Consider the following 288,358-nt stretch of genomic DNA (forward strand, 5'->3'; position numbering starts at 1 on the left):
AGAAGAATATTCGGGAAGTCTGTGGAGTGACTGCTTGGACAGAGCTGTCCCCTAACAGCAGTACAAGAGCCTAGGTCCTGCCGGGGCAGCTGGTGTCCTGAGTCAGGGCTGCAGATTCAGATGCATTTGGGTGCATCTGGAGCAGTTGTGTAGACAGAGGGCAGGCAGCACTCTGTTCTCAGAAGGATCTAGAAACCTTTAGGGCAGTGGTCAGCAAACCGCAGCTCACAAGCCACATGCGGCTCTTTGGCCCCTTGAGTGTGGCTCTTCCACAAAATATCACGTGCAGGCGTGCGTACAGTGCGATTGAAACTTCGTGGCCCATGCGCAGAAGTCGGTTTTCGGCCTGGGCGAGTCTATTTTGAAGAAGTGGCGTTAGAAGAAGTGGGGGTACGTTCGCTGAGGTCGACCCCTCAGATTGAGGACGTTTTTAGCAAAGGCCAGCTTAGGAGTACCCTAATTAAGTTAACAACGATGTACCTACCTATATAGTTTAAGTTTTAAAAATGTGGCTCTCAAAAGAAATTTCAATCGTTGTACTGTTGATGTTTGGCTCTGTTGACGAATGAGTTTGCGGACCACTGCTTTAGGGAAAGGCTCCAGCCTCTGCCTGTCGCTCATGTTACTCTGGCCCAGCCTCAGAGGGAGGGGCTGTAATGGAAGGTGAATAAAAACAGGGCTGTTTCACTGAAATGTCTGTGGGAGTATTAGGCCCTCTTGCCTAATAGTGACCGCTGGAGGACAGGGAAGGGGTGGTGGGAGGGGTCCTTCCCCCTCTTGGTGGATAACCCTGGGAAGCAGATTGGACACTGCTGCCTGACCCACAAACTAGACCACACTATGTCGGTCTGAAAAGGAGGGTCAGAGAACTCCACATCAGGCTGCCATAAGAACTAGTCATGACTTCAATGGTCAGCCTGATTGGGCGCCAGTCACCAGCTAACAAAAAGGAAAGGGAGGTGGGCGGGCCAAGGCAGTGACTCTTAGTATGGCTTCCAGACCCTCCGCTGAGAAGGAGAGAGAAGCTACAGGGGCAGGTGGGTCAGCCAGGTGCCTGCAGGCATCAGGTTCATGGGCAGGTCTGCAGGCCAGGTGAGAGGCAGGAAAACCCTATGCTCCCAAGTAACTCCTGACATGAGATCTTGTGAGGGGTCTGGAGGTAGAAGATTGGGCTGTGAGGAAGAGAGCTTACTTACCAGGACCAAAAGAGTGGGCCAGGTAACAAGAGACAAGTAAGATAACTTGGCATTTGGCTCTATTGGAAGCCTGCCAGGAAATCAGTGCCCTTTCACCTTCTCTCTTCAGGGACACGGAGGTAACACCTGATTTTACTAGCCCTGGAGTATTGTACAAATCCTCATGGTTTCCTATACCCTTCCTGCATCTTTGCAGTTCCTCTATTAAATCAACCATCCTAATATGTCCCTCCATTAAATTATCTACCACTTTCTAATATTCCTAATAGTCCCTCTATTAAATTAGCTATTAAATCAATTATCCTGTCCTGGCCGGTGTGTTCAGTGGTTAGAGCATCAGCCTTTGCACCAAAGGGTTTCAGGTTTGATTCCCGGTCAAGGGCACATTACCTAAGTTGCGGTTCACTCCTCGGTTGGGGCACACGTGGGAGGCAACCGATCAATGTGTCTCTCTCACATTCATGTTTCTCTCCCTCTCGCTCTCCCTCCCTCCCTTCCATGCTCTCTGAAAAAGCAATGGGAAAAATATCCTCAGGGGAGGATTAACATAAACAAACAAACAAACAATCCTAATAAGAATGTACCATCTGTTTGCTGCTGGGACCTTAGATACAGAAGCCATTCTGTGGATAGCCCTGGGAAGCCCCTTGAGACTGGCTTTCAGCAGTCAGTTCTGGAGCTGAGGATGGAGGTAGAGGTTTAAGTGGTGGACTACTGCAGGGGAGGCGTACAAGGAAACCATAGAAGGTAAGGCTAGAAATTATGACTTTGTTAACATACTTCAGAGATCCCTGGTAGGAATGAAATTTGGCCATGCATTTAGGCTTGCCTCCTGGCGATAGATATCGATGAGGTAGATCTGATTTGAAGTAGGGGTGGCGGTGGGGGTGGCATTAGGAGGCAGGAAGGCTAGAGTGATTCTATAGCCCAGGACCATTGACATCACTCTGATCTCATTTCACTTGCTCTCTGGAGAAGAACTGAAGAGAAGGCCAGACCCTGGAGGAAGGTGAGTGATAAAAGTCAGAGCCCACTGAAGAAGGAGCGGGTGTGGTGGTGGTGGGGGGGGGGGGGGGGGTTGGGGGGGGGACCCCGCACTGGAGTACCTGCACAGGGTCTGCACTAGTGTGCCCCTCTATAATTTTGGCAAAAGAAATGAAGATGTTAGAGGCTTACAAAACAGCATGGGGAGAAGGGCATTTTTCTCCACTAACTTTCAACATGCACTCACACGGAAGGAATGTTTGACAGACACAGAACTGGAAATACTCAGAAAACACAAGAGGTTGGGGACTGTGGGCATGAGGAAACAGGTTTGTTATAAATTTAATAAACGCTGGGAGTGACTGGATTTGGAAAAGTTAATTTAAAAGCAATACTACCCTGGAGCTCTAAATCTGGTTTTATTTACTCAGGCCACTTCCTTCCATAAAATAAGAAATTTGTACACAATGGAAATCAAGCTTTTATTGTGTAAATGTAACAGAATGTTCAATCATGAATACATAACAGAAGTAAAGTTTTATTTCTGTGTAGTAGGAGGGAATGACTTGGGTATTGTTTCCCTAGATTCTCTCAGGGCCTTTGCACGTGCTATCCCAATGTCAACCAATGCCTAGAACCTTCTCCTTGCTCATACCCAGAAGGAGGTCAGATTTTCTTGTTCTGCTCTAATACAACTCTTGCATTTTCCCTGTATAGCACAATCACTGTTGGAAGTTGTGTTTTCGTGGGGTCATTTGATCAATGTTCCTTAGCTGATAACCCCTATGAAGGCAAGAACTGTGTTCTGACCATCAGTGTTCTAGGTCAGGACCTACTGCCTGACACCTGCCAGATGCTCAATAGATATTTTACAGATAACTGCCTGGAGGACTTTTAACATGTTAAGATTGGCTTCCCAAGTAAGAGAAGGTGAAACAATATATAATTCTGGTAACCTTGGGCCTACATGAAAATCAGCAGTTATATTTGGGTAGAAAGGCTATGCCTTATTGAAGTTATATGTGAGAGGGAAAAACACCAATGCCATTGTCAGTGATGTTACAAAGTTGCTCAGTGTGGTCAATAGAAGATAAGTGGAAGTCTGACATGTGACTTCATTAAAAACATTTGGCATGTACTCTCTTCCTTCCCCCCTCCTTCCCTTCCTTCCTTCCTTCGTCTTTTCCTTTGTGTGGTAAAAACACTTACCATGAGATCTACCCTCTTAACAGGTTAAGTGTACAAGACAGTATTGCTATCTATAGACACAAAACTGAACAGCAGATCTCTAGAACTTATTTATTTTTGCATAGCTGAAATTTTATGCATGTTGATTAGGAACTTCCCATTTTTCTCTCCCCTTCCCCTAAGCCCCTGACAACCATCATTCTATTCTTTGTTTCTATGGGTTTTGCTGTTCTAGATAACATATAAGTGGAATCATGCAGCACTTGCCCTTCTGTGACTGGCTTATGTCACTTAGCATAATGTCCTTAAGATTCATCCATTCCTTTTTTTAAGGTTGAATAATATCCCACTGTGTGCTGAGCCGGCACGACCATGGGTGAACCTGAGGGTGGGGCGGTGAAGGATGGAGAAAAGACAGACAAGAGAAGAAAGCTGGGTCAAGGTGGGACGCTGCTCTGTGATGGAGAGACAGTGCCACAGCCTACAAGCCAAGTCTTTATTTTATAGCCAGATTCCAGGAGGCAAAGCAAGGACGTGGTCAAGATGTTTACAATGTTCTTGTGGGTTTCAAATCTACTCAATTACATGCACCTGATCAAGCTTTGTTTACTTGCTGCAACTCCCGCAGCCTATATTGCTCAGCCATGTGGGACCACAGGTTCGGACCATAAGGTCAAGTTTACAATAGCCTTTGGCTATAATTGTGCTGGGACTTACAGGTGGACTTACACGTGGCTTTGCCACGAGAGGATCGTGCCCTCTCATTAGTCCCAGGACTGAACCAAACGCTGTAGCTGCTCTCCACACCACTGTGTGTGTATGTCACAATTTCTCTATCCATTCATCCATTGACATTTAGGTTGCACCCACACCTGGCTATTACAAATAGCCCTAAAGTGAACATGAGAGTGCTGCTCTCTCTTTGAGATGCTGATTTAAACTCTTTTGGATAAATATGCAGAAATGAGTTTGATGGATCATATTGTAATACAACTTAATAGCAAAATAATAATAATAATGATAACCTACTTTAAAAATGGGCTAAAGACTTGAATAGACATTTCTCCAAAGCAGATATACTGGTACAAAAGCCCAACAAGCATATGACAAGACGCTTAACACCACTAATCCTTAGGGAGATGCAAATCAAAACCACAATGAGCTATCACCTCACACCCATTAGGATGGCTATTACCAAGAAAACAAAAGACTACAAGTATTGTCCAGCATGTGGAGAAATTAGAACCCTGTACATGTGAGAATGCAAAATGGTGCAGCTGTTATGAAAAGCAGTATGGAGGTTCCTCAAAAAAATTAAAAATAGAACTATCATATAGTCCTTCTTTTTCCTTGCTCCATAAAGCATGGACACAATGGCTAAAGCTCTAGCTGTAGGCTTTTCTTAGCAAAGGAAGGTACGCTGCTAATCCCCACAAGGATGAGGGCCAAACTCGAAGAATGGTAGTGTGGTGGCCGGAAGAAGCCTGAGGATTCTGGACTATTTAGTGACAGGAAGAAAGAGAGAGAGAGAGAGAGAGAGAGAGAGAGAGAGAGAGAGAGAGAGAGAGAGAGAGAGAGAGAGAGATTTATCTTACTGCTGTTTTGGGTCTCTGGGTCTCTATTACCATCAGTTGAACCTAATTCCAACAAATACATGTGGGAATACTAAATTATTGGGAAATCACAAGCTTTCACTGTTTATTTAGAAAAGATAGGAACTTTGCTGTAGGTAACTAGAAATCGATCTGGTTCAAGTGGGGATTACCTGGAGTGTGATGTAGATATGAAATATACAGATAGGCCAGTGACTGGAGCTTACCTTTTGGGAACCATTGACAGGTGACTTCCAACTGATTTCTTTCTTTTTCTCAAAGACTCACTATTTATACAAATCATGAACTATGGGAATCTTTGCCCATCCTGAGGTGTTTGGGGCTTGTCCAGTGATTTCTGCAAGAACTGTTGGAGTGACCTCTGGGTTATCATTCCTTGTTAAGTGCTCCAGCAGCTGCTCTTTCTTTCCTGTATCCGTCCTAAACAGAACATGATTCCTCCTTCTTTGTTCCCTCCAAGCACTTCTTAAACCACCCTTCCTAAAGGGGGTAGTTGAGAGTTCATGCAGAGCCATTTGTTCTGTTCACACTTATGATGCAAAGAAACAGTGGATCTATGAAATAACTGTGCTTTTAAAAATTCATTTTTAAAATTTTTTATGCTTTCAATAATTTTTTAACGTTAGTAAAACATAGAACATAAAATTTGTCCCTGCCTGGGTTGGTTAGAGTGTCATTTGTATATTCCAAGATTGGAAGTTCCATTCCCGGTCAGGGCACATAGAAGAATCAACCAGAGAATGCATAAATAAGTGAAACAATAAATCGATGTTTTGAAAGGGGGCGGAAATAGAATGTTGGGGAACCAGTTAGTATTGTAAGAAATATCAATCATGCTCTGTTAACCATGATTGTTTTATTCTGATTAAAGAAGGCACTTCTACCCTGGCAGGAGCTGACCTGGGGATGCAGCCCTTCCTCCCCATCAGGGATTGAACCTGCAGCCTATTATCATGGAAAGATTAACAAAGATTTGTTACAGAAAGATCCCCAGTCCTCTGCTTACCTGATAATTGCCCATTTGGTCCACCCGTTGGCTATTTCCCCATGTAACCCCAGCTCTTGCATATCATTAAGCCCTTTGAAGATCCCCAGTTCTTTTGCATATCTGTAAACTGCCCCTTTGCTATATAAACAGCTGGCTTATGGGGGGCTGCAGAGTAGATTTTTGTGAGTAACCTGCTGCTCTCCCATACTACCAGCAACATCGGAATAAACACTCATATGATTCAACCCTCTCTGCTTAATTGGCTTGAGTAGTAACAGTCAGCACGGATCCATTGTTTGTCTGGTTACATTTTCTCTCTCCTTCCCTTCCACTCCCTCTAAGAGGAAAAAAAAAAAAGTAAAAATAACCCATAAAATTTGCCCTTTTCACATGTACAATTTTATGTAACATTTTACATGTACAATTTAGTGGCATTAATTCTGTTGTGCAACCATTACATTATGTAGTACAACCATCACAATTTTTAAACTTATTTTTATCCTCACCGGAGGATATGTTTACTGATTTTAGAGAGAAAAGAAGAGAGAGAGAGAGAGAGAGAGAGAGAGAGAGAGAGAGAGAGAGAGAGAGAGAGAGAGATGAGCAACATTGATCTATTGCTTCCCGCACAGGCCCCAATCAGGGATTGAATCTGCAACCTAGGTATGGGCTTTAAAAGAATCATGTTATCATGAAAGCACTTAGAAATTGATATTTGGAACTGTCAAAATTATCATTTTAATACCAAAATGAAGTGTCAGTGTCATCTATAAGACTGTCATAGCCATAGTCTTCAAAATTAAGAAGTAGAGCCCTGACTGGTTTGGCTCAGTGGATAGAGCGCCGGCCGGCCTTCAGACTGAAGAGTCCCAGGTTCGATTCTAGTCAAGGGCATGTACCTTGGTTGCGGGCACATCCCCAGTAGGGGGTGTGCAGGAGGCAGCTGATCGATGTTTCTCATTGATGTTTCTAACTTTCTATCCCTCTCCCTTCCTCTCTGTAAAAAAATAATAAAATATATTAAAAAAAGAATATACTTCCAAATAAAGAGTTTTAGGAAATAAAAAAAATTCCATTGTCAACAATATTCACAAGAACAATTGATGAAAATATCATTGAGGGTATTAGCTTCATGGACAAAAGAGTTTTCTGATGGAATTTCACATCTGTAAAATTGATAGATGGGTTTTAAACAGTGAGAATTATGATTTAATAAGAGTAGTCAAAGATATAATTCCTCTATTTGAGTCTATTTCTTTGTGAGATCTTGTTGTGTCAATAACAGCCATTAGGGCAAAGTATTGACATGAACTGAACTTAAAAGCATACTTTCTAGTCTCATAAAATATTGAACTAAGATTTATTAAACCCATTTTTTAATCGTGTTGCTATCACCGAACAGATTTTTGCTAATAACTTTAAAGTGAAAAGAAAAAGGTATATTTACCATTCGTTAAAAATGAAGTAACTTAAAATTGTTTTAAATCCTTTAAAGGTTTTTAGTGTGCTTTATAATACCTATTAATACAGTTGCATGTGCTTATTATTTATAAATAAGTAAATTGTAAATATCAGGCTACAGGTAGAAGGAATAAAACTCAGTGCTTAAATGAGACATCGTGGGTGCTCACCAATGACTAGTTTCATTTCCCGCCTTGGTGACAAACTGGATGTGAGAGATGAAAAGGAGAAAGTCAAGATGTCTCCCACATGTGGCCTGGGGAGAGGGGCTGGGGCTCCCAGCCAGAAATTCCTCCCCTGGCTGTGAAGACGGGAGCTCTGGCATATTCTGGAAGGAAATGAAGAGTCTCAGTTTGGATAGGTTTTCATGGGCCCGAGAACCCCAGTGGAGAGGTGCCCCAGGAGCATCTGGGCTGGAGATGAGGTTCAAGAGTCATCAGCAGGCAGAAGGTTATTAAAACCATGGAAGTGACTGATTTCCAAAGTGGGCCAACAGAATGAGAGAGGAGAGCCCCGCTGGCAGGGCTCAGTGCTTGAGCTTCGACCTATGAACCAGGAGGTCACCACTAGACCACCGGAGGGGACACATGCCAGGAATACGGGCTTGGTCCCCAGCGTGGGGCGGGGGCGAGGCAGCCAATCAATGATTCTCTCATCATTGATGTTTCTCTCTTCCCCTCTCCCTTCCTCTCTGAAATCAATAAAAACATATTTAGAAAAAAGAAGAATGAGAGAGAAGGCAGGCGGCTGTGGGACCCTGGCCTTCCAGTGGAGGTATGTGCATAATTTGGAGTGCGGGGAGGTGGCGCCAACTATGGAAACTGTACTCACACATTCAAGGAAGGCGTGGCCAGCAGGTTCAAATCCGGGGGAGCTGCAGAGCATTCACTGGCTTTGGTAACTAGGAGGTCAGTGCGGACTTGGGGGGCGGTGTATAAGCCAGAAGGTAATGTGTGTGTGTGTGTGTGTGTGCGCGCGCGCGCAGGTTCAGCTCCAGGGAGCAAGTCACCTGTTTGACAGTCGTGACCCCAGAGTCTCACCTTGGGAAAAGTCTGGGCCGGGGAGGAGGTTGGGGCGAATCCGCACACCGTGGGGAGCGACCTCGGGCCCGTGGGTGGCAGCGGAGGACCGAGCGGCCGCCGCGCCCGGCGTCTCAGGTTCCCGCAGGCAGCGCGGCGGGCGCTCAGGTGGCTGCGGGCCTGGCGGCGGCGGGCGGGGCGGACCTGAGTGGCGGCGCCCGGCTCGCGGCCCTGTGCGGTCGGCTGCTCGCCTCTCCTCGCCCCCGCGCCCAGGTAGGGCACCGACTCGGGAGGCTCGCGGGCTTCTTCCTCCTCCCACGGGCGGGCCGACCCCGTAGTGCTGCGCCCGGGAACGCTGGGCTCCCGCCCTGCCGCAGGCTGCACAGGCGCGGGTGGGGGTAGGAGGTGGTGGGGTGCGGCCTGGCCCGGATCCTGCCGGGCTGGCAGCGGTGCCGGGCAGCCCCCGCCGCGGTGCCCACGGTGCGCTCTGCCCAGCGCTGCCACCTGCGCTCCAGCCCCGCGGGCCGCCCCCTTCGGGCCTAGGCATGGCCCTGTGCGCTGAACCCGGTGAGTGCGCGCTGCTGCGCTGCTGACCTTGGGTGGGGACCTGGGCTCTGGGCTGCCCCGCTCACTGCCCGGCTCCTCCCCTGCCGGGGTCCTCGCCTAGGCGCCCGGTCCTGTCTCTGTGGTGGCCTGGGCTCCTGAGGCCTCAGGTGAGCCAGCCGCATCTCACCTCCCCGGCGGCCTAAACTGGGTTCTCAAGATTTAGAAAAATTAAATTTGCCGCCACTTAAGCGCCGGGGATAAGTTTCTAGGTGCCTGCGGACTGGCCCGATGCTCACTGCTGAGGTGGACTTCCACCTGGAGCCAGGGGAAAGGCGGGATGACATGGTGATGTGGTCGGTTCAGGCCTTCATCCTTACCTCTGGCTCTCTCCCTGTAAGGGATGTGTATTGTGTTCGGGCTGTCTGCCTTCTGCCCTTGAGCTTCCCGGCAGCCGCCCTGCGGGGGTTGGGGGTTGGTGGGGGGTGGGGGTGGGGGTGGGGGTGGGGGAGGGAGGGCTGCTAATGGCTTGTCTGGGCTGGCAACAGGCTCTGGGTGAGTTTTGAGAGGCCCTGGAGTAGGAGAGGCTTGCCAACCAGAGCTTCATTTCCCCAGAGCCTTAGATCCTTGTATGTGCTTGAGCTTAGTGATAACAAATAGCAAAGGGGCTAAGGTGAACGCTGGAAGCAGTGGGAGGAATTTTAGCATGGTCCTACCCAGTGATGGCGAACCTTTTGAGCTCGGTGTCAGCATTTTGAAAAACCCTAACTTAACTCTGGTGCCGTGTCACATATAGAAATTTTTTGATAGTTGCACCCATAGTAAAACAAAGACATATTTTTGATATTTATTTTATACTAGAGGCCCGGTGCACAAAAATTTGTGCACTTGGGGGGGAGAGGGGGGTCCATCAGCCTGGCCTGTGCCCTCTTGCAGTCTGGGACCCCTCGGGAGATAACGACCTGCTGGCTTAGGCCTGCTCCCGGGTGGCAGAGGGCAGGCCCAATCCCTAGGTGCAGCCCCTGGTCGGGCTCAGAGCAGGGCCGATTGGGGAGTTGGGGCGCCGCCCCCTGTCATGCACAGAGCAGGGCGGATCGGGAGGTTGCGATGCCACCCTCAGTCACGCTCAGGGTAGGGCCGATTGGGGGGTTGGGGCACCCAGCGCTGTCACACTCAAGGCAGGGTCGATGGGGAGGTTGCGGCGCCACCCCCTGTCACGCACAGAGCAGGGCCAATCAGGGGGTTGGGGAGCTCCCCTCTGTCATGCACAGAGCAGGGCCCATCAGGGGGTTGGGGAGCTCTCCCCTGTCACTCACAGAGCAGGGCCCATCAAGGGGTTGGGGAGCTCTCCCCTGTCACTCACAGAGCAGGGCCCATCAGGGGGTTGAGGAGCTCCCCCCTGTCACTCACAGAGTAGGGCCAATAGGGGAGTTGGGGCACCGCCCCTTGTCACACACAGAGCAGGGCCGATCAGGGGGTTGGGGCGCCGCCCTCTATCACCCACAGAGCAGGGCCCAGGGGGTTGGGGCGCCGCCACTCTCACACTCAGGGCAGGGCCGATGGGGAGGTTATGGCTCTACCCTGTCACACACAGAGCAGGGCCCGTGGGGTGGGGGGGTTGGGGCGCTGCACCCTGTCACACACAGAGCCGCAGGGCGATCAGGGGGTTGGGGAGCTCCCCCCTATCAGGCACAGAGCAGGGCCGATCAGGGGGTTGGGGCGCCTTCCCCTGTCAGGAACAGAGCAGGGCCGATAGGGAGGTTGTGGCCCCGCCCCCTGTCACACACAGAGCCGCAGGGCGATCAGGGGGTTTGGGCGCTGCCCCCTGTCACACTGATCCCGGTGCCTGGAGGCCTCGCGGCTCTGCTGATCCCGGTGCTGAGAGGCATATTACCCTTTTATTATATAGGATAGAGGCCTGGTGCATGGGTGGGGCCAGCTGGTTTGCCCTGAAGGGTGTCCTGGATCAGGGTGGGGGTCCTCACTGGGGTGCCTGGCTAGCCTGGGTGAGGGGATGATGGCTGTTTGCAGCTGGTCACACACCCTTTAGGGTGGGGGTCCCCACTGGGGTGCCTGGCCAGCCTGGATGAGGGGATGATGGCTGTTTGCAGCTGGTCACACACCCTTCAGAGTGAGGGTCCCCACTGGGGTGCCTGGCCAATCTGGGTGAGGGGCTGAGGGCTGTTTTCAGGCTGGGACTGAAGCTCCCAACTGCTCCTTTTTTTCTTTTTTTTAAATTCTGGGCCAGCTTTAGCTCTGGCTCCAGCTCTGAGGCCTCTGCTGCTGAAAGAAGGTATCTGGTTTGTTTAGGTTCTATAATCAAAACAATGTATAACTCCAGCTCTGAGATCCCAGCTCGCTGAAAGCTGGTTTCTGGGGTTTTGTTTAGCTTCTATATTTGTTACAATGTTTCTTAAACTGCAGGCTCAGAGGCCGGCAAGGCAGGCGGGGAGTGTTGGTTTCCTCCGTCACTGAAGCAAGCAAGCCTCATGTTAGTTTCAAGCTGCCTGGCTGCCGGCCGCCATCTTGGCTGGCAGTTAATTTGCATATTGCCCTGATTAGCCAATGGGAAAGGTAGCAGTCGTATGCCAATTACCATGTTTCTCTTTTATTAGATGGGATATTTAAATGCCATTTAACAAAGAAAAATCAACCAAAAAATGAGTTCGCGTGTCACCTCTGACACACGTGTCATAGGTTCGCCATCACTGCCCTCTGCCCTTCTTGGCTCTCCCCCTGGATGTGGTGACCAACGTGTGTCCATCTTCAGGGAAAAGCTGGCTGCAGCTGGCACCCTCATGGGAGAAATTCCTCCCTGGCTGTGAAGCATTTCCACCTCCTCAGAGAAAAGCAGGAAGATACCCTTTCCTCCCTAAAGCTGCTCGCTGGCCTTCCTGGTTTTTCCCCCCAAATATTAATCTCTTCGTTCTTCTGTGTGCTGGCTCCCTACCTAGGACAGGAGACCATGGCTTTGGACTTTGATATACGAGGGTCTAGGGCAGGGGTGGGCAAACTTTTTGACTCGAGGGCCACAATGGGTTCTTAAACTGGACCGGAGGGCCGGAACAAAAGCATGGATGGAGTGTTTGTGTGAACTAATATAAATTCAAAGTAAACATCATTACATAAAAGGGTACGGTCTTTTTTTTCAATAGTTTTATTCATTTCAAACGGGCCGGACCTGGCCCGCGGGCCGTAGTTTGCCCACGGCTGGTGTAGGGCATAAGAGGATGGGCTCAGTTTGCTGGCCATGCAAACTCGGCAAGAAGTATCATTCATAGAGAAGGCTATTTCTCCTGATCAGATTTCACATTTAAACATGGTTTCCTTTTCCTTGTATCTAAGTAGGGGGAGCTTGAGAGAGAGAGAGCCAGGCACACAATAATATTCCATAAATATTATTGAATAAAAGGACACACTGTCCAGATGAAAAGTCATGTTCATATTCTCAGTTGGATTCTCCCGTATCTGATGTCATGGTGACAATGATGTTGATAGATAACACTTGTAAAGCACATGCTAGCTAATTTGATTGTCATGGCAACTTATGAGGTCAGTACTATTATTAGCCCCATTTTATAGGGAATAAAACTGAGCCAGAGAAATTTAGTACTTGCCCAAGGTCATGGAACAGGATTCAAACCTAGTTAGTCTGGCTAGAGTCCATATTTTTAACCATACATTGTAATGACTCTGAGCATGCTATAAGTAGGTTAATTATGAGCTCATTCACTTATTTATTGTTTTATGTCTTCAATCACCATATTTACTGATACCTACTATATTTCAGGCATAGGAACACAGTAGTGAATGAGATGGGCAAGGTCTATCATGGAGCCGATAGTTAACAGATGAAACCCCTTTGGCCAACTCCCATGTAAGTCATGTACAGTAAATGCAACCGAAAATGAACCCTGATAGCAAGCCCACAGCATCCTTTGGGGGAGGGACATAATTGGATTCTAGCCTTTCCTGTTCCTGGGTGTTTGAAGGGGCACTTAAGTGATGAAAGAGAATGTATTCTGGTCTCCTGGGCAAGACATATAGGTCCTGGGCCTGCTTATCATAGATTGTCTTACTGTTTCTTCAGAAGGGAAATAGGGCTTTGAGTTTGGGACCTGTGCTTCTCAGTATAGGGGACTTCTAGGCCATGAGGAGCACGGACATGTTAGGCACAAGGTGGAACTGTGGGGTCCTGAGTGGAGCTTGCCCTCCTGAGACAGAGCCAATTTCCTCTTAAACCACCACTCTTCTGGAGGATCTTGAATCCCTTTGGCTGTGGGACCCTTGCCCATTGTTCCATCCTGTGTCATGTTAGCGGGGGTGCTGCCTGTCTCCCACTGGACCCGATGGAATGGGCCTCACACCCATAGCTGGGCCCAGGAAGACAGCTATCTCTTGGTTGGGAAATGAAGGCTCATAGTGGAAGGCATTTTCCAAAGCCCAGGCCGCGGGATATTAATAGGTACTTCTTCCTGTGATGGCAGGGGTGGGGAGGGCCAAATAAGCCTCAAACAAAGCCTTAAACAAAGGTAAGCAGCTTTCTTTACTGCAGGACTCCTCAGATGTTTAGAATCCGCTAGTAGGAATTGTGCACGACTCCCCGTAAGGGACGATAGTATGCAGTGTTTTCCAAGACTTCCAACCTTTTCTGTTCGACAGACTACAGTTTGGAGTATGCGTGCTGAGGCTAAGGCTAACCATAGTTTGGTTCAGGGGACAGAATGAAATTCCCTGAATGTCTGGGGTCCAGGTAGTTTCTCAGATGCATGCGCTCAGATGCTCCCCTTGCAGCGCCCCCCCCCCCCCCCCCCCCCCCGCCCCAGCAAGCTTTCCCCTCCCCCAAACACCTCAGCAGAAGGTATCATTTGCCTCTTCTCCCTCGGGCAGAACAGGACTAAGGGATTGGATTCGTTTTCTCTATGAGTTCAGGATGTTTAATTATTTAATGAATAAATATTACCCTCCCTCTAGGTCAGTGGTTCTCAACCTTCCTCATGCCGCGACCCTTTAATACAGTTCCTCATGTTGTGGTGACCCCCAACCATAAAATTATTTTCGTTGCTACTTCATAACTGCAATTTTGCTACTGTTATGAATCATAATGTAAATATCTGATATGCAGAATGTATTTTCATGTTACAAATTGAACATAATTAAAGCATAGTGATTAATCACAAAAACAATATGTAATTATATATGTGTTTTCCGATGGTCTTCGGCGACCCCTGTGAAAGGGTCGTTCGATCCCCAAAGGGGTCGCAACCCACAGGTTGAGAACCGCTGCTCTAGGTTGATTGCAGCCTGCTGGCTGCAGTGTTTATGAAACAGCTGTGAGGACAGGTGGATCATAATCCCTGAGTAGCTAAGGCTCAGCAATGGCCCAAGGATCGTGTGTCAACCATGTAATCCTGCTGTCCGCACAGGAGCTATTATGTGGGCTCAGGGAGGCACAACCTCACGAATGGACATGACAAGGTGACTCAGGCCCAAATGAGGGCCAGAGCCAGCTCCTGGTAAACAACTGACCCTTCCTTTCTGGGCTCTTCTCCCCAGGATGTCAACAGCACCACAGAAATAGCCATTTTGCTCACGGTTATTTCCCTGACCCACGCCACTTATCTAAGTCACCGGGAGGCCGTGTGTCTGCTCTGAGCCTTCCCACCCAGGACTGTCTTTCTAAAGGGCAGATGGAGAGTGGAGCTTTGCGTCCTGATTCTGCTGTAATCCACCCTGGTGGCCTTCAGAGGACTGCTCTGTGGGTCACTGGAGGCAGCCCCACCTTCCCAGTGGGAGCGGCAGCTGCTGGTAGCAGGGGGGCTGAGTCCAGCCAGGCCTCTGGAGGCTTCTCAGAGCTACAGGCCCACATAGGAGCCATGAGTGGCAGTAAGGAGAGGGTGGGGAGGTTGGGCTCAGGTGGGTGGGGTGGGACATACTTCCTGTGTGTGTGTGTGTGTGTGTGTGCGTGTGCACAGTCACACTCTGGTAGAGCTTGTCAGGCTGCCCAGTCACCTGTGATACGCAGGTTCCTTGGGGCAAGAAAGGAAGGGCTGGAATAAGATCTGCCGGCTTTTCATCTCAGCTTGCTCCTGCTTGTTTCCCCTCTGTCTGAGTCTGTCCTTTCCTGGGAAAGGTTGGAGCAGTTCATAGACCTTCCCTTTTTCAGAGGAGGCGGTTCAGGGAGGAGCTCGCCTTGCAACTGGGCTCAGAGCTCCCCTGCCAGTCCTGGGGTGCCCTCAGTAGGTTGTTTTGACGGGGCCCTCCTAGGGGAGGCAGCAAAGGTGATGGTGTTGCAGGGCACTGCTCAGCTCTCAGGAGGAGTCTGGATGTTAGAGGGAGGCTGTGCTTCCCTTCTGTGGTGCGTCAAGAAGGCTGATCCGTGGCTTGAGTTTCTTGCTCTGGAGAGGGCTGTGAACAGGGCCAGGGCACTGCAGTCAGGGTCTAGCAGCCGTGGATGATGGGCATGACCAGAGCCCATTAGGACTCTTGGAAATTTTCCACTTCCATTTCATATTCACGGGAGAATTTCCAGCTCTCACTCAAGGCTGCTCACAGATATGCAAAGCAGAGCCCTCCCACCCCAGCAGCTGCTGATAGGAGCCAGCAGCTGCTGCTCTGTCACTGACTCAGCTCAGCCTCCTGCCCAGCCCAGCCTGCAGCCCCGGCCTGAGTGCGTTGCCTGTGTGGCATCCTCAGGAGCAGCCATGGAGACTCCACAGACGCCAGGATCAGGTCTGTGTCGTGGGTTCTGACGGTGGGAGTCTGGCGAGAGCAGGAAACAGTTTCATTTGTTTACCTACGGGGCGCGGTGCCTCCTTTCTGGAGGGACTGTGGTGCCATGAACAGTTCCTGTTTGTTGAAATTGGTGGCATTTTACAGCTTTCTAACCCTGGGCACTTCTACAGACTCATGGCGGGGTGTCGTATGTAAGGGTGAGATAAGCTGTATCACGAGCCAGTGCCGGTGAGTCCCGCGAAGCCTCCCACGCCTGCTGGCTGTGGCTGACAGAAAGTTGAAAGCCAGCTTTGAACAAGCAGCTGGAGCTACAGCTCTGCTTGGCACCTGCAGAGCGGGCTTTCCTCCCCATGTGGCCCGTGTCTGTAGGCCTGAGAACACAGACGAGCCACGGGGGGGGGGGGGGGGGGGGGAGGGGGGGGGACTGGCAGGTGGGGACTGTCTGCCAAGGATACCCAGAAGGCAGCAAGGATATAGGAGGCGCCTGAGGCCCACTGCAGGAGATTAATATGGGGTGGGGGGGGGGAAGGGGGGGTGTCTGTGGGGACATGGTACTCTGTGATCCTTGAGTCTTTGATGTGCCTTGTGAATCTGGGTGGAGGGGCTGTGAGGTGTAGCATCTCCCTAATACTTGACTATAGGACCTGTTCTACCAGCAATAGGTATGGGCATCTTAAGGGACCCGGTTTGAAAAAGGCTGATTTAAGCTAAAGAAAGAGGGGGATCTTTTGTAGAAAGATGCATCCTGAAAAATACGTTTTGTTGGCTTGAGCAAGCTAAAGATGCTTCATGGAAAAGCATGGCAGGATCGGGCATCAGAGCCCTCAGGCACAAAGGACCCCCCAATGCCCATTCCTGAGGGGGCCTGGGGTGTGTGCTGGTGTGTGTTTGTGGGGTTAGGCGTAGGGGATGGGACGGGGGTGGTGGGCAGCTTCTGTCCAGGGTGAGAGCTCATGCAGAGATGGGTCTCCGTGGTGCGATTCCTTTTGGGCTGGCCTCCCTGGGGTGTGTTCGGTCGGGGAGGACCCTACCTGTCAAAACCTGCAATGTTACAGTTTGTTTTTCTATTTTTCTCTCTTTTTTATAAACTCTTCAGTCTCCATTTCCTTTGTGTTTGTTAAAATGACGGTATAACAGCATTAATGATCAGAATCAGACATTGCCTCTCCCACAGGCAGTCCTGCTATCTGGCCATCTGAGTCCATGTCTCTCTTACAGCCCTTGTCCACCAGGGGCTGACTACATGTTCAGATCTTTGTGACCAAGCCTGGACATCGTTTTATGCATTTATTTCCTTCCTTACTTACTGTTATTTTGTAAGACATTTTTATGTGGCTGTATTGTCCTCTTAATTACAATTTTGGTTGCTTAACAATTTTTTTTCAAGCGATCCTGCTCTAATGCAGACATTTTAAAGCTGCACGTGCAAACCTCATGTGTATTTTCCTTCCTTCAGATACCTTTCTTGTAAGTCGTTTCTGGGGGGTGTTAAGTGGTGTGGGTGTCTCTTGGCTTTGGCTGCTCCTTGACTGGGGCCTATAGGATGTCTCCCTCTGAGATGTGAGGTTTTGAAACGTCGCCCCTGGCCTGTGGCGTCAGGCGGGGGAGGTGAAGGTCCAGATTCGTTCTGACCTAACAGCTCCTCTGGATCCGGTTCCCTGTCTCTTCATTTCTCTCCGCTGTCACCTTCTCCCAGCCTCTGCTCTGATGGTGCCCAGCTTCCCCTTCTCTCGGCTCTAGGAGGTGCTGATCTCTAGACAGCTGTGCTCTTCCTCTTTGCAGGCCAGGCCTTTGCTGTTGCCCTGATCTCCGCCACCACAGACTAGCCGTGGTGTGTTGGGGTTCCTCTGTCCTAACCAGCTCCCTCCCACTCAACCCCCTAACGGTGAGAGGGGCCCAGGAGAGGCAGGGTCCTGATGTGGAGGGAAGGAGGAAATCGGTTTCGCAGTTAAGGGGCCACAGATGTTCTTTACTGCCCGTTACCAGCGTGCCTGTCTCCTTCCTGTCTGTCATGAATGCGACCCACGTGCTGCAGAGAAGACCTGGCAGCAAGCCTCCAGGGCAGTGCAGACCTCTCTGGTGCCTAGAATTAAGGCACTCAGAGCTGAGGAGGCCTTGGGGACCGCTTAGGCTAGTCCCTTTTCTCACAGCTGAGAAAATGGGCAGATGCGGAGAATGTCTGTCCCAAGGTTGCTCAGTGAGTCCCTCCTCCCCCACATTTGCTTCCTGTCCCTGCCAGACACCAACTGGGCACCGTCTCACCTTCATCCGCATCTGTTGGGCGGACAAAGCCACTTCTCTCTTTAAACCTTCCCTAAAGAAACCATGGGGATAGATGGACAGGAAGCCCTTCTTCCAGAGCCACTCCCAGTGAGGTGGCTGTTGAAAGGATGCAGTATTCACCCATTCCCTAAGTGTGATGCTGCGTGTCCACCTGACACCCAGATGGGCAAAGAGAAGCGGCACAGCATCGCGGGTTAAGGGTACAAATGGAACCAGGTGCTGGGTTCAAATCCCTGTGCAGAGGCTCAGAGAGGAACAGGACAGGGGAGCCACGGCTGAGAACGGCATACGTCTCTGCTCACTGGCCAATGAGCTCTCTGTGCCTTCATGATGTCATCAGTAAAAGGGCAGTAATAGGATTAACAGATGTAATAAATATAAAGGCAGAATGTACTTAAGTGCTATCTAAGTGTTAGAAAAAAACAAAACAGAAAGGCAGAGAAACAGAAAAGAAAGGCACTAACCAGGTGATGTAGGCCAGCCACTGCTGGTAAGAAATGGGTGTGCGGGGAGTGGATAGGGCACGCCTCTTACAGGAATTGACTTTTCAGCTGGGCTGCGAAAGATAAAGAGTATTCCCAGTCTCCAAACCTTTACAACAGTCCCCTCTTATCCACAGTTTTACCCCCTGTGATTTTACTTACTCATGGTGATCTGCGGTGTGGAAATATTAAATAGAAAATTCCAGAAATAAACAATTCATATATTTTAAATGGCATGCCACTGTGAGCAGCGTGATGCAATCTCGTGTGGGCCTGCTCTGCCTTTCCCGTGATGTGAGTCATCCCTTTGTCCGGCGTCCCCACGCGGTAGATGCTTCCCACCGTTAGTCACTTAGCTGTTTCCGTCATCAGATCGACTGTGTCACGGTACTTGTGTTCAAGGAACCCTTATTTTACTTAATAATGGCCCCAAAGCTATTCACATAATTTTTATTCACATAACTTTCATTACAGTATATTGCTATAATTTTTCTATTTTTATTTTCAATATTAGTTATTGTTGTTAATCTCCCCCTGTGCCTAATTCATAAATTAAACTTAATCAGAGGTACACATGTATAAAAAAGTCATAGTATATTGCCCAGCTGTGTGGCTCAGTGGTCGAGCCTCGACCTAGAAACCAGGAAGTCATAGTTCTATTCCCAGGCAGGGCATATGCCCAGGTTTTGGGCTCGATCCCAGTAGGGGGCATACAGGAGGCAGCCTATCAATGATTCTCTCTCATCATTGATATTTCTATCTCCCTCTCCCTTCCTCTCTGAAATCAATAAAAATATATTTTTTAAAAAATCATAGTATATATAGGGTTCAGTATTATTTGGGGTTTCAGGCTTCTACTGGGGGTCTTGCAACATATTCCCCATAGATATGGGGGGTGGGGGACTCCTGTATTGTATTCGTTGTGTCTTATTCGAAGTTCCAGAGGTCGTGGAAGACTGTGGAACCATGATTGAAAATTCTTTCTTTTCAGCAAACGGCCTTGTTTCATGTGAAGAGGAATGCAGCCTGGGATTCCCCAGGGCTCTTCTGTCGTCCCGTGGGACCTTAAGATAATCATCAAACCCTTTGGGCTTTGGGCTTCCCCTCTGTGCAGTGGGAATGAGGTTTGGTCACTGTTGCACCTGGAATGGCCTCCTCAGTCTGCGGGAGGAGGGTGCTGACCTCTTCCTTCTCCCCCATGGAAACAGAGCCGGGAAAGGCAGGGCTGTGGGTGTGCTTCGGAGCCCGAGTTCAGGCCAATGGGAGCATACTTAGCGGCAGTCCGTTCTCTGACTTCCGGACATGCAACTGGCCCTGCACTCTTCACATCCAGCTACTTGTTGAGCTAGCTCTAGAGCAGCCGTGGGCAAACTACGGCCCGCCGGATCTGGCCCGTTTGAAATGAATAAAACTAAAAAAAAAAGACCGTACCCTTTTATGTAATGATGTTTACTTTGAATTTATATTAGTTCACACAAACACTCCATCCATGCTTTTGTTCCGGCCCTCCGGTCCAGTTTAAGAACCCATTGTGGCCCTCGAGTCAAAAAGTTTGCCCACCCCTGCTCTAGACATTGGCATGCTGGGTTTTGTCAGGGGAAATCCTGAGTAGGCCACTGACCCCAAGGACTGGGGGCCTGGCCCTTATTTCAGTACCTTCTCCTCCCCGCACGGTGACTCCGGCCACCCATTAATTCGTGAAGGTTAATGCTTGCTCTTTCTCTGTTAGCCGAGATGCCGCGCCAGTTCCCCAAGCTGAACATCTCTGAGGTGGACGAGCAAGTCCGGCTCCTGGCCGAGAAGGTGTTCGCTAAAGTGCTCCGAGAAGAGGACAGCAAAGATGCCCTGTCCCTCTTCACCGTCCCCGAGGACTGCCCCATCGGCCAGAAGGAGGCCAAGGAGAGGGAGCTGCAGAAGGAGCTGGCGGAGCAGGAGTCGGTGGAGACCGTGAAAAGGTTTGTCCCCACGACTCAGCTGTCGTGCGCACCGTTGTGCAGACCCAGGCCGCCTGTGGACGTTCGTCCCGAGCTGAGGTGGCTCATGGGAACGGCCTGTCCCTGGGAGCTGAGCTTACTTCTTAGCCAAAACCACTTGACCATCACTTAGTTCATGAAGGACATTTCGGTGTGTCTGTTTAGTTGAAAAGATAAAAAACCCGCTCTCTCTTTGCTGTTGTTTTAATAATGAACCAAGTACATAAATACACACTATTTCCAAATGAAATTGCTATTTCCTTTTTGTAAATTTTAGGATTTCTTGGGAAATACCAATTTTACTTCTTTTCATCACTTGACAAGTACTTTGCATTATTCATTAACTCCGCTCACTGTTTACCGGGTCCTATGCCATGCAATGGGAAGGTAATAAAGAACAGGATAGATGTAGTCCCTCCCCTGTAGCGTTTACAGTGGTCTAGGCAGTAATTAAGTAAATGGACAAATTAATTTTAAAAAATGGACAAATTATGTGCAGTATTAGTCAGGTCTAATCAGAAAAACAGAAACCACGTGAGTACTGGAAATAGGATTTCATGCAGGGAGTTGGTTACAGAGGTGGTAGAGCACTGAGAACACAAGCAGGGGGGAGGGGCCCACCCAGAGATTGGGCACAGTAGGAAGCAGCTACCACCGTTAGCTGGAGAGTCAGTGGAAAGAGGTGGCATTGCTGGAGCCCAGGGTGGAGAAGCTGGGACTGCGGTGGCCTTTCCCATGGACGCTGGAGCCAAGGAGGAAAGGCAACAGCTGCAGAGATGCCTCCCAAGGCAGAGATAGGCGCAGGAGATACCTGGCTTTAATCCTATGGCACCTTCCAGTTTTCTCCCGTGGTTGCCATTGGCCAAACCTAGCCAGAAGGTAGCTGACGCATAGGGCAACATTCACTCCTCAGGGGAAGGTGAGGAGTGAATCTGAGGACAAACAGGTCCAGGCCCAGGCCAGGGGCTCTGAAGGAGATGAATAGGAGTTGAGAGAGAAAGAAAAGGTGTGTGTGCATGGGTGGGGTGGGGGTGGGGGATAGTCCTTTTTCAGAAGGGGTCGTTAGGGAAGGTTTCTTGGAGGAGGTGACATTGTAGCTGTAAAGGGTGTAAAGGGTGTAAAGGACCCGGCTATGTGCAGAGCTGGTGAGAGCCATACAAAGGCCCTCTATCTTCAAGGCCCATGTGGGGTGGAGGTGTGGTTAACGGGGTAAGCAAGCGCCAGGACAGGCATCAGATCAGACTGGCCTTGTGCTCCCCGATAAGAAGTTTGGATCTTGGTCCAAGTGCAGTGGGAAGCCCTCACCCTCTCACAGTTTAATCTCACCTGGGAGGGCAGAATTAAAGAGTAAAAACCTTTGATGAAGTGTCCAGTGGGGCTCTGGCTGGACGCCTGCCTGGCCAGCGTACTGCAGACTTTAATAGCTAACGTAATGGAACTGGGGTCTCTTCTGTGATCAGGTTCTTCTTAAGGCACCTCCTTATTTTGAAAGGCAAGTCCTTTCCTTTCTTGGTAGAGTAGAAGTTCAGTCTTCCCTTGACTTTTTTTGGAAAGAAGTAAAATGTTGAGTATTGGTACAAAGACAAGAACAGAGCTTCACCACCCAGAAAATAAACGCTCTCTCTCCTCAGAGGGGCTGTGAGCCCGTGAAGTGAAGGGGTTGTTGTTGCCATCTGCCAACTCTGAGTGCCAGCCTTGTATTGGGAGAGGAGGGGTGGCCCCAGGCTCAGCGGCATGGTCATCCCTGGTGGGCAAAGAAGGGCATGACTGTAGAGACCCTTGTCCCACCGCCCTGGCTTCTCAAATGGAGACTTCATGGGCTGACTGGTCTGTAGGACCTACTTTGTCTTTTGAATAAGCCTTTAAATCTTTAGTAAAGAGGGGTCCTGGCATTTTTTCATTACCAGGAATAAGAGGTCTCTGACTCCAGTTTCCATTACAGAGAGACACTGGGCCAGACGTCTGTAAAAAGAGATTGTTTCCTATCTTCCTCCAAGTGAAAATGGTGCTCTGTGATTCCAGATATTCTTCTGCAAATTCTTCTCCAGAAATGTTGTTCTGTCCCTACGTCCTAGGTTGTGGTGGTCATGGTGTGCCTGCCTTTAGACTGGAAGCTCCTTGTATCTGGCTCCCACTGCACCCCGGGATCCAGCCCAGGACTCGGCCTGTGTTGGTGAGCCGTGGGTGTGCAGCAGAGGAAAGAGGTCCTGTTTCCTCTGTTTCACCACAGATGCTGCGTCGGGGTGGCCACAACTCCCGGCACCATTGTGTTCTGCCACTCACCAGTGAGCCCTGTGACCCCGGGACAAATTAAGAAACCTCTCTGTGCCCTGTTTCTTCCTCATCTATAAAATGAGGATGGTAATAGTAGTCGCTTTCATGAGGTGTCCTGAGGAATGAGGGAGTTAACATCTGTAAAAGGCTCAGGACAGGGCCTGGGTCACAGTAAACCCCATGCTTATGTTCCCTATCCAACTTTGCTGCTGAGATGGAGATGGGCTGCAACAGCAGCTGCCTCTTGCCATGGGTGAAGTGCTGGGCTGCCCAGTTTACCTTCCTTCTGTAATCCCTGCATCTTAGTAAGTGGATATTCTTATGACCTCGATTTTGCGGATTAGGAAACTAAGGCTCAGAGAAGTTAATTTGCACAAGGACATGTAGCAAGTAAGTGACAGAGCAGGGACTAAAACTCACGTCTTTTGCTGTGGAAACAAAGAAAGAGGTTTGGAATATGCCTAGTCAAGTGTACATACATATATCATAGTGAAATATGTAAAAAGATTGTCAAGAAATAAACACTTTTATTATGGTGTTGGCAATATATGGGAATTTTAAAACATTAAAAAAAATCAGCAATCAATGAAAGACATTTAAAAAGGAGCATTAAAAACAACGCATGTCTTTTGAATGCAGAACCCCACACTTTGCCCATGAGGCTCTCCCACTGCTAGGGGTGGGGTGGGGTCCTTGGCTCCATCGTAGGCACTGGAGCGACATGGGTGTGGCTCCCCAATATATAATTGGCTGCTTCTGAATGAGATGGGGAGAAACTGGGCTGAAGCTCTACTCAACCCACTGGCTTTTTTTCTGCCAATGACAGCCTGGTCCCTGGACTACCTGGCCGATGTCTCAGTGTCTTCTGGGGCTGTGCACCGCCCCCCCTTCCCCGATTTTGTCTTTCTGTTTCACTGCTCAGCAGAGGTACCGTTATGCAAATGTTCATGTGTGACCAGTTTAGTGGAGGAACCCTCTCCCCGGCCTCCTCTTCATCTCCAGCTCCTCCCTGACATTCTGAGTACGCGGTGACAGGGAGCTTTCCTGCAAGGGGCCCACCGGCCTCCAAGTCTGCAGTCAGTGGATTTGTTTCAAACTGTGACATGAGATGGGGCTTCCAGTTTGGGAAAAGCCCTCCCTCGCCCTGGCTCCTCTGATAAGCCTGGATATTCCTGGTGCTTGGAGAAGGCTTTTTAAAGTTTTTAGTTTTACAACCAAAAAATAGGACTCTTCTAAGCCTACTGTAAAAGCATAAGATAGAACCAGGAAGTAAAACAGCTTCTTACCAAAAAGAAAAACTTGGTCTGTGAATAAGAAAGATGAGCGCCTAGAACGCAGTGGCTTGCTGTGTAGGATTCCAGTGGCTGTAAGAACTGAACTGGGCCCAGACGGCTCCCTTCCAGCACTGGGGGCTGAGTCCAGGAAGCCAGTGCCCCAGGGTGCTGGGAGAAGCACGGGTTTTTACAGCCGAGGCCCCAATCAGGAGGCCAGCAGGGATGGCTTGCTGCAGGGTCCCGCCTCCTTAGGAAAATGGTATTGTCCAGGTCTCCACTGGGAGGGGGGTTGGGAGGACAGCTCACGGTGAGAGGGAGGGGTGGGCAATCTATGGAATCAAAGTCAGGAGCCAAAGACAAGAAGACAGGTAAAGCCTGGTGGTGCCCAGAAGCTATCTTTTGTTCACTTTGAATCTCTTCATATTACCTAGCCCGAGTTCACCTAACAAGTATATAGTTGAAACTTAGCCAACATTGACAACACGAAAAATTTCTGAGCAACCAAAATGCACATTAATGCTCCCTGGCCTCTCCTATTTCTTCTTTTTAAGTAACTTTATTGGGATGTAATCCATATAGCACACTATCCACCCATTTAAGATATATAATTCAGTGGTTTTTATTACATTTGCAGAGTCGTGCAACCATCACCACCAGTTAGGGCTGGAATATTTTTATCATCTCCAAAAGAAACCTATACCTTTTAGCTATCATCCTCCCAATATTTCCATCCCATCTCCTATTTATTATTACGTTGCACAGATTCTAATAAGCTGGTGATCTTGTTTCTTATCCTGTGACAATTTTTTAAAAATTTATTGCTGACACTATTACAGATGTCCCTCATTTCACACCCCCCCCCTTTACCCACCTCTGCCCAGCCCCTGCCCACTCTCCCTCTGACCATCACCACGCTGCATACATGTTCTTTGGCTAATCTCTTCACCTTCTTTCAGCCCACCTGCCCCACCCATCTCCCTCTGACATCTGCCAGTCTGTTCCATGTATCCATGCCTCTGGTTCTATTTTGCTCATTAGAGTCCACATTGAAGTGAGATCCTATGGTATCAAATTTAAGGAAGCAAATTGGAAGTGAGAGAAGAACTTCTAGAGACAGGGTCGCAGAAGGGATGTGTGGTGACTATGAGCCCAGGCGTTGGAACCAGTCCACTGGGTTCAAATGACAGCCCTGTCTTTCATCACGTCTGGCCTTGGGCGCGTCTTCTAACTGCAGGAGAACCATTTTCAATCTGTGCAGTGAGTGTAATTAAAGGACCCATCTTGTGAGAATTAAATGAGCTAATACGCATGACTGCTTAGCACAGTGCTGGGAACATTATTAGCGTTCCTGTTTTTGTTATTGTTAGTGTTAGACAGGCAACAGTGAGGGAGGAAATGGAACAATTGTGAAAAGCAGATGAAGAATTCGAAGCACTGCAGTCTCAGAGCAAAACGCCTCGAAGATGGTGACTGGATCATACAATGATGACCCTGAGTCACCGAGAGAACTTTAGATTATGTGCAGCACGCTCTGACTAAGACTCAGGATTATGATTTTCATTGTAAAAAGCCACACCAAAGTTGGTATTTTTAAAAAATTAGGGGACAGACATGATCTGAAAAATGTAGCTCTCCAAAACAGCAACTTCCCCAAGAATGTACTGAGTAAAGCAGGTAAATAGATACTTGCTATGAATCGTATATAGCTCAGATAAAGTGCTGTTACATCATTTATTTTATGAAACTTCTTCAATCTGGGGGAGGTAACTTATTCATTCATGGCCATTGACAAATGAACTTCATTTGAAACAGCCAATTCATCTGCTTTTTCAAGTTGAGAATGGAGCATTTAAAACTTAATTTAAAAGGTAGTATAGCTTGTACTTCATTTTGACCTCTGGGATCTTTCTGGAGAAGGGCAGCTGGGAAGGCCTGGGGAAGGGGAGCTAGGGAGGAGGCAGGAAAATGGAGACCGGCCCTTGGTTGGGAGGGAGGGAAGGAGAGGAGACAGCCATAGGGGAGGGTTCTCTATCAGAAGGAAGTGATGCAGGGAGCCTTCTCTGACCTGCTGCTCCGCTGCACCTGCCCCCAGTCTGGAGCAGGTGTCTCCTCTGGGATCCCCAACAACCAAGGCTTTCTCACCACACCAGCCACGTTGTCTGATGACAATGAGGACAGTCTGTCCAACCATCAGTGCCATTACCGGTCCGCCCCTGGAGTCAGGGTTAAATTTCATCAATCCATCTACCCCCAGGGCCTGGCACACAGTAGATTATTCAATAGAGAGGGGTCCCCCTGTGGCCCCTGATTCATTGTACATAATTGAGAGCCTTTGGGGAAAGGTTTGCTCTGGTGCCGCGCCCTGCCTGGTAGTCCTCTGGGCAGACTACACAGGGCAGTGGGCTGCAAAGGCCCCTGGGAAGATGCCAGCTGTTCTCTAGAAGAGCAAGAGGGGCCCTGCTTCTTACCTTGGGCTTAGCACATAAATCAATCAAATGTTATGACCGAAGACTCTGGGACGTCTGGTTCCCAGGGGCTGAGGAGGGCTAGGGAGTGGGGCAGGGGAAGAGTTGGGACACCGTGAGTGGCAGAGGCAGCCAAGGGCCCTAGAGCATGCTGGTGCGGGCATCAGAACAACGGAGAAAGGCTGTTCACCATCTTGTGTTGACAAGCTGGTCAGGCAAGAAGGTCCCTGTGTCCCAGGAGGACGAAGCTGCTTCCTGGCCTGTGGGCTCTCTGGCCTGGCCTGGAGCTGGTGTCCTCATAGCCCCACACCCCGCCAGAGTTTTGGCAGGAGTGTGTGTCTGCCAGGGGGACATGTGGGCAGGGAAGGAGGGGGTGTGCCAGCTGTGGCAGAGTGAGCTGGCTTCCTCTGGTGCCCCAGGGGTGGCACGAGGTGCAGCAGGTGCACCTGTGGACAGACAGATCTTGGCCCATCTAAAGGAAGTGCTTTCTAACAAATGGAATGGATCGTGTTTTGTTCACCTTGTGTTTATGTGCCTAACACTGGCCTGGCCCAGAGTAGGTGCTTGGCAGATGGTTTTTTGAATACGATCGAATGCTGATGTGTTATTCGGAAATGTAGTGAGCTCTCTGTCACTGGAGATATTCAAGCAAAAGCTGCCGCTGTGAGAGGGTTGGAGTATATCATCTTTAAAGTCCTTTCCGGCCAGGAGACCCCCATGGTTCTAAAATGCAGATAACAGTTATGGTAAGCTTTTATTGTTGTGACACATATGGGGAGCTTCAGGTGGTCTTGAGAGGGACAGAAGGATGTGTGTGTGTTTGTGTGCGCACACACACACACACACACACGCACACACACACACAGCTGCTGCTCTCATTTTTGTTGGCTGAGCCTCGGTTGTATAGAATGGACACTAGATATGGGCTTATGATGTCCCTCCCTAATCTCCAGACCCTTTGAATACCATGAGACATCACTCCTGTGGTTATGCTGTGGTATGCGGCACAGTGCACCTGAAGATAGGGACGTTACCAGGTGGGCATCACCTAATCACAGGCTGGTCGTAGGGGGGGAGTCAGAGATGTGGAGCACCGGAACCAAGGTCATGCCTGGCTTTGAAGATGGAGGGTGTCTGTGTGCAAGAAAGCGAGTGACACCTGCCAGGAGCCAGCAAGGAACTAGGGGCCTCAGGCTGTGGTCCCATGGGACTGGAATCTGCCAATACCCTAAGTGAGCTTGGGAGTGGATTTTCTCCCAGAGTCTCCACATAGGAGCTCAGTGTGACCATCATCTTGATTTTGCCCTTCGATACCCTGAGCATTGAGCCCAGTCACGCCCGCCCAGACTTCTCAGCTGCAGCCCTGTGTTGTGTGTTGTTGAAGCCATCTGGCTGTGGCAGCTTGTCATGCAGCAAGAGAACATGAACACAGGGCCCTCTCCATGGACTCCATTGGGCTTTCCCAGTTATCTGAGACACAAACTTAGTGGTTAGCTCTGGTTACTCCAAGCCCTTTCCTAAGATGAGTGGGCCCCGAGGAGGAGTTGGCCCATCTGGTGGTAAACTTTGTGTCTGCAAAGTCTGAGCTCCAGCCTGCGGATGTTCACATGTGACATCTGGGTCTCACCTGAAGACCGAGGCTGGAGCCATAATGGACGTCTTCAAGAAGGAGAATTCTTTGGACACTAGCATGTGGACACTGGCTTCCTCAGTGAGCAGAAGGATGTGGACATTTCTAGGACAAGCCTGGTGGGGTGTTGGCTTAGCCAGCCTCCCAGCTTTCTGATCGTGGGGTGCTTTTTTTTTACTGTTCTTACCTTACACGTCACCTTGCTTCTCCTTGGCGGGACCAGCCATCAGGCGGCACTGGCTGAAGCATGTGTGGCACTTGGCTTAGAGATTAACAACAGTGACCTGGCAGGCTTGTGAGTGACACAGAAGCCAGTCTCATGGGGCTCGAGGGAGCCTGTCAGAATGTGAGAGGGAGCCCAAAGCATGGCTCTTCCTCTAATTGCGAATGTCCAAACAATGCGAAAGTGAGAACCTCATTACTCAGGGTGATGATGGACTGACATGAGCTGGCATCGCCCTTGGCTCAGCTCTGTGTGATGAATGGATGGCAGGCTGGGGAGGCCTGGGCCGAGGCTCCTGGCGTTCGTTCAGGCTGAGTTTCCCAAACAACGCAGTGCACCTGTTATGCAGGGCCAGGGGCTGGGCAAAGATGGACTCTGGGAAAGTGGTCGCCTCCACTTTCCAGGTGTAAACAGCCTTGTCCCCAGAGAGGTGATGAGGAACAGCGAGCCATGGCAAGTGGTGGGTGTATAAACAAGGGAGGGAACTGTGGTTCCTGAAAAATCACCAGTGGGTCTGTGAGGAGATCTGGCCAAGAGCCAGGAGGAAGTCCGCTGCTTCCTGTGAGCCATGAGACTCTTTTAGAGATTAACCGATTTCTCCACACCCTATAGGTGTCACTGGTGCCTAGAGAAGAGGAGGGGCTCTGTGGACTCTGGCGGGTCATGGTTGTCACCCAGTCCTTTGCTGATGGCTGTAGGCTCTGACACCACGGGGTGGCAATGCTAGGGGGCTGGGCTCCGCTGGAGGCAGAGAGAGACAAGAGAGAGCGGAGTGTTCAGGGCCTCGCCTCACTGCTGTTAATTCCCTTCCTGGGATCCTAAGACTTGGGATGTTGTCATTGGAAACATTACTATTTAGTTAATGAGGAAGGTGGGTATTCGCAAATCGGCATTGCAAATAGGCATGAGATGTAGCATTTAAAAAAATATATTTTTATTGATTTCAGAGAGTGAGATAGAAACATTAATGATGAGAGAGAATCATGGATCGGCTGCCTCCTGCGTGCCCCACACTGGGGATTGAGCCCATAACCCTGGCATGACTTCCTGGTTCATAGGTTGATGCTCAATCACTGAGCCACGTCGGGTGGGCGAGCGAGATGTAGCATTTCAAACTGACCTTGTTGTGCCCACTTCTCCAAGAGTTTGTAAAGTCATCTATTGGTGCCAAGGTGACGGGTCCAGAGGGACCTGAAATTGATGCTGATTAATCAGTTTTCCATAATAGACTCAGGTCTGTGCCTGCCAGGCAGAAGCAGCTAGGAAGGCTCATGGCAGCCTCGGGGAGGGAGCAGCCGGGGTAACGGGGTGGAGCAGGTACCAGGGAGGGAGGAGGCCCAGGGATAGCTGCCACCTTGCCTTGTGACTTTGAGAAAGCCCTTTTCCATCTCCGGGTCCCTGACTTTTATGAAACAATGAGGTGTGACTGTTTCCTGGTCTTGATGTCCTCTGGCGCCAATGCTCCAGATTTCCAACTCTGGGAAATAGTGTCACTTCTCTCTGTGACCCTGCTCATAGTCCTTCCTGAGGCTGTCATACGCTGGGACTTAGACTTTGGGTTGTCTGAAGACAGCGTGCTGGTTGACTTGGCATTGTCTTCTTCTGTCCTCGGGGTTAGACCCCTGCAGGATGGTCTGTCCTCCTCTTAACAGAGCAAACAGCCCATGACCGTTCTTAGTGACCACAGCGATGGGTGTCTGGATGGCTGTTTTGTATCTTACGCAGGTGTGTTTAAGAGGAAAACGTAACTAATTAGATCTTAACAGTAAGACCAACATCAGTGATGAATCAGAGCAAAACTCTCCTGCCACGGGTATAACACGACTCTTTATCACTTGCCCCAATTAGCTACTGACATCTCCCCCTTTTCCCTGTGCTTGGCTTTTAGAAAGAAAAGTTTCAAGATGATTCGGTCCCAGTCCCTGTCTCTGCAAATACCAACGCAGCCAGATTGGAAGGGCCCCCCGACAACCACTCCAGCCATGTCTCCTGCAACACCTGTGCTCCCTGGAGCCACTTGCCAGCTCGCGCCAGCACCTTTTGCCATGCCCGAGTACCAGCGGGTAACCATCAGCGGAGATTACTGTGCCGGGGTAAGGTGTCTCCCACTCGCCCTACTCTCCCTCTCCGTGGGATCCCCTGGGGGCTGTGTGAGGGTGGGATGTGCCTGGTGCAGAGGCCAGAGCCCGTTGGGCCATTGGGTTATGCCCAGCCCTGAGGCCTGGCCCAATCTGTAGGTGTCTGGAAGTGGGCAGGAGGTATAGGAATTAGAAAAGGAGGGTCCTGGCTGAGGTTGTGGGGTGTCTAGGGTGCTGTTCATTCCTGTGAGGAGGGCCTGGGCTGTGAGCTGGCATGCTGTGCCCATAGCCTATCAGTTCTCTGTGTTCTCTGCCCTGAAGCCCATTGAGGAAGGTGACCCCCTTTTTTTAAAAAATATATTTTATTGATTTTTTTACAGAGAGGACGGGAGAGAGATAGAGAGCTAGAAACATCGATGAGAGAGAAACATCGGTCAGCTGCCTCCTGCACATGCCCCACTGGGGATGTGGCCGCAACCAAGGTACATGCCCCTGACCGGAATCGAACCGGGGACCCTTGCATCCACAGGCCGACGCTCTATCCTCTGAGTCAAACCGGTCAGGGCGAGGAAGGTGCCCCTTTAGTTGTTCCCAGATATTGAATGGATTCAAAGTCCTGTTGTTGATTGGTTTGCTGATTCGGCTCTCTCAGCATTCTTAGATATAGGTTAGCCCTCCAGCCAGGAAGAGAGGGTGCTGATGGGGAAGTGAATGAGCTGATGTACGCACCAAGTCAGTTAACTCAGTCGCTGAAAATGTGCTAATTTCACCTGCTAGGAGGATGCATTTTTATTGCTTACTCAGAAAGAGAAATATCACTGAAGTTAGTGCTGGGGTTAAGTTTGGTTCTATCTCTCTGGCCCTCAACCTACTACTTGTGCCTCAGTTGACCGTGTTATTCTCTTTCTCTCTCCTTTTTCACGGTAGTTTTAGAATATATACTATACCGGAGAAAGCAAAGTGGCTTACGACTCTTTTTACACATTTCCCCCTAGCCATAACAACATATATTATTTTGGGGGCAATAGAGAATCCTTGCATATGGTACAAAATATAAAAAAATCCCCCAAATTTATATAGTTCTCCAGCACCCAGTTCCCTTTCTCAGAGGCAGCCCTTGGCTTGATTTCTTGTGTGTTACACATACCTGGCCTGTGTAACTGCAATTCATTATATACACATGGTTCGTTTATTTGTACACAAACGGTAGTTTACTATACACATGATATAACTGAGCCTAGCTTTTTTTCACTTAACAGTCCCTCTTGGAGGTAATGCCATATCATTAAAGAACTTCCTTGTTCTTTTTTTAAAAAATTATTTTAAAGTTGCTACCAGCAACAGTGCAAACATTCCAAACACCTGCAAATTGTCATTTTATTTTTTCAAAGTACATTTTTGTTGATTTCAGAGAGGAAAGGAGAGGGAGAGAAAGATAGAAACATCAATGATGAGAGAGAATCATTGATCAGCTGCCTCCTGCACACCCCCTACTGGGGATCAAGCCCGCAACCCAGGCATGTGCCCTTGACCAGAATCGAATCTGGGACCCTTCAGGCCAACACTCTATCCACTGAGCCAAACCAGCTAGGGCATCCTTGCTCTTTTTTACTAATGCATAGTACATTCTGTGCGGATGTACGCTATCTTACTCATGTGCCCATGGATGGGAATTTTGGTTGATTGGAAGCAATGCAGGCCTTGTCTGAAGACACAGCTTCCTGTCCTATGTCCCCCCAGCTGATGGCCTTTGGGCAGGGCAGTGGAAAGGGAGAGTCGAGGTGGGCTGACAGCTAGCTGAATGGGAGGACATTGGCCGGGGGCCGTGGTCGGCAAACTGCGGCTCACGAGCCACATGTGGCTTTTTGGCCCCTTGAGTGTGGCTCTTCCTAAGCCTTAGGAGCACTCTAATTAAGTTAATAACAAAGTACCTACCTATATAGTTTAAGTTTAAAAAATTTGGCTCTCAAAAGAAATTTCAATTGTTGTACTGTTGATATTTGGCTCTGTTGACTAATGAGTTTGCCGACCACTTGCCTGGGGCATTAACTAGCTTCTTTCAGTCGGTCTCCTGGCTGGCATGTCGTAGGGCATGGAGCCTATGGGCAGTTGGTCCCAGAGAGCTACAAGTCTATGTCAGGCAGGCTGATCTTGCAGATCTCCTTGGCCCCCGTGCGTCTGCTGTCAGACATGAGGCCTGCGGTGCCTACAAGTTGGCTGGTGGTTCCTGGTCCTCTGAGCACCCCCTCGGACATCTTCAGCTGTGGCCTGAGCCCCTGGCTGTGTTGGGTCCATTGGTTCTGCAAACAGCATGTTTGCCTTTGTCTAAGGCAGTGGTTCTCAACCTTCTGGCCCTTTAAATACAGTTCCTCATGTTGTGACCCAACCATAAAATTATTTTCGTTGCTACTTCATAACTGTAATGTTGCTACTGTTATGAATCGTAATGTAAATATCTGATATGCAGGATGGTCTTAGGCGACCCCTGTGAAAGGGTCGTTCGACCGCCAAAGGGGTCGCGGCCCACAGATTGAAAACCGCTGGCTAAGGCGTTGTGTCTGCTCACCTATTTATTCCTGCTGCTCTCAGAAGCCATCTGGAAGGGCTAAAATGGAATTGACACACCTTCCTGGGGACACTTGGAGTCAGGAAAGGGAAAGCTACTTCCTTAGCCAAAAGCAAGGAGTAACATTTAGTAAAAGGATAAAAACATGCGTGGAAAAGATATGCCAGTTTTGGTCCTCTGAGGACTGAGCCGGGGGCGGGGGGCGGGCGGGCGGGGAGGGAGAAGGGGGAATTTTAGCTGCATCTGTGATGATTTATTTATTCAAACCTATAAGAGATCCGAAACCATGATGAAAAAATATTAAAATTGTTAGCTCTGGGTGTCTGCCAGTGCTTGTTTGTATGTTTAAAATGTTTCAAAACTAAAGTGATTTTTTCATTAAAGCAGAGGAGGACACTTTCAGGCCTCAGCCCTCCATGCTCCTCTCACCCGCATCCCGTCCGCCCTTGCTGTGTCACATATCCGCTGTTATGACAGTTTAGCCGCTCGTCTCCCGAGCGCATTCAGATTCTGCCCCACACATCCTTCCCAAACTGACTAAGACTGATGAGGTGGGAGTTATCTCATTCGTCTTTGAACACGAGGCCGCTCTGGGAATGCAGAACATCCCTGGGCTTTGGGAATCAGTCAGATCAGGCTCTGCAGTTTGATGTTGTGACTTCCTGGCGCGTGATTTATCCTCGCTGGGCCTCGGTTCCCCCATTTGTAAAACAGGTTGCAGTGAGGACCCAGTGAAATCTATGGAGAGGGTCTAGCACACGAGATCGGTCCCTAAATGCTTGTGGCTGGGTGAATTTGGGTGAGAGCCTGGGGGCGGCAAAGCAGTGGAGTGAGCAGGCAGACGTTTTTATTATTGCCTCCAAAGGACCCATCAGCTGAGAGCCAAGATGCTCACCCTCGTGAGGGACACGGTCCAGGCGTTGCCTCTGTGCTGGGTGTGGCCGCAGGCTTGTGCCTTAACCAGCAGCACTGGAGGCTGGCTGGGGGTGTGCCGGCGGAGTACCTGCCTCCCTACTAACTCTCCTCCTGTGTGGGTCCAGGAGACTGTCCCAGGTCAGGGATTTGCCAGGACTCCTGGGGCTCAGCACGAAGCTGTACTCTGACTAGGATTCATTACAGCGAAAAGATACAGAGCAAAACCAGCCCAGGGGACAGGTCCCGGGGCAGGTCCCCGGGGCAGAGGCTAGGGGAGGCCGCCTCCCAGCGGAGTCACCGCAGCACACTTAATTCAGAGGGTGGCAACACGTGTGAAGTGTCATCTCTCACGGAAGCTCATGAGAGACTCAGTGCCCAAGGCTTTTATTGAGGCTGGTCTCACACCTGCATAGCACATCCCCCCATTCCAGACTCCCAGAAGGAAATCAGGTGTTCAGCATAACCCTGTTTGTGCAAGCAGCACAATGAAGCACTCTTACAAGTCAGGGAATGGTGGGAATGCTCCCGAAACCCGGTTCCCAGCTGCCAGCAAGGGCCAGCCTTGCAGCAGGTCTTGCTAAGGACCGTGGTCTCAGGCCGGCTACATGAACTCTTCCTGCACACCTTCCTCTGCAGATCACCGTGGAGGACTATGAGCAGGCCGCCAAGAGCCTGGCCAAGGCCCTGATGATCCGGGAGAAATATGCCCGGCTTGCCTATCACCGTTTCCCACGGACCACAGCCCAGTACTTGGGTAATTCACGGGTGGATACAGCCTCTCCGGGGGAGGGCTTCCCAGGTACGGTGCTGTGGCTGCAGGTGGGGTTCCAAGTGGACATGGTCCAAGAGTTGGCCAGGACTTTTTACTAGCTGGATCTGTTTCCCCCGGATGGTGTTGTAAGGGCAGGGTGCTGGCTTCACCCCCCACAGAACTGAGCTGTGGAAGTTAGGAGAGAGATGAAGTCTGGACCTTGGGAGTTTTCCAGGGAGACAGGCAGTCATGTGGGGTATTTTAAAAAACATGATCAGACATTAAATGCCAAATTAGTGTGTGTGGGGGGGCGGGGGGGAAGGTAAGTTATAGGAGGCATGTTCTGGGATAGGGGAGGCAGGCTCGGGGGTCAAACCTACCTGATCTAAGCTCTGACACTTTCTTGGGCAAAGATTTCTCCAAACCTCAGTTTCTCAGTCTGTAAAATGGGAATACTAATAGTACCTGTCACCTGGGCCTGCTGAGAGGATTGCATAAAGGAATGAATGTGAGGCAGTGAGTGCAGTCCTGGCACCCAGTGAGTGTTCAGTAAATGGAAGCAGTAGAGACTGTGAGATGAATGAGCACCACAGGAAACCTCGATATTGAAAGTTGGTGGTGGGGGGGCGGGAGGGCGGGATCCAGTAAGGGCCTGATGGTCTGTGCCAGTGCCCATGACCCAGGCTGCCCCCTGGGTGTAATTGGTGCCATTTCTGGCCTCCTTGAAGCTCAGAGGCCTGGACTTGGAGTATCTGTTACCACCAGGGGCCCTGGGTAAATCTCTGCCCTTCGCACCCTTTTCCCTGTTTGTCTGAGGGAAGTTGATCCCACCTGCCCCATTTTTGGCAAAAGCCGGCAGGAATGACTGTCAAATGTTTACCTTCTACAAAGCAGAGCACCCAGGGGTCCTGGCATGAGTGTGGTGGGTGGGGGCTGTGGCTTCACCCAGGTCTTCGTACTGCTGGCATCTCACAGGCCACTGGCACGTCTCAGGGACTCTGAGCAGAGTAGAAGCCTCCAGTTCCACTGCTGTTAAGCATAACCTGTTCCTTGGCCAGAGACAGAGCTTAGCAAGAGTCAGGAAAAGGCATTATGAGAGTAATGCCCAGTAATTTACATGTCGGGCATTGCTATTTACAATGCATTCTCCTATACCCACTCTTGCAGCCCTCACAGTGGGCTGCTAAGGCAGGGTGTGTCATCCTCAGATGAGCAGACAGGATCAGAGGTAAAGTGGTTTGCTCAGCGTCTCATAGCTGGGCAATAGCCAGGAGTAGCTTCCTGCCCACCATGGGCTGACTTAACCCATAGCGGCTGGCATTACTTGCTCTGCGGGAGACCAGCCTTATTCTGTGCTCACCTGGGGTTGGGGGGCACCTTAGCCCCTCGGCTGCCCTGGGCTCAGGAAGCTATGGGAGGACAGGGATAGCTGTGCCCTCGGGGCAGTCCCAGGTGCTGTCTTATTAGGAGAGGACACAGCTGCCCTTTTCAGTGTACCTGGTGGCGCTGAAGGGCCCATGAGGCTTCAGCTCATTTCAGTTAAATTTTAAAAACTTGCCAGCCACGTACCAGGGATTATTCTAGGAAATGGGGATGCAGAAACGAACCAGACAAACATGTACCACCCAGGATAACTAAGTGAACTTATTTTACATAGTCGTAGGTGCTAAGGAAACAAAGTCAAGCGGGAAAGAGGGTGTGAGATGCCAGGGTGGGCGGGGTGGGGGTGGGGGTAGTGGTTTTCGTATGGGATGACCAGAGCAGGCCTCACCGAGAATGTGCCTTTGGAGCCCACGTGAGCTCATGGGGTCAAGGGCACTTTGCCATCGCTCAATCCTGTTTTGCAGAATTCCACCCTCTCCCACTGCCCCAGGAAGACCCTTACCGTATAGATGATGCTCCCCCCAACCTGGGCTACCTGGTCCGCATGCAGGGGGGCATCCTCTTCGTGTACGACGACGAGAAGATGCTGGAGCGCCAGGAGCCCCACAGCCTGCCCTACCCCGACCTGGAGACCTACACGGTGGACATGAGCCACATCCTGGCCCTCATCACAGATGGCCCCACGTAAGCCAGCTGCCCCCTAGTCTGCCTCTCCTGGCGTGGAGGGGGGTGGGAAAAGCCATCTAGGTCACCCCTTTGCTCTGGGTTTTCTCACACTTAAACCACCCCAGAAAGAGAGTGATTTCCCCTCTACCCTGTGCCCTGTGGGTTTCTGCAAGTTTTCCATCACAGGCTGGCGTATTAGAGTTGGTATTTCCTGTCCTGCCTGCGTAGGTGTGGAGCTCCTGTTTGCTGGTGGCCACCTGTGCACCTTAGAATGGCTATCACTCTGCTCCCCAGGCATGATGACTGCCTTGCACAGTCACCAGCCCAGGGCATTCCTGTAGATGGTCGAGGAGCCGTCAAGGCTGTTGCTTCAGGTGTTGGGTTTTCTGTGTTTCTGGAGGGGAGAGTGCAGGGAGCCTGGGAACCCTGTGCCACAACCCCCATGATGCTTGTGGGCTTGGCTCTTGTTAACCTGGCAGGCAGTTGTCTTCTTGACTTTGGCCCCTCACTTCTTGGTGAGCACTTAAGCTAATCAGCAATGGAAGTGCAGCATGACTGGACCCTGGGTGGCTGTGCTGGGTGTGCCCAGGCAGGACTAGGGGTCTCAGGGAGGGAGAGGGTGCTGGTCACCACTGAGGAACTTCTTTCTTGCCCTGCCTTTTGGGTTTTACTGGGAATGAGTGTGAGGCCAGTCTCCAAGGGAGGAGAGTGGTCCTGAGGGGGATGGGCAGGTGGGTCTTGCTCCTCCCTGATCTGAGGGCAGATAAGACCTGGAAGAGGGGAGGGACAGTTCCTGGGAGGCTCACTTCAGCCAAAGGGAGGAGCTTTGAGGGAAAGCGGGTGAGGGTGTGTGCTCAGTGGCTGTCCTGTCTGGGAGGCTGTTAAGGTGAATCCTACTGGGGAGAGGAACTGCGCAAGGTTGTTGCAGAAGACCAAAGAAATACCAGGCACACTTCCTAGAGAAAGGGAGGGACCCCGTTTATTAACACTAGTGGACTCCGGGAATAATTTCCAAATCAGAGTGAAGAAACACGAAGAGGGCTTCACCTTTTATAACCTTCTGGGGTCTTTGTCTTGCAGATATGGTTCCACCCCTTTTCTGCAGGCTTACAGGAAGGGCCCCAGGTGTTGAGGTCCCCAGATCCAATGATCTGTCCTGGGGCCAGCGATAATGACCCCCCCCCCCCCCCCCCCCCGCTCCAGGGCAGTGCGTTGTTCACAGTTTTTATGGCCTGACACGCCTTGCAAGACCAGTTTCCTCCTCAAGGTGATCTTTGAAATCCCTGGTGACCCGATACACTCCTGCGCTCCTCTCTGGGGCTCATCTTGACTGGCAGATGACCATGCTGTTCCAGGGGCCACAGCTGCTCTTTATGAAAGTCTGAGTGATTGGATGCTAAAGGAGCTGCTGTTTGTGAGGGCGGGCACAAGGAAGCACGTGGCATGAACTGTGGCTGAAGGTTCTGTGTGGCTGTGGGCACAGGCGCGTGGCCAGGCATCCGGGCTAGATGTGGGCTGGCAGCTGGCCTTGAGCAGGGGGCTCCCCCATTCACCCCAATGGCTTTTTTTTGCCAGCTGGTGGGGGCATCAGTCAGAGCAGAGATTTCTGTCCTAGTAACAGACATCTCCACATTCCTCATGGGTCTCGGGGTTGGGAGCCGGCCAAGATGGGCAGGTCACGCCTGAGAGTTTGACTGTATTACCCATCTCCTAGGAAGAAGTCAAACTCCTTTCAAAGAATTAAAGGCGGCTGAGGACAGATGGGGGGAAAAGAAACGGAAGCAGTCAAGGGGGGAGACTTTACTGCGCATCCACTTCACATGCGTAAACCCGTTTCACCCGCCCGTTAATCTTGGGCATTGCCAGCGTCTTACTTGTTCCTGGGAAATAGAGGCTCAAGAGCCGTTGCCTAAGCACAGAGCTAGAAGTCAAAGAACCTGTATGAGGTTGCAGAGTCCGCGCCACTGCCCTGTGTCAGCTGCTCCTTTACTTCAGGGCACAGGGATGTGGGTACACAGCTCCTTCAGCTGGGTCTGCAGAGAGCTGGGACCTCCTCCCTCCCTGCGCCATCCTGACCTTCCACTTGAGGGTGGGTCCCTGCAGACCCTGGAGGTCTCCAAACCTCCAAACCGGAGAGCTCAATGAGACTTCTCAACTATGGTTTCTCTCCCTTTCCAACCTGCAGGAAAACATACTGTCACCGGCGACTGAACTTTCTGGAATCCAAGTTCAGCCTTCACGAGATGTTAAATGAGATGTCTGAGTTCAAAGAGTTGAAGAGTAACCCCCACCGAGACTTCTATAATGTGAGAAAGGTGTGTTCCTGGGGCGGGGTTCAGACCCCTTCCCATCGCTCTTCTAGCCCACAGGGATGCCCTGAGTCGGTCTGGGGCCAGTGTCCTTGGGTGGCCTTCCTTGGCCAGAGCAGGTGATGTGTTTGTGCAGAAGGAAGACCAGCGTGCTGCCTTCTGTGTGTCAGGCCATCATGCCCCAGATGGCACGTGATACCCATGTTGTGCATCTGTTGAAATGTGTCCTCTACCTTGGAAAATAGGCATGACCTGTTCATTGGTCATCAGTGGAGGCCAGGTTATTTTTAAGGTAGAGGATGTATTAAATTCATCACGGAGAGAAAAGACTGTTAAGACCTCTTTGGACTTGGGAGTTCCAGATTTTGCTTCCTTTGGAATCAAGTGTATTTAAAGAAAAGTATGTACTCCCCCTCTGCCTCTCTCTAGAGTGGATGAGAGGGCTTGGCCTGGACTCAGGTGGTAAATGATCTCAGTTTCTGGCTTTTCCATTTTCTTCCATTTAACTAGTATACAGTGAAGCAAGGGAGTAGTGCTAAGCATGGGGCATTTGCTGTTGAACAAGAGTCACTTCTTGTAGGTGGGCCCAGGGAGGATGTGGATCCCCTGGGAAAGCCCAGCTCAGGTGGGCAGCACTCGGCAATGGGAGACGGAAGGCTCCATCTGGGGAAGCCTCAGGATCCTGTCTGTTAAGCATCATGGAGTCTGGCATGGACTCCCACTTGGATGGGATTCTTAAGAAATGAGAGTTTGGCTTCAGCTCCTGGGCTGTGAGGCTTCTGGAAGTGTTTGGGGTTTCCCAGACAGAGGCGAATGGATGTACGTAGACACCACCTACCTGGCATTTTCACCTCCAAGCACCATTTGTTCCTTCTCTGTGAACCTGGGTGTTCATACAGATGGGTGCCTCCGTGTCTCTGTCAGCTTCTCTCAGCCCTGCCCAGATGCACCCACATGTCCAGCACAGGCCCAGATGAGTGTCCAAGCTCAATGCAGTCCTGCCCTCTGGACGCATATGCTCTGGGTCTGACTGCTTCCTGTTGCCTGGGGCCGAGGTGGCCTTGCTGACAGCACTGGTTCCCACACTGTTGGTTTCTGAGGCGGGGCCCAGTGGGTATTCCTGGGCCAACCAGCTGCTCTATAGTCACGATGTGGGAGAGTCCTTATGGGGCTGTGTTACATACCAGAGCCCATCCTCAGGGTTCCCTGTCTCTCTGGGGTTAATGTGCTGTTTGGACAGAGATGGCCTTGACCCCTGTGCTGTGACGCAATCACCTGTTCTCTGGCCCATAGTCAATCCATAAATCCAGCTCTGCTCTGAGTTCAGGCCTGTGCCTGCCCCTCTCTGCCTCCTGAGAGCTAGCTATTTTATCTTACCCTGGAAGCATCTACTATGCAGGGAGAGCTGGCTTTCTGAAATCCAGGCTGGGCTGGGAGGGTGGCCTCCACATTCCCGAGGTGGCTGGCAGAGTCCTGGGGGCACGCTAGGGCCGGGCTCCCAGGAGCTGTGCATGACCATGATGTGGGCAGTATTTGTGAAAGCACCTGCAACATTGCAGCAGGTCATGGGTTACGACATCATGAGGCCAGCAGCTGTGTAACTGAGATAACTGGTTTCCGCTCAGAGCTAAGAATGAGAGGCTGAGTGTGTTTGCTGCTTAGGAGTTGGGTAGAATTAGGCCATATTCACTCTGGCTTAAGTGTCATATCAAGGGTAGCAAGTAGGTTTCATCTTCTGTACCAAACAACCAATTGGGAGTGGCTACCTCAGGCTGCTCCCAAAGCTTAGTGAAAAGAGTGCTGTGATCGATTATTGGTGTCCACCATGGGTATGGAATGGTCAGTGTTGGCTCAGGAGCCAGGTTTGGCCAGCCCTGTTTGGAAACTCTAATGTTTGTTTACTAGACCTGGGTGTTAGATGAAAGAAGGAATGCATTTGGATCTTAGGATGAATTGAAAACACTGACATCTTTTACTTGTTCCAAAAACAATTGTCTTGGAGATTTTGGAGTGTGGATGCTTCCTGGGTGGTCCAGTTGTTTTCCTCCCTCATCTTGTGACTCAGGGGGGTAAAGACAGACTGTACCCCCTGCAGTGTGTCCCTGGTAAGCTGGAGGACACGACCAGAAACCCCAGAATGTGCTGAGTCATGCTGAGGTGGTGACCTTCTTTCGGACTGAGCCAAGCTGACCTTGTTTTGTGCCTCCACATGAGCCCCGCTCAGCCCTGAGGTGTCTGAGCCTTTACACGGTGCTTTTGGTGCTTTGAATGGCTGCGTTTCTCTGATGTCCAGTGGTCTGTCTTTCTGGATTAACGGCAGGAAGGGCCTTGATGAGTGAGTGATGTGGCCAACAACATGGGCTGCCTGGTGTGATGCCCAGAGAGGTTCAGTGGATCAAATGTCTGGTTTGGCATGACTTGGTGATGCCCGGTCAGCGGGACAGCATTCCCAGGCCTGAGGTCAGCCGCCTCCTCACCCCAGCCCTGGCAGAGTGCCCAGTCAGCCGCAATAGTAACTGCAGAGTGTGGCGTGGCAGCCAGCTGCACTCTGGTCTGTGAGCTGCTGCCACCCTCCCCACGAACCTCCCTTAGGTCCTTTGGGCTCTTGGAAGGGGGACCAGGATGCCCACTGTGACCTCAGGTTATCCGCAGCTTAGCTCGGGCTCTGTTTCTTTGGGGCTGGCATCTGAATGGAAGGCTCAAGAGAGGTCAATGGGTAGAGTGGGATTTTGTGGGACAGTTAGTGGGCCTTGAGATTATATGAGGATATGGACATCATCAAAATTATTGGAACCTATTATACCGGTTCATTTGTTTATTTGGCCATCCACTGATTTAAGTAATACATTGTACCAGGCTCTAGAGCAGCGGTTATCAACCTGTGGGTCACGACCCCTTTGGCGGTCGAACGACCCTTTCACAGGGGTCGCCTAAGACCATCCTGCATATCAGATATTTACATTATGATTCACAACAGTAGCAACATTACAGTTATGAAGTAGCAATGAAAATAATTTTATGGTTGGGTCACAACATGAGGAACTGTATTTAAAGGGCCAGAACGTTGAGAACCGCTGTAGAGATTTACATGCACTGGACATGGTCCCTGTCCTGTCTAGTGAAGGAGGAGCCAGGAAAATATTGGAGAGGATCAGAGGACATGTACAGTACAGGGAGAGTCTGTGCCGGCTCCCGAGGTTGGGTAAGGGAGACTCATCAGCTGTGCTTGGGGGATCAGGACTAGCTTTCAAATGGAGGAGGTTTTAGGAAGTTTTCAGGTGGCTGAGATTGGAGAGGAAAAAAGAAGGAATGCCAGGCTGAGGCCATGCATGGGCAAAGATGTGGTGTGGAATAGCATGGTGCCAGGGGCACCTGACAATGGTGTGGCGTGGCTGGAGCATAAAGCAGGGCCCTGGCAGGGGAGAGGTAAGGTTTGATGTAAGCCTGGAATCCCAGGCTACGGAGCTTGAGTTTAATCTTGAAGACACGAGGGGCACTGATGTTTCGTTAACCGAAGTAGCCGGATCCAATCTACAGCTTAAAAAGATTTCTAGATGCTGGAAGGAGGTGAATTGGGCAGCAAGGCTGGAGGGAGACCAGTTCCAAAGTCTAGAGAAGAAGTGGGGAGGGGGCATCCAGGCATCGGCGGCACCCTGAGGGTTGGGCGTCCTAACTCTTGCTGCCAGAGGAGGCGGCCCGGCTGACGGGTTGGGGGGTGCCGTGTTGCAGGTGGACACGCACATCCACGCGGCTGCCTGCATGAATCAGAAGCACTTGCTGCGCTTTATCAAGCACACGTACCAGACGGAGCCGGACAGAATCGTGGCCGAGAAGCAGGGCCAGAAGGTCACCCTGCGGCAGGTGTTCGACAGCCTGAACATGGACCCTTACGACCTCACTGTGGATTCGCTGGACGTCCACGCGGTGAGTGAGCTTCCGCCCCGGGGCCTCCGGCAGCCGGCTGGGGAGTCAGCCGCCTGAAAAGAAGCCATGATTGTGTTTGGAGAGAGGCTGACTGTGCAAGCAGCTTTCTCTTCTAGCCGTGGCGACTGTGAGAGATAATTTGGCCTCAGAATAACTGGCTGGGAGCAGCCCTGGGCCAGGGGACAAGAGTATGCAACATGGAGTCAGGCAGGTCCCAGTTCTATTTCCACTTCCGTCACTTAGCAGTCGTGTGCCCCTAAGCCACTCACTTAAGCTTTAATTTCCTTGCCTATAAAATGCTTAATGCAACATGCCTATTGACATTTCAAAGTTATTAAAATACTAAAGGATGGTGCAGGTACATAGTAAGGAGTTTCCTCAGCAATTCCACTCCTAAATATGTACCCCAAAGAACTGAAAGCAGAGACGAAAACAGATACTTACACATCAATGCAGCATTATTCACTATGCCCCAAAGGTAGAAGCAACCCAAGGATTCATCAATAAATGAATGAAAAAACAAAATGTGGTATATCCATATAATGGAATACTTTTCAGCCTTAAAAAAGAATAAAGTGCCCACACCGGTTTGGCTCAGTGGATAGAGCGTCGGCCTGAGGACTCAAGGGTCCCGGGTTCGATTCTAGTCAAGGGCATGTACCTTGGTTGCGGGCACAACCCCATTAGGGAGTGTGTAGGAGGCAGCTGATCAATGTTTCTCTCTCATTGATGTTTCTAACTCTCTACCCCTCTCCCTTACTCTCTGTAAAAAATAAAAATCAATAAAATATATTAAAAAAAAAAGAATAAAGTGCTGACATCTGCCATAATGTGGATGATCCTTGAAAACATTATGCTAAGTCAAAGAAGCCATATACAAAAGGATAAGTAGTGTATGATTTCACTTGTGTGAGGTACATAGGATATGCAATTTCATCCAGACGGAAAGGAGAATAAAGATTGCTAGGGACAAAAAAAAAAAAAAAAAGATTGCTAGGGACTGGGGGAAGGGAGAATGGGGAGTTATTGTTTAACTAGAGGCCCAGTGAATGACAATCATGCACTGGAGGGGGCGTCCCTCAGCCCAACCTGCACCCCTTCGCAGTCCAGGACCCCTTGGGGGATGTCCCACTGCTGGCTTAGGCCTGCTCCCTGCGAAGGGTCCTTAGCACTGCCGCAGAAGCAGGAGAGGCTACCGCCACCACTGCTGCACTTGGCAGCCCTGAGCCTGGTTTCTGGCTGAGCAGCACTCCCCTTGGGAGTGTACTGACCTCTAGGGGGCAGCTCCTGTGTTGAGCATCTGTCTCCTGGTGGGTCAGTGTGCATCATAGTGACAGGTCAATCCACCATACGGTTGATTTGCATATTAGCCTTTTATTATATAGGATAGGTACAGAATTTCAGTTTTATAAGATGAAAAGAGTTCTGGAGATGGATGGTGGTGATGGTTGTACAACAATATGAATGTACTTAATACCACTGAACTGTACACTTACAAATGGTTATGATGGTAAATGTTGTGTTATAATAAAAAAATCTGTTGCATAAACAACAAAACACTGAATGCGATAAGGTGGAGAAAGTGCATTATGAAATTTAATTGGTAATAGGACATACTTTATTTTTATTTTTTAAAAAATATTTTGTCATTGATTTCAGAGAGGAAGGGAGAGGGAGAAAGAGAAAGAGATGGTAACATGCCCCATACAGGGAATTGAGCTGCAACCCCAGTATGTGCCCTGACCGGGAATCAAATCGTGACCTCCTGGTTCATAGGTTGACACTCAGCCACTGAGCCACACTGGCTGGTCAGGGCACACTTTATTGATCGTTCAATAGTTTAGCATCCTCTGCTCACTCAGCCAGCCATAGCAGCTTAGAGCACAATGCCCTGGTCCTCCTTCACCAAGGGCCCCCCAAAAAGGACCCCAAGGCTGACAGAGTGAGGATGCATGGTCCTGGCCCCAGGACATTTTGATTTTATGCAAGAACTGACAGAGAAGACCTTTCAGTGTGGCCCTGTGTCAGACCACCTTGTAAAGGCCTGGAGAGGGGAATGGGTGTGGTGGCCATAGAACAAAGCGGTGAATCTGGCTGTGGCCCCCTCTCTCCAGGGCCGGCAGACATTCCACCGCTTCGACAAGTTCAACTCTAAATACAATCCTGTGGGGGCCAGTGAGCTGCGTGACCTGTATTTGAAAACGGAAAACTATTTGGGAGGAGAGTACTTTGCTCGGATGGTCAAGGTGAGTGGGCCCGCAGCCTCTCCAAGGCCTCCTCAGACACCTGCCAGCATCTGCCCTCAGAAGGGGGTTGCGTTTGGCCTCCTTGTCATCTTCTCCTTCCCGAATCCCTGCCCACCCACCATCCAGCTCCGGCGAGCTCAGGTGCTCAGGGGCCCAGTGCTCTGGCCCCAGCTGTCGGCTCCGAGTGTCGACAGGCTGGTGCTGAATGTGTCCACTGTGTGGACTGTGGGCAAGAGGAGGAGGAGGGTGTCCGCCCTGAGAGCATTCACAGCGTCCAGCCTTGCTGCCCTGTCTATTTGCAGCCTGAGCTTGGCTGGGAGCAGCTGAGCTCCCTGGGGAGCCGTGTCTGCTGCCTGGCCTGGTTATGCTGTGATGGTGCAGACCCAAGGCCTTTCTCTCCAGGAAGGAGCCTCTGCTGAGGCGAGTGAGTACTTGCTTGGCAGCCAGGTGATGTAGATGAGGCCTCCCCAGCCTGGGAGCAGGTGGCTGAGGGAGCTGCAGGATCCAGCAGCCGGGGTGCTCGTGGCCTGACCTGAGCTCTTCTTGGTGCCCAGGAGGTGGCCCGGGAGCTGGAGGAGAGCAAGTACCAGTACTCAGAGCCGAGGCTCTCCATCTACGGCCGCAGTCCCGATGAGTGGCTCAACCTGGCCCACTGGTTCATCCAGCACAAGGTCTACTCTCCTAACATGCGCTGGATCATCCAGGTGCCCCGGATCTAGTAAGTGAGGCGGCCCCCTGCCTGCTTGTGCCCCCTGGGCCCCCCACCTGTCCCGCCTGGGCTGCTGAGTCTGCACTATTGAGACCTGTTCCAGTGCCCACTTAGGCCTCTTCTCCCAGGGATTTTCCTATAGGAAGGGGTGCTCAGCAGAGATGTCTTTGTGACAAACTCTTACTCTTTAAAGAACATGTGTGCAAATGCCTGGTGGGAACTGCTGCCTGTCTTCTCACTGCAGGATGCGGAGGTCCTTTTGGGTGAGCACCAGGGAGTCGGGCACCTGATGGTGGCCTGCATTGCTGGCCCTCCCCTGGATCTGACTCAGAGACCACCACTGTCCTCTGCAGCTGTCTGGCTGATGGAGGGGGTCATGGCCCCTGGGCGTACTGGGGCCTGTGCTTTAGGGGAACTGAGCTGAGTGGCAGAGAGTTTGGATCCCTGGGGAATAGGAAGACTCATCTCCGTGGTCACCCTGAGTCCCTCCACCCTTCTCCCAGTGTGGCCTCTGGTTTGAGAAAGCTCTCGGAGGGGCTTGGGCAGGTGCCGAGTCTGCCAACCAATGCTAGTAGTGCAGATGTTGCTGGGAGTTGGAGGGGAGGGGAAGGACAATGTTCAAGCCACATCTCTGCCCCCACTCAGGGTGTTTTGTTTGAATGGGACGTGACTGAGGTCGATCTCAGACAGGCCAAGGGGGCTGTTGGGTCCACCTTGACCGTCGTCTTCACTTTCCCCAGTGACATATTTAGGTCAAAGAGGCTGCTGCCAAGCTTTGGGAAGATGCTGGAGAACATCTTCCTGCCCCTTTTTGAGGCCACAATCAACCCCCAAGATCACCGAGAGCTTCACCTCTTCCTGAAATATGTAAGTGTGGGTGGTGCCCAGGCGATGTGCGTGGAGGTGGAGAGAGGGGAGGATTCCCTGTGGGCCATCAGACTTCCCTTCTCAGGTCTGTCACTCCTGTGCCCAGGCATGGGGTTGCCAGCCCCACCAGGCTCCTCAGGGGCACCCTGGGGCTTGGGTGGGTGCTGGGGTGGGCAGCACAGGGTAGACTGAGGAGTCAGTGCCTGGTTAGGTGGGGCTGGAAAGACTGGGTCCTGCGCCAGCAGCACCAAGCAGCAGCCTCCGGCTTCTTTAGAGACGCAGACGTTTCAGCTCTCCTGCTTTTACTTAGAAAGACGGTCCTCACACCTTAAGCACACAAGCCCCACACAATATATTTATCTTCCATGTCTGTTTAGTTCCATGTGAGAGGGGGAGAAGGGGCGTAGGAGATCTAACCAGAAAGGGCATAGTGGGGCAGGCGCTGGTGGCTTGCTCTGTGTGCCTGGCATAGAGGTAGCTGAGGACAGTGAGAAGCAAGGTCAGTATCTGGTGGAGGTTCTGGGGAAGATTTCTGACAGGGAGGCAGGGGAGATTCCAGAAGGCTGGGGTCATGGGGTAGGGGTGGTTGAGTTTGTGAATGCCTGTGTGTGGAGGGGCGGGGAGGCTACCAGGACAGGGTTTCAACAAGCTGAGGGACATCACTGAATCTGTTTTAGACAAACACCGTCCTGGCTGCTGTGTGGTGAGTGGCCTGCAACAGAAGGTGGCTAGAGTTGGGGGAAAGGGTCAGGATGAGTCAGGGGCCTGTTAGCAGTCAGACGGACGGGGGCTTGAACTAGCTGTACAGCCCCGCTACTGCTGCTGCCTGCTCCGGGGCCCGCACGTGACGCGATCCTGCTTCAGCCTCATGGCTGCCCTACTTTACACCATGGTTGGTGTTAATAATACGAGTGTTATGTACTAGCCGTGTGTTGGACCCTGTGTTGATAATAAGCAGCAGTATGTGCGTCAGACCCTGTGCTAGGCGCCCTCCAGGGACTGTCCCATTTAATCCTCACACCAGCCCTTCGAAGCTACTAGCTCCAGTTTACACACGAGGAGATAAAAACGAAAAAGTGGCAGAACTGGGACTCATATCCAGGTGCCTGACTCCCGAGCAGGTGTTGTTATCCCCATGCCAGACGGCCTCCTAAGTAAGAAAAGTGTGGCTTATGCGGGAGGCAAGCCAGGACTCCGGGCCGCGTGCTGGGCATGGGTGTAGGTCAGTGATGGCGCTCCTTTTGAGCTCGGCATGTCAGCATTTTGAAAAACCCTAACTTAACTCTGGTGCCATGTCACATATAGAAATTTTTTGATATTTGCAACCATAATTTTGATATTTATTTTATATATTTAAATGCCATTTAACAAAGAAAAATCAACCAAAAAAATGAGTTCGCATGTCACCTCTGACACGCGTGTCATAGGTTCACCATCACTGGTGTAAGTTGACAGGACAGAGTGGAGCCTGAAGGTGGGCTACAGGGAGAGGTCCAGGGGGCCTCCTGGTGCCTGGGGTCTTGGGGGGGGTGTGCCTTTCAGGGGCCATTGCTGACAATGGTGGAAGAGCAGACTTGAGCAGGGGGAGGAAGAGTTAAGGTTTGTATATATTTTGTGCTTGAGGCCTGTGGGAGGTCTAGTTCCAGGCCCTGCCTCCGTTGGTATAGAGTTCAGTAGAGGGGCTGACATTACCCCCATGCCCAGCCTTGAGAGTCCCGGTGAAGCTGGAGCTAGTGGGGACAGAGCAGAACTTGAGTCCTCCCGGTCCCCCATGCCCGTCCAGGTCATGCCGAGAGCTAGGGGGGGTGGGAGGGACCTCGTTCCTTTGACACATAGGGCTCTGTGACGGGGAAGATTCTGCCCAGCCCCTCGTGGTCTCTTGCTCCTTTGGGAGAGGCTGGCAGACCCAGCTGGGGCCAGTGTGGAGAGAAGTGGGCAGTCTTTCAGGGGCCCTTCCTAGAGCCCCACTCTGGCTGAGTGTAAGGAGGGACACGTGTTAGCAACTGCCACACATGTGTCCTCACAGGTACATTTGTGGTCAGGGCCTGACCTCTGGGAACAGGTGACTAGGAAGCCAGTGCCTAGGGTGGGGCCCCGGGGCATAGTCTGGACCCCAGCCGAGGTGTAACTGAAGTGGAAGGTGGGAGTCTCCGGAACGTCTCTGACCTGGCTCAGAGGGCAGCTCCCGGGAGAGGCGGTGCGTAGAGCCACCTCCTCCCAGAGCCATGGCTCAGCCCTCCAAGGAAGCCATATTGGATGGGGCCCACCTTGGCCTGTTTGTGAAGCATTCCAGCTGTTTTTTACGTGACTACACCCGGGATATGCCCTTGGGCACTCTCCACCTACAGCCCCGGAGTCCAGATGTTGAGCCCATTTAGGCTGAGAGCCTGTGGTCTCTGGCTAATCGCCTTGGTTCTGGTTTGCTTGCAGCCCAGCCTTCCCTCACAGGGCCACTGAGTATTAAATCAGTTGATGTGTGGTAAATGCTTCAAGCAGGGCCTAATGTATAGTAGGTGCATGGGACATGCCTGTCCCCTTCCCCCTCAGAGCTGCTGTCCCTGCTGCTGATGGCAGGACTGCTGGCTACCCTGCAGCGCTGGCCCCCTCTGTGGCACAGCAGAGGAATGAGCAGTGGGTAAGGCTGCCTCACTGTTCACCTGGCCCGCGTGTCCCCTCGCCATTGCCGCCATCACACAGGGGCTTAGCACGCTCGTCTGGCCCTCTGGGGACTTTTGGAAGCCCTGGAGGAAAGATGATGGCATTGTGCCCACTCCCCATCCCACCCCTGGGGGCACTGGGATCCCCAGCTGAGGCATGAACCTGAGAGGCCCGGCCTCCAAGGCCTCCGGCAGCTCCTCTGCCTTGGCTTGATGTAGGGCCCCTCGTCCCACCCAGGTGACAGGGTTCGACAGTGTGGATGATGAGTCCAAGCACAGCGACCACATGTTCTCGGACAAGAGCCCCAACCCGGACATCTGGACCAGTGAGCAGAACCCGCCCTACAGCTACTACCTGTACTACATGTATGCCAACATCATGGTGCTCAACAACCTCCGCAGGTGGGTGAGCTGCCCTGCACCCACGGCCACGGGCCCTCACACTTCAAACCCAAGGACGTGCCCCAGCCTCCCACACAGGGCCAGGTACACAGGCAGCCATGCCCACTACAACAGGCACAATCAATCATACATACCATGAGGCCAGACTCCAAGCCTGCACACACATGTGCGCGCGCACACACACACTAACACCTACATGTGTACCTGCCTGTACCTGATATGATACAAGCATAGGACGTCCAACACACATGCAAGTGTTCACACGTGCAATCATTCATGCAACAAATTATTGCACCTGCTATATGAAAGGCACTGTTCTAGGCACTGGACACATTATAGGGAACAAAGCAGACTAGGCCCATGCCCCCATGGAGCCTATACCCAATGGTCTTACAGGCCAGGCTCCCACCAGGGCACACATGCAGATGAGGCACACATGGCAGGAGTCAGGCGCCCAGCGCACAGGACACTGAGCCATCCGTGCCCCTCTCTGCAAGTCTAGCACCCCTCCCGCCCCTGCTGGGCACGGGGCCTCACTAGTTTGTGGGGTGGAGGTTTTGAATGAGACTCTGATGGAAAGAACATGGCCTGGTGTTGGGTGGGGGCAGTCTGGGCTGAGCTTTTGGACATGGGGCTCTAGTTCTAGCTCTACCACTGACCTGCTCAGTGGCTTCTAATGTCTCACTCCACCTCTGGGTTCTCTGGGTTTGTCCATTTGTGTAACAGAGAAGTTGGACTCAATGATTTCTCACGGCTTTTCCTGCTCTGAAGGTCTAGGAATCTGGGCTGCAGGCCTGGTGAAGAGGGGAGGGGAGGAGTGGATGGAGGACAGGGCAGTCTCCTCCTACCACTAGGCTCCCTCTATGCCCCAGGCATAGTGCCCCTTGGCTCTGAGGCATTGGGCCTGGCCTCTGCATTTTCGGAGGGGCAGTTTCCAGGGTGCCCTGCATCAGCTGGGTTACTGTCTCCCCTGGAGTAGGCCCTGAGCTAGGGGTGCAGGCCCAGCCTGTGGGGTCCTGCACAGTGTGGATCAGGGGTCCTTGCTGACCAAGAGCCTGCCTCACTTGTTCTGCAGGGAGCGAGGTCTGAGCACGTTCCTGTTCCGGCCTCACTGCGGCGAGGCTGGGTCCATCACCCACCTGGTGTCTGCTTTCCTGACTGCCGACAACATTTCCCACGGGCTGCTGCTCAAGAAGGTAACCAGCCATTCACAGACATCCGCCTTCAGCGACAGCCCTGCCCTGGGCTCCCCTGGGGAGGAGTGGGATCTCCGGGCTCCTTTGCCCCTGGGAGTCTCTGGGCCCTTTCCTGGGCAGGGCTGTCTGTAGTCATTTTTGTTTCATATTTAATTATGAAAGTGATATTATAAATATAACACAATTTGGATTTCCAACAAATGGAGAAATGGGAAGAAAAACCCCACCCATATTGCTATTGCTTTAATAGAAACAGCCATTTATAGCTTTTTAGTTTTTCCTATTCCATCTTTTTTTCTTCCAGAGCATATTTCTAAATGCTTATTATAATAATAAACAGAGGTTTTTGTTCCTTCCTTGTCCCTTAACTTTATTTAACAAGCATTTTTCTGTGCTGCAACGTATGTATGCTCCTCATTCTAAAGGCTGTTGGAAGGACGGCCTGCCATTTGGATGGTCCATCTTTGATTCAACCATCTCTAGTTGCTGGGCAGAGAACCAGCTTTTTGCTGGTGTAAATAATGCTCCCATGAACTCTGTGCATGTGGTCTGCGCCATTGCTTGGATCGCTTCCACAGGGACGATGTTTGCTCAAACTGCTCCCCTGCTGTGGTCCTGGGAGGTCTAACCACCTGTCACATTTCTGTGTGGGGTGGGTACTGTACCAAAGAAACCTCTCTAGCCCAGTTAGGTCTGCCCCTTCCCATCTGCTGGAGTGTTTATAGCCTCAACCTGAATGTTTGCAGTCAAAGCAACAAAACCACCAAGTGGGGCATCTTCCAGACTGACCACTGAGGTCAGCACCTGGGGAGGGCAGCTGAGTATGCAGGTTGGGGTCAGCTGGGGCATGCAGCTGCCCTGAGCTATGCCTCCACTTTGGGGGCAAGAGGGAGCACTTCCAACAGTGGCAGGAGGGCAGACCCAGGGAGAGAGGGGCATGTGATGTAGGAATGAGGTGAATGTTGAGGTTGAGGGAAAAGGAGGGATGGGATGTCCTGGCTTTGGGGAACTCGGGCTTGCCTGGGGACTTGCACAGACACTGCTCAGACCCCTGGCTTCCACTGATGATGCTTCTCCCCTCCCTCCCTCCCTGCCCACCCTTACCCTCCCCACCCTCCCCTCTCTGGCCCTTGTCACCTGAGTTTGGTGGTTCTCTTGCAGAGTCCGGTGTTGCAGTATCTCTACTACCTGGCTCAGATCCCCATTGCCATGTCTCCTCTTAGCAACAACAGTCTGTTCCTCGAATACTCCAAAAACCCTCTGAGGGAATTCCTGCACAAGGGACTGCATGTTTCCCTCTCCACCGACGACCCCATGCAGTTCCACTACACAAAGGTGAGGACTTTAGGGGAGGTGAGGACTGCAGGTCCTCCCAGCAGGCACCGGTCCTGGCCTGGCCTCTCACTGCAGTGCACGGCTCAGTTCTGCTGTCAGGGTGAGGGCAGTGGCCCCGTGAAGACAGCATGTCAGCTCCTGGTGAGGGAAGGAAGTGTTCTTCCAGGAGCCCTCTTTTGGGGGCTTTGAAATCTTGAAGGTACAATTTCATTTCCCTGCCTTTCCCTATTTCCCCTTTCTTTGATTTACTAGCTCCGTGACGCTGGTACAGTTACTTGATGTTTCTGTATCTTATTCTTCTTCATGTGTAAAATGGGGGAAAAATTGTCTCACATCTACCTTTCAACTGTCGTGTGAGGAGGCTTCATTAAGATGGTGACGAGCCTAACAGAGCATCTGTACATAGCTTGTATTCAAAATGTTGGCTACCATTTTTCTTAATAATGTTATTATTATTACACTTTGGACTCTGGGGAAAGGGAAGAGGAAGGGAAAGGCAGTGTCATGCATGGCGAGCAGCATTAGTGAGCCAAACACATATTGATGGTATTGATAAGACAGCCACCGATTAGTGAAAACAGAAGTCCCAGAGTCTTCTAGGACAGGCTCTCCAAGCTTTGGTCTAAGATCCCTTTATACTCTCAAGAACTGAGGCCCTCAGAGAGCATGAGTTATATCTAGTGATAAACCTAGGTTAACATGAATAGCTATTTTTATGAAAAATAACCATATTTCCTAAAATAAAAAAATACTGGGAATGGCCTTTTTACATTTTTGCAAATCTCTTTTAATGTCCAGTTTAATAGAAGACAGCTGGATTCTCATATCTGCAATCTGTTGTGCTGAATTGTTTCTACCAATGTATAGGAAGAAAACCTTCCCTTTTCCAACTAGATATCTTTGGAAAAGGGAGGACCTTTTAAAAGGCCTTGGGGACCCCCAGGGATCCTGGGACCACATCTTAAGAACCACTGCTGTGAGATACAGAGGCAGTGGGGTAATGGAAGGGCTTGGGTTAGTCAGACATTTCACATCCCAGAAGATAAAGTGATAAAGAAGATAAAGTGATAGCATAGCCCAAACCCAAATCCTTTGGGGATTACACTGTCTCACCGCTGATACTGATCATTTCTCCTTATGTAAGGTTCCATCTCTGCTCTTAGTAGTGTACCCAGATTAACTTTGACTTTTGGACAATCTTAAGGAAATGGTCTGTTAAATAAATAACAAACTATGAGCAGGTACTAAAGGTGTGCCTGACCGGGAGACTGTCCCAGGGGAGCAGGCTGGTGTCCCCATGACCAGCACAGGGGACATGTGCTGTTAACAAACACCTATGTAGTTTTTCTTTCATCTATCTCTCCTTGGTAACCTGAGATTTCACACACAAAAAATCTTAGGGGGAGGACGTTGTTTGATTATCCAGATGCCAGTCATGAAAGAAAGATTAAATCTGCAACATCTGATGTTTGTAGCTTTGGAAATCTGTGCAGCATTGAAATGGATATTCTGCCATCTAATACATTCACTTTTGGGGGAATCTAGGAAGCACTTATGGAAGAATATGCAATTGCTGCCCAAGTGTGGAAGCTGAGCACGTGTGACCTGTGTGAGATCGCCAGGAACAGCGTGCTGCAGAGCGGCCTCTCACATCAGGTACGGTGTGGCGGCGCTGTCCCTCCTGGCCTTTCAGCACGTGCACAGTGAATGCCTGTTGACCCGGTACTTTCTAGGCTCTGGCATCAGTGATGAAGGGGACAGGCAGGGTCTCTGTCACATGTTCTAGGGGAGAACCCCGGGGAGGAGACTTCCAAATTTTCCTGGTTGCTCTGTCACCTTTTCCAGACCTCTACTCAAATGTCACCTCCTCAGAGGCCTTCCCTGACCACCCATTCAGCAATAGACACACTTACCTTTCTCTGTCCATTTACTCTTTCCTTCATAATATTATTACTGATGTTGTGATATGTAGCTACGTGTTTTTATGTCTTTCCCTCTGGAATGTACATTCCATTAGGGCAAAGGCTGTTTTGTTCAGCATTATATCCCTCGGCCTAGAATAGCCCTGGCACACACTAGGCCCTCGGTATTTTTTGACTAGAGGAGGAGAACCCAGGTTGAATAAGAAACTCTAGGGATGGGACCTGGACATCAGTAGCTTCTTACAGCCTCCTGGGTGATTCTGACGTGCAGGGCTGAGAATCATTGCTCTGGTGGCGCAGGTCCCGGGTTCCTCTGGGTGACGTTGCTGGTACAGGAACAGGGCTGCATCGGTGTTGCTCTTTTGATGCTGATGCAGAGGAGTTAAAGGCTGCAGGTTCAGTGTGTGCACTCGGTTCCTTGGACTGGCTCTCCCCAAACTCCCGACTGTCTGCCTTTGCCAGCTCTGAGGAGGGACTTCTTAAGAGTCTTCACCTTGCCATATTCCTCACCAGCAGGAATCTGTCCTTTCTGATCAAGGAGGCATAGTCAGAGATGAAGGGAGTGAATGTGGTTGTCAGGGTGACATCCCTGAGGACATGGGTGCCAGGAGGAAAGTCGTAAGAGCCCCATGGGGAAAGATGCCCAGATGGGGGACGTCTGATTTGGTGTGGCTGAATGCCAGAGCTGCCGTGTGGCTAGAGAACGGAATCTAAGGTGTACTGTTTGACTTGTATTTCTCTTGGGCCACAGGAAAAGCAGAAGTTTCTGGGACAAAATTATTATAAAGAAGGACCTGAAGGAAATGATATTCGAAAGACAAACGTTGCTCAGATCCGGATGGCATTCCGATACGAGACCTTATGCAATGAGCTCAGCTTCCTGTCTGATGCCATGAAATCAGAACAGATCACAGCCCTGACCAAGTAGGTCGAGCACTGGACATGCATTTTAACTTTCTGGTTTAATTTCACGCCTGCTGTGATTAACGGTGGTCAAGATACCACACTAGGACTTTCCTCCCGGGAGAGGATGCCTCTGAAGAACCTTCAAACCTAGTGATTTTGGTTGTACCGTTCACTTTAAGACCCGACATGTCCACTTCTGTTAGTATTTCTGAGTAATAGGTGGTGACTGCTCCTTGGGGATCTGGGAGATAGACAGTTGTCTGTACTCATTCCTAATTTTCCAAATCTTTCTCTTGAAACCGCTAGTGCTTGCACTGCTAGGGCCAGGATCTTCCACGGATCAAGTGGCTACTGACATGGGGTCTGTGTGGTTTTCTGCCAGAGTCCGCTGTTGGCCGTACAGTCTTTGTGGTAGTTGTTCATTTCGGCCTCTGGCTGCCTTAAACAAAATCAATTTCAAAGCTCCCTGTCATAAGGAGCTACTTTGAGAGAATTAAAATAGATAACTTCTGCTCTGGCCGGTGTGCTCAGTGGAGAGTGTCGGCCCCTGAACTGAAGGGTTGTGGGGTCGATTCCGGTCAAGGGCATGTACCTGGGTTGCAGGTTCCTTGCCCCAGTTGAGTGTGCAGGAGGCAACCAATTGATGTGGCTCTTTCACATCAATGTTTTTCTCTCTCTCTTCCTCCCCTCTTTTCTACTCTCTCTAAAATCAATGGGAAAAACATATCCTCGTGAGGATTAACAAAACAACAAAAAACCTTTTTTTTCTCCATTTTTGATGAATTTTTTAAAACTGTTTTATTTAGCCCTCCTCCCTCCTTCCTATTTAGGAAGCCAAATGTGCACATTGAAACAGTCCCTCCTATTCGGTGTCTTGGTTTCCTCATCTGAAAAGTGAGGGTTTGGATTAGATGAGAGGTTTTCAAATGGAGGTCTTGAATCCCCCTCCCAATTTCCGGGTGGGAGAGGGCAGGGGAGTGAGGTTCTGGGTGTTACCTTTGCTTCTTCAATGGGACTTCTACATATTTTTATTTGAAGTACTTTGAAAAGCACCAGACTAGATAATCTCTGTTCCCTTTTGGCTCTAATATTCTATGAATGATTGTAGCCCAATTATCATTTTACTTATGGAAAATTAGGGCCAGAGAAGTGAGATTTACTTAAGGTCACACAGCTAGTAAGTAATAGGACTAGAACTAGGTTTCCCCACTCCTAATCCAGCCCTTTCTCCACTATTCCACAAGGCCTCACAAAAGTTCTAACTTTTATCACTATAACCCGGTGCATTTTTTCTTTGTCCCTTACCTAACACACGGACTTTTTCCCAAAATGTAAGTGGTCCCAGGGGACAGGTAGAAAGTATTTTTTAAGACCAGTCTGAATTTAAGCTTTACCAATGTACTCTTCATCTGTGTTACTAGTGCCTGGTACATAGTAGGTGCTCAATAAATGTATGTTGAATAAATGACTTTCTCTTTTGGCAACCTTTTAAGAATATGTGCTCTTAATACACAAGCTGTTCAAGGACCTTCTTGTTTATTTCTGTGAGCAAATGCAGACTATGGGAAGTCCTGAATCATGAGATTGGAAGAATCCTATTTTTGCCTGTGAAAATGCTTATTTGACTTCAGATTTTCTTGTCCTGTGACTTTATTTTATAATGCATGTCCCCCCCACTGGTCAACAGAACAATAAGTGTAGTGTTTTCTTTTTAACTAGGCAAACATATATGCTATCTTATCACTAATCAAGAAATTGAATGAAAACCTGGCATTATTTTAGACATTTATTATTTTTGAAAATTTCCCATTTGTATACATTTGCCTATCATTGCAAGCATTGTACAGTTTTTCATTGTTATTTTATCTGTATCAAGTATTTGTTTGTAATTATTAAATAAAGTCTGTTAGGACTACGGCTCCATAATTTAAAACTATTTCAACTTAATACCATTTAAAGCAAATGTTTAAGTTTTTTACTGTAAGACAAGACTGGGCATCAGGGAAAGCTATCAATAACTACTAATTCATTTTTAACTAAGGCTGAGACATGGATGACATTCACTAGGAAACAAAAAAATTTCAAGCTGGAGCTCACTAGCCCAGAAAGTAAACCTTTGCTGTCTTCCTCTCTAACTTCTGCCATGCCTGCTCATTTCCCTTTCCATGGTATTACTTTAATCTGTTCAGCCAGCACTTACTGCAGAAATTTTACCTGTCCTGTAAACTTTTCAGACACCTTCCTTTTCCTATAGCCCTTTGAACTTTTATTACATCATTGTACGTAACTGGCCTTTTTTTGGGTGGGGGGGAGGGGGAATCCTACTTTCACGTTCACAGCTGGAATCAAAGGTAATTGTGTACTATCCCATGTTTCTAAAACAACAGTTTGTGAGTATGTTATCCCTTACTCTAAAAGGCTCAACTTCACATTATGTGTTACTTCAAACTGCATTGCTGAAATTATCAGTGTCATTGCTTTTTGTCTCATGAAAACAAATCACAACTTCTAGGTTGGTATTTACCAAGGCCTGTCCTGGGCCTTCACTTCCTCATATCCTGGATTAAAGCAGAATCGCAAACCACCCCTCTGGCTTTTCACTTTACTTGTTTCTGAGTGCTGTGTAGGTGAAACAATATTCATCTTTTTCTGGATTTTTAGGCACAGCTGAAAGAGCTATGTTGATAATATACCTACGTATTCTATACCTGAACAATGACTATTATAAAGAACAAGTGTAACTAACTACAATAAAAGGAACACTAATCAGACAGATATAGTTCCTCAGGAATTTTCACACCCTCAACCTCTAAATAAATATCTTAACAGAAAGACAGAGGGTGCCGGAGAGTAAGACTATACACAGCTGCAAGATTAAAATATAGCTGGAGGCTTTTATGTCTTTTGAGACCAAAATGTGTTCTCCATGATGACATATATTAGTAAATTTAATTATAAACTACCACTCCTTATAAATGGCTTTTCACTTCTCAGCACTAAAATTCTACTATGCTTCTCTAATTACATTAATTTTATCTTAGAAATGATTTTACAAGGTAAAGATCAAAACTGTTATAAGGTCCTGCCGGTGTCGCTCAGTGGTTGAGCGTCGACCTATGAACCAGGAGGTCACGGTTTGATTCCCGGTCAGGGCACATGCCTGGGTTGCAGGTTCGATCCCGTGTAGGGTGTGCAGGAGGCAGCCAATTGATTATTCTCTCTCATCATTAATGTTTCTATCTCTCTCTCCCTCTCCCTTCCTCTCTGAAATCAATAAAAAATAAAAATATTTTAAAAAACTGTCATAGGATGGAATATTTTATCAATTATTTTTAAAAGATAAGAAAGAAAAATGAAAGTCTGCTGTAAACTGTTTGTTATAGTGTCATTGTGTTGTCCAGCATAAATATGGGTGATCAGCTGATTTCCCTAACCTCCAAGTAGTTTTCTTATTCCTGGATAAGCCTGATTTAATGAAGAAGAAACCAGTAAAATGCAAATTCTTCAGACTTCCTTTTAATAAATCCAACTTACCATTGTTAAAAATCACTGAACCAAAAGGTACTTTCAAGAAGCCTTATTACTCAGATATATATTAGGTATAAGAAAATTGAGTCCAATTTGAAATGAATTTTAACACATAGTACACAAACATCACAACCCCCCAGAGCACAACACAAAATAGTCCTTTAAGGAATATAAGCATTTGGCACATGAGAATGTGAAACTACATGATAAGAAAAAACCTCTTCAATGAACTAAAATTTACTTGTTAAAGATTATTTATTGCACAATATATCAGTTTATCCTAAAATAAAACAGATACTATTATTCTCCACTTCTAAATTCAGTAGTCAAATCTATTTTCTTAAACTAAAATTTTATAGCACTGTAATATGAGTCAACCCTTTGTTATTGAGTTAGGATAGGGAAAACTTTACAACATAAAATAAAATAAATTCCTTAGAGTTCATGAAACCATTTCACAAATCCTAGAAGGCACACATTATACTTCCTATCATAGTAAGTGCATTTAAGTACTTCATAATTAAAAAAGACAAAGCTGTACAGAATACAAAAAGTACATTTCATCCATTAACACATTTACAACTTTTTATGATTAGTTATTATAACATACCTAATATTCACATCTAAAGAATTATCACCCAGTTTAATGAAGTGAGCAAAAAGTGCTCATTTATTAGATAAGGCTAATAAAAACATTTTGTTTCACAGTAGATCAGTTAGTGTCTTGGAGCTCATACTGAAAAGTAAAAAGGTTTGGGCAATATCAAGTTTCTGTTCTCAGTGTTAGATAATTCCTTGAAAGGTGAAGGATTCGGAGGGATAAAATCACTGGCTATACCTGGGAAAGATCCAGAAATCTGTAAAGCAACTTTGCTCATTTTCAGAAACATTCTTAAATTAGGCAATCTGATCTGGACTCAGTAAGTCTAATCCATAGGATTTAAAATCTTAGAGCTGAAAAAGATATTAGGGGATCATCTATCCCAAGGTTTTCAAAATATGTTCCATAGAATACTAATGATCATGGAGAAGAGTCAGGGTTTTGCAAATTTGACCTGAATTTAATTTAAAAAAATTTATTTTGGTAAAAAATTACTTTAAAAAACAAGTTCCATCATATAACTAACTCTGTTACTCACCAAAATTCTAATACATTGGATATCACCAATGCATTAATACATGTTTTCATTGATTGGCTTTATAATATTTAGTATTATAGTAATTGAAGTTTACATAAAGAAATTTATATTAATAAAATAAGATTTATAAAGTGGTGTAGGGGGTGTGTGTGCATGCATGCACATGCAGCACATGTAGCTAGGGGTTCTGAGTAAGATTTTACTTGGAAAAAAAAGATTTTACTGCTGAAATAAAAGTGTGAAAACCAAAAATAAAGTCTGTTTCTAAAGTATGAGCCTACAAACCAGACGAAGGGACTTTCCCAAGGTCACATGACCATAAAAGGCATCGCCAGGTTGATGTGATAGAGCCCTCGGTACTCTGCATAAACATCCAGTGAGTGTTTAGCTGTTTGGTACTGATCTGCCCCCATCATGAATATCAACCAATTCATTATCAGTATTTTGGGGGTAAAAATCAAGCCATATTTGGTTAGACATTTTGCTTAGAAATGAATTTTTTAATTTGCATGCCTATGAAAAATCCTAGTATCTAAAAATTTTGCCATCAATATGAAGCAACTTAAATTGTATACTTTGGTACTTCCGAATATATTTGTAACTTACTAACAGGTCAGAAAAGTTACATGGAATGTTAACATTCTTTTAAAAGAAGACATCAGGCCCTAATTTTATTATATGCTGACATCATAATGTTTAACATAAAACAAAAATTTACTTTTTAAGTAAAATTTTAAAAAATGGTTGACATGCCACTGAACATAATTCCTTCAAAGTATTTGAAAGGAAGTGGAATGAACCACAAGAAAACCAAATTATCTCCTAATTTTCAGAGGTGTTTTATGTACTTATGGTTAAAGGCTTTATCCTATTTTCTTCTTTCTTAATCTAAGAAGTCTGAGGACTTGGCCTCAGTAAGATACTTTCAAGTTAAAATAAAAGCACCATAAACTAATATTGAATGATTCACCATAATTTGGACATATACCATTTAGGATCTGTGATAAAAATTTCCTTCTGAAACTCCAAGACGCATGAACTTTATCAAAAGCTATTTAGAACAGTTCCCCAGCTGTGGAAAAGCATTTCTAGAAGATTCCCCAGCAGAAATTCATTTATAAGGCAAAATCACACCCAACTTTTAGTCTTCACCCAAATTATACAGTATGAGGGAGAAAAAAAGGCTTTTAAATAAAAAATATGTAGTTTTAAACACACAGCTAAAGTTATGAAATAACTGTGGATCATTTCAAGTAATAATTATTAAAGGAGCAATAATTAACCACAAGGGGGCATACATACTCCTTAGATTCCAGCAGAAAAACTAATTTAAGTAGTAACATGCACTTTGACGTATTCTACATTTTCAGTCATATAAAATTTTCTCTCAGATGGCTACAACTTTTTAACATTCATGGTTTATTTTATTTACTTATTTATTTATTTATTTAATCCTCACGCGAGGATACATTTTTCATTGATTCAAGAGAGAGAGAGAGAAAGGGGAGAGGGAGATAGATAAACATCGATGTGAGAAACATCGATTGGTTGCCTCCCATATGTGCCCTGACTGAGGATCAAACCCGAAACCTGGGTATGTGCCCTGACTGGGAATCAAACCTGAGACCCTTTGGTGCACGGGACACTCTAACCACTGGGCCACTCTGGCCAGGGTTTATGGTTATTCCAGAATGCTCCTACCCTGAAAAATAGTAGTGTTTCAGAAGCCTCTGGAAATGTTGCTGTCACTGCAGCAAAGGATTCAAGAGCAATTAGTTCTAATAAGCTATATTAGAACAGATAAATAATAGGAAAATAATGGTCTAGAACAGTAGCAAGTTTTAATTTACCATAAATGGAAGACATGAAAAGTTAATTAAAAGAAATGGGACAAATTGTCAGGAAAGCGAAAATAAGAGGGTGGGGGAAAGTGAGTTCTCGGTGCCTGCATTCTTTCCCCATGACCCACATGTTTGTAGCCCACAATAGCAACAAAATACTTCACTCAAGGTCATGGTCTGTGGGGCTGGCCTGCCTCATCAGCCATGTTAAGAATATAGTTAGCCATATCATCTTCAGTGGGCGCATCTGACACCACCCAAGATTCATTTGCTCCAGTCATCTGCAGGCGACAAATAGGGCAATTCCTGTGTCGATCACTCCTGTTAGAGAAGTCGATTAAAGAACAGTTCTTTTTCCTCTTTTTTAAAAACAGGTTTGTTTAAAAAGTAATACATATATATGGTTTATAAAAAAGTAAACAGCATAAAAGTATACAGTGAAAAATAAATCTCTCCCTCCAGCCCAATCTTTAATTCTTATCCCCAGGGGCAACCACTATCAGTTCATCAGTATGTCCTGTGGGCCATTATGTATCAGTGCATGTTAGAGTCGTCTATTCTTTTAAACATGCATTGTATGAATAGGCCATCATTTATTTAGTCTCCCACAGAAGAACATTTAGGTTTATTCCTTTCTTCTGCCACTACAAACAACAAAATGGAAGAATTCAAGATTTAAAATAAAAGATAACTTTACATGCAGAATAATTTTCCTGATAGAAAAAGAGCTCACATATGATCACTTAAATAAGATTATGTTTTTCAAAGGGATGTTTTTGTCTTGACAAACATTAATTTGGAAATTTCTAAACTACCATATTTGAGCCAGAAACATGTCATGCAGGGAGAATGCTTTTCTCTTCATCTCTCAGTGCAATCTGAGACCAAAGTAATTAAATTATATCAATTGCTCTTTGGCTGTAGTACAAAACTAAGAAATCTGTTTCAAAAACTAAATGTGAAAGCTAGAGCTGGCATATATTATTCAGATTCCTTTCTGATTCCTCAGAGAGAGATAGTTTACAAAGATAATTATGTGTGCTCTTCTGTGTACAAGTCACAATTTTAAAACAATCAACTTCTGCTTCAGGCCAATAGGGACCAGACAACAAAGGACAATAATCCCTGAGAGGTGGGAAGCAAAGAAGGTGAGCCCTACAACTGCCCCAGCTTACTGCCTTGAGAGTTTCTAGGCCACAGAATAAGCAGGGGGAACCCAGGTGGAACTTGGCAGGCTCCTTCCCTAGTTGAAGGAACAGAGCTGAGAGTCTCGGGAAGCTAAGGCAGCTCCGAGTTACATGGCAGAGAAACTGGTGTGGAGAAAGTTGCACAAAGGGAGAACTCCCGAATCTACAGATGGTCTCCCTAGGCAGCGGTTCTCAACCTGTGGGTTGCGACCCCTTTGGGGGTCGAGCGACCCTTTCACAGGGGTCGCCTAAGACCATCAGAAAACACATATATAACTACATATTGTTTTTGTGATTAATCACTATGCTTTAATCATGTTCAATTTGTAACAATGAAAATACATCCTGCATATCAGATATTTACATTACGATTCATAACAGTAGCAAAATTGCAGTTATGAAGTAGCAACGAAAATAATTTTATGGTTGGGGGTCACCACAACATGAGGAACTGTATTAAAGGGTCGCGGCATTAAGAAGGTTGAGAACCACTGCCCTATATTCAGCAGAGTGTGTGCATGTGAGGAAACTACTCCAGGCTGAAGAATCACCCAGAAGTATTTGAGAGGACAGTACCCAAAACTCACAAAGGGCCTGGGATATTGCCTGTTCCCACCAGCCAGACTGGAAAACCTCATAATTCACAGCATGGAGTACTCTGAAAGGTCTTGCCTCATTAGTGGGACATAATGTGTTCTAAACTAAACACTGCTCTAGTCCTGCCTAACAAATTATAAAAACAAGACCCAAAAGGATCAAATTGTTTCCAAGTAACTATATCCCAGAACAAAGCTCAAGAATATTTATAGTAATATAAAAATATCCAGCACCCAAAAAGGTAAAAATCACAATGTCTGGCACCCAATCAAGAACTACCAGGCAAAAAAAAAGAAGCAGAAAAATACAACCCAAAATGAGGAGAAAAATCAGTCAAAACCAATCAGGAACTGACACAGATGTTAGAATTAGCAGAGAAGAAAAGGAAAGGTTATGATAACCATATTCCATATATTTTAAAAAGAACTAGAGGAAAGACCAAACACATTAAGTTAGAGACATGGAAGATATTAAAAAACTCAAACTTTTAGAGATGAAAACTATAATATCTGAAGTAATAAATATACTGGATGGGAATTAATGGCAAGTTAGGCAGTGTAGGAAAAAAGATTAGTAATTTGAAAAGGCATTGCAGTATTAATTATTCAAACAGAGAAAATGACTAAAAAATAAATAAATAAATAAAATAGCGTCACTGAACTGTGGGACAACTTCAAATGGTCTATATGTGTAGCTGCAGTCCCAAAAGGAGAGGGGAGAGAACAGAAAAAAATATTTGAGAAATAATGGCTGTAACATTTCCAAAATTGGTGATACCATAAACCTACAATTCTAAAAAACTCAATGAACCCTAAGCACAAGGAACGGGAAGAAGACTAGTCTAAGGCACATCGTAATCAAACTACTCAAAACCAGTGATAATGAAAAACAACATTAAAAGCAACCAGAGGGAAAAAAGTATAATACCCACATAGGAAAAAAGGATGATAGAGATTTTTCATAGGCGACAATGCAAGAAAAATGAGAATAAAGCAACATCATGAAAATACTGGAGAAAAAAAAAATACTATCAATTTAGAATTCTCTATCCAGAAAAAGTATTTTTTAAAATGATGTTTAAATAGACATTCAAGAAAATCCTATAGGACCTACAAAAAAAATCAAAATTAACAAATGAGTTTAGTAAGGTTGCAGAATACAAGATTGATACACAAAAATCTATTTTATTTCTATATACTAGCAACAAAAAATCATAAACTGAAATTTAAAAATACCATTTGAAATAGTATAAGAAACAAAGTACTTAGGGATGAATCTGTCAAAGATAGGCAACACTGAAGACTACAAAAATTGATGAGAGAAATTAAACAAGACTAAGTAAATGGAGAAATAAACTGTTTTTGTGGATTGGAAGACTGGATATTATTAAGTCAAGTCTCCAAATTGACTATTTATTTAACGCAATCCCAATCAAAATCCTTACAACTTCTTTTGTAGAAATTGACAGTTGATTCTAAAACTCATATTGAAATTCAAAAGGCCTAGCACAGTCAAAACAACCTTGAAAAAGAAGAAAGTTTGAGGACTAACTCTTCCTGATTTTAAGACTTACAGAAGCTAGATAATAATCAAGATAATTGCAATATTGATGTGAAATAGATGAATAGATCAGTGGACCAGAACAGAACCTAGAAATATACTCACATGTATTTGAACAACTGCTTTTCAACAAAGGTGCAGAGGCAATTTAGTGAATACAGTCTTTTCAACAAAATGGTATGGAGCAACTGGAGCCATATGTAAAAAGAGAATTTTGATCCATACCTCAAACCATATTAAAAAATTAACTCAAAATGGATCATAGTCCCAAATGTAAAACCTAAAAACTTTATAAAATTTTCAGAAGATAAAGATTTCTTAGATATGACACTAAAATCACTATCCATAAATCACAAACTGATAACACTGGACCTTGTCAAAATTAAAAACTTCTACTCTTTGGAAGATATTAAGAGAATGAAAAGGCAAATCACAAAATGGGAGAAAATATTTGCAAATTATACAATGAGTGGCCAGATTATTATGACTGGCCAGATTATTATGAACACCCCATCAGTACAATGAAGTGAATTAGTTATGCAAATAATAATAAAACTTTGAGAGTATTTGCTTAGTTAGTTTTCAATATTCAGTATTTTTGGAAGTGTCAATGAAGTACTGATGGGGTGGTCATAATAATTTGGCCGGTTATAATAATCTGACCACTCAGTGTATATTTGATAAAGGATTATCTATCTACCTACCTACCTACCTACCTACCTACCTACCTACCTACCTATCTATCTATCTATCTATCTATCTAAAAGCCTAATACGCAAATTGTCCCCTTGGGAGTTTGGGAGACCAGGAGTTCGATCACTGGCTATGACCACCAGGGGGCAGCATGGAACGAAGGAAGGCCCCAGCCGGCAGCCAGCAGCTGGGAAAGGAAGGTCCCGGCCAGCAGTCGGAAGGCCCCGATTGGCCTTGATTGCTGGCCAGCCTAGGAATCCTACCCATGCACGAATTTTGTGCACCGGTCCTCTAATACAGCAGTTGCCAACTGGTGGTCCGCGGACCACTGGTGGTCTGCAAGGTCTGAAAGGTTGGCAACCGCTGCTTTAGTATATCCATAATAAATAAAGAACTCTCAAACTTGGAATGGACACTTCACCAAAGAAGATATATGGATGGTAAATAAGCACATGAAAAGATGCTCAACATTGTTAATAGGGAAATGCAAATTAAAACCACAATGTGGTAACACTACACATCTACAGAATGACTAAAATTAAAAGGACTGATCAAACCAAGTATCATCAAGGTTGTGGAGCAATTGCAGCTCTCATATATTGCTGGTGGAAGTGTAAAATGGTACAACCACTGAGGAAAACAGTTGGCAGTTTCTTAAAAATTTAAACATATATCTACCAGATGATCTAGCCATTCCACTCTTGGTTTTCATACAAGAAAAAAAACCCCAAAATATATGTCCATAAAATGTCTTGCCCACAAATGTATAGAAAGCTTTATTTGTAAAGCTAGTGAGTTTGAAAACTGCCATGATTTCAAAGTAGTGAAGAGAGTAAATGACATTTACGTGATGAGATAAGAAAGTATCTGTGACTTTCGTATCAACTGTAATATAAGCAAAGATCTCTGATTCCTATTATTGACTTTATCACAGGTACTAAACTTTTTGGGGAAAGGGAATGTTTTGTATCTTGATTGTCATGTTGGTTACATAGTTATAAAAATTTGTTAAAATGTAAATATATATGTAAAATGGTCACATTTTATTGTGTGTATGTTATGCTTCAATAAAGTTGCTTTTAAAGGTTAAAAAATATTAATTTAACAGATATTGCCAAAATGTTCTCCAAAGCAGTTGTACCCAATTTATATACTGAGCAACAATATATAAAAATGCCAGTTTCGCCACAAGCTTGCCAAGACTGTATGTGCTAAACCTTGTCCTTCTTATAAGTGAAAGTGGTTTTGTAATATTGTTTTACTTTTTACTTATATAATTATAAAGGTAAATGTCTTTCACTTGATATTTGAAGAGATCTAGATTTTATACTTTTGGATAGATGGGCAGTTTCTGTAAAAAAGAGTAGTGTTTTTAGCTCCTAAATTTGGAGATTGCATTTCCATTTATTTTAGCAAAAGAAACGTTGTAAAAAGAAATACAAAGTTAAAAAAAGCTTTATTTGTAATAGCCAAAAATTGGAAACAACCCAATGTCCATCAACAAGTAAATGGATAAATAAACTGTGACTTCCATACAATGAATACTACACAGCAATAAAAAGGAACTACTGCCAAAGCCGGTTTGGCTCAGCGGATAGAGCGTCGGCCTGCGGACTGAAAGGTCCCAGGTTCGATTCCGGTCAAGGGCATGTACCTGGGTTGCGGGCACTTCCCCAGTAGGAGATGTGCAGGAGGCAGCTGATCGGTGTATCTCTCACATCGATGTTTCTGACTCTCTATCTCTCTCCCTTCCTCTCTGTGAAAAATCAGTAAAATATATTTAAAAAAAAAAAAAAAAAAAGGAACTACTGACACATACTACAACATAGATAAATCTCAAAATAATTATACGGAATGAAAGAAGTCAGACAAAAATAGGTTATATACTATATGATTTCAGTTATAAAAATTCTAGAAAATTCAAATTATTTTATAGTGACTGAGAGCAGATTAGTGGTTGTCTGGGCACTGGAAGGAAGGGGTGGGAAGGAGATTTTACAATAGGACACAAAGGTAACTTTTTGGGATGATGGACTAGTTCATTATCTGTATAGTGAAGATGGTTTTTGTGCATGTGTACACATGTCAAAACATCAAACTGTACTTTAAGTATAGTTAATTGTATATCAATTATAAATTCTCCTAAATGAGATTCTTATTTATAAAATACTGCCCTAACCGGTTTGGTTTAGTGGATAGAGCATCAGCCTGCGGACTCAAGGGTCCCAGGTTCGATTCCAGTCAAGGGCATGTACCGTGGCTGCGGGCACATTCCCAGTAGGGGGCGTGCAGGAGGCAGCTGATCGATGCTTCTCACTCATTGATGTTTCTAACTCTCTATCCCTCTCCCTTCCTCTCTGTAAAAAATCAATAAAATATATTTTAAAAAAATACTAATGAGCTTGACCAGCTGATCTCTCAAGTTCCCTCCAGATCCAATTATTATTTCTTCTAACCACACATAAAGGAACAATGTAGAAATAAGAAAAAGGGAAACCTAGATGGATGTGGATGTGATTCTAGACTCAAGTCAGGCACAAATCTCCTTACAGCAAAAGTAAACTGCTAAAACTAAAATACACCCCCACATTTTATAAACTTTAGTTATAAAAATAAAAATATTTTTAACCATTAGGAGGCATGTCATAAAATCCAAAGTACTTAAGAATACTTAACTACAATATTTTTGTATTTTTTTTAATTTTATTCATATACATGTTCCCATTTGACCTTTGCCTATTCCATGAAGACACCAGATAACTTACCATTTATCAATGCACTTCTGACAAAAGCTGTGAGTACAAGGCAGGATGAGGTCAACTCGACCATCCATGCAGATACAACACTCCTCTTCATCAGTCAGCTGCTTCACCCTGCAAAGTGAAAGCTAAGTTAGAACAATGATATTCTCTGCTGTCATTACAGTTTAAACCAGTGGTCACCAACTGGTGGTCCGCGAGGTCTGAAAGGTTAGCAACCGTTGGTTTAAACTGTTTCCATCACCTGAAAAAGCATATCAAACATCTATGTGCCTTCAGTATAAAGCAAATGACTCATGCAATATCACACTAAATCAACATACTTTTTAGGGAAGGCATTATATTAGGGAAGAAGTACTAAGAGGGGCAAATTTTATAAAGAAAGACTGGATAAGGGATAAATTCTACAGTGATTAAAAAGAAAATATGGACAAAAAACCTGGAAATATTCAGGTCTTTCTGCAAATAGCTTAACCCATTTAAATCATATTAAATTTATATAAGTGAATTCAACCAATAATGATTTATTCACTATACAGGATACAAAGCACTCTAAAATATGAATCTTGCCATCAGGGTCTCCCTGTGCTGACGCTGATAATGAGCATATAAATGAAAAAATACCTCAGTCTTAAGTATCGGGTGCTACAGTAAATATAAAAGAGACAGAAAGCACAGTCTTGGTCCTCAAGGAGCTCTCTCACCTTGGGAAGAAAAGAGATGTTGAATCTTCTACTCCAGCCACCCTTTAGAGTGCCCTGAATGGGCCAAGTGCCTTTGCATGTGGTGTTTTCCTTTCTTGGAATACTTTTGTGAGTTCAGTAAACTCCAATATTAGTAACTCAGCTCAAAATATCACCTGCCTGTTCTCAAAACCAACATGTGCCTTAATTAAAGAACTTACATGTTGCATTTCAACTGGCTGTTTACTGGCTATTAACTTAAAATTTTTTTGAATAAAGGGTGTTTATCTTAGGTTCTCAATAAATGTTTCTTAAAGTGATTTTAATTTGTTTTTATCCTTTGTGCTGTTCTATGACTGTTAGATTTTGTTCATCAGGCATGTATTGCTTTTTTTAAAGATTGAATGTTTCAATGTACAGCCACTAGACTATAAATTTAAAAGAAGAAGCTATTGCTAACATGTTTTTAATTCCCTGCTGTGCTTATACCAGTGTATGTACATAAGATATTGAGATGTCACTTTAAAATTCATCAATCTGAATATAAAACAGAATATAAGCAAATATCAAATGTGAATTACATGTAGTAAGAGCGAAGTAAAGGAGGAAATGAGTGTATTTCAAACTTGTTGGAAAGATTAGGATTTTGACAGAGAACATGCTAGGTGAATAAACAAAGCTGTGACGGTAGAAAAAAACCTGTGTGTGCACACATGCACTCAACAAGGAGCCTGGCGTGATGCTCTGGGAAGAAAACTGAGAGAAAAGGTTGCTTAAATATAGCAAGGAGAATCTGATCCTGGGATATCAAAAAGAAAAGTTTAAACTTGTTCTGACAGGCAAACTACAAATCAGAGTTTGATCAAGGGGAAAGTAACTCCACTGAAATAATACTTCAGGAAGATTAATTGGGAGTGCAGCATGAGGGGCAGAGTAGAGGGAGGAAAACCAATTAGATTATTTCAGCAATTCATTTGCGAGATAACTAGGGCCTGGTCTAAGGGTCACTATGAAAAACAAATCATCAGGATGTGGTAATAGATTAAATGATATGCTTTAGTATTGGGCAAAATAGGGTAGCCATTGAATTGAAATGGGGAAATGGAATAAAAACCTAGATGGATGTGGATCGAATTCATTTTATTTTTTTCTACATATGTTCATTTCAATGTTTAGGTGCTATATATAGTGCCAGACCCAGATGAATTGGAGTCTCTGCTTTTGAGGAGCTTACAATTTACATCTAAGGATGTAGACTTGGGTGTCAATAGCAGAGAAAATAATTGAATCCATAGAGTGACAGGTGAGAATTTAAAAGTGAGGCACTGAGGGCCATGAAGAACAAGCATTCTGGATAGGGGTAAAAGAAAGAACAGGAGACACAGAAGCAGCCAATGGAACCTGTATAATGTTCACCTGATTTTTGCTACCTTCCAAGCAGTGCAGTGACCAGAAGAGCCTTGCTCTACTTGTCCTTGTTAGACCACTTACAGAACATTCAGTTCTATGCTTCCTACCCTGAAAGACACATTGAGAGATAAAGGATTATCCAGGAAAGCCTCCAGGACATAGAAGAGACTCATATGAACAAATCAGAAGGAACTGGGGCTGCTCATCCTGGAGAACAGAGGCTCAGAGAGGATTTGATTACTGTTTTCAAATATGTGAAGGGCTGGAAAAGAGAAGACTTTTTTGGTAGGATTCCAAAAGGCACTGCCACTGAAATAAGTAGACTACAGTAATAATTTAGTGATAATTAATGACAGTTAACTCTTACCTATTATTATGGGCCAGGTACTATTCTAAGCATTTTACATATATTAACTCACTTAACTCTATCAAGCGTCCTATGAAACAGATATTCATAGGACTATATTGTAGGAAGAATTCATAGTAATTAGAACCATCTGTATGTGAAAAGGCTTGCTTCTCTGAGGCTATGAGCCCCATTTAACTGCAGGTGATCAAGTACAAGTTGCACTTTCACTTGGCTAAATGTCATCAGTAGAATCTTACTATTCAAAGTGTTATCCATGGAGCTGCAGCAGTGACATTACCTGGAAGCTTGCTAGAATCTTAAGCTCCTCCTCAAAACCACTGAATGTCAAAAGTTAGGAAGCACTGTAGTATAGGATCTTTATGCACCAGAGAATAACAACGCAGGTTGGAAGCACAGCTGCATTGCCAGACAGGCCTGCATGTGAATCTCAGCTAGGCCAATGTCTATCTATGTCATTTATTTGTCTAAACTCAGTTTCTTCATCTGAAATAGGCCAATAATTGTATTCCCATAGGGTTGTTGTGAGGATTTAATGAGTTTATACATGTAAAGCATTCATCACAATGCCTACTACCCTAAAAGTACTCAATAAATATAAACCACTAATAGAAGTATGCATGAGATGTAAGGCTGAAGCAAATAAATACCTCTTAAGATTCCCTTCAATTTAAAAAGTCTGGTTTTCTATGAACTAGTGTATCAGGATGTAACTGAAAACCAAATAGCATACAGAAGCAAAAAGCAGCCATAACCTACTAATCTGGCACTGAATTTTCTAGTCTCAAGGGCACATGAAAAGGAATAACACCCTATCTCCTTCATTAAGATGACTGCAATAAGGAAAAAGTATTACTTTCATTTCATTGACTACCATAGAGCTTAAATATAGTAAATACTATTCGTGGCTTTTAAAATCCTATCCTATCTAATAAAAGAGAAAAATGGTAATTGGCGTACGACGATACCCTTTTCATTGGCTAATCAGGGCTATATGCAAATTAACTGCCAACTAAGATTGGCAGTTAACTGTCAACAAGATGGCGGCTAATTTGCATACGTAGGCACAATGCAGGGAGGTGAAAGGGAAAGCAGGAAGAAGCCCCCTGCCACTGACAGTGATCGGAAACCCAGGGGGGAGCTAAGAGCTGGGGGGCAGGGCAAAGGCGGCCCTGGGGCCGCCTTTGCCCTGCCCCCCAGCCATGATCAGAGAATCAGGTGCCTTTGCCGCCCTGGCCAGTGATAGCAGGAAGTAGGGGTGGAGCCAGCGATGGGAGCTGGGCAGGGTCGAAGCTGGCAGTCCCAGGAGCTAGGGGCCCCTTGCCTGGGCCTAAAGCGAAGCCCACGATCGCGGGGCCGCTGCAGCTGCGGGTCCCCGCTGCCCGGGCCGGACGCCTAGGCCAGAGGCCTCAGGCCTGGTCAAGGGGCCGATCCGGTGATTGGTGATCGGAGGGTGATGAGGGTCAACTCCTCTGGCCGAGGCATCAGGCCTGGGTGGGGGGCTGAGCCGGGGATTGGGGGGATATGATGGTCCCCTTGCCCAGGCCTGAAGCCTGGGTCAGAGGCATCAGGCTTGGGTGGGGGGTGGACCAAGCGATCAGAGGGAGATGGGGGTCCCCTGCCCAGGCATGATTCCTGGGCCAGAGGCCTCACGCCTGGGTGGGGGCCAGAGCCAGTGATCAGGGGGAGATGGGGGTCCCCTGTCCAAGCCTGACACCTCTGGCGGAGGCGTCAGGCCTGGGCAAGGGGCCGATCCCGCGATTGGAGGGTGATGGGGGTCAACGCCTGAGGGCTCCCAGTATGTGAGAGGGGGCAGGCTGGGCTGAGGGACACTCCCCCCAACACACACCCAGTGCACGAATTTCGTGCACCGGGCCCCTAGTGTATAAATAATCACCATTTTGAAGGAGAGAGAAAAAGCAGAAAATCAGATCGTTGTCTTTGAAAGATTAACTTTACAAAATACAGGAAAGACAAGCCTTAACGTTGCCTATTCTATATAACAAAAGCCTAATATGCCAAGTGTCTGGTCGTCAGTTCAACCAATCAAAGAGTAATATGCTAATGATATGCTAAGGCTGCTCAACTGCTTGCTATGACGTGCACTGACCACCAGGGAGCAGACAGTCGAATGGTCAACCAGTCGCTATGATGAGCACTGACCACCGGGGGCAGACGCTTCGACCAGTAGGTTAGCTTGCTGCTGGGGTCCAGCCGATGACTGAGTGAGATGGGCGGGACATGCCCTGGAGCCTTCCCACAGTCCCTCCCGGGGTGGCCATCCTCCAGCATCCCTCCTGGCCACAATTGTGCACTGGTAGGGTCCCTCGGCCTGGCCTGCGCCCCCTTGCAATCCAGGACCCCTCGGGGGATGTCAGAGAGCCGTTTTGGCCTGATTCCACAGGCCAGGCCAAGGGACCCCACTGGTCCACAAATTTGTGCACCAGGCCTCTAGTGATGCTATAAAACTCATTTGGAATTTCAGTAACACTTGTACAGCCCAAACCTAGAAAACCAAACAATCCTATTAGATATAAACAGAAAATGATAAATGGAAAATACAATTTTACTATAACAATTTTAGTATTTGGAGATCAGCTGATTGAGAATAGACCAGAAAATGCTACTAGAGAAATAGAAGAGAAATTCTTGTTAAGCATATTTTTAACTTTAAGGTAAAAGGCACTGTCAATACAGGTTTCTGCTGTCTACTCTGTATGACATTACTATAGGATGTCAACATGTCTGGACCCAGGGAAGACTTTCCAATGAGGTGTTTACAAATTTAAATTATGATCATGGTTGTCAAATGGCAACAGGTGGGAGCTTTCACGTGCCAAAAACATTATAGAGAAGGAAAAGAAAGTTTAGATAGAACAATAATGTAGGCCTGAGTAAACAAGCACCATCACAGAAAACTCTGGCTGACTTCATTTCCTTCTGGTACATGCAATGTGTACACCAATTACTTGTTCATTCCTGAATGCACTGCCAGATCCTGGAGCCAATATTTACAATTTTAATGCTCCAATTAGATAATTTTAAGGAAAATTGGAATGGTTCTGCCATTCTTGGGCCTAATTTCCTGAAGGGCTTTGATGTAAGAACCTAAATATCTATTATAAGAGGGGTATTAACTATAACTCTTTTGTCACTAAATGCAAGCATGTAGAGTAGAGAGTGGATTAATGGAAATGAAGTTGGCAGCAATGTTACCTGGCATAAGCCACTTCAACTTTTCTTTAATTGGGCCCTCTAACAATGTCCTTAAGTACAGAATAACCCAAAAGCTGATCTGGGATATATCAATTGAGACAAAAAGTAATGTGATTTAAGATGTCACAAAGAGCACCAGCCAGAATATTAATGAGATTTCAGTAGCTTGCATATTGGAAAATAAGAGAAACATGGTGCTTATGTATTGTGTACCTTCCCATCCAAAGACTAGCTTGACAAGATGTTACAGATGACGAGTTTTCGTCAGGGGCTTCAGAGGTGGAGCTCTGTGCCAACACTTCTGCTGCTTGACTTGTGATGTCTTTATAAAGCTGAATAAACTGGTACAAATTCATGATCCGTGATGCTTCTACAATGCCACGGCTTTTGTTAATCTAAAAATACAAAGAAAATGGAAAAAAAAAATCCCAACAATACACACACACAAGCCCTCCCCCCACAAAAAGGTTGATAATTTCTCTGATCAATTTTTCCCCAAAAAAGGGGAACAAATACTAAGTCAAACATCCTAGGAAAGAGAAGTTTGCCAGGTTTCCAAATTATCCAACAAGAGAACAAGAGTCTGAGCATATGAATAATATCATGTCTCCTACATTTGTAGATTTCAAAGGAGCTACACAAATTTATCTAAGTTGATATTCACAATAACTCTGTAGGGTTGATTAGGAATTATCTTATTTTGATTTCTGAGGTCAGGCAACTTTCCCAGACTTAAGAAATGAATTTTAGAGATCAGTATTGGCAATTCTTTTCATTTTAATTTCTTAAAGAATTTCTTAATTAAAGGCATTTATTTGAATCCAGCAACCACATGCCATTCTACTATAATTGAAACAACAGACTGTTTCATTGAATATCTTAAGTTTTACTTTCTACCCAAACTTCCAAACTAAAGTGAGAAAATTATACTGAAGTAAATTCTAACAGAAAGTGGTTGAGTTGTTCTCAGAAGGCCATCTTGAGGTATAGCAAAAACTCATTTAAAATAAAATGAACCAGTGTCTACAGGTTGTACTTAGCCTTGCTCTTGCTTACATTATAATGTGAGGATATATTTGGGGCAAGTGTGAGGTAACAGGTAAGGAGGGATAATATTGCTTTCAGGTTGGAGGACTCGTGGAGTGGGGCATATCTTCACTTTTGAAATGACCAAAGCCAGTAGGATTGAGGGCAAAGAACATGAATTAATCAGCAATACATTAGAGATGTAAAAGACTTCCTTTGAGCACAGGAGATGATAAGGAAGACTGTGGGGACAGAAGTAAGCAACGAAACCTATTAAGTACAATATCAAAATAAATAGAACAAACAAAATCATAAAATACTTAGAAAGAAATGAAGAATGCAGGGAGAAATATAGAGAGAGGGCATTGAAATTGTGAATGAAGTAGGTGTTGATGGAAATGGGGATATGAGAAAGTGAAATATGAGGTTACATATTAAAAAACATTATTATAGCAACATTTCCATATTTGGAATGAAAATAATAATAGTTGCAACTAACATTTATTGTTTACTACTTGAGAAGACAATGAGAAGAAAAACTGAGAATCAAGTATGAATCAGATTCCATGTGTAAAAATGCCAGAACTACTGCTAATTTAAAAAAATTTGATTAAATTTTGGGATGGTAAGATCTAAATGGAAATGCAAATATGTAATATTCTTTGTAATAAAAGACTATACGTGCAGTTGAAAACAAATAGGAATAAAGGTGATAGGAATTTATAAAAATTATAAAATAGATTTTCAGAGCTAAAGAAACTGGGCCAGTCTTCCTTTGAAACTGTATAATTCAGAAGAAATCAGGGAATAATTCACATAGACATAGTATTTAACTGCAAAGTTTATCAAACTGCAACAAATATTTTTTTTATTTTTTCAATCCTCACCTGAAGATATTCTTTTTCCCTTTGATTTTTATTTAGAGTGGAAGGGAGGGAGGGAGACAGAGAAACATAGATGTGAGAGAGACACATCAATTGGCTGCTTCCTGCATGTGCCCTGACCAGGGCCAAGAATTGAACTTGCAATCCAGGTACATGCCCTTGACTAAGAACTGAACCCACGACTCTTCAGTGTGTGGGCCGATGTTCTATGCTCTAACCACTAAACCAAACTGATCAGGGCACAACAAATATTTATTAAGTACACATTACTGTTATAGGTAATATGTGCACTGCTCTAGGCACTGGTGACAGTGTGTATAAAAAACAAAACTCCTGACCTCATGGAATTTATACTATAGGTAGGAGAGACAGACAATAAAATACAGATTAGACAGAAGTAAGTGTTATGGAGAAGATAAAACAGAGATGAAATGCTAAAGGGTTGTAGGGAAGGCCTCACAGAGAAGGTGACATGTAAGAACTGAAAGGGGTGAAAGAATGAATCATATCAGTATTTGGAGGAAAGATCGTTCCAGGCTGAGAGAATAGGAAGTGCAAAGCATGTTAGGCACAAGTGTACCTGGCAAGGAGCACAAGGAGTCCAGCAAGGAGCCCAGGGTGGTTGGAATAGAATGAGGGGGGAGAAATTGGAAAAAATAAGGTTAGGGGTGAGGTGGGGACAGAATGTATAGACTTTGATGATCATGACACAAAAGGAAAAAATCTCCTTACCCACGAGTTCTTTATGGGTTGGTCAGGAATGGACTTCAGGGCACTCATGAATGCCCAATTTACTGTTTATATGCACATGGATGATTTCACCATTTGTTTGTTGTATAATAGGAGTGGGGATATGAGAAGGCCTAATAAAATTTGTTCCTTCATTTTCACCAAAGTTCTGTGGCCTCACAAAAGTTAAAAACCATCTATTCTAATCTACCCATTGGTGGGTGAGGCTTCCTAATACTCTATGACAGCAGCTATTATATTTTTCAACACAGCTGATATATTCAATTACCTAAAATTTAAAGATGAACTAAGTGTATTAATGGTGAAAAATCCATTCTATAATTAAAAATTACTAAAACAAAACAAAAAACACAAACCTTTCTAATGGATTTAAAAATTATTAAATAAATAAAACCCAGTGTTCTTAAAAGAAATGATCTCTTAAGATAACTAATTTTTAAGGAGTCATCTTAGAGTTATGTAGAGTGTCACCTTAGGATTCCATAGCTAGCTAAATACAAAAAGAGAGCTAGAGGGTTTACTACCACCTTTCTTGATTATAAAAATCTCTGCTATATGGTAATTACACAACCAGTGAGATTCAATTAACCTGGAAGGCAATAACAGTACCAAAACTATGTTTTAAATAGTTAATAATAACCACATTATTAACACCTATTTCAATCATATTACATTACACAATTAAATGTGGTTCTAACCACCAAAATAATTCAAGTTCTGCATCAGAATTCCCTATCACTCTCACCTTGGTACAGACCACCCGTACAACCACTTTCCAAAAGGCAGAGGAATCAGACCCAGGTTGTACCTCAAAGAGAAGATGTTTTTCCTGACCAGAAGCCACTTTAGCAGTTCTGAAAAGAGACAAACACATTTGTTTATTTTATGAAAAGTCATATAAAATAATTGAGCCATGAAACAAGATTCAAGAAACACTTTAAATCAGAGAAAAAAAATTGAAGAAAAAACACAAAGTCAAATAACAATAATGATTGTAATAATTAGATTCTTAAAACAAAGGGATAGAGAAAGTTTTGATTAAACATACAACTTAATTTCCAAGGTTTTTAAAGTCAACAGCATAGTAGAAAGATATTTATAAATCTGTTTGTCATATCTAATATCTTAATGGTCTTTAAACTTTTAACAAAGACATCTACGAAAAACATATCCAAGGAAACAGATATTTAAAAGAAAAACCAAGCTGGTTTCACTTATCCAAATTTGACTATTGCCTCAATGCATATAAAGTGTGAAAAAAAAATCTTGCTTTTGGTTGAGTCCTTATTTAAGCAACAATAATAACACATCACTTTGGAAAAAAAGTTTATAGGTAATGTGGACTGGATCAAGCAAATGCTTTTGAAACACTTTGAATATAGCTTCCTCAGGCAGAGTAATTTTCATCTAGAGAGCCACAGGATTCTAACATAAAAATATGACTTTTAGAGAATAATATCGCCATAATGCTAATTTAAATCAGTTCAAAGACATACTTAAATATTACTGCTCCCTTCTATCATTAGTCACGTTTCTGTCTGTGCATCAATGGGGATATCACACTCAGAACTAAGTGACTTACAGCTAAATAAATTGAGGCCATTGAAATTAAGCAACTAGCCTGAGGTAACAAAATCTGCCAGGGAATGTAATTCAACTATGCCAGTTCCCAGTTGTTTTCTAGCTATCAAGCCACGCTTCATCCGTATAGATTTAACTTTATTTCTCAGACAGCACTGCGCTTATGAATGCCAAACGCTGACCGTGAAAATTGGTTTTATGAACCAAATCCAGTCAGAAATAAATGAGAAGATATTCTTTACCATCCCATCTGTATTACACAGTAAACTTAGCTTGTGGATGCTTTCACGGGACACATTTTATTCATTATCTTTAGATGAAAAGGCAAAATTTTGTTAGACTAGACAAGGTTTATATAAGTTCCGAGACTCAAAGGGATGCTAAAGTTTTAAAAACCGATGGCTACATTTTTTTATTACAAAAGATCAGACAATACACAAACACACAGTAAAATGTAAAATCTCCCTCGATGCCCCGCCGTTTCCACGGACTCCCCAGAGACCCAGTATGCAGCCTCCTAGCTCTTTTTCTATGTATTTACATATATAACAATACAGGATCCATCCATATAAATATACAGGACTTTAAGAACAAAACAAAATCCAGTGCTCTTAAAAGAAATGATCTTCTAAAACAACTTTAACTTTTAAGACATTCTTTATTCTTCATGACTGGCTAATAACAGTAGACTGTAGTCATGTCCATAAAAAAAACTGTATTTCCTTTTCTTTATCTAAATGTGTTCCACATAACCAAGTATGCTTCTTATCAACCAACACAGCTATCACAAAGCTAGGGAGCACATTCATGTACCTTGCCCTAAACTATTAATAGGGACTGTTAATAGTTTATATTTATACTAAGTGGGTCCAGACTGCTTGGTGATTTTGATTGGCTTTTTTGGGATTTAAAGAGAGGTTAGAGTGGGATAGCTAAGGTGGGTTAATGAAAAAACTTCAGATGGAGGGAGAGCTGGATCTGCCATTAATCCTTGGGCAATCATTGTAGGCCTCAGTTAAAATGTCCAACGCTCAGCACAGTGCCTTGCACACACTATGGGTTCAGTGAATGTTAGCTAAATTGATCAGACTTAAGAGAGAACGTTTAAGATCTTATTTAAAAGGCAATTTCATAATTACATGCCAAGAGAGACAGAAGATATATATACATGGATGTAGGTGCTGCCACAGAAAGACTTAATAGAAGGGAGTGACATCTGCTCATCTGTCACTAAGGAAGAAAACACACAAAGAAAAAGTAGTATTTTAAAAGCATAATAATAATCTGGGGCCATTTAGGAACGAAGAGCCCTGTGTATTTTGATAGCTGCTATAACAGATTGGTATAAAAATTGATATAATAAAGAACAAATTCACAAACAAAAGACTAAATTCTATTAAATATGCTCTTTAAGAAGGTAGAAAAATGTACATTCCATTTAAAACATTAATCTATTCGAGTTAAATAGTGATTTAAAGATGTTAGCTGATTAGAAATATTAATAACTGAAATATCTTATTCTTCTGATGATAAATGAATTATTACTATGTATGTATTTCTCTGGTAAAACAATAGCTCTGCGAACAAACACAGAAGATTTATTTATTAACTAGATGAACTGGCTGATATACAGAAACCTGAGTGCCCAAGGACTATCCTAGGAGCCTTTTTCTAGAGTGGGTAATTGGCATGCTCTCATTATGTACCTCTTTAGTGCTTTCAAAGAAGAACAACTTATATGCCTGTGTTTAAAATTTAATTTAATGTTCCTTCCATCTCTTTTGTTCTTATTACATATTTTAAAATAGCCACATAGAAAGTCTGATAGTAGGTATTCAATAAATATTTGCTAACTGCTGCTGAAAACATTAAGTCATCAGTACTTCTGATTACCTCTCAGGCAGTCATGACATGTGGGGCATACATAAGCAGGAGAATAAAATGAAAAAGAGCGAGCCTTACACATCATTAAGTTCAGCTACTCTCCCAAGAAATTCTTCGTAAGTTAAGGAGCCACTTTCTCGAACCAATGTGACATGTTTTGCTACTTTTTCTGGTAACTTGTTAAGAACCAACTGCGTCTGATCCGAAATCTGTTGTCCCATGATGAAATGATGTCTTTTGAAATCCAGGAAGTGTTGCTTCACATAGTTTCTGTTAAATATATATATAAAAGTTACTATATATAATATAAAAACAGCAGTATATCCACCCCTTCAAGAAAATAAAAGAAAAACTAGGAATACATTTAAGTAGAGTTCAGGAGGCTGATATCATTTTGATATTAGCAAACACTTCCTTCTAGCTCAGGGGTGGGGAAGGTCCAGCCGCAGGACTGTACCAGGCCTGAAAAATCATTTGGTCTGGTCCTGCCAAGGCATTAGGGGTGAGTTAATTAAATGTTTGACCAAATATAGCCGGCTAATTTTTAAGTTGATGATTTTGTATGACCCTCGATGATGTTATAAATATCCAAATGGCCCCTGGCAGAAAAAAAGGTTCCCCACCCCTATTCGGGATCACAGAACAGTAGTATTGCATGGGAACATAATTTGCAAACCACTGGCATAGACTTCAGCACAAGACAAATCTCTGGTCAAAATTTCTCAAAGAACTAGCAGCTCTCATACTACTGTGCCACCTATAATTTAGTCCTCGCAAGCAGAATAATAATGTGCTTTCAAAAAACATTTGGAAGATTTTTAAAATAAAGAACAACTGTTTTGTGTTTTTTTTAAATATAAGAATATCAAGGATTCCAAAAATGCCACATTCTTTAGTGGGTGGTAATATACACTTGATCACTTCTTTTTCTAACAAGTGAATTGTTGTAGTTCAAATATCCTTTATAAAGATATAAAATTACATCACGGGCAATTGGCAAAACCAAAAACCAACCCCCAAACCCAATCCAACCCAACCCAATCCAAAAACATCCGGGAAAGTTTAAACTATATCCATTCATAAAAGGATTAAAGAAAAGCTGAAAAGCCTGAAAGTGCAACAAAATGACTAACTCACAAGTACTGTAGTATTTATAAAATATACGTAACTGAAATAATCGATTATTTTCATCATGAAGTCAGTAATAAAAAACATCAGTGATAAAAAACTCGGTCCCTAAGGATACACTTTCATTACTCATTCCTTATTCAACCTCTGTTATCTGTAAGCTGTTCTGCAAGATAATTAACAGCAGTTACAACAGATATTATAGGCAGCGAAATAAATTCAACTAGAGTCACTATAGAGCCTGGAATGCCTATTCAGAAGAAAATTTTTATAGAAGGAAAAACCACAAAAGGAGAGAGAGTACTTGGAGGTTAAGAATACTGATTTCTGAGAGCACCAGTATGTTTACTAAGTACATGACATACGTATTTGGAAAAATACACTAACTAGACTTGTAAGAACCCTCTCTGGACCCTCCCTGCTTTTTTGGCAGAGGGTAAGGTTAAGTGTGCTAGGTGTTTGGAAGTGAACTAAGGAAGATGGGGCTCCACACCTCAGAAACCAAGTTCAGTTACAAGAAATGACAAAGAACATACCTTTGGAAATCTACAATTATACTAAAGAGGAAATTATTTAGAAATGGCAGCCAGGCAGCATCAAAGGAAAGAAAAAAAAAAATCCACACGATTGTTGAGTTCAGAGAAAATCACTTCTTAGAGAGGCGACCTCAATAGAGCAGTGACTAATTTAGGGTCTGGGCCCGATGAAATTCTGAATGGATGGAGCTCAATTCACAGCAGTAGGAATGGGCGGAGGGGGGTGGAAAAGAGTAACTTTATGCAGGGTCAGAATGTGGGCGTGCACTGCAATTAAAGGGGCTGGGGATGGATTTGAATAATAGTAAGTCCACGTTTTGCAGCTAACATGCAAATAACAATTATTAGCCAGGAAACGTTTCGTCTTGGCCGGGCCTCCAGGTAGCTGGTTCACCAAGGCCAGACCTTTGGGAAGAGGCGCAGCCTAAACTAACTGAGAAACGGAGGGCCGGCTACGCCGAGCAGCTGGCTTGGCCGTGAGAGTTAGGGTCGCCGGGCAGAGGGGCCGTCCTCTGGGACATCCGGTGCGGCCGGGCGCACGTGGTTTTCAACGTGACCGGTGTGTTTACCAAACACGCCGGCCGCCCCCGCCGCCTCGGCCCCTCCTCAGGCGCACTTGAACCTGGAGCTTTGAACCAACAGCCACGTCCGCGATCCGACAGGCTGCGCAGGCGGCAAGATTCAAACGCGGTTCCGGGCTCGAGAAGGACAACCTCTCTCCAGTGCCCCCAGGTCCTCTCCCCAAACGGGACCAGCCACCTCCCCACACCGGGCCATTGAAACGGCCGGGCCGGAGCCGGTGCGTCCCCGCAGGGCCTCCCAGGCCGGCTCCGCGCCCGACGCCGGACCTAGAAGGGCGGCTCCCCCCGGAGCCCGGCTCGGCAGTCCCAGACCCAGGTTCGCGGAGCTGACGGGACGGGAGACGACGAAAGGACGGCGCTGCGGAGCTCACCCAGGTTCAAGGCATCGCGCTTCCGGGGGTACAGGTGCCGCCCCTGCCCGTCACTCGGGCCCACAGGCGGCGGCGGGCTGCGGCGGCGGCGGCGAGGCGCGCGACCGTCGCACCTCAGTGACGTCACGCGCGTTGCCTGGAGACAGCGCCCGTCCTTCCCCAGAGCTGGGCCTTGGCTCACGTGCTCTGCTGCTCCCGGAGAGGGAAGACCCAGGCGGGGGCCGTGCCCCAGTGGAGGCCTCGCCGGGCAGGCTCCTGGAGGTAGGGGCTCCGTGGGGCGGCCGTGGGTACGGCCTGGCCGGCTGCTGCCTCTCCCGGCGCCATGGGCGAGGGGCGGAGGGCCCCCTGGTGACAGAGGCCACCGCGAGCCCGGTCTGGTCAGGGGTTGGATTCCCAGCCACCACTTAGGAGGCCTCCAACCGCCCACTGGTCACAGTTACACAGAGATGGTCTCGTTCCTTACCACGAAGCGGGGTTGAATATGCTTGCCTCACTAGACCAAGAAACATAAAAGAGAACATGTGGGCAGTGATAGATGGCAGCGCTTACTATTATGAACAGGTGTTGGCGATGTTACGGCTTTTCAGAACATACATCGTCAATAAATGTGGTCCATTAAGTATCCCGTGTGCCAAGAACGATGCTAAACACCTACGGGCACTGCTCCAAGCACTCGGCCAGTAAACAGCAGAGCAAGGTTTTAACCGAGGGATGCTTAGTAGCTAAATGAAACTACTCCTCACGCTTGTTAATGTTTCCACACCTGTCCTTACCAATCACTTGTGGATTTACCCTGTGAGGATCTAACCCTGCCCTCTAATAATAAATAGCTCACATTTATTGACCATTTACCACGTGCCAAGCCCTGTTACAAGGACTTTAAAGGTATTAATTCACTTAATCCTCTCAGCAATCCTATGAGGTATCTATTATTAATATCTTCATTTTACAGATGAAGAAACAGGCTTAGGAAAGTTAATGAAGTTTTCCAAGGTCAACCGCCAGGTCAGGAGCAGAGCCAGATTCAAACCCAAGCTAATCGAACCCTGAGCCCATGCTTTTAACTCTTGTTCTAAAATACCTCAGTGAGATGATAAGACTTTAGCAGGACCAGGTCCATGTCTGTCTGTGTACTTTTCTTTTTTAAATATATTTAAATTGATTTCAGAGAGAAAGGAAGAGGGAGAGAGAGAAACATCAATAATGAGAGAGAATCATTGATCGGCTGCCTCCTACAGGCCCCACACTGGGGATTGAGCCTGCAACTCAGGCATGTGCCCTTGACAGGAATGGAACCTGGGACCCTGCAATCTGAAGGCTGATGCTGTATCCACTTAACCAAACCAGCTAGGGCTGTACTCCTTTCTTATACCTCATTTAGAGCATACTGAGGATTCTCTTCCTAATGGCCAGCAGAGAACCTGACATGCAATAGTCGTTCAGTATTTGAACACTTGATGAACATTTAATGCTGCAAAAACTAAGATCCATCATGTGTGAAAGCAGTTAAACTTCGAAGAAATATTTGCAACCCCGTGTTCACTGCAGCATCCTATATGATAAAAGGCTAATATGCAAATCGACCAAATGGCGGAATGACTCGTCGCTGTGACACGCACTGACCACCAGGGTGCAGACACTCAACGCAGGAGATGCCCCCTGGTGCTCAGTGCACTCCCACAGGGAGAGCGCTGCTCAGCCAAAAGCCGGGCTCTTGGCTGGCGAGCACAGAGGCCATGGCAGGAGCCTCTCCCGCCTCTGCAGCAGCACTAAGGTTGTCCGACTGCCAGCTGTGGGGAGTGGCCCTAAGCCGTCAGTGGGACATCCCCGAGGGCTCCCAGACTGCAAGGGGGTGCAGGCTGGGCTGAGGGACCTCCCTCCCCACCACGAGTGCACAAATTTCATGCACCGGGCCTCTATTATTTATAATATCCAAGAGGTGGAAGCAACCTAAATATCCATCAATAGATGAATGGGAAAAGAAAAGGTCATTTGCCCATTTTTTAATCAAGCTATTTGGGTTCTCTTGTTGTCTGTGGATATCCTTAGTGCTGCTGCGGAGGTGGGAGAGGTTCCTGCCACCGCCGCTGCTCTTGCCAGCTGAGAGCCTGGCTTCTGGCTGAGCGGCGCTCTCCCTGTGGGAGCGCACTGACCACCAGGGGGCAGCTCCTGCGTTGAGCATCTGCCCCCTGGTGTTCAGTGTGTGTCATAGTGACCAGTAGTTCTGCCATTCGGTCAATTTGCATATTAGCCTTTTATCATATAGGATGCTGCAGTGAGCATGAGCATTGAGTTGTAGTTCTTTATATATTTTGGAACAATTGGACATTGAAATTTTAAAAATGCCATTCAGCAGCAAAAATAAAATAAAATACTTAGGAATAAATTTGGCCAAAGAGGTGAAAGACATATAAACTGAAAATTACAAAACATTGTGAGAGAAGTTAATGATCTAAATACAGAGATATATCATGTTCATGGGTCAGAAGATTCTGTATTTTTAAGATGTGATTTATCTCTGATTTGATCTATAGCTTTAAAGGCAAGTTCAACAAAAATCATAGCAGGTTCTTTTTGTGGAAATTACTAAGCTAATTCTAAATTTATGTGGAAATTCAAAGGACTTAGAGTTGCCAAAACTTTGATCAAGAAAACGAAAGTTGAGGGACTTATACTGCCTGATTTGAAGACACTTCATCAAAGTAGATAAATGCATGAAAAACTAAGCACATGAAAAGATACTCAGCATCATTATTCATTAGGGAAATGAAGATTAGAGGTACAATGAGATATCACTGAACACCCTAGTTACTAGAATAGCTGAAATTTAAAAGACTGATCATAGCCCTGCTGGCGTGGCTCAGCGGTTGAGCTTCGAATGAAACTCATGGTTTCATTCCCGGTCAGGGTACATGCCCAGGTTGTGGGCTCAATCCCCAGTGTGGAGTGTGCAGGAGGCAGCCGATCAAGATTCTCTCTCATTATTGTTGTTTCTAGCTTTCTCTCCCATTCCCTCTCCCTCTCTGAAATCAATAAAAATATATTTTAAAAAAAAGACTGATCATAAGAAGTGCTGACAAGGATGTGAAACAGCTGGATTTTCATATACAGCATGTTGGGAATATAAAAGGAAACAACTATTTTGGAAAACAGATTGGCCATTTTTTTAAAAAACTAAACATATACCCACCATATGATCTAGCCATTCATTCCACTCATAGCAATTTGCCCACAAAGTCTGTACATGAACAGTCATAGTAGCATTATTTATAATAGGCCCAAAGTGTAAAGAATCAAAATGTCCATCAACAGGTGAATGGAAAACAAATTGTGGTATATTCACACAGTGGAATACTACTCAGAAATAAGGAGGAATGAACGATTGATATTCTCAACAACATGAGTGAATCTCAAAATAATTATCTGAGTGAAAGAAACCAGGTTCTCCCACTCCCCAAATATATAATGTGTGATTCCACTGATACAAGATTCTAGACAATCCAAACTAGAGTGACAAAAAGGACATCAGTGGTTGTTTGGAGATGGGGAGTAGAATGAAAAAGAGATGGGCAGAAGGAAACTTTTTGGTGTGATAGATATGTTCATTTTCACGATTATAGTGCTGGTTTCACAGGTGTATACATATGTCAAAACTTCTCATATTGTACAATTTTATATGTGCAGTTTATTAAATGCCAGTTATACTTCAATAAAATTGAGGGAAAGGACTTTCTATTTCAACCTAATCTGAGCCTTGGATTCAGGAAAATTACTGTACAGACTGCCTTCAGTTTTATAAAGTGGGGCCATTACTCCTTTTTATACCTCATGGAGAAAGTAATGAGGAATGAACTATAGGAGAGACTGTAAGACTGTTCATTTAAATTAGTATAATTATTGATATCTCTAGATAATTCCTTCCATCTCTACAGCTTTTTTCTTATGTTTGTACAAGCATAATGAATTAGAATGTAAAGCAATAAGACAGTAATAAGGATTATCTTAAAAACCATAGTAAAAGAGATTAAAAATTCTCTCTGGAATTCTTATCATGAAGTTATTTTGTAGCAGGGTAAGGAAATCTTTATTTTTTTATGTATTAAAAAGTAGGAAAAATGTTTGTAGGATACCATAAATATAAATAGTAAGAGTTATGAAAGAAGGAACCTCTAAGTTAATTGTTTTATAAGAAGGATCCTTTTATAATGAATCTTGCCATTTGTAATGTGTATTCAGTTTACATAGGTATTTTCCAGTTAAAATGCAGAGGCTTCAATAAAATCGTAGTAAACACAGTTCTGTAGTGAAGACCAGGAAAATCTGAGAGACTTTTGAAATATTTTTCTAGGAAAGTATGTTCAATGCCTCCTGCTTTTTGTAAGGTCACTAAACATCTGTGACAGGACTGTGGGAATGTATGAGGCGGCTTTTAGTGATTATGGATTGTAAACATTTTTAACTTCCTGATGTAAAAATCATAAAGTTGAAAGAACCGTCTAATAAATCATCTAGTCCAACATTCTTCTTTTATAGATGAGAAGCTGAGATCCAATGAGAAGTAGTTCATCTAAGGACTACGGAGCAAGTTAATTAAACTGGGTTAGGATCCTGATTTCCTGGCCACTAGTCTGGTACTTTTCCTCAATATGATATTGTGTTTCGTTCTATTTGTGTAGAATATGAGGGAACAGCTGGTCACTTACAGTGAAAGTTAAGGTTTCATCATCTTCCAGAATTCTCCTGTCTGGCTGCTTCTACTCAAGATCCGTACTCTGTCCTCTGCTTTTATTTACACATTTGGAGAGCTCATGCACTCATAACTTCAGTTATCACCTATGTTCAGATGATTCCCAAATCAGCGTTGCCAGTTGTTTTCTTCCATTGGTGTTCCAGTCCTGTACTTCCATACTTACATAGAATATCTCCCATAGGAATGAATGCCACAGTAATGGCACCTGAATTCCACAATTTCCATATCATAGTGGCTTCAGTATTCTTCTGGTCTCCCAGGCTAAATCATGAAGAAATTTCTGTCTCCTCAAGCATTCTGTCATGGTGTCCTATACCTTCTTTAAAATTTCTCCTTGTTTAATTTTTTTATTCTTTTAAAAAATTTCTTAGTGTGTGCTAGGCACTGTTATATGTCCTATATTTATTATATTTTGTAAGCCTCACCCTGGTCCTAAAAGATAGGTGTTAAAAATAGATACTAACATCTTAATTTTACAGAAGAGAAAGCGGTTCTAGAGAGGTGAAATAATTTGCCCAAGTTCACATAGTTCATAAACTACAGAGGAGGGACTCACATCCACTGTCTGACTTCAGAACCTACCTCAGGTTTTAGTTACTGCACTATATTTCTACTATTGGGTTCAACCCATTCTTGTCCATTCTATACTGTCATCTCAGCCTAAGTTCCATGTTACTTCATAGATAGGTTAGTATAATAACATCTTAGCTGATGAACTTATAATGAATCATATTTAGTCAGCTCATCTTGTATTTTGCTGCCTGACCAAACTTAAAATATTTTCATTAAATCTACACCATAAGGGTGCTGGTGTTCAATATTAGGCCAGAGCAGGTAAACAGCCTGGATCCCAGTCTTTGAGAACCCATTTTAAATGAATGATTTGACCACACCATTTCACCAAAGGTGTATCTGGATCTTAGAGAGAGTTGGTTCTGTATATTACCTACCCTCATTGTTATCATGTCAGTTCAGGCCAGCCCCCCACAATCCTTCATTGCTATGTTCTATGGTCACTGATATCAGTGCAACTCTTTCTCACCTTCACCCACCTTAGGCTAACTTCCTCCCTGCCTTAGCCATCTCAGCTGACCTCAGGAATTCCCATATTCCTGTCAACAACTCCCCTGCCATTATCTGATTTTCCTTTGAACACTTTCTACCTTACTGAATCCAGAGGAATCCACTGCCCTGATGACCTTTTTGGCAAGGAGACAAGTTAACATTCTTTCTTCTAGCTGTCAGTTCCCTTTCACACTAATGTTTAATTACTATCAATTAGTCCATCTGGACATCTGATTTTTCCTAAGCCAGCTATGCCTAATAACTGCAGATCAAAGAAGTCATGTTTCTCCTCATGCAGATACAAGACTCAGACCTTACCATTACTATGTACAAAAGAAAGATCGTTGAGTACTAACAGGACCAGAGGAAATGAAGTGAGAAAGCTCAAGAACATAGAGAGTATGTACTTACTCCAATCCTGGGAGTTATCCATCAGTTCCCAGATGTTTGGACCAATGGGAAATGACCACTACCACAAGAGAGCAAAACTTAGGTCAGTTTATCCCTCTGCTACATGGAAAACAAGGACTAGAAGCAGTCAATCCACAATTATATTTCCAAGATTATCTAAAGATCATCTTTTTATAGGTAGTTAATTTGTACTAATTTGTTTTGAATTAGGATCCAAACAATATCCTTTCATTGCATTTGTTATATTTCAAGTCTTTTAATTTAGAGCAGTCCTCCTTTCCTCCTTTTTTTCATGCTATTGTAGAAATTTGGGTATGTTAGAATTCAACCAGACAAATAGATAAGTAGGAAATATGTACTAAAACATTTATTCCAAGGAGTTGGTTTACTCAGTTGTGGGTGCTGCAAGGCAAATTGGAAATCTGTAGGGCAAGCCGTCAGGAAGGGCAGGAGAAATGCCAAATTCTTTCTTTTTATATGCAGTCATACACAACATGTGGAATTTTAACTTTTAGTATAATTATAAATTCGTGGATTTTATATATTTGATCAATTGCATTTACTATTACTTTTGATTGTTTATATAGTCCCATCTTTGGCCAATGGTAACCACGTCATATTGTCTTTTTGACAAGACTTGGATCGCTTCCTTGTGTTCCCATCCTTGGCTTATTGTCTAAATTTCCTGCTGTAGACCTGGAACTAGCCATGCTTCTAAGGAACTTTGGATCCTTTCACTGGGCAATGGTATTTAGAGACCACAATTTGGTTGCCAAATGTAGACATAGCTATTGGATTGTCACTACTTCTAGTTCTTTTCAGTGGACAGGGCTAGGGACTATAAATGTTTGAAAATAACAATCTAGAGCTTGTGCTGATGTTCCTAATTTAAATGTAATATTATAAGATTTTAAATCTAACTTTGATGTTATACTTGTATCTCTTTTATCTTATGTTGAAAATATTAAATCTTTTTTTTGAGAATTTTTATAAAACTTTATTTGAGGCAAACAAAGGGTATATCTGGAAGGAAGATCTCAACAGACTAAGAAAAAGCTTCCAAAAATATTAAATCTGAATAAAGTTAAGAAATTATTTACATTATAAGGTATAGAATATAGATTCAAATAACAAAATTCCAATGTTACTATTGACTATTAGGTTACCAAATGAAGTTTACATGTTCTGAATGCTGTGTTCTTGGAATATATATCACTAAGGATGTAGAGTCAAAATACTATGCTCTAGTCCCTTGAAATAGTTTTATTTTAGTAGTTTCTCAGTTTTTATTTTTAATTCTTATTTTCAGGGATTGCTTCTTAAATTTAATTTTAAAAAAAATCCTCATCCAAGGATATTTTTTTCATTGATTTCTAGAGAGAGTGAAAAGGAGGGAGGGAGGAGAGGAGGAGAAAGAGAGAAAAACATTGACATGAGAGACATATCAGAGATACATTAGTTTCTCTCCCCCACCCCCTGCCCCCCGCCCCCGCACATGCTTCCACCTACCCCCACTGGGGTTGGGGAACCTGCAACCCAGGCACATGCCCTTAACCAGAAATCAAATCTACAACCCTTCAGGCCTAACCACTGAGAAAAACCATTCAAAATCTTATAATTTTGGATTTGTGACAATCTGATAGAAGTGGTGTATTAGAGAGTAGTTTTAAAATTTTATTATTATTTTTTTATTAATTAAATCTTTATTGTTCAGATTATTACATTAGTTACTCTTTTTCCCCCCCATAACTCCCCTCCACCCAGTTCCCACCCCACCATCCTCCCTCACTCCCCACCCACTGTCCTCACCCATAGGTGCATGATTTTTGTCCAGTCTCTTCCTGCATCCTCATCACCCCTTTCCCCCCAAAGAATAGTCAGTCCACTCCCTTTCTATGCCCCTGATTCTATTATAATCACCAGTTCATTCTGTTCATCAGATTATTCACTTGATTTTCAGATTCACTTGTTGATAGATGTGTATTTGTTGTTCATAATTTGTATCTTTACCTTTTTCTTCTTCTTCCTCTTCTTAAAGGATACCTTTCAGCATTTCATATAATACTGGTTTGGTGGTGATGAACTCCTTTAGCTTTTTCTTATCTGTGAAGCTCTTTATCTGACCTTCAATTCTGAATGATAGCTTTGCTGGATAAAGTAATCTTGGTTGTAGGTTCTTAACATTCATCACTTTGAATATTTCTTGCCACTCCTTTCTGGCCTGCAAAGTTTCTGTTGAGAAATCAGCTGACAGTCGTATGGGTACTCCCTTGTAGGTAACTGAGTTTCTTTCTCTTGCTGCTTTTAAGATTCTCTCTTTGTTTTTTGCTCTTGGCATTTTAATTATGATGTGTCTTGGTGTGGTCCTCTTTGGATTCCTTTTGTTTGGGGTTCTCTGCGCTTCCTGGACTTGTAAGTCTATTTCTTTCACCAGGTAGGGGAAGTTTTCTGTCATTATTTCTTCAAATAGGTTTTCAATATCTTGCTCTCTCTCTTCTTCTGGCACCCCTATAATTCTGATGTTGGTACACTTGAAGCTGTCCCAGAGGCTCCTTACACTATCTTTGTATTTTCGGATTCTTTTTTCATTTTGCTTTTCCGGTTGGGTGTTCTTTGGTTCTTCGTATTTCAAATCATTGACTTGATTCTTGCGATCCTCTAGTCTGCTGTTGGGAGTCTGTATAATATTCTTTATTTCAGTCAGTGTATGCTTAATTTCTAGTTGGTCCTTTATCACAACCTCGAGGGTCTCATTAGATTTCTTGTAGGTCTCATTAAGTTTATCAGCAGTTTCTAGAAAATTCTTGAAAACTTTAAAAGTGTTTTGAACTCTATATCCAGTAGTTTGCTTTCCTCCATTTCTGTCATTTGTGTCCTTTTTCTTTGTCTACGCATTTTTTATGCTTCCCTGTGTTGATAAAGTAGTTTTCTGTGCTAAGTGTCCCCTAGGGCCCAGTGGTTCAGCCTCCCCAATTACCTGAGGAGGACACTCTTGGTGCACCCCCTTGTGGTCTTTGTGCACAGTCTTGTTGTAGTTAAGCCTTGATTGTTGTAGGTATCACTGGGAGGAATTGACCTCCAGGCCATTTGGCTGTGAGAATCAGCTGTGTCTGCAATGGGAGAACTTCTGTGCTGGAGACACCCCTCCAGGGCAAGACTTGCTTCAGTGGGGCTTTGGTGCTCACTGAGTCTGCCCCCTGAGTGTGTCCTTTATGGTTCCACGGAGCTGCAAACTGGATGGTCCCACTCTGACCTCTGGGTACACTGGTTCCTGGATCTCTAGGGAGGTGCTAATCTAGCCTCTGCCTTAGGCTATTCAGCGAAAGCCTCCCTGCAGGGCTTGGGCAGGGCGGGTCCCACGGGATCAACAGGGCGGGGCTAGCAGTTATGACTGCTCTTAGAGGCTCCGTTTCTCAGTGTCTCCGCAATGGCTGCAATCCCCTCCGAGAGAAAGCTGTCCTCGAGTTCCGACCGATGCCAGACAATCCCACTTCTCCGATATGAGTCTGAGTCCCTAGAGACTCACCCGGAACTGGAGCTCAGAGTCTGAGATTCCCTCCTGATTGAAAATGACAACCGCGCCCTCAGCCGCCAGCCCGCTCCATGTGTGCCTCTGTACCTTAGTATTTTACTTCTGCACTGCGCCTCCTCTGAGTCTCACTATGCTTTTCTCCTTCCTTCTAGTTGTAGAATTTCCACTCAGCCAGCCTTCCTGTGGTTCTGGATGATGTCCATTCCGTCTTTTAGTTGCATTTTTGAAGTGGTTGTTCAAGGCAGCAAACTCTGGTGTTTACCTATGCCGCCATCTTGGTTTCTCCATCTTAATTTTTTTTAATATATTTTTTACTGATTTCAGAGAGGAAGGGAGAGAGAGATAGAAACATCAATGATGAGAGAGACTCATTGATTGGCTGCCTCCTGCATACCCCCCACTGGGGACCAAGCCTGCAACCCTGGCATGTGTCCTGACCAGGAACCCATCCACAACCTCCTGGTTCATAGGTAGATGCTTAACCATTGAGCCGGCCATGAATTTTAATTTTTCTTATTATGAGTGTTATTGAACACCTTATATATTATTTATATACCATTTTCATTTTTGTTGTGAGTTGTCTCTTCTTACCTTTATGTATTTTCCCCATTTGGTTAATGGTCTTTTAATGTTTAAGAGCTCTTGTTTATCAAATACTAGAGGCCCAGTGCACAAAATTCATGCACAGGTAGGGTCCCTAGGCCTGGCCGGCAATCAGGGCCAATCGGGGCCTTCTGGTTGCTGGCTGGGACCTTCCTTCTGGCTGCTGCCCGGGGCCTTCCTTGGTTCCGTGCCGCCCTCTGATGGTCAGCGCACGTCATAGTGAGCAATTGACCTCCCAGTCTCCTGGTCAAACTCCCAAGGGGACACTTTGCATATTAGGCTTTTATATATATAGATATTAGCCCTTTGTCTGTGTTTTAAATTGCAGATACCTTTTCCAAGTTTATCATTTGTCTTTTGACTTTGTTTAATGAGAATTTTTAGCCATACAAACTTTAAAATTTTTATGTAGTCAAATTCATCAAAGTATGTATGTAGTCTAGTATCAATAAAGATACCAAATCATATATTTATTGCTTCTGGATTCTGCATCAGAATAGTTAGGAAGATTTTCCTCACTTCAGGTTAGAAAGGAATTGACCCATACGTATTTTCTTCTAGTAGTTATAAGGTTTTGTTTTTTACATTTAAATCTTTGATCCATCTGGAATTTATTCTGGCATATTATATCAAAGGTAGATCTGATTTTGTCCTTTTTACTAAATGGTTTTCCAGTTGTTCCAACACTATTTAGTCTATCTTTCCCCATCTTATTTGTTTCCATTTAACATGTATTAAATTCTCACATGCATTTAGACTTATTTGTGAGATGTCTATTCTATTACATTGGTCTTCTTTTCCTATACTAATACTATGTTGTTTTGATTATAGGGATTTTATAATATGTTTCAATGTCTTGTAGGGATAACCTTCCCTTTTATTGCTTTCATCTGAAGGGAAAAAGAAGTCAGGTTATTATGAATGACCAGGTCATAAAGCCTTAGTCATGGGAGGGGGTGTAGGCTGGAGTGAGGTGATTTTGAGTGGATTTTGTCCATGAACCAGTTCCCATGGAATCAAGTCTGAGTCAGTTTATAGAGGGATGGTAATAAAAACTGCAAAAGCTTTCGGCACTAAAAAGATAGTATCTTAGATTATGGTAAATACTGCTTTGGTTCATTTCTAATGGAGTTAATCACAAATGGAAAGATAACTAACTAGTTCTCCTCTAGTTCTACACTAATGTTGCTAGATAAAATACATGGCGCCCAGTTAAATTGAATTTCAGGTAAATGACAAATAATTTTTTAGTATAAGTATGCCGCAAATATCATTTCACACAACTATATGGGACATACTTACAGTATTTGTTGTTTACCTGAAATTAAAATTTAATTGGACTTCTTGGTGTTTGTTTTGCTAAATCCGGCAAGCATATCAAACATTTCTTAGCTTTGCTTCTTGAAGGATTCCAGTGCATGCTGTCAGGCAACAGCAACTGCAATAGTACTTGGTGGAGAGGCAGTGCCTGGAGAATTTTGTGATTGCTGGAGGAAAAGGCAACAGTTTCTAGTGGCCAACTCATCATCTAGGGGAAAAGCATAGTTACTTGGTAGGTGCAGATGAGGCTATTACCTGGGAGGCAGCCTCAGAGTCTGGCAGTCAGTGGTGCCTTTTGAATGTGGCAGTTGCCAGAGGATATAGAAGCAGTTCTTAGTAGAGGCATTGGTGCCTCATAGCTGTGGTGATACCTAGAGAAAATAGTCACGGTGCTTGATGGGAAAGGAAGAAACCAGCAGAAGTGGTAGTGTGCCCAGTGGAAGGTTTAAGAGTACTCACTGGAGTGGAATTAGACAAGATCAGTGGGAAAAACCTTAATGCCATATAGAAAGTGATCACACTTTCTTGTGAGTCCATTTGAGTCTTCTGCTTCCAAATAAACCTGGAAGGTTACTTTTTTTCCCCCCAAGTAACAGGATTGTTCCTTAACAGGTACAGAGAAATGCAAGTTATATTGGTGCTTCCCAAGTCATCACTCTGGGAAAAGAGAATAAAGGAAGTATATAGACAGTGTAAGAAGGATAATTATTTCTGCTCCCACCTACACTTTATTGCTCTCAGCCAATTACCACCAGTACTGGGCTCTCTGTGGAACCTCTTTTGATATAGTGCTCAAGCCTGAAGGCCCAAGTAGGATCCAGAAAGAGAAGGATGCTACAGGAGCCACAAATCCACTTATCCAACCACATATGTAAAGTGAAAGTGATGGATGAGGATGGTTACCATGTTTCTAGGGACCAGGCCTTGCCAGGATTAGACAATTGGGTGCCAGGAATGGGTACTGAGTTTTAAGATAGAAAAACTCCACCCACTGGTAATATGTAGTCCAGTAGAGTCTTGGCCTTTATCAATGAGGTTAACAATCCCTCTTCCAAGGGGATGTATTGAAGAGGTTATTAGTAAGAGGACATGTAGAAGTGGGAGCAAGGGTGGGAATATTCTCTTACTTACATTAAAGTTTGAAGTGTTCCTCAGCTCTGCTTGCCACCACATGACTATTTCCCTCCATGCAGATGCAGGCTACCCAGCTTACTTACTGAAGTGGTATTGTAAGTAAGCTGGGTAGCCTGCATTTTGACTGACAACATATACTCTAATCTTACCTGCATTGGAGTTTCAGACAAAGGCAAGATCCCCTGTAGACAAAGCCATATTTTAGTTTAAATTAGGATCATGTTTGCCTCTTGCCTCTGCCCAGACACTAGTCAATACCAGTGATGAGTTTACATCATTTCTGATGTCTCCTAGCATCATATACCTCATCCCACATTCCTTTCCAGATGTACTACCCAGACATATTTTCCATGCTGGATCTTCAGATTTAGACATCCCTTCCTTATACCTCTACTATATTGAAGTTTCTGTTGTATTCTTCTACTTGTAGTATATCTTTAATAAGTTCATATATATGTGTATATATATACATGTATATATATATACATATATATATGTGTTAGAGAAAACAACATGTTTTTAAAATATTTTGTTATGACACTATATTTTATAAAGTCTCATAACATGTTTGTTATTACTATTATTTGTAATGTTGACTTTTGCTGAAACTATAATCTTCATAGTAAAGTAATATACACAAAGGAGTATTATATTTGGTTTTTTGATATTCATCGTGATTTTACTTTTAATTTTGTCTTATTTTGATCACAGAAAAATGTCTTCAACTTAGATAAAGACTAAACCCAAATAAAATAACAATTTGAGTAGCAATAAATAAAAGTCTTAGAAATGTCCCCAAAGGGTTCTAATTTCTAGATAATTATAGTATTTGGTATGCAGAATTCCAGATTGCCAAGAAACCACCCTAGACTTTGGAGACTAAAATAAAAATCCAGAGACCACAGAACCAAAATTTTTGCCAATATTTATTGACTTTGTGGTTGCTGAGTGAGCTCAACTTTCTTTGACTTGACCACAATCCAAAACACACTGAAGTTTCTGTATTAAAACAAATATTAATATAAAATTGCTCACAGAGGTGAGTCAATGGCCACCTCAGAGATTCAAGTTCAAGTACAATAGCCTTTGCACATTCTTCTGGCTTGTTCACAGCTACAATCTATATCCAAAGAAAGTCATCAAGAAAAACAACATTTTTTTAAAAAAAAAAGAAGAAAAACAATATTTAAAAATTTTAAATTCCTGATTTTTAATTCTTGGCAATTAAACAAAAAATTAAGATAATACTCTGTGGGCCAACCAAAAAAGAGTATGCCAACCAGTTATGGCCTCTGAGATAAAAGAATCATGACGCTATGGGGTCACTTGTGAGGGGAAGAAATTAATAGCAGTCTCAGAAGGGAAAACTAGAGAGGGGAAAGACATAAAACTAGAGGGAAAAAAGACAAATGGGCTATCTTGAATCTTTCACTTCCTGTGAACTCTGAAATGGATTGGAATGTAGGATCTGAATCACAAGAAAAGGACTTGTGTTTGTGTGTGTGTGTGTGTACTTGATCAACTTAAAATTAAGCTGATATTGCCCTGTCTGGGTAGCTTAGAGCATTGTCCTGATATGCCAAGGTTGCAGGTTCAAGCCCTGGTCAGGACGCATACAAGAAGCAACAAATGAATGCACAAATGAGTGGAACAACAAATCCACCTCTCTCTCTCTCTCTCTCTCTCTCCCTCCCTCCCTCCCTCCCTCCCTTCTCCCCCCTTCTGCTTTCTCAAATCAATAAATAAAAATTTTAAAAATTAAGACCATATGAAGCAAGAACAGTCCCACATGGTGATGTATATACTATTGATTTTACAATTGTTTGTAGTCCAACAACCATAGTTGTCTTACTTTTGCAAACAACAGACAACTTTTACTTTGCATGAAAGTTATAATATATCTATGTAAATAAGAGAGCAAAGAAGTTTTCTAAATAATTTTATTTTTGGCACAAATATTTATAAATATTTCTGCACTTCTCGGGTTCTTCTTGCTGGAAAATGGAGAGCTAGTGATACATTTTTTAATGACATTAAAAATGTGTATTATTTTATAAAGGTAATGTATTTTTTTAAGTATGTTAATAATAAATTAAGGTCCTAATGGTTATCATATTAGAGAAAATAATTAATAGGTTAGTCTCAGCAAAAAAATTAGTTTTAAAAGAGGATAAGCTAGGGATATCAAAACAAAACAATTAACTTCAGACATTATTATACTATGTGCAATCTTTTGATGAATAATGTTCAATTACAGAATGTAATACCTTGCACAATACCTAATATATAGTAGATATTCAGCAAATGTTTGTTAAATTTCATTGCTTTTTAACACAGTAATTTTCCTCAGTAATAATATCTATCACCCAGATAAAAATAGAAATTTCTAAGAGATTTTTTTGGTTTCTTGCAAAAGTATATTTTTCTACAGAAAATAGCAGCAAAATAAAAAGAAAAGAAAATGTGTGTATGTTCTAAAAAGTGATTCCAACTCCAATTATTCAGAGATGAATACTTTGACCCTCTCTGTATTTGTAGTCTCTGCTGATAATTGCTGTCAATATCCTCAGCCTCATTATTTTCCTCTGTTTATTTTGGCTTTACAGAGATCAGGTCTCAAGTCACGGGAATCTCTATGGCCTTCAGTTACTAAACTTTTCCTTCCTTCTTTTGCTCTTGCCTGGCTCAGAAGGATATGCCAGGTGGTATAAATGTTTCCCTTTCAGAGCTGAAGAAGGGATCTGGGCTGTGGAGTCAATAGAGAAAGCCTTGGTTTTGGTGGTTTCTTGGCTCTCAACTCACCTGTTCTCAGCCAGCTGAGAGGTCTCTTTACAAATGTGTTCAGATTAGCTGTTTTAGATCCTTGTACTTTGTTAGCTCCATTCTCCCACTGGGATATTATTAGGACATAACGAGGCTAGAAAAGCTGTGGGAAGCTTTGGAGGCAGGAGGATAGGATTCAGCAAGGATTGCAGTAAAACAGGAATTCACTTTGGTTTCATTACCTACATAGTCCAAAGATAGCCCTGAGTTGATTCCAGTTAGGAAGCAAGGCTGGACTTTCTTGTTTGGTCCTTTAGCCCTTTTAGTTTCCCCACCTGGAGCCAGGATATGTGTCAGGAAAGAAATCAGCCTCAGGTGTGTGCTCTCATTTTTTTCTCTTCTAAACTTCAGCTTCCATGCACCGTACTGTAGTTTTGGGTGGACTGTTGGGCTCTTCTGGCTTTTTATCTGTTTTCTTTGAGTTCTCACCAGGGTTGCCATCATCAGCCTTTTCCTCCTTCACTACTTTGGTTTCAATCATTTCCTTCTGCTGATTCTTGTTTGTAAAAGGGAAGGCCTTTACATACCTGTAGGCATAAACATGAAATTAAAGTGAGAGGCTTCTCTGTAACACCTATAACAATAGATAACACTATGCCTGTGATGGCCATATTGGCACAGCACACTGGGTACTTTATTTCTGAGAGATGCTAATACATGCACACTCAAATACATGAACACATTCCCATTCTAATGGATTCATTTAGATTGGATAGTAAGTTCACAGGCCAAACTTTGGGCTGACCTCACAACTCTCCCACCAAAAGCAAAGAATTGAAAATCAAATAAAGCATATACATTTCCCCCTAGATGTCAATCTTTTATTTATTTATTTTCAAAGGGACAGCCAATAACCTTTATTTAAAGGCTGGCTAATATGCATGTGCTGATATAGTAGGAAAGACTATGTGGTAGGGGGGAGAGGTGAGGTGAGAGAGAAAATTTACAGTATAAGAGAACTGTCATCTCCATTTTGACCAGGAAAATATGAATAACAAGTTTGGAAAAACATAAGATACAACAAAGATTACAAGGTAAATGATATTCCAATAACTCCACCTTTTGACGTAGCAAACGGCGAGACCAGCTGCAGCGGCAAAGAAGAGGAGTGCAAGCACTAGCAGAGCCGTGGGAACACCTGGAGGAAACAGAAACATGGCTTGTTGGTCCTTCACTTTACATTGATGTGCACTGCTCTTCTAACATTCATCGTTACCTGTGATTGAGGCACAGACAGTGAAGGGGAAAAGCCTTCTCTGTGGCCACACAGGGGCCACATCTACTTCTTTGCTTCTCACCTGTAGAGCCCTTGGCCTGCCTCTCATACACTTTCTGTTCTCTAAGTTGCAATATGACAGAGAGTCCATTTTTCTCTGTGGCCTTGAGATGATAAGTTTGGAGCTAATTAAGTATAAGACCCTTACTTTTAAATAAGAAAAAGCAAATCTCTAATCATATGCCTCTAAGGTTTATAGTTTAAAAAGAACTTCTACACATTCATAGATAGTAATTTATTTTTTAAAGTTGAGTTTGAAAAGTGAAACTATTTTGTATTCATGATTTTTAGTTTAATCATTACAGTTTATTAGAGCACTATGTCTAAAGTTGAGTTTGCATTAAGCTTTTATTTGTATTTGGCAGGTCCTGAGCAACCGATCTAGAGACAGCTAGTTTTTATGTATTATTTGTTACACACACACACACACACACTGCAGACACAGGAAGCTTTACCTCCAAATCCAACATCTTCATTCTTGAATGCTGTTTTATATTCAATAGGTGATTCAGTTTCTGTAGATGTGGTAGTTTCTATAAAAACTTCTGTTACGCAAATTAATTTTGTTTTTCGTGGAGAAATGGTAGCCCGAGCCCGAGTAGGGGCAGAAGGAGTTGTAGTAGAGTACAGTGTATCAGTAGACAATGCTGAGTGTATGGTGTCAGTATCAGTCATTTCTGGTGTGTATGCTGCCGTTTGAGTGTTGAATATGGGATCTTTGGTGGTAGTAATTTGTGGAAGGCATGAGTTAATCCAAGTATCTGTAGGGAAGAAGAAATGAAATAAGAAAATATTGTAATAGCCTCTTAACTGGTCTTCCTGCCTGTAGTCTTACTCCCCTCCAGACTCCTTGTACTATAGCTGGAATGGTTTTCCAAAAATGCAAATCTAATCATATCACTTCCTTAGAATCCTTCAGTGGCTGCCTGTACTGCATGGCCTATAAGGCCCTCCATGATTTGGTCCTGCTGACATGACCAGCCTCATCTGATCAGTCTTTCTGTCATTCCTCCTATCATACTGAAATTCCTTCAGTTCTTTGATATGCTTCTCTCACATTTCTTACAAGCCTTTGACCTTGATGCTTTCTTCAACAGTAAGACTCGTTGCCCCTCTTTATTTAGCTAACTTTTACTTGTCCATCAGGTCTCAGATTGAACACTTTCTTAGGCAGACTTGATGACTAGATTGGCCTCCTTGTACGTCCTTTGTCATGGTTCTCATTACACTCCTCCCCGCTGGTCTGTCTTGGTCATCATTATATGCACACTGTACCTGGCAAAAAACATGCTCAATATTGGATGAATAAAGCAAGGAAGGAAAAGCAAAAGGAAGGAGTAGATAGGAGACCACTTCAGGACAAAGATCTATTAAAACCAGATTTCTCTGTGCTCATCAAAAACGGGGAGGGGGCCCGGGTGGCATGGCTCAGTGGTTGAGCATTGACCTATGAACCAGGAGGTCACAGTTCAATTCCCAGTCAGGGCACATACCTGGGTTGCGGGTTCAATTGCCAGTATGGGACATACAGGAGGCAGCTGATGAATGTTTCTTTCTCACCATTGATGTTTCTATCTCTCTCTCCCTCTCCTTTCCTCTCTGAAATCAATAAAAAATATATTTTCAAAAGGAGGGAGGGGAAGAGGTAAGGGAGAGATACAGGTTTGCTTTTCAATCTGTTGAATGCGGTAGATAGGAAACTACATTTATTAAGCATCTTGCTCTGAGGCCCCTAGCACTTCATTTAAAAATTTTATCAAACCCTCATTATTATAGGAGGAAACTGAGTTCAGAGAAACTAAATGACTTGCCCAGAGTCACAGAGCTAGTAGATGGCAGAGCCATGAATATATTTTAATATGAATTTGTACCTATTTAAAATCTCTAGTTATTTGTGGCAGGAGGTAGCATTAGCTAGAATGTTAGCTGTGAAGAAAAGTCATTCCATTCATTTTTGAAAATTAAATAATTTATCTGTCAGGGTCATGGATACTACAGTACTGATAAAACATTGGACTACACATACATTCAGGCAGAATTTTATGCTATTAATTTTCCTTTGAAAAGACCTCTATTCACATCGACATCATCCTTGACTTTCTCTGCCCTGAACTTTCAGCTATATTTTCTATTTTTGAGCAATGCTGAGTTCTTCCCTCAGAAAATGAATATTTTTAAAAATATCAGGGGTAAAAAAACTATTGAGCACAATATACTGTGTTGGGAACTGAAAATATAGAGACAAATAAGGCATGGTTCCTGTTTTCGGAAGGACAAAGTATTTTGATAAGGATAGGGGGAGATCACTGGGGATTCACAGAGAATATGGCGTTTGGGCTGAGTATGGAGGATTAATATGTTCATTCAACAAATATTTATTGAGCTTCTACTTTGTGCAGGCACTGTTCTAATCACTAAGGACATGGTGTAATAAAAAAGACAAAAATCCCTGCTTGTAAGGGCCTTATATGCTATTGGAAGGCTAGAGATAATAATTTTTTTAAAAAGCCGGCAATGTCAAAGGATGGTAAACGTTGAGAAGATAATTGAGCAGGATGAAGATTAAACTGGAAGGAGTGGGGAATGGGGGACAGATACTCTGGATAGGGTGATAAGAGAAAACCTTTTTGTGGAGGTGATACTTAAGCTGAGACCTGAATGATTAAAAAGTAGCCAGTCCTTGAAGATCTAGGACAAAAGAATTGCAAGTAAAGAGAACAGGAAGTTCAAGAGCCTGAAGTTGAATGGACTCAGTGTGTGTGATGGGGAGAAAAAAAGCCAGAAGGGCTGGAACTGAGGAGCAGCTCATCTAGTATGAAACGGGGAATAGAATATCCTAGTCAATAGGAATGAGAATGATCCAAGAATCCAGAAATTTGAAAATGTAATTATGTTAGAAAAAGGAGAAGGAGCACAGTGTGGCTGGAGCATAGGCTGTGTGTATGATTGGCAGCATGGAACACTGCAAGCAAGAGATGAGAGTGGGAAGATAGTTTGGATTCATAATTGTCATGTTAAAGAATTTGGAATTTATTCTTGGGAGCAGGAATTTTTGACTGGGATCTACAAACCGATATACAAAAGTTCTCAACTGATATACGAGTTGACCATACATGCCCACTTTTATGTGCAAAAGGCTTTATAGTTTACATCGTATTCTCAAATGGGAAGTTATCCAAGGTTATAGAGCAGAGGAGTAACATAATCATTAGTGGAGGCAGTGGAAGAGGAAATACAGAGAGCAGAGAGTGCAATCCAGTAGCAAAGAAGGAATGCAGTTGCATGGAAATAGAGAAATCCAGAAGTGTCTGGAATCCTGGAATTTAGATCTTGGAGACCTTCTGAGGAAAAGTGATTCTCACCCTGGTTGTGGGTTAGACTCATCTTGTGAGCTTTAAAGAAATATTGATGCCCAGGAGCCATTCCAGGCCTGTGTTATTGATGTGCGGTTATCACCATGGAAGGTGCTACAGGGAAGTAACATGATTTGAGATTTAAATCCTGGCTCTTTCCCTTATTGACTGCCCGCAGCATGGTGCACTCTCAGCATCAGTGACCTCCCCGGCAGAGGAGAAATGATACACTGTGTCCTTTCACTGAGGCTCAATGAGAAAGTAAATGTGTAGCGCCTAGCATAGTGTGTGGACAGAATAGGTCACATCTGTAAGAATTAGTTGCCTTTGCCTCTTTCATTAAGTATAGCTAAGAAGCCATAGTGTGAGGGAGCAACAGCAGTCTGGTTCTGTGATCCCTAACTGGTCAAGGATGCGCTATTTCTCACTTGGAAGTGTTAGGACTTGGCTCTTCTTCCATCCCAACCTATAAATATAATTTCTCTAGAACGTGCCAAGTGCTCTGGTAGATATTAAACACAGTGTGGGGTTGGAGTACAAGAGGAAAGGTCGGAGTAAGGAGTACAGTATGTCCTCAGGTTACGGGAGATCCATTCCTACCGCGGGATGTAAAGCGATTTTCGCCGTAGGTCGGAACCCACCTACATAAGCTCCTACGTCACTCACATGGAGCACATACACAGCAGTAATGAAGTGAAACAGTCAAAAAAAAATTAAAAGAAAGATAACAATTCCTGACCTTTACTTGTGGTAAATAAATAATAAAAAAACATAAAGAACATATGTACATATGTCAAAATGACAGAACTTTTTTTTTTTAAATAAATAAATGGGAGGTGGGGACGTAACGATGAAACGTCCTACGTCAAGTCTGATGTAACCTGAGGACTGTCTGTATAGGAAGGATTCCTGGAGAAGATGGCACTTGAGATGTGAATAAAGAGAAGGAGTTAGCCAAGTAGATGAGGACAGACACTGTGGCAGAGGGAACAGTATGAAACACATGGTACCCGCAGAGCTTTCAAAGCACTTTGATCTGATACCAAAAGCTCACAAAGAGCAATAAGAAAGACACATTAGGATAAGGTTGAGAATCAGGGTTAAAGTTTCTGTGATCCCCAGACCTCACAAGGTAATAATAAAAAAGGAAGTTAGAAAAATAAAGAAACATGGGGTAAGTTTAGGATTAACATTAGGATGAAGGTTAAGATCATTCTGACCCTCACAAACAGAAGCAGGTAAACCTGACTTAGTTAAAAATGATACTATACCCACACAGAGCAGTGCATTTTTTCAAGTGGGTTTTGTACACAATTCTCTGACAGTACATCTTTAGAGGGATGTCTTCTAAGGGCTAAAAGAAATCTTAAATTGCACTCAGTAGGTTTATTATTCCTAATGTTGATTTTGTAATTTTGAAACTATTATAGAACAAGAAAACATATTATTTATTGGGGACTAAGATGTTCCATATAAGAAAAAATAAATACAAATAAAACAAAGTAAACTAAGGAAAAACTTTAATTGTTAAATTTGAGTTCTGTATATCAATAAAAGTCCATAATTTAAAAACATTATCTATTAGTATATATACACTATTTGAGTGTGTTGGGAGAAATCATCAGGAGGATGTGACCCCAGATGACCTGTGAGTTAGACCTTGGTAATTGGAGGCTCCTCACCATGTCATCATCCTCGAATGTGCTTTCTGCTTTCCTTCCTAGTGCTAGAAGCTGCCCAAGGACACAGTCTTGAGATAGTAAGGAGTTGGAAGAGCTCATCTTAATTGACTGAGCCAATTAAGACATCCTGTGTATGTGACTGAACCCAGTTAGGGCCTCTATAGAAGCTTATAAGATTCTGGCAGGCAATGTGGGAATCTACTGGTCTTGAGGCCACCCAAGATAAGCCTCATAAATTCCTTTGTTTACTAAACCTACCACCCACCAGTCTGGAGTGGTTTGCCTCTTACTTTAATCTTTCCCTGCCCTCTGCATACAGGGACCAGTTTCAGATTATATCTGGGAAGCTCCTAATTTTGAATATATCCTTTTCAGTGAACAATTAGAAGGTATTATATTTAATATATTTATATTATATGTTAAATATATATTTATGCTAAAATATATTTTCTAGCTGTCCACTAAAAAGGATGGAGAAGCAATGAAAACTCCAGTAGTAGTGAGAACAACTTGCATCTGGATCTTGATTTCTAATTAACATTCACCATTCAAAAGAACCAGGACTCCTGGAGAAATAAAGGGCTGATAACATATCTGGAACATAGAAATTACAAAGTGAGCCTGGGACATTAGGCCAAAAAGTAAGGAATTGATCAAATACTATTGGGATTAAGGACAAAAGTCAACTGAAAGGGCTCCCACATGCCAAATTTGGGACAAATTGAGCGTCAAAAAGAAAATTGTATAACATATTGAACACACAGAATAAGTAAAATGCCATGTGTCCATCCTATATAATAAAGAGCTAATATGCTAATTAGACCAGAAGGCAGAATGACCAGTGGGTGGGGGGCGGGGTCAGTGAGCCTGCGCGCTGCGCAGGCCCCCCCTCCCCCCCCTTCTAGCGCCTCTGCAGAGGTAGACAGGGCATGACTTCAGTGCCTCAACCTCCCACGGCCCCTCCCCCAGCCAGCCTAGCCCCCGATCAGGCCCCCCTCCGCCAGTGGGCTGGGGGGCAGGGATGCACTAAGGAGCAGCAAGCCCTGGTTCTGGTTGAGTGATGGTCCCCCCACTCAGCCGGCAGTCGGACATCCCCCTGAGGGCTCCCGGAATGTGAGAGGGTGCAGGCCGGGCTGAAGGACCCCCTTGGCACTGGGCCTCTAGTGATAGTATAACGGGGAAGTAAGAGGTGTGTGTGGGGGGGTTGGGGAGACAGAGAGAGAGAGAGGTTTTTCTTTATCAAAGATGCCAGCTAATAAATGTAGAAAGAAGAACAGAGTTAGAAAATAATCATTTTTATTTTTTAAAGAAATAGAACAAAAAATCAGTTTTGTATGGAACCACAAATGACCCCAAATAGCCAAAGCAATCCTGAGGGGGGAAAAAAACAAATTTGGAGGTATTACACTTGCTGACTTCATTTTATATTACAAAGTGACAATAATCAATACAGCATGGTATTGGCAGAAAAACACATACAGACCAATGGAACAGAATTGAGAGCCTAGAAATAAACACACATGTATCTAAGAAAATAATTTATGACAAAGGAGCCAAAGATATACAATGGAGAAAAGAAAGCCTTTTCAATAAGTGGTGCTAGGAAAATTGGAAAGCTACATGCAAAAGAATGAAATTAGACTACTGTTTGTCCCCATATACAAGAATTAACTCAAAATGGATCGAAGACCTACATATAAGACCTGAAACAATAAATTGCATAGAAGAAAACATAGGTACTAAACTTATGGACCTTGATTTTAGAGAAGATTTTGTCAGTTTGACCCAAAAGGCAAGGGAAGTAAAAGCAAAAATGAATAAGTGGGACTACATCAAACTATAAAGCTTCTGCACAGCAAAAGACACCACCAACAAAACAAAAAGGCAACCAACTGAATGAGAGAAGATATTTGTAAACAACAGCTCTGACAAGGGGTTAATATCCAAAATATATAAATAACTCATACAATTCAGTGCCCCCCACAAAGCAATCCAATTTAAAAATGGGCAGAGGATCTTAACAGACACTTCTCCCAAGAAGACATACAAATGGCAACAGACACATGAAAAGATGCTCAACTTCACTAGCTATTAGGGAAATGCAAACAAAAACTACCTGTTAGAATGGCTATTATCAACAAGACTAATAATAACAAATATAGAGAAAAAGGAACCCTCGTTCACTGCTGGTGGGAATGTAAACTGGTACAGCCGCTATGGAAAACAATAAGCCATAAGAAAAGATGAAATACTGCCATTTATGACAACATGGATGGATCTTGAGAATATTATGTTAAAATAAGTCAGAAAAAGGCAAGAGCCATATTATTTCACTTATATGTGGGATATAGAACTGAAAAGCAACAAATGAACAAACAAGAAAAAAAACACCCCAAAACTCATAAACACAGACAACAGTATAGTGGTTACCAGAGGAAAGGGGGCTGAGAGGGTAAAGGAGGTCAAATGTATGGTGACACAAGATATGACTTTGGGTGGTAAACATACAAAGCAATATATAAATCATGTATCAGAAATGTCAATTTGACCCAAAAGGCAACCTCTATAATTTTATTAACCAGTGTCATCTCAATATATTTAATTTAAAAATGGAAATGGCCCTAACCGGTTTGGCTCAATGGATAGAGCGTCGGCCTGCAGACTCAAGGGTCCCGGGTTCGATTCCGGTCAAGGGCATGTACCTGGGTTGTGGGCACATCCCCAGTGGGAGATGTGCAGGAGGCAACTGATCGATGTTTCTCTCTCATCGATGTTTCTAGCTCTCTATCTCTCTCCCTTCCTCTCTGTAAAAAATCAATAAAATATATTTTAAAAAATCTAAAAAAAAAAAAATGGAAACGAAAAACACACACAAGAAAATAAGTATTTTGTCCCCCTCCCCCATATAATAACTCATTCCAGCAAGGATCGTCAATGGCTGCTTAAAACTATTAGGTAAAAGATAGTTGGGGGTCAGAGTAGTTGTATGGTACCAAAATATCACACTGTAGATTACCTACTCATTGCAAAGGGGAAAGCGTATTTTGGAGTTCATTGGAGAGGTCTGGCAGTCACCATCTTAGTGAAATGATCAAAATTAGCATATTGACACTAAGTGCCTTTTGTTGGAATGTTATCCAAAGTACATAATATCATCTATGAAAGATTTTTGCCAAAAATATCAACAAGCATCTATTTAAGCCTCTACACCTAACTTTAAGTTTACAGGAAATATAGGGAATAGAAGTACAAGTTAAATGAAGCTGTGAGGGAAACACAAATCCAAGTACTCTTCCCTTGGCTCCTTTTGGTTGAGTCTAGAGCAGCGGTTCTCAACCTGTGGGTTGCTACCCCTTTGGGGGTCGAACGACCCTTTCACGGGTGGCCTACGACCATTGGAAAACACATATATAATTACATATTGTTTTTGTGATTAATCACTATGCTTTAATTATGTTCAATTTGTAACAATGAAATTGGGGGTCACCACAACATGAGGAACTGTATTATATAGGGTTGCGGCATTAGGAAGGCTGAGAACCACTGGTCTAGAGCAAGCATGCCAAACTCAAAGGCTAACACAGGTCAAATAAACAAGGTTTAAGTTTATGTGGGCCGCAAAAAAACAAAAGCTTTAATGTTCATAGAAACTTAGGTTTATTTTGATAGAGACATTCTGAATACAAAGGGCTGAAATAAATGAGTAATCATTAACATAAAATAATAAAACATTTTACTAAAAATTAATATTTTTTTCTTGAACATTAACTTACCAGACACTGAATAACTGCACAAATTAATAAGCGTAACACAAATAAACCTATTTTTCTTGTTCTCTGAAAGTGAAATATTTCCTGTTGTGCACACCAAACAAGTCAGTCCAAGACCAATGACATGGCAGTCGGCTGCTAAAATATTCGCTGCTAGTATTAGTGAAGAGAAAAGGTGCGCCTGTGCGTAAGGCGCATAAGGGAAATGAATGCAACATGATTATAGTAATCAGTCATTAGTGAACGTTGTAGTTTGTTATTAATAAATATGTATAATAGGATATTGTAAAAATTATGAAATTTAAAAAATATATACTTTTTTTATTTATTTCAGAGGGGAAGGGAGAGAGATAGAAACATCAATGATGAGAGAGAATCAGTGATTGGCTGCCTCCTCCACACCCCCACTGGGGATTGAGCCCACAAGCTAGGCATGTGCCCTTGACCGGAATCGAACCTGAGACCCTTCTGTCTGCAGGCCGACGCTCTATCCAGTGAGCCAAACCAGCCAGGGCAAGTTACAAAATTTTTATTAAAACGTTTCTTACATACTGTTATATTGGCTGGGCTGCAAAAATATTTGTTGTAGGCCACGAGTTTGACATGGTTGGTCTAGGGCTGGTTATCATATTATCACATTGACAGCTGGCAGGAAGGCCAAGCAGTTAAAAGTCCAGGCCATTTGACATTTGACGGTCATGGGCTGGCTATGAAATAAACAGGCTCGTGAAAAGTGATAGGTTAAAGAGGCAGAGGAGAGAAGGGTGGTGAAAAAAATGTTGGGAGAAGTTTTATGTTCCAGTCATGACTCTGCAAATGACTGTAGGACTTTGAACAAACCAAATCTCCATTCTGAGCTATAGTAGTTTCATCTCTGAAGTGAGGGAAGTAGACAAAGCATTTCCCAGGGTCCTTCCTATGCCAAAGCCCCCTGGTTCGGAGAACTGCTTGGACCCTATGTTGCTTTGGGAAACATAATATTGTTGATGCACATTTATCTCTTGGATCTTGGAGAATGATTTTGGAATCTATCCTTGTGTATGACCACTCAGCTGTATGTCCTTTAGAAGATCAGATTTTTTAGTATATGTGAAGAGTAATAAATCAGGAAGAGGTTCTTATGACAAACAGAACTAGCATTTGTAAAAGCAAAACCTTTCTGAGAAGGTACTTAAACCTTTCTGGGAAGGTAAAGCACTTGGGCTAATGTGACCAGGTCTCCAAGCAAGGTTAAAAGGATGACTGTGTGACCATCAGAAAATCAGTCTACTTTCTAGATTCAACTCCTTCCTTCATAAAATGGGGATTGGGTCTTGTTTTAAAAAATGTCAAATGTAGCATTTGAATTTCCTTTCCCATGAAGGAATATAGGATAATGGAAAGAGCATCATTTTAGAGTTAGACCTGTGTTTGAATCTTCATAGCAATGAGATCTTAGACAACTGTAGTTACATCCTCTGAGCTAAGTTTTTTTCTGCAAAATAGGGATGAAAAAGCATACCTCATAGGGAGATTGTCACGGTTCAGTGAGATAACTTAATACATTACTTTGTCTACAGTAGATATCTCCTTCTCTTCTTCCTGTTAATTTTATAGGGTGGAGTGGGGAGGTAGTGGAACCTCCTGGGATGCCCTTCCCCTGATGTTGCCAGTCAACCATATTCTCCCTAACTTTTTCCTCCAAGGGGCACACTGCCACTTCTAGTCTTGTCACAGAATGAGTCTTTGGAGGGTTAAACGACCATTATGATGATTGCTGCTGCTCAGGGTCACTCTTCTCAGACACATCATAGAGCTAGCAAAACCCAGAGAAAAGATAGCACATGGAGAGACTGCAGATCTGACTTACCAGATGAGTTGTGACAATAGGCCCTGAACTTTTGGCTGGGTGAATTTCTCCAAACCAGGACACCCATCCCATTCTTTCCACACTTCGGGTTTGGGTGAATCCGAGGGATGACTAAGACCTGATCTGCAACCCATCCATAGCTGTAACAGAATACATATTAGTTGAATGGACACATTTATCTCTATGGCTGAACAAGAACACAGCCAAAAGAGCTCCGACCGTGTTTGTGAATCCAGCTGTTCTCACCTGCAAGTCTCAAAGCCAGACTTCCATGCTGCTTCAACCTGATCTTTGCTGGCAAAAGTTAGTCCCATCAGCTCACAGGCCTCCTTGGCTTCTGTGAAATTCAGCTGCACATTTGTCTTTTTGGTCAAAAGGGTGACTCCCATAATTCTGCATTGCACTAAGAAGGAAAGTTCTGCAAAGGAATCACATACACCTTCAGTGTGCTGCTATCCTTGTTCATAGCCCTTAGGCTCCTCTTCCCAGCACAGCATTATAAGCTCAATGCAGCAGTGAGGTCATTGTGGTTGGGATTGAAGTTCAGGAATAATAGGACACAGGCCAGACATTTCCCACAAGGACATTCTGCTGGGTTAGGTGGGTGCTTGGTCTGATCCAAGCTGTATCTCTCATCAGACCTGAGTCCACTCTATCACACTGCATTAAGGTGCCTTGTCCATTACATGGAGGAGGCTTCCGCTACTAGTTCCTGAGGTGGGGTCTAGATGGTGCTGTTGCTGCAGACCTTTTGAAGTCTATTAAATGAACAGTCTGAGACTCTGAGAAAGATAGAATTCAGGGCTAATAGCATAGTTAGTGATACTCCAAACTAATGTGCTTTGGAGATACCACTATTTTCTGAGATGGGCTGAAAAATGGTGCATTCAGTATAATATGAGCTTTCTCAGTCTCAAGCCTACTCTAACCATTGGGGGGCAGACTAACTCAGAAGTTCCTGGAGGAGCCGGGCAGTAACCCTTGCATGGCAGAGAAATTAAATGAAGTAGAGTTTAAGAGTCAGACCTGGATTTGAATATACCTATGTCACTTGTTCTGTGACCTTAGGCTAGTTGTTTCATCTCTCAGCCTCAGTTCCCTTACTTACAAAACTGAGAGGGTAACAATATGTATTTTATAGAGTAGTGAGTTAAATGAGTTACTCCCAATAAAAATGCTTAGCATAGTGCCTGCTACACAATAGGTACTCATTAAATCATAAATAACATTATCATGTTATCTTCAAAGCAGTTGAATAGTTAACGTGAATATTTTACTAAAAAATTAATGAATCTGAGAGATCTTTTGATCCCTTCCTTCAGAGTTCTAAGATTTATAGATTTGTATGAAATTATGAGTTGCCTTGCACTCAGGTACATTATGTCTATTGGGCTTAATCCACAAAAGTTCATAAAAGAGCATTTCAATCTCCCAAGTAATTGCCTGTACACAGATCTGTGCACTGGATGTCCAGTCAAATGCTTTGAATACTTTCTAGGTTAGCATTTAAAGGAAGTTTCTTCTTGAAAACATGGAGGGAGCATTTCTAAGTCCTCCATGTGATCTTGCTCTGCTCTGGATCAGGGGACTGCGGGAAGGAATACATATTTTATGTACAATATTTGTGATGGCCTTGTTTGCTGTCAGACCCCGCTCTCACCAAAAGAGAGACCTGAGAGCCAACACTCCCATGTGAGTGTTTGTGACAAAATAGCCTCTAATGTTAATACCAATAAAATTCCCACTTCTATAATCTGTTGATGCTACTCTGTGCCAAACCCTGTCTCTTTTTTAAAAAACAAAAAAAAACACACATTTTTTTAAATTTAATTAAATTTATTTATTTATTTATTTATTTACCTAGTCTCTTTTTAACTGAAAATTGAGGCTCAGGGAGATTGAATAACTTTCCCAAGCCCAAGGATACAGAGCAAGTAGGTGGCAGATTGAGGGCACAAAGCCAATTACAACTGACTCTAAAACCCCAGTTCTTAACTCAGACACTGTTTTGCTTCCCACTGTGCTATGGGGAAAAGATGAACACACACACACACACACACACACACACACACACAATTAGAGCTGAACTCTTGGAACACACCATTTGTCCTAGAATTTGGCTCATTTAGCCCATGAGCATGCTATTGCTCAAACCTCTTAGGGCTGTTTTCTTTGGTGGGGTGATACTTGTAGGTTTATTAATTACACTATAAAGTAGTCTTGATACTCTCTCATCATACCTCATTTTTACTCTAAATGGTAGTAGTAGTAGTAGTAGTAGTAGTAATGATAGGCCTATTCTGGGAATGGACCTAGCTTTGAATATTTCTTGTAATGTTAATTAGCTGTGGGACCTTGGGCAAGTTAGCGTTCTCATCTATAAAATGGGGATGGTTATTTCTTCTTTATAGAATTTTGTCAGAATTAATTTAGATAACTTGTACCTAGCAAAGACTGGGTCCATAGTAGGCAGTTAACAAATATTAGGCAAATTTAAGCTTTTCTATTTTCTTAAGACAAAACTAGGGAGCTGGTATTCAAGGGATATGCTAGTAATCTCTTAGGAGTTTTCAGGAGACAACAGGCATACTAGAAATAGTATATGCTTAGCAGACAGAGCTGAATCCAAACCCAAACTTTATTATTTACTGCCTGTGACATTAGGCAAGTCACTTGGCCTCACCGAACCTGTTTCTTCATCTATAAAATGTCTTCTTGAGATATTATTCTCAAGCATAGGAACACATAATTTTCCTTTTAAAGTGCTCAGATTTTTATTTTCCCAGAGTTGTAATGAGTGATTTGTGGTTACACTTTTTTTCCCTACAATGCAGAATGAGGTTACAATTTAGGCATCTGAAAAGCCCAGAAACCATTTCAAGTCATTCCTTTTTCATATATAATACACACACACACACACACACACACACACACACACACACACACTCTTAATTCTGTATCTCTACATATTAAGTCTTCAAGGATACTGGCTCCCATCCTCATCCACTCACCTTCAACAGCCACCTTTTCCTCAATCATGGTTCTGAATAACTGTCAGTTGTTTCCAAAAATTTAATTTCCTTAGGAAATCTTTACCATTATTGACAATGGTCCAAAGACTGTGATAGAGTCATTGTCAAAGAACAATTTCCAAAATAGCGTGAGTAATGGCAACATTTTGGGGAAAAGTGAATAGTCTTCTCAGGGGGATTTCAAAGAGGACCAACTTATTTGACAGTAACAGTTCTGTTATTTGAAAAAAAATCAATCATATAACTCTAGCCTCCCCTTTAAAATTAAGTACAACAATATATGAATCAACTCTGGATGTCTGTTCCCAACATATTTTGTATCTCAGGGTAGCTTCCAGAATAGGAATACTCAATTTTTCTTTTAATGTACTCAGAGTTTTATTTTCCCCAGAGCTGAAATGAGTGATTTGTGGTTACAGTTTTTTTGCCTACAATGCAGGATGAGGTTACCATTTAGGCATCTCAAAGCCCAGAAATCATTTCAAATCATTCCTTTTGTAGAGAGCTGATGGCTAATTTTCAAACCTATATTTCACAATTTTTCCAGTTAATTTGCTATTTACTACATATTAAAAATATATGCATCCCATGATAATATAATAAAATTGAAATTAAAATAATTATATTTCACTTTAAAAAATATAAAACAGGCCAATATTCCGTGAAAGTTATTTTTCCCAGGCTTAGAGATTGCTTAAAAATGTTTACAATCATGATTTGCTTCTTCAATGAAAGATTTTTAAAACAAATGATCTCACCCTAGCTGGTTTGGCTCAGTGGATAGAGAGTCGGCCTGTGGACTGAAGGGTCCAGGGTTCAATTTTGGTCAAGGGAACAAATCTCAGTTATAGGCTCAATCTCCAGCCCTTGTTAGGGCGCATGTGGGAGGCAATCAATTGATGTGTCTCTCTCACATAGATGTTTCTCTCTCTGTCTCTCCCTCTCCCTTCCACTCTCTCCAAAAAAAAAAAAAAAAATCAATGGAAAAATATCTTCTGGTGAGGATTAAAAAAATAAAATAAGAACAAATGATATCTACTTAATGTTTTCTTTCAAAATATTCTCATTAAAAATAGTCCATAACCAAAAATAAAAGTCAAGATAACATAAAGGTAAAATATGAATCATTTTGGTGAAATTGACAATATGGTGAAGACATTTCTTGCAGACTGATACTATCCCAGCAATCCACAGTAAAGAATTTGGTAGACTTAGGACAGGTTGTAAGATCTTGCCTTGCCTCAGGTTGGCATTCTTCTAAGAAACCTACCTTGTACCTGGACAGAGCCTTGACCCAAAAGCCTTGTGGTCCAGATGGAGGCAAGAAGCAACACCAGGCTGAAGTACTTGGTCATTGTGCCAACCCCTTCAGAGCCAGAGGAACACCTCAGACAGCCACTGGCAGTAACAAAGGCATGCAATCACCAGTCTGGATGGAGACTTCTGGAAATATGTTGTGGTCCCCACGGCTCCACTTCATAATCGAGACATCCGGATTTCCCTGTTTTCAAGCTTCTGACTTGTCAAGGTCACTGAGGGAAGTGAGTGACGCCCCTTGAATGCTCAGGCTGTACTTTGTGGATAGCTTTCTGGAAAATTTAGCTAATGCTGACTCAGAAAGCACAGAAATGAGGAAGGCAGATAGCACAATGTGAACTGCTGACGGTTTCCCCAATTCCCATATTCCCTGCCACTGCCCACCACCCCCACCAGGTCGTTCTCACACACCCGTTGCTATTGTCCGTGGAGCCCATTCATTTACTCCTAGGATTGTCTCTGTCTGTAAAGGAGATTGAGAATGGGTTGTGCTTTCCTCTCACCATCAGTGGGGGTTTTCCCAGCTGCATATTCTTCTGATCTATAGGGGAATGGTGCTAACAGGTTCATGAAAGCAAATGCCCATTTAAATACCAAAGATAGAGTCTCATGCCTCCCTTTGGGACTTATTTTATACATTTAAATTTTCTCTGCCACCACAGGTGATTCCTTCTTCAAATAAACCAGGCACACACAAAAATCATATGTAAAAAATCCAAGTAGGGGGACAGTTTACAAGGTTAGTCATTTTATACTTTACAAAAAAAAGGGTTTTGACTTGATAATAGGAATTACTACAAGGGTCCTTTAATAATAACTCTTTCTTTAATAACTTCTCTTATAGACCAAATAACTTCTCTGATAGACCAACATTCAATTTAGACTTCCCCTTTCTCATTTGATGAAGGTGAGGTTTATCTGTACTGTATATGAGCAGACTATACTCTGTTTTGCCTGGATTTTCAGTGGTTGGTCCCCATTGTAATTATGGAATTCTGGCTTGAGAGTAATGCCTTGAGCAAAGGTTTATGAGTTTTCTTCAAAATGAATGTCATTTATAGGAATAGTGAATGGACAACTAGTTCTTTTCTCTATGAATGGTATCCATAAGTTAGATATTTGTACAGAAAATACCAATAGCAAAAGGAGAATCTGCTCTGCACAAACACGGGGAACTTCTAAGATACTGGGAGATAGCCCTTAAATATATCCAATATCTAAATATCATAATATCTTTAGACATCATTACTTAGGTGAGCATAAGCCTCGGGCTATGGGTACCTCAGAAACATATGTGACTATCACCATAGAACCAGGTAGACAGGAAGCAGGAATCATATCCCCTTCATCACTATCCTTAAAGCCTAGCATCATGCCTGTAAAAGAGCATTTGCTAAGTATTAAAAAAGAAAGAAGGAAGGAAGATAGGAAGGGGGAAAAGGAATCACAAAAAACATGAGTTAAAGTGATATTTAATCTGATATATGCATATAAAATTTAAATAGAGTAGACATTTTGAAATGTGGCAAGAAAGATGGTAATAGAGTACAACCCATATTCCTGGGCTGAGGGTAATATCTAAATATTAGTTTAAGTTCCAACACCAATTATCTGTGTGACTTTGAGCAAGCCACTTAACTTCCATAGGCCTCAGGTTTATCATCTGCTGAATAAGGGAGTTTAATTATATGAATTTAAAATTAACATAGAAATATAATTATATGATAGTGCTATTACAGGGACTAGTTGGTTTCTAACATATATAAATAGGCAAATAAATGTATTAGTCAGTGTAGTCTGTTATAACAAACAACCCCGAATATCAATACCTTAATAAAATAAAAGTTACTTCTCTCATGTTGCAATCCAATGGCTGACAATAGTGGTGGCAGCGGTGGTGGTGGTAGTGACAGTTGTCGAGATGGTAGTGTTGGTGTATATGTGTGGGAGGGATTTGGCCACACACAGTTATTCAGAGACTGTGTAGCTCTACCATCACTTAATACTTCAGTTCCCTCCTCCTCAAGATTGACATTGAACCAGCAACCAATGGAAGGGCATGTGGAGGAGGATGCTGGAGATTACGATAGGGGTCAGGCCTGGGAAGTGGCTATCTCACTTCCAACCATATCCCATTGGACAGAACTTGGTCACATGTTCCCATCTCACTGCAAAGGAGTCTGGAATGCAATTTAACTTTGTGCCCAGGAGCAAAAGGAAAAGTGAATTGGTGAACCCATAGCAGTTTTTGCCATAGTTTTCCCTTTTGATCACCCTGTATAGGTTTCACTATTCTTATCACACACAGAATAAAGTCACTCTATTCTCAAAGGAGACAATTCCAGGCCCCTTCCAGCTCAAAGTCCATGATCTCTGAGTTATGTTCAGCCATCCCTGTCAGGTCCAGCTGTGATACTCTGCGGTCTGGTAACATATGAACTAAAAAAGTTGTATGCTGCCCCCCAAATGTAATCTGGGGTGAAGCAGGATCTTGATAACCTCAGTAAACACTGCCATGTGCAAAGGAGAGGAATGGGAGACACAGCAGTCACCTGGCCGTAGGGGTTCTGGAATAAGAGACATTATAAAAGCCACTAGATCAGCTTTCTTTTGCTGCGTGACAAATTACTGCAGACTTAATGACTTAAACCAACACCCATTTATTATCTCACCATTCTGTAGATCAGAAGTCCCAGTAGGCTCGGCTGGGTCCTCTGTTCTGGGTCCCACAAGATTAAAATCAAGGTGCCAGCTGGGCTGGGCTCTCACCTGGAGGCCCTGGGAAAGAATCCATTTCAATGCTTATTCAAGTTGGTGGAAGAATTTTAGAATTTCTGCCTACCACAGTTGCCTACCTTGGATTAGATCCTGATTCTGCTTTCTGGGAGAAACTGCCATGTCCCATGTCCACTGTTCTCTGTGGCCCTTCATTTTGTACCATCTTTTTTGGTCCACTTTAGTGGGAATTAGAGAGTTATGCCTTGCTTTTACTACTGGCTTTCTGCTGGTATAAGCTTAGGATTCCCAAAATTATTTTCCAACTTGAACAATAAAAGGAGTTTTTAGTTCTGGCTTATGTTTCTTTGTAAATACAGTTTCCTCACAAACTTAGATTTCTGATCTGTTTGCTTCCATTTGATCCCATGTGTCAATAATTATACCCCAAATCCTTTCCCAGTAACAATTCTCAAGATATATTTCTTTGTTTTTTCAGCCCCTTGCCCCCCATCTCTCTGTCTCTCTCTCTCTCTCTCTCTCTCTCTCTCTCTCTCTATCTCTATCTCTATCTCTATCTCTTTCTCTCTAATTTAATGGTGGCTAGTTCATTTAAAAGCATGAATGGAATATCCTTAATCTGGTCTTTGCGGTACGACTACGTTGATTTGGGTTCAACTGAGAAATTTTATGGGTTCTTTTTTACTCACAGCTCTTTTTAGCTTTACTTTTTGGGATTTAGAAGCAGTCACATTTTCTAGCCCTTCAGTCAGAAAACTCTATTTTTCTCCTTTCTCCATCCAAATAGCCAATTTTTTGCTGAGTGATTTTTTTCTTGCAGTATCTTGCCAAAGACAGCCAATAAAATTCACTCTAACACTCTGATTCTTTCCTACTACTTCTCCTATACATAGGCTGTCCTTGAGTTTACTCTAAATCAGTGGTTCTCAACCTTCTGGACCTTTAAATACAGTTCCTCATGTTGTGACCCAATCATAAAATTATTTTCGTTGCTACTTCATAACTGTAATTTTGCTATTGTTATGAATCGTAATGTAAATATCTGATATGCAGGATGGTCTTAGGCGACCCCTGTGAAAGGGTCTTTCGACTCCCAAAAGGGTCGTGACCCACAGGTTGAGAACCGCTGCTCTAAATTATGATGGGTAAGACTTGACCAAATATTTTTGTTTTATTCACAGCATGGGTCACACTATTTCCAGTCCCTGATATTATTTTCTTATTTCCTGCCACTTGAGTGCTAAGCCAGTGCTTCATATTTTGAAAATTTGTTAATGAAGCACCCCATTACTGGTTCAAATGTATGCATTAGTCAGGGTAGACTAACTGCTATAACAAATATTTCTGAATTTCTGTGGTTTAATACACTAACATTTTGTTTCTTGCAAACGTCACAGTTGAATGCTGTGAGTGCCCATTCAAAAACTCAGCTTCCACCTAGTGGTTCCGCAACCTTCTTGGGCCTCAGCTGAATCCTCTGAATTTGATAGGAACAGAGGGGAATAAGGAGAGTGTAAAGTATTGGGTAAGATAGTTGTGTTTCTAGGAAACTAGATCTGAAGGTCTACATTTCCCTGCACCTAGCTGCAAGAACGACTGAAAGATGTAGTCTACCTATGGAAATTAGGTTGGTAAACACTCACCAGTCTCAATCACAGAAAAATGTATTAATTACAAAAACCATGGGCAGAGAAGGTACTGGAGAACTAGTATCAGGCATAGGGAAGAGGAGAGGAATTGATCCAGCTTCTGTGACTGGGGACTTCTGGCTTGCTTCTGGGAGACGCTAATAGCCAATGGGGAAATATTGTTGGCTTGGCTCCACAAAATGAGGAGGCATTTAGCTATTGTCAGAGGTTTGGAAATGTGCTTTTATTTTCAAACTCAGGCACGTGACATGCTACAGTTCAATTCCAGCACACCTGTGTGAGATTTAACAACATTTGGAACTGACAGCCAGTGCTACACAAATCCAGCCTCTCCCTCTCTGTTTACTCTGCAGGCTGAAGAGCAACACATACTGGCTTTGTAGTACCCAGAAAGTGAAGTTCCTTTCAGGAGGTGATGTCAACAACAGCACAAAACAACACATCGCTCTGCAACTGAGCCTAGGCACCAGAGTCCTAGGGCTAAGTAGGAATGTCAGACTTCAGAGGCATTTTGAGGGGAACTTTTTATTTCAGATCAATATCACTTTAGGAAATACAGGGCCTGTTTCTCTCCGTTTCACGGCTGCTTTGACAACAGTTCCATCGCTTCAGGTCAATCTTTGCTTTTCAGAAAAGAAATACCGATAAGTACTTTTTTCAGGAATACTCATGGAAATGTGATTACTCCTATACCCCTTCTTTTTCTCAACCCCCTTTACTCTCAGAGTAGTTTGGGTGAGGACCTTGTCTGGGAGGACTCTTGCAGGTCTTTCTGTGGAGCAGCTGGAGGTTCAGGAACTCACTGCAACCCCCTCTCCTGGCCTTTGTCTCAGCTGGAAACAAAGGTCACAGCCTTGTGGCCAAGTGGACAATGATCCTCTGAGCCTGGTCCTTTAAGAGTGGCTGAGACTGGACATTGCCAGCCAAAAGCCTCATCTCACAGCCACTCTCTCAGGAGCTCTATTTGCATCCTGCCTTTGGGCTCTCAGGACCCAGAGCCCCTTCAGTAGTCCAGCCTCCCTGGAAAGGGAAGGTAAACCATCCATCCATGCCCCCAAAGTCTGTCTGCCTTGATCTGCACCTCTTTACCTAATGGCACATCCGTGGTCCATCCTGGCTTGGGTTTCTCTCATGGTGATTTGCTAGCCACTGTAAAGGACATCCCCCTTAAATCAACATGCTGTTCTAAAGTGGGGCCTAATTTAGGTGGGTCTCCTGAAAGGAGTGGTTGCATTAAGCCTGGTTCTTGAGCTTGGGAATGATGTTGCTAGCCGGGCCTCATTTCTGTTCTCTCTCAGAGCAGATTGAAAAATATTAGAATAAGCTGAGGCTAATAAAGATGTTATTGTTCTTATAGAAATAGTGGTGATGCTGGTGCTGGTATTGGTAAGTATGCAAAATGTTAGCTGTCCTCAAGCTGCTCTCCACCACCTTGAAAGGCTCCCTTGTTCTTTTGATCAACATTTAATGACAACCTCCCCAGCATTAGCCACCATGCTAAGCCCTTACCCAGAAAATGGGTAAGACATGGTTCTTGTCTTTGAGGAAAAATTGCTGGGGGAGAAAGACACAGAAATAAGTTATTGTTATACACTGTCATAATGATCAGTAAGGAAGATGTTTTAAAAGTGCCAGAAAGCACAGAGAAGGGTGTGCCCTATTGTGTGGGGTATAGTGGGGAGTTGGAGGAGGTAATTAAAGCCTATATGGAGGGGATGATTTTTGCACTTGGTCTTGAAGAATGACTAGGGGAAAAAATTGCAGAAGAAAAACTAGTGCGTGGAGGAACAGAACTGTGAGAGAAAACAGGTTAGTCTAGGCACCAGAAATGGTTTGGAGGTGCTGAAGGGTCTGGACTGTAAGGTGTCCAATTAGGAGACCACTGGAAGAGGCCATTTAGTGCAGTGGTTAAGAGAGCACAGCCTCTGGGCCAGCCTGCCTGGCTTTGAGTTCTAGCCCCATGATTTACTAACTAGGTGTCCTCTGAGAGCTACTTGTATTTTTTGTGCTTCAGTTTCCTTAGCTGAAAATGAGAAGACTAGTACCCACCTCATAGTTTTTGTTTGTTTTCCTTGAGGACTAAATGAATTAATACCTACCTGGTACCTAGAACTGTGTTTGTTTCATAGTAAGTTTTATATTATGACTATTAACAACAAAAACAAACAACTTCAACAACAAAACAAAAGCAAAACAACCACAACAAAACCCACACAGAAACCAATACCCCCCAAAACTGATGAGGGATGAATGAAGACTGTGAAGGTAGAGCGAGAGGTCAAATTGAAGGTGGGGTGTGCTCTATCAGTGTTCTACTAAACAATTGGGGATGCTCCGAAACACATGTTTGAGTTGAGAATTCCATTTGAACTGAAGCACTAGATGTAGTTGCACACTTATATGTGGGCACATGGACGCTGAAAGCACACCGGGTCTCCTTATTCACCTGAGAGTCGAATTAACTTCTCCCAATGGGGAGAGAACAAATAGGGAGTAGACTGTGCTGTACAGTTTGGAATTGTACTTGAAATGGAGACCAGCAAGTTCACTATTAAAGCCATGAGTTTGCAGTGTTTTTCAAACATCTTAAATCCACATAGAGAGCTCATTGAACGGGTGCCTGGTGACTGCCCCAAACCTAGTGAATATCTGTGGGCTGGCTTTATCCAGAGCACCCATAGCACACATTTGGAGGCTTGTTGGCTTCATGCACATGTGTGCTGCGTGTATGTGTGTGTTGTTTGTATGTACAGATGCATATATATTAATTCACATCTTCCCATTGCATTTCAAGCACAGAGCTAAACTCAGTCTAAATATTTTTCTGAGAAACCTTTCCTATTTCTGTAAAGAGAAACTCTGTTTCAAAGGGGCAGAAAGAGAGTGAGAATGAGATAGGAAATGGGAAGATATTGACGTGGTGACTCCTAATTCCAGGCCTGTTCCTTGGGGTTGGAGTTGGCCTTTAGGCACAATTCTTCCTGTTCCCTATTGCAAAGAGGAAATAAATGGAAGAGTGAGCTTTTCACTGTCCCCTGCAGTGAGCCAAGGCAGGCGACCTTCCCTTCTATTAGAGTTCCTTGGTGAAGGTGACTTCTTCATCTACTGGCTGCTTTCCCAGGAAAGTTTTGTTGATCCTCTGAGAACATCAGTTACTATGTATGAAGAGCTCCCACAGAGGAGCTGATTGTGAAAGAACCCCTGCTCATTCTCTGATGGACCGTGGCAGCGTGCTCACACCCGGGCCTGACAGCACTATAACTTGGGGAAAGGGTGATGGGCTGTGTGTAGGAGCAGGGTACTGGCTGGATGTCAGGTTTCCTACTGCTCCGTAGGCTGCTCATTCTGAAGTCCTGAGCTCCACCAGGAGTCCCTCTGGGCTGCTGAGCAAGTGGATCTTCCAAGGGGCCCATCGGGCTGTTCCACACAAGAGTTATAGGAATTGTACAGCCCCAAGACCACAGTCAAGACCAGCATCGCTGTGGCCATCATCCAGATGACTTGCCAGTGCTGACACAGTTTGGGATACAGGACTTGTAAGAAATGAACCAATTCTTCAAGTTTGCTGTCAAATGAAAAAATAGGTGGAGGGTTTAGTATGTTGAACACAAATATGATGCCCAGACCCATACTTCTCTGTCTGGACACTTTCTATGCTATCTAGAGCACTGGTTCTCAAACTCAGCAGTGTATAGAGTCTCTTGGCAGCACTTATTCAAAATACCCAGGCCTACTGAATACGAAAGAGTTTCCAAAGGTATGGTCTTGGTATCCATAGTTTAAATTTTCCTTCAAGTGATTTTGATGCCACCAGTCCATAGCCTTGATGTTGGGAGCTACTGAGATACAATACTCCTTTTGCTTGTTTGATCCTTCACTCACTTACCCATGCTCTCATCTGTTCACGAGGTGGTCATAGATATCTGAACTCTCCCAAGCCCCAACATATAAGGTTGGCTGACCACACTCCCACGCATTCAGACAGGACCAGCATCTTTTCTGCACTTAACGGTGTTAGTGATCAGTTCCACGTTCTAATCTTTGTCTGCCTCCATGTTCAGACACATAGTTTGTTGTCCTCATTTCCACATCTGACTATGTTCAGAGTGGGAGGATTATGCTAAACTCATAAAAGACTTGATGTCAACGATAAACGACAAAGAACCAGATCAACCTCAAGAGTTCACTTTAAACCATCCTAGGGCAACCAGAGGACTAGTAGCTCCAGCAACCTCTAGATGGTTTATTCAAGATGTTTTCTCAACCCTGTTAATTTTTATTCCCTAACCTTTCCCTTCTCCTCTTTCTCTTCATACTCTTCTCTCCCCTTTCCACTCACTTTTTTCTCTCTTCCCTCCTTGCTTTTCATCTCTGTCCTCCATTTTTTTCCTGCTTCACTCCCCTCTTTCCAACCGCCTTTCAACTTTTCCACTCTTTATGGCCTAGTGAAAAGATATTCTGTCAGATGGCCCACTTTGAAGAGTCTATTCTTAGATCTCTGTGGAGAAGCCCTGGACACATCTATTTTTGAGATATATATATATTTTTTTTTTCAAAAATGAGAATATTGAGGATTACCAGAGGGAGGAAGTGAGAAAAGTGACAGGGGGCTTTCTGAAGATCTTATGGCTCACATAAACACTAAAATATGCAGACTATTTGCTGAGAAGTAGAGAGCTCTACTTCAGAGTTAGTAGGAAAAAGACACCATAACAATGGATAAAATGACTCACAAATACCCTCTTTAGAAACGGGCCAGATACTCAAGAGGGCCTGCCTCAGATTCTGCACTAAGGCACAGATTAGTTTCTTTTCCATGTGGGAACCCTCTGATGATTGTTTCAGGGACAATTAAGCAAAGCAAAATAGTGATCACATCAGCTGAGGTGAAAATCATCAACTATTTCTAAACTCTTGGGAAGGGAGAGCTTAGAAGTGGAAGCTTCTTTTCTTTCAGCTCCATTTAAATTATTTCATTTCTATTTAAACATAATTGTATGCTAAAATGCAGCCTTTCTTTTCAGCTATATTTCCATGCCCAAAGCAAACTGGGAAAATGCCACTCTAGCCCCACCCTTATGTGGGATAGCAGAGGAGAAGGTCAAGATCTGGTTTTGTGACCCTCGGCTGGTCACCCATTTTCAGCCTATAAAAGAGGTTAGAAATAGAATTATATTAGAAATAGAATTCCTTTGGAAATCAATTTTTGGTTGTATTGAGTTCTACCCATTCCTCCATAGGGAGGGGTGAAGATGCTTCCCCTCACCTGGGCCTAGGGAGGGGCTTCGGGGATGTTGCTTGGAGAGTTCGATATACTGCAATAAGGGGGAGACAGTTGTGTGTGACTCGCACCTGAGAAATTTAAAGAGCAGGGATCTTGCTGAAGTGCTTTTGTGGCATCAGAGTAGGGGGGACATGATGGGGAAAACTACCTTCCCACCAATGGTGGGCCAAAGGTAGATGTTTCACCTCACCTGGATGTAGTCGGGTGAAGGAGAGCTGGCATGGGATGTCATGGTTTCTGTCTGGAAATGCTACCTAGAAGCTGAACAAGGAAGGTATACTTCCAGATGTTCAAGGACGAAGAGACTGATTTTAAGTAACCAGCTGGAAGAGATGCATTCAGCCTCACAAAGGGACCTGCAACTGAGAGAGCCTAAGCAATGGTTTGAATGTGTGTGATGCTGGGGTGGGAGGAGTGGTTTTCTCTGAAGGTCCCATAAAACGCCATACTAAACAAAGTCAGAAAGTCAGCTTTAAATGCCTGCCAAAGCCTCAAGCCCAGTCACAATAATACCAGTCAAGTATTGCCTTTCCCACTCCTTAATCTACATTCCCGTTCTCAGCATTAATCCTGGAGAGGCCAGGCGCTGCAACAGCAAAGCGGGGGTGGGGGGCAGGAGACTGAGAGAGAAGCCTTGCTCCGCATCCCCACTGCAGACTTCCTTCCTGAGGCAGACCAGCACTGGGGGAGGGGAGACACTTTTCACTATTTCAGGGAACTGCCCATTTTAATTGCTGAAAGGAGGTTTTTCTTGGGATTTAAACTTGACCAGAGGACTTATGTCTTCAGAGAGTTATTGGGAAAGTAAAGGAATGTACTTAAAACCATAGAGCAGGTTTGAACAGGCAGTGGGAGAAAAGGTAAAAGTTTTCTGTTGCACCTTGTGAGTCTTACTTACTTGTTCAATGTAAATGTCAGAAGACTGTGTTCTCTGTTTTAATATGGGTAAGATATTGGATTGATTCACTAAAGTTCATTTAAGCTGATCCTCCAGAAAATAATATTTATAACAGATTACATTATTATAATTATTAAATATAGTAGACATTCAGACAAAAAGACTTTAGTGTTTGTTGTTGAATTTCTTATATAAGGGATCAACTACTGGGGTTACCCCAGTGCTTTTTGTTTTGAAAGTCACTAAGTAGGACATGGACTTTTAATGACTTCAGACCTTGCTTGTTGGTGAGATGGCAAAATTTCATGGGGAATCACATTTGAATGCAGGTGCGTACAGACAGCTGTGTGTAAGGGACTCAGAAATGAATGCACTGCTTGGCATTGAAGACAACAGCTCTCAGGGCTAGTCTGGCTTGGGTCACAGTTGAGGAAGGGAAACTAACTTTGAGTGTGCAGTTTATATGATAGCAGCGTCTGTCATCATGCTGGGCCTGAAAAGGCGAAGCTACATCCCTGTGCTGAAGGATAAGGACCCTTCTGAGGGCTGTGCTGATGTCTGGTATCCATCACCTGTGGTATACACATGTACTTGAGACCAAATGTAAGTCTGAAAGGGAGCCAAGGTGGAAGAGAGGACAAGGCCTCGGGATAGGCAGGACCAAGAGGACGCTCTCAGATGATGGATGCATAGAGTGGCCATTTCTTTAGGCAGCTGACCAGGAGCTGTACAGAGAGCGATCCAGGCACAGCCTTATTTTCTCTGGGGTTTCATGAAATGGGAGGGAGCCACCAATCTTCTGAGATCAAATTAGCTAGATAAGGATTCCAGCCCTGTGCCTTGTAAACCAGACTGTTTATATTCCATGTACTCTCTGTTTAGTTCTCATTTGTTCTTTCTTGGTGTTTGGAAATGTTAGAAGTTCCAGCCTGTGTTAGCTGGATTGAAGGGAGTCAAAGGAAGAGCTGTTGTCCAGGCCTGGGCTTGACTGCATTAAGGGGAGGAAGGCATTGGGGTGGTCTGCAAAATAAGAGCAGACGACCCCAAGAGAGAAAAGACATAGGAGATCAGGATCCAGCTGCTTGGAGAAGGGACTATGCTTTCACTGTTGAAACTTGGGGGTTCTTTCAGTAAGAGAGGTGGTGCATCCTAGTACAGGTTGTTTTCACTGATGAAGCGTTTTCTCCAGTTCTTCTAGATAACTCTTCCCTTGAACATGGGGGTGAATTCATGTAGGCAGAGACATTTCACTCTGGTTGAATCTTCACTAACTGTGCTCTATTGTCCCTCTGTGCTTTGAAGTATATCTATCTCATGTCTAATTTTCATTTTATTACCTTATTTGTTACATGTGTGTGATTTCCAGAGTCTGTCAGCAATGAAGCATAGACACATATCCTATCCCAAGTATAGCAACTAATTGGATAATTAATCATTTTGGCTGGAACCATTCTCAAACCTAGGATAGCCTGGGGGTCTAAAAAAGATTTTGGTGAAGTGTTCCAACTTTTCTGTAACTACTTTTCAAACATCATAAATCAAGACTTCTGGTTTGAATGTACTAATAGAGACAGGAGGGTAGAATATGTGAAAGTGGGGCTATCATTAAAATCCAGGACGTAGATAGGACAAGATGCAGGATCTATACTATCTTTATCTACACTTATATATATTTTCCAGACTTAGAGAAAAATACACTTGAAATATACAGTATGTCTAAAATACCCAATCCAAAGTGAAACCAATGTCCAGATGACCAAGCTTGTTTGATCAGTATGGAAGGGTCCTATTGGAAACTCACCTTTGTCACCAAGCTGAGTTTGTCCCTTGCACCCATCTATTCTCTCTGTCTCTGTTCTTGCAAGAAACCCCCTCTGGGGCTTTAGGCCAGCTCCCTTGACCATGGTCCATTCATGGGGATACTAGTAGCTGGAAAAGGAGCTAACCATGGCTGGGCTAGGAAGGACTCCAGTCAGTCCCTCACAATTAGTTTCTCGGCTCCTGATTATAGCTCTCCACCACCACTACCATCACCACTACTACCACCTATGATCTCTCAGCTCTTGCAAATATCCCCTTGTTAACTAATTTGACTCTTTGGAATTTCCTCTGCCTCCTCTCCCAACATGAGTGTCCTCTTGGTGTCTGTTGGCTGCTCATTTGGACCCTAGGCCCACTGATGCCCTGGACTGGCATTTCCAGAGATGTTGTGCAATTAATGAATCATGACCCATTTTGGCAGTGTCAAGGGCTCCAACCTGCTTCTCTGGTCCTTTCCCTCTTCCTCACTGTCTTCTGCCTCTTCAGGTTCCTCAGGACCCTCAGTCTTCTGTTCTTCTTCCTCCTCCTTTAGGCCTTTAAACTCTTTGGTCTTCTTTAGATCTTCCTGGTATCTAGAAGGCAAAAAAGGAACAATCGAGTCTGGGAAGGCCAGGCACAGAGCATCCTTTCCTGAGGTCCAAGAGGAGAGGGATTGACCATCCCCAATAATTACGCACTTCCTGCGGTTCCACAAACAGGAAAAAGCTGGGAAGCTCCACTGAATCCCATGGCTCATGTCAGTACAATTTCCCCTCAATCTTCAGTCATCCTTCCTGTTTATGAAAGTGTGACAAAACTGACAGGGAAAAATGTGACCGGGTTCTTGTTCTACCAAACATTCAGTGGGGCTAATATTACAACTGTTTTCGATGTAACCTTGGTGAGTCAGCTCCTCACCTGTAAAATGGAGAGGGTGTCATTCATCTCACAGGGTGTGGGAATGTTCTAAGGAAGTACCAGGCATACGACTTGATCTAGTGAGGGTGACACCTGTCACACAGGCTTGCTGGGAAGTTTTACCAAAGTGGCAGGCACACAGCTTGTCTTAGAGAGGTACTCAATAAATGTTTACAAAGCCAATGGGATCATTTACCCTCACGCATTCTGAGTACAGAGGACAGCTGTGGGTTAAAAGACAGGCTTTCCTACAGAAACCCTTCTGATTTCCTTCCCCAGGATCAGTATTACACGGAATATACACTTTCTGTCTGTCCTACAGCTGAGTGTTTAAGGCCAGCACACTTGGCTGGAGCAACCTCAGGGTAGTGTGCATGGCTGCCACACAGGTGCCCACAGATTTCACACCAGTGGGAAGCTGTGTCTCCCTGGGAGTCACAGGAAAAGAAGTTCAAGATGTGATGCCTGGTCAGAGGTAATTTTCTGTCTGGCCAAGTCAGTACTCTGTCCCATCTGTGACTGACAACCCAGAGTTGCTATTGAAGCTCAATTAGAGAAGTGGACAGTTGGAAGTTGAGGATACTCCAGTTGACAGGAAGAAGGAAAGGCTGAGAAAACTGTAGCAAGTGGAGTTGCCGCTGCTCCTGGGCTTTTTTGGCAGCAGCATGACTGTTCTGGGTGCTCAGGAAGCCTCGGGCACCATCAAGAAGAACCCACCCAGATCCCTTGATTTTGAGATCATTCTGGGCAGTGATGTTCTGGTGGCATTTTGCCTAAAAAAAGGGCAGTCTTGTTATTGTCTGACCACACCTTCTCTCCCTGCTTCCTCCTGTCCTTCCTGTGGAACAGTACTGCTATTTTCTATGTAGTTCCTTACTGAGGCAAGGAGGGCCTGGGGCTACTGGTTGCTTCCCTCAATCCTCTAAGACAGCGGTTCTCAACCTGTGGGTCACGACCCCTTTGGCGGTCGAACGACTCTTTCACAGGGGTCACCTAAATACATCCTGCATATCAAATATTTACATTACGATTCATAACAGTAGCAAAATTACAGTTTTGAAGTAGCAACGAAAATAATTTTATGGTTGGGGATCACCACAACATGAGGAACTATATTAAAGGGTCGTGGCATTAGGAAGGTTGAGAACCACTGCTCTAAGAGATAGGAAGGCCTGTGGGAAAGATTCTTCTGAGATCTGCCAAGTGACCTCAGAGGGGTTGAAGTATAACTCACCTCTTATTGTACGCTTCTTCCTCCATCTTGGCCTTGGTCTCCTGGCTCATCTCCAAGCAGCTCGGGGTTGGTGTGGGAGCAGAAGCTTCACAATCTGGGTCCCCATTTGTTTTTCCACTAGTGAGAAGAAGGAAGCACAGGGCGTCCTTTCAGGGACAGATTGGGCATCTGAAAACCAAACCACGTCTTTGGCCTGATTGCTGATCAGAAGTGAGGAAACCCATTGCATTGAGTTAATTTCAATCCTTCTACCTTGAGACAAGATTTATAAAGGCCCTAGTTCATGAATCTTCCCTGGATCCCCAAACATCTAATACTGCTTCAGTTCCCCTTTTCCTCATGCTCCCAAATCTACCTTTGTTCTTTCTTTTTTTCCCCATCTTTATTCTTATTCCAGGAGATGCTGTGGGTGGACAGACAGCTATTGGGACAGACAGCACCAGGTAAGAAAGATGGAGGCAGACCAAAATGTTCAATGGCATTCCATTCCTATGTCCATCTTTTGTTTCATTCATATTAATATCTATTGAGTACTGATTGAGTCACAGGCATCTTGTAATATGCTAAGGACACATCATAAAATAAATGAGCTTAGAAGAAAAAAAATCCAAAAAAAGGAAAGAAAAATATATAATTCATTGCAAGTTGTGATAACTTTTATGATAGAAACAAACTGTGTACAGTGACAGAAAGTAATGAGAGAATCTGCTTAGACAGAGTGGTCAGAAAAGGCCTGAGCTGGTGTAATGAAGCACAGATTTAAAAGGTGAGAAGTTGTTAGTTGTATCTATAACAGAGGGAATATCAGTCTAGATAGAGGATGCAGGATGTATGAAGACCATAAGACACAAAAGACGCAGAGATGCTTGAGGAACTGAAAGGAGGCAGTAAGGCTGGAGTTACTAGTAACTTTTGGACAAGGGGCATCTAAGTGGAGATATCAAGTAGTATTTGGATATACCAAAGACTAAATAAATTATATTGGTATTATCATCGTATAGATGATAGTTAAAACGAGGGGATGGGTAAGGCTGAAGAAATTCATTTGGTATCATCATCATATCATATAGATGATATTTAAAGCCTAGGGAAATAATATGAGGAAAGATGAAGACCCAGGACCAAGCCATAGACATCTCTGTCCTTAGCTCAAGTGGAAAAGTAGTGACAGAGGAGATTGAAAAGTAGCAGTTAGAGAACTAGGAGAAAAAGCCAGGAGAGTATGAAGTCCTGGGAGTGCAGAGAGGCGAGGATGTTAAGAAGGGAGAGTTGTGTGTCATACACACACTTTTGAGAGTCCGAGTCAGATAAGTACAAAGTGATTCTTAAATCTGACAATATGAAGGTCAAGAGGAGTTTTGATGAAATGGCAGAAGCCAAAGACAGATTAAAATGGGCTTAGTAAAGAACGGGAGGTGAGAAAGGGGAAGACATAGACACAACAATTGGACTAGGAAAAGGAATAGAGGAGTGTTTAGGGGGAATGCATAGCTAAAGAAGTGGGTTAAAATATGAAAGCAAACAGATTGTCAAACTGCAGCGGGAAGACCGGGGAGGGTTGGGGGGCAAGAGGTAGGGGGGTAAGAGATCAACCAAAGGACTTGTATGCATGCATATAAGCATAACCAATGGACATAAGACACTGGGGGATAGGAGAGGCTAGGGGACTGTCTAGGGCGGGGGGAAAAATGGACACAATATGTAATACCCTTTGTAATACTTTAAGCAATAAAAAAAATAAAATAAAATAAAAAATAAAAATAAAAAAAGATGAAAGCACATTTGAATGTGGATAGAAACGATCCAGTAGAGGGGATGAGAGAAAGAGGATAACCAAAGGAACAAATGATATGAAAAGGGAAGCAGAGACAGCTCTTTAAAAGATTGAGAAACTTCTCCTTGGTTATAACAGAGAGGATGGTAGGTTGGGTATTTGGTGAAGGAAGATGAGAGGGCTACTATCTAATAGCTTACATTTTCTCTATAAGGTGAAAGACAAGGTCATCTACTGAGAGTGAGGTAGAGAGGCCTAGGAAGGCTTGAGGAGAGAGGAGAAGGCATAAAAGAGTCGTGTGTGTGTGTGTGTGTGTGTGTGTGTGTGTGTGTGTGTGTTGGGGGGGGGGCGGGGAGACAGACATGTTAGAAAATTATAGTAGGATGGCTGGGCAGTGCTGGGAGCCTATTTGAGGTATGGGATCACAAGGTATAAGGAAGTATCCTGATGGCCATGCCTTCACTACAGTATAGATTCTGCAGCCCTCCTAGGTCACCAGAATCCCAACAGGAGTCATGTCAAGGAGGAACCCTCAAATAAGGCAGAAGAGTGAGCAGAGCTTTTCAGCCAAGAGTCTGAAAGTCACAGCTGCACCCTCTCCAACCCCTCAGACAGGCTTTATAAGTGAGGCTTATATATTCTCCTCATCTCTTAGTTTTCCTCAGACCTTGTAAACTTTACATTTCCTCAGGTTGGGAACCAAAACCCATTGTGAACAAGAAAAATAAAACTCTAAAAATATCATCTATTCATAACATATCTCCTTTTGCACATTACATTATCTACTCCCTTCCATGTGATCTTTGCCTAATGTGCAGTTTCCTATTTGTCCAAACAATTGGAACAAGAGCAGAAAAAACATAGTTACAGCCAAAGGCAGGGAAAGTAATTATTTTATTAAATAAATGCTATATTAGAAATAAAGTATTGGTATCAGACTTCTAATTTCTTTTATCTACAGCTTTCAACCTTAGAGGTTAATGATAAACATGTCTGAAGGAGGTCAATATAGTATAGGAAGAAGAACCCTCCTGAGGCAAACATGGGTTCAAACCCCAGCTCCAACATGTGCAGATTACTTAACTATCCTGACCTTCAGATCCCTCAACTGTCAAATGAGGATAATACTCTATACCTGAAGATGGTAGCGTAAGAATTAATGAAGAAATATAAGTAAATTTCCTGCAATATGGTACTCAACAAATGATACTATTTATTCTTAGTTATACACGGAATTTATTGGTAGAGTTTGGTAGCAATCTGATGTTCTTTCAAACCTGATCTAAAAATAAAATCCAAGCTGATAAATTATCAGGGGATTATATCTTCAAGAGAGAACTTGACATAGATTTCTCTGATACTCCAGAGTCAGAGGAACCCTAAATGTGACTTTAAAGTATTAACATAATATTGTTTTAATAAATTTCTCAAGGGTGTGTATATTGTGCCATAAAACACTCAAGGACTTTCAAGTTTTGTTGACCAAGTGATAGTAAACAAAACTTTCATTGCCCTCAGGTGAGTGCTCTGCAGAAACTAAAACTTTCCCCTAGTAGAGCCAGGAAGCCCATTTCAACAACTTTTTAACATGTGGATCTTCTGTCCAGGGTCCAGACCTCCCAGGTTGACTTGATCACCCTGTTCAACTCAACTCACCTATGGGGCTTTAGTTCTTAACATGCTTTCACATATGTTCTCTCACTTGACCCTCCTGATATGAAGAGCTAACATTTGTCCTACGTGTCAGGCTATGTGATAAGGTCTCACTTAAGACAGTGACCCAATAAGATAAGTGATACTATTATTCTCAGTTTGACAGGCAAGAAAACCAAAACTCAGCCCAAGGTCAAACAGTATTTGATAGAGCTCAAATTTGATCCTATGCAGGCTAACATTTGCCCATTCTCTTGACTGCTCTATATGCAACCCATATGGGGGATTTTCCCATATGAAAGATGAGAAACCAAGTTCAAATTGACTAAGTGACTTGCCGACGTTCACATTACTGGTGGTTGGCGGGCCTGGCTGGGACTCTCTCCTTGGTCTTCTAGCTTCATGTCAAAGTACACTTTCCACAGCTCCATGAGCCCTCTGTTCAAACAGAGGTCTTTTCCTGGGGCTCTGAGCAGTGTGAGGGGTTCCAGGAAATGGGCTAAGTGAGGCCCTGCCTGCTCATAGGCTGAGCCATGGCTTATGATTTGGCCCTTCCTTTAAAAGTTGCTTGTTTAGAATGAGAGATAGGCTAAGAAAATCTTTTTTTTTTTTTTTTTTTTTTTAAATATATTTTATTGATTTTTTACAGAGAGGAAGGGAGAGAAATAGAGAGTCAGAAACATCGATGAGAGAGAAACATCGATCAGCCGCCTCCTGCACATCCCCCAATGGGGATGTGCCCGCAACCCAGGTACATGCCCTTGACCGGAATCGAACCCGGGACCCTTCAGTCCGCAGGCCGACGCTCTATCCACTGAGCCAAACCGGTTTCGGCAGAAAATCTTGATTTAATACTGGGGAGGATGGGAAGTAGGGGGAACACACACTATGTGAAACGTTTGCAGTTATATCCTGACCTCAAGACTGAGCTTACAGTTCCTGAAATATCTTCTCCAACAACCTGGAAGTTTCTCCTTGTGTATCTTTAAGACTCAGCTCAAATACCTTCTCCTCTGTGGCATCTTTGCAGTGTTTCCCTTCTCCCACAACCTGTAGTTAAAGTTGATCTCTCCCTCCCTCTGTGCCCTCATTACATCTCTGTTACAGCATAACTTGGAGATGGGGTGATTTTATGTTTTATCTACTTGCGCATCTCTCCATTAGACTGTGACTGTAGGGAAAAGACTGTTTGAGTTGGAATGGTGCTTGGCAATAAGTGCCTTTAAGTGTTTGCTGAGTTACGTTGACTTGACTGTGGCTCATCCAGTCCCTGCCTATTGATCTTATAAAATGGGCAGGTCCTCGCTGTAAATGGCTATTTCCTGAAACCCAGTGTTTGGGTTGAGCTGAAGGAATCTTTATTCATGCCTGTAAACTTGGAGCTGAGCCCACACAGCTTGTGCCCACCCTAGGGATTTCTCAGCTAAATGCTCACAGATTGTGGCATCTATTCCCAGCCGAAATTTTGTATGCTTTTTTTTGGGGGGGGGGATTGGGGGGGTGGGCGGGGATGATTCATGACAATGAGGCTTATTGTTCTATCATGTCCACCAAGTCAACAGTGTTTTTCATGATGCTCAGCTCTCAGTGACATGAGGATTATTTAGTCAAAATGTGTTTGACCAGCAGGTATATTAAAGTCTATTTTTTCCACGTGGTAAATAATATTTGAAAGTGACTACAACACTTACCAATGGACACATCTTACCTTCTTGGGCTCACAATGTCTCTAAGCCACTCCTACTGCCACAGCTCCCTCAGACAAGACCAACCCAGGGGACCTGAGCTACAAAAGCTTCCTTACTCCCTATTACTCAGTCCCAGATTCCTGGGGCCCACTACTAGTTGATTGAGGGCTAATTCACTCCAGAATACTATCTGCAAAGGGGAGCTGCTTGCAGTACATATGTGATGTCATATGAAACCTTTAAGCAATTTACCCTGGCTATTTCAAAAATGTAGAAAAATTGTTATTTTAGAGATTGTAGTTAAAATTGTCCAGTGATTTATCAGTATAATGGTCCATTTTATAAACCAGTCCTGTACATTAGCCATATGTGTGGCTTATTTGATCCCAGTGAATGGCTCCATGTGTACCCTCACTCCCACCACTCTCTGCCTTCCACTCAACACCTGGCCAATCAGCAGGTCATTCCACAAGAGCTCTTTCAAAAACAGCTCTTAAATCCATCTCCTCTCTCTAGTCATACTGGACTTCTTTCTATTCTTCTAGTTGGAGAACCTATTAACAGGTTAAGAGCATGAATTCTGCTATCAGCTGTGTAACCTCAGGCAAGTGATTTCTCTGATTTTCAGTTTCCTCACCTATAAAATAGGGATATTTTATACCTATCTTATGGGACTATTATAAAGATTAAATTATATCATTAATGTAAAGCAATTGGAAACAGCACTTTGCATAAAGTGAGACAGTGGCAATTTTTCTACACTTTTGAAACTGCCAGAGTAATTATCATCATCATTATTATTCCTTGACTTCATACCTTCTCACATTATATCTGGAATCCTGTTAACCTCTAGGTCACTTAGTTAACTGTATAACTTTCAGGCTTCACTTTAAAAGTAAATTTCTAGAGGAAACATTTTTGGAAGCCCTCCCTCCCACAATACAAAATCTGGGTTAAGGTGCTGATTGTTGTGTGTGTTGTTCCCTTAGCAACCTGTACTTCGTTATGCTATCACCCATCACATTATATTATACTGGCCTGTTTCCCACCCATCTTTCCCATTAGACTTTGAGCTCCCTGAGTGCATTCTAGGTACCTGACCCTTGGTCATTAATTGTCAAAGAAATGAAAGAATGAAAAATAATAAATAGTTCTCCTACTTGTGAAACTGTTCTTGAGTTTTGTTCTGGTTTAATCTTCATGTAACTTTAAATATAATAGTCCCCTATGCTGTACATCTGAAACTAATTCAAAATAATATTGAATGTAATCTGCAAATTCAAAAATTTTTAATTAAAAAATATATACTATTCCCCTATTATCCCAAGTTTCACTTTCTGTGGTTTTAGTTACCCATAGTTCACCACAGTCTGAAAATATTATATAAAATATTCCAGAAATAAACAATTCATAAGTTTTAAATTGCATACTGTTCAGAGTAGAATGATGACATCTCACATTGTCCTGTTCCATTCTGCACTGGACTTGAATCATCCCTTTGTCAGTGTATCCATGCTGTATACGCTATGGCCTATACTTAGTAATCACTTAGTAGATCAACTTTCATGTATTCAAGTGACCTTTATTTTACTTAATAATGGGCCCAAAATGCAAGAGTAGTGATGCTGGCAATTTAAATATGCCAAAGAGAAGCTGTAAAGTGCTTCCTTTAAGTGAAAAGGTGAGTACATACAATAAAATATGAGAGAGAGACCACAGTCACATAACTTTTATTATAGTATAATTGTCCTATTTTATTTTTAGTTGTTGTTAATCTCTTACAGAAGCAAATTTATAAATTAAACTTTAGTGTGTGTGTGTGTGTGTGTGTGTGTGTGTGAGAGAGAGAGAGAGAGAGAGAGAGAGAGAGAGAGAGAGCAGTATATATAGGGTTCTTGGCATGTATCCTGCATGGATCAGGGGGACTACTGCATGTGTCACTTTCTTATTTTTCTCTAAGTCTACAGGTTCGTAGCCCCTTGTTAAAAATGAAGAGCAGTTTACTAGGAAGTGACCTACAAGAACAAGGCTCAAAATTTTCTCAAATCACATTGGGCATGCAGTCAGCGTAGGTATTTGCTAAAAAGTAGCTGCAGATAATTTTATCTTCTCATCATCTTTCACCTGCTTAGCCATTTCCCTTCTTGTTTAGTCACTGTATGCTTAGAGAAATGTTACATCTTTTTAACATCAAGCTGAATATAACAATCTTTAACAATATGGAGAAGGTAGCTAGAGTTGACTGTATTTGTGTTAGAAGACATGAATTTATTTTCACTCACAGACGGTCTCACTGTTAAGTCTCTGAGCAATCTGTTAAATGTTTCCAGTTTCATGAATTCAGATGGAAATCATTTAGCACCTTTTAGAAATCCATGGGGGAAGCTGCTGTTAGTCCTGAATCCCTCCTTCTTTGAATATTCCCTCCCCTTTTTACAGCCATATTTATTGGCTGGGTGTATTCCCAACAGTTGAGTCAGCCACAGTAGAGGTAATATATCATGGTGATCTCTCTGGGTGTTCCATAAGAGTGAGCACCTACCCAGCCAGCATCGCTCAGTGGTTGAGAATCGACCTATGAACCAGAAGGTCACAGTTCGATTCCCAGTTCGGGTACATGCCCAGGTTGCAGGCTCGATCCCCAGTGTGGGGCATGCAGGAGGCAGCTGGTCAATGATTGTCTCTCATCATTGATGTTTTTATCTCTTTCTCCCTCTCCTTTTCTCTCTGATATCAATAAAAATATGTTTAAAAAAAGAATGAGTTACAGACATATTTGTCACCACTGATGCTTATTCATTGCCACTTCTAATTTGGGGCTGCTGCCTGTTGTCCCCAATTTTGCACCTCACTTTTTCCTACCAGGTTTACCTCAGGTTCTTGATGATCCTCACTGCCTTAGATAGACGTTCTCAGCTGGCCTGCACATTAGTTCTGCAGGGTCCAGGCCCTGCCCCATCATTGTCAGTTCTTTGAGGAGAGTGGGGACATAAATCTTCTGCTCTGTTTAGCTCTGTGAGCCAAGAGTTGGAAACAGGGCCATGTTGGGGACCTTCCTGGAAAAGGGGTTGGTGCATCCAAAGGCAGGATTGGAGGGAGAATTTTAGTGTGCTTCTCATTCAGGGCATAAGTGACTATTTCTGGAGAGACTCAGAGACCATGGGCTAGACCAGTGGTTGGCAAACTCATTAGTCAACAGAGCTAAATATCAACAGTACAACGATTGAAATTTCTTTTGAGAGACAAATTTTTTAAACTTAAACTATATAGGTAGGTATATTGTTATTAACTTAATTAGGGTACTCCTAAGGCTTAGGAAGAGACACACTCAAGGGACCAAAGAGCCGCATGTGGCTCGCGAGCCACAGTTTGCCGACCACGGGGCTAGACACTATGACTCTAGGGACTTGGTTAGATTCTGTAAAATTGGTTACGTCCACATGGTTGTTAGTTTGTCATCCCTGTATAATTTCCTTATAGTGATCAGGAAAACAGGGAAACAAATAAACAAAAATACCCTATAGAACATCAAGAAACTTTAAGTTTATGCGGGGTTAGATGGCAAAAAGAGGAAATGCTGGAAGAACTTCAAGACTAATGTGGGATGAGTCATGGAGGGATAGGTTTGTTGTTGATGTACTGAGAGGGGATGAAAACATTGCTAAGTCTGGGGGTGAGGATCTTGGGAACTTGTTTGTACTGCAAAGGGGCCCAACATGGACATTTTTATCTGGTCAGGCAAAACTATTCTAACAGCAATGAATAATAAAGGATTAAAGTTATCTCAAGGCAAGGAAGAAGGAAGAATATAGGTGTATGTTCTACCAAGTGAGGAAAGAAAGACAAGGGAAAATTCCTGAGAGGTGGCAGCTGTGGTCCAGATGTTTTCCAGCAAGCAAATGAAAGAATTAGAAAGGCAAGTTACAAATTCCTCTGAGTGTATAGAAAACAGCCTGCCTTGCTTTGACTGAGGATGCAAAGATCTAAAAATTGTAAAAATGCCTAGAAAAGTTAGGCATATCAGACGCTGTTGTTTGCCTATCCGATATTCATCTCCTTCCTACTTCCTAACAGCAACATGATTTTGTTTGAGAATTTATTCTTTCTTATGAAGCCATTTTGCTTTATGGAAAGCTGGGCCTCTCTTCCTATCTCTAGGGGATAGTTTAATACTACAATGACAATCCCATTCCCAAAGCCTGTGATTGGTTTACAAAAGGACCAAATCTGTTAACAAGATAAGGAAGACTGAAAAGAAAGGCTTTTGATTCATTCCTAAGAAAGAACCATGGGGGAAAGTGGTCTTTTTTCTTATAGATAATGTCGTGTCTGGATAGAATACCTGAATTAGCAGCCATTTGCCATAAGCCTGCTAATGAGGTCAATATATAAAGTGGGCAGAGGCTAGGAAATTGTAGAGAGACTAAGCTGGAGCCCTGATGTACCACATTTGGGGAAGCCCCTCCTCTGGACTTAATTAAGCCTCTTTGAGTTGGGGTTTTCTTGTATCTGTAGCCCAAAGAGTCCCAACTAACAGAGAAGACTTCCATCTCTAATGGGCTCTCCTTAGATCATGGTACTCTTGACCAATACCATAGCATCTCCCTGGTCTAGGAATTTTGCAAACTAGGTCTGAAATCTTTGTCTCAGAGTGCTACTTATTTCTCCTAAAACCTAATTTATTTTCTATTGCATTTAGGGAGTGAGGATGGGAGAAAAGGTGAGTTGAGATTTTCCTCAGAGATCCCCAGAGTTCAGAGGGAAAAAAATAGACACTTACTTTTCCAAAAGTGCAGGCAGTGTTGAGGTGACAACGGGTAGATTGCCTTTCCCACTGGGCGATTCTGACTGAACAGAGACAGAGAATTGAGGATTAGAGAGGAAGGAAGAAACTGGAGCTGCTGGGTGTCTGATGATACTGGGGAAGAGGGGCTGTTGCTCCTCTTCTTTCCCTTTCCTCACTCCTGACACTCTCTAACCTTCACTCGATACCATATGTTGACTCTTTTCTCAGGCCTTCTCTGACCTCCTTTCTTAGGTGTTGTTTACCTCTGGGGCACATGCAACTTGCAACTTTTACTTTTCGTCTTTGAGTTTTGTTGAGCAAAGAGAGTTTCCATTTGAGGCTCTGTTCTGGAGGGGAGTCATCCATTTTCTCTGTCCCATTTACTGGCTTAGATTAAATACCAGTGGGCCTCCTACTAAACACAGACCCCAAGGTCCCTGGGATAGATTCATGCAAGCCCATCACAGCCCTGGAGATATAATTCTCAGGAGATGACTATCCTTACCAAAAGCTCAAGCCATCATAAACTTCTTATGACAAATATCCAAGGGCTATCACATTGTTTTTGTTGCAATGGATTTGATTTTAACAGTGGTTCTCAACTCTGGCTGCACATCAAATCACCTGGGGGAGATTTTTGAAAGTCCTGGTCCAATCCAGAATCTTGGGGTGGGTCCCAGCATGGAATGTTTAGCCCCACATCATTTGAATGTATAGCCCTGGTTGCCCCTAGCCTAAAGGAATATATTTGGAAACCACATTTATACATTTAGTATAGTATGGGAAATAGGTCCTTTAAATTTTCTCCACTCAAATTTTTTCACTTTTTAAAGGAGCTTAGGGAGGGCTAGTTAGTATGTTTCTTTAAAGCATACTAACTAGCCCTCCCTAAGCTCCTTTTAAAAAAATTTTTAGGCTCCTTTGGTTTAGTGGATGATCTGGGAGTTTATGTTGATTTCAAAGATGATTGAAACATTCAAGGCAGGAAGAGGTGAAAGAGATTTATGAGTTATTGCCATCTCTTGGCACAAAAGAACTTGAATCTACTTCACCTATTGCTTCCATATCAGATTGTTTCCTTATAGAGTACTGCTAGTCATGGACAGGGCATGGAGGAACAACTGGAGAAACAATTAGAAGTGTTAGACAGGATTAAGCAGGTTCACAAAGACTGGGGAGCTGGAAAATATTTTGTTATATAGGAACTGTCTTTGTTTAAAAAAATTGAAATTGATTTTTTTCTGATTATAAGTAATACATTCTTAATATATATATATGTATGTGTGTGTGTATATATATATATGAAATATGCTAATTAACTGGGACACCGTAACAGGTTGACCGGACAGGAGGAGGTTATGCGTGCAGTGTCAGGGGCAGGGGCATCAGGGGCCTCCAAGCGCCTGCACTGGGGGAGGACCTGATCAGCAGTGGCTGTGGCTGTTTCAAGGGCCGGAGAGGGAGTGGGTGGCGCTGTGTGATTTCAAATCGCACACTGGGCTAGTAGAAATATAAGACGGCATCAAGATCTCTGGAAGCTTTGAGTCTTTGCCTGATCCAATTAGTCAGAAACAGCCTTTAACACTGTCCTGCACTAGAGATTGAGAGGTATAGAGGATCTACCTAAAACATAGTCACAAACCCAAACAGACAACCAAAATGAGGAAACAAAGAAACAACCCCCAAATGAAAGAACTAGTGAATTCTTCAGAAGAAGAGATAAATGAAGCAGAGATAAGAAATTGATCTGAAACAGAGTTCAGAGTAATGATGTTTAAAATGCTCAACAGTATGAAAAAAGATATAGTAACTATGAAAAAAGAACAGTCTAGGATAAAGAATGACATATCACAAATAAAGAAAACATTGGAAGGAATACACAGCAGATTAGGGGAAGCTGAGGATCGAATAGTGAATTAGAAGACAGACTTGAAAATATCACTCAATTAAAGAACCAAAAAGAAAAAAAAAACACAATTAAAAAACAGGAGGATATCTTAAGGGAGTGTGAGACAATGTGAAACATAACAATATTAGAATAGTAGGTGTGCCAGAAGAGGCAGAAAGAGAGAAAGGAATAGAGAAGGTGTTTGAAGAAATAATGGTAGAAAACTTCCCTAACCTGGTAAAGGAAAAAGTCACACAAGTTCAGGAGGCACAGAGAATCCCATACAAGAAGAACCCAAACAGACCCACGCCCAGACACATCATAATTAAAAAGCCAAAAGTTAAAGACAAAGAGAGAATCTTAAAGGCAGTAAGAGAAAAGAACACTGTTACCTAAAAAGGAGTTCCCACAAGGCTGAAACCTGATTTATCATCAGAAACTCTACAGGCCAGAAGGGAATGGCATGAAGTACTTAAGGTAATGGAAAGCAAGGATCTGAGACCAAGATTACTATATCCAGCAAGGCTATAATCTAAAATAGATGGTCAAATAAAGAGCTTCCTAGACCAAAAAAAAAAAAAAAAAAAAAAATGACTAAAGGAGCTCATCACCACCAAGCCAGCATTACAAGAAATGCTAAAGGGATTGCTGTAAGGGATTGCCGAGAAGAAACAGAGAGAGAAACCATTTTAGTACAGAATTAAAATGGCTATAAATAACTACCTCTCAATAACATTAAATGTAAATGGATTAAATGCTCCAATCAAAAGGTGTAGAGTAGCTGAATGGACAAAAAGATGACCCAACTATTTGCTGTCTACAAGAGACCCACCTCAAAACAAAAGACACTCACAGGATGAAAGTGAAGGGATGGAAAAAAATTTCCCATGCAAATGGAAAAGAAAAAAAAAAAGCTGGAGTAGCAATACTCATACCTGACAAAATAGACTTTAAAAGCATCATGCTCTATAGGACACTGAAAAAAGAGATAGAGGAAGACATAAATAGATGGAAGAACATACCGTGTTTATGGATTGGGTAGAATCATACTACCCAAAGAAATCTATAGATTCAATGCAATCCCCATTAAATTACCAACGGCATATTTCACAGATCTAGAACGAACATCCCAAAAATTCATCTGGAATAAAAAAAGACCTCGAATAGCTGCAGCAATCCTGAGAAAAAAGAACAAAGTAGGTGGGATCTCAATACGAGATATCAAACTGTATTACAAAGCCACTGTTCTTAAAACAGCTTGGTACTGGCACAAGAACAGACATATAGATGAATGGAATAGAATAGAGAACCCAGAAATTGACCCAAACCACTATGCCCAATTAATATTCGACAAAGGAGGCAAGAGCATACAATGGAGTCAAGACAGTCTCTTCAATAAATGGTGTTGGGAAAATTGGACAGATACATGCAAAAAGATGAAACTAGACCACCAACTCACACCATACACAAAAATAAACTCAAAATGGATAAAAGACTTAAACGTAAGACGGGAAACCATAAAAATACTAGAGGAATCCACAGGCAGCAAAATCGCAAACATGCCGAAGGAATTTCTTCTCTGATACTGCTCCTAGGGCAATGGAAACTAAAGAGAAAATAAACAAATGGGACTACATCAAAATAAAAAGCTTTTGCACAGCAAAGGAAACTATCAACAAAACAACAAGAAGGCCCACTGCATGGGAGAACATATTTGCCAATGATATCACCGATAAGGGTTTAATCTCCAACATTTACAGGGAACGCATGCAACTTAACAATAGGAAGATAAACAATCCAATCAAAAAATGGGCAATGGACCTAGATAGAAACTTTTCGAAAGAGGACATACAGAAGGCCAAAAGACATATGAAAACATGCTCAAAGTCACTAATTATACCAGAGATGCAAATCAAAACGACAATGCGGTATCATCTCACACCCGCCAGAATGGCTATCATCAACAAATCAATAAACAACAAGTGTTGGAGAGGATGTGGAGAAAAAGGAACCCTTCTGCACTGCTGGTGGGAATGCAGACTGGTGCAGCCACTGTGGAGAACAGTATGGAGTTTCCTCAAAAAACTAAAAATGGAACTCCCATTCGACCCAGTGATCCCACTTCTAGGAATATATCCCAAGAAGCTGGAAACACCAATCAGAAAGGATATATGCACCCCTATGTTCATAGCAGCTCAATTCACCATAGCTAAGATTTGGAAACAGCCTAGGTGCCCATCAACAGATGAGTGGATTAAGAAACTGTGATACATCTACACAATGGAATACAGTGGGGCCTTGACTTACAAGTGTCCCGACTAACCAGTTTTTTGAGATACCGGCTGTCTCTTGGCTGATTTTTTGCATTGAGTTGATAGAGTAATTTGAGTTAACGAGCTCCTTAATGAGCTCCTTAACGAGCTCCTTAACGAGCTCGGTCTCCGAATGAATTAAACTCGTAAGTCAAGGCCCCACTGTAGTACGCTGCGGTAAAAAAGAAGGAACTCTTGCCATTTGTAACAGCATGGATGGAACTGGAGAGCATTATGCTGAGTAAAGTAAGCCAGTCAGAGAAAGATAAATACCACATGATCTCACTCATTTGTGGAATATAGAGAACAACATAGACTGATGAACAGGGACAGATCCAAAGACAGAGAAACAGTGATCAGACTATCAATCCCCAGAGGGAAAGTAGGGGAGGGTGGGGGTAAAGGGAAGAGATCAACTAAAGGACTTGTATGCGTGCATATAAGCCAAACCAATGGACACGGACAACAGGGGGATGAGAGCATGAGTTGGGGGGGGAGAGAAATTGGGGGTTAATGGGGGGATGAGGACACATTTGTAATACCTTAACCAATAAAGAAATTAAAGATTTAAAAAAAAAGCATCATGCTAAGCGAAATCCGGTTGGAGAAAGATAAATATCCTATGATCTCACTCATTTGTGGAATATAATGAACAACATAAACTGATGAACCAAAATAGAGCCAGGGGATAAAAATATACTAGAATATAATAGAAGTAATCCTGTTATTTGAAGATTTTTAATATTTCCTACAACTGTTATGATATCATACTATGTTAGTACCGTTTTAATAATATTATTATACTTAAAATCCTTTCATTCTTGAAATATTAATGTTTATTGCATGTAATATTATATGTAAGATCATTTTTCTTGATTAATTGGTGTTTATTGCATGTAACATTATATTTAAAATCATTTTTCTTGAGATATTAATGTTTATTTCATGGAACATTATTATATTTAAAGTCATTTTTCTTGAAATAAAAAAAAACCTGAAAAAAAAGAAGTTAAAAATCACCTGTGGTTTTATCCTTGCATATAGATAACCATTCTTAATAGTTTTACATACATGCTTCCAGAATTTTCTTTCTACACCTAGAAAACCACTTTTAAAAACTACAAAACAGAATTATACTGTATATACTGTTTTTGTATATATTGTATTTAACTCCTTTTTACTACTTTGAAAATTTTTTCATGTCAATAAATACAGGGTGAGGGAAAAGTAGGTTTATAGTTGTTCATATGGAAAATAATACAATAATTAATAAACAATAATATAACACTCAACTCTTGTAAACCTACTTTTGCCCCACTCTGTATTTATATTCTAATCATCATTTTTAGCAACTGCATATAGAAACCCCTTGTAGGGATGTCATAATTTATTTAACCAATCTCTTATTAATGGACATTTGAGTAGTCTCCATCTTTTCATTGTTATAAACAATATTGCAAAGAATCAAGACAGAATAACATTGGGTTTAAGAATTCAAGCTTAGGAAAAAGTGAGGCAAAGAGAGATGAAATAGCTTGCCTAATGTCACAAGCTAAAAAGGGGAAATCATAGTTGGAACTCAGATCTGGTGTTATTTTGAAGTCCAAACTCTAAAACACTGTGACATTCTTTAGCCAGTTCTGGAAAAAAAATTTTCCTACCCCCAATTTTTTATATGCCAAAATTGCAACTTTGTAAAATTTGACTGTGTTTGAAAGTGACTAAAAGTATAAAAAATTTAAAATAAAATGAATTGTGGGTTTTGTTAAAAGAATACATGCTCTAGAATCAGAGCCTATGGTTCAAAGCTCAGCTCTACCACTATACAATGCAGCTAGGGTGTTGAAGCCCATTGCAGAGTGGGACAAAATCGTACCCACCTTGGATGGTGTGGTTTAAGCATGAAAAAGGATACCACTTACTATCTTCTTCTCAGGGCAGTGGAAGACATGGAGCCTCATCTATATTGGGCTTTTTAAGCCCATAGCCCAGAATCTGTGCTGGGAATGAACTCACCTTATTGACTTTGCCCACACCTAGGTCACCCACATAGTAGTGAGTCTGAGGGAGAGGTCAAATAGGGTCAGCAGGCAAACATGTTCATACTCACCAGGGCAGGTAAGGAGGGGATGGGTGATGAGCTTGGAGGCTGATTGGACACGTTCAGGGCATTAAACTTGGGAACCACGGCAACGCTGACCCTCCGGCGGGGCATGTTCTATACAAAGAGAAGTGACCAGGCTCACTGTCATGAAGGGAGCAGCACCCACTGTTCAGAAAGGCCCTGACTGTACCTACTCATTCCTACTGCTGTAATAACATTCACTGGATAGTTTTGCTTTGGGGTAATGGTGGTGGTGGGAGTTGGTATGGAGAGAGTAACCAAAGTTGACACAACTTTTCTGTTAGTGGTGAGTGATGTCTCAGCATGTTTCTATTTTAGGTTATTAAATCCTGACGAAATTAAACAAAAATGATCCCCAGTGTCTGTGTAACATCCTTGATAGTGTATGAAAACTATAACAATACCAAGGTTTATGCATCATTTCATGTTCATTTAAGGGATGGTATAGTCAGGAAGACTATGAGCAAGAGAAGGCTGGAGGATGAGCTAAAAACTGTAGGGAGCCAAATTAGAGACTCTGTCCAGAGCAGGGGTGGGCAAACTTTTTGACTCAAGGGCCACAATGGGTTCTTAAACTGGACCGGAGGGCCGGAACAAAAGCATGGATGGAGTGTTTGTGTGAACTAATATAAATTCAAAGTAAACATCATTACATAAAAGGGTACGGTCTTTTTTTTATTTTAGTTTTATTCATTTCAAACGGGCCGCATCCGGCCCGCGGGCCATAGTTTGCCCACGGCTGGTCCAGAGGTTCTCCACCCCATCCACCACCACCACCCCCCACCACCGCCCCCGTGGGTCCAGGAATGAAGGATCTCCTGGGTGACTGTAGAAACTTCTGTTGTACTTCCTCCAGGAGCCCTGGTACCCCTTGAACATGCATACCTTTCCCAGAGAGAGGGACATGGACCGCGCTGTGCGAGGGACCCCGTCTTCTGCAACAGGAGGGAACAGAGAGGAGAACTCAGGTAAGTTTTTCAGAGTTGCCTCCAGCAGGGAACAGATAGTTAGAAACTAAACCATGGCATCTATGGGCCAGAGGCCTCATGGTCATGCTCCTCTCAGATGCTCTGCATATTGCATCACCACTTCTGTAATGGCCTGTACTTTGGGAGCAGGCACTTTTCCTATGAGAAAGGAGAAAGTATTTTTTCCTACTAGAGCTCAGGGCAAAACAGACGAACTTCCTTGATTTCTTTCTCTGCTGTTTGGTGATTGTGTTTTTCTTGTCTGAAGATGCAGACCTTGGAAAGTCTATGGTAGGCTCAGAGTCACCTCTGCCATGGGTGTTGAGGGCCTCATCTCAGATTGTGTGCAAGCGCAAAGCCCAGCGCCCAGATAACTGAGGCTGACTCCGGTCGCAAGGAGGCTGCAGGGTCAGCTTGGTTTCAGTTCTCTTTTCTTTTCTTGTATCTGAGTACTTCAATTTCTTTTCTTGTAGATTCAGCTATTCTTTTAGGCTAATGTTTGCTTTATCTTTTTCCAGCAAAAAGTATTTGTGGTTAAAGGGTTTGAAGTGTCCTAGTCAGCCAAAATAGCAGAACCAGAAAATATTCTTTATATATGAAGAGTTCATACAAATTAATAAAATACTAATCTTATAAGTGAGCAAAAGTTATAATTAGAGAATTTATGAAAGTGGAAATACAAATGTCCAGGGAACATTTGAAAAGGTCAAAAAATACAAATTAAAACTATGAGATGAAATACAATTTTGACCCATCAAAGTCAAAAATATTTTTTAATGGAAAGGGCAAAAAGTGTCAACAGCAAAATGAATGGAGCATTATTGTAACTCATTACATGGAATATCAATGGGTTATTTGAAAATAATTTGCTTTAAGAGCCTGACAAGTATGTTTTTCCCATAATATTTACACTTCTAAAATCTATCTTAAGAAAAAAACCCAAAATGCAGACAATCAGCATATTTCATATTTAGGAAAAAAAATAGGCGTCATATTTTTCTTTTAAATGTGTATCACTTCTCTTGAAATCAGAGGTATTTTTATTTCACTGTAGTCTTTAGAGTCTCAGGCAAAGACAAAGATTGCCAGAAATCATGTAAAGGCTTACAAACAAACACTGTATATTAGGGAATGGTCATAGAGTATCTGATGGACACACCTGTTGGGTGGGTGCTGGCCCCTCTGTAGGGCCAAGCTGAGGTATAGCTTGAAAAAACAGTGGAGTGGGAACAAATGTCTGAAACCTTATTCACCATTCAAGACTCAGCTACCTGCTCCCTTCTTACTGTAGGCAATTTCTCACCACCCCCCAGACTGAAGGGGGGGCTATGCAGTATGTTTCCCATGGAAGTCTGCTTACTTCTGTCACAGCACTAGCTACTCTGCCCTGCTCTCCTCACAGGTTTGGGAGCTTCTTTTGGTCAGGACTGTGTGCCCTTTTCCTCTCTATCACGTGGGCACACCAAAGGTGCTAATAAACGTCTGTAGAATGAATGGGTACCTGCTCATTTCATAAACCTTGGCTAAGTTGGTCCACAGGGGACACGGCACCTGCACGAGAGCCAGGTACTAGGATTTCTTTGATGGCGACTTCCCCAACTTCCAGCACTGACAGGGAGTGTTTTGTTAGAGGCCCAGGCGCATGTGGGTCAGGAACCTCGCTGCCAAGATCCAGAGCAGACATTCTGGAGCTGGGAAGCATCAGTGATATTCCCCAGGAAACTTGTGAAACCTCCTGTTTATAAAGGTTTCTCCATCTGTTGTAGTTTCTGTACTTACCCTCCTCCCACTCTTGGTAACACGGATGTTTGCATTCCACGGGGATTCCTGTCCCTAAAATGTCTGTTTTCTCCCACTGACACCCCCGGCATCAGCCAGAGCCTAAACCCTGGCAGCCTAAGGAGACTTTCTGTCCCAAAACACTGTCCTCCTGCACTGCTGAGGAGCCTCCTAACCCGTCTCCATGCCTCAGCGTCTGCCCTTCCCTCAAGCATTACCCACCCTCAAGTCAGATAGATCTTCTCAAAATATAGTCTAACAATGTCGGGTGATGTCAACTCACCAGTGACTCCTTTATTGCCTCAAGGACAAAGGCCTGGCATGTGGCCCTGATCTACCAAGTCTCACCCTCAGCCTGTCATTATCATACCTCAACCCTGCAACCACACACCTCTGTACATGCTGTTAATATCACCAGGATGTATTTCTCCCTTTTGCCTGAATAACTCCTGTTTTTGCTTTAAAATACTGCCTAGACACCATCCTTTTGTAAAACTTTCCTTGACTACCTCAGGCTGCCCCCTTCCTCTGTGCTCCTATAGCAATTTTACAGAACCTTTTTAAAAAGAGTATGTCTTTAAAACATTTGTCTTGCTCACGAGTCTGCTATTCATCTCAGCAGTATCTCCCTTAGCCAGGCTCTCACTCCCTCTTCACTACCCAGACTTCATCTTCCACCTGGGCTGTTGTAATAGCAGCTTCGTGGCATTCCCTGTCTCTGGTTTTGCCCAGGAATGTACTGGCCTTACCATAGTCAGAGGGAACCTTCTAAACTCTGCATATGATCATGTCATTTCCCTGACTCAGATCTTTGGTTGGATCCCTAAAGCTTTCCAAGGTAAAGTCTAAAGTGTGTGTTGCCTGAAGAGGGCCCCAAAGCACAAAGGGTCTGGGGTCTGTCCTTTCACAAAGTGGAGGGAGCGCTCACAAACCATGGGCTTCAAGTCAGAGTTAGCCGCTCTGGTTCACTGTGTCACAGTTGCTTTGAGGCCATTCATGTTTGGCCCCTGTGGAACAGCTGCTGCGAAGCCCTTGTGGGCAGCATTTGGCAGGGGCAGTGAACCTTGCTCAATCTGAAATGGGTCCTGGGGCAGCCCTGTTAGATGCAATCCCAGCCTGGAGACATCAGGGACCCACATTGCAAGCCCAAGAGGAGGGCAGGACTCTGGTTCCTTACCAGAGGGGCCGCAGCTGCGGCTTGAATTCTGATTCGCCAGTTTTTTAAATTCCATGAGCTCTGCATGGTCTTTCTCATACGTCCTCTTCAGGTTCTCCACATACTGCATCATCACCTCTGTTGCCTTTGACATGCGCTTTTCCTGCAGGGAAGGAGAGCGTGGACACACGGGCATTTGGGGTAAAGGCTCATCAGCCCTGGTTTGCACTGAATGAGGCTTTGGGCTGGGTGAATCAAAAGGATACAGGGACTAATTAGACATGACCCTGCCCTCCAAGAGTTTGCTGCCCACCATGTAAGCTGAGACAGGGTTGCAGGCACCTGCACTCAGAGAACAAGAACAAGCACAGCCATAAAGCTTCAGGTGATGGCAAGTGGAAGAGAATCATCTCTGCTCACAGAGAATGGGTCAAGGAGCTTCATGGAGATGGAGTGAAGTAGCTATAGGGTATAGGCAGCAGCTGGGCATTTAGACATGGACATCAGGGACAATGAGCATTCAGGACAGGGAACTCTAAGAGCAAGGGTACAGAGACAGGAAACCATAGGCCTTGTATCTGAATAAAGGATTTACCCTCCAAACAGGAGTCCTTTGGAGAGCGAAAGGGAGTGCTATTGAGAATTATGCTGAGATCAAAGACCTAAATATAAGACCTGAAACAATAAATTACATAGAAGAAAACATAGGTACTAAACTTATGGATGTTGGTATTAGAGAGGATATTATAAATTTGATCCCAAAGGCAAGGGAAGCAAAAGCAAAAATAAATGAATGAGACTCTATCAAACTAAAAAGCTTCTGCACAGCAAAAGAAACCATCAGCAAAACTAAAAGGCAACCAGCCGAACAGAAGTGATACCTCCAATAAGAGGCTAATATCCAAAATATATAGAGTATACATACAACTCAACAACAACAAAAATATAATCTAATAAAAAAAAAATGGGTAGAAGACCTGAACAGATACTTCTCCCAAGAAGGCATACAAAATGGCCATCAGATGTATGAAAAGATGTTCAACTTCACTTGCTATAAAAGAAATGCAAATCAAAACCACAATGAAATACCATCTCACACCTGTTAGAATAGTTATTATTAACAAGACAAAAATAATAAGTGTTAGAGAGGTTGTGGAGAAAAAGGAACCCTTATTCACTTCTGGTGGGAATGTGAACTGGTACAGCCACTATGGAAAACAATATGGAGGTTCCTTTCTTAATTTATTTTGGGATTCCAAAATAAATTAAGAATAGAGCTACCATATGACCTGGCAATACCTCTTCTGGACATCTACGTGAAAATTTTGAAAACATTTACTTGTAAATGTTTATATGTACCTCTATATTCACTGCAGCATTATTCATGGTGGTTAAAACATGGAAACAACTTAAGTCTCCCTCAGTAGGTGATTGGATAAAGAAGATGTGGAATATACATACAATGGAATACTGCTCAGCCATAAGAAAAGACGAAATACGGTCATTCACTACAAGATGTATGGATCTTGAGAATATCATGCTAACTGAAATAAGTCAGACAAAAACCAAACAAACAAGAACCATATGATTTCACTCATATGTGGGATATAAAACGGAAAGCAATAAATTAACAAAACCAAATGAACACTCATAAATACAGATATTAGTATGGTGGTTACCAGAGGGAACGGAGTAGAGGGAGGTAGAAGAAGGTAAAGGGGGTCAAATATATGGTGACAGAAGAAGATTTGACTTTGGGTGGTGAGCACACAATGCAATATTCAGATGATGTGATATAGAATTGTACCCTTGAATCATATAATCTTATTAACTAATGTCACCCCAATACATTTAATAAAAAATTTTTAAAAGAATTATGCTGGGACAATAGGCAAATACTAGGACTGTCTGGAAAACTAGGGATGTACAGGTCATCCCACTTATGTAGGAATCAGCAAGCAGTTGGGTTTGTTCACAGTAAAGGCAGTTAGGGCTGGGTTATGAAGGGCCTTGTCTTAAAGTAAGGGAATGACATAATCAGGCCACCAGTGGAAATTAGACTGACGGAGTGGGACTGGTGGCAGTAAGGTGTGCCTACAGTCTGGGGGAACTAGAGAGAGAGGTGAGGACTGACTCGGAAGCTAGGGATAGGAAGCCATTTGGAGATAGGTAAAGACTGAAGTAAGCAACACACGTGGGCCTAGAAACATGTTTGGGAGAGCTGTACAGATCAGAAAGATTTTTGTCTGCTTATACTCCTTGGATCCCCCGGAGTGCCTAGCCCAGGGCCTGCCTAAACCACAGAGGGACATGCTCAGCGACCATGCCCTGGAAAAGTTCCCTATATCCGTGAGCTGAGACCAGCCACTTCCTTTGAGCTCTTCCTTTGTGGCTGCTCCCAGCTGGATTGACTTCCTGGGTACTGCTGCTGAGTCAGGAGCTTTTTCCCCTGGAAGACAGAGGGGTGGGACAGCCAGTGTCTTGTCCTTTCTTTGTTCTACAAGCACTGCCCCAGGAACACCCTGCTGACGCAGTCAGTGCAACAGGACATGGGTCCACGGTCATAGCAGCAGTGACAACAACATCCAGGGGTTTTACGAGTATGTCAGCAACCCTATATGGCAGCAACGCAGATACTACCAACAGCCACGTTATGTTGGAGAAGCTGAAGCACAGAGAGCTCAGTTACTGGCCCAAGGCCACACAGTGAACCCTGGTGGAGGCAAGATCAGACCTCAGGCAGCCTGATCCTACACACCATCCGGGATCAGGGCAGTGCTCTGTGTGCTTCAGGACTGCCATGTGGCTGAGAGGGAGCCCACCTGGGGCCCCAGCTCTGCCACTACTCCTGCTGTTACTTCTCTGAGACTTTATGTCTTCATCAGGGGATAAGGATATTTACTTTACAGGGTTGCTTGGGAGGGGGCGAGGGGGGGGGGATTAAATGAAAGAGCCATTTTTCCTAAAGCATGTTCTGCCAAATACTACTTCCATGGGAGCTGAGTAGGTATATTTTATGAGACAAATAAAAGGAGTGGTGGTGGTTCTTCATATTAGGGAAATATAGAGGTAAACTTAAGCAGGCTTCTTCACTATAAGACTTCTTAAAGGCTTGATTATTGCACTATGCATTAGAAATCTCCAAGAAAAGGGAGTTTGTATGTGCCCACAGAAAGCTTTTACAAGGAGCACTTGAGGGTTTAGTGGTCCACCAAGAAACTCTGAAAAAAGACCACAATAATGTACATAGGCTGCCTGGCACAGAGGAAGCCATCAATCAGTGGTATTTGTAGTTGTCACTGCTTATATTATTGCTTTAGTTACTGCGGGCAGAGCAGAGCCAGTCAGCAGGGCTGGGAGCTAGCGAGGCTCACCTGGCGGACGGCCCCCACCATCTCAGCCCGGCTGGAGAGGCGGGCAGCCAGGCGGTGCAGGACAGCGATGTCCTCCAGCAGCTTCTGGTAGGTCTCCCGGTGCTCACAGTGGTGCCAGAGTGAAGCTGAAGACTGAGGAATGAGAAGGAAATCATCCGGGGTCCTCACAGGAAGAGCCCTGGTCCCCGTCCTGCCTGAGAGGAGGGGCCTCTACAGGGCCGGGGCTATAGCTTCCTCTGGGGACTGGAGATGCCCCATGTGGACACTCTATACTTGGCTGGCCTAAGAGAAGGGAATCACATCTGGGTCTCTGGCTCCCAAGCAGCTCCCTTTGTCATCCCAGGTCACCCAGCCCCCTCCTGAGAAGATAGCAAGGGTTCAGTGGCCTTACCCAGAGCCCTGAGGTCACCAGTCCTTCAGGATCTCTGCCTCAGCTCCTCTCAGCATTCTGAGGAAGACTGTCTGGCTTAGGGCTTTGGCCTGATTTCTCATTTCAGGAAACTACTTGGTGACTAAGAAAAGCAGGGTACCCAGCATGGCCCTTGAAGATAGTCTAACTCCAAGGATTCCCAGTCAGGCTCCACAATTACCATAATGGAAGCTTTGAAGTTTTCCAGTTCCTTCTCAGTGTCCTCTTCTGTCAGGTTGCGTTCCCTTTCAGCCTGGTTAATTCTAGATTCCAGGGTGTAGCTGTCATTTCTAAAGGCCAAGGACAGTTGTACAAACACGTTCTGTTGGGAACAAGAGTGTGGGAGAGGTGCTAGGAGGAGTTATTGCAGGGAACACGGGCGGCTGCAGGTGTGTTTCTCGCATGAGCATTTTACATCAGCTCCTGGACCAGTCACCAAAATAACAGTGCGCATGTGAAACTCTCCCTTATGGCCAACTGCACAAAGAATGGTGAGCTAGTACCCCGAGGTCCATGCTAGGTCCCCCAGGACCAGAGACCAAATGCATTTACTGAGGAATAATAAGAGAATAACGCTTTGCTTTTCCCTGAACTTCAAGAAAATAACATCCTGTATTTGGGTTTAGATAAACTTGGGCCAACACAGCTGATTGTGTAAGCAGTTTGGATTCACGCTAGGATTTATTACATGTGGGTTTTGGAGGTTTCACATGAAACCACTGTAAAGATAATTTGATATGTAAGCCTTGTTGAGTTAAAGTGAACTTCAACCAGTATCTTCCAGATCCTACCCGGAAAGCAGCCATGAGCTGCCAGGAGATGGAGGAAGGCCAGGTATGATTCTGTCAGGAGAAACTTTCTGGAACAAATATTCCATGCCAAAAACGCAGCCTGCATGAATGAACTTTGAAAGGTGTACCGATCAGACATGGAATTCCTGGAGTAACAGGAAACTACTGGGGAGGAGAAGTAGACAGATGGACTACACAGGAAGGAAGCAATGGCTTTCGTTTTACAGCTTTCATTGCCCGGCCTGAGACAAGTGGTAGCAGATTTATACCATTGGGGTAAGAGAACTCCACCTGAGCTTCTGAAGTTCATGTAACAAGGTCCACAGTGAGCAGAAATCTCCAGACAGAGGACTGAAGGCCCTGAACTTACCCCATGATGACGATGATGGCAATATTGAAGCTACTCCTCATTGAGCATCTACTATATGCCAGCAATGCCATGAGTTTTATGCACCTCATTTACTCCCACAAAACCCTCTCTATGGGAACTGTTATATCCCCATATGGATAAAGAGATTAAGACCAGAGAGGTCATTAACTTGTTCAAAGTGAGACAGAGTAGCAGAACCAGGCTTCACCCACAGACTGATTCCAAAGCCTGTGCTGCTTTCGCCTTGCTGAGCACTGATTGTGTCGGCATCCAGCTGAGGCCAGGAGCTGGCCCTTGTAAACCTCTTCACCAGTGTCAGTGGGTGGGGTTCTCAGTCAAGTTTATCAATAATGCTCAATGTTAGATTCTCCATTCCTGGGTTAGCCCCTCAACAAGAGTATAAATAAAACCCAGTCAAACCCAGGCTTCATAATTTCACAAAGCACTGGAGTTACTTACCTCAACTTCCTTTTCAGTGAGCGGAGGGGCACTGTGGAAAAGAAAAGACATGTAAATGAACTTTATCCAATTTATGTTTGAACAACCAACAGACCATGGGTTTCCAGAAACGGAGTAAGCGGAGTTAATAAGACAAGAAAGATTCAGAGTACACTTTGTGTGAGCTCTGTAATCTGAGAGAGATTCTATCCGACATTGGCTCCTCCAGAGGAAGTGTGGTGGAAAATTCTAGATCCTGGGGCAGTCCTCCGTCAGTGCCTCTACCAGTCATGACTTCGGACAGGTTCTTTTAACCTCTCTCTGTTTGCTCATCTGTCAAATGGGAATACTATATCTTACAGGAGTCTTATAAAGAATACATGTATGTATATACATGTGTGTACACGTGTGTATATGTGTGTTCACATATATGATATACACAGAGGTGTATTTATATATACATGTGTGTGTGTGTGCACATATGTATATACATGACATCCACACTCAGGAGGCACTCAGATGTTAGTTCTCACAACTTATTCACAGGCTGGTTTTGACGATTTACTAAGTGCATGTGCTACATACTTTATAGAGTGTACACAATAGTTTTTCAGGACTACCCAGGTCCACAAAGCTTGACCTTCCTCCTGTCTCTGAGGATTATGACAAGGGTGCAAATGAGCCAAAGAATAAAAGGTAGGAAAGAGTGGCCAGAGCTCTTCTTCACAGCTGGACTCGGAGATCCAGCAAGCCGTGTCGTTCTGAGAGGTTCCTCGTCATCGTGTGTGGTTCCCACAGCATGCAGTCCTTTTATCTGCACGCTCACTGTGTTGCTGCTGTCACCACTCTTACTAGTAACTAAAGCTAGCCCTGTTCTGAAACCCAGACAATGTAAATAATGCACAGGCCCTTTCCTGTGCTGGGGTGGGAGGACTGGGAGAGGGCCTATCAGCGTCATAGGACATGGCAACAGAGTGTGCCATTGATAAGACTCTCAGGAAACACAGCTTCCTCCCTTTGACAGGTGTGGGGGGACCCCAAGAGCAAAGGTAAGGGTCAGCTGTCTCTGCAAGAGCTGGTTCTCACCCTGACAAGGAACTGTGAGAGCCTTCCTGTCAGGATGAGGCAATAAGACCCCATGGCCAGCAAGTCAGCAGAGTGCAGAGCATGGGATAAACAACTGCAAAGATGGTTAATGCTTACAACTTTTGTCACAACCCCACCCATCAGGCCCTTTTTGCTGTGGGCCAGCCAACATAATCTTCTAGAGCAGTGATGGCGAACCTATGACACGCGTGTCAGAGGTGACACGCGAACTCATTTTTTTGGTTGATTTTTCTTTGTTAAATGGCATTTAAATATATAAAATAAATATAAAAAATATAAGTCTTTGTTTTACTGTGGTTGCAAATATCAAAAAATTTCTATATGTGACACGGCACCAGAGTTAAGTTAGGGTTTTTCAAAATGCTGACACACTGAACTCAAAAGGTTCACCATCACTGTTCTAGAGCATGTACATATTGCTTAAATGATTTATCAAAACTCATTAAGCTCGCTTTTGACTCCTAGCTTTGGCTTTGTGTGAAATTTGCATATTTTTATCACACATTGATCAAACTTATTTTCCTATTTTGATGACTCATTTTCTGCTAGAACACACTTTTTTAAAAAAAATGTACAAAAAAAAATGTACAAAGCCCTGAGGACTCCAGGAGGTGTGATTTAGTTAAAGTAGTCACATGACAGACATAGCCAGCTCCTGATGCAGAGAGCTACGCCTTGTGAACTGGCATAGGCAAGTAGGGGGCAAGAGACGGGCCTCCAAACAACAGAGGCTTGCAGGGGACATACAAGGAGACCATTCTGGATGGCATTGCCTGCCTCAGAATTCAAACTCCCTTAACAGGCCTTAGGATAAAATCAAGGCCTTCTCTGAACAGCCCCTACCACACTCCCCTCTTCCCACTGTCCAGCCACACTGTCCAATCTGCTCCTCAAACACACTTACTCAGTGGCCCCAGGGCCTTTACAGTTACTGTTCTTCCCCTTTTCCCCCCACTCTCTTTTATAACAACTTTATTGAAATATAACTCACTTCTATAAAATATACAATTCAGTTGTATTTAGTATATCACAGAATTTTACAACCATCATTACAGTCAATTTTAGAACATTTTCATCATCCAAAAAAAGAAACCCTGTACCCAATAATTAACAGTCACTCTCCATCTTTCCAAACCTCCACCCCCAGCCCTAAGCAACCACTAATCTGCTTTTTTTCTCTATGAATCTCCCTATTCTGAATATTTCTTATAAATGGAACCAACATGTGGTCTTCTGTGACTGGCTTCTTTCACTTGGCATGATGTTTTCAAGGTTCATCCATCTTGTAGCATATATCAGTATTTTATTTTTGTGTCTGAATAATATTCCAGTGTATGAATATATTAAATTTTGTTTACCTATTCATCAGTTGAGGGACATTTGAGTTGTTTCTACTTTTTGGCTATTATGAAAATGCTGCTAGTAAACATTTATGTACAAATTTTTGTGTGGACATATATTTTCATTTCTCTTTGTGATATACCTAGGAATGGAATTGCTGGGCCATATGGTAACTATGTTTAAGTTTTTGAAGAACCGCCAAACTGTTATTCCAAAGTAGCTATACCATTTTACTGAGGATTCCAAATCCTCCACATTGACATTGTTCATCTTTTTTAGTATAACCATTCTAGTGGATGTAAAATGGCATTTCATTGTCATTTTGATTTGCATTTTCCTAATGACTAAAAATGTTGAGCATCTTTTCATATGCTTATTAACTCCTCATATTTATTCTTTGAAGAAATGCCTACTTAAATCCTTTGTTCATTTTAAAAAAATTAGATGTCTTTTTATTGAGTAACTAGAGGCCTGGTGCATGAAATTCGTGCATGGGTAGGGTCCCTAGGCCTGGCCAGCAATCAGGGCTGATCGGAGCCTTCCGGCTGCTGGCCAGGGCTTTCCTTCATTCTGTGCCATCCCCTGGTGGTCAGCACATGTCTTAGTGAGCATTTGAACTCCTGGTCAAACTCCCGAGGGCTTTGCATATTATAGATATATATGAGTTCTTTATATTTTCTAGAAACAAGTCCTTATCTAATACATAATTTACAAATATTTTCTTCCATTTTCTGTGTTGTCCTCTCACTTTGTTGATAGTATTGTTTTGCATCACAAAAGTTTGGTGAAATACTATTCACCTATTTTTTTTCTCTTGTTGCTTGTGCTTTTGGAGTCATAGCTAAAAAAAACATAGACTAACTAACCCAAGGTCACAAAGATTTGCTCTTATATATTTTCTTTTAATACTTTAAAGCATTGGCTCTTATATTTAGGCCTGTGATCCATTTTGAATTAATTTTTGTGTATTATGTGAGGTAGGGTGCAATTTTACTCTTTTGTATATGGCTATCCAGTCATCCAAGAATGATTTGTTGAAATTACTATGGTTTTTGTCGGGAAATTTTTTCCCCTGAAATATTTGCATGGGTAACTTTTTTTGTCATTTGTATGTCTCAACTTAATTACTCCTTTATCATAGAGGCCTTCTTTGACCCTCTACCCAATGCTCCATTTTCATGTCATTCTCTATATGTGCCTATTTTGTGGTCTTCCTAACAGCTTTGCTATCTGAATTCACTCATTTTGTTATTTGAATATTTTTTGTCTCCCCACCCAGAATGTAAGTGCCATGGGAACAGGGACTGTGTCTTCTTGTTCTCCATTTTAATGGCACATGATGGGCACTCAATGAATATTGGTTGACTAAATGCCTGTTTATTGCTCCTGCTGGTGTTTGACCCTGGGATACCTTGCCCTGTGACATCTCCACTTTGCACTCTTAGTACCCAACCACTGACCATGTTTCTAGTTTGGGTTCTAGACCTGGTTTTTCTACTGAATCCATTCAGTTTGCTGACCCTATGAACTCCTTTTTGGTAAGGGTCAATCCAAAATTATGTAGTTCATATAGAACATGAAACAAACTCCTTTTGCATATTAAACTCAAGTGTAATTTTCCATATTTCTGCTGGGGAAAGGAATCTTGAAGCTCTGGCTTCCTTCTTCTGGATGACAGCTTACATGACAGTTTGTCCATATCTCCCAAACCCTGAACCAGAGCTACAGCGTCCTAGGCCCAAACAAGGGGCCAATTTGGAAACAGCCTCTACTGAAGCCAGAAGCAGGGAAGCTGATTTAGTGGTTGGAGCAGGGAAGTTGGGGATGGGCAACATGGCTATTGACACCATGCATGAGAGACACTGACCTCAATCTGACAGCCTGAACCATATGCTTCATAAGCTGATCTTCTTCGTGGACCATGAAAACCCAGTTTGGTGGCTAGTAGTTGTTAACATTCTCAAGAATGGTAGAATTGCTGAGTCTCCCTTTTCTGGGGAAGCTGGGGAAATTTAATTCGCTGGAGGAGTGCCCTAATCATACTATCTTCAACTTCACAGAGGAAAAAGAAGCCAGTAGCACTCTTACTCCTTGCAGACTGACAAGCACTGGTGATTGTTTTGGTACTTTTGACCGGCCCCTGGTATTGCTGGAAAGGCAGACCAGTCCACCCTGAATTCCATTCCTGACTCCGTCATCTGCCAGTATGTTGCTTTGCTTCTCTGTTCTCTCACTGACGATGAACAAAATAAAATCTTCCTTTTCTGCCTCCTTGGGTTGTCACAAACACCAAAAGACACATAGCATGTAAACTTGTGCTCTGTAACCTGCAGTGCACTTGGGTGCTTCTCCTTCGGCTTCCTGTCTCTGGACACCCCTTCTGTGCCTTTCCACCAGGTGAACTGGCCTAACTCACACCCTCCTCCAGCTGTGAATTCAGCCTGCTTCCAACTCGTTTCTAGGTCTTTTCTTGATGTTGGTTTAGTTGCTAGGTCCCTCTGAGTATTGCCCTGGTGATTCTGTTTTAGGTAATTACAGTGTGGAATTTGAATACATAACACTCGATGGGCAAAATTCGTTTTTCTTTCATATTTACCCCTAAATTGGGAACCTCTGTTATGTCTGGTAGCTCCTCCCAATGGCCGTTGTTCCCAACAGTTTAGTCTCCAGGTTGCTGGGCTTGGTGGGAAGCCTCATTTGCAGGCACTCTCCTAATCCCTATTGCTTAGTGGTACCCTATTTTCTCTCCTTTATACTCTAAACTATTCACTGTTCAACCCAGGGCCTGCTATGTGCTGATAAAAATGCTAAGTCCTGACTCACACACCATCTCATTTAGCTACCAACGACAGATCCCTGTTGTATAGGTGAGGAGGCTGAGGCTTGGGAAGTGAAGCCACTTTCTCCCCATGTGTGGAAGAGCCTGGTAGGTTTTTCAAGCATCCTTCTTCGTGTGGTTCCAAATGTTCTACATCTTTATCTATGCAAATATCAGACCTAGAATCTCTCAGTTATTTTGTGCACATGGGGGTTGGGGGGTCTTTCAGCCTGGCCTGCACCCTCTCGCAGTCCAGGACGCCTCGCTCCTTACCACCCGCCTGCAGCAGAGGCTCCTGCCACTGCCACTGCACTCACCAGCCTTGAGCCCAGCTTCTGGCTGAGCCGTGCTCCCCCTGTGGGAGCACGCTACCAGGGGGCAGCTCCTGCATTGAGGGTCTGCCCCCTGGTGGTCAGTGTGCATCATAGTGACTGGTCATTCCATCGTTTGGTCGATTTTCATATTAGGGTTGTTTTATATAGGATGGTTGAACTGGGATTAAAACATGTCTCCTGGCCCAAAGCCCACCACCTCTGTTGCCATGAGCCTCTTGATGACCCTTGTGCCTAAGAACCCCACCTGGCCCTTTACTATTCTTTTTGTTTTAGATTTGAACCATTAGACTCTGACCCATCTGGGGTCCAAGATCAAGGCTGGTACACTTTTGTGTCTCATCTAGAATCTAACATGGGCTGCACGATACAGGTCTTCTGCAACCCACTCCCTGATTTTACCTTCCAGGGAGAGACTTGTGGACCCGCAGTTTGCGCAGCAGCACATCGGAAATATTGGGCATGACATCCAAGCCACTCTTGGACTCATCTTCCTCAATAGCTGGAGAGAGTTCAGAAGGGAGCCCTAAAAGAAAAAAAGTGCTTAACTTAGAAAATGTCTGTTTGTAATCGCAGTAGTACTGTTGCAATTTGCTTCAATGGATAGAAAGAGCTTTAACATTTATAAGAACCTATGCAGATTGAAGGGACCCGGGTTTGATTCCAGTCAAGGGCACATGCCTAGGTTCCTGCTCGATCCCCAGTGGGGGGGGGGGGGGTGCAGGACACAGCTGATCAATGATTCTGATGTTTCTGTTTATCTCTCCCTCTCCTTCCTCTCTGAAATCAATAAAAATATTTTTTTAAAAAGAACCTAATTATATTCCAGGGACTTCATAATTATTATTTTATCCTTAAAATAACTCAATAAGACAGAACTTAATTTTCTCAATTTACAGGTAGGTAAACAAAAACTCAGCAAGTTTAAGAATTTGTTTAAGGTCACAGAACTAGTAAATGGCATAGGAAGACTTCAAACCAATTCTGTCTGCTCCAAATTCTATGTTCTTCCCATTGCTTTCCAAAATTCCAAGCAGGCTCTTATGTTTGGAGTCAAAGGTTTGTTTCTGGCAAATGGAAGCTGTTTGGCCATTTGGCATAATGTTTGCCTCTCTTTAGCAGGTTTTTCAAGAGGCCTGTTGCCGAATTGTTCTTCCTCAAATGAATTCAACAGTTCAGTCATCTGTGGTCTACCTCAAAATCAGCATCTGGTTCCATATCCCCATAGGCAGGAATAGAAATAGTATTTTTCCAAGGTAAATCTAAGGTCATTAGGTTTTTTAAAATATCTCAGAAATAAACGCCTCATAGTCGACAAAATGAATGAGCAGGTGTTAGTTATTTCCTAAAACTATCCAAGGTCTTGCTCTGAAGGCAGAAAGAATAAATGAAATGTTTTCTTTCCATAAATCTTTCTCCTGTTTGAAGACAGGTCTTTTACCTCTCCCAAAGGTTTCCTTCTCCAGGCACTAGCCCCATTTTCCCACCTGCTCCTTGTGGCCCACTGTGGCCCATGGCCTCTAGACATGATCCCCTGCCTGCATGCATTCTGGTTGTTGCTGTCCTCGAGGCCCAGATGTGCTCTTACATGCTCCCAGTTCAGGAGGACATTGGCACATGTCCCTGACATTCACATTTGTTATTCACACAGCATAGACTTGGCGTGCCTTACTGTGGACTTACAATGCATTTAGGATTAAAAGCCTCAAATCTATTTTACTTGAGCCAAAACAAGTATCTTCATCCCAAACCATGGTTACTTTCCATTTGCAAGCAGGAGTTTATAGTTTTCTTTTACCATTTCACGTGCATTTTGACCCCGAAGATTTCCAACCTGCTCAATCACTTTCCAGAATTGTAGGCCAGTCCAGAGATCAGGACTATAGGCACAGCTGTGGTAGCCATGCAAATGGCGCTGAGATTGGGAGTCATGTGAACTAGAAGCGTCACCAAGGGAGACCATGCAGAGAAGAGGGGGTGTAGTTTGGCTCAAGGTAAAGAATGTTTAAAATACTTTGAGCTTTCTGCCCAACCATGTGGCTCAATGGTTGAGCGTCAACCTATGAACCAGGCAGTCACAGTTCGATTCTTGGTCAGGGCACATGCCTAGGTTGCGGGCTCGATCCCCAAGTGGGGGACGTGCAGGAGGCAGCTGATCAGTGAATATCTATCATTGATGTTTCTATCCCTCTCTCCTTTCCTCTCTCTGAAATCAATTTAACAAAAAACAGATTTAAAAAATACTTTAAGCTTTCCAATAACAGAATGGTGTTCATGAGTTTCCTGGTACTCAAGGTATCCTGGCAAAGTCTGGAGGGCCATTTGTCAGAAACAGGACAGTCAGTGGTCCTTCTTTGAATATATGACTGGGCTAGACATTCTCTTAGCTGCCTGTCACCTCTTGGTTCTGTCCTGGCATTTACTATTCTCTGACATTTCAGGTGACAGATGGTAAATCCTGTGTTGCTTCTGGCCTCACTATGCCAGTGTCCAGCTCAGAAAAAATTAAACAATGATCTCCTGAGAAATCTGTATGATTGATTGAACTGTACCAAGGTCTAATAATCAAGTGAAAGTCTTTTGCCAAGAAAAGTGCCCTAGGTTGAGCACATTCCACTAAAATGGCTGTCTAAAGAGGGACCCTAGTACTGGCAGATCCCAAAACCAGCCAACCTCTTCCTGAACTCAACCAAATTAACTTAACAATAATGACAAATTTTTAAATCAGCCAAAAATATACCCACCACTCTCAAATACAGAAAAAGGCAATATCTTTCAACATAATGGTTGGAGAAAGACAAAAACTTATTAGAAATAAAAGTAGAGCTCCCACCCTTGAAAACCCTCAAAGATTCAGTCCTGAGAGGAAGATGTGAGGGTGCAATACCCCAGAGTGGGAGGGAGGCAGACTGAGGAGGCGAGCAGGCAGCCTGCAGAGGAGATTCAGAACATTTCTCTAGAGCAGAAAGGTCCCCATCCCACCATAGCAGAAATCCCACCAGAGAAAAACTGCCTTGCTGCTGTTTGCTTTTCTTGACAAGTAGGAGAGGAAAGGAAAGACAGAAAGAAAAGACAGCACAGTAGTCTACTGGAGCTGAGTATGTAGAACAGGGGTCCTCAAACTATGGCCCGCGGGCCACATGCAAATACAAATATTGTATTTGTTCCCTGTTTGTTTTTTTACCTCAAAATAAGATATGTGCAGTGTGCATAGGAATTTGTTCATAGTTTTTTTTAAAACTATAGTCCGGCCCTCCAACGGTCTGAGGGACAGTGAACTGGCCCCCTGTTTAAAAGGTTTGAGGACCCCTGATGTAGAACAATATGGAGGGATTTACCAGAAAGGAAACTGAAGAGAAAATAAAGAAAACACGCTTCTCTGATGTAGTGAGACACATGGAAAGCCCCAACTGAAGCTGTTCTCCCCCCCTCCCACCGCACGCGCCCCCCCCGGCCCCGCCACTTCTGAGAAATAGCAGTGGCCAAACTCCTTGGAATTTGTCTCTTTTCCTTCCTTTACCTGACAAGATAGTTGGAAATAGTTGGTTCACATCTGGGAAATAAATACCTAAGTAGATTGTTTCTATGATTGTACCCTGAATTGGTGAAATAACACATAATCCACTACTCCCCATCTAAAGAAATAAGATAAGCCCCCACTTTGGTGTAATAAACCAAGTATTGGGACTATGAACAAAGTTAGAAAAAGAGCAGAAACCAATCCCACAAGCACCACTACACACAGCTCCCTCTGAACTTCCCCTTCCCCCACCATCCAAGCAATAGCAAAGCAGACACAGAACACCCAGTCCCCTACTAAATGCTGCAGGGAGGACAGAGGTCTCAGGTAAGGTGGAAGAGGCAGTGAAAATTGACCTGCATAATATATCTGGGTGAAGAGAAAATCCAGGTAGAAATGCCCATGTAAAAAGGACATGAAATAAAAACAAATGGCTTGGCAACTATTTCAAAATACTATATAGTCAAAATAGGAAGGAAGGTATAAAGGAAAGGAGAAAGGAAACATGCAGGAGACAGATGTCAGGATAAAAACAGAGGCAACAACACAGCAAAAATGCACTTTTGTGCAAAATGTATATACCACAAATTCTTTGACTCGTGGAAAAATTAGAACCTCACAAAAATGAAAATAGGAAATCAGAGATGAGATGAGAGGATCTCAGAAAGATGGAAGAAGATTACAATTTAGGGAAATGAATCAAAGACCAACAGAACTAAGCAAGAAATTATAAAAAGACAGAACTAACCAATGTGTGGAAAATATGAACAAATAAAACAGATGCAGCCTCAAACTGAATTAGTGAGGAGGATGGGAGAGACTGAAATGAGCACAAGGAATGTAAAGAAGGGAAGATTAAAGTATATGGAGATGGACTAATGGACTTGCACTTGAGACATTGGTGAGAAATTTAGGGATTGTGGAGTCTCTGAAGTAGTGAACAAAACAAAAGAAAGAACATATCCAAAGATAGAAGAGAAGAAAAATTGTCCCCAATTGAGATAAAAGCTGAACTTGCAGATTGCATATTAAATATGTATAAAATGCTTCTCTAACACCCTCACAGGAGAATAAGCCATCTACAGGGAGAGGTGAGGACTGAGGTGCTGGGAATCAGCTGGACCCAGACTTCTCTATAACACTGAGTACAGTATAGCATTTACAAAGTTCTGAAGAAAAGAATGACCCCAAATTTATAGCCATCCAGACTGTCCTTCAAGAATTAAAGACAACATTTTCAAACATGCTAGAATTGAGGGAACATAGCAACCTCTGAGCCCTTCTAGGAAAACTATTGAAGAATGAAATCCAGCTACACAAGAGATAAGTCAAAATCATAAAATTGGGAATGAGCAGCCATAGTAAAGGGATTAGTGATGAGCATTAAGTCCTTTTACATATCAGTTTAAGGCTTGAACAACTATGGAAATTATGGTTGCAGAATGAAATTTAAAGGTTATAAACTTAATATAAAAGTAATTGTCATTTGTATATGTAGAAGTGAGAAGGTGGGAAGAAATAATAAAGGTGGGAAGAAATGCTGCCATTTTATCTTTTCCTATGCGAAGTCATTACTCCAAATTTGAAACATGTGATGTAAAAAATAGTACCTCAGTGACTCCAAACCCTAATGCATTTCATAATATATATTTTAAACTTTTAAAAACTAATCTCTCTTTTTTTCTGGAGGAAGCAATTACCAAAATTCACAAGTCCTACAGTTTTAATTTAATTGAAATTCAGTTAAATTTGAATACCTTGTCTTTTTTTTTAAGTATTTCTAGCAATCTAACATATCTCTCCCCATCCTCCCTTCCTCCTCCTGTATTTATGGGGAAAGGAACATTTGGTGTAAGCTGTTTTTACTTTCTTGTTTGTATTTTTCACTATTAGTTGAATTTTAAAATAATGAACATGAGGTATTTTTAACAAAAGCAGTAAAGTTATTTTTAAAATATCTGTCTATACTAGCTCATTCCAATGAAAACATTTGTTTCTGGCAATCTCAGGAACTTGGAAAAGTAACCTTTGGGGATTGTAGTTAAAGGTGCTCTGAGCTCCAGAATCACCCCCAAACGGCCAAAGCTACTAGTTGGGGTAAACTTTCTTTAGATCAGTCTTCTCAGGGAGCCTTTTCCTTGCCTAAGACTGGGGGCTTCGAGCCCAGACTGGGGTGTCTGGAAGGACTGCCTGTTTAATGCATGTCTCTGCCTCAGCCCACACCTCTATCAACATCCAGGTCCAGAAACCCACCCACTTCCTAGGCATTGCCACCTGGATCAGGATAATAAAAGCCATTTGAACTGCTACCATTTTGTTTATTGAACATCAACTATGCATTAGGCACACTTCCTCATTCTTCCTTACAACAGCTTTGCAAAGTAAATATTGCTAAGTTCATTTTCTGGGGAAACTACAAGCTAGGAAACTGAGACTCAGCTAAGTTAAGTAGATTCCCCAGGGTCCCAACTTGATAGCTGAGAGCTAGGATGCAAAACCAGGTCTGTCAGATCGTGGCATCCCTACGGACATTCAACACGTCCAAACCCAAACTCACTGTCTTTATTCTCAAGGAAGCGTCTCGGAGCTCCCAATCCTGATTAATGACCCCATCACCCCCTCAGCCATGCAGACAGATGTCTGGTGGTCTTCCTGGTCTCCCTCTCCACCTCATCTCCTTACCAAGTCGTGCCAAGCTGACCTCCAAATTGCTCTCAAACCTGTCCTCACAACCCTACCTGTCCGTCTCAATCTACAGTCTCATCACCTCTCACCAGGCTGTTTTCATACCCTCTTACCTGGTCTCGCTGCCTTCAGACTCTTCTTTTATAGGCCAGGTTTCATAATGTGTCCAAAATTATCCTTAAACTCAATTTTTATCCTGATGCCTCCTTGCCTGCAGACTTCTCTGGCTTTACAAGAGGTCCTGAATAAAGTTCACACTCATTAATTGCTCCTCAAAGCCTTCACTCTCCCTGATCCCCACCCACTCTCCACCCTTGCTGTCCATCTCTCTGGGACACATGGCCCATACTTGACTCAAATGGATTTCTTCTGTTCCTGGAACATGCCAAGCACTAGAAGAGGCCTGCGTTCCTTTGCTCCTGCTATTCCCTCTGCCTTCTCTTCCTTGTCTCAAAGCTCTCCTCCTGGAAACCTGTCCTGACTTACTGCCACTACTGAGCTAATGGCTTCTTCCTCCATGTTTTTACCTCCGTGTACAGCAACACCTTGCTCTCCAAGGCTGGTAGGGAACAAGATGGATCTCAGAGGTCAAATTATCAGATAAATGAATTTGACTCTTATAAACATCAAATTTTAAAAATGAAAATTAACCATGGAAGGTGTTCAGTAAATGCATCCGGCGTCCTATTTTCTCTAATTTTTAGAGTCTGTGTGGTTAAGAGCTTTAGCTTCACCACTTGCCACCTGCATAGCCTCGGGCAAGTTTCTTGTTCTCAAGATACCTCAGTTTGCTCAGATATAAAATGGGCATGACAGTACCTACTTCACTCAGCTCATATAATGTTTTTATGTGATACTGGTCTTTATTCTAGTAGAATCCTGACACATATTTTAATTCCTACCATCAAGGTTGTAGAACTTTAAAGAAATCAAAGATTAAAAAAAAAAAAAAGGTTGTGGAACTCTGTCTTTCCAGCTAAGTGGGATGCTGTACTCTGTGCTCCACAGTGTTTAGGACATTGCTGGAGACGTGGTGGGCAACCACGTGTGCGTTGATTGATATCTGCAGAGTTCTGACTTCTTTTCCCTGCATTCTAGAAGCCCTGTCAAAGAGCTGCATTCCTTCTGTATGCAGGACAAATGAGTTTGGGAGGCCTCCCTGAGAGCTGGAGAGGCTGCCCTTTAACAGGCTCTAAATACAGCAGTGCGTATGAGCTCATGGGGTAAACACGAGTCTCTTATGATAGTTTGCTGTTCCTTTGGGAGATGGGGAAGATCCTTATCAGAACATTCCGGAGTCTTAGGAACTTTGGCTCTCCTTTAGTTTCTGAGGAACGTGGGTAGGAGAGGGGGTGGCTTTTGCATGTGGTCTCTCCAGTTCTCTTCACAGGGACCACTTGTAGGATGTTTGAGTCTCATAGGACGTAGGATCATTTGGAGATCATTTCAAGCCAAAGATGAAAGACTGAGCCAGTTCCAGGGCTGACCACTGGGGGTGCAGAGATGAAAAGGGCTCAGGCCCTGCCACCACGGAGAGGGCCTTGGTCCAGCTGTCGTAATCAGGTCCCCTGGCTATCTCAGTAGCCTCCCATCTCTTCCCTCTGTCTGCACTCCAGAGTCCTTTCCCAGCTCGATCCACTGGCCACATGCCAGAGAAATCGCTGAAATGCTAATCCAGTTCAGCTCTTCTTAGGACGAGCATTAGAATCCATAGTAGGACCTACAACACCCTCTGTGGTTAACCCTCTCCAGCATCTTGGGATCTTCAACAACTCATTCCTCCTCCTTAGGCTAAGTACATGTAGTTGCCTCTACCTGGAATGCCCTTGCCCCTCCTATTCAGTCTTTATGTATCTACTCAAATGTCACTTTTCTAGGAAGGACTTTTCTAGCACCTCCAGATCCTTCTTCCTAATAAAATCTATCGCAGTATGAAATGGAATGTTTGTTTCTCTAATCTCTGTCCCCCTAGATAACAAGAACTCTTCTTATTCCAGGACCACAAGGGTTTATTTCTATATAGAGAAAAGTATTCATTGATATATTAAATGACAAAATTACATTATTCTCTCAATACATATCCAAAGCAACTTGATAAAATTTAACACAAATCTTGAAACTTGCAAGAGAAGAATGTTTCCTTAAAATAAAAAATAAAAACATAAACTATAAGAAATATATAGGATATAAATATATAAAATAAAATGGAAAAATAAAATATGATATATAATAAAAGAGTACATATTCTATCTTTTTCTAATTTATAATATAAAATAATATAAATATGAAATAATATTTAAAAATTAAAAGAGTGCATTTGTTTAATAGTCAGACACAACATGATCCTTGAAAGAAAAACACAAAAACAATTCAATCATAAACAGAAACCAGGGCAGTGTTCTCCTTATCACCATTATCACATTAGAGAATGTTACACAGTAATAAAACATGTATAGATGCAGAAGAAAAATACACATATGTTTCACACAATCACACATCAAAGACAAATAGTGAATTTGATACAAATACAAAGATTGAATCAGAAAAAGAATGGCATTCTGCAAGGTGGTCAAGAGTCTTTGGATTTAGATACATCTGGGTTCCAGTCCTGGCTTCAGCAATTACTAACCATGTGAACATGTCCTCCCTGAGCCTCAATTTCCTCCTTTGTAAAATGGGTATAATAAGGCCCACCTCCCAGAGTTGTTGTATTATGTGAAATATTGTCAAATGCTTACCACAGTACCTGGGACCTAGTAATCACTCTAATAATAGTAATTATGCTCTTTAATCACTATAGTAATCACCCTCTCCCATTTGATAATAATATTATATAAGAAATATGTATAATAACCAAGCAGCATTCATCTATGCCACTATCAACTAGAAAACTCTAATGAAAAAAGAGTCTTCTTCATAAATAATAAAAAGTATCAATCATGTACAACATGCCCCAATAAGAGAGATGGGAGACCTATATTTTAGAGAAAAAGAAAGGAATACCTAAATTAATAGAGGGATAAACCATGTTTCTAAATGAGAACTAAATGTTTGCAAATTAAGTAATTTAACAATCTATAAGCTGCAACAAACAAAACTTGGACAGTTCTGAATCCAATGTGTAGCTTTCGAGCACTCACAATTAAAATGTATAAAATGGTATAAATTTCACTTAAAGAATTTAGTAACTAGGAGGCAAACTGGAAAGGACCTGGAATCCTTGAATCTTAGGTCATCTAATCCAACAAGGAGTGGAGACCCACAGAGGATGAGGAAAATATTTAAAGACTTTGTTAGTATGTGTCTGGACTGGGGACACCAACTCAAATCTCCTTGCTTCTTGTCCAGTAGTTTTCCATTAATTTAACTGAGTCTTTGCATCTAGGATATAATGAATATTCTGAAAAAGAAAAGCAATGAGGGAGAAGTAACCCCACTGCACACTAGAACATGTGACAAGGCAGGAGTAATTAAAATAATGCAGTTCTGATCAGAATAAAACAGAATCTAAAGTTCAGAGCTAGTTTTTGGAATATATTAAAAAAAAGAATTAGCAGGTTTGGCTCAGTGGATAGAGTGTAGGCCTGTGGATTGAAGGGTCCTGGGTTCAATTCCAGTCAAGGCCACATGCCCAGGTTGCGGGCTCAGTCCCTAGCAGGGGGTGTGTAGGAGGCAGCCTATCAATGATTCTCTCTCATCATTGGTGTTTCTATCTCTCTCTCCCTCTCCCTTTCCCTGTGAAATCAATAAAAATATTTTTGAAAAAGAATTTAGTATATACTTATCTAAGCCACAATATAGTAAGAAATAAAATTATTAAAATATGATTGAGGTAACAGGGTCTTAAATCTTCAAATACCTATGTTAAAATAAATTTCAGAGATATTAGCAAAAAAATATAAATAGGTCAAACTATAGACAAACTAGTAGAAAATAGACTTACTGTCCCAATTAAAGAGAATTAATCGTTTTATAATGATTTAAATGAAATGGAAGACTTCTCAAAGGAAAAGATAGGCAAAAAAGATTTTATAAAAACTTTGATTTCTCTAAAATAATACAAAAGTTGTTTAAAAGCAAAATAAAATGATAGAATGAAAAATAGAAAAATACAGCCAATAACTGGTTATTATATAGAGAGTTTATATACATTACCAACAAAAACAAACAAACCAACAACAACAAAAAACACCCAAAATCCAAATGGTAATTCACCCAATAAGGGGGAGAAGGGAGAAGGAAATAAATATTTAAAAAATTAAAGTTTGAGCTTGCTTGCTAGCAAATTAATTGAAGTAATAATGAAGTAGCATTTCACACTGATACTAATAATACATTATAGTTGTTATTATTATTGATCATCTGGTTCTCACTATATTCTGGCCAATAAGGAGAAAAAGCAAAGCAAAGTCTAGTACTGTTTGTTCTCAGGAGAAGGGCTCCTCGCTCAGCCCTTCAGGAAGCTTTATACTTTGGAGACAATTCACTAAATGCAAATGTTTCTACACTTTGACCCACTGACTCTCAGGCATGAGAATTTATCTCAAGGGGGTAAATTAAAGGAAGAAAAAAATAAACTACAAGTACAAAGCTGTTTAGAGTAGGGTTCTTCATCATAGTTAACTATAAACATCTGAAATCCCTAACAATAGATACAGCAACACAAAAGGATAGTGTGTACCCATTAAATGATAAATATGAGAACGAGTCAAAATACATGAAATTAGTTACGAAATAACTTTTAAAAGTAGGAATAGGAAGTCATATCTACCATCAAATTAATTGTGAAAAAAATTAAAAATATGTGTAAATACTGGGGGAAAATAGAAATTGTTGCTTTTTCAGAATTTATGGGGTTATGGTGGAATTTTTTTTTTTAAATATATTTTATTGATTTTTTACAGAGAGGAAGAGAGAGAGATAGAGAGTTAGAAACATCGATGAGAGAGAAACATCCATCAGCTGCCTCCTGCACATCTACTGGGGATGTGCCCGCAACCCAGGTACATGCCCTTGACCGGAATCGAACCTGGGACCTTTCAGTCTGCAGGCCGACGCTCTATCCACTGAGCCAAACCGGTTTCGGCTATGGTGGAATTTTAAGATAAATATTTTCCTAGTATTTTGAATCTGCTTTAATAAATTAAAAATTAAAAGGAGAGCAGTATATAATAATCTTTACATATTTCCTCTAAAGGTGGTTAATTTTTTCTAAAATTAGTACTTTAAAAAATTGTTGGCTTGGAGTGGTACACAAACAATACAATATACAGATGATGTATTATTATACAATTATACACTTGAAACCTATATAATTTTATTAACCAATGTCACCCCAATAAATTCAATAAAAAGGAAAATAATATAATAATTAATAAATAAGAATAAAAAATAAAACATTGTTGGAAATTTTACTACTTGGAATCTTCTGTTAATGTTGAGTAGGTAAGTGTTAGTTACTATATTTCAGACCAGGGTCTTCCAACATTGTTGGTGGCACCCTGGACATGACCATATGACAATCCTTAAGCAGAAGGCTTCTATGCTGAGACTGACTACAGGTAGCATGAGATATGAGATATCAGGAGAGGTGAGCCAGGGATGGGGGGTCAGGGGAAAAGACCCAAGGTCTCATTTTTCAGAAGATGAGTCTGGCGGGATGGCTGGGTGGGGACTTGCAGTCACTAGGAGGGAAGGGCTGGGGCTTGAACTTTGTGGTGACAGCAGATTCGAAAGCAAGAGATGACTCTGATATCTTGAAAAGAGGAACTGTTCTATTTGTGTGGCTTCCGGGTGTGAGAGGAAAAGAAAAAGGAAGCGTCAAAAGTTCAGACCTGGGTCACCCTTCCAGGCCCACTTGGTGCTAATAAGCCTCAAGGAAGACTAGCAGGGCCACTCTAGAAGGAGGGTTGGTTGGAAGGAGACACGGTTAGAGGTTCTCTGAGCGGACAGGAAATATGATCTGATTAATTTATTCATCTGCAAATATTTACCGAGGGGCTGCTCTGTGTTCGGTCCACACTCACCACTGGGACAGACAAAGGCTCTGACGCGAAGTCTAGTGTTTACACTTTGATCTGGCAAAAATGAGACCAGCTGTGGCCTGAGGAGTGCCTCTGCCGGGCCCCACCTACCTTTTTCCTGCTCCGCCGCTTCACTAAGTTCTGGAAGCTTGAGCCCCACTAAGTTCTGATTTCTCATCAGGATGTGCTCCTTTTTAGAAAAAGCAAAAGACAACATTTCAGATGAGGACATCAGACTGGACTCTTTTCTCAGTTCTGTCTATGGCTCTGCAGCCTCCAAAGTGGGTGGACAATCATGACCAGGTGGCATCTGAGGGGACCAGGAAGCCAGCCCTTCTCCCAGCCCACGAAGGTGCCTGAAACCCACAGTGGCACCACATTCCTTGAGTGCAGAACTATTGCATGTTAAATTAGCCTGTGGGCCTCCTGGTGAATGAGCTGCCAGCCACCCTGTGCCTGCGGCTGGAGAACAACAGAAGCAGAGCCCAGAGCTCTGGGGAAGGGAGGGTCCCTGGATGGGTATGTGGCTGCCCCTGGAAACAATCTTTGGTGAGCTCCTGGCTGTGCTCTGAGCAGCTGGAGCTTCCTGCCCTATTGTTCTAGGCAGTGAGCTCCCACTCCCAGTTGTGGCCTGCCCCCATTCATTCTCAGTGGCTTGAGTTACTAAACTCTCCACATAGATGAGGCCTGAGAAGTGCTGCCTCAAGGCAGCAGGCTCAGCAGCCAATGTCCTGCCTAGGGCCTCAGAAGGCAGAGCCAGGGGAGAGATGAGGATTCTGACCACAGTATGTAGCATAGGTCGGCTCACACCTGCTCCAAGTCCATCGGCACCAGGTCAGTGCCCCCAAGTGGAAATGCCTGACCCAGCTCCTCACCCCTGTGGCTGGCTCTATTAAGAGATTTTCAGTGCCCTAACCGGTTTGGCTCAGTGGATAGAGCGTCAGCCTGCAGACTCAAGGGTCCCGGGTTCTATTCCGGTCAAGGGCATGTACCTTGGTTGCGGGCACATCCCTGGTGGGGAGTGTGCAGGAGGCAGCTGATGGATGTTTCTCTCTCATCGTGTTTCTAACTCTCTATCGCTCTCCCTTCCTCTCTGTAAAAAATCAATAATTTTTTTTTTAAGAGATTTTCAGTGCCCGTGTGATAGAGGCCACTTGAATGGTTTGCCCCCTGGATAAAGCAGGAAAGGATGGAGCTTATGGCCCAAACAGGAGTCACAGGATAGAGCCTTTTACCTGTTTCCTTAGCAAACCAGAAGCCCACAGCCAATCAGCTCTCAGCACACTGGATTGGGATGGGGGTACTCAGCTGCCAGGGCAGAGGTTAGTGGGATGGGGCCCCAAGGTTCTTTGTGGCTTTCTTTGCTGCAGAGAAAAGCTTGCAGGGGTATTGGGCAGGGATGGCCTGTTGCCTGGGCCTGCCTTCTCTTCATTGCCAGAGGTCCATGAAGACACATACCTGGCTATCTGGCCCCCTTGGTGCCACCTTCCCCAGAGATCTGGGACTATAGCCCATCACAGGCAGATCTTCCAGCCTGTGCTGACACACTAGTGTAAAATGTTAACATCAGCAGCCAGGCCCCAGCGTCCCCTGAGCCTACAACTCAGCATCATGGCAGGTTTCTGAATAGGACAGTGGTCAGCACTAGAGTGTATCTTGCTAGCACAGAAACCTCCTCACTTGTGCTTGACTGCTACCAGGTGCCTCTATTCCTTCTCTGTCTCACGCCCCTCTGTAGAGGAGCCAGGAGAGTCTTGTCCAGCTCAGGCAGTGGGGGTGCCAGGTCCTGCCCTGTGGAGTCCTGGTTGGCTGGCCTGTGGCCTGGGTTGGCCCTCTGGGGAAGTGGGGATTGGATAAAGACTCCTTTGTTCTGTTGACCTCTTCTGTCCCTCACATCCCGGTCTCTCTTTTCTCCATATCTGGACACCCCCACTCACCCATGCATAGGGTAGCAGCCACATGAAAGACCACTGTGCCTGGTTTGATGGCCAGTAAATGTTGGGGGACATCATGGATGCTGGAAGAAATTCACCAAGGAGTGGAGCAGCCCCTCATAGCCATTATTATACTTAGGGATGGATTTGAGGCCCTTTGTTAAGAGACACCAGGAAGGAAAACTTAGGGCCACGATAAAGGAAAAGATATTTTATCCTTGCCTAACCCAGTCCTAGGCATGACAAGGCACTCCATCAAGGGCTTCCTGTTTATGAGCCACCAGCTCCAGCTGGAGGGGGAAACAAGCCCAAGACTGAGGGCCCATGTACCTCTGCACACCACCTCCCCCTGAATGTGGTGTTGTGTGGCAACTGTGTCCCACACTGACCTCACCCGAGCAAGTGGGGTAAAAGCACCTGAAACTGGTGTTTACGAAGATGCTGTTCAGTGGACCTGATTTATCAGGGTGGGGAAGTTTAGGGCCCCATGAGGCCCATGTGCAGGCCAGAACTGCCCTGCCCCAGGGCCCAGTTCAGCCCACAGAGGTCTTCCTCCCAGGGGGGACCTGGAGTGCACACCCGACCCAGCTGCCCCCAGTAACCCACCTCACGGAGCTTGGTCAGTTTCTGCATCCGCACGGGTTGCACTTGTATCTGTAAGTCTTTGAGTCCAGGCACCTTGGCCAGCTTGCTGCTAGCTTTGCCCGCAAAACGCTTCTCTTCCTCTGCTAGGGGCAGCTTGGCAAGCACTTGCTGCAGCCGGGGGCCGGGTTCTTCGGGGCCGCTGTCCCAGGAGACGCCCCGAAGCAGGGGCGGCCGGGAAGGAGGGGGCCGAAGCTCGGCTTTGGAGCCAACCTTGGACCCTCCTGGCTCTCCAGCTGCGCCTTTTCCCTGGGGGCCCGGGGGAGCTGCCCCTCCAGAGCCCTGGGCCAGACTTCTGGGCAGAGGGTTGCCCTCCCTGGCTGTCTTCAGGAGCGGCTTGTCCAGCTCATTCTCAGCAGGGCCGGGCTGCGGGCTGTTCAGGGCCATTTTCCCGACACTGCCTAAGCCAGAAGCTGGGCCCTTGGGTGTGGCCTCAGGGCACTGGAGGGGATCAAAGTTTTCCTTTTGTTCTATTGCAATCTCTTTGGACTTCTCAACTGTGGGAGTGCGAGGAGTCAGCCTGCCCTGAGACACTTTCCTCTGGTCATTTTGCTTCCGGTCAGCTAGCCCTTTGGGGATATTCTGAAAGAGACAATGTAGAACGGGGACCCTGGAGGCAGGTTGGGGAGCAGACATGTGGGACCACAGACCCTGCTAAGGGCCATGTGTGAGCGTGTGTGTAGGGGTGTGAAGTAGGTGGAAGTCTGCGCCAGTAAAGAGGACCCACAGACAAGCCTAAGGTTTGTAAAACACCCGGGACCAGGGACCTGCCATTCAAAACCTGCCAAGAACTCCCGAAGGCTAGGAGCCGGAGAGAAGAGCGGAACCGAGGGCAGCTCGGGGCAATCACATGTTTTGGCCTTAACTCAGCTGCCCCAGATCCTAGGCCTGGCTCTGCCTGGCAAAGCCCTCAACCTTGAGGGGCTTGGGTTTCCCATCAGGTGTGTGAACCCTCTGGAATTATATGCAAATACAGATGCGTGTTTGTGTGTGTGCTGTATGTATTTTTGGGGAAGAGAATACACAGCTTTTAACAATTTCTCAGAGAGTTCCATAATCCAGAAGAGGTTATGAATATTTAGATGAGGTGATTCTTACAAAGGTGATATCTCACTGCTCAGAGGTTTACTGTCCTTTCATTTCCCAGGGGAAGCTTGCTCTGTGAGGAGCATGTGGCTCTGTGTCTGGTCTTTGCGTGGCTGTTTACATGCGTGCTGAAACTCCCCCAGAGGACTCTAACCCAGACCCCGTTCTAGATGAGACTGTAGTATATGCTGCCCTCAACATCCTCTCCAGCACTTTCTTCTGAGCAGGTATGAGGAAAAGATGAGGTTTCCCTGCTGCCCCAAGAAGAATTCCAACCAGGGGCTGGAGCCTTCCTGCAGTTTCACTAGAGCAAGTGCCTTGCCTGGCTCCTGCTGGGCCCTGAGGTCCCCCTGGTCTCTGGCCAGCAGCCTGGCTGGGGGTGCAGGGCTACAGGCAGGACCACTATGGAGGTCACCCCACGGAATCCTGCCTTCTCACCCCCCCACCCCCCCACCACCACCTCAGATTTCCTGTCACATGGGCAGAGCAACCTCCTTGCTTCCCCAGCCTTGACTGTCCACTCATGTGCACCCACTCATAGCTGCCTGGGGCCAGCCTAGGCTGCTAGGACACTGTATCTCCCGCACCCAAATCGGGCAGAGCTCAAACTCACAGGCTCGCCAAGGTGATGTGAAGAGACTTCGGCCTCATCCCCCTTCTGCTGGAGAAATTAAACTCGAGTCAGTCAGTGATGTGAAGGGACCATATCTCCTCTTCGAATACCCCCAATGAGGGGTATTTCTAGCAGTGGCGTAGGTTTCTCCCCCACCCAGCACCCTCACTTCAGTGGGTTGTGAAGGGCCTCTCGGGGTTAAGGAGTAAGAGGAGAGACAAGTTGGCATAGAAAACCCAAATGGGGCCCCCGTTACCTGTGCTGGTGCTCCGGGCAGAGGGGGCTGTGGGCCACTGCATGCATCCAAACCTGAAACGGTCCCGACACTGCTGAGAGCTGTCCAGCACCCCACACCTCAGCTGTTCCTTTAGCGAAGCACATCTACCTCCCCAGAATGTCCTCCCTTATCTCCCCCAGGCCTGGGAGCCAGTAAGGCCACCATTTGTTGAATGCCCCTTACATGTCAGGTTCTGTGCTGAATCCTCATTTAGTCATCACAGAAGCCACACAAGGCAGATGAGGCGGAGGGAGGTCGAAGTCACACAGGACATGTCAGCACTGGGATCTGAACCCAGGCAGCCTGGCCTGAGCCTGAGCTGGCCCCAGAGCCCTGACATGGGCAGGCTGTTCTCCCTGGCACCCTCCCTTCCCCTGCTGGTCTGAGGGTGTGGCCCAGAACACAGCCTAATGAAAGACAAGAAACCAAAAAGCAAAGAGTGTCTCAAATAGAGGCCTTTCCAAATAAGCACTGAAATGAACTCTCTCTGACTTCTCTCTAGGCAAAGAATGCAAGCCATAGCCCCCTTTCCACAACCTACCTCCTCCTGGGCTAGATCTGTCTCCCTACCTTAGCTCAAAACCTCAATGTAACATATCTCCCACCTCTGAGGCAGCCCAGCCAGGCCCAGCGGGGAGCCCTTGGAGAGGGGGGCCAAACAGAGGGTCTACCTATGAAGCCTGCAAGATGGTTGGCCTTGTGGCCAGACCAAGGCAGGGGCTGAGCTGCCACCCAAAGGGAGAAACGGCAGGAACTGCCAAGGGGGCTGGGTCTCACCAGGCAGCGTGGGGATGGTGAGTGAGTTGCTCCGCGAGGACGTAGGAGAAGCTCTGGGGCTGAGGTTTGGGGAAACAGCTGTTGAAACAGACACAAATTGGCCAGTTTTAGTGAAGGTTAAGGACTTACGCTTAACGCATACACGCTTTCAGGTACTTCTGACCTCTGGGAACTGGGTCTGCCTCATTGAGATCAACCCAGTGCCTCCCTGCTGCCAGCCCAACAGAGGGGGCACAGGGTCACATACAGGGGTGAGGATTTGGGTCACACTCCTCAGCCTGCCTGACCTGACCTGACCTCAAAGCACCTTCTAGAAACAGAGGATCTGCCATTGCTTGGCAGATGTAGCTCCAAAAACTGTACCTCCCAGACTTGACAGGATGGCCCTGATTTCAGAGGCTCCCCTTGCCTTCTAAGTACATTCAGACTTGTCTAAAATTTGCCTCAACTCTGTGTTCAGGAAAAAGAATGATGTTAGCCAAAGGTGTAGCAGGGTGGACTTCAGGCCCAGGAAAACCTTCCTTCTAATCCAGAAATTCCGTGAAGACACCGAAGACCACGTTCCCCTTCCCTTCCCCACAATGCCTCGGATCCTTCCCAGGGCCCCCAGCTGGAAATCAGGGAGAGGGAGCCCAGTGCTGGCCATTCCAGACCTTTGCTGGGGAGGTGCCCATAGAGCAGGACCGCCTGGGGAAGGTGGGGAAGTCATGCAGACTCTGTCCATGCAGAGTGACCCAGGGGTCTCCACACACGGGCATCACACACAGGATTTCTCTCCATGCAAGATTCAGAGCTGGGGGAGCTCCCATTAAGTTCATGGGTATCATATGGGCTGACATTCTCAGGGAAACAGGAAGCCACAGTGGTCACATACAGGCCCCCAAAACAAAAAGCAGAGTTTTCTGGGCTAGAGTTGGGTCAATATTTTGGAGCTTCTGAAATGGGGACTCACTGGAACCTCTCCATAAGGCTCAGTCCTCCTGGGCCTAGAGGCTGGGGGCAGGCAAGTCAAAGCAGGGCTTCCAGTGCAGCCGGGCTTGGCTATCCCCCTCCCATCCCTCCTCAGAGGGGCTCAGGGCAGCCCACGTGCATCCTACCTGACGGAGAGTCTCCGGGGCTGCTTCTGGACTTCCTCCCACGTCGGGTCAGGAATCGCTCACTCACCAGCTTGGCTTCCTCCAGCAGAGCCAGGTTTTTCTTCTTGTCCTCCTCTGAGATGCTGATGTCTGGCAGCTGGTCATTTACCAGGTCAATGATATGCCCCGCAGGGTCTGCAGAGGGAGGGTGAGCACAGGGTGAGAGTCTCTGCTACTCCATCCCCCAGCCCAGGGATGCTGCCCAGAGCAGACTTGGCCAGCCAAACCTTGCCTGGGCCCAGTGCTGAGCTATGGAGAGGGCTGTGTGGGGTCAGACAGGGCTTCCTCAGCAGGTTTGGCCCCTGTGGCTTCTAGCCTGTAGCTGTGGCAGGTCCTCTGTCACAAATGGTCATGAAGCCACCTAGGTTCCCAGTACTATCCTAATCTCCGCTGTTAGGGAAGGCCAGCAGGAGCCCCAACTCTGCGCTATCTGCCCTGCTGTCATGTTCTTCTTTCAGGTCTATGTTTCTTCAATAAGCTAGTGAGCTCAAGGTGTGTGGGCACAGGGAGCACTCAGACGATTATGGGCCAAAGACACAATCACATGGCCACCTCCTCTCCCTTCTTTCCTCCACTCACACTATTTACTCCAATCTTGTTCAAAACTGTTTCTTCTCTGGGTGAATGACACCTAGCTGCCCAGAAACCTGGGAGTCACTCCACATTCCTCCCTCTTCCTCAATCCCCCCACGTCCAACCAACTGGTCATCAAGTCCTGATCATCATTTAGGCTGTATGGGTACCTACCTCTGGAATGTGCCTCTCATCTCCATTCTTGCTCATGAGCTTTTACCTGCACAGTTATAGCAGACATTTCATACCCCCCTACCCCCACCTCCAGGCTATCACCTCTATCTCATCCTCCAGTGCCTATCACGGTGATCTTGCTAAGAGCCATATCCGACCATGCCATGCTCCTGCCTCACCTCATCAGGATTCCTCATGGAATGCTGTCCAATGCTAAACTGGGACCAGTGACTTTTGATGACCCCATGTATTCCTCCTGAGGCCACTCCCATTGTGACTCTCCAGCCTCCATTCCCCCTTCTGTTCGTAGCTTCCCACTCTGCATTGAGCGAATTCCCTCTTCATCTCAATTACGTTAGTCAGGGAGGAGCTAATCCCACCTCCCACCTCACCTCAAGTGCCAGGAGTGGGACTGTACCATCCTCAGCCAGTCAGTGAATTCAATACCCCAGCCTCAGTGATTGGTGCAGGGATGGCCATGGGAGTTCAGTGAGAGGCAATCCTCTCTTTCCAATGATGGGAAGTAAGCCTGGAGTTGTTGGTAGCCATTTCCCAAAAAGAGAGTGGACTTGAGAGATGGGATGGGACAATTATTAATGATCCAGCTTGAGCATCTGGATTCAGTGCTACCTGAAACCACAAGCCCTGGCTTTTATTCACTTTCATTTGCTTTGGTTTAAGCTAGTTTGAGTTGGGTTTCTATCACATGAAAGCCCTGACTGGTACACACAGCTGAACACTCAGTTGGCCTGTTATGCCTTCTGCTCCCCAGCATGTTGCTTCTTCTACCTGGAAGGCAACACCTTCCCTCCCTCTTGTCTATCTCTCCAACTTGCTAAGGTGTAACTCAAATACTCTCTTCTCTGAAATACCTACCCAAACTTCCCTCCTCAGGGAGAATCGAGCCCCTTCCTACCCCTGTTTCCTTAACACTTCTATAAAAGGCCTTACAATACAGTGTCCTGATTATATCTGTTCACTTCTCAGTCTCTTCATAGACTCTGAGCAATATGAAGGTAGGGACCAACTCTGCAGCAAAACTGCCCTCTCATGGTCCAGTGGCAGCTCTGAGGGACCATTTGGGGTAGTCTTGCATTCAGGCACATGCCCACCTGAGGAGCAGAGGACTATCCTCCCTGAGCCCTGAAATTGAGCCTCACACAGATGTTCTATATCTCTTTGACTTCCTCTCCTTCCTCTTCACACCCTGGTCTTGTCTTTTTACCAAAAGAACCTGAGATGACACATCATACTTCTTTTGGGCACCAATACTGAGCGGCTGATTGACTTTGTCCTACAGGGCTCGTAAGGATGGACCTGCTTGAGGAGCAGAGAGGGCAGGTCAAACTACCAGGCCTCAATCTTCCTACTCAAACACACCTCAGCTGGACCCCTATCTCTGGTTGCAGAAGTAAGGTAAGTTGGCCTCGCCCTTACCCACAGAAGTCAGCGGAGCAGTGGAAACCTTCAAGTGTCGGTGAGAAAGCCTCCGGTGGGGACTGTGAGCTCTGAAAGAATGGAGCCATCTTGTTAAGAAAATTGGTCCACAGCTTGGAAACAGGCAAACAGATGCCTGTATCTTTTTTCAAAGTCTTATGAGTGCATCGTCTTACAGGCTAAGTTTGGGAACTTGTTAGAAATGCAAATTCTCAGGCTCTACCCCAGACCTACTGGATCAGAAACTCTGGGGGTGAGGCCCAGACACCTGCGATTGACCAGGCTCCCCAGGGCACTCTGCTGCATGCTGAAGTTTCCAGACCACTGCCCTAATGATATGTAACTTTGACTACTAGCTGTACATTAGGGCTCAGACTGAATGGACATCTAACTCATAGAAAACTCATAAAATATAAATAATTGTAGAGATGCATATGATTTCTGCTAAGGAGAAAAGATAAAAATAGGATTTCATTGCCCAGTAGAGCATTAACCTGTTTTATATTTAACTTACCAGCTTTATTCCAGTGTTCTTTTCCTCCTCGCTGAATATATATATCCATTTCTTATATCCTCCTTCCTTTGAACTAGCTTTGTTACCCTGATGGGTCCCCACATTCATGAGTTAAATATATCTTTGACATGTGCTCACTATATGTTTGTATGAGAATTATCTGTGTAACATTTTGTGAATAGTACTTAGACAATCTCGTTCTAGCTAGATTAACGTATGGGCTAGTGCTGTGCAAAACCGAGGCAGTGGCATCCCTGTGCATGTGAGCCAGTGTCCCTTCCAAGAGATCATCCTCCACCCAGGACCCACCCTGGCCAGGGGAAGGACTCTACAGTCAGAGACTCACATCCTTCGGGTCTGTTTGCAAACATCTGGGCAGTTATACAGGAAACTCCTATGCTGTGATTCGTGCTTTTTTAAAAGGATAGCAGGGTGAAAAGAGCCAAATCCAGGAGAAGAAAAATAATTTGGGGAGGGGGGAAGATAATGTAAAAATCCCAATCTCTCTCACACATTTTGAGAACTTGCATGACTGTATTTTCATCAATAAAATGATTCAAGAAAGAAGGAAAGATTTATAAAAATATAGCTGTCTAGTCCCTGTGTGCTAGGAAATGTTCTTCACAGCACAAAGATCAGACACCTGGGATGTACCTGTTGGCCAGGTTTTTGTCAGTTTCTCCTTCCGGTGAACTGGCATCCCCAGTCAGGACGATGGTGGGTGGACTGCAAGATATTCCTGCGGTGGGAGAGCCCTGGTGGTTTAGAATGAAAACACAGGTGGAGTTAGGCTTGGGAGGAAGCTTCCAGGAGCTGGAGCTGGAGCCTGTATTCTAGCATCAGGATTCTCAGAGCCTCTTGATAAGGGGACAAATGCAGTGTATTTGGATTATTCAAAGAGGAGGAAAAATACATATATATTTTTTTTCTCCTTCATTCCCTAGCAGGCATTCACCTGAGCTAACAAGGCCCATCTTTCATGCACTAAGATTAGGGAACCTCTAAGCCATCCCTAGTGACACTCTAAGAAATCCCTGACAATCTAGGGAAATGTGGCAGAGTGCTCAGGCTGTGGTCAGCCTCGTTGGGGGAAAATGGAGATCAGGAGAAGAGGTGGCAGCACCCACACATTCCTGATATTCAGTGACAATCCTACATTTGGGTAAATGTGCTTAAAACCTCCTTCACCCATGCCATCTTTTTTTCTTTTTAAAACACTTTATTAAGGTACAATCAATATACAAAAATCTGTACATATTTAATATATACAACTTGATGAGTTTAGAGAGTACACACCTGTGAAGTCTTTACCACAATCTGTGACATAAACCTATTCATCACTTGCAAAAGTTTCCTCTTGCCTTTTATTTATGATGATCATGATGAGAAGAACACTTATAAGATCTACCCCCTTAGCAAAGTTTTAGATATGAATACAGTATTGTTACTTCCAGCCACCTGGATCTCTAGGACTCACTCATCTTGCACAACTCCCATATCATCTTGATGGAGCTTCTTTCCTATACAGCCTCATGGCTGACTGCTGTCATAGGAAAGTCAACCGAAACACTGACTGTGCTTATAATATGTGTGAGGTTCCTTCCCTGGGTAGAGTTTATTTTGGTCATGAAAGTTTGAGCTCTGAATATATTCATATTTATCATGTTTAGAATATTTTTTATATGCATCCTTTGGTGAACAAAAAAATGTACTTTGGCTAAAATATCATGTTTATTCTAGTTATATCATAAGGTTTTGGCCATCCCTAGGAGTGGGACTTTTACAAATTCCCAACATGCTCTGATGCAGATAAGATAGATCTATGTAAAGGGGCAGGAGGGGCCAATCATTAATTTCTGCATGTTGTGTTCTGAAAAAGAAAAAAATCATAGTGGTGGTGATGTGGTTATACTATACTAGAGGCCCAGTGCACGAAATTTGTGCACTGGGGAAGGGGGGGGGTCCCTCAGCCCGGATTGCCAGAGGGCACAGGCCAGGCCGAGGGACCCCACCAGTGCACAATTGGGGCCAGGGAAGGATGCGGAAAGTTGGCCAGCTGGGGAGGGACCACGGGAGGGCTCCAGGGCATGTCCGATCCATTTTGCTCAGTCCCGATTGGCCGGACCCCAGCAGCAAGCTAACCTACTGGTTGGAGCATCTGCCCCCTGGTAGTCAATGCACATCATGGCGACTGGTTGACCAATTGAATGTCTGCCCCCTGCTGGTCAGTGCACATCATAGCGATCGGTTGAGCGGCCTTAGCATATCATTAGCATGTTACCCTTTGATTGGTTGAATGGCTAACTGGACAACCGAACACTTAGCATATTAGGCTTTTATTATATAGGATACCCATGTCCAAGAGTTGAATGTATTCAGGCTGCTAAGTAAGTTAAATATAGTTTGTTTTATTTTATTGACTCACTACCTATTTTGTAAAACCATTTGAAGTAACCAACAATAAAATATAAGACAAACAAAACATGAGACTATAAAAATGAGGGAATTATTTGGTAAATATAAACGTACCTAGCAGATGAAGAGAAATGCATGCTCCTTCTAACCGTCCAGGGTTTGACTCTGAAGTTCAACAATTTAACCTGAAACCTAATGAAGCTGTGATCCATGTGGCCCAGGCTTTAAGAAGGGAGCTTTTAAGAATTGCTCAGCAGACAACAAAACAATGCAAAAGGAACTTGTCTTCACTCTCACCTCTCAAAGGACATGAAAGGGGAATGAATCTTAACTCCCACCCTTGCCTATCCCCTCTCCTTTGACTCTTCACTTGCTTACCTTCCCCACCCAAATCCTCTCTCTTCCTCCCCCCTCTGCTTCTCATGCTCCACCCAATTATTTATTGAACAGATTGTCTTGATTCTTCTTTTTATGATTGACTCACAAAAGTTTTGGGGTATAAGACCAGGGTCAATCTGTAAACACTCTCACATCATTATGCTACATTCTGTCCATCTAGCAAACATTGACTGAATGCCTAATATGTGCGGGGGGGGTCTATGGTAGGGCCTGGGAAGACAAAGGTAAACCAGGCGGGCCTCTGAAATGCTTCCCAGTTAGTGAAATGCAATGGAAAATGGGGTGGAATTATCCTTCCCCAACCCCCAACTCCAGGTAGCTCCCAGGGCCTGGTGCCCTCCGTGTTGACACCTGTGAGGTAAATGGCCTGCAAGCCATGGGGGGCTGCTGTCTGGTGAAAGTTTGCTCTCCCTTCTGGTTGAAGGTCACTTGCAACAAAGCTCTCACTCAGAGGAGGGTTGGGGCAGAGGTGCCCACACGGAAAGACAGAAACAAACCATGGGTGGCAAGTGCCAAGCATGTAACCACACAATTTTAAGCTGCTTAAGAGCCAGGAGGCACGAGCAATCGGAGAGAAATCCTTTATCCCTGATGGAATGTCCTGGAATGCTCCCCACTCTCTCCTTCCAATGTGTACAAAGTAATAAAATCAACGTGTTCTTTCCCTAATCAGCTCACGGAATGGTTGAGCAAGTTCTGTACAATTTCTAGTTTTTTTTTCAGAACTGTTTTGAGGGGAACATTCAGTCTTTTGTGCGCTGTGATTCACCCTGGCACATCACTGGGGAGACAGTGATCCAGGAGAGAGAGTGGGAAGAATCAGGGGCCCTCTGGGGTGAATTCTGCCAGGTGTTAATATGGTGTAAAGACCCATCCGGGCTCTCACTCTGAGCTGCATGACCTGAAGAAAGGTTGCGGGGCCGTGTGTTCAAATACAGACCGCAAGCAAATTCCTGGTTTTAGGACTGCAAGGGCCTGGGCCTTGGGAGCCACACTAATTCATGATACAGTTTCTCATGTACTAGCTGTGTGAACTTGAGCAAGTTCCCTTGACTCCCTGTGCCTTGGTTACCTCATCTGTAAAATAATTATGTCACAGGGTAGTTACAAGAACCAAACAGGTTGATATAGCAGTAGGATTGCCAGATAAAATACAGGATGCCCAATATTCAAATAAACACTGAATAACTTCTTAGTATAAGTATGCCCCAAATATTGCATGGACATAACTGTATTTTCATTTGTTAAATCTGGCAGGAGCAGGTCCAGGTGGAAAGCTTATGGGGACACCTGGCCCCTAGTAAATGCCCGAGTGTCAGGTGTTACTCTGTTATTGCTACTTTTGGAACTGACTTCATTATTTTGGAATTGGGTTTTGAAGAGATTGTCCTTCTTGGTTTGGGGTCTGAGCAACCATCTGGAGTTAAATTAAGGGGACCGGCCTGTCTGGTGGAGCCACAGAGCATCTTCCCCAGGCACCTGACCACATGGCCTGCGTAATCAATGACTCCCAGAGAGGAAGCCCACCTCCAAGGCCACATCCCCCTCTCTCACCATCTACTTCTCAGTCCAAAAGCAGATGTCCTTTGTAGGTTTCAGACACGGGAAGCAAAGGAACAAAGGTGAGTAGAGGGAAGTGACACTCTCAGACCTGCTGTGTGCCAGGCCCTGTCTCAGACGCTTCCCGGATGCCTTCGCATTCAATCCTACCAGCAACTCTGTGAATGAACCTCAGAATACCCACCTACAACGTGGGGCTGATAATACCTCCCAACCTCACAGAATCGCAAAAAGGGAATGAAGAGAAAGTGAAGGACCTGAGCATGAAGTAGGTGATTGGTACATTTCTTTTCTCTCCTCACTTTCTGTCCTCCTCCCGTCCCCCTTAAACAGACTTGTTCAGGGCTGGGCAGGTAGTAAATGGTGGAAGGGGCCAAACACTAGGCCTGTTGGCTTTCCCACAACACAAGCTACTCTTACAGTCATCTCCAGGTCTTTGGCCTCACCTCCCTGTTCCTGGTATCCACAGATCTCCAACAATCCTTTCTTATTCTTCCAAGCTGCACCCTCCCTCATAAGCCCTTTCTTCCTGGCAGCCCTCAAAGCGCAAGGCTGAACACACAGCTGAGTAAGGATAGCAGGGGCACCCCTCACCCTTCCAGGAACCCAGCCTCCCCCTGGATCCATTTCCCTCCCCTGGAGTCAGCTGAGTACTGGGGGGCTGGGCTATCCCGCAAGCTCACCCACCCTATAATAAGCCAGCAGGTCACATTTTGTTCTCCTTAAATAAACTTATAGAAACATTTAAATATTTATTTCACTCATAACTTCTCAGGAATGCACCACAGTCTCCTAACTGCTTGGGTGCAGGGATAAATATAGGCCAGTGTCATAGACGGGAATATTATTATCTTCCTTCCCCCACTGTCACGTGACTCGGCCTGGGCTAGGAAGCTGTAAGCAATAGCCCTAGCCCCAGCCCAGGGGGAGTGGGGAGTTTAGATCCTGCACTTGGACCCTGGCAGAGAGGACCCTGCCAAAGGCAGTGTGGGTAGTGAGTCAGGAGGCCTCGACTGGAATCCCACCTGGGTGACTGTGGACAGGTTACTTAACTTCTCTGAGTTTCATGTTCTCAAACATTGTGTGGAGCTAATAATCCCCATTTTCCAGGCTTGTTTTAAGGATTTAATGAGCTAAAGCAATAATAATGATGATGGTGAGGGGGGGTGGAGGGTGGACACTGTGGTGGCTGCATCCCCAGGTCCCTCACAGCCTAGAGGGCAAACAGGGACTGCCTCTGGAAGAGGGGCTCTGGCCACAAAGAGGAATTAGTGCTCTTGTGACAAGATAGAAAGACACTCTGGGGACTTGTGAGAACATGATTATTTCAGAGGCAAATCCTAAGAGCACGGGAGAGAGTGGAAGTGCCTCTGTTGAGGTCTGCTGGATGCGGGCTCCTTCCTGCCGAGCACTGGGGATCCGGATCTTTGAAGGCTCCCAGGTGCCCGCCCGCCGTGTAGATTCCCCCTTCCTCGTGCACCCTCGCCCTGCCATGTTTCTGGTGGGCCCTCTTTCCTGCCATTGCCCACTCTACTCCTAGAAGTCAGGGGCCAGTAATCACCAGATTATCCTGCCTTTTTCATCACTCTTTTGTCTCTCATGCCATCGGACTTCACGAATATAGACATGCACACAATGTCTATCAGTCTTACTCGATGGAGAGTATGCCACCCAGCCAGCCAGTCATTCATCCATCTTCATCTTCTATCCTCTCCTCCTCCCTCCATGTCTTCCTCCCTTCAGTCCAGAGATTTAATCATCCAGCCTGACAATTATCCACCCAGCCTGTCCCACAGCCAGCCAGCCAGCCTCCTCCCACAAGCCACCACCGCAGCTGCAGCCTGTGCTGAGAACTGGAGAAACACTCAGGAAAGACACAGCCCCTGACCCTTCCTAGCTCACAGAAGTCTGACAGGGGAATCAGAGAAACAAAAAATGACAAGCTGCTCCAAGGACAAATCATTGTAACATGCATTCCTGACCCCTGTAACTTCCAACATTTCTAAAACACCGTCTGCTTTGTCCTAGGCACGGCTCTTGCTGTGTGACCAGGCCCACTAGAAGCCATCCTGGTGGAACTGACCTTTTGACCCTTTCCAAGCTTCTTTTCCATAGAGAACAGAGCATCAAGCACCTGCTGTCCAGGGCACCGGCTTTACTGCTGGGTGGGGCCAGGGAGGAGGCGGAGCTGGCAAGAACACCTCAACAGAAACTTGGGTTTCAGTCTCCACTCAACATAACACAACTATGTGACATTTGACAATTACATAACCCCCAAGACTTCATTCCTTCTTCTATAAAATTGAGATAATAATAATAATATCTACCTTGGAGGGATGAGCACATAGCAAGTGCCCAATAGATGTCTCCAATATCTCATACACCAGATCCTAATGCTTTCCTGATTATTTATTTTATTTTTTTAATAATATTTTTTTTTATTTCAAAGAGGAAGGAGAGGGAGAGAGAGAGATAGAAACATCAATGATGAGTGAGAATCTTTGATCGGCTGCCTCCTGCATGACCCCCACTGGGAATCAAGCCCGCAACCCGGGAATGTGCCCTTGACCAGAATCGAACCCGGGACCCTTCAGTCTGCAGGCCGACGCTCTGTCCACTGAGCCAGACCAGCTAGGGCTCCTGATCATTTATTTAAAGATATCTCATAGAGAATCTTAATAGAGGCTGTTCTTGCAAAGGGTGTGATGAGACCGGTGGAAATGAGTTCAGGGAGGATGAATTCAAAATCCTCAGTTGGAGCTTTCAAGGGACCGCCTGGCTCCTAGTGACTGGAGTGTGCTTACCCACCAAGTTTTTCTCATCTGTAAATGGGATAGTAATCACACGTACCTCCTAGAGCTGTGAAGTTACTGAGTATAGAGTTCTCAGAGCAGCGTCTGTCACGTGGGAAGCATGGCATGAGGGTCCTTAGTCGGTGAGCTGGGAGGCGTCCCCGCGCTGCACGTCCTTACCAGGTCCCATGTACATGTTTTACATGTAATAGCTATTTTGTCTTCACCTCCTTCCTGACAGAGAGAATCAGTTCTTTGGGTCCTTTTTGCCCCATGGGGGAACACACGTTTTCCAAGCGGTCTCCAGGGAGGTGACCTTCCCCGTTCGGAAAACAAGCTCAGGGCACAGCCTCACAGAGTGCACTGGCAGGAGGCTCCAGTTCTTTGTGGGTTTTGATTACAGCTTCTGATGAGGCTCCTAAAGGATGTGTGTGTGTGTGTTTATGTTCATGTGTGTGTGTGACAGTTTCTCTGTATGTGAGCATGTCTTTGCATGTATGTGTGAGAGTCTGTGTGTGTGTGTCTATGCTTATGTGTATGCCTGAGAGTCTCTGTGTGTGAGTGTATGTGCGTCTATGTGTGTGTGTATGTGTGTGAGTCTGTGTGTGAGTGTATGTGTGTGTGCAGAAAGAAAAACAGGATCTAGGTCTACTGTTTTATTGCTTTTGTGTGGGAAGGCCTCAGCCAGTGCTCGTGTCAGTGATGGGAAATGGGGGCTGGGACCTGAGGAACCAGAAGTAGGGCTGGAGCCCGGGGAGTTGTAAACTCAGAAGGATGCTCCATTCTTTGCCTGCTTCACAGAGTGGGAATTCACACGCTACCAGGAGTTGCAGCCGAGCCCTCCTGACCAGCCCTACTTCCCTGGCTGTCTGGTTTCCCCTGCTCCCAGGGACTCAGGCTCCCACCCTGGAGGCTCCAGCCTAGTTCATAGGCCTGACCCTTCCCTGAGGCTATGGTTGCCTGACAAGGCTTGTCTGATGGGTGCAATAGAGGGAGATGCTCTTCATGGACAATGACTGTAGGCTTCTGGAAAACTCAGGGAGGCCCAATGCCTGCCATATGGGCAGAGAATAAAATAATACTGAAACTGAGGTGGCCTTCAGTCTGAGGTATAACCTGCCCTGGCACTGTTATCCCTCAGGCCAAAGAAGACACTCAAATGCTGGCTGAACAGACAGAGTCTAGGAGCCAGCCACTAACAGTTGCCCTGGCGGGTGGGGGGAATGAGGAACTGGAGACATAGAAATTTTAACAGACTCACACAAGGTCTCTTGACCAGGATGTGGAAGAGCAGTGACTCCAGCCCAGCTTCCAGGGGCAGGAGCCTGAGTCCCTGGGAGCAGGAAAACCAGGCAGTAGTGACTCCAGAGTCCACATTCTTAAATCCTCTGTTCATGGTCCTCCCTTGTAAGACCTGAGCATCCTGGCTCTGGCTCACCTGAATGGCAAGGCACAAACAGTCTCTCTATTTTCTTGACTTTTCAAAAGCACAGAGATAGAATCGTGGCATTTGAAGGACCTTTAGAGACCGCCCCCTCATGTTATAGAAGTCTGCTTTTAGCTCAAGATCATAGGGAGAGTGAGCTGTGGGGACCCGGAATCTGGAGCTTCAGCTATTCAACTAGGGTTCTCTGTCCCGCAACTATGTGGTGGGCTCCTGGAGCCCATCCCCTGCTTGGCCACCCCTAAAAACTCACCCTCACCTCTGACCCAATGCAGCTGCACCCAGGTGTGGTTTGAAGCCATGAAGGTCAGAATGGCCAGCAAGCTTCTGTGCTGTCTGGTTTTGTGCTCCTGAGAGGTGTGAAGAATCTTTTAGAGAAGTTGGGAACCAAGATGAACTGAACTCAATGTAAAAGGATCGCCTCACTGAGGGTGGAATTGCATCTTTGCCCATCTTTTATTATTATTTTTTAGGAATACTTGTATTCTTGGGGAGCACAGCATGGCAGCTGTTTGGGGGAGCTGCCCAGGATTCCAGAGCTAGGCTTTGCATCAAAATCTGGCTTACAGGCACTACCATTGTTAGTGAAGTGGGAGCGGTCAGGAATAGCCAAGGCAAGGAGTCCAGGGCTGAGGAGTAGGGAGGCTAAGGGGACACAACCTTGGAAAATAGTGACCTGAAGACGGAAAATAGTCACATTTGACTACAGATGGGAATATTTTGTTCTTGGTATTCATTCCTTTCTTTAATCTCCAAGTTTTCAGTAGGTGAACACATTTTATGGTTGGTTAAACCTTATAGTCCTCTGTTGGCAACGCTTTGGGGGAATTGTCCACATTTGGTAGGAACTGCAGTAGGAGAGGGACAGAGCACTGAGTTTGGGGAAGGCCAGCGGTCATCGCAGAGGAGCAGTCTGGAGCCACTGAGAGTAAATGAGGAGCAGTGCCCCCATGGTCCAAGACATTCCTGGGAGGGGGGCTCAATAAAACCCTGAGCTGGCTGCCTTCAGCCAAAGACATGGGGGCTTGGCCCACTGTCACTTAGAAATTCAAGAATTCCCAAGGCTGCCAAGTTCTGCAACAGCATGAGCTTGGGACATGGAGATACAAGAGGCCAATATTTCCTAAGTATTTATTATCTAAGTTCCCAGAGTTATGATGTGTAAGAAAACAAATGTCATCTTAACATGAAAACATTCACTAAGAATCTTCCCACTTGTCAAATGAATGCTCACTTGTACATTCTTCCCTCACTTAGCAAGTGTCTATCCCTCCTGGCTGAGGGCAGTCGGGATGACTGTAAGATATAACAGGATCATACAAGTTCAGTGCAAAGTCAAAGAAAACAAGGTTGGAGAACTTCACGTGCAAGGTCTTGGATCAATGAGGAGCAGATGGGGCTGGATTAGTGAACAAGTGAAGAACAAAATTATGGAGAGGTGGCGAGATAGGTTCTTCACGAGGGGATGATTTGAATATGGAAGGACTGAAAGAGGTCCTTGGGAAGACAAATGAAGAGCTCAAACATGAAACAAACAGAATCTCCAAATGAAGGCTGTACAGTAAAATGTGAAGGAAGTGGCATCAAGTGAATATAGATCGTCTTCTTGGTATAAAAGTAAATATACCCACACCAGAATCAACACACTTGATTAATTCTTTGTTCATTCTAAAAAGTGACATATAATCTATACTTCATAGTATATATAGCTCAAGATAACTTGCTTTCATACTTTCATTTGTGCAATGCAATCTCAAATTAACTTATTTCTATAATTTCCTTTTTTTATAATTTCCTTTTTTTATAATATACTTTTGCTGAAAGTCTTGTTCACTATTTATATGAAAATTTGATCTTCATTTTAAGTGACACTTGCTGGTGTTCATGACCCTGCCATGATGAGGTTCTCCTCCAAATCCTTCTCCATTCTAAGAGGGAGCCTACAGGGTTAGGATGGTTTTACGTCCCAGGAAGCCTCAGACACAGCCTAGGAGGCTCCAGTCTCAGGGCATGTGAGGACCTCGAGCAACTCAAAGGAACTTTGTGTGTCTATTCCTCAATGTGGACACTACACACCTTCCCCAGCCTCCCAGTGCAGCCTGCACGGGCTGTCGGCAAACCCTCTGGCCAGACCGGACACTATGGCCTCAGCCCAGGGCTCTGGGCTTGGCCCTGTCCAGGCTAGCTGCAGGCAGGGAGGGGGCACTTACTTGGCCGGTGGGGCTCTGAGCTGCCTGTGGCTCTCCGGGGGGCTCCTCGTCCTCGGGAATGTGGGGCATGGCAGCCTTCTGGCAGGACTGGCCGCGGGTGCCCGGAACCTCTGCTGTGTCAGCCCCAGAGATGCTCCAAGAGGCCTGGGCTCCGCAGGCTGAGGAGATGCCAAAAGGACAAGTCAAATCCACTCCCATCCCTGAGCCAAGCCGGGTTCCGTTTCCGGGGGTCATGAGCCGCAGAGAGAGCCTGCATCAGTTTGCGTCAACACCAGAAGTGGGAATAGAGGGCCTTTGGAATTGCATTTCCTCCTGTTCACTAGCTCTGTTTACAAAGTCAGAGGTGGCCTTAGAGATTTTGCATCTAATTTGGTCCTTTCAGTAAACACAGCTATCCTGGGAGGGAGAAAAGTGTTTCAACCTCCTCAAAGCCATAACTAATGGAGGACACTCCATAGGGATCGCTCTACTTATCTACCATTTATTGAGCACCTACTGGGTGCCAGGCACTATCCTAGGGGCATTATCAACATTGCCTAATTTAATCCTCGCAATGACCACTAATACCGGCATCCATATTCACATTTTATAGATGAAAAAACTGCTTCAGAGAGTGGCAGCCATTTGGTTCTCATAAAGAACCAAGCATTTGAATCCAGATCTTCCTGATTTTGAGGCCAGGGCTCTCTCCACTACACCACACAGCCTTCCTTGGCTGAGTTGGGGGAGAGGAAGGCATGGTGTTTCCTGACTTCCAGCCCCATAGCTCGCCTCACACCCTTTAGCAGCTCTTCTAACCCTCAGTGGGGGGCTCTGTCACTTGTGAACAGACTTCATTGGGCCTGTCAGCCCTGCTAACACCATGATTCTGGAGGCTTGGTCTGGGTGGATCTCATGTGCCTTGTGCAGTGTTCACTGCAGAAACCTTGGGTTGCCTCCCCCAAACCAGGCTTACCCCCTCCCCATGGTGTAACAGCCTTGAGGTCCTGCTGGATTGATCCCAATTAGCATAATCCCATCCATCTTGCCACGGTGATTGGCTCAGAGACAGACAATAGATTTAGCTTAAGCCAATGAGCATGTGGCAGTGTTTGGGGGCCCAGATGTTTTCTCTTGTCCTGGGTGGTAGAGTGTGTAGATGTGAGGCTTGTGCTGCTGATGCCGTTTTGCTTCCATGAGGAAGGACAGACTGAAAATAAAACTGACACATAGAGCCGGGGGCAGAGCCAACAGACCTGCAGAGAAATGGATCTGGAGCCCTGATAAAAACTGACCTGCAGGCTGAACTCTTTCTAAATGAGCCAGTTACACAAACAATTTTTTTAGTGTTTAAGTCAATTCAGGTCGGGTTTACTTGTAACTGCTAACTTGTAACTCCCATACTGTCACTTGTAACCACTAACCACTCTTTCAAGTTTCTTGCCAGTCAAGGGGCCTAGGACCATGATCTCTTCAACAGACCTGAGCCAATGGGTCTGGCTCCTCTGCTTCCTCCTGGAAAAGGAGACCAGTGATGTCGGGCTCCACTGGAGAGACAGGAGAGCAAGGTGGAAAGAGCGTAGGCTTTGAAACCAGATTCCTGGATACGAGACCCCTCTCTGCCACTCAGTGGCTGTGTGGCCTTGAACGTTGGTTTCACCTCTGAGCCTTGGTTTCCTAGTCAGGAAAGCAGAGATAAGAATGCCTCCCACATAGGACTGTTCCAATGATGAAATGAGGTAGAGTACCCAGCATGCAGTAGTGCTCACAGAGGCCATGTAGCTGCAGGAGGTCTGCAGCCCAGGAACCTTGGCCAGCGTCCAGAGAATCTGCCTGGCCTCTTCCCACCTCTAAACTCCTTCAGGTCCCTTTCCCCTAGTGGAGTGTGGCCACCTTCATGGACATGCAGAGCCAACAACCAGCCTGGTTCTACAATTTCAGAGGTTCCCTGCTCTGCTGGATGGCAGATGAAAACCATCAGACACTGGGTTATCTTTAGATCCTGTCCTCAGCCACAGTCAGGGGGCTGCTGGACACACATGCAGAGAACAAAGGACATTCTCGTTTACTGAGCACCTGCTATGTCCTGGGTCTTATGCAAGGTATAGACTGCTGGAGGCTGCAGGAGGAAGAAGTAGAAAGCCCTGCCACCTCCCATAATACGACGTACTGCCCATACCCACACCTGACACATATACCTCGGACTGAGCTCCCAGATGCAGGCAAGAGGTCTGATTCCTCATGGGTAACCAGAAGATTTAGCCAAAATTTTTTGTTGCGTTGTATTTAAAGTCTAGAGAACTTCCACCCTTGGGTTGGTTGATGTGACTATCATCTTGACTTGTCATTCTCTGCAGTGGAAAGGTAGTCCCATTCATCTCTGAAACAGTGTGGGTGACCCCTACTGGACAGCTCAAGAAATCTCATCTCAAGTAGACTGAACTGAGCATTCATTCATTCATTCATTCACTCACCACAAGCACTGACTTTACATCCACTCTACCAAGCCCTGTACTAGGTGCTGGTGACATAAAGATGACAAAGACGTGGTCTTGGCCTTCAGGAGAAACAGAGTCCAGTGGCAGGAGGCAGTTGGAAAACAGCATAATGGGATAAATAGTTTGAAAGTGAGAAGTTGCAGGATCCCAGAAAAAGGTTCCTAACTATGGAAATTAGGATGGATGGAATATAGTGAAGATTCTACGTTAGAAATGGTGTTTGAGCTGATCCATGAACACTGAAATGCTGAATGAAATTTATCTGAACAGACTGGCTGGAGGCCTAGAGGAGGTGAGACAGGAAGGGAGAATCCATGCTGGACAGATAGAACCTGGCTCTCGGGAATGAGAGCTATGGGGCCAGGTCATGCTGTCTCCAAATGGTCACTATGGGACTAAATTGAGCTTTGTAGTTGCCCAAGGGTGCGCTCTGTGATTAATTTCTATTATCTTTACTCGGACTTCAGCAGCAGTGATATCAGTGGTGCTGGTAGCAAGGTAGCAAGAGTACCCACAAACCCCAATTCTATCAGGGAAGTTGGCTGCACCTTCCAAGAAACCACTTAAAATGATACGTGATGTCTGCGCAGGTCCAGGTCCAGGCTGTCTTAACAGGAGTATGATTTCCAAAACATGGGAGACGATAGTTCCATTTTTTTCTTTATGTCTGAATCTGCACAAAGCATATTGTGCTCTGCATGCTGTGAAGGATTCAGATAAATTGGTAATGTTCAAAAAAGGGAAGCAGGATGTAGGGAGACAAGAAGTCGTGTTTAAAGAACTAAAGATCTTTAGGAAAAGAGAAGGTACAGGGAGAAATCAATCTCTTCTCAGATATTTGAAAGCCATTTGTGTAGTCCTATTGTTCCCAAAGGACAGGTTCATGAACAATGACTGAAAGGCCACATCAAAGCAAGGGAAAACTTTCTAGTGGTTGGAACCATCTGAAGGTGCAATGGACTGCTCTTTAAGGTAGTAAGCTCCCTGTTCCGGGGAGAGTTTCAGCAAAGGCTGTGACAAGGGTCACAGGATTCCTACCCACTTCAGGGGTCTTGTCCAACTCTGGATGCCCCTAAAATCCTGTACTCTTTCTAGTCCCAGTAAACCACAGATTTGACATTCCCATCCTATACTCCTTAAGACATATCTTAATTCAGTTCCTGGGTCAGAAAGCAAAGTAAAACAGAAACGAAGTAAGTCAGACACGCCCTGAAAGGTGTCAGCTGCGGCAGGATAAAGCAGAGCAGAGGCTGGCTAGGTCCCACACTTGACAAATCGGAACCTCGGGCTCCTCAAGGGGCGTCCCAGCAACCGCGCCTGCCCAGGCCATTCCCACGCTGCTCCTGCCCCTTTGTTTTCTCTCCCTCCCATTATTATAAACTTGCTGCTTAAAATAGCAAGGTAACAGCAGAGTCCCGCCCCCAGGGTGACATCTGGGTTCTGCGGGAGTTCGTGGGCACTCGGACCTCACATCCATCACAGCAAAGTTTAGAATACAATCTCCAGGAAGTGGTGATCTAGAGCACCAACCCATAAAAGGGAAAAATATTTAGTCATGTTTGGTCTCCAGCCGCTCCTTCTTTAATGCATTTTCAAGGTCCTTCTCGCTGCCTCTCAGGCCTGGTCAGTAAAGGGTTAGGTGAGTCATTAGCCAATCAGCTCTTTGGATGCTACTCATTCTGCCCCCAGCCAGTGTTTAAATTAACCTGGCCCACTTTACAGGAAGGAAAACTGAGGTGCAGAGAAGGGAAGCAACTTCACTGGGTCCAGTTAGCTCTGTATCTGGTGCAAATTATCTATGAGCCTCTGTTGGTAAAAGCATCCAATCATTTGTGTAACTGAAAAGGCCAACAGTTTCTGAACCATATTTAAATATGTTATCTGCCCATGGACATCCCATGAGAGAAAGCAAACTAACATATTTTTTTTATTCGTTCACTCATCAGGCATTTCTAGGTTGCCTACTGAGTATCTGACAATAAGAGTATGATTTCAACTGCATTTCAAGTGCTATGTTATTTAACCCCTGTGAGGTGGGTTTTATTGTTTCCGTTTTGTGTATTAAGGAACTGAGAAACAGAGAGGTGCAGCAACTTGCTCAAGATCACACAGCTAATAAATGGCAGGCCAATGATTATAACCCAGGAGAGTCTGATTCCAGAGCCCGTTATCTTCCCCCTCTTCTACTCCACCTCCTCCACCAGGAGTTCTGCTGGACTATAGCAGCAGGACCCAGTATGAACACCTGCCCCATGAGAACTGGAGTGTGCATTCCCCGTGGGGCTAAGGATAGGTGATGGGCCAGGGAAAGAAGCAGCAGGTGGCCAAGCCAGAAGTCTTATGAGGGCAAAACAGAGGGCCCACAGTTTGAGGTTGTATGACCCACATTGTGGGGGTGCAAACTCACCTCTTCATTTATCTCTCTGGCTGTCCACCCATTTACCTATTCTGACTTTTCCATTTACACAACTGTCCGTTAGTTTTCCATCCAACCTTTCACCCCAGGAAGCCCCATGCCCGTGGCATCAACAGCACAAGCTCTGCCCCTGGGAATAGCCTCTGCAGGGCCCTGGGGCTGTGGGGAGAGGACAGAGGGCAGGAGAGGGCTGCTCTGACAGAGGGGCTCCACAGGCAGAGGCATGCCCATCTACAGCTGAAGGGACCCTCCATCTGCACACTTCAGCTGGGGCTTGGGCTGCCTATGTCCCAGCAAGCATTGGGCCATCGTCAGGAGTCATGATTTAGCAAGGGCCAGTACAGAGACCACCCCATCAGTGCTCTCGGCAACCCTGTGAGGTAGGTACCGTGAGCACTATTATTATTAACAGGGTGATTAGTCCCATTTTACAGAAGAGGAAACAGAGGCCCGAGGACTTGCCCAGGAGAGGCTGTGCAGGAAGTCAGAGCAGGTCTGTCTGCTTCCCCAGCTCCTTGTAGGGCCAAGCCCACCTGCTCATGGGTGGCATTCTTGACAAGCAGTGGCCTCTCACAATGGCCCCAAGGATGCCTCTCCCAGAGCCTTGTGGTCACCCCAGAAGACACTACACCCTCTCTGAAGCCACCGTTTTCAGGAGCACAGCCCACCAGCCGAGCGTCTCTCCTATTCTCTCATGAATCTCTGGGTGTCCGGGGAAGAGCTAAGGCCCTTCTGGTAAACAACGGGTTAACCCAGACTCGACTGACCTTTTTGGAATGACTCAGAATTCTCAGAAGGGAGTTTTTTTGTTCTTCCAGCTTTGAATTTTTGCTTTCATTTTAGCAACACCAAGAATTTGAAAGAGATTAGGTTGCTATTAATATCACTGGTCTATGTCTAGATGAAGAATTGGATGGAGCGGATTGTTTGGAGTGGCTGCACACACGTCTCCCAGTCCCCCTGCAGCCTCGGGGATGACGGTGGGCCAGTGGAGATGGGTCAGTCCTGCCCCTGCTCCCATCGCACAGGTCCAGACAGAGGCAAGGGCTTGACCAAAGCCACGCCTGTGGATGAGGGGCAGTCAGGAAACCCCGGGCCCAGGGTTTACTTTTAGTAAATGATCCGTGAGTGTGTCCATGCTGTCAAAGCGGGAGTCCTTGGACAAAGCCTCCCAGTTCTCCTTCCTCTCATGGTCATTCTCATGGGAAAGAGAGAGTGCTCCCTGCTCCCTTGTGCTCACCCCATGGCCATCCTGAATAGATTTGGAGAATCTCTTGGGGGCATCAAATATCAGTTCAAAGTGCTGAGAGGCACCTCTGTGGGTCCCTGGGCCTGGCCAACTGCATAGCTGGGTCCTGTACCCCTACGAGGCAGTCCGAATAGGGGTCCCTCAGGATGGCCCCATCCCACTTCCTAAAGTCAGGATGCTTCGAGGGGGCTTTGGAACTTGGCAGAAGGGGTTCTAATTCTCCCTCTGCCTCTTTCTTGCTGGATCTGTCTTTCCCAGCCTCAGTTTACTCACCTGTAAAACGGAGGTAAGAGTACCTGTCTTTTAGAATTGTTGTCAGGATTAAATTAGGAAATACATGCAAGGTGCCAGCTTGCACTCAGTGAGTTCCATTCCCACTCTCTGAGTGGGGCGGCTGAGTTCTCTTAGCCACAGCATCATCAAGACCCAACCAGGAGACATGGCCCCAGGCCTGGCCAGGGCTTCTCCTCTGTGCTGACAAGTAGATAAAAGACCACCAGGCATGATTGGAACTGAGCTCGCCAGGGGCCATGCATCTGGTGATGCTGACATCCTCTCTGTTGCTGGGCAGCAGTGGCTGCAGGTGGTGGGCTTAGCGAGAGAGGATGCAGTGGTCAGTCCCAGGTCTGTGCTGCGGTCCGTCCTGGTGGAGCAAGGGTGGGGTGTAGAAGGGCAGAAGGAGGAAGGGGAGCAGGAGGGAACAGAGGGACGTCCCTAACGACTTCTCATCCTCCACACAGCCCCTCTGAGCCAGGAGCTGGGAGCACTGGGGCTGCGGCCTGAGGGTGCTTCGGTGAGGCTGGCCTTGAGCATGCCCCCCCCCCCGCCCCCGCCGGAGTCAGCACCCTCCTGCCATGCTCCCCAGCCCCAAGGATCTCTTACAGGCTCTGTTGGCTGGGAGTGCCTTCCTCCCTGATTCAGAACCCGTTCTAGCCCTGGAAGTGAGCCAGCATCTTCTCAGCAGGGCCAGGGCCACATTTAGGAGGGAGGGCCGGCCAGCTCCCAGAGGAAGAGGTCAGGAGTTGGTATGGTGCTCAGTGGGGGAGGGAGAGGGGGGGAGACATAGGGGGGTAAGGGGAAGAGGGAGAGCTGACACATTTAAAATAGTAACACCCCACCCCCGCTGCCTTGCCCTGCCCCTCACACAAACCACGAGACCATTCTGTACTCTCTGCCTTGGAAAGGGTTGTAGCAGCAGGAGGTAGAAAGGGAATGTATCTCTGCCTTATATGTCACCAAGGAAAGTGCTCAGAAACAAAAAACAGATTTGGGGGGAACCATTCTAAGTAGGGGAAACTCCCCCCCTCCGGCCCACGACTAGTAAAATATTATGGGGCAAAGGAGAGACCGAAGAGGTGGAGCAGAAGCTGTGAGAGGCCACTCTGGCGAGCCCCTGAGAAAAGGGCCTGAGCCTGCTTCCCTGGGGAAAAGGTAAAGATCCCTAAATCAGAAAGCAGAGAGGTCTTGAGCCTATTCCCCAGACAGAATCCAGAGGAGAAGACTCACAGGACGAAATGGCTATTTGGTATGTCGTGATAGGTAAGGCCTTTGGACAGCCTGTTTCTTGCACCCCGGGGGAGGGGTGCGGGGAGTGAATAGCACAATAATCCCTGTGCACCCAGGAGCAGAGTTGTCAGAACGGAAGGTGCTTTAAGAAGCTGATTCAGAGGTTACCCTCCGACCAAGGACTGGCAGAAAGTATGATGGACTTCTTGTCAAATGCCAGCCAGGACTGATGACATTGGGCACCAAGGTACCCCTCACCCCAACTCCCTGACACTCGGACATTAAATGCCACAATGGAAGAAGAGGAGGATTGGAGAGACCCTGAAATGCCTGGGACTGAGGTTCAACGCACCCTGAAAAATGGTCAAGCCAAGGCCAGACTTCCATCCACCCCACCCGGGCTCCAGCCATGACCGGAAATAAGCCGGAACATCTCCCCAGGTTTCCTCTCCAGCTCCTTCACTTCAGCAATTCTTTTTTTAAAATAAGTCCACTTAAAAAAAAATTTGCTTCTTAGAAACATGTGCAATTGCTCAATCGGAGGTGGTTCAAAGGCACCGGGAACAGCAGAACCTATCTGAGCTGCCCATTCAGCTCCCAGCAGAAATAAATCCCATCCGGATCTCATCCGGTTCTCTTTGTTCCAGGCTGCCCAGCAGCCTCCTTTCTGAGTCACTCACTCCAGGGTACCATGAGTCATCTTCCTGGGGTCAAGGACCACACGGTGTTCCTGGGTCTGCACGGCTGGCCAGGACTCCAAGGGGCCATCAGAAAGAGTGGGGGACTGAGGGCTGCCTCCTGCGACCTGGAGCTGGCTCTGCCCTCCCTTGCGTGTGACCTTGGGGGTCCCCCTGCCTGGCCCTTCCAACGTGGGTTTGTTTGGAGCCTCTCCACTGATGTGCAGGAGCCTGCTTGCAACAGCCCATGAGAGCCAAATGTAAAATTGTCAACAATATTGTGAGCTGGTCGTTAAACACAAACATCATTAAAATTTAAATTACGTCCTAACCGGTTTGGCTCAATGGATAGAGCGTCGGTCTGCGGACTAAGGGGTCCCAGGTTCGATTCCAGTCAAGGGCATGTACCTTGGTTGCAGGCACATACCCAGTAGGGAGTGTGCAGGAGGCAGCTGATCGGTGTTTCTCTCTCATCGATGTTTCTAACTCTCTATCCTCTCCCTTCCTCTCTGTAAGAAGTCAATAAAATATATTTTTTAAAAAAATTAAATTACAAGTAAGTTACATTAAATGCGAAAGAAATAAATACCTCAAATAGCCATGCTCTGATTATTTGGCTGCATTTTACCATTGTCTGTGCTCTTGAGATGATTTGTTCCTAATGGGTCTGTGTGGAAACACTAGGTAATGATGTGCTACTGTGCACCTCTTCCCCCTTCCATGTTCAGTGATGTGGAGTTAACGCCTTGCAATGAGTCGTGATGGGAGTACTTACACAGTGGGAACCAGCAAATGCTACATATCAAAGCCTTTCTTCCCTCAGAGAGCTGGCTGTTAAGCACTTACTAGCACACCACGGAGCCTCTCCTCCTCACCCCTACCAGGGCGCAGAAGGAATGCAGATGACTTTAATCTTAACCCACCCACGACAGTATAGTTATAGGGATTTGATTGCCAAACTGCCTTTGGATAACTCTTCCTGTGTGTACAATGGGCCCCTCCCACTCACCAAGTCCCAGACAGAAACCACCATTTCTTCCCCTCCCCAGCTCTGCCCTCCCCCAAGCTCACTCTTCCTGGGCCCTCATGAATGACACCCAGGCTAAAAACCTGGAAGTCATTTCCCTCCCTCTCATCACCCTTGCCTCCCTCAGTTAGACTGAGTCCTGTCAATCCTAGTCAGAAAGTCTTTGATCACCTCCCACTTCCCACTTCCCATGGCCACACCCCGGCCATGACTCTACCCCTCTGTGTTATTGCAGCAGCCTCATTGGTCTCCTCATCTCTAGTCTGGCCTTTCCAACCACCCTCCACAAGACACCAGAGCAGTCTCTCTAAAACATCATTTGGATCCTCTTTTCCCTCCTTCAAATCTTTGAGGACTCATGTTTTTCCACGGAACTAATTCTAAGTCAAGACCCTCGCCCTTCTCTCTGGCCTCATCTCCTATTTCAGCCTTGATACCCTTATGCTTCCACCACAATGGACCAACAACCAACCTCCAAACAAGCCCTGCTTTTTCACGCTCTTTGCACATATCTTTTTGCCTATGCATGGGCCCCCTTCCTTCCCCTTTCTATAACTGAGGAACTCCTACTCGGCCAAGAACCCGTTCAAAATATCCCCTTCCTCGTAAACCCTTTCCACCTCTTCACCCCAGGAAAAGCTACTTCCTTCCTGTTTCCTAAGGCTGCTCTAACACATTATCACAAATTTGGTGTCTTAAAAGAACATAAATTTATTACCTTTCAATTCAGGGGGTTGGGATTCCAAAATCAATCTCAGTGGGGTAAAACCAGAGTATCAGCAGGGCTGTGTTCCCTCTGCAGGCTCTAGGAGAGAACCCGTTTCCTGGCTTTTCCAGGTTCTAGAGGCTGCCTGCATTGCTTGCCTGGTGGCCCTTTCTCCGTCATCAAAGCCAGCGGTGTAGTATCTTTTCTCCTCTCTGACCTCTGCTTCCATCCTCACATTCCCTTCTAGTCTGGCTTTGACCAGCCTGCCTCCTTTTTGTAAGCACTCTTGGGATTACATTGGGCCATTGCAGATAATCTCTCAATCCAAGGATCCTTACTCTAATCATATTTGCAATGCTCCTTTCTCTATTTAAGGTAACACACACAGGCTCCAGGGACTCGGCCCTAGACATCTTGGCAGGGGGCAGGAGGGTTATTCAATTCATCACACTTCTCTACTCTCCCAGAGCACTTTGCACAGACCTCAGTTCAGCTAGAATTTGAGTACCTCAACAGCAGGGACTATACTTTTATTCATATTTTTATAACTATTTTTAAATATTTTTTTTAAATTTATCTAGTACTGTGCCATGCTTTCTACATACATAATCTCATTTAATCATTGTAGTGCCCTGGACAACAACGAGAGCTGCTATTAATTGAGTAGGGACTGTCTGCCAGGAAAGTGTAACCTCTTCCTGTGCTTCATCTCCCTGAATTCTAACAGTAGTCCTAAGCAGTGGGTACCATTTTTACCCACACTTTACAGAAGAGGAAACAAAGTCAGGTAACTTGCTGATGATCATATTTATTAGACAGTGGAGACAAGATAAATGACAAAAATAAAATAGGTAGTCATGTGAGGAACCAGAGATTATGAATGAGAGAGGAACCTTTAAGATCCTCCAGTCCAGAGTCCTCATTTTAACCTTTTATCTTCTCTGAGTCCATGTATAGTGCCCTTTTATTAAAAATACTGCTAAATACTACAAAATAAAAATCATGTCCTAGACTGTGGGCTCCTTGAAGTCAAGGGCAGTATATATTCACCTCTCAGGGTTTCTTGAATAGATGGACGAATGAACGAAAATGTGCCGTACACTCGGTGATACAGAAGGGTTAAGAGAGCAAACCCTGGTTGTTGAGGAGGCCTTGGGAAGTCCAGTGACTCCTCCGGGGCTGATTTCACTTGTGGCCCATAATGGCCTTGGAGTCGCTCGTGTGAGACGTGGGGTAGAACTGGCTCCGTTTTCCTCTTACAAGACATGAACACACATCACCTTAGCAGCTGCCTATGCAGGTGGAGGGCCTTGCTCCCCCGCCACCCCATTTCTACCGAGCTTCCCCAGGTTAACAGCTGAGCTTTTCTCTGGATGAGGTAACTGGGCTTCCTGTCTTCCCTGACATACATGTGCAGATTTTTCACCCGGGCGTCTACCGACTAAAACCTCACAAAGGCAGGGACTCCTCTGCCACCTTCATGCTCCTGGGTGACCATCCAGGAGTACTTTGCAAAGTGAGTTTTAGAATTAACTTATCCGTAGGCTTCCAGCTTTAACCTAAACCCAGCAGGAAGCCACAGAGCAGTCTCCTGGCCCTTCTGCCTCCACATAAAAAGCTAACCAATGCATTCCCTGAACGGCTGATGGTGTGTGCTCAACCATGCCATCATCCTCACGTCTGCTGCCATGGCACTCCTGCAACCACCTGCTTCCCGACAAGTAGAGCCATGAGGGTTTGCAAGGTGGTCATAGCTTCCCTTCCCAAACTTCTGCTCTGACGAGGGGACTCTGATATTGGGGGTCCTGGCCACCCGGCACCTAGGATCACCCATGTCTGTGAGGCAGGCTTCTGGGGACTGTTGTCCCTTATTTCAGGGAGAAGACCAGAGGAACCAAGCCAACTCGATAGGCCTCAATGGGCACTGGCAACAGCCAGTCCTGTCCACACTGCACATGCAGAATCTCTCAGAAGCCAACAGTGGGACCAAGTCTGAGCCAACAACCCCTTCCTTGGGTCTTCTGGCCTCTGCACCTGAAGATGTCCATTCCTTAGGATGGGCGTGAGGATGGGGAAAGACAACTTGCTTTTTGTCCAGGACATGAGATCTGTCCAGGTCCAGCTAAACCGCCAGCAGCAGCCTGTCTGAAAAGCCAGGATCAGCCCTCTATCACCTCGGGAACTTTATTCCAAAGAAAAAGAAAATTTCTTCTTTAACTTAGCAACAGCCTTATCCCCCACAAAATAAAAATAAAAATACATAAAAAATAAATGAAAATCCAGTTCCCATGTGCCTTTCTTTGTCATTCCGTCCTCTCCTTCTTCTCTCCCTTCCCAGCTTTGTTCTGGGAGTGACCATCAAGGCCTAGATGGGAACTGGTTTGGGCAAGTCAGAGGAAAATTTGGCCTCCACATGCCTGCCTAAATCCTTCACTCATTCAAGAGGTGCTTCTGAGCGCCCCCTCAGTGTCAGGTGCTCTGGTAGGTTGGGGCTCTGCAGTGTGTCCTTCAGGGCTGCCTCCCCAGAAAGCCTTCCCGGCAACCCGGCAGTGAGGATCTTGCCAACGTACTGTGAGCTCTCTGGTCTATGATGGCACCGCACAGCTGCCCCCATCTGCCATGCGGTGGTTTCTGTTTCCTGCACATTAATCACCTTTGCCAAGCCTGAGAGCAGAGAGCTTTCTTCCATGCCCCAGCTGTGGGAACACTGCACAGGTCCAGAGCCATTGTTCAATGCCCGGTGCACCCCTTCTTTTGCCAGAAAGGACTCAAGGAATCAAACCTCGCTTTCCTGTGTACATACCCAGCACCGCATGTACATATCAGCTCTTGAATCCTCTCAGCTCTGTGAGGAAAGTCTTAAAGCTCCATTTTTACAGGCGAGGAAATCGAGCCTCAGAGAGGTATAGTGACTTGCTCTAGGTCACATAGTCAGGACTAAAACCTGGGCCTCCTGGGCCCAAAGATGGGGTCTCCAACCCTTCTCAAGAAAGGGCTTATTCCCGTTCTTCTCCGACCTCAGTAGAGACAGAACAGAGCATTGGGAGATGTTCCCTGACGGGGATTTTGACTGTTCCAGGTCACAGCCCTGCCTTCGGGCCAGCAAGGACAGACAACTCCAGTTGAGGCACAGAACTGGAAACCATCCTTGGCATCCCCAGGGGAGACAGGAAGCAGCTGCCTCACCTAAGACAAACAGAAGACGGCTCTTCCCTGCTGGGATGGAGTGCCCCCACCCCAAGTCCCACCCACTGTTTATCTCCACTCTGGGAGACCCCATTCTTAGAAGCTGTGGAACTAGTCCCAATAACCTGGCACTGGGCTGCAGGGCAGAGTCTGGCCTACTATGTGCTTCAGGATGCCAAAGAAGGATTGCAGCAGGCTCAGCGATGGGGCTTCTGGGGAGGGAAGAGCAGACTGTGCACCCACCACCTGTGTAGGGATGAGATCCGTCACCACTTGGGCCTCAATCTCCCTAGTACAGGGTTGGGCTAAGTTTCCAGCCCATGCCCCACTTTCTGCCCCATGAGTTTGGGGTCCTCGTTGCCTATTGAGAGCAGACATGCAGTCAGTAGCGAGAGGTCTGACTGGCAACACCCTCCCACCCCCTACTAGGAACAGCCTTCAGACATCTTTGCATCATATCCCTCCAATCACAGTGATTGGTTCAAGGGTGAGCATGTGACCTGCCCAGACCCCATAAGACATAATAAGACCATACTGAGCATTCTGGGAAGGAGATTCTTTTATTATTATCATTATTATTATTTAATGTATTAAAGTTTTACATATGTCTCCTTTTCCCCCAATTGACCCTCCCCCTCAGCCCCCCCAGCCATTCCCACTCCGGGCAAGCCCCCACCGCCCCAGTGTCTGTGTCCATTGGTTATGCTAATATGCATGCATATAAGTCCTTTGGTTGCTCTCTAACCCCCTCCTTACCCTACCATTTGTCTCTGGATCTATTCTTGTTCATCAAATTATGTTGATCATTATATCCCACATATGAGTGAGATCATGTGATATTTATCTTTCTCCGACTGGCTTATTTCGCTTAGCATAATGCTCTCCAGTACCATCCATGCTGTTGCAAATGGTAACAGTTCAGGAAGGCGATTCTTACTCTTTGTTGCAAGTCTTGAATATTAGAGGGTGAAAACAGAATCCTTCTTGTGATGGTGAAGAACTTGTCTAAGAAAGGAATCACTGGGAAAGAGAGTACAGCAAAGAGCCAGAAAGAAACTATGTCCTGAGCCTGTCATCTAAAGCCCTGATCAAGCTATGCCTGATATTCCTGGCCTTTTATGTTTCAAGAAACAATTAATACTCCTTTTTGCTTTAAAGTGTCTTGTGTTGGCTTTTTTGGCTCTTGCAGTAAAGAGTTCCAACTGGTACAAACAGCCTCAATACCAAAGGATTCTCTTTGAGTTTTAACTAGAAAACTCGGATCTAGAGCAAATGAGCTTGCCCTGAGTTATTCCCTAGTGAAACTTATCAACATGCCCCTTTCCTCCAAACCTGCTCCTCCTCCTGCCTTCCCTGCCCCTGTTGCTGGGCTCAGCTTCCTCCCAGAAACCACAGCCCAAACCTCTGAATCCCCCACCCCCACAATGCCTATCCCCCAACTTCCCCCCTACTACACACACATTCAAAACAGGCTCCAGAGGAGGGACTAGGTTTGACCAGCTTCCATGTTCCTGTCTAAAAACATAATCCAGTGAACATAAAGACAACTTTGTGGAGTCAGATTTCAACTTTTAAATGATGCCATTGCCTCCTTCCCGACAACCTCCAGGGACCCACTCCACCTACTCCTTAGCTCAGAGTTGGATGGGCTCTGACCCTCCCTGGAGAGTAGACCCCAAGACTCGAGCATTGAGAGCCTGTGTGAACAGACTTGACCTGCTGCCCTGGACTCCAGTTTGCAGGACAAGGAAGAAGCACAAACTTGCCCACCAAAGCCGATGGAGGGGGAAGAGCAGTTGTGGATCTTGTCCTTTTTTTTTTTTACCAAAAATTCTGAGCTGAACTGCATTTGCAATTTGGTCAACTCAAAAGATGCTCCTTGAACAGAGGCTATGGCGACAAGAAGCCAAGCAAAAGTAAACAGAGCAGTTCCCTTGGTATCTCAATCTCTGCAAATAGCTGCAGGCTTTGAGTCTGTAGACACCACTTGAGAACAGGCTTTGGTAAACAGTGATGTGAAATGACCTGGGAGGGTAGGGGTTGAGAGGGGGAAAGCAGGAGCTTGGGAATAGCTCTCCCAATGGCAAACTTTGGTGGCCTAGACACATGGATTTCATTGTATTGCTACTTAAACAGGCATGTGCTGCTGCTTAATGATATGAGACAGGAAGTAACCACAGAGGACTTCTCCCCAGAGGAGCTGTCATCTTTTCACAATGAAAAGATAGGGAGCACATGGAACAATTCCACAGTATCAGCAGAAGAGCACTGATACTTGTTGCACCAGGCTCTCTACCTGGCTCTTTATATCCTTGATGCTATTCATTCCTTACATGGTACTATTATTCCCATTTTACAGAAGAGAAAACTAACACGCAGAAAAGATAAGTACTTCGTTCAACACACCACGGTGAGGCTTCTAGGGCAATACAGAACCCAGCAACAGTGGCACCAACCACCAGTACCGCCACCTCCACCGTCACAAAAGAAAGGACCAGGAGAGGGTTTTCTGGCTAAGGATTCACCAATTCATTCTGGAGAAGGTGTTATCCTTAACATCAAATTCACAAATGTTCTGTCTTTTTCAATTGTAGTTTGCTATTTGTATAACATCTTCCTTAAGTTAACTGTTTGGTGAACAACATGAAGTTCAACCAGTGGTTAAGCCGAGTCATTCTTAAGAAGCTCCTGGAAATTTTCACCTGCATTTCCAGATGAGAGAAACAGATAACTAACCAGAAAATAGACCCCTGGGAGGGTGGGCTTTTCTGATGAAGTCATCCACCTTCTAAGTGGAAGTGGCCTTCCTAATACATGACTTTGGTTCTATTCCTCCCTTGAGTAAAACCTTTCAGTGGCACTCAATGCACTGATTTCCAAACCTGAGAAAGTGAACTAGAATCATCTGAGGTGTTTGATAAAGTGCACACTCCTGGGCCCATCCCAGATCTACTGAATCCAAATATTTGGGGAAAGGGCGCAGGAATGTGGAGGGTTGGCAGTCCCTCAGTGGAGTCTGGTGCGGCACATTCAGAACATCAGAACTGGAAACCCCGGTCCACAGAGTTCTGGTTCATTGGCATGATGGCATGTTCTGCTCTGAGCTTACCAACCTCTCCTGTTTCTTCTACAGACTACCACCTTGGTATCCCACACCCCAGCATCACCTCATGCCCCAGTTTCCAGAATATTCCACGTACTTTCAAGCCTCCCTGGCACACTCTATGCCTCGAAGGCTCTTCTCTCCCATCTTCCTCCATTCTTGGGATCTGAGGTCTTCCCTGCAGCCCTGTTCTAAGCCCGTTCTCCCTCTGAGGGAGATCAGCTCACTACCTCCCCGACCCCAGCACCTGAACTTTGCAGTTGAAACACTTCTCCCTGATGGAGAGGAGAGGAAACGCCCCTTCTAGGAAATTCTCTTTTCCCATTATCCAAGAGGACATAAATGGTGGGTCTGACAACCTTCATGGTCCTTACACGGGCAATTTGTATACTCATTTTTTAAAGTGTTGTTATTGATTTCAGAGAGAGAAAGGGAGAGAGAGATGGAAACATCAATGATGACAGAGAATCGTTCATCAGCTGCCTCCTAAACACCCCCTACTGGGGATCGAGCCCAAAACCCGGGCATGTACCCTGACCGGGAATCAAACCATGACCTTCTGGTTCATAGATCAAAGCTCAACCACTGAGCCACTCCAGCCAGGCAATATACTCATTTTTAATAAATGAACTAACATTAATAGTCGTACTCTGGAAATATATATATTTACTTTGACTTTCCATGCGCTAGCATTTCCTGAGCAAAGCTCCTTTGGGAAGAGAACTAGGATTTCAAAGCAGTGAGGCCTTTCTTTGTGGGCTGATTATGAAACCGCTCTGTGACCTTGGGACAGTCTTGCCTTTCTCTGGGCCCCGCTTTCAGCTTCTGCACAATGACTTTCAAACTTTTGACTCCCTGGAGTTCTAGCCAGAGGGATGGCCTCCCCAGGCTCTGGGAGGAAAGCAGTAGCCTGACTACAGACAGCTTAGTGGAGCTTCTCTTCTCTGCCATGCCTCTGTGCCACAGCAACACACTGCCCTGCCTTCCCCTCCCCAGCAAACACAGCAATGCATCCCTACTGCCCTTTCTTGAGGCTTACAGAGGAGACTTTAGCTCTGAAGCAGATCCTTGGGAGATAAGAAAATGCCACTGATGTGGTTGGAAAAATCTGAGCTGGATGAAGTGGAAACACAGAGCTCTCCCTTGAGGCCAGAAGAGAAGTGCATGGATGGAGGCCAAAGTCCATTCCTTCCTTGAGCCTCTGGGAGTCAGCAGCACCCCCCCTTTCAGAATGCAATACCCCCTTGCCTTTCACCCTCCTTGCAGACACCCCCAGGGGCGTAACTGCTGAGCCTGCAAGATCCTCGATATCTGGGGGCAAATCAGTCTTACTGTGGGTTGTACTGGTTTTTATTGATTGCCTTATAGGTGATTTATAACTGCCTGCTTCCTTAAGAAATGGTTTGTGGCCAGATGTCAGTAAAAACACTCAGAGGGCAAGAGAGTTAAAAATAAAGCACTGTAAAAAGGGAGCAGAGACTACACAGGAAAGAGGAAGACAACTCCAGCCAAGGTGGGATGACTCCTCAGTCAGGTGACCTCAAGGGAAATCTTGATTTTCATTTTCTACTGACATAGCTCATTAGGATCAGCAGCAGCTTGCTTTTGGCTACTGTAAAAATTACAGAGCATGACTATTATATCTTGAGCTAACTCATCAAAATGGACCTGCCACTCAAAAGAGAACACAATTAGAGTGAGCTTTTGCATTGAAGAACTTTAAGGTTCACAGGAGTCTTTGCATTTAATTTCAAATATCACTTCACAGAAGGACTTCTCGTGTGAGTACATCACCATACTGTTCAACAGCAGGCCCTGGGATTACCTTTGTTTTTTTAAAGCAGGCAATATAGAGGTTCTAGGTGTGATGTGCATGTCTGAGTCTGGTAGCTGGTCATCAACCCTCCTTGATGAGGCGATAGAGTAAACCTGATCAAATGAGCTCCAGGAACATGCGGAACCACACATGAGGATCCTTTAGCTCAGGGATGATTAGCAGTGCCTTTTAATTCTGACTATAGGTCACTCTCATTTGGTTGTCATGATGAATGAGTTAACAAATTCTGACTTCACTAGTTACAACTCACCAGAGATCATAATCTTTCAGAGGAAAACCAAGAAGGGTATTGTTGTGGGCTGAACTGTGTCCTCCCCAAATTCCTATATTGGAGGCCCTAGCTCCCGGCACCTCAGAATGTGACTGTATGTGGAGTTAGGACCTTTAAAGAGGTGTAAGTTAAAATGAAGCTGTTAGTGTGGGCCCCAATTTAATCTGACTGGTGTCCTTATAAGAAGAGGAAATTGGGATACACAGACACCAGGGATGTGTGTGCACAGAGGAAGGGCTGTGTAAGGACATAATAAAAAGATGGCCTTCTGCAAGCCAAGGAGAGACACCACAGGAGACACCTGATTGATTACCTGCTAACACCTTGATCTTGGACTTCTCTAGAACGGTGAGAAAATACATTTGTGTTGTTTAAGCCATCCAGTCTGTGGTGTTTTGTTAATGATAGTCCTAGCAAACTAACACAGCTATTGATGGAATTCTTCGTCATATCAGGTTTAAGTTCAAATCTGTTTCAAACATCTAATCTTTGGAATTAGGATCCATGAATTTTGGGAAATAACTACTTTAATATTCCTTTTCTAGGCCAATCACAAAGTTCCTTCTAATAAAATAAAAATCATCTGAACTGAGCCCCAAGATTCTAGTTTTTAAAAAATAAAACTATCTCTGTTTGCAGATGGCATGATCTTGTATATAGAAAATCCTGAAGACTACACTAAAAAGTTATTAGAATTATAAATAAGTTGAGCAAGGTTGCAGTATACAAGACTGTATACAAAAATCATTATGTTTCCTTACACTAGCAGAGAACAACCTGAAATTAAGAAAGAAATTCCATTTACAATAGCATAAAAAATCAAAAATACTTAGGAATGTGCTCAACAAAAGAAACGTACACCGAAAATGACAAAATATTGTTGAAAAACATTTAAAAAGACCTAAATAGAGACAATGTCATCACATTTTCTAGATCAGAAGATTTAATATTTTTAAGATAGAAATACTCCACAAATTGACCTACAGGTTCAACACAATCCCTATCAAAATCCTAGCTACCTTTTGCAAAAATTGACAAGCAGATCCTAAATTTCATAAAGACATTCAAGAGACCAGGAATAACCAAAACAATCTGGAAAAGAGAAGGAAAAGGGTGTTGATTTACACATCTCAATTTCAAAATTTAATATAAAACCACAGTAAGACAGTCTTATACTGGGTACTATACAAGGGTAGACATAGATCCATGGAAAAGAATTGAGAGTCCATAATATAACCCTTACATTTACAACCAATTGATTTAGATAATTCAATGAGAAAAGAATAATCTTTTTAATAAATAGTTCTGGAAAACTGGACATCACATGTAAAAGAATAAAGTTGAACCCCTTTCTTATACCATACACAAAAATTAACTCAAAATGAGTCAAACACCTAAATGGAAGAGCTAAAACTATTAAAACTTTAGATGAAGACATAGGAGTATATCTTTGTGTCCTTGGGTAGGCAATTCCTTCTTTTTAAAAAAATATATTTATTGACTTTTTACAGAGAAGAGGGGAGAGGAATAGAGAGTTAGAAACATCGATGAGAGAGAAACATCCATCAGCTGCCTCCTGCACACTCCCCACTGGGTATGTGCCCGCAACCAAGGTACATGCCCTTGAGTGGAATCAAACCTGGGACCCTTGAGTCCGCAGGCCGACGCTCTATCCACTGAGCCAAACCGGTCAGGGTGGCAATTCCTTCTTAAAACACCAAAAACATAGGCAACAAAAGGGAAAAAAACACAAATTCAACTTCCTCAAAATTAAAAATGTTTGCACTTCCAATGATACCACTGAGAAAGTAAAAACACAACCCATAGGAGAAAATATTTGCAAATAGTATCTCTAATAAGGGACTTGTATCCATAATATATAAAGAACTCTCACAAATCAGTAATAAAAAGACAAACAACAATTTAAAGTGGGCAAAATATTTGAGTAGACTTTTCTCCAAAGAAAATATACAAATGGCCAATAAACACATGAAAAGATGTTCAACATTATTAACCATCAGGGAAATACAAATCAAAACGACAATGAGATACTACTTTACACCCATTAGGATGGCTAAAATAAAAAAGCAAAGAAGAACAAGTATTGGCAAAGATGTGGAGAGACTGGACCCCTTACTCGTTGCTGGTAGAAATGTAAAATGGCACAGCCACTTTGGAAAATGAATTGACAGTTCCTCAAAAGGTTAAAGATAGATTTGCCATATGATCCACCAATGCTCTCCTAGGTATATACGCAGAGAAATGAAAATTTTGTGTGTCCACACAAAATCGTGTATACAATGTTCATGACAGCCTCATTCATAATAGCCAAAAGGTGGAAACAATCTAAATGTTTTTTTTAAATACCTTATAATTTTATTTATCAATTATATCTTAATAAAGCTGGAAAAAGAAAGATTAATATTTTTAACTAATTTTTCAAGTCTTTTTTGAGGTAGATCACAACTAACAGATGAATAAAAAGTGGTCTATCCATACAATGGAATATTATTCAGCCATAAAAAGGAATGAAGTATGTATATATGCTAAAATATGGATGGACCTTAAAAACTTTAGGCAAAGTGAAAAAGTCCATCAAAAAAGACCATATATTTTATGATTGCATTTATATGAAATGTCTGGAATACAGCAATATAGAGGCAGAAAGTAGATCAGTGATTCCTTAGGGAGGGATGGGGAAAGTGAGAAGTGACTATTAATAGGTACAGGGTTTCTTTTGGGTGATAAAAATATTCTGGAATTAAATAGCGAAGATGGCTGCACACTTCTCTGAATATATTAAAAACCACTGAATTGGACATTTGAAATGGGTTCATTGTATGGTATGTGAATTCTATCGTATAAAATGTTTAAAAACAAAACTTCTGAAGAAGAAAAAGAGGAGGAGGAGGAGGGAGGGGGAAACTAGCTTTTGTCCTTAGTACATTGTGAGCAATCTGGACACAGTTTCCTCAAAGATAAAAGGTGGAAATTAAGCTGGATGATTTCTAAGTTTCCTCCCACTTCATGTATATGTCACTTAGGAAAAGAGTTTGAGGAAAAGGGGTGGAGTACATGTGAGTGTCTAGGATGGGGTTACGTGGTGAGAACTGAAAGAGAAGACAACAAATAAAGTAAAAAATAAAAAGAGATGCAGGGACAAGGGACATGAGCTCAGAGAGACAGACACATAGAGACATGGAAACAAGACTGCCCGAAAGAAAGAGAAACTCACTGAGATGCATGTGCACATCACTGGTCCATTTTTCCATGTAGCAAATATTTACTGAGTACCTACAAAGTGCTGAGCTCTGTGTATGATAGTAAGTCAGGTGGGCCAGGCTGAGCTCAGTGATAAGAGACCCGGGCTGCAGTTGCTCAAGACTACACAGGGAACATGCATGCACACATACACACGCAACCCACACTCACACTGCACCACACTCAACATGCAACATTCCCAAAAGTCCAATCATTTTTGCAGGGTGCACCATTTCTCATCCCAGGCAGTTAAAATTCTCCTAACAAAGACATTCAAATATATGTTGTGTTTTTACAAGTATGGGCATGAATGGGAATGACACCTTTTATTCTTCTCCTGAAGTCTCTGACACAAAGCTCAAGAGCAGGATTCATTCCTAGTCTGGAAATGCCTTGTCCTCTTTCTTCATCAGTGAGGAATGGGTTTGGAAACAGAACACGGCCTGTTACAAGCACACAACTTTCAGCTGGGAAGTTCCCAGAACACATTCTGTCCCTCTCTCCTCTCATCCCATCCAGACCTGGCCCACTAAAGGCATGTGATGCCTGTATTCACTGTCTCATGGCCTCCCTACTGCTGGCAGGCATGTGAGAGGGACTCAGTTCAGCAGGAAAACTGACCCGCTTCCCTGCAGTGCCTGCTCTCTGAGAGGTCAGCCACCTCTGAGAAGGGAAGGCCAAGGAAGTTTCTGGATGTCTGCTCTGATCCCTTTACTCCAGACTCAGCCAGAGCCCAGGCAGCACAATTTCCTGAAATAGCCTTCAGTCACAGCCTAAGATGGGGGTCCATCCCCTTCTATTAACAGGAAGGATGTTTGGAGGAGTTGGTGTCGGATGCTGTGTGCCCCCACATAACTAGGAAATGCACAGCAGAGCCTGGGGGTAGAGGAGGGACACTGGCCTGCAGATCTGGACAGGCTGAACCAGATCTGTGCTGGGAAATGGCCCTCGGGCCCCTGAAGCCCTCCCCAGCTGCCTACCATTTGGAGCAGTAGTGAATTAATGTGGTCCAAGCTCCAAAAATAGTAGTCAGACCATCTAAACTTATCTTCCATCCTGGGCCCGGCCAGTCCCCTAGGAATGTCAGCATTTCTAAAACATCTCTATTCACCCAGAGCGCCTTGTGTCAGACCCCAGTTTGGGTCTGGGCAACCATTAAACTCTCTTGTTCCTTCCACGCCTGCCCAGTCCTCTCAACTCTGCATCACTCGCTCTGCACCCTAAACAGGAAATGCCCAAGATTTATGCTTGCTGCAACCAAGCCAAAGGCCTTTAACCTGGCGCATGGTTCCAAAGGGCAGAGAGGGCCCCTTGGAGAAGTGGCCTGGGTGCTCTCTGTCGTTAGTTGTGAATTAATTGCTAAACACGAGAACTGGGGAAGCGCAGTCACCTGGCGAGGCTTGAGCTCTGGCTTGCTGCGATGCCAAAAGAAGCCATTCCCACAACAGTTTGTCTTTCTCTGACAAATTTATTCCGGGTTCTCAGGGAATTTTGCCGTCATGAAGACTGGTCGCTCCAGGCATGCCTCTGGCCTCTGTACATCCTGTGCTCTATGCGTGGAATGCCCTGTATTCCCTCTGCCCTGCCTGACAAATGCCCCATTACCCTCTCCCTCGATGTCTTACTAAGGGCAGGGACGCTGTGGTGTTCACGAAGTTTGTCTGCAATGAATGCCTCCAAATGGCCACCTGGTTACACCCCATATCTATCACCCCTGATCAACCAGGACTCCCAGCTGCTCACCCATGGGATGGGGATGCTACAGGCCATGAGCATCTCCCCTGCCTCCTGAAGACTAACTTCTGATCATCTAACAATTCCTGGTCAGGATCTCTAACCACTGCATGGGCTGTGTGATTGCAATGCAGTCTGAGTGTCCCTCAGCTTGAAGATCATGCACTTTAGTTCTCATTTTTCTAAGCTGTGACCCTCTGCAGGGGCTCCGTCTGCCTCCCTCAGAGATGCCATGCAGCTCAGAACAGAGCAAGTGCTTGAGGGGTGGGGAGTGAGGACAGGCTCCTCTACGGCCTCAATTTCCTCCTCTGAAAAACGGAGATAATCGTTTCTATCTCAGGATGGTTGAGAGGATGGAATGAGATGCATAACCTACTTGACACAGAGTTGATACAGTTTTTGCCCCTTTGGCACCCAGTCCCCCCTTTTCTAGTAACAGCAGCATCCTAATTGTCCCTGTGTTTGGCGTGGGTGTCGGCCCCACTGTAGGAATGGGCCTGTCACACAGCTCTGGCTCGTCAGAGCACCCCATGCCCCTGGCCCTGGTGATTAACTGAGGCATAAACGCATGATTCAGACAAGGCCAATAAATTCAACTTGGCAACTTTTCTGAAATTTTGGGGGGAGTCTTGATACTGGGGGTTCTGAAAGGATAGATGTAAACTTGGAACTACAAGTACCACGATGTCACCACAAGAATGAGTCACCTGAGAAGAGAGATCCAATACCCAGGATCGTTGAACGATAGAGGGAATGAGCCCCGTGGCTCCAGCCATAACTGAACCTGCCCTAAACTTCTCAAGTATGTGTTCCAGGAAATGCTGGTTATTGTCTAATCAAATTTGAATGTTTCTGTCCCAAGCAAATAAGAATCTTGGGTAATGCAAAGCTCAACAGATTTGGCCAACTTCCCCCTTGCCGCTGATGGATGTGCTCTGGGAGGACATCCGTGATCCTTGCCATCTCCTTGTCCCCAGTCTCTCTCCCTTAAGTCCATCTTCCACCAGGCTGATGGTTCTCAAACACAGGCTTAGTCATCTTACTCCCCATCTTAGAAGACTCCTTGACTCCTGCTACCTGGAAACTGAGTTCCTACTTCCTCAGCTCCACCTTCAAAGCATTCCACAGTCGGACCTCAGTTCCCTCTTTTTTTCTCTTTTTAAAATTGAGATATAATTGACATAAAACATTAGTTTTTGATGTACGGCTATTGATTTGTTAGTTAACATCCATCATCATATATAGTTACAAAAAATTTTTTTTCTTGTGATGGGAAGGAACATTTAAGATTTACCCTCTTAGCCATCCACCCTAATTCCCTTTTGAGCTTATCTCTCAGGGCCCTCTTCCGTGGCACCTTGCATACTGTGCAAGATTCCTATCAACCCATTCCCACTCGGAAACGCTCCCCAACTCTCCCACCTGTGCTTCCTACAGGAAACACTTCCACTCCTAACCTGCCTGCCAAAATCCCACCTACGCCCTTCGCCAAGACAGAATAAATGTCTCACGTCCCTGAATTTACCCCCTTGTTATATATAGTCCCTTCACTCTGTCCTTCCGTGGGAATAACGTACCATATAGACATTTCAAGGGCAGAGAGCATGTCTGACTCAATTGTGAATCCCCTTGAGGGCCTTGCAGAAGGTTTGCCAACATAGGCCCTTAGTCAGTTTGCTGACACAAGACCTCAGCGTTCAGCGACAAACTCTGAATCCCCTGACCCTCTCCTCAACCACACTCTAGGAGAGTGGATCCTGACCTTTGGGTCGCATTTCCTCTTCACCAGAAAACTTCTTTCAAAAATTATGGTAAAATACACATAACATGAAATTCATCATTTTAACCATTTTAAAGTGTGCAGTTCAGTGGCATTAAGTGCATTCACAATGTTATGCACCTAATACCACTACTATCTAGTTCCAGAGCTTTCCCATCACCCCAAAGGGAAACCTCATACACATTCGGCAGTCACTTCCCATTCCTCCCTTCCCCAACCCACAAGGTCCCGAAAATCACCAGTCTGCTTTCTGTCTCCATGGATTTTCTTATTCTGGACATTTCATATAAATGGAATCATACAGCATGTGGTCTTTGTGTCTGGCTTCTTTCACGTAGCATAATGTTTTCAAGATTCATCTGTGTTGTAGCATGTATACATACTTCATTCCTTCCTATGACTGAATAATATCCCCTTGCATGGATATGACACATGTTGTTTATCCATTCATCTGTTGATGGACATGTTGGGTTGTTTCCACCTTTTGACTCTTGTGAATAGTGTTGCTATAAACATACTTGTACAAGTTTCTGTTTGAACACCTGTTTTTAGTTCTTTTGGGTACATACATACCTAGGAGAGGAATGGCTGGGTCAGAAGTTAAATCTGTGGTGACCAGGAGCCTCTTACACGTGCCATCTCCAATCCTCACCAGCATCCTGGGTCTGCTTGGCTGACGTCACCGCTGGTTTTGTAGAAGGGACCTGTTTATCTTGATATTGTCTCCTGATGGCAAACCCTAAAGGGAGTTCCTAGTTTTTTTTATATCAACTTCTGGCTGTTTAGTGTTTTCCATTGTCTAAGCTATTTCTGATCCTCTATGTAATTTGTTCCTCACGGCAATATTATAAGGTAGATAGTATTATGTCTGTTTTTCAGATGAGGAGGCTGAGATTCAGTGGGGTGAAGTAACTTGACAAGGTCATAGCCATTAGGGCCCAGCTGAGACACACTCCCAGCCCAGGCCCTTTCCACACCACCACAGTGGCCCTCTCTCCAATTTGCCTCTCTGTCCAAGGTCTTTAAAAAAAATAACCTCCTGAAATTTATTCTCAGATTCACCATTGCTTAGAATTCCTCTTGCTAGGTGATTAGTCAATGCTGGCACAGACTTCCACACACACTCTGCCAGGGATCTGATTTATAATCAAAACGTTTTCCTAGGGCAGATTCTGCCTTTACTTTTGACTTTTCTAGGTCTTCTGTGAACTCCTGGAATCCTGGGTTAATGCTCCTTTTTTAATATGTTTTTTAACTGATTTTAGAGAGAAAGTAGGGAAGGGAGAAAGAAACATCAGTGAGAGAGAAATATCCATTGGCTGCCTCCTGCAAGTCCCCTACTGGGGATGGAGCCTGCAACCCCGGGGAATGTGCCCTGACAGGGAATCAAACCAGTGACCGCTTGGCACACAGGATGCTCAACCAACTAAGCCACACTGGCCACAGCAATGCTCCTTTTTGATGAATCTACATCTGAGTGTGGCCCACAAGCTGAAACTCAGCTCTTGAAATTTTCACCCTATTCTTTTGTAAACCCAAGTTCAACCAGAGAGCGCCTCCTTTCCCTTCTCAGGAGGACACTATATCTTAGACTGGGGAGTCCCTGTACCTCTTTGGAGCAGAGAAGAGGCACAATGACCTCAGTGGAACTGGGTATGACACAGTGGAATTGGGCCCAGTCTGCTGCTTAAAGCCTCCAACCCTAGCACTTCCTACTTCCACATGGAATGCATGGGAGACTAAAAAATAAGGCAAGCAAACTGGACAACAGATAACGACAACACTCCCAATTCATCAAAGGCATACCATGTCTCTGACACTTTGGGCATATTCATTCCCTCAATCCCCCACCTATACTATGGTGAGTGCTAGCTTGCAATTAAGGAAACTGAGGCTCATTGTGGTGCTGTGATTTTTTTCAAAGTAACAGAGCTGATAGATAGCCAAGTGGGATTGTAAACCAGCAGAACCCAGGCTATCCCCACTGGCCACAGTCTGCATCTCAGGGAGATGCTTTTGAGCTGACCTGGCCCACTTAGCACCTGCCTGGGGAGTTCTACAAGCAGTGAGGGCTTTCCAGATGCCACATAATCCACCTGCTTCCTCTCAAGCAAGTGTGTCCCTAGCCAGCTTTTCCCAAAGCCTGTTCTCTGCCACCCTTGTTCTCGGTGATGTTGTTTGGAGCTGTGAAAATGCAGGCTTCCGTGTTTCAATACATTTGGGGATATTAGTATGAGACAGGCTTCTGTCCTGCAAGCCTTTAATAAGAATATATCTCCAAGAGGGCTAGAAAGTAGTACAGAATGTTTCTCAAACTTCTTTGACCAGGGAATGGTTTTTCAAGGTCTCAACGTGACCTCCTCAAAGCACTAGTCACAGACCCTCTCCGATGAGTGAGTGGCCAGAGGTGAGAGAGCAGAGTGGTTGTGCACGTGGGGTCCGCAGCCAGGCTGCCTGAGGTCCCATCCCAGCTCTGCCACGTGGTGACTGTGTGACCTTGGGCAAACTACTCCGTCTGTCTGTGCCTCAGTCTCCTCACTTGATAGTCACGGATAAGGATATGCCTGCAGATTATATAACACACATCAGCTCCTGAGAACGGTGCTTGGCACATGTTCAGAGCTCAGTCAATGTCAGCTGGCATTTTAGCTCCTTCCAGGGCCTTGCTGAGGGGGATTTCCCACATCCATCACAGACAGAGCCTGCACCTGGCACTCCCGCCCCCAGGCCACAGCCGCCACTTGTTCTATGAGACCTGGGAACAATGCAGGAAGACAGAGCGAAGCAGGTTAAAAGACTGCCATTGTTCCCCAGGAGTAACCCTTCCTGCTCCTGATGGCTGGGAAGGACTTCTACTTTCTTTCTTCTTCCTCACAGACGGGCACCTGAGAGTCAGAGACTGAGATTCTAAATCCAACTTACTCTGCCCTGGGATCTCGAGTTTCCTTCCCTATACCAGAGAACAGAACAGGCCTCTAATCCAGGGACATGGCCCAGAGAGGGGTGGGGTGAGCTCTAAGCAGGCAGAGAAGCTGGATGGCAAAGCTGCAGAGAGGGGATAGCACCCGTGACAGATAGTAAATGTCCTCCCCTTTGCGAGAAGCAAGAGAGGGGGCCCGTGGCCAGGGCGCTTGGGTATTAAATTGGGATCATTAACAGTAGTTGCTGCAACAGACCCAACATCTCAGTGGCGTTGAAAGTACATCTTGCTGACTTATGTCTAATGCATATTGGGATGGCCACCTCCACCCTATAGTGAGAAGTTCTATAACAGAAAACCCTAAGGGAACATACAGTCAGCATTAAGTGGGATGCCAAGAATTCCTGGATGACCCTGCTTGCCAAAGCCTTTTTCCTCTGTTAGCCAATTGATGCTCCGCTCTGCCTTGTTGCATATAAAAGACCCTGATGGAGGGGGTGCCTTTGCTTCTGAATGGATTCTCCCAGTTTTTCTAGGACTTCCTAATGCCTCGCCCCCAGAAGGCCTCAGGCTCTGCAGGACTGGTATTGGCCTTACTAATTCTCTGCCCGTGGCAGAGATGGTTAGTGCTTCCTGAATCTTCCTGTGCTCTCTGCAGTTCCCAGACTCCCTTGCAGTTGCCTGGGGGCCGGGGGAGACGGGGGGTTAACTACCTCTGGCCAACAGACTGTGTGTCACCTCTGGGTTGAGGCCAAGAGCTGTCCACTCCTGCATCCATCTCTTCCTCTGCCAAGATGGCTCTGGAGGCCAAGTGCTCATGGGAAAACTGGAAGAACCAACTCAGAAGCCGATGCAGCCCCCTCCGGGGTCTCCCCTCTGGGCTGAGTGGCGGAGAAAGCATTGACCGGGGAAGAGAGGAGAAGGGCTTTGGCAGGCGGGGCCATCCAGGAATTGTTGGCATTTACATAGCCATTTAACGCCACATATTTCTTTCCTGTAGGATTTTCCATTATTAGACTTCTTGCTGTAATTTGGGGTACAGTGTGCCCTGTGATTCAAATATTCCCAGTAGTACATGCCAACTGTGATAGACAGATTGCCTCCGACTATAGCATGAACATGAATTACCTGGGGGTCTTGCTGAGCCTCAGATGCTGACTCCGGAGGCCTGAGTCTGTGTTTCTAACAAACTCCCAGGTGATGCGATGCTGTGGGTCCCTAGACCGTGCTCCGGATGTAAGGTGATGGGGCAGGGCTGACCTCCAGAAAGTCTGGGAGGAACAGTGCCCGGGGCCCACAAAAATGTTCTCATTTCTTTTCAAATAAGAAGACAACATGAACTATTTAGTCAAAGAAAATGTTTCCATAGATAACATTGAAATATTTATCTACACCGACAGAGTTATAAAGTAAGTTTCTTAAGTACAAACGTGCCTAGAGCCCCTAAAAATCCTAACATGGGCCTGGGGGTGGGATGGGAGAGGCTATGCTACCTACAGGTCACAGAACTGTGAAATCACGAAGGTCACACAGAGAACACAAGAGATGCCGTCTGAGGACGTGCCATGCACATGGTAGTTAGCTGCCAGACCATGTCCCGGGGTCTCCTCACTTCCCCAGAGCTTCTCCACTTAGGGAGCTCTTAGGGGTACTCAGTGTCTCCTGAAGGCCCCCCAGATTCTGGTGCACGTGAGGTTCATCTCTTCCAAAGGACTGGAATCCAATTGTGTCCCTGCCCCCCACTGCTCCCAGAGCTGGAGAGCCCGGTGCAGCTGGCCCTATGGTTGAGGGAAGTGGGACCAGGCTCCAGAGGCTGCTTTTGTTAGTGACAAACACAAGACTACCATCTCTGATCTGAGCAGCAAATGTCCAAAGCTGAGAGGCAAATGCCTTGTTAACAGGAGAATGAATAGGCATGCCCTTCAGCAGTGAGTGTTTTCTTAAAAACACAGCCTCCCATTTACTTTGGACCTGGTGCCGGTTCTGACTGCCCCTGAAGGCACTGCACAGGGCTGTTAGAGAATGAGCAATAATAGCTGAGTTTTCTAACACACCTGCAGCCCTCCCTGTCACAGACGCAGTGTCTGACACCATTATTGCTCTGGGGTGGCTTCAAACATGAGACTACGGGGGGGGGGGGGGGGGGGTGAATCGCTAGGCTTGCGGTTCTCAACGTGTGGGTCGCGACCCCTTTGGCGGTCGAACGACCCTTTCACAGGGGTCACCTAAGACCATCCTGCATATCAGATATTGACATTACAATTCATAACAGTAGCAACATTACAGTTATGAAGTAGCGACGAAAATAATTTTGTGGTTGAGTCACAACATGAGGAACTGTATGTAAAGAGCCAGAAGGTTGAGAACCACTGCTTTAGGGGGTAAGCAGTTCCCAGATGAGGAAACCAAGGCCTGGGAAGGAAGAAGTGATTTTGCTCAAGGGCATAACATCAAAGAGACAGAGCCAAGCCTAGATCCCCTGACCCCTGCTTATACCCTATCTTCATTTCAGCTTACAAAGTGGCAGCAGAAATGGATACTGGAAGACCTTCACTCTTTCCTCTTCCCTTTCTTAGGAATGAGCTGCCTGCTAGGAACACACATTCATTCTGCTGTGCTCCACCTGCTCCAAGATTGAAAGGAACCTGCCTCCAGCAGAGAGCACTGGAGAGGGCCGGGGTAAGTCTGCTTCATTCAATATTAGAAAGCCTACTTGCCTGCAGGTGTAAACCACATTCTCCAATGCCGGGTTTCTGCCACAGGTGATATTAGTCTGACTTCTCAACAAGCCTTAGAACTTAATCAAAGGAGGGAGGTGATGGTCACTGGGCCTCCTTAATACCCCACCAGGCACCAATGGCCAATCATCTGCCACTCTCCTTGGAGCATTAAATGGAGATGAGAATGGGACCCAGGATTATGGGCAGTGAGAACCTCAAACCCAATGCAGAAGTCTCCTGGATGGAATCTGTGAAGGGGGATAGACGGAGGCTAGGAACAGTCTCAGCTAACATTTACTGGGTGCCGAGAACAGACACTGGGCTAAGGAATTTAACCCTGCAAAGTGGGCACTACTTTATCTCCGTTTTACAGGAGGGGGAGCTGGGGCTTGAGATGAGGTGTAGCTTCAGGTGTACAGCGGGTCAGCAGTGGCACTGTGCTGCCCCTAGCACATGGCATCCTCTCCCACGGTGACAATGTGGGGAGAGTGGTCAGTGCTGAACTCACCCCCAACATGGGGCCAATGCTCTTTGGACTACACCTGCATGAGCAAAGTCAAGGGTGTTTCTGGTTTTCTTCTCTTTCTGATGAACTAGGAACCTTGGACTCTCCTGAAACATCCTCTCTGTTACCTTGTCAGTGGCAGAACTCCCTATGGCCTCTGTGTGTCCTTTCCAGGGTGGCCACCGTGCCCTCTGCACCCCATCCCATATCTACAGCCCCACCATGAACAATGTATCTTCTCGTCCTCTGAGCCTCCTGCCAGCCCACAGGTTCCTAACTTTCCCTGGTTAGCTGGGACGGCTCAGCTTCCCCACACCTGCACTCACTGGTACCCCTGCACATAGAACCTGGTTTCCTCTAAGTCAGCATTTCCTAAACTTGAGTCATCTGCACACCATCCTCATAGTTTCTGCCATGTCTGTGTGCCACTTATGCATTTATTAATTTAATATTCTTTTTTTTTATTTAATATTCTTTAATTTGACTAGCAATGAGCCAGAAAGCCAGGGTTGAAATCCCAACTCTGTTGTTGAGCAAGTTACTTAATCTGTCTATGCTTCAGTTTCTCCATCTGTATAACAGGGATAATACTGGTAACTACTTTAAGGGGTTGCTATAAGGATTAAATGAAATATTGCAGGGAAAGCATTAAAACAGTACTTAGCAGCCCGGCTGGGCTCATGAACCAGGGTTTGATACCTGGTCAGAGCACATGCCCAGGTTGTGGGCTCGATCCCAGTGGGGGTTGGGGGGTGCAGAAGGCAGCTGATCAATGATTCTCTCTCATCATTTATGTTTCTATGTCTCTCTCCCTCTCCCTTCCTCTCTCTCTAAAACCAATAAAAACATCTAAATATATATAAAAGCCTAAGCGACCATTACGACCGCTCAACCTCTTGACCTGTCTACCGGTCGTTATGACAACGCATTGACCATCAGGGGGCAGACATTCAACACAGGAGCTGCCCCCTGGTGGTCAGTGTGCTCCCACAGCCAACCTCCTGCAGCCGGCCAACCTCCTGCAGTCCCTCCCCCTGGCTAGCCAGCCCCATGGGCCCAATCAGGACTGGGCTAGATTGCCCTGATTGGCCTCAATCCCTGGCAAGGCTGAGGAACCCCACCTGTGAATGAATTCATGCACTGGGCCTGTAGTATTTTATAAAACAGTACCTACCACACATAAGCATTCTACATGTTAGCTACTCTTGTCATTACATTTATTTTAAAAGGAAATTTTATGTCTCTACTGGAAGTGGAAAAATCAGTACCACTTATACCACTAATAGTGAGGAATTGTAAAAGTGAATTAAATGAAAACAGTTACTAAATTCTAGCGATTGCCTGACAAAGGCTCTGGGCCTGAGGCTTGCTCTCATTTTGTCAAGAATGGTGACACACAAGTATCCAAATGATGGAGAAAGCACTCCAGGCTCAGGCCAGGGGAACCCTTGTCCCGCCTGGCTGGACTCCCGTTTCAGCACTGGGAATCCTGCAGCACCCCTCACTCCTGGGTGCCTCGGTGGAGGCTTTCTCCTTCAGCAAAGGACCGAAAAGAACTCAAAAGGGAACACTGTCCTTCTGATGTGAGTTTGCGTGCTTAGGCTGAGTCAGTATCCCACTTATCAGCATCTTGCAGCCCACGCCATGGGCCACACTGAACAAGCCCGTCTCTGAGAGCCAAGTTTCCAAATTCCATAAACATATGGAAAGGCCATCATGAGACTGTCCCCAAAGAAACATTTGTAAATGTCTAACGAGAGGAATGATGATTAAACTGTTGCACAGCTAAAATTACATTAGACAACCATTGAAAAATCATACTTTGAAGTATCTTTAATGACATGGGAAAATGATGGTGATAGAATGTTCACTTAAAAAGCAGACTAAGATGTCCATCATGAGGTCAGTAGATAAACAAGCTGTGGTCCATCAGTCAATGGAATATTATTCAGTGCTAAAAAGAAATGAGCTATCAAGCCATGAAAAGACATGGAGGAACCTGAAATGCATATTACTACATGAAAGAAGCCATTCTGGAAAGGCTACACATTATATGATTCCAACTATATGACATTTTGGAAAAGGAAAACTATGGAGGCAGTAAAATGATCAGTGCTTGCAACGTGTTAGGAGGAGATGAATAGGTGGAGCACAGAGGATTTTTAAAGCAATGAAAATGCTCTGTGATACTCTAATGGTGTGTACGTGTCATTATACATGTGTCTAAACTCATAGAAGGTACAACACCAAGGATGAGCCCTACTGTAAGCTTTGGACTTTGGGTAATAATGATGTGCCAGTGTAGGTTCATCAGTTGTAACAGATGTACCACTCTTGTGGAGGGTGTTGGTAATGGGGAGGCTGTGCATGCGTGGAGGCGAGGGTAAACAGGAAATCTCTGTACCTTCTATTCAATATTGTTGTGAACTTAAAACTGTTCTAAAAAATCAAGTCTTTAAAAAAAAATTTTTTAAGCTGACTATAAGACCACATATAGTAAGACCCTAGTTTTATAATGTATAGAGACATATAAAGAAACACACCATCTTATTAATAATATTTATCTCTGAGTAAAAGGATTTGGGAGGGATTTTTTAAATTTCTTTGTATTTATTTCCAAATAATTTATTTCTTACTTATACCAATTTCTATATTTTCCAAGAAATTTAATAAAGAATATACATTACTTTTACTACCAGGAAAATTCTTGAGTAAAAATTATAAATAAAAAATTTTAGGAAGAAACTAACCAGAGCTAATTACACCCATTCTTCACAAACTGGTTTTCATATCTGTGGCCGATTGGGAGTGGGGTTTTCTGTCTGCCTGACTGACTGTCGCCTGCTTCCCGTCTCCCCTGGCGAGGGCCTCACAGAGAAAGTAGGGCTCTCCAAGGTCACTTCCCCTGTTAGGACGCTGGGTCTGAAGGCCCATCCACGGAGGGTACCCTGGGCTATCGCCTGAACTCAGAGTCTGGCCTGCAAGGTGCACAGAGCAAACACAATACTCCCTCACCCTCTTGTCTTCATTTTTCCATCATTTGGGCTGTGACACATGATAACTGCCCCGAGAGCCAGGCTACTAACTAGAGGTAGGGTGGCAACTAACACAAGAAGTGCCTACTTGGGACCGAGGTGGCCTGAGCTGGAATCCCCGCTCACACCTATCAGCTGTGTGTCCGTGAGCATGTCACTTCACCACTCTCACAGCAGTGTCCTCATCCCATCACAGGACTAAGTTAAATAGCCATTCTAGCACAGATCCTGGCACAAGGTAGGAACTCAACTTATTGATTTTCTCTCCTCCTTTTACATTTACTACACAAGAACTCAGTTCTCTGTCTCCCTCTCCTGACTCACAAGCTCCCCAAGGGGCAGAGACAGAATCTGGGGACTCCCAGACCTCTCCTCCCCACCCATCCATGCCTCTGTTCCTCGTCAGTCAGTAAACAGAATCTCCCTGCTGACTGCCAAGCCACAGAGGGCATGGCTGAGGGGCAGCCCAGTGGCTCCATGGGGCTACACAGGAGCAGTGACAGGGTAGGGAGGGGGTGGATTACTTAAGACCCCCTACTTTGCATCCTCTGAAGCCAGACTAGAAGAATCTGATCATCATGCTTACATACATTATAAACCCTCATGCTTACATACATATGGCCCTGTTTAACCAGAATACACTTTATAAGCATTATGTCCATTTCTACATAAGAAAGAAAAAGAGATCCTGAGCATGGTACACTCGAAGCATCATTCTGGATACAGGACGCACAGGGGAGAATGAGACGATCTCTGACCTCATGGGGCTCAGTCTCCATTCCTGCTGGGGATGTGGGGTACATCCATCCCCTGCATTACCAAGACTGAAAGGAAAGGGTGGGGACATTTTGGGAAGCTGAGAACTGTAAGTGTAGTTAAGCCCACCATGCATGGAATGGATCTTCCTCTCACAGACACATGGAACCCCTCACCCTGAAACTGTAAGCCCCCCCCACATCTAATTAGTTTTAAGCAGAAGGTATTACATGACATCACTCTCCTCATCTAAGATACTAAATCCCCCACTCTGTGTCTGGGTGGCCTTGGGAAATCATTTAACATCCCCTAGTACTTGTGTCCTCCCCTGTAAAACAAAAGTGAAAATAGAGGCCTCATAGCATTGAAGGAAAGCACCCATGACCCCACACGTAGGAAGTTGAAGAAAGAAGCCCATGACATCACACATAGGAAGTTGAAGGAAGGAGCCCATGACCCCACACGTAGGAAGTTGAAGGAAGGAGCCCATGACATCACACATAGGAAGTTAAAGGAGGGAACCCATGACCCCACACGTAGGAAGTTGAAGGAAGGAGCCCATGACCCCACACGTAGGAAGTTGAAGAAAGAAGCCCATGACATCACACATAGGAAGTTGAAGAAAGAAGCCCATGACCCCACACGTAGGAAGTTGAAGGAAGGAGCCCATGACCCCACACGTAGGAAGTTGAAGAAAGAAGCCCATGACATCACACATAGGAAGTTGAAGAAAGAAGCCCATGACATCACACATAGGAAGTTGAAGGAAGGAGCCCATGACCCCACACGTAGGAAGTTGAAGGAAGGAGCCCATGACATCACACATAGGAAGTTAAAGGAGGGAACCCATGACCCCGCATGTAGGAAGTTGAGGGAAGAAGCCCATGACATCACACATAGGAAGTTGAAGGAAGGAGCGCATGACATCACACATAGGAAGTTAAAGGAGGGAACCCATGACCCCACACATAGGAAGTTGAAGGAAGGAGCGCATGACCCCACACATAGGAAGTTGAAGGAAGGAGCTCACGACCCCGCACATAGGAAGCCTCAGGTGCAGCGCTGGAGGAGCCGGTGCTCCCCCTACTGCCCTGCTACCAACCAGAGATGAACAGAGGGTGCTGCTTAAGAGCAGGGCCTCCAGAGATGGGCAGCCTGGGATCAAATGCCAGCTGTGCGACGTCTCTGTGCTAAAACGCCCCCATCTGCAAGATGAGGGCAATAGTAATGGTCCCTGCTTCGTGGGTTGTGGAAGTCTTGAACTACTGCAGGGGACATGCGTAGCACAGCATTTGATGCATAGTAAGAACAGCGTGCTTGCTTTTTTTTATCTTCCCAAAACATGTTGATGGGGATCATTGATCATGTTGTAGCAACTGGCACATGATTACACCTCTCAGATGATCTTAGAGGGAACGCAGGACTGTCCTTCTTACCACCAAGCACACAGGAAGGCACACCAGCTGTGAACACACACACACACACACACACACACACACACACACACACACCACTGAATCGTGGACAAAACAAACATAACGATGACAACTGTTTTGTCCATTAGGTCAAACCTCAGAAGACATATTCAAAGCAGAAGTGCTCACTCCCATCTGTGATGAGGGGCTGGAGCATTGGAGTTAGAGCCACACAGACTTGGGTTAGAGCCCTAGCCCTGCTCTTTCTTAGCCGTCTGACCTTAGGCAAGCCACTTAACCTGAGTTGCCTCCCCATAAAAGTGTTGGGGTGAGGTTGGGGGAGTAACTCCACCTGCGCCACCAGCCTGTCATTGCCCTCTGGTGGGGACAAGAGAACCCTTAGCAGGCTCTGGCTCCCTAGTGCTCCCAGCCTAACAGTTCTGGGAAGCTTCCTTCTTTTTCCTGCAGGAGACCCAGCTTAGACAAACCCATGGCCTGCTTTACTTCCCACTGAGACCCCCAAAGAGCAGCCTGAAGAGTGTTAAGGCAACAGCAGCTGCAGGGCTCTGGGAGACAGGAGTGCCAGCCAGGGGTGCCAGACTCACACTGTTTACTCAGACGACAGAGCATCTCTGGGCTTGACAGCTGGTTACTGGGCAGGAGGGAGCAGGCCAGCTCGGCCCCTCTGCCTCCCACTGGCCGTTCCTTTGGAGAAAGCCAGCCTCAGTGCCATGCCGCTCTCTCTAGGTATAGATTGACACTGAGCATCTGGAGGTGAGCAGGGTTTGGGGCACAGACTAGGCACACACACACCCTCTAGGGAACAGGGTTAGGGCACAGGGGGACAAAGCTGAAGATAGGAGAATTGGGGACAGAGATAAAAACGGGCTGTGACCCAACCACAGGACAGGAGAGGCAGGAACAGAAACAGGGCAGGTGAAGGATGGAGACAGGGCTAGGCCCGCACAGGGACCAAGAGGGATGGGGGCAGTACACAAGGTGGGTGGTTGCGGGGCAGAAAGCGACACAGTAAACAGAGCCGGGCTGGTAAAGGGGGAGCAGGCGGTGCAGGCTCACATAATCTGGGGACACTCAATTGCCCCAAAGGGGCCCACAGGAAATCTGGGGGTGGGGATCTCCTATCAGAACCCACATTTTTACCCTAACCTGTGCATGCTCTCCAACAACAAGCAAACGCAGCACAATTCCATTAAGTTAGGACTGGCAAGACTCCCTTCTTATTGAAAAATTAGGACATAAAAATAGTCAGCTGAAATGTCACCCAACAAAACCAACAATCTTGGAAAGTTAAAGTCAAGTGCCCCCCTCCCGGCACCCTGTACCTTTAAGGAGGAGAAGTTTCCCTCTGCTTCCCAGCTGAAGAGCAGGTTATTCTTGGATATAGCACGACTTACCTAAAACTGAGTTATTCCCCGTTCCTCCTCTGGCCAGCCTCTCTTCACTCTGGGGAGCTTTTACCATTTAAGGTCAATGTTACATCTGGCTCCGGAGCTCTGGAGCTGAGAAGCCTCTGGCTGCGGAGCCTCAGCTGCCCGCCTCTTCCGAGGGGCTGGGACTTAGAGCCCAGAGCTCCTCCAGGAGCCCCCTGTGGCCCCCTCTGGCCTGGCTCAGGGAGCTAAGGACAGGGGAAGCTAACCAGACTGGCCCAGGGTTCAGGGCAGGCTGGGCCTGCCAGGCAGCAACTGGCCCTGGGCCCCTCCCATGGGCACCCACACAGCACATGGCAAAACCCCTGGGCATGTCATGCCGCTGGGCACCGTCCTGGCCAGCTGGGGACCAAGGGAGCTCTGCAGATCTGCCTCCCAGCCTGAACTCCTCAGCAAGCATGGGAGCCGAGACAGGACCCTGGCCTCAAGCCAGGAGAAACTGGGAACATTTCCTGTCCCGGGGACTTGCGGGTGGGGGCCACTCCCACCTTAAACACTTGGGATTATCAGAGAGAAGGGCCTGGGAGATTCAGCTAATCTGAGAGCTGGCATCAGCCCCAGGGGCTTCTATCGCTGCACCCTTGTTCCACAGCCTTGTCATCTTAACATTGTGCAGCCTCAGTCTCCTCACCTCTAAAGTGGGAATAATAGTGATTGCACCTATCTCATAGGGTTGTAGGAGAATTAAATTAAATAACATTGGAAGGCTTAGCACAGTGCCAGCATCTCACAGGTGTCCATCAGCACAAGTTTGTTTCCTGCTCCTTCCCAGACACCCTGTCCTTACTCTTTCCTCACCTCCCTTGGGTGCAGTGCCCACTCAGCCAAGATCATGGAGCCCAGGCTCCAGCCTTCTTCTGAGGTTAGAGGCAGCTCAAACCAGTTGGCGACCATTGTCTGAGCCAGTGGTCGCCAACCTCTTGGACCTCACGGACCACCAGTGGTCTGCGGACCACCGGTTGGCGACCACTGGCTCAGACAATCCCTGGGTAGAGTTGCTAGATAAATTACAGGACACCCACTTAAATATGAATTTCAGATAACAACACATAACTTTTTAGTATAAGCATGTCCTAAATATTGCATGGGACATACTTATACTAAAAAATGTTTTTTTAATCTAAAATTCTAATTTAACTGCGCAGCCTGTATTTTCATTTGCAAAATCTGGCAACTCTAGCCCTGGGCCATCACATGTCACCCAGAATGTATTCATAGTCATGCTAAGAGCTCGATTGGTGCTTCAAGGCCTGTGGCCTCAAGCCCTCCTGGTGATGGCTTCTGCCATGGTTCAGTCCACCCCAGTCTCTACCAACCCTGGCCCACTGTGCCTCCACCCCAGCCCGTCCACAGGCATCTAATCCTGGACTCTCTCCTCCCTGGTTACTATGAGAGGAAATCCTGATGGGAATGCCATGCATGCTGTCTGTGATACCTGTAAATAATAGTATTTTTGCAGATGGAACCAGAGGAGACTGTCCTGGGCACTAATCATGCTTTTTCTCAAGTGTCTACACTGACCATATACTGGGTGTAGGCCCCCCTGGCAAAGCCACACCATGGTAACTACTAATATTGCAGGTAGAGGTCTAGAAGGAAATTACCAAACTCTTTAGATTGTTTCTCCAACTTCATTGTGCGTTAGAATCCCCAAGTGTGAAGCTGCTTGGATCCCTCTCCCAAAAATGCTAATTCCATGGATCTAAAGTGGGATCCAGGAACCTGCATTTTAATTCAGGCCCTGGGTGATGTTTATGCTATTGATCCAAGGGCTCTACTTGGCAAGTGATGCTCCAAAGACTGATCTTTGAATCCAGCAGGAGTTACCACAGAGAAAACTAGAAACAACTCAAAATGGAATGATGGCTTTGTGTGAATGTGAGGGAGGGCGCGTGTGTGTGTGTGTGTGTGTGTGTGTGTGTGTGTGTGTGCGCGCACGCTTACAAATTGTATATTGGGCACCTGCTTTGTTCAAACCACTATATTAGATGCTCTACATGTATGTATGTATACATGTGTCCTCACAAGTATCCTATGAAATAGAATTATTATATGTCTCCATTGAAAATAAAACTGAGCCCTGGCCTGGTGGCTCAGTTGGTTGGAGCATCGTCCTGTACACCAAAAGGTTGTCGGTTTGGTTCCTGGTCAGGACACATACCTAGGTTGTGAGTTCAGTCTCCTGTCAGGCTTGTACAAGAGGCAACCAACTGATGTTTCTCTCTCTCTCTCCCCCCATTCTTCTCTCTCTCTAAAAAGAAAAAAAAATCAATAAAAACAAGTCCTCAGGTAAGGCTGAAAATAAATCTATAAAAGCCTAAGCAACCATCCGACTGTTTGACCATTCGCTCGGTAGCTATGATGTGCAATGACCACCAGGGGCCAGACGCTCCGACCAGTAGAGGAGGGAGCCTGATTCCTCTGGGAATTAGCCATGGGTTAGGTTGCTGCTGGGGCACTGTTGGCCCCAGATCTGCTTCACCCACACCCCGGACCCAGAGATGTCCCTCGGCCTGGCCTGCAGGGATTGGGCCAAAAGCGGCTCTCAGACATCCCCCAACGGTCCTGGGTTGCAAGAGGGTGCAGGCCAGGCCAAGGGACCCACCGGTGCATGAATGCGGTGCACCGGGCCTCTAGTAAATAAAACTGAAAGTTGAAGAACTGAAACAACTTGCCTGATGGTCCACAGCCCATAAGTATGAACTTGGGCTGTTTGGCCCTAAAGCTCTTTCCCCTGTACCAGTGGTCGGCAAACTGTGGCTCACGAGCCACATGCGGCTCTTTGGCCCCTTGAGTGTGGCTCTTCCACAAAATACCGACATGGGCCACAAAGTTTCAATCACACTGTATGTGCACACCCACACGTGGTGGAAAAGCCACACTCAAGAGGCCAAAGGGTCCTGTACCATACATCCTCCCATTCAGCCAGGGTTTCTACAAACTAGGGTTCACAGATAACCTTCAGGGGTCTCTGGGCCAACTAAAACTGTCTTCAAAACACTGTGTGATTTGTGTTTTTTCTTGTGGATAGGCCCATAGCTTACACCAGACTCACAAATAGGTCACCAAATAACTTTTAAAATCACTCTATTAACACAAGCATTTCATGAAACACATCATTGGCGTGAGTGTGGAATGGAACCAGCTCTATAGAAAGCAATTTAGCATCATCAAGATTGCAAGGCTGATACCCTTTGACCCAGTTCCACTTCTAAGAATTTATTCTACAAACACACTCCCACACTTGGGAAATGACAAGTGAACAAGATTATTCATTCCAGCTTTATCATAAAAGCCAAAACATTGGGAACAACATAAATGTCCACCAATTGGGAGCCATAAAAGATGATGGGGCATAACCATAACAAAGGCAAAGGAAGCTCTTTGTGTACTGATATGAAAACCCTCCAAGCTATATGGTTAAGTGGAAAAAGTAAGATAACCCAATAGTATATAAATATACACATAATTATATTTACACATACACACTCAAAAGTGGATATATGTATGTGCACACAGTTTCACTAAAATTAGCACAAGAAACAAATAACATCAACACTAGTTGCCCATGGGGAGGCAATCTAGTGGAGGAAAAGAGTATACAGTGTCTATTTATACATCTAAAGTTTTGAATAATAAGAATAAATCATGCATTTAAGTTCAAAGATAAATAATGAAACAGAACACTGTTGTGGACAGGGATTTCATTAATTCATCTTTCAGCACTGCTTCCTCCAAATGTCACAGAGGACTGGTGTGAGCCTGACTAAAGGTTACTTGTTTTTTGTACTTTTTATTTTGGAATAATTACAGGCACATGGGAAGTTGTAAAAATAGTCCCATGTACCCTTCACCCAGCTTCTCCCAAGCGGGGACATCTTATATGGCTGTTGTACAGTATCAAAACCTGGAAGTTAGCATTGGTCCATTACTGTTAACTAGGCTACAGATCTTATTCTAAAATTATTTTTAAAATCTAGCTCCCTCACTGCTCATTTATCCATTTAGAATGTTTACTGAGCCCCTGTAGTGGGCCGGACATTGTGTTGGAGACTTAGAAATGAAGCAACTAATGTTCCATAGCCAGTAAATGTGAACTTAGGTTGTTTGGCCCTAAAGCTCTTTTCCCTTATGTGGTGGAGACACCTCAGACACTTCCCTGCCCTCATGGGGTGTAGACTAGTGAAGGGTGCCCCTTTGTTCAGTGGAAATTGCATCACAGAGGTCCAGAATCCAGCAGTGCACAGGGGGTTCTGACCACAGCTCTAAAAAAAAGGAACCGTGTCCCTTGCTGTTCTGGTCATGGAGCTTCCCAGCTTGCCTGAAGCTGACTTCTAGTCCTTAAAAGAGCATGAGCAATTACTTGAGCTATATTTATCCCCATCCCTGGAGCCACACAGGGATTTGGCCTCACTCTACCCAAATCATCAGCTCATCACTCAGGCCCATCAGAGACAATCATGTGTCCTCAGCATAAAAGCAGTGGGTGTTGGAGGCACCACAGGCCATTTGACTCAAGGCCAAGGGAGAAATGTACAAGTCCCAGGCCAAAAGCACATCCTGGGACCAAGAGAAGCCAAGCCAGGAGACGTAGCATCCTGCAAAGAAGCATTCTCAGCTCAGGGCTGATGCTGAGATGCCTGCTCCCTGCCCGATTTATGCTTAAGGGCTCTGCGATGCCCCTTTAGTAGGCCCTGAAGACAAATCAGGCCAAATCAGCAGAAATTGCATCCAGGTGACAATAACAGGTGTCATATACTGAACATGGTGCCAAACACTGTGTCCGCCATCTTATATATAAGATCTAGTTCAGTTCTCCTCAAATTCATGTGATGTAGGGTTCTCACCCCATTTCTTAGATGAGGAATCTGAGAGTTGGAGAAGTCAAGAAGCTGACCATTGTCTCAGTTTGTAAACCCACATCTTTCTGATTCTGGAGTCCTTGGGAATCAGGTTCAAGACAGCAGACTGGGAGCCTAAGTGTCTCCTTTCCCTCCCAGGATCCCATTAAAATGATAACAAAGGGCTCCTTCAGAATGAAGGAACCCTTAGCCATAGAGACCTGGAGGAGGCAGACATGAGTGAACACATTTCTGGAACAGGCAAGAGGATAGAGGCATGATGCCTAATGGAGCCAGGAGGAGGATGCCCCAGCCTAGCCCTAGACAACCCACAGAGAAGGGGGCTCTGGTGCCCCAGAGAGGCCCTTCACTTGAAAAGCCAGGTGTGACAGGGACAGAAATGAGAGATGGAGCAAACATAGAGGGTCCAATTGAAAGTCTATGGACAGAAGGGGCTGAAAAGAAATGAGCTCAGATAGTTTTTGTATGCAGCACTTGGACTGAATGCCATTAGGCTAAAGGAATAAACAAACTATAAATGAATATTGAGTAGATTTTTTTTATAGACATAGGGATTAGCAATTCTGAGTGTTCCTGAAACACCCCATAGAAATGTGGCCCTCAAGATAGGAAAACATGTCAAGGATGGCCAGGTTGAGCAACTGGGCTTATAATGAAGTCATTTATGGAGGTAAAAGTGAGCTGAGGGGACAGGATAATAGGCTCAAGAATTCCACTTTGGACATGTTAAGTTTCAGATGACTATGAAACATCCCAATGGAGGTTCACACATGGGCAGTTGGAGCTCTGCAGAGAAGTGGTAACAGCAGTAATGAGGGTGGGCAGGAACTTGTGACCAAAATGCATGTGGGGAGTGGACATGAGAGATTGGGTGATTCCAAACTTTTGATCCCTGGACAAGTACAGAGAATGTGAATGCCTTAGAAAGCCAGGAGCAGCAATCCATTGGTAAAGGAAGATATGAGTTCAGTTTGAGATGCTATTGGGATACCCAGAAGACTGTTAGAAATACAGGATTGCAAGGATTGTTGTTTGAGTGAGGTCCAGACTGGTGGAATAGATTTTAGAAAGATGGGTCTCTAGAAAAGCTTTAAATTACAAGTGAAGATGGTGAACAAGCTATTGGACCTTTGAGAGAGCTGTTTAAATAGACTGATGGGATCAAAAGCCAATTTGCAGAGGTTAGTTATGGGGTTTGGTCAGGTAGGTCTTGGATGCAGTGGCAGTGAAGCTCAATTTTTCATTATTTGGCAACCATGTGCTGACATGAGTGTGTGGGAAGAGGGTAGAAGGATGCAGGGAAGGATGGGCTGTGATACCAGGGTGACCTTGGAAGTCTCATAAGGAGATGGAGGTCAGAGGAGGATTTCAGAGAAAGCTGTGCTGCTCTTGGAAAAGCCTGGATGAGTTTTCCCCCTCTTCTGCGCTCCCCTGAACTCCGTGCTTCCATGTCCCTGGTCTGCCATGGGAAGATGGGGTGGGCTGGGAAGGCTAGAAAAGCTGTAGAAGCTCAGGGGAAAGAGAGTCCCCTGGAACCTGGTCTGGTTGGGTAGGGCTTCATGGGAGAGATAGGGACTTCAGCATGGCTTTGAGTGCAGAGTAAAACAGGGAAAGTCAAGGGAGGAAGGAGGAATTCCAGGTTGGGCTGACAACGGATGAGCAGAACCTAATGGCCAGCGGGATGGGGAAATTGTAGGATGCGTTTAGTTGCAAAGAACAGAAACCCACTCTGCTGGCTCAAGTGTAAAGGAGCTTGTGTCAATGATAACTGACCCCACAGAACCCAAGGACAGGAAAGAAGCAGAGTTGGCAGGACCTGAAGCCCCTACTATGTGTATCTGTCCTAATGTCTGTATCCTTCTGTCTCCCAAAGGCCTCTCTCCTTCTCTCTGTGCATCTGCTTTTTCCTCCTCCTCCTCTTCTCTCTACTCATGCTTTTTCTGGACACTCACCTTGTTATGTCTCACATGGCCTCTCTGTTCCAGCTCTCTTCTCTCCTCAATCACCTGACAACTATATTGTTTCAGATTCTCAAAAGCATCTGTCCTAGCTTGTCTGTTTAAATCAGGTCTCCTGAGTCACTAACGACCTTAGGTGCACTATCTCTCTCTGATGTAATAGTCCTAGCTGAAGCCATGAGATAAATATGGTGGCCAGCAACCTCAGATGCTGGTATGATCCAACCAGAAGTCTCTTTATTCAGGGAATTCTGACTTCCTATGGCCAGAATACTGGATCTCTTTGAATTCAACCTACAATTGTGATGGTTCTTGTAACAACCATGTCATTTACTTGGCTCATAGAAAACCCATGGTCCACTGAGACACCCAGATCTTTACCACAGGAATTGAGCTATTCCTACCTTGCCTCCCTAAACTATCCTGAGTAATACTGTCGTCTCAGCCTGTTCTTCAAACACATGATTTCTGTGTTGGTGCCATGAAACAGCAGATTGTTTATCTCACCAAAGGAAGAGTCAAACCTTTCTCAGATTCTCCCTTCTGGCTTCACATAGTTTTTCTTTTGGATGAAAAAGGGAAAGAGATGCAAAGCAGAAAAGGATTTTTGAGGTTTTCAAGTTGACATTCCACCATTAAATTAATGCTAACAAAAGCTCGATTTCACTAATCCTGAGAGGAACTTGATCTCCAGATGCACTGGACTTGCTGGTTCAATGCCTGCACCACGAGGCCTCTTCTACAGCTTGGAGTTGGGTGTTTTTGTTTCTTTTTGGGGTTTTTTCTTAAAAGACTTTGAAGTTTCAAAGAGCATATATCACTTTTTAAAAGCAAACCCAAAAAAGTGTTGTAAGCAACTTTGTTCAAGTGAAGGCTAACTGAATTAAATAGAACAGTCCCCTTTCATAATGATAAAAGAAGAAGGAAGCCGAGGGGAGAGGAAAGGAGGGAGGGAGAAGAGGAGGTGGGGGATGCATTTGTTCCTCCTCATCTTCCTGATGTGTAGCACCGGGCTGCTCCAGGGCTTAGTTCTCAGACCTAGATTCTTTCTATCCTCACTCACTCCCAAGAGAATCTGATCTGAGCTCATGATTTTAAGTATCATCTATGCTCTAAAGACTCTCAAATGTTTATGTCCAGTCTGGGCCTCTCCCCAAACTCCGAAGTCATATATCCAACTGCCTACTCAACCCCTCCTCTTTAGTGTCTCATAGACAACTCCAACTTCCCCAATACCTACTCTTCCCTCAGTCCTCTCTGTCTCAGTAAATGACAAGTCCATCTTTTAAGCTGCCCAAGCATAAAATATGAGTTATTCATGATTCCCCTCTTGCTCCCCACATACCCCATAAGGAATCCGTCAGAAAATTCTGTTGCTCTATCTTCAAAATATGACCAGAATTGGTCTGTTTCTTATTACTTTTAGCACTCCTACCCTGGTCTAGGCTACCATAATTTCTTGCCATGTTATCCATGCAATCGCCTCCTAACTTCTCTCTTGCCCCCACAAAGAAGGCAGAGTGTTTATTTTCATACATTATATCATATCTTACTTACTTTGCACTAGGTACCATACACAGCAACTTGTATACATCACTCATTCTCAGAACATATTTTCAAAAAATGTTTGGTCTGCATTTTCCAGCTAAGAGAATGAAATTTCGAGACATGAAATACCTTATATAAGAGCATGCAGCTGCTCTATGAAAGAGCTGGACCTGAACACCCCAAAATGCACGCTCTTTCTTTCAACCCAGTTACTAAAGAAGAATTCTATTTTTCCCCCACAGGGCATCTCTTTCTCAAAGCTGCCAGATCAAGCCAATGCAATCTAAAGTCAAGTTCATAAAGAGAGGTTTTAACAAAATTAGGTAAGTAAGGATGAAGGGGGAAAAAGCAGGAAGGACACTGCTGTAGGTCAGTCTTCTTGACAACAGTTGACCTGCCCAATTTATTCCATCCAATCAATAACTTCATCCAACTTAGGGTTTGGTATGTCGGAAAGAGGTTTTTCAACCAGGTGTCCTGGGGCCACATGAGGATAACACCAACCATATTTCCTCTCCTTTACCTCCTTGGGATTCTGGGCCTTGTATCATCATTTATTTATTTTTCACATCATTCTGGGTGCAATGCTCCACAGCCTCAGTAACTCTTTTAATTCAACAGTGACAAAAAGTGCACAAATATCTGAGCACATCCTCCAAGCATGGAGAAATGTCTACGCTTCAGAATTCACAAATGCCCCATTCAATCCATTTGTTTTTGTAACCTTGAACTTTCACATTTAAAATAAACCATCTACTAGACAAAAGAATTCACTTTGGATCTGGGCCTTCCTTTGTGATCTTCCTTTCTTCATCTGGCTCAAAAGCAAAAGACATCTTAAAGCATCACGGCCTGTTTGGGATTCTCCAAAAGCTAGTTCTGAGGGGGTGCTAGGGAACTTCCTTGTCTTTCCTGGGTGAGAACAATGCCCTTTTTTCCTGAATGGTAAAAGCATTCTGGGAATGGAAAACTGCAAGGCATAACCCTGGGGCGGGGGGGGGGGTGCACATGAGTGATGGGTTCCCCAAGAACAGCAAGGGCCTAAGCAAAGAGGGTACCCCCTTGAAGGTGCATGGCTGTAGCAGCCACCTTGGCTCTGCGTGTAAGCTGTCATCCCATGGCCCATGGGAACCCATGTGTGCTTTAAATGTGGGTGTAGGAGTTGGGATAGGGATAGGGATTCTAGTGAGCTAAATACGTGATGTGAACCAGAAAGCTTTTAAGAAAAGATTCTAATAAATAAGACAGTTCCAACTACAAGAAGTGAAGAAGTAAAGCTCACCAAAGTGCAGAACCAGACTTAATACCAGCTTGCAACCAAGCCTCTAAACACCAGGGAGCGCAGAGGAAAACAGGATAGGATCTCAGGAGCTACAGTCAAAAGGACTTACCAGGAAGGAAGAGGATGCAGATCTGTAGTTCAGTAGAGGAGAGCAGGAGGGGAGGGTTTTACTCTTCCAGAAGTCTGAAAACCCACCAGAGTCCTTAGGGAACATGGCACATGCTGCAGAAAATTGCCTCTGGCCAGAGCAGGGACCCAAAGACACAGCTTACTCTCCATAGCTTAATATTCATTTACTTAATGATTCAATAAACATGCACCTTTTCTGCTTCCTCCTAACTAGCTTACATGAAATGGAAGTTTTGGAATCCCCCAAATACCTATAATTTCTCTCAAAAAATAGTCCATCTTAAAAAATAGTCTATGCAATTACTTTGCAAATGATTGCTAGTAGGTTTTAAACAGAGAAGCAAAATGAGAACACTAATTCCTCAAAACATGAGAATGATTTGTTCCAGGAAGGAGATAGTGTGTCCTTGGTGCAGAAGTGGAGAGGGAAACTTTAAGACAGAAATGTTCAGTGCTGGCTGGTGCCCTCCCTGGCTGGCAGCTGCAGGAATAGACTGAGGCTGGAGGAGGAGCTAGCACAACCATCCACAGTACTGAGCTGGGAGCCAGAGCCACAGGAGTGTTGAAGAGGCATCCTTCCCCTACAGGTGTCCATCTTCTGCCATGCAGCCTCATGCTTCAGTGGCCGCTCACCACCTCCCGTCACCAGGGATGGTTCCTGGTTAATTTAAGCCAATCACAGATCCCATTCTCCTTTCTGGCTATGGGCTTAGGCACGTGACCAAACCTGGCCAAGGAGATGGGAAGGCAACTTCTGCTGAAGGGGTTCTGGGAAAGGTCTCCTCCCTACAAAGGAAGAGCTATAGGAAGAGACCATCCCTTCTTGTTCTGCACATTGTGTGGTCTGGTTATGATGCCTGAACTGCAGCAGCCTTTTTGCTACAGGTCTGAGGCCAAGCCTGAAAGAGAACTAGGAGGCAGAGCGAGGACCCTGAAGGTTGGAGCCAACCTGTCTCTGGGATTCTAATTTTGGGAGATAATGATTATCTTTATTGTTTAGGACACTTTGAATTGAGTTCCTATTAAATTACATCAAAAACATTCTACATAGCGTTTGGTTGGAACCAAGATGGCGGCATAGGTTAACGCCGGAGTTTGCTGCTTTGAACAACTACTTCAAAAGTGAAACCAAAAAACGGAAGGGACATCACCCAGAACCACAGGAACGCTGGCTGAGTGGAAGTCCTACAACTAGGAGGAAAGAGAAACGCACACGGACACTCAGAGGAGGCGCAGTGCTGAAGTCAAATTCTGAGGTGTGGAGCGCGCGGAGCGGGCTGGCGGCGGAGGGTGCAGTTGGCGTTTTCAATCGGTAGGGAGTCGCAGACTCTGAGCTCCAGATCTGGGCGAGTCTTTAGGGACCCAAACTCAAACGGGAGAAGCGGGACTGTCTGGCTTCGGTCAGAGCGAGTGCAGCTTTCTCTCCCAGCTTTGCAGCGGGTGCTGGGACTCAGAGAGGCAGAGCCCCTGGGGACAGGACTGAGAGCCGCCATAACTGCTCTCTCCGGCCCACCCTATTGATCCTGTGCAACCCGCCCCGCCCAAGCCCTGCACAGAGGCATTTGCCGGATAGCCTCAGGCAAAGGCTAGATTAGCACCTCCCTAGAGGACAGAAGTTCTCTCACTGCTGACACAGCTGATTCTCATAGCCACTTGGCCTGGAGGTCAAACCCTCCCTGGAATTAGCTACAACAATCAAGATTTAACTATAAGACTGCGAACAAAGACCACTAGGGGGTGCACCAAGGAAGCATAACAAAATGCGGAGACAAAGAAACAGGACAAAATTGTCAATGGAAGATATAGAGTTCAGAACCACACTTTTAAGGTCTCTCAAGAACTGTTTAGAAGCTGCCGATAAACTTAATGAGATCTACACGAAAACTAATAAGACCCTCGATCTTATATTGGGGAACCAACTAGAAATTAAGCATACACGGAATGAAATAACGAATATTATACAGACGCCCGACAGCAGACCAGAGGAGCGCAAGAATCAAGGCAATGATTTGAAATGCGAGGAAGCAAAAAACACCCAACGGGAAAAGCAAAATGAAAAAAGAATCCAAAAATGCGAGGATAGTGTAAGGAGCCTCTGGGACAGCTTCAAGCGTACCAACATCAGAATTATAGGGGTGCCAGAAGATGAGAGAGACCAAGATATTGAAAACCTATTTGAAGAAATAATGACAGAAAACTTCCCCCACCTGGTGAAAGAAATGGACTTACAGGTCCAAGAAGCGCGGAGAACCCCAAACAAAAGGAATCCAAAGAGGACCACACCAAGACACATCATAATTAAAATGCCAAGAGCAAAAGATAAAGAGAGAATCTTAAAAACAGCAAGAGAAAGAAACCCAGTTACCTACAAGGGAATACCCATACGACTGTCAGCTGATTTCTCAACAGAAACTTTGCAGGCCAGAAGGGAGTGGCAAGAAATATTCAAAGTGATGAATGCCAAGAACCTACAACCAAGATTACTTTATCCAGCAAAGCTATCATTCAGAATTGAAGGTCAGATAAAGAGCTTCACAGATAAGACAAAGCTAAAGGAGTTCATCACCACCAAACCAGTATTATATGAAATGCTGAAAGGTATCCTTTAAGAAGAGGAAGAGGAAGAAAAAGGTAAAGATACAAATTATGAACAACAAATATGCATCTATCAACAAGTGAATCTAAGAATCAAGTGAATAAATAATCTGATGAACAGAATGAACTGTTGATTATAATAGAATCAAGGACATAGAAAGGGAATGGACTGACTATTCTTGGGGGGAAAGGGGTGTGGGAGATGTGGGAAGAGACTGGACAAAAATCGTGCACCTATGGATGAGGACAGTGGGTGGGGAGTGAGGGCGGAGGGTGGGGCGGGAACTGGGAGGAGGGGAGTTATGGGGGGGGGAAAAAGAGGAACAAATGTAATAATCTGAACAATAAAGATTTAATTAAAAAAAAAACATTCTAATTACTAGAGGGAACTTCTTAAGACCCCCAACTCTGTGTGTGACAAAATGTGAAATCAGACGGAAAATTTTTTACTATAACAAGAGCTGCCACTAGAAATCCTTCTAGGGAGAGAACTGCTTTATTAAAAAAAAAAAAACAAAAAAAAACCCTGACAATTGTTGGGGTAGAAAGAAGAGCTTTAAAGATCTGAGTGTTAGCTAGAAAAGAGGTATCAGATGGGGGACTGCTCTGCACAGTGAAGGAGAAAGGAAACTTGTGGATACTCTGGAGGAAGATGTGACAAAAATAGGAAGGCTTTGGGGTGCATGATGTGAGCCCTCTCCCTCTGCTAGGTTCACAAATACTCACTGTGAGTATCTCTCATGCACACCAGTGAAGGCTGAATTGTGCATGCAGGTTGACATTCGAATCGGGATGGCTCACACAGTTGCTACAGCCTAGAAGCAGAAGCACCAGGAGAAATTGCAATGGGGAGTGTTCTGGAGTTGCCCAGACTTTGGAATTTGGGGTTAAGAGCATTCTTTTCTAGAGATCAAATACTAAGAAGGCCTCAGATGACAGCTAGGCTACAAGGAGCAGCTTGTCACCCTGTTTGAGAAATAGGCCAAAGGCTTAATCAAGCCTCTCTGTATTGCAGATCATCAGTAGAAGTGCAAAAATCCCAGATAGTGTGAAGGAAGCAAAAGTAAAACAACTCGATCCCATGTCCAGCATTTGAAGAATAAACTATCCCTGAGAGGTAGAGTAGCTGAAGCTAGCAAATAGATATAGTGTCGTTTCTGAAGAACCATCCATGAATAACCTAGTAAGTGTGGGAGAGTGTGTTGTAGGAATTAAATAAGTAATGGATATAAATTACCTAGTGTATAATAGGTGCCTAATAAAAGCTCTTTTCTCTACTCAACCTCCTTCCTCTCTTCCCTCATTCAAAATAATATGGTGTGGTGTATACACACTAGATTGGCACTCACCTTCATTCCATCTACCTTGCAGTGGACTGTCTAGTACTGCAAAGGCTGGAAAGCTAAAAACTACATTTTCCAGACTCCCGTGCAATCAGGGATCCAGAGGTGAGGAAGGACCACCATGAGATGTACTTGTGGGAGATCTGGGTGGAAGCCATACTTCTGCTGCTCCTGCTGTTTCTGTGGGCAGTGCAGGTGAGCCACTGACTGAGCTTTCTCTGGTGGCATGAGGAGACATCCTGGTGTCCTGTCACTAGTCTCATGGATGTTGGGAGGCCGGTGTCATTCATTTAGCAGGTGGCCTTGTGGCAGGAGCCGTGCTGGTACTGGAGTGAGCAGCTTCCTTGGTGGCCCAGACCTTCTTTGGGAAGCTTTCCTGAAAGCTCAACCTAAAGTCTTTTCTAAATCCCTCCAAGTAGTTTTGTAAGACACTTAATATCATGTCATAACTTCTTTCTTGCTTAATCTAACCAGAGTAGAGTTTGTTCTCTTCAACACCAATACAGGTGGGATGGAGAGACCTTAACTGCCGAATTCCTCTTAGATAAAGCACTGTGTGTGTGTGTGTGTGTGTGAGAGAGAGAGAGAGAGAGAGAGAGAGAGAGTGTGTAGGATGCCTTGACAAGTGCTTAAAGAGAGCGTAGTCCCCCTCCCCCACCAATCCTCACCTCATCCTCACCCCAGGCCTAGGTGTCAGCTGACACTAAAGATCAGGAACTTAAAGGGGGGGCGGGGGTGGAGGAGAAGCAAAAGTGTGAAGAGAAGGCAGAACTCAGTGTATGGCATTACCCTTTTCCAGGACCCGTCTCCCATACTTTATAAAACCTGTATAAATGCTTGGTCTGATTGATTGTTGTTGTGGTTGTCGGAACCAGAGGGGTGACTGAATTTCATGTTGGGGAAGACACAGTATGAGGACGGAAGTGGTGTGTGAGGAAGCCAGAAATTTGAGAGGTGGAAGGGCTAGGAGACCAAGGTGCCCACAGTGAACCAACAGAGGAGATGATGTTACAGTCCCGAGTCCACGGGCCACCTTGGATATGAAGGAGCCAAAGCTCTCAGCGGACATCATAGCACACAGGAATAGCATTTTGGACTTCACATCTGTTGGCTCTTTACCTTACAACTCTCATTCTCTCTTCCCCACAAACTCTCAAAATACTTAGGCACTACAATCCTTCAGAGTTCTGGCGCTTTCTCACTTATACTTATATGCATTTTTACTTGTTTCTTTACCTTCTCTGTAAGACTGTTAGCTTCTGGAAGGCAAAGGCCTGGGTCTAATTAATCTTTAACCCTGAAGTTATTACGTCCAGAGTGTTTGTGTTTGTGCCTGTGTGCATTTTTCTGGGGAGAGTACCCAAAGCTTTAATCATATTCTGCAAGGGGTCCAAGACCTGGAAAATATTTAGGAGCTGCAAAAGGAGGTCTTCTTTTGGAACATCTGGATACTGTGGGTTTGGTTTTTTTTATTGCTATTCAAAAAAGAACTATCTTTCAAAAGTCAAATCCATGTCATCCTCATGCTTGTCTTCCATAGAGGGTGTGCACCATGGAAAGTGAAGGCTCATGGGCTGGGCAGGAAACCTAGATCCGCTTTCTGCTTTCAAGATTCTGTCCATTAGGGGCTCAGCCAAGCAGTGCGTGTTTATAGCCTCTTCCCCAGGACGCCTTGCCCTCCCTCAGAAAGATTTACAAGACAAGCTGACACCAGGCAGGTCCCACTGTGGGTGGGATCCGAGGCTGTTGTGTGCTTTTCAGCCTGTCGTCTTTTAAGCTATAAATATTTATCAAGTGAGTGTGGGGATGTCAGCCTCCAAAGAGTGCCTGGGGTGGTGTGTGTGTGCAGGGGGTGCTGGGAGAGTGAGAGCCCCACAGAGGCTGGCATGTGATGTTGATGCATTAGTAATAGAAAACAAGGGTAATAAAAAACCCCATCAGGGTTCAGTGTCTCCATCGCCCAGGGCTGGGGGGGGTGGGGGGGATGAGCTCTGTCTTTACCTTCACATCTTAGCCCAGAAAGCCTGGGCAAACACCAGCGAAGCAAAGCTTGGTTCTTGACAACTGCTGAGTTTATAAACTTTCTTAAGTTCCCATATTTATCTCTTAAATGAATCCAGTGGCACCTCCGTTTGGCTGACAGCTTTGCCTGCGGAGTGTGGATGGGTTCAGTGAGGGAGACAGGAGAAGACTGGAGAGCACAAGATTAATTTTTTGTCGCCATTTTATGGTTTTTAACTTGGAATAATTGGTTGTTAAAATGAAACTGCTTTGTTCTCAGTTGCAGCTAAGGCTCCAAGATCCTGGCATTTTCCAAAGTAAGATCATCTTTGAGTGCTTGTGAAAGTGGGTGCCCACTCGGTTAAGGACAGAAGAGTGTTGAGGAGTAGACACATGAGGGAGTTTGAGGAAAGATGTTCGTGTGCTCTGAGTCTGCCTTCCCCAATTCTAGAAGAGGTGCTAGAAGGACTGCATCTTTTCGGCTCTCAGGGAGCCACTCACCAATTTGCACGCCATCCCAGTCACAACCTCACTGGTAAAAGTGTGTCCCACTTTTTCTCTGGACACCCGTGAGCCAGTGTGTGAACGCTGGGGCCATGCCCACCTGTGCTGCAGAAAAAGCAGACAGCAGAAGGGATGGGAACTTGACTCACGCCTGATTTCTGCCCTCCAAATCTTACTTTTGTGCATCTTACTGGTAGAACCTAAATCCTAGCCAGAGCATTGCCTGCAAGGGAGTCTGGGAAATGTAGTTTTATCTTATCAGCTTCTGCAGTAGAGAAAGGCACACTAGAGGGAGGTTAGAATGGATGCTGACCATCAGTTCACTTTATCTAATACATTCCTACTCATATTCCAAGGCCCAAATCAAATGCTACCTCCTCTCAGAGGTTCCTCTCCCACTGTGTCCTCTCCCCCAGTAGAGAATGTTCTCTTCCCAGCTTCCTGAGGCATTTGGGATAAATGAGTAGCTGGCCTCAAGCAAACCAGCTGAGGGTAAAAATTTGCTTCTCCAAGAAGGCAGAGCTTGGGTGATTCCTGGCCTGCTTTCCCCATGCTGGAATCCTACACCTATTTTTTTTAAATATATTTTATTGATTTTTTACAGAGAGGAAGGGAGAGAGATAGAGAGTTAGAAACATCGATGAGAGAGAAACATCGATCATCTGCCTCCTGCACATCTCCTACTGGGGATGTGCCCGCAACTAAGGTACATGCCCTTGACCGGAATCGAACCTGGGACCTTTCAGTCCACAGGCCGACGCTCTATCCACTGAGCCAAACCGGTTTCGGCACCTATTTTTTTTCTTACTTACACAATCAATACATTTTCACTGTAAAATAAACAAAGTTCAAACAACTCAGTTATATGAAGTAAAAGAACAAATGTTCTCCTTCATAGCCTACCACCAACCCGAATTCCTCCCCACATGTAACTACCATAACAGTTTGGCATGTAACGTGCCAAACCTCATGGATATATAGGTATCACATGTTACACGTTGCCTTGCAACTTGTGTGTTTGTTTTTCTCAGTAGATGATAGATCATTGACATATTTTGCATGTCAGTACTAACAGAGCTAACACATTTTTAAATCCAATAGCTGTCTACTATTCTATTGTATATGTGAGAGGAAGAAAAAAAAACTATGTTAAGAATAACCAGTTTTCACTGCCTTCTGTGGAGTGAGGGTAAGAGTGTTGAATGGAGCATCCGAAGGGCTTGGGTGAGATAGTGCTGGGGAAGGAGTTATGGAGAGCTGAATTACTCTTTATAATGAGGGGTTGGGTGGGGGCACTCTGAGCCTCCCTCGGAGGCCATCTGGAGTGGAGAACTGAAAGGGGACAGGGAGGATGGGGAAGTAAGAGGTTGCTGACAAGATGTAATATGAGTACCCTATAAGTAACCCCTCTGTACAATCCTCACATCTTTCATAAGTTTATTAAATTCATGAATGAATATATCCTCCATCTCTTGAGTGTTTCCTTGGAAGAACAATGCAAGGATGGTATCACTGGGGCAAAGGGTTAGAATTTCTCTGTGGTTTTTGTGACATTGTTTGTTAAATTGTTATCCTAAAGGGCTATAAGAATTATGCTGTTACTTATAATGTTCCCCTGTGTGGGAGATTGAAAGGAACCCCATTTTAGAATGTGTATTTCTAGAATCTGACAGTTGAGATGATCTTCACAAAGTCTGACAGATCTACACATAAATGTGGGTGCTTGCTATGTTGCAGTCCCTATGCTACATTCTGGCTCAGGTATCCACCTCAGCTCCAAGCCCAAGGTGCTGACAAGTTGGGTTCAGGACATGCGTACAGAGAGTGGCCATGAGCACTAGAGAAACCACAGGCCAGAAGTAGTAAGCGTGTGGCACCCATGCCCCACTCCCCACCTTCATACATTTATTGACCTATTGATCATGGAACTCTTTCCTGCTGAGCCCAGATGCTCCTTCAGAATTCCTGTCAACACAGCACTCCAGACAGTGACTACCAATCAATCAGAACTGGATGGAATGAAACAAATTTGCCCTTCCTTCTATAGCAGCGGTTCTCAACCTGTGTGTCGCGACCCCTTTGACGGTCGAACGACCCTTTCACAGGGGTCGCCTAAGACCATCCTGCATATCAGATATTTACATTATGATTCATAACAGTAGCAACATTACAGTTATGAAGTAGCAACGAAAATAATTTTATGGTTGGGTCACAACATGAGGAACTGTATTTATAGGGCCAGAAGGTTGAGAACCACTGTTCTATAGGCTCATTAATCTAAAATGGGATTCTAAAATTTTGCCTTTTCTGGAAAATGTATTTTTCAAAATGTGCATTAAAGTATACAACTAATGACACTTAAAATGCTCATCCATGTCCCACCAAAGGTAGGTATGCACACTTGAGAAAATCCAGGAGTGGTGGAAAGGTGGGTGAGCGGAACTCAGAGGGGAAGCAAGTCCCTGCCATTACTTCTTGAAGGCTGGCTGTGGTCCCATCTGGTGAGCCTGTGAGCTCATATTTGAGATCCAAGACCCTTGGGGAAGTAATGGTGGCCGGCTGATAACGGCTGAGAGACACTCAGGAAGTGTCTGGGCACATCTGCTAGGTCCATTGAGGTGCTATCTGGTAGGAAGTCAGGGTCTGGAATCAGAAGAGAAATGAGGAAGGCCTGTTCTGCCTAGAGCTGTTAAAGGCCTCTCATGACCTTCAACGGCATGGGTCTAAAGTAAGTTAGCGATGCATTTCAAGTGTTCAACATGAGGGCAGGGACACCCAAGTCAACAACAGCTGGCATTTCAGGCAGGTAGCCCAGAGCCAGGAGTTCTGTTATGAATCCTGACTGTTGTGCAGTTTTGACTGGACAGTTTCTCCATTCTGCTCCATGCTCAGGCCTCTTGGTCAGATCAAGTCAAGTTCTGGGCTGGCTTATTTTCCACGTGTGCCCTTATTCAGGTGCTAGAGTCCAAGAACTGTGAATTCCATCCTCCAGCCTGGCTCCTGTAGCCAGAGTTTCTTTCCCAACACCTCCCATATTTTCCAAGACCCAGGATTCAGTTGCAAGAGATATTTGAAAGTACCAACAGGTTCTGTGCTCTCTGGGGTCTTTGGTTATCCCTAGAAATGCTTCTTGGGTCTCTTCTAACTATTCTGTTGTTCTTCCCATGAAATAGCAGGAATGGGAATGGTGAGCAGATTGGGACAAACTCAGCAGACCCCTTGTTATATCCCAGATACAAGGTATAGGCTGATGGTTCACTTCCAGTTGACCAGGCCAGAGCAAGTGGACAATGACCAACCTCCTTCTCCCAGAGCCAGTGGCGGTTGGGCCCTTAGCTAAAGTATGTACAAAAATCTCCTTTCCCTTAAGCACATATGATAGGTTGGAAATTTTTAAAGCAACCTGACTGGCAAAAGGAGAACAGAAATTATACCAATGCAGAGTGTAAGAAACATACAAATGTATGTTCGACAATGTATGTCGCTGAACCAATCATAACCTCCTATTTTCCCCAAAATGCTATCTTGCCTTTCAGCCTCCTCCCCAGCTCCTGTCTGACTTTAACTGACCAACACCGCCTTATTCCGTTTTGCAGAATAGTCTCCAAGAGACTTGTCCCTTGTCGCCAAGACCAAAAATTCCCATCTGTACTCGCCATTTCGCCTCGGCCTTCCCTTCTCCCCATCACTGTTCCGGGAGATTCTTTTAGCCCTGTCCAACAAGAGACTCACAGTAAAACAGATTCATTATACTCTGTGTGATAAGAATCAGTACAATCTAAACACGAACAGAAAGGTGACCTCACACCTTCCCATCAATGCATTTCAGACTCCTACAAAGGACTAGAACCAGGGGTGGGCAAACTTTTTGACTCGAGGGCCACAATGGGTTCTTAAACTGGACCGGAGGGCCGGAACAAAAGCATGGATGGAGTGTTTGTGTGAACTAATATAAATTCAAAGTAAACATCATTACATAAAAGGGTACGGTCTTTTTTTCCAATAGTTTTATTCATTTCAAACGGGCCGGATACGGCCCGCGGGCCGTAGTTTGCCCACGGCTGGGACAGAAGGTCGCCTTCTCCCCAAACTCTAGTCTAGTGCTGGTTCTAGCTGCCAGGCCTGCTTGCTGCCCAGCCTCTCCCTTCATCTCCCTCCTCTGCCACCACACACGCCCAATCTGTCCTGTGCAGCCCTTTGCTGCCCTCTGCTGGGGCCTTCCTTAAACAGCCTTGGAGTTCACCAGCAACTGAGGAAGGGAGGTGGGGCGTGCTCTCTTCCCTAAGTCTTGCAGAGTTCCCCTTCAGTCTGGCCGCTGGAACAATATTTTAACCCACTACTCTGGTACTTCAACATAAAATAAAAAAATTTAAATGTGGGTGAAGGAATTTAAAACTCACTTCAAGGTGAAGATTAAAAGGGCTTATTCATTCATGAATCAAATGTTTATTGCATGCCTACTGTTTGTACAAAAAGGAATGTTAAAAAACTATCCCATATAAGAATAATAAGATGCTGGGACGGACTATAACAAGGGAAGCTACTTGGATGAGGAGGAAGTAAAACTTGAGCAGAACAGGAGTCCCACTGAGAATGGGATAAGGAATCTGGGGCTGAGTCTTCCAAGCAGAGAGGCAAAAGGACCATTATGAAGGCCCAAAAGATGGGAGTAGCTAGGGCTAATGGGGTTGGAGGGGATGGTAAACACTGGTCAGAAAAGGCAGGGCCTCAGACAAGGTAAAAGACTTCACTCTTAGAGCAGTGGAACCACAGAAGGGTTAGGAGGTGGGTTTCTGATATCTCGCCCTCCCCCTTCTTCCCGCATACACTGCCTGCTCCCTAATCTCTTGCTGGCCATTTCACCACCCATCTCTAAAAGCTGGTGTTCCTTGCAACTCGGTCCTGGGCTCTCTTTTCTTCTCTTCCCCCTCCATCATCTCATCCAGTCCCATGACCCTAAGTAGCATGCGTATGTGGGTGTGTCTCCACCTGCAGCTCTCCGTCTGGCCCCAGATGCATGTTTGTATCAAGCTGCCCACTTGCTACCTGCTTTTGGACTTTGCCAACGTCTCAAACTTAACATCTCAGCCCCGCACTCCTACACTCTTGATATAATCCCAGCCCACTCCCCTTCACTTCTAAACCTATTTCCCCTCTAAGTCTTCCCCATCTCAGCAAATGGAACCACTTGCTGAGACTATGTTGTAAATATGACAGAATATATATTTTAACGTTCCTTAACTATCCCCCAACCATTGCCATTTTTTTCATTTAAAAATATGTACATTCATAAGATGAGTAAACTTAAATGGCCCAGGAAGGTATAAAATGAAAAGAAGGTCCCTGGGATTCAGCCATGAATCCTTTCTATTACTCATCTTACATCCAAGCTATCAACAAATCTTATCAATTCTATTTCCAGAATGTGTCTCAAATTTGTCCATTTCTCCCCAACTGTACTGCCCACGCTATAGCCTGTCCACGACCACCTCTGGCCTGGAACTCTGCAGCAACCTACTAGCTAGCTTCTTCTTGGCAACCTTTGCTCTCTGCCCACCATTCTGCACAAAACAGTCAGAGTGATGGGTGATGCTATAGTCCAGGAAATTGGAGCTGTCACCTCTCTACTGTTTTTCTTTGAGCTTAACATGAAACCAAGCTCTTCCAGCAAAATCTGGCCTATTGTTCCAACTCCATCTCACTTCCTTCTCTCCCGTGTTTTCTTAGTTCCTTCAAATAACATCAAGCTGTCTTCTGCCTCCCAACCTTTGGATATGTAGCTCCCTCTACCTGGGATGTTCCTGCCTCCATCTCCATGAAGTGGGTTACTTCTCATTCTTCAAATGACAGCTTAAATGTCACCTGTCAACAAGATTTCTGTCTACCCCACCCACAGCATGTCCACTTCTACATTTATCTGATATCAAAGCATATTTGGAATCTTCAGTCAATAAAGCAGTTTGATATAAAAGAAGAAATTAATGGAACCAAAGAAAAACCAGAAATCAGACTCTAATGCACAAGGGAATTTAGTATATCGTAAAAGTGCAAAGGTGAGATTTCAAATCACTGGAGGAAAGAGAGATTAGTAAATAAGTAGTGATGGCACAACTAGTCAGTGTCTACGGAGATAAGAACAAAACTGGCCGGAGCCGGTTTGGCTCAGTGGATAGAGCGTCAGCCTGCGGACTGAGGGGTCCCAGGTTCGATTCCGGTCAAGGGCATGTACCTGGGTTGCAGGCACATCCCTAGTAGGAGATGTGCAGGAGGCAGCTGATCGATGTTTCTCTCTCATCGATGTTTCTAACTATCTCTCTCCCTTCCTCTCTGTAAAAAATCACTAAAATATATTTAAAAAAAAAAAAAAGAACAAAACTGGGGTTCCATCTCACTCCTTAAACCAAATCAATCCCAGGTAGATCAAAAGTTTAATGTAAAAATAAATCATAAAGTATCTAAAAATGTGAGTTAGTTTCATACTAATACAAGAAAGATAAAGCTATTATATCTCTACTAGAGGCCCGGTGCATGAATTCATGCACAGGTGGGGTCCCTCGGCCTGGCCGGCAATCATAGCCGATCATGGCTGGCCTGCTCAGGGAAGGGACTGTAGGAGGTTGGCTGTGGGAGCACACTGACCACCAGGGGGCAGCTCCTGCATTGAGCATCTACCCCCTGGTGGTCAGTATGCATCATCGCTACCATCCAGTCATCTGGTCATCTGGTCGTAATGGTCACTTAGGCTTTTACATATATATATATATATATATATATATATATATATATATATTTCTGAAAAATTATAAAGTCCAGAAGCCATAAAGGGAAAAGTTAATCAATTCATCTAAGTAGTAATGTAACTTTGGTATGAAAAAAGAAAGGGAAAAAACACAACTAAAACTTAAATCAAAAGACTAAGTTTCAGCCCAGCCAGCATGGTCAGTGGTTGAGCGTTGGCCTATGAACCAGGATGTCACTGGTTCGATTCCCAGTCAGGGAACATACCCGGGTTGTGGGCTCTATCCCCAGTGTGGGGCATACAGGAGGCAGCCTATCCATGATTATCTCTCATCATTGATGTTTCTATCTATCTCTCCCTCTTCCTTCCTCTCTCAAATCAATAAAAAAATTTTTTTAAAAAAAGACTAAGTTCCAGTCAAAGAAAACATATTTAAAACATTTGTCAAAGAATTCTCTTCCTTAACTTAAATCAATGATTCTCAACCTTCTGGCCCTTTAAATACAGTTCCTCATGTTGTAACCCAACCATAAAATTATTTTCGTTGCTACTTCATAACTGTAATGTTGCTACTGTTACAAATCGTAATGTAAATATCTGATATGCAGGATGGTCTTAGGCGACCCCTGTGAAAGGGTCGTTCGACCGCCAAGGGGGTCGCGACCCACAGGTTGAGAACACTGCATTAGAGGCAGTAAGGATCAATCCAAAAGATTAAGTAACTTGCCCAGGATATCACACACTTAGGGACAGTTCTTATGCTAATACCTTGCCCTGGGAATTCCCAGAACAAGTGGGTAATGTCAAACACCAACCTTACCTGAGAGACAGACTCCTGGTTGCAGTTGCTCAAGGAAGACATTTGCCTTGCCTGGGGGGAAGACAGTTGGTCGAAGTCTGCCTTCATCACCACTACCACCCCCCTCCGCAGCTTTTATAAACAGGGGCCAGACAGTAAAATGTATTGGTGGATTTTTTCTTTAGTCCCATTCACTTTTTCTTAGAATGTAGTCTTTTCAGGCTTCCAGGGTGGGTCCAAAGCCAATAATTCTGTCTCTGCATGAGTTTTAAGATTCAAGTCCCTGAAGTAGTGGAAAACAACGTTCTGCTTGGACCCAGCACTATCTGGGTAGTCTTAGCATAGGCTTAAATTGCTGTCCAGATTATTAGATCTCTCAGCTATGCAGTTACAAGGACATTTACTATGTTGCTCTTGTGGTTTTTAACCTAGCGTATCTAGGTGTTTATAGCAGGAGAATTTTTTGGTTACTCTAATTTGCCAGAACAAAGATTCCAATCACAATTTTTTTATTGACAATCAAACTGGACCTTTTAACCTCTACCTTCCCAGTTCTTACGTTAGGGAGCATTTTATGCAGTTTTAAATTCCTCAAAATAGGCTCATGTTTTTGAGATGAGTTTTTATTGAAAACCTAGAACAAACTATGGCATAAATTCTAAAACAGCTGCCCAGACAACTGTAACCCCAAATTATAAGCCTAAAATGTTTTACTAATGATCATATGTCCTAATTTCAGAAGCAAGCCTTATTTTAATAATTGACAGAGAAAGCACAATTTTAAAATACAGCTGCAAAAACTTATTGTATTGATAGACACTGTTAGGGCTGAATTCTGTCTTCCCAAAATGTATATATTGTAGTCCTAACCCCCCAGTACCTCCAAATGTAACTGTACTTGGAGATAGAGTCTTAAAGAACCAATTAAGTTAAAATGAGATCATTAGGGTGGGGCCTACCCCAATATGAATGGTATCCTTATAAGAAAAAGAAATTAGGACATGGACACACAAGGGAAGACCAAGTGAAGATAGCCATGTACAAGCCAAGGAGAGAGGCGTCAAAAGAAAACTTTCTGCACACCTTGATCTCGAACTCCCAGCCTCCATAAATGTGAGAAAACGAATTTCTGTTGTTTGAACCTCCCAGTCTGTGTTACTTTATATGGCAGCCCTAGAAAATGAATACAGCTTCCTATTATTTCTTAATGTATACAAACTATTTAAAACACTTCCCATTGTGTCCTTCTAGTTGAAAGTTATCTAATTTAAGATCTCAAATATTCTTTGTTAAGATTAAATATTCCCCCCAAAAAATAAGAAAACAAAAGAAAAGATTAAATATTCCTTATACATTTTAATAATTATCATAGTTAACAACATATAAAATAGCTCAGTCTTTGAACTGGCTAAATGTAGGTATTTATCAATAACATAACCCATCACAGTATCAACAACAGAAAAATAAAGAATCTTAGCTATCTTGTTTTTTATTTTTGTGGGTTTTTGTTAATCCTCACCAGAGGATATTTTTCCCATTGATTTTCAGAGAGTGGAGGTGGGCGGGGGGGGGGGGGGGGGGGGCGTGGTGAGCAAGAGGAGAAAGAGAAACATCAATGTGAAAGGGTCAGTCAACGGGTTGCCATCCACATGTGCCAGGACCAGGGCGGGGCATGAACCCAAAGCCCAGGTACATGGCACCCTTGACCCGGAATCAAACCCCACGACCCTTCATGGGGATGGGGAAAAGTGACACACCACCCAAGGGCTTAGCTATTTTGAATACTACTCAACAAAACCCACACTGACTAAATACACTAATTGCTTTACCTTGATCTGGTGCACTCAGGCCCATCATAGAGCTTAGCAGTTTATGAATAGACATTGCCCAACCATAGCAGCTGAAATAAAATCTTTGTACTCATTCCAAACTGTGATCTACAGCTTAAAAATGTCTAATTTAATCAGTCTTTGCTAAAGTTAGGGAAAAACAAAAAGCTGACCTCTGGTCCCTGGGCAGCACCTGGGACCCTCCTCCCCCCCACAAACCCCCGTGCCCCCCTCTGCCTGAGTCACGGTGCCCGGGTCCCCATGCAGAGATGCGGAGAGTGCAGCCCAGATGCTGTGGGCTGGATGATAGCTTTGCTGGATAAAGTAATCTTGGTTGTAGGTTCTTGGCATTCATCACTTTGAATATTTCTTGCCACTCCCTTCTGGCCTGCAAAGTTTCTATTGAGAAATCAGCTGACAGTCATATGGGTACTCCTTCTTTCTCTTGCTGCTTTTATGATTCTCTCTTTGTCTTTTGCTCTTGGCATTTTAATTATGATGTGTCTTGGTGTGGTCCTCTTTGGGTTCCTTTTGTTTGGGGTTCTCTGCGCTTCCTGGACATGTAAGTCTATTTCTTTCACCAGGTAGGGGAAGTTTTCTGTCATTATTTCTTCAAATAGGTTTTCAATATCTTGCTCTCTCTCATCTTCTGGCACCCCTATAATTCGGATGTTGGTGTGCTTGAAGCTGTCCCAGAGGCTCCTTACGCTATCTTCGTATTTTTGGATTCTTTTTTCATTTTGCTTTTCCAGTTGGGTGTTTTTTTGCTTCTTCGTATTTCAAATCTTTGACTTGATTCTTGGGATCCTCTAGTCTGCTGTTGGAACTCTGCATAATATTCTTTATTTCAGTCAGTGTATGCTTAATTTCTAGTTGGTCCTTTATCATAACCTTGAGGGTTTCACTAGATTTCTTGAGGGTCTCACTACATTTATCGGCAGTCTTACCAGACTTTATGAGGGTCTTACTAAGTTTATCTGCGGTTTCTAGAAAGTTCTTGAAAAACCTTAAAAGTGTGGTTTTGAACTCTATATCCAGTCATTTGCTTTCCTCCATTTCTGTCATTTGTGACCTGTTTCTTTGTCTCCGCATTTTTTATGCTTCCCTGTGTTGGTAGAGTGGCTCTGTGTGCTACGTGTCCTATAGGGCCCAGTGGCTCAGCCTCCCCAATTACCTGAGGTGGACACTCTTGGTGCACCCCTTGTGGGCTTTGTGCACAGTCTTGTTGTAGTTAGGCCTTGATTGTTGTAGGTATCACTGGGAGGAATTGACTTTCAGGCCAATTGGCTGTGAGAGTCAGCTGTGTCTACAGTGGGAGAACTTCTGTACTGAAGACACCCTTATGAGGCAAGACTTGCTTCAGTGGGGCTTTGGTGCTCACTGAGTCTGCCCCCTGAGTGTGTCCCTTATGGATTTGAGTTGTAATTAGATGGTCCCACTCTGACCACTGGGTACACTGGCTCTTGGATCTAAGGAGGTGCTAATTTAGCCTCTTCCTGAGGCTACCCAGCAGGAGCTAAGAAGAGATCTGCAGATTCCCCTTCCTTGTTTGGGGTTTGGAGGTGCCCAAATGAGGCCCAGCTGTGAAACAATGCAAGCTGCTGTGGGGCCTTGAGCCTTCTCTTGGAAGTTCTGGGTCTGTCTGGCCCAGCTGCAGTTTGTTAGGTAATTTTCAGATTGCAAAGGGCCAGGACATTCATATGCAAAAGCCTCTGTGCACAGCTTGGGTGGGGTCTCAGGGAATCAACAGGGAGGAGCAAGCAGCTATGGCTGATCCTCAGCCCTGCCCTAAGGGGCCCCACGTCTCAGTGTCCTGGTAATCGCTGCAGGCACCCCCCAGAGAGAGCCGCCCTTGAGTTCCGAGTTCTGCCGGCTGCCAGATAGTCCAGTCTCTCCCTGTATGAGTCTGAGTCCCCAGAGACTCACCCTGAACGGGAGTTCAGAGCAGTCAGGGGCTTGTGACTCCCTCCCGATTCAAAAAGACAGCCGTGTCCTCAGTTGCCAGCTTTTTCCGAGTGCACCTCCGTACCTCTGCAATTTATTTCCACACCTCCTCTGAGTCTCAGTGTGCTTTTCTCTTTCCTTCTAGTTGTAGAATTTCCACTCGGCCAACCTTCCTGTGCTTCTGGATGATGTCTGTTTTGTCTTTTAGTTGTATTTTTGAAGTGGTTGTGCGAGACAGCAATTTTCGGTGTTTACCTATGTCGCCATCTTCGTTTCTCTGTCCTTGTGATTTATTAATAGTCATCACAAATGCTGGAATCATGGGAAACAGTCGTTGAATAAATTTAAATGGGAGGCTAGTGTCAGATGGGGACAAATTAATTCTTGGAATTAGAACAGCCTCTCCCTCTGCAGATCCTGTTAATACTTCAGCTTTGATAATGTTAGGTTGTAATCTTTTGATAATAAATCTGGTACCATTACAAAGACCCCATTTACTATTGAGATTTCTTGCCGTAACCGGTTTGGCTCAGTGGATAGAGCGTCGGCCTACGGACTGAAGGGTCCCAGGTTCGATTCCGGTCAGGGGCATGTACCTTGGTTGCGGGCACATCCCCAGTGGGGGGTGTGCAGGAGGCAGCATATCAATGTTTCTCTCTCGTCGATGTTTCTAACTCTCTATCCCTCTCCTTTCTTCTCTGTAAAAAATCAATAAAATATTTTTTTTTAAAAAAGAGATTTCTCAATAGCATGATGATTGCACCCACTTTCAATTTTAATTTATGACACAGCATTCACAAAGGAGTAATACTATTAAGAAATTCAATGGGAAAATTTTCCTTTTCAGCATCATCTGTGGAATCAATAGAATCATCACACAAATATGTGAAAATCTCCATCAAGTATATCCAAATTTTCTTCATTTAATTTTGTACATGCTAATTTTATTGGACAAAGAATTTCACCTTTAGATATATGTTTAATATTATCTATAGCAGTGGTTCTCAACCTTGGCTGCACATTAGAATCACCTGGGAATCTTTTTTAAATCCTGATTCCTGGGCCTCATCCTCTGGAAATTGTTTCTTTGTTATGGGGTGGGGCCACAATATTAGTAACAAAGAAACAGAATTAAACTTTATTGTGGGGAGCTGCTATAGTGTTTCAGACAGGTTCAAGCCTTGGACTGATGAGAGGGCACAGTCCTCTCATTGCCACATACAAGTCCCAGCTTGGAGGGCAGGGCCCTCCCATCACAATTATAACCAACAGCTATAGCTGTAAGCTTGAACCTATGGTCCAAACATGTGGCCCCACGTGCCTGAGTGATGTGGGCTTGATAGAGTTCAGGTGCATGTAGTTGAGTAGGATTGAAACCCAGAAGAATGTTGTAAACATCTTGGTCACGCCCTTACTTTGCCTCGTAGCATCTGCTATAAAATAAAGGCATGGCTGTGGGCATGGGCGTGGTCTCTCAGAGAAGCAGTGTCCCACGGAGACCCAGCTTTCATTCTTTTGTCTGTCTTTTCTAAGCCTTTCAGCCGCCCCCACTCAGGTTCACCCCTGGCCATGCTGGTGGGAGGCACACTTTAGAAAGATATGCCTCCTGGCTCCAAGGCTGGGTTCCTGCCTCAAACTCCGCCCTTACAGGAAACAGCTCCGGAAAACAGCTTGGGGGAGGGTGCAGTGGTTGCCAAGACAACCCCTGCAGGACTAACTTCCATCACTTGGTCCCGGAGGTTCTTCTGGGCATGATGAACACCACCTATAGTTTTTTTGTTTTTTGGTTTTTTATATTTTATTGATTTTTTACAGAGAGGAAGGGAGAGGGATAGAGAGTTAGAAACATCGATGCGAGAGAAATATCAATCAGCTGCCTCCTGCACACCCCCTACTGGGGATGCGCCCGCAACCAAGGTACATGCCCTTGACTGGCATCGAAACTGGGACCCTTCAGTCCGCAGGCTGACGCTCTATCCACTGAGCAAACCAGTCAGGGCCATAGTTTTTATATAAGTAGAAGATACGCTTCAAAGAACCAAAAAAAATAATCACAAAAGAATACATGAACTATCACAATGATTACAGAATCCATGTAACGTCTATATTAAAAAGATCACAAAGGTGACTCGTTCATTATAGCTGAGGAAAATAAGATTGGCCACGCCCACTCCACAGAGGCCAGTGCCTGGAGGTCACACGTCAGTCAGGGGCAGGCCCCGAACCGGCGCCTCATTGGTCGCTCCGCTGGGCGGGGCGGGGCGGGCGGCGCCGCCCTCGGCGTGTATACTCTGGCCAGCGCCCGTGGGTCGCTCAGATTCAGAAGCTGCTGGCCAGTGGGAGGGCGCACCGGTGAAGCTTTGGGACCTGTAGTCCAATCCAATAGGCCCGCCTGCCGGGAGTGCTTCCGGGGCAGGGGGCGGGGCTGCCGGAAGTGGCCGGACGCAGTCGGCTGCTCGTTGTTGAAGCGGCTGACGGGAAGGAGAAACCGGAGCTCCGGCGTCGCCGCGGCGCGGCGGTGGGGACGACCAGACCCCGGACGACTGTCGACCTCCGGACGCGGCAGACGCCAGGCGCAGCGGCTACGGAGCGGCGGGGCCGGGCGCCCGCTCGCCCTTCGGTCTCATCATGTCGCGGGGCTCCATCGAGATTCCCCTCCGGGACACTGACGAGGTGAGTGTGGAGTATGGGGAGGGTTGGGGCGGTGAACTCGCCCGTTCCCCTCTTCCCCTCTCTCTCCGCTTCGTTCCCAAAGCGAGAGCACCCACTCCGCCGGGACCCCGGGTCGGAAACCCCGGCCGCAGCTCGGCGCGCCCCCGTCCCCAGCGCGGCGCCCTCCCAGCTGGGGGCAGTGCGGACCTGCAGCCGGGGCCACCGGAGAAGGAGCTCTTGAAAGTTCCCCTCCGGCCGGCTCCTTGGACGATACTCTGCTATTTTCCTAATCCACGGGCGCAGGGGGCGAGAGTGCCCACAGATCACAGAGGTGGGTGATGTCACCGCGGTCTGGGCGGCTCAGACCAAGCGTCTTTCCCCGGGAACAGGTGGGGTGTCGTCCTTTCTCCCTTAGAAACTCGAGTCTGTCCCGGTGCACGAAATAGAGACCCCGACATATGGCGGGGCCGTGTTCCGATACAATGCACCCCCTTCCCTGCCCTTCCCTTCCCGACGCCTCGGTCACCGGGCCTGCGGCCGGTATGAGTGTAGCTTTCAGCATTGATGTTCTCTTACTGGGTACCTCATCTCTTATTTTGTTCGTTGAAATATAACCCACTTACCGTAAAATCCAGTGTTTTTTAGAAATATTCACAACGCTGTGTAGCCATCACCACTTTCTAATTCCCGGACATTTTCCTACTACAGTGGTGGTGCCCACATTCAGGTGCGCCCGTGGCACGGGTGTGTCCAGTGGCTTTCAACCTGGCATTGCCCCTGGGTTGGTCAGACCTGTGGCACCAGAGCCTCCGGGATGCTTATCTGCACTTTGCCTGCAGCTCTATGTTAAGCAGGGTTTTGTTTTGTAGTTTTTGAGTAAGCAAAGCTTTTCTAGTATTTTATAGTTGTCGTGACTGGAAGGCAACTCACAGGACTTGTTTGCTTCTCTGTGCATTTTCTTTAATGTTACCGTAGAACCAACCCACTTGTTTGCTCCTTAAACATTTCCCGATATATGCTAGTGCACTTGCTCAGCCCTCCCGACAGTGAGCAGAAACTCTGCATATATCCGTATTGATGTATATTCAAGAAAAGCGGCAAAGAAATGTGAATGTAAAAAGAAGAAAGGTTTAAAAACCTGCATTTTGTGTTTTAGGTCATTGAACTTGACTTCGATCAGTTACCGGAGGGAGATGAAGTTATCAGTATTTTGAAGCAGGAACACACACAACTGCACATATGGATTGCTTTGGCGGTCAGTATTCATGAAAAAAATATTTTTTATATGTTGGCTGGGAAAACTGTTTTCGGATACAGTAATAGCCAGCTTGGGTGCATAAATAGCTTAATTGTACCATGTGTATAGAAATTAACTGTATTACCATTTATGGAACAAAAAAGTATATATTGGTAAAGGCAAAATTCATTTAAGTTAAATAGTACTCTATATTAAGTATTTGATTATTCAGTGATTGCTCAGTGAAGACTGGCTAAATGTTTAAGGATAAGCTGAGAAAAGACAAGGTGTCAGGATGTAAACATTGCTACTTACCATTATTTCCCATAAAATAAAACATTTCCCATAAAATACTCTAGAAGGTGATTAGTTTCCATACTAACTCACAAAAGCCCTTATGGATGAAGCTTATCTTGGGCTTAAGGTTTTCATCCTGTTTGGTCATCAGTACTACTGGAAATTCTCAGGAAAATCACCTCAGAGATCCTAAAATTCTACCACCCTCCACCCCGCCAGCACCAGCTGCATAATGATGTTTCCTTTTTTGTGGGAACGTTATAGTAAATGATTATCGTAATAGAGTAAACACTATAATCATTATTCCTAAGCCAGTGTGCCACAGGCCACTTTTATGGAAAGATACATAGTCTCCTAATACTGTTGTTTTGAAGGGTCAGAGAAGTAGGTCTGGATTTGGGCTTGTGCCCAGTGCTCAAGCCTAACTCTTAGAGTTTCCTGCGTGTGGATGTACTGAGAAGTGCTTTCAGTGACAAGCAGTGCTTGACGTGCTAAGTTTTCTAGTCTATGCAGAACAAGCCATTAATACTTGCCACACATTTTTTAAAACCAGAAAGTAATCTCAATTTTTTTAGTACAAATGTTTCCTTTAACAGCACTTATACAAAAATTTGGAGTATTGAAGAGTTAGCATGGCAGCTGTGGTAAAACAAATTGGTGAAACATTGTGGGCTATAACTTGTTACTTAGAAAAGAGTGTGGGCTTTGGGATTTTAGAGTCCTATATTCAAATTCCAACATGGCTGCTAACTAGCTGTGAATCCTAGACAAGTAATCTACCTCTGAGCCTGTTTCCTCATCTAAAATATGGGGATGTTAGCATTCACTTTAAGGGTGGTGAATATACATTATATCTAATCGTATATGAAGCTGCTGGCATAGTATGTGGCCCATAGTAGGTAGTTAATGAATGATTGATATTCCTTTTATTATAAATTAACCAAACATGCCTAGGGAAGTTATTCAACAAGCCCCAAGTCATAGATCTGTAGAGCCAGAACCCAAGTTTTCTGTTTGGAGTTCTATATATCTCTCATTATCGCTTTCTCTCTTGGGGTCTGATTTAGTTTGAAATCAACTATTGCTAGGTAAGAAGTAAATTGGAAACATTTGTAGTAAGTTATAATTTTGATAGCTTTAGTAGATATAATTCACCTGTAATAAACTGCATATATTTGTTGGGTACCATTTGAGAAGTTTTATCATATATAAACACTTGTGAAATCATCACCACAATGGAGGTAATGAATATATATGCATCGCCCCCCATCCCCTAAAACTTTCCTCCTAACTCTCCCCTGCAGTGCCCAAGTAATACCTGATCTGCTTTTTGTTGCTAAAGATTAGTTTGCGTTTTCTAGAGTTTTATATAAATGGAATCATATAATATGTATTCGTTTTTGTCTGGTTTCTTTCACTCAAAATAATTATTTTTAGATTTATTTCCTTTGTGGTATGTATCAACAATTCTTCCTTTTTACTGCGGAACAGTAGCCATTGTGCATATGAACCACAGCTTGTTTCTCCTTCACCTGTTGATCAACAGCTGGGTTGTTTTCAGTTTTTGACTATTACAAATAAAACTGCTATAAAGATTTGTGTGCAGCTTTTTGTATGGACATATGCATTAGTAATTCTGATTTGATTCTTTACCTCATAGCTGGAATACTACAAGCAAGGAAAAACAGAAGAGTTTGTAAAGTTGCTGGAAGCAGCACGTATAGATGGCAATTTGGACTATAGAGACCATGAAAAAGACCAGATGACTTGCTTGGATACATTGGCAGCCTACTATGTACAACAGGCTCGGAAGGAAAAGAATAAGGACAATAAGAAAGATCTTATTACACAGGCAACCCTGTTGTATACAATGGCTGATAAAATTATTATGTATGATCAGGTAAAATAAGTCTTATTTCTTTGAATTTATGAAAGGAAAAAATATTACATGAAAAAATGTGTGTGATAGGCAGTAGATTTTTTTGAGAGAATTTGTCTTAAAATATCATGGTTAATATAAATAGTCAAAATGAAGAGGGGTTCCTTGATTTTTGTTTTTTATTTTATTTGTGTGGTTTTTTTCCCTTGTTAAAATTGGAATTTCTTTGGTCCTTGTACTGTGAAGTAATTTAGCATACAAAACTTATCCACATGTTTAGTCATAATTCCAACATCTCCAGGTGAATTTCAAGCATAATTTTAAAAGTTTGAACTTTCCTTTATGTCATTGTTCCTAGCACAGGAGACTTGTTGCATTTCAGAATAATTTCTCAGTTTGTGATGAGGAATTGCTCATTACCAGTTTAAACACCTTACGGTGATAGAGGAATTTGGGTGATGCTGCGCCTCCTTTCTACATGGTTTTCATCTTAGTGTTACACATTCATGTTAAATTGTGGTTGGTCCTGGTAAAGAGAAATCAAACATGGTGCATTGCTTTTTCAGAACCATTTATTGGGAAGAGCCTGCTTCTGCCTACTTGAAGGTGACAAAATGGACCAGGCTGATGCACAGTTTCATTTTGTACTCAACCAGTCTCCGAATAATATTCCAGCCCTCCTTGGTAAGTCATTTTCGGCAAACATCTTACAAATCTATCTTTTAGCATATGCCTGAAAATATATTTCTTCATAATAGCTCCTTAGTAATGGGGTAGACGCCAAAGTAGAAGAGCTTTACCTTATTAAAAATAGAACTATCTGTAATAGATCATTGTTTCTGTTGAAGTTACAGAACTAAAATATATACCAGTTAGAACAATTTTGTTATCCACTTCTAAAGAGTCAATAAACAATCTCTTTTTGGACAACTCTAAGCTATTTTAATTATTGTTAACATTCAATATAAAGACAGGACTGTTTTATTTATAGGCATAAGTTAATATACCCTTATGGAAAACAAGTTTTGATATGAAATCACTTTCACTGTTTTCAAGTATTTCTTACTGAGGTGTATTTGATTTAGGTGAGTGTAGAGCATGTGAGACTTGTGTTCTTTAATTAGTGCATGTTTATTTTTTAAAAATCATTACAGGTAAAGCTTGCATTTCCTTTAACAAGAAGGATTACAGGGGAGCTCTTGCTTACTATAAGAAAGCATTGCGTACTAACCCAGGATGTCCAGGTAAGAGAAAAACCTTATTTTAAGTCTAAGCTGTGTTTGATCCAACCTAAAATATTAAGGTTTGGCAGTTGCTTATAAAGTAAGTTTTGAAAAGATACTGTAGGTTTGTTGAAATGACAGAATTGAGACTTTTACAAACATTATGTTTGATTAAAAAACTGAGTACTAGATGATATTATAATCTCTTTGGCCTTTACTACTTTTATTTCTAAAATCTCATTATTTTAGATCTCAAGTTTTGCTGTTAAGGGAAGAATAGGAATGGGTTGACAAAAGAAAAGGGAAATGGAATCAAGAAGATTTTTTTTTAAGATGGGAGAATGTCTGTAGATAAGAATGATCTAGTAGAGAAGGAAAATTGGATGATACAGGAAAAATATCCTTACGTAGATGTGAAGGTTAGGATCTTGTGACCAGTGGAGAGGTTCTTTAGTTAGGAACATGGTTGTGCTTTGGCATGGCCTTGAAATCAGGCAGTGTGTATAAGCATAGCTGTGAACGGGGAGATAGTTTGTGCATGTAGTCAGTCACAGTATTTAAGGTCTTAATGAAGCTTTTTGTTATCTTTTAAAATTACTCTTCAAAAATTAGATACTGTAGATAGTGTAGCCAGGGAAGTAATCACTTTGGGAAGTAATCAGATCATGAGGGTGGAGTTCTTATGAACAGGAAAATAGCAACGTTATAGGTGTTCTGTTCTATGGTGAGAAAGGTATCTATGGTGACGGGGTCAGGGTAGGGGGGACAGGGAGAGAGTAGTATGATCTAACCTTCAGTGAAATAAAGTTTGTAATATACCACAAAATTTAACAGTGTAGTTATACTGAGGTTAATTTTGGGGTTTGTTTGTTTTTTTTGCAACTCATAAATAGAGAATGTTTAAGCATTTTTAAAATTTAAACCCTAAAATGCTCTAGCTTGACAGATAGAATGACTTTATTTTTTTAGCGGAAGTTCGTTTAGGAATGGGCCATTGCTTTGTGAAACTTAACAAACTGGAGAAAGCTCGTCTTGCATTCAGCAGAGCCCTGGAACTTAATTCCAAATGTGTGGGAGCATTGGTTGGACTGGCTGTTCTAGAGCTCAACAATAAAGAGGTATGTGAGTGGAAAAATCCAGGCTGATAGGCCTGCAGTCCCTTATCTAAAACTCCTGAGGCCAGAGTGTTTTAGAAATCAAGATTTCAGGTTATAGAAATGTAAGGTGGTACCTGCACTGCATAATAGAGAAGACCCGGTTATTAGGACTCAAGCCCAAATGTAAACTTATATTTCTATGGCAAAAGGAGTGGCTGTTCACACCAATAGGATAGCCTCACACTTCAGGTAAAGTCTGCCACCAAATGAGCTTGCTCCAAAATAATAAAAAAACTTTTTTAGAGGCTTTGGATTTCAGAATCTGTTATGAGATTATAGACTGTCTATCAGTTTGGAGTACTTTCAACTGCATGTAACAAACAAAAGCCACACACAAGTGACTTAAACATAAGGCTTAAAACACACACACACACACACACACACACATAAAACATAAGGATTTCATTGTGTACTAAAGCAGCTATACTTGGATTTGGCACCTCATTATCATCAAGCCCAGGGTTTTATATCTTTCGTCCTCCCTTACATGTGGCCTTTCCTCCTCATGTCTCACCTCATAGTTGTAAGATACATCTCCAGGCATCTCATTATTATATCTGTATAAGGAAGGAGGAAAGGGAAAGGATAAAAGGCTTTCTCTTAGAGAAGTTCTACCCTGCTTTTCGGCTGGAACCACCATCTTCCAATAAGTCACCAAAATGACTAACACAAAGGGAAAGAGGCGAGGCACCCGCTATATGTTCTCTAGGCCTTTTAGGAAACATGGAGTTTTTCCTTTGGCCACATACATGCGAATCTATAAGAAGGTGATATTGTAGACATCGAGGGAATGGGCACTTTTCCAAAAGGAACGCCCCACAAATGTTGCCAGGGCAAAACTGGAAGAGTCTGCAGTGTCACCAGCATGCAGTGGACATTGCTGTGAACAAGCAAGTTAAGGGCAAGATTCTTGCCAAGAGAATGAATGTGCGTAGTTAGCACATTAAGCACTCTAACAGCCAAGATAATTTCCTGAAATGTGTGAAGGAAAATGATCAGAAAAAGAAGCCAAAGAGAAAGGTACATGGGTTCAATTGAAGTGTCAGCCTGCTCCACCCAGAGAAACACATTTTGTGAGAACCAATGGAAAGGAGCCTGAGCTGCTGGAACCCTTCCCTATGAATTCCTAGCATGATAAATGGAAAATAATAAAATACCTCTGTACTGGTTTTGTAAAGTTCTATCCTGTATTGAGAAGGAAGCTCCCATCATACTTCCCTGTATAATTGCCTAGACAGGGCTTTCAGTGGAGGTGCTTCTGCAATTAATTATAAGAAAACTAAATTTTTACAGTTTAACTCACTGCTTGAAGTGTTTTATCCCTGGTGAAGGTCAACTAAAACAAGAGCTATATTTTGACATCAGAACTTAGATTTATGTAACCTTATTTCTTCAGACTATAAGGAAAACTGGAAAGTGCTAGTTAAGTAATGTTTTCACTCAGCCCTGTCATAATTGTTTTTCTTTCAGGCTGATTCCATCAAAAATGGTGTCCAGCTTCTTTCCAGAGCTTATACCATCGATCCTAGCAACCCTATGGTATTGAACCACTTGGCAAATCACTTTTTCTTCAAAAAGGTAGGAGAAGTAATTTCTTAAAGTTCTTTGCTTTTAAAAAATAATTTTTTAAAACTCATAGAGACAACAGTATGGTGGTGTCCAAAGGGAAAGGGCAGGGAGGGGATAATCAAGGGTAAAGGGGGTCAAATATATGGTGACAGAAGGAGATTTGACATTAGGTGATAAACATGCAATGTGATATACAAGTGATGACTATAGAATTATACTCTTGGAACCTATATGATTTCGGTAATCCAAGTGAAAAATCAGGTCTTTCGTGAAGGTCATGATCCATTCATTCAAATGGAGCTGAATTCAGTCTGGCAGTTGCTATTCTCGGGTGATACAACATTTCCCTGGAGTAAAAAACACCTGAATTCAGCCCAACCGGTGTGGTTCAGTGGTTGCTCATCGACCCACGAACCAGGAGCTCACTAGTTCGTTCAGTCCTGGGCTTGATCCCCAGTGTGGGGCATGCAGGAGGCAGCTGATCAATGGTACTCTCTCATCATTGATGTTTCTATCTCTCTCTCCCTCTCCCTTCCTCTCTAAAATCAATAAAAATATATTTTAAACAAACAAACACCTGAATTCAGAGTCTAGTTTTTCCACTTTCGACAACATGCTTTATTTATCTCTTTAAGCCTTCACTTCCCCATCAGTAAAATGGTAATAATGACACTCTCAGCAGGATTTTGACTAAATTTGGAACTAATGTAAGTATCCCTAGCATAGTGTTTGGCACGTAGTAGTTCTCAATAAATTGTAACTGTTCCCATTGCTGTTAATAAGGGACTTAACCTCTCTTAGATTTTTCTCATCACAAAAATAGGGCTGATTACTGCAAAGGATTGTTGTAGGGATTAAGAAAGTAATAGATATAATGGGCAAATGTTAAATACCGGGTAAATGTTAGTTCCCATTTCCCCTAAATTTATCAGCAAGGGAAATGAGAAAAATGATTAGTGATCTGTATACAGTGCTGTTAGTTCAGTTAACATTTTAAAAGAAGTCTTTTAAAGTTGAGAGTGATAGAGATGGAATTCACTCTGTTGGTTTCGGATCTTCATTGTTCAGGATTACAGTAAAGTCCAGCACTTGGCCCTCCATGCATTCCATAACACAGAAGTGGAGGCTATGCAAGCAGAAAGTTGCTACCAGCTGGCTAGATCATTCCATGTTCAGGTAAGATCATTTTCAGCCTTCTCTAAATATGAAATCCTTTTTCTAGTTTTTCACGTCTTTGAAAAACTTTGTACATATTGTTGATCCTGCTTTACTTTCACTTTTTAGGAAGATTATGACCAAGCTTTCCAGTACTACTATCAAGCCACACAGTTTGCCTCATCCTCTTTTGTGCTGCCGTTTTTTGGTTTGGGACAAATGTATATTTATCGAGGTGACAAAGAAAATGCATCTCAGTGCTTTGAGAAAGTTTTGAAAGCTTATCCTAATAATTACGAAACTATGAAAATTCTTGGCTCTCTGTATGCTGCCTCAGAAGATCAAGAAAAACGAGACATTGCCAAGGTACATGTTTTTAAAATCTTAGCTATTTTCTGTTATCTATTTCTCCCTAGACTCATGCCTTATTTCTTGTCATTGCTGGTAGAGATTTGATAAAAGCAGTTTGTTAGCTGAGCTAGCTCCAATTGAAAGAACAGTTGTAGAGTAGCCACCACTTTCTACTTTGACAGCTTGTAGTTGGAATGCTTTAGCTTAAACTCTTTTTCCCCAGGGCCATTTGAAGAAGGTCACAGAGCAGTATCCTGATGATGTTGAAGCTTGGATTGAACTGGCACAAATCTTAGAACAGACTGACATCCAGGTATTTTAGCAATGCTTTTCATCTCCTACCTGATGTGCTTTTTGTAAGCCTGGCAGAGTGTATGTCTCACTCACTTTCACTTACATCTTATTCTGCTCACTTTGAAAATACAGGGTGCCCTCTCAGCCTATGGAACAGCAACACGGATCCTTCAGGAAAAAGTACAGGCCGATGTCCCCCCAGAGATTCTAAATAATGTGGGTGCCCTCCATTTTAGACTTGGAAATCTAGGGGAGGCAAAGGTAAGAAAATAGATATTCCCTTCTTCTATGCTATCAAATTGAATGCATACTTTTCTAGCTGTATCCTCTAAGTTTTTTAACAAAAGATTCTTTTTTTTTTATAGAAATATTTTTTGGCATCACTGGATCGTGCAAAGGCTGAAGCTGAGCATGATGAACATTATTATAATGCCATTTCTGTCACAACATCCTACAATTTAGCCAGGCTCTATGAGGCGATGTGTGAATTCCATGAAGCAGAAAAACTGTATAAGAACATCTTACGGGAACATCCTAACTATGTTGATTGTAAGAATTTTAAACTCATTTTAATGTATTAAAATTCCCACAGTGGCAACAGAAATTTAGCCTGAAAATAAAAAATCTTTCTTAAAACCAGTAGTAAAAAATTTTGAAGGTTACAATGTCCCCTTTTCTTTAAGGCAAAGTTGTGGCCTTAAAATGCAGCTTCTCTTAAATTCTAGAAACTGACACAACTAAAAATCAATTGTACGTATTTCATGGGTAAGGCTATCACAGTGAGTCAGCTACCTTTATTAGACTTAGCAACTCCTTGGTGATGGATTTACCTTTATGTTGGTCCTGCTTTTCATTTCCTGGAAAAAATTTTGCAATGTTTGTAATAGTGAGAACGAGCAGTGTTTTTCCTTAAAATAATCATTACTAAAAACGTTCTTCCTTGAATTTTTACAACCTAAACATTGTAAAATTTGGAAAGTTTTTAATTGAATATAATTTACATACAGTACTTCCTTAAAAGAACCTAAAGCTATGGTGTTTTGACTGGTCAAATCAGGAGCTTTTAACTTGGCTTCTGACATGCTATTATTGATGCAATAATCAATAAGAGTTTAGTGGAATGCCAGACTGAATCTGAATTGATTTGATAGGCAGTAGTCAGCGATGGTTGGTTTCTTGAGGAAAATGACATTTTCTAGAGAAAATAACGGACGGTTGTGTGGCACCTTTATTCATGTTACTTAAGTGAAAGAGTCACAGTTAGAGTACAGGTTTTCTAACAAGTAACTCCTAGTCGTCCATGCTTTCACCGTTTTGCTGTGTGATGAGCAGCTTTGTAAGAAAAGGTAACTTGGCAGTGCTGTGCATCAGAGAGAAATTGGGTACGGAACAGCTCTAGCATTTAACAGAATTTAGCTTGAGATAAGGACTCGGAACAGGGTGCTAACATTGGAAATGGAGTGGGAGAGCTAAATCTGAGATTTTGAACAATAAGACTTGATAGTGGCTGAGTTGCTTTAACTTGCTACATTATTAATTAGTTATATTGATGCTTGATATTTTTTTACCTGTGGGACTTTTTCTGTTCATCATATGAATGTGTAACCAAAAAAACACAATTGTTTCAAATGTATGCCTTTAAAATTATGACCTTTATAGCTAATATTTTAAGCAAAAACTTTTAAATGTTTATTTTCAGGCTATCTACGCCTGGGAGCCATGGCTCGAGATAAAGGAAACTTTTATGAGGCTTCAGATTGGTTTAAGGAAGCGCTTCAGATTAATCAGGTTGGTAATATTAACACTTAGGTTTGAAAAATAATTATTTCATCTTTTTGCCCCAGTAAATCAGTTTTTCCTTTTAATGGCTATTATATTTCTAGTATCTTGGCATCTCTCTGGGTTTGTTTGTTTTTTGGTTGTTGTTTTTTCCATTTACTTGTTAAAGATATTAAAGAGTATAGAATTTATCTTAACTTTTTTATATGGCCCACAGTAAGAAATAGGTTTCGCATCTTAGCTTAGTACACACACGTATACAAACTGAACGTTTTGTTAGTCATTATGTGCTCTTGCCATGTAGATGACACTGATATCTTTACTGTATTATTCCATTCTACTGCACTTCTTTTGCTGATAATTACACACTAAATTGATTTAACAACTCTCAGTTTGAAAACACTGTTGTAAATGTAGCTTATAAACCTCTTCAGTAATCAGCTGTGTGGAAAGATAATTGATCTCTGAATCCAAATTACAGATTTCACTTATTTTTATATGTGTCTCAGGACCATCCAGATGCTTGGTCTTTGATTGGTAATCTTCATTTGGCGAAACAAGAATGGGGTCCAGGCCAGAAGAAATTTGAGAGGATATTAAAACAACCGGCTACACAGAGTGACACGTACTCTATGCTGGCCCTGGGCAACGTCTGGCTCCAAACTTTGCATCAGCCCACCCGAGATAGAGAAAAAGTAATTTCTTTTTGTCTCTTTAAAACAAAACTGATACTTGTTTCCTTCTTGTTTGAATTTTTGTTTATCATCTGGGTGTTTTTTATAGGAAAAGCGCCATCAAGATCGTGCTCTGGCCATCTACAAGCAAGTACTCAGAAATGATGCAAAGAATCTGTATGCGGCTAATGGAATAGGTGATTATGAGACTGGGACCTCCATAATTTGTGAAATGAGTGCTTTTGGAGGAATGTTTGTAGATCAGAATTTTCTTCTAAGTGTAGTGAAGTTAGTTGTTTTAAAATGGACTTTCACTTGTTTTTCCCACCACAAATAGAAAATTCTGAACTGTGAACCTTTTTCTAACTTTAGGAGCTGTTTTGGCCCACAAAGGATATTTCCGTGAAGCTCGTGATGTATTTGCCCAAGTAAGAGAAGCAACAGCAGATATCAGTGATGTGTGGCTGAACCTAGCACACATCTATGTGGAACAGAAGCAATATATCAGTGCTGTCCAGATGGTAACGTCTTATCTTTCAAGATATTTTTATTTTGTGTCTATTGTTGAGCAGATGTTTCCTGAACCATTCTGACCCTATCATGGAGTTGCATGCTCTCTTGTGACACTGTGTCAATTCAGAGATTTATAATTGTGTAATGTGAAGGCCTGTCTTTGGTGGCCTAAGAAGGGTGGGTATTACTACTGTATTCAGAATATCAGAACAGCACTAGTCACAAGGACTTACAGAAGCCAGATTGCATATGATAGTGTCAGAAGTTATGTTTTTGGAGGTGCACCTTCCTGATCTGCAGAATGATAATGTCGCCTTTTAAAATGCCAGTTGATTTCTAGAGATAATCGGGGGAAACTGTCTAACCATCTTTTATGAAAATGATCTTACGTGTGACAAGATGTGTTCCATGATCAACAAGTGACATGCTCATGGCAAAAGTAATACCAGTATTGTTATATTACTGGTTTTCCAAAATGCTAACAGCCAAAAATATGAGCCTTCTCATGCCCATTGCCAGTAGGTTCCACCAATCCTAAAAAAAGGTGGTAGAGAGTATAACCCAAAGGAGCAAGGTATATGACTTCTAATAAGTTGTCAATAGCTGATTCTAAATAGTATTGCTAAAGATGAAAACGGCCTTCCAATATGCTTATCCTTTCTATGTTGGTCCAAATTTCAAATGGAAAAGCTATTTCTAATGGTTTTTCTTTTGATCAGATTTTTTATGTTGTAAAAATGTATCCTGGTGAAAGTCAAAAATCATTCTCAGATTATTTGAAATTAACTATTCAAAGGGATTAAATACGTTTTTATATAGCTTTAAAACTGTTTGAAATGTTATTACAAAATAACAGTATAATTTAATCCTTGTTGAGTTTTAACTTCCTCTTTTATTGTAGTATGAAAACTGCCTCAGAAAGTTCTATAAGCACCAGAACACTGAAGTTGTGCTCTATTTGGCCCGGGCCCTCTTCAAGTGTGGCAAGTTGCAGGAATGCAAACAGACTTTGCTGAAGGTAAAAATAACTCATATACATTTTATTCTGTTTTATGCATGTTCACATACCTGACACTATTTGACTAAAATCCTTTTTTGTGTCATTAGATTATGTGCAATATTTACTTTGTTTTTTACTTATAGGCTAGACATGTGGCACCCAGTGATACAGTTCTTATGTTTAATGTGGCCTTGGTCCTACAAAGGTTAGCTACCTCTGTCCTGAAAGACGAGAAGAGTAATCTAAAGGAAGTGCTTAATGCTGTGAAAGAACTGGAGCTTGCACACAGGTAAAGAGTTTGCAGAAACAACCTTTGAAATGCTTTATTTCTTTAGACCTATGTGTCTCAAAAGGTGCTGAAAATCACTTCTCTCGGGAATCTCTTAGAAAAAGGGAATCCATTCAAATAATTCCTGCGATTTTTAAACTAAAGCAGATAGCTGCCACCAGGTGGTGCCAAACTGTAGCTGGGATCCTGCCAGATTTGGATCACAGAGCCAGATCCCCGGAACTGGCTGACTAGCTAGCTTTGCAAGCTTTTCATTTTTAGATTTTTCATTAACCTGACAGTGATACGACCCCTCATTTTACACACTGAAACTTTTAGATTCCACTTACGTTGGTTTCGTTATGCCAGTGTGTCTTTTCATGGGATATTAATTTTCATTGAGTTAAGATTAAGGCCTTCCCTCTTAAATAATGAATATGTTTATTAAGCTTAAAATGTGTGTAACTTGATAGTACTTATTTGTAATTCAGTTATGGTAAAATTAAAACCTGACATCTTTTCAGGTTTTGTCCAACCTTTTTTGAATTCTTGTTTAAGCATTTCTTCTTTTGCTTGGTAGATTGTGTTTTCGTGGTCTCAGAATCCTAACCTCCATGCTGACATTTTTAGTAAATTTAGTGTTTAGTAAATACTCATTGCTTGAACTGACTTTTGGTTATTTGTTAGTTTACTGATGACATTAAGTATAATTTGGCTTTTCTTAATGAACTTGTTTTGTTTTGTTTTGTTTTGTTTTGTTTAAAAATATATTTTATTGATTTCTTACTGAGAGAAAGGGAGAGAGATAGAGAGTCAGAAACATCGATGAGAGAGAAACATCGATCGGCTGCCTCCTGCACATCTCCCACTGGGGATGTGCCCGCAACCCAGGTACATGCCCTTGACTGGAATCGAACCTGGGACCCTTCAGTCCGCAGGCCGATGCTCCATCCACTGAGCCAAACCAGTTTCGGCAATGAACTTGGTTTTTTATTGAACAAATTGGCATATTGATGAGAGTCCTTTTTTTAAGTGGGTTGCATATATAATTTTCCTATTGAGATGCTAGCCCTTCATGTATTAAATACGTGCATGTAAGTCAGTTGATGTATAAATCTTTGCTCAGACTATTGTTGTACAACAGATAAAAAATCTAAAGGGCCTATTTTATTAAAATTATTTTAAGTTTTATTTTCTCATTTTGTTTAGATACTTCAGTTACTTGAGTAAAGTGGGAGATAAAATGAGATTCGATTTGGCCCTTGCTGCCACAGAAGCCAGGTAACTACTGTTTGTAAATGGTGACTTTGGGAGAAGTGGTGATGGCGAGAGGGGCTGGGAGAGTGATGCAGTGAGCAGGGTCCTGCTCTGCCAAGGGTCAGTCTTTCACAGTCCTCTCTGGGACCCCCAGCCTGGACCAAGGCTTTCTTCTGGGGGTTCTTTCAGGGAATGTGGCAACATTTGTTTAGTGCTTACATTGGCTGTGAAACTACATCAGCTGTGTCACCAGAATCAAGATATGATTCCTGATTCTTTGAGTCACGTGAAGATAATATTGAAGACCTTTTGGGCAGATGTTAAAATTTGGAAACTTAACATAGTTGACAGTATAGGTTTATGGAAAATGAAGTTAATTTTGCCAGGTAACACTTCCCATAGATAAGAGCTAATGATCATGCTTCAGACTTCTTAATTTGTGTAAGGAAAACAGATGCTTTGAGTTTTTGAACAAAAAGTACACTGGCTGCACTCATGTTTCTCTAACTCTGAAATGTTCTAGGCAGTGCTCTGACTTACTGAGCCAGGCCCAATACCATGTGGCCCGGGCACGCAAACAAGACGAAGAAGAGAGGGAGTTGCGGGCCAAACAAGAGCAAGAAAAAGAACTGTTAAGGCAGAAACTTCTTAAAGAACAGGTATTTATTGTGACTTATACTAGAATTAAAGAATTATGTGCACACATATACTTTGTATGGTAAAAAAGAAGTCCTTTTGAGGGTAGCTATGATTTATTTCACCGTAAGAACATTTTGATGAGGTTTTTTCTTTTTTTCTCATAGGAAGAGAAACGTCTGAGAGAGAAGGAAGAGCAAAAGAAACTTTTAGAACAGCGGGCCCAGTATGTTGAGAAGACCAAAAACATCCTTATGTTTACTGGAGAGACTGAAGCAGCAAAAGAAAAGAAAAGAGGCAGTGGTGGTGGACGGGTAAGATGTGCCTCCCACTAACACTGCTGGCCCCAGTCCCTGCCTTGACTTCCAGAAATGAAGATAAAAATGATTGCATTCCCTCTGTACTCAGTCCTCAGCTAAAGACAGTCTTCCCAGACAGAGTGCTTTTCCTTAGAAATGCATTCCAGTGTTAGCTGAGTACATTCTACCTTGTAGTGACCTACCTAAGTCATTGACAATTTTTGCCATTTGAGGCATTTATCCTAATTAGAAGTCTTTAAAATATGGGCCTCACCAGGCACCTCTTCCATGTGATTCGGTACAAAATCCTTCATTTGTCACATGGCTGAGAGGATATGGCCTCTTTCTATACCTTAGAATTCCAGCCACATTCCATTGTCCAGGAAAGAGCTGATTATAGTCTTATTTGCATTTCAGCGTTCTAAGAAGGGAGAGTTTGATGAATTTGTCAATGATGACACCGATGAAGACCTGCCAGTATCCAAAAAGAAGAAGAGAAGAAAGGGCAGTGGTAGTGAGCAAGAAGGCGAAGAAGAGGAGGGTGGAGAGAGAAAGAAGAAAAAGAGGAGAAGGTATTATCAATGTGTTATAAATAACCTTATGAAGGTGGCAAAAGACCTCTCATTTTCTGAATCAATCTTATGTATAGAATTTGCAAACACCTGGAAATCACTTGATCTTCCAGGTAGTAGCACCTCTTTTAATCCTTCAAGAGATCACTAAAGTCCCTTGAGTACTGGATTCACCTCACATCTTCACAGCTTCCCTTCTGAGAGCCACTAGAACTAATTGCCTTTATTTTATCTTTAAAGTTGTAATATTTATTGGAGGATGTGTGCAATTTAGAATGAGAAAACCTTGTGTGTCCATACTGCCTGTCCCTGTGTAGTCACTGTGCCTTAGTTTCCTCCCTGTAAAATAGTAATAGTGATGCCCACTTCATGGTTTTGATGGGTATTTTAAAAAGTGAATTCATGTGAAAAAAAGATCTTTTAATCGGCCCAGTGCCATCCACTTTGAGATAAGTGGTGCCCTGCCCATCTCTCACCTGGAGGTGCCTCTAAGGCAGTGGTTCTCAACCTTCTGGCCCTTTAAATACAGTTCCTCATGTTGTGACCAACCATAAAATTATTTTCATTGCTACTTCATAACTGGAATGTTGCTACTGTTATGAATCGTAATGTAAATATCTGATATTCAGGATGGTCTTGGGTGATCCCTGTGAAAGGGTCATTCAACCGCCAAAGGGGTTGCGACCCACAGGTTGAGAACCACTGCTCTAAAGTGTCCCGTTCCTCTCCCCTGGCCTCTTCTTCCCAACCCTTGGATGACTATATTTGGGAAAGAATCTGAGCAATTCACTCACACAGACCCATAGAATTGAAGCTGTAACGGGATACCAGCTGGCCTAGAATGAGTAGTTAGGAAGGAAGAAAGGACAGGGAGATGTTGAAGTCTGCAACCTGGGTCTTGTCTCACATCCTCTGTCACCACCAAATGCAAAGTTCAGACTTACTTTAGATAATAAGAGGGCCCAAGAGTGACTTAACTGGCGAACGTGAATGTTTTGATAGCAAGTAGACTTTATAGGCATGCATGAATCTTGACAGACGTTTTCTTGGTGTTCCCTACTTAAGACCTACAAAGGGAGAAGAAGGATCTGATGATGAAGAAACAGAAAATGGCCCCAAACCGAAAAAGCGCCGCCCACCCAGAGCAGAGAAGAAGAAGGCGGTGAGTTTATAATACTGTGGTTCTCCATAAAAGGTTTAGTGCACTAAAATGCATTCTTTCCCTGCAGTTTCTTCAAGCACTGACTCTTGATTTTGGAACTTACTCGTTGCTGTTTGAATGTGTCATTATAGTACAAACCCAACTGAACAAAATGTCCTGACGTGAGAGTCTTGACTGATCTGTTATGTTTGATCTTTCTTTAGCCCAAGCCAGAACGCCTGCCTCCTTCAATGAAGGGAAAAATAAAGTCCAAAGCCATAATATCATCAAGTGATGATTCTTCGGATGAGGATAAACTGAAGATTGCTGATGAAGGGTAGGCATATTCTTCCAATGAAAGATAACTGAGCTCTTCCAGGGACGGTCTCTATAAGCATTCAGAATGGTCCAGCGTTTGACATACCGCTATAGGCTGTCCTGCAGTACAGCCTCTAACAAAACTAGTCTGGCCCGAATCCCTGGTAATAGAGTTGTTTACCTTTACACCAAAAAGGGTGGGAAAGTGCCAATATCCATATGGGGTGTGTGCCTAAACACTCTTTGTGGAGTTAGTGTGTGAGACCTAAAGTTGTAATGAGGTTTTCTAAAATGAAAAAAACACGTCAGTAGAGCCTAGGGTGGGCCCCTGTGTGTAAATTGTGCTGTGACAAGATCAGGCGTGCTTTTCGTATTGAGGAGCAGAAAATCATTGTGAAAGTGTTGAAGACACAAACACAGAGTCAAGAAGGTAAATTTAAAAAATGAAGCTTGTTTGAGTAATAAGAACAAAAGACAAAAAAAGAAAGGAAGGAGGGAGGAAAGGAAGGAAGGAAAGAAATAGAATGGTCACTGCCAAAATGTCTTCTCTTCCAACTTCTTAGAATCTTATAGTTGGAAGAAACCTTTGCACCCATCTTCTTCTAACCCATCATTTTGTTCACTATGTGTTTGTCCCTAGAAGAAAACCTATTTTGAAATCTTATTTCTTCATGGATATTAGCTGAAATTTCCTGCATGCCATTCTTCTAAATGTATAATTTTGCTGTACTACCATTGACTGGAGGAGCCTGATCCTGGTCATGTGAAGATAGGGACTGCTTGACCGTTTCCTCCCATGTTGAGGTGACTCAGCTCCACCCGCTTGGTGAGGGCTTATCCTAGACAGCTTGTCCAGTACTCTTCCTTACCTCACAGCTCACCAGTGAAGTAATATTTGCTTTTACTTGTCCTGAACTTGCCCTTCAAGATTGAGGTGCTCCCCGCTCCCCGATTTGGAATCTTAAGACCAGGACTTATGATATTCTACTACACCATGTTCTTCTGATGGTCATCACATCATTTATTCACTCAGTAGACATTTGAACAACATTGTAGGAGACGGTGTGCTAAGTACTGGGGTATAGAGGAAAAAGGTGTAGACCCCGCCCCCAAGGAGTTTATGCTTTAGAAGCAGCGGAGAATCACAGATAAATAAAACACATTCTAGTAGGTTAAGTGCTATCACTTAGGTTTGCATTTATCGTTTTCCAGGGACAATACCTAATCTGGAGTTGGGAAGCTGTAAGAGATATTTTTTGTGAAAGAGGTGGTTTGAGTTGAGTGTTAGAAAAAGAATAGATCCTCCTGGTGGGTTAGAGATTGAGGCAGAGATGAGAGGCTAGCACATTGAGGGCCTGAGTGCTGGTGAGAGGCTGGCCTTGTAGGGGAGGGATCTGAAAGGAGTCATCTGTGAAGATTTGCAATTCCCCTTTTCTCTGAAGACACTGGCTGACACAAATTCGGGCTGCTTTTCTCTACGGCATTGTTTTGCCCTTGCCCAAAGTGTTGCCCTGGCCCATTGGTTAGAGGCATGTGTGATCAGAACAGTGAAGTGTGTGGTTTTGGATTAAGCACTGTTAAAATGCGTAGCCAGGAAGATCCAGTGTGAGAGCTGCTGCCAAACCTACACCTGAGGCCAAGGCCAGGTTGATTGGGGCCACTTACATCAGTTAGACTTTGTCCTAACCACTGTGACGTGCTTGGCAAGATGAAAAGGAGTGAATTGGATCCCAGGGTGCCCAGTGTCTTCGGTGTCTATACAGAATGAATATTTAGTGTCCTCTTGGTCACTTCATATTCTATCAGCGTGACCCAAGTTACGTAACATGGGCGCATGTAGGTTTCGGAAGAACGTAATACATTCACCTCCCTCACCTTTCTTAGACTGAACCCTATAGGATTCAGTATTCCTTTCTTGGGATATCTGCAATGGGAGCCATAACTGAGGAATGTGCCAGAGAAGTATGTCCCCTCTCCAAGCCTCTGGGGGGATGAGTGGCTAAAGGAATATTCTTTCCTCCAGAGCCTCCAGGAAGCAGAGTCCCTGGTGCCGCCACCACTCCAAGCAGAGGCACCAGCACCCTTCCCCTAACCTCACAGCTGATAAGTAGAGTACACAAGCTGCAGAATTCCTGGAGCCCAGCTTCCCAGCTTGAGTAGGTGTCTGGCTGGAGGGCACCAGTGCAGTAGCAGATCCAGGGGGAGAAAAGGTGACTTTGCTCAGTGCTGAAGGCAGGTGGTCACAGGACAGGAAATGTCCCAGTCATCCAGCCTGGGGCCAGGGTTAACCTCCAGTTTCTACAGCCAAGTGAGATCCTGGGCTTTTCCTGGGCTGCTATGAATTTGCTTATAAAAATAAACTCCTTTTTCTATAATTTTATATATGAAATGTAATGCTTTGTTCTAATGAAAGGTGCTTAAAGCCAGTGAGGACCATTCTTCAGTGTTTATATTGCTTATAAAGTGCCTTATTTTTTCCTTTTTAATCCTTTTTTATTATGAAATATATCACATTTATTAAAAAGTACCCAAAACATATCACAAATGAACATCTGTATAAACACCGTTCAAGTTAAGAAATAGAACATTAAATGCCCTTATGTGTTAAAAGCACCTTCTCTACTTGTCACGTTCTTGGTTGGCCAGAATCCTGGTGTCTGACCAGTGTTTGTCTTTTTGCCAGACATCCCCGCAACAGCAACAGCGACTCGGACGAGGGTGAGCCGCGGAAGGACCGAGCCTCTTCCGAGAGCGATTCAGATGAGAACCAGAACAGGTCTGGCAGTGAGGCGGGCAGTCCCCGAGGGCCCCGCAGACAGCGGTCGGATGAGGATTCAGACAGCGACCAGCCGTCCAGGAAGAGGAGGCCCTCGGGGTCGGAACAGTCGGACAATGAGTCTCTGCGGTCTGGGAGGAGCCCCGGCTCGGAGGTGGACTCTCGGCCGGCTTCCCCGAGTGCTGAGTCAGAGCGAGATTCGGAGAGAGGATCTGATAACGAGGGTTCTGGCCGAGGTTCCGGAAACGAGTCAGAACCAGAGGGATCCAACAATGAGGCCTCGGATCGGGGCTCAGAACATGGGTCAGATGATAGCGACTAGGTTTTATTTCATAAATAAGCATCTCTGGAGGAAACTTTTTTAATATATGAAGCTGTGATAAAAGTGTTTCAAATGTTTAGTCAAACAGTTGTGAAATTTTTCCTAAGGCAATATTTTTTATCCGTTTGTATATTGCTAAGCCCAAGCGACATTTCCTGTGCTCGAGCCCAATATTTGACTCTCTTGTGCAAGTGAAGAATGTGACTATTCTTCATGATGGTACAGTCCCACCTATCATATGTGAAAACTACGGTAAAGATAAACCCGATGCTAAACCATTCCTACAAGGTTTGACTGAAACTGGCAGTCTCATGCTCTTTGTGTTAAGCAGCATCCAGTTTTGACTTTTGCAATCTTTTTACCAAGTGGTGCAAGAAACTTGGCATTAATGTCTTTGTTCCATTTTAATCTTAGATTAAGAATATTTTTATTTTCTGGAGGGAGAGGTACCTACTGTATAATTGTACCAAAGTACAAATGAAAGGAAGGTTTTCTTACAGTAGTGTAAGAAATACTGTAGTAATGTAGATAAAAATCACAAACTTATATATAATTTGTTAGGTTGAGTAAGATGTGGAAAATGTTTTTTTGTTAGTAGAAACCTAAGCTGCATAATAAAATTCTTTTCAAACTTTTATGGGCAACTTTGTGCCTTTTTTTTTTATATGTGAAAATTTAGCATAAATAGACTAGACCAGTCGTCGGCAAACCGCGGTTCGCGAGCCACATGCGGCTCTTTGGCCCCTTGAGTGTGACTCTTCCACAAAATACCACGTGCGGGCACACACGTACAGTGCAATTGAAACTTCGTGTCCCATGTGCAGATGTCAGTTTTCGGCCTGGGCGAGTCTATTTTGAAGAAGTGGCGTTAGAAGAAGTGGGGGGTGGACATATAGAGAGGATGAACGAAAGGAGATAGACGAAACAAGTATACAAGACGAGTGTGGATGGGAGAGTTGGAAGGGGTCCACCTCAGGCAACATACCTCAATCAGATTGAGGACGTTTTAGCAAAGGCCAGCTTAGGAGTACCCTAATTAAGTGAATAACAATGTACCTACTTATATAGTTTAAGTTTAAAAAATTGGGCTCTCAAAAGAAATTTCAATCGTTGTACTGTTGATATTTGGCTCTGTTGACTAATGAGTTTGCCGACCACTGGACTAGACAGATATTTGGAAGAGCCTGAACTAAGTCAAATGTTTATTCAAAACTTGTAATTCTTTGTAGATTTGTGGAGGTGTTTTTTTTTTTTTTTTGGAGTTGCAAGTAAACTAAGGTACTACTATGAGTTTTACTTTCAATAAGTTACTCAATCTAAGAGCAGAATTTTTATTTAGCTCAGTACAGTTTGTAAAAGCTATAATTAATATATTCAATAAGTATTAGGTTTTGAGAATGGAGAGATTTAAAAAAAGTCTTTTCTGTCCTAAAAAATGTAGTGGTGAAAGTTCATTGTCCCTATGGTATGAAAAATGGGGTAATGTTGGACAGGCTGTGAGAGCAAAGGGAGGATGGAGTCTAGGCCAAGTTTCCTGATGGACGGGACACCCGAGATGACTCAGGTGGAGAATTAAGGGCGGGTGTTACAGGCCGTGGCAGGAACCAGAATAAGGGAGGCGAGGCTTTGAAAGGTGAAGAGCCTGAGATTCAGAAGTTCATGCAGCTCTTGAAGGTGAGGTTCAAACTGCCTGCTTTTTCCAAAGTCCCATAACTGAGGTGAATCAGTTAATCCCCAAATGACGAAAGTCCACCTCAGAAAAGCATTTCCCAACTGATAACGCTGAACTTCAAGCAGTGTCTAAACCAGAGTCCACGGGCAGGTGGTCCCTTGGCGTGCTGGTTACGTAGGGATTTAACCTGGTGCTGATGGCAGTTTCACTACCTGCTCCAGGTTTTGGCTACAGAGGTGCTTTTGGATTTATTCCTGCACCCTTGGCGGCGGATCCGCCGCCTATGGCTAGTTCTCCCAGGTGAGCCCTCAGATTAGCAGAACAGCAATATTCTCCCCCAGTCGCGTTGCCCACTTTGGCCGAGTCAGAAGCCACCATTTCTTCAGGTGCAGCTCTCCTTGGAACCTGGAGGTGACAGAAGTGGCAGACCTGGGGAAGGCCCCACAGAAGGAGAAGGTCCCTCCCGTGACAAAGGAAACCCGACTGACCTGTTGTCTGCTGCCACTGCCCTCGGCTCCCCAAGCAGCTTCAGAGCAGCTTCATTGTCCTGGAGCCTGCTTGTCAGGATTAGCCTTCCTTTTTTTGTTTTGTTTTTCAAGTATATAACATTAGTTTCAGGTGTGCAACATTAATGACTTGATATTTGTATATACTGCATTAAGTCTAGTTAATAGCCATCACCATCCATAGTTATAAAAATAGGAAACAGTATGTAGGCTCCTCAAAAAATTAAAAATAGAACTATCATATGAGCCAGCAATTCCACTTCTGGGAATTTATCAGATAAAAAGAAAACACTAAAAAGAAAAAAAGTATAAAAAAAGAAAACACACAAAAAGATACCTGTACCCCTGTGTTTATTGCAGCATTATTTACAACCTAAATAATGGAAACAACCTCCGTGCCCACGATGAACTGCTGGGTAAAGAAAATGCGACCTGTATTGGAAGGCAGCCCTCAGTGCATGGTGATTGTAAGCAAGAGGCCTCTCACAGAGGCCCTGGTCTGTATCAGGCTGTGCCCTGAGAGTGTAGCTCTGAGATTCTGCGGGATCGAGTGAGAGGGGGAAGGCAGAGGTTGCTTGCTCCAGCCTCTGCTCTCAGAGAGCAGCTCCATGGATCCCCCCATGTGCAGCCAAAGCTCCCAGACATACAAATCAGCCTTTCATAGAAAGAGGGGGGCGGGGGGTTAGGGGAGTCACTGCTGTCTGTGCAGTGCGGGGGGGGGCGGGGGGTTAGGGGAGTCACTGCTGTCTGTGCAGTGCGGGGGGGGGGGCGGGGGGTTAGGGGAGTCACTGCTGTCTGTGCAGTGCGGGGGGGGCGGGGGGTTAGGGGAGTCACTGCTGTCTGTGCAGTGCGGGGGGGGGGCGGGGGGTTAGGGGAGTCACTGCTGTCTGTGCAGTGCGGGGGGGCGGGGGGTTAGGGGAGTCACTGCTGTCTGTGCAGTGCGGGGGGGGGGGGCGGGGGGTTAGGGGAGTCACTGCTGTCTGTGCAGTGCGGGGGGGGGCGGGGGGTTAGGGGAGTCACTGCTGTCTGTGCAGTGCGGGGGGGGGGCGGGGGGTTAGGGGAGTCACTGCTGTCTGTGCAGTGCGGGGGGGGGGCGGGGGGTTAGGGGAGTCACTGCTGTCTGTGCAGTGCGGGGGGGGCGGGGGGTTAGGGGAGTCACTGCTGTCTGTGCAGTGCGGGGGGGGGCGGGGGGTTAGGGGAGTCACTGCTGTCTGTGCAGTGCGGGGGGGGCGGGGGGTTAGGGGAGTCACTGCTGTCTGTGCAGTGCGGGGGGGGGCGGGGGGTTAGGGGAGTCACTGCTGTCTGTGCAGTGCGGGGGGGGCGGGGGGTTAGGGGAGTCACTGCTGTCTGTGCAGTGCGGGGGGGGCAGGGGGTTAGGGGAGTCACTGCTGTCTGTGCAGTGCGGGGGGGGCGGGGGGTTAGGGGAGTCACTGCTGTCTGTGCAGTGCGGGGGGGGGCGGGGGGTTAGGGGAGTCACTGCTGTCTGTGCAGTGCGGGGGGGGGGCGGGGGGTTAGGGGAGTCACTGCTGTCTGTGCAGTGCGGGGGGGGCGGGGGGTTAGGGGAGTCACTGCTGTCTGTGCGGGGGGGGCGGGGGGTTAGGGGAGTCACTGCTGTCTGTGCAGTGCGGGGGGGGGCGGGGGGTTAGGGGAGTCACTGCTGTCTGTGCAGTGCGGGGGGGGGCGGGGGGTTAGGGGAGTCACTGCTGTCTGTGCAGTGCGGGGGGGGGCGGGGGGTTAGGGGAGTCACTGCTGTCTGTGCAGTGCGGGGGGGGGCGGGGGGTTAGGGGAGTCACTGCTGTCTGTGCAGTGCGGGGGGGGCGGGGGGTTAGGGGAGTCACTGCTGTCTGTGCAGTGCGGGGGGGGGGCGGGGGGTTAGGGGAGTCACTGCTGTCTGTGCAGTGCGGGGGGGGGCGGGGGGTTAGGGGAGTCACTGCTGTCTGTGCAGTGCGGGGGGGGGCGGGGGGTTAGGGGAGTCACTGCTGTCTGTGCAGTGCGGGGGGGGGCGGGGGGTTAGGGGAGTCACTGCTGTCTGTGCAGTGCGGGGGGGGCGGGGGGTTAGGGGAGTCACTGCTGTCTGTGCAGTGCGGGGGGGGCGGGGGGTTAGGGGAGTCACTGCTGTCTGTGCAGTGCGGGGGGGGCGGGGGGTTAGGGGAGTCACTGCTGTCTGTGCAGTGTGGGGGGGGGGCGGGGGGTTAGGGGAGTCACTGCTGTCTGTGCAGTGCGGGGGGGGCAGGGGGTTAGGGGAGTCACTGCTGTCTGTGCAGTGCGGGGGGGGGGCGGGGGGTTAGGGGAGTCACTGCTGTCTGTGCAGTGCGGGGGGGGGCGGGGGGTTAGGGGAGTCACTGCTGTCTGTGCAGTGCGGGGGGGGGGCGGGGGGTTAGGGGAGTCACTGCTGTCTGTGCAGTGCGGGGGGGGCGGGGGGTTAGGGGAGTCACTGCTGTCTGTGCAGTGCGGGGGGGGCGGGGGGTTAGGGGAGTCACTGCTGTCTGTGCAGTGCGGGGGGGGGCGGGGGGTTAGGGGAGTCACTGCTGTCTGTGCAGTGCGGGGGGGGGCGGGGGGTTAGGGGAGTCACTGCTGTCTGTGCAGTGCAGGGGGGGGCGGGGGGTTAGGGGAGTCACTGCTGTCTGTGCAGTGCGGGGGGGGGCGGGGGGTTAGGGGAGTCACTGCTGTCTGTGCAGTGCGGGGGGGGGCGGGGGGTTAGGGGAGTCACTGCTGTCTGTGCAGTGCGGGGGGGGCGGGGGGTTAGGGGAGTCACTGCTGTCTGTGCAGTGCGGGGCGGGCGGGGGGTTAGGGGAGTCACTGCTGTCTGTGCAGTGCGGGGGGGGCGGGGGGTTAGGGGAGTCACTGCTGTCTGTGCAGTGCGGGGGGGGGCGGGGGGTTAGGGGAGTCACTGCTGTCTGTGCAGTGCGGGGGGGGCGGGGGGTTAGGGGAGTCACTGCTGTCTGTGCAGTGCGGGGGGGGGCGGGGGGTTAGGGGAGTCACTGCTGTCTGTGCAGTGCGGGGGGGGGCGGGGGGTTAGGGGAGTCACTGCTGTCTGTGCAGTGCGGGGGGGGGGGGCGGGGGGTTAGGGGAGTCACTGCTGTCTGTGCAGTGCGGGGGGGGGCGGGGGGTTAGGGGAGTCACTGCTGTCTGTGCAGTGCGGGGGGGGGCGGGGGGTTAGGGGAGTCACTGCTGTCTGTGCAGTGCGGGGGGGGGGGGGGCGGGGGGTTAGGGGAGTCACTGCTGTCTGTGCAGTGCGGGGAGGGGGCGGGGGGTTAGGGGAGTCACTGCTGTCTGTGCAGTGCGGGGGGGGGGGGGTGCTGGCCTGCCAAGAACTGTCTCTGACGGTACAGTTCCATGGGACAGAGCCAGGGGTCAAGGGGTGTCCCCTGGGCCCCAACCACAAAAAACGGCCACAGATGCGAACACCAGGGCACTGGCCACGCCTAGGAGCTCCCCTCTGAGAGGCACTGGGGCTCTGGAGGGCAGCGGAGGGAGGGCATGGAAGTGGCGAAGGCAGAGGGGGCGTGCAAAAAATGTCACCCACCAAAAAAAAAAAGTAAAAAGAAAGAAAAAAAGAAGACGATGGTGCTTGCTAGCTTCTGCAAGTCAGAGCAGGGAGAGGCACCTGAGAAGAAAGACGGCTTTCGCAAGGCAGAGGGAGTGCACAAGGATGGCACCCACCAGTTTCCCTCGGGCTAGCGTCCCATCAGGCCCTGCCCTCCTCCTCCGCTGTACATGGGCAGGTGAGCGCTTTCACCTGGGGGCGTGCTTTCCCCAGGCTGCTGCCCGCTGGGCCCCAGGTGAGTGGGTGCGCGCCAGCCCTTTCTCAGTTCACCACAGGCCCCGACGGTTCTCAGGGAGATATTTGGGGGCTCGTCTCCCAGGTGCAGATCTTAGAAGTTGGGTGGCCGATGTAGGGTATAACTCACTCCTCGGAGAACCCTGGGTGGTGGGTTCCCTCCAGATTGTGGGTGGGATTTAGGTGAGATTGTGTCAGCCTTTCCTACCGCCTTCGAAGTGGTTTTTTCTCATTTACCTGAATTGAACAGTATTTTACTGGCTCTTAGGGGTATGTGTGTTTTTAGGAGAAACTGACCCATGTGAAGCGGTGGTTTTGGTGCACCCTCCGCGGAGGGGAGGTCGGGATCTTCCTATGGCCCCATCTTGAAAAGAAGCTCAGCCTTCCGTTTGGCGGCAGCACCGGAGTCGGAGTCGATGGTTACATGCAGACCTGCGATTCCAGGGGGTCTGCAGTAGTCCTGGGACCTTGTTCTGTGCTGCTGACGAGCCATGTGACCTCCGGCAAGTCTCTTCCCTGGGTACTCCACTTTCCTCATCTAAATGAGCCATTTCTCCTGCTCTGTAAGTTTATTTTTCCTTCAACTTTATTTTGTGTTGGTTTCAGGTGTACAGCATAATGGCTCATCCTCCCTCTCCCACTCATCCTCTCTCTCTCTCTCTCTCTCTCTCTCTCTCTCTCTCTCTCTCTCTCTCTCTCTCAGAACCGAACCTAGGACCCTTCAGTCCGCAGGCCGACGCTCTATCCACTGAGCCAAACCAATCTGCGCTCTTCTCCTGTCTTTTTTTTTTAGGGGATAAGGCAGAGGGTTTTGAAGCCGTACCAAAA

General features: G+C 44.7%; 5 protein-coding genes, 1 long non-coding RNA gene and 1 pseudogene across 20 annotated transcripts; 4 read left to right on the forward strand and 3 right to left on the reverse strand.

The window, feature by feature from the left end:
• Positions 1-8,213: 8,213 nt before the first annotated feature.
• AMPD3 (adenosine monophosphate deaminase 3) lies at positions 8,214-57,089 on the forward strand. 4 transcript variants are annotated; one of them, XM_059708889.1, is made up of 15 exons: positions 8,214-8,338; positions 20,222-20,447; positions 30,220-30,424; positions 34,527-34,689; positions 36,489-36,708; positions 38,876-39,005; positions 42,729-42,923; positions 45,038-45,169; positions 45,724-45,887; positions 46,619-46,745; positions 49,641-49,804; positions 50,880-51,000; positions 52,162-52,335; positions 53,881-53,991; positions 55,009-57,089. In XM_059708889.1, exons 2-15 carry the CDS (start codon positions 20,227-20,229, stop codon positions 55,183-55,185), a joined length of 2,304 nt encoding a protein of 767 aa, XP_059564872.1. In that variant the 5' UTR covers positions 8,214-8,338; positions 20,222-20,226; the 3' UTR covers positions 55,186-57,089. The 4 variants fall into 4 exon arrangements, with proteins under 4 accessions (XP_059564872.1, XP_059564873.1, XP_059564871.1 ...); XM_059708890.1 differs by lacking the exon at positions 8,214-8,338 and adding an exon at positions 8,576-8,722; XM_059708888.1 differs by lacking the exon at positions 8,214-8,338 and adding an exon at positions 8,894-9,016.
• RNF141 (ring finger protein 141) lies at positions 42,873-83,013 on the reverse strand. 5 transcript variants are annotated; one of them, XM_059708896.1, is made up of 6 exons: positions 82,885-83,005; positions 80,347-80,538; positions 77,549-77,657; positions 74,357-74,538; positions 68,474-68,581; positions 42,873-42,976 (listed from the first exon to the last, which is right to left on the reverse strand). In XM_059708896.1, the coding sequence occupies exons 2-6, from the start codon at positions 80,487-80,489 to the stop codon at positions 42,895-42,897; spliced, it is 624 nt and encodes a 207-aa protein (XP_059564879.1). In that variant the 5' UTR covers positions 80,490-80,538; positions 82,885-83,005; the 3' UTR covers positions 42,873-42,894. The 5 variants fall into 5 exon arrangements, with proteins under 5 accessions (XP_059564879.1, XP_059564878.1, XP_059564875.1 ...); XM_059708895.1 differs by lacking the exon at positions 42,873-42,976 and adding an exon at positions 57,470-61,992 and having other exon boundaries at positions 77,612-77,657; positions 82,885-83,013; XM_059708892.1 differs by lacking the exon at positions 42,873-42,976 and adding an exon at positions 57,470-61,992.
• Positions 83,014-83,055: 42 nt separating this feature from the next.
• Positions 83,056-204,931, forward strand: LOC132240965 (uncharacterized). Of its 2 annotated transcripts, none has more exons than XR_009454433.1 (3): positions 83,056-83,145; positions 146,403-146,514; positions 204,576-204,931. It is a non-coding gene; the product is annotated as an uncharacterized LOC132240965 (long non-coding RNA). The 2 variants fall into 2 exon arrangements; XR_009454432.1 differs by lacking the exon at positions 204,576-204,931 and adding an exon at positions 160,839-160,956.
• On the reverse strand, positions 96,867-115,033 carry LYVE1 (lymphatic vessel endothelial hyaluronan receptor 1). Its single transcript, XM_059708891.1, has 6 exons — positions 114,755-115,033; positions 110,699-110,870; positions 110,453-110,592; positions 100,254-100,559; positions 99,582-99,660; positions 96,867-99,049 (listed from the first exon to the last, which is right to left on the reverse strand). Exons 1-6 carry the CDS (start codon positions 114,837-114,839, stop codon positions 98,863-98,865), a joined length of 969 nt encoding a protein of 322 aa, XP_059564874.1. The 5' UTR covers positions 114,840-115,033; the 3' UTR covers positions 96,867-98,862.
• IRAG1 (inositol 1,4,5-triphosphate receptor associated 1) lies at positions 119,395-231,035 on the reverse strand. 7 transcript variants are annotated; one of them, XM_059708881.1, is made up of 21 exons: positions 230,637-231,030; positions 192,641-192,798; positions 182,475-182,575; positions 181,307-181,377; positions 179,084-179,257; positions 177,987-178,064; positions 177,189-177,241; positions 176,933-176,977; positions 175,198-175,815; positions 172,769-172,847; positions 160,832-160,955; positions 154,853-154,883; positions 153,414-153,554; positions 152,824-152,955; positions 149,471-149,612; positions 146,432-146,481; positions 145,532-145,639; positions 139,216-139,283; positions 129,321-129,437; positions 127,627-127,761; positions 119,395-122,751 (listed from the first exon to the last, which is right to left on the reverse strand). In XM_059708881.1, the coding sequence occupies exons 1-21, from the start codon at positions 230,701-230,703 to the stop codon at positions 122,508-122,510; spliced, it is 2,736 nt and encodes a 911-aa protein (XP_059564864.1). In that variant the 5' UTR covers positions 230,704-231,030; the 3' UTR covers positions 119,395-122,507. The 7 variants fall into 7 exon arrangements, with proteins under 7 accessions (XP_059564864.1, XP_059564863.1, XP_059564865.1 ...); XM_059708880.1 differs by having other exon boundaries at positions 176,933-176,980; XM_059708882.1 differs by having other exon boundaries at positions 176,933-176,980; positions 230,565-230,706.
• A 29,520-nt stretch (positions 231,036-260,555) lies between these two features.
• CTR9 (CTR9 homolog, Paf1/RNA polymerase II complex component) lies at positions 260,556-282,206 on the forward strand. The gene is made up of 25 exons (XM_059708898.1): positions 260,556-260,875; positions 262,011-262,109; positions 264,049-264,288; positions 264,834-264,951; positions 265,422-265,511; positions 266,460-266,608; positions 268,118-268,225; positions 269,285-269,392; positions 269,501-269,737; positions 269,946-270,035; positions 270,149-270,277; positions 270,382-270,565; positions 271,716-271,804; positions 272,305-272,490; positions 272,579-272,666; positions 272,842-272,990; positions 273,884-274,000; positions 274,126-274,271; positions 275,460-275,531; positions 276,031-276,166; positions 276,311-276,457; positions 276,860-277,014; positions 278,080-278,176; positions 278,380-278,492; positions 281,157-282,206. The coding sequence occupies exons 1-25, from the start codon at positions 260,831-260,833 to the stop codon at positions 281,569-281,571; spliced, it is 3,507 nt and encodes a 1,168-aa protein (XP_059564881.1). The 5' UTR covers positions 260,556-260,830; the 3' UTR covers positions 281,572-282,206.
• LOC132240967 (large ribosomal subunit protein eL21-like) lies at positions 267,054-267,782 on the forward strand (annotated as a pseudogene).
• Positions 282,207-288,358: the final 6,152 nt, after the last annotated feature.

This window comes from Myotis daubentonii, chromosome 9 (genome assembly GCF_963259705.1).
Source record: "Myotis daubentonii chromosome 9, mMyoDau2.1, whole genome shotgun sequence".
NCBI lineage: Eukaryota > Metazoa > Chordata > Mammalia > Chiroptera > Vespertilionidae > Myotis > Myotis daubentonii.

What these genes read in the sequence shown, in the direction of transcription:
- IRAG1 (XM_059708880.1), bottom strand. Translation starts at nt 230,703, where the DNA reads ATGGTAAAAGCTCCCCAGAGTGAAGAGAGGCTGGCCAGAGGAGGAACG. An exon ending in GGGGAATAACTCAGTTTTAG is followed by an intron (nt 192,799 to 230,636) that starts GTAAGTCGTGCT and finishes GCATCTCCTCAG; the next exon opens with CCTGCGGAGCCCAGGCCTCT. An exon ending in TGCTCCGCTGACTTCTGTGG is followed by an intron (nt 179,258 to 181,306) that starts GTAAGGGCGAGG and finishes CTCCCTCTGCAG; the next exon opens with ACCCTGCGGGGCATATCATT.
- RNF141 (XM_059708892.1), bottom strand. Translation starts at nt 80,489, where the DNA reads ATGGGACAACAGATTTCGGATCAGACGCAGTTGGTTCTTAACAAGTTA. An exon ending in GTAGCTGAACTTAATGATGT is followed by an intron (nt 77,658 to 80,346) that starts GTAAGGCTCGCT and finishes GTCTCTTTTCAG; the next exon opens with AACTGCTAAAGTGGCTTCTG. An exon ending in GCTAGTCTTTGGATGGGAAG is followed by an intron (nt 68,582 to 74,356) that starts GTACACAATACA and finishes TTCACTTTGCAG; the next exon opens with GGTGAAGCAGCTGACTGATG.
- LYVE1 (XM_059708891.1), bottom strand. Translation starts at nt 114,839, where the DNA reads ATGACCAAGTACTTCAGCCTGGTGTTGCTTCTTGCCTCCATCTGGACC. An exon ending in CTATTGTCACAACTCATCTG is followed by an intron (nt 100,560 to 110,452) that starts GTAAGTCAGATC and finishes TCTTCCCTACAG; the next exon opens with ATACTTGGATTAACTCATGC. An exon ending in TGAAGATGTTGGATTTGGAG is followed by an intron (nt 99,661 to 100,253) that starts GTAAAGCTTCCT and finishes TGTTTCCTCCAG; the next exon opens with GTGTTCCCACGGCTCTGCTA.
- AMPD3 (XM_059708887.1), top strand. Translation starts at nt 14,683, where the DNA reads ATGGAGAGTGGAGCTTTGCGTCCTGATTCTGCTGTAATCCACCCTGGT. An exon ending in TGCAGTTCCACTACACAAAG is followed by an intron (nt 52,336 to 53,880) that starts GTGAGGACTTTA and finishes GGGGGAATCTAG; the next exon opens with GAAGCACTTATGGAAGAATA. An exon ending in AGAGCGGCCTCTCACATCAG is followed by an intron (nt 53,992 to 55,008) that starts GTACGGTGTGGC and finishes CTTGGGCCACAG; the next exon opens with GAAAAGCAGAAGTTTCTGGG.
- CTR9 (XM_059708898.1), top strand. Translation starts at nt 260,831, where the DNA reads ATGTCGCGGGGCTCCATCGAGATTCCCCTCCGGGACACTGACGAG. An exon ending in CCCTCCGGGACACTGACGAG is followed by an intron (nt 260,876 to 262,010) that starts GTGAGTGTGGAG and finishes TTTGTGTTTTAG; the next exon opens with GTCATTGAACTTGACTTCGA. An exon ending in GTATGCGGCTAATGGAATAG is followed by an intron (nt 272,667 to 272,841) that starts GTGATTATGAGA and finishes TTCTAACTTTAG; the next exon opens with GAGCTGTTTTGGCCCACAAA.